Source organism: Varanus komodoensis, unplaced genomic scaffold (assembly GCF_004798865.1).
Source record: "Varanus komodoensis strain SLA01 unplaced genomic scaffold, ASM479886v1 scaffold29_1, whole genome shotgun sequence".
In the NCBI taxonomy this organism is placed as follows: Eukaryota; Metazoa; Chordata; class Lepidosauria; order Squamata; family Varanidae; genus Varanus; species Varanus komodoensis.
The window spans coordinates 5,666,630-5,950,954 of NW_025335759.1; the positions used below are offsets into that span (position 1 = coordinate 5,666,630).

The 284,325-nt window shown below is 46.6% G+C and overlaps 5 protein-coding genes, 1 long non-coding RNA gene, 2 other non-coding genes and 1 pseudogene across 26 annotated transcripts; 8 read left to right on the top strand and 1 right to left on the bottom strand.

The window, feature by feature from the left end:
* Window positions 1-11,446: 11,446 nt before the first annotated feature.
* Window positions 11,447-47,053, top strand: SESN2 (sestrin 2). 4 transcript variants are annotated; one of them, XM_044435358.1, is made up of 10 exons: window positions 11,447-11,664; window positions 28,460-28,525; window positions 33,124-33,321; window positions 34,033-34,215; window positions 34,942-35,154; window positions 36,355-36,505; window positions 37,949-38,064; window positions 39,367-39,557; window positions 41,717-41,861; window positions 43,057-47,053. In XM_044435358.1, the coding sequence occupies exons 1-10, from the start codon at window positions 11,575-11,577 to the stop codon at window positions 43,141-43,143; spliced, it is 1,440 nt and encodes a 479-aa protein (XP_044291293.1). In that variant the 5' UTR covers window positions 11,447-11,574; the 3' UTR covers window positions 43,144-47,053. The 4 variants fall into 4 exon arrangements, with proteins under 4 accessions (XP_044291293.1, XP_044291292.1, XP_044291295.1 ...); XM_044435357.1 differs by having other exon boundaries at window positions 11,451-11,664; window positions 37,946-38,064; XM_044435360.1 differs by lacking the exons at window positions 11,447-11,664; window positions 28,460-28,525 and adding an exon at window positions 30,821-30,909 and having other exon boundaries at window positions 37,946-38,064.
* Window positions 47,054-58,922: 11,869 nt separating this feature from the next.
* On the top strand, window positions 58,923-67,398 carry MED18 (mediator complex subunit 18). 4 transcript variants are annotated; one of them, XM_044435124.1, is made up of 4 exons: window positions 60,572-60,619; window positions 61,359-62,848; window positions 64,876-64,960; window positions 66,645-67,398. In XM_044435124.1, the coding sequence occupies exons 3-4, from the start codon at window positions 64,888-64,890 to the stop codon at window positions 67,196-67,198; spliced, it is 627 nt and encodes a 208-aa protein (XP_044291059.1). In that variant the 5' UTR covers window positions 60,572-60,619; window positions 61,359-62,848; window positions 64,876-64,887; the 3' UTR covers window positions 67,199-67,398. The 4 variants fall into 4 exon arrangements, with proteins under 4 accessions (XP_044291056.1, XP_044291059.1, XP_044291057.1 ...); XM_044435121.1 differs by lacking the exon at window positions 61,359-62,848 and having other exon boundaries at window positions 58,923-60,619; XM_044435122.1 differs by lacking the exon at window positions 60,572-60,619 and having other exon boundaries at window positions 61,008-62,848.
* On the top strand, window positions 67,276-174,637 carry PHACTR4 (phosphatase and actin regulator 4). 6 transcript variants are annotated; one of them, XM_044435119.1, is made up of 14 exons: window positions 67,276-67,319; window positions 106,992-107,039; window positions 149,342-149,515; window positions 150,077-150,157; window positions 156,073-156,234; window positions 157,859-158,218; window positions 163,106-163,667; window positions 165,876-166,093; window positions 166,860-167,016; window positions 167,360-167,415; window positions 169,853-169,914; window positions 170,723-170,860; window positions 172,115-172,191; window positions 172,682-174,637. In XM_044435119.1, exons 2-14 carry the CDS (start codon window positions 107,012-107,014, stop codon window positions 172,695-172,697), a joined length of 2,091 nt encoding a protein of 696 aa, XP_044291054.1. In that variant the 5' UTR covers window positions 67,276-67,319; window positions 106,992-107,011; the 3' UTR covers window positions 172,698-174,637. The 6 variants fall into 6 exon arrangements, with proteins under 6 accessions (XP_044291054.1, XP_044291055.1, XP_044291053.1 ...); XM_044435120.1 differs by lacking the exon at window positions 67,276-67,319 and adding an exon at window positions 77,677-77,827; XM_044435118.1 differs by lacking the exon at window positions 67,276-67,319 and adding an exon at window positions 77,753-77,855.
* LOC123025946 lies at window positions 92,610-101,267 on the top strand (annotated as a pseudogene).
* A 1,604-nt stretch (window positions 174,638-176,241) lies between the features above and the next one.
* Window positions 176,242-180,316, top strand: LOC123025948. Of its 4 annotated transcripts, none has more exons than XR_006415221.1 (5): window positions 176,242-176,296; window positions 177,179-177,254; window positions 178,176-178,254; window positions 179,083-179,215; window positions 179,819-180,316. It is a non-coding gene; the product is annotated as an uncharacterized LOC123025948 (long non-coding RNA). The 4 variants fall into 4 exon arrangements; XR_006415219.1 differs by having other exon boundaries at window positions 176,262-176,296; window positions 178,173-178,254; XR_006415220.1 differs by lacking the exon at window positions 176,242-176,296 and adding an exon at window positions 176,890-176,899 and having other exon boundaries at window positions 178,173-178,254.
* Window positions 177,532-177,741, top strand: LOC123026118. The gene has a single exon (XR_006415247.1). It is a non-coding gene; the product is annotated as a small nucleolar RNA SNORA73 family (small nucleolar RNA).
* Window positions 178,649-178,858, top strand: LOC123026111. The gene has a single exon (XR_006415241.1). It is a non-coding gene; the product is annotated as a small nucleolar RNA SNORA73 family (small nucleolar RNA).
* A 3,188-nt stretch (window positions 180,317-183,504) lies between the features above and the next one.
* On the top strand, window positions 183,505-199,789 carry RCC1 (regulator of chromosome condensation 1). Of its 3 annotated transcripts, XM_044435180.1 has the most exons (12): window positions 183,505-183,618; window positions 184,841-184,990; window positions 186,263-186,381; window positions 187,919-187,988; window positions 188,942-189,129; window positions 191,568-191,747; window positions 192,239-192,362; window positions 193,115-193,237; window positions 194,218-194,373; window positions 195,885-196,004; window positions 196,595-196,747; window positions 197,857-199,789. In XM_044435180.1, the coding sequence occupies exons 4-12, from the start codon at window positions 187,931-187,933 to the stop codon at window positions 198,027-198,029; spliced, it is 1,275 nt and encodes a 424-aa protein (XP_044291115.1). In that variant the 5' UTR covers window positions 183,505-183,618; window positions 184,841-184,990; window positions 186,263-186,381; window positions 187,919-187,930; the 3' UTR covers window positions 198,030-199,789. The 3 variants fall into 3 exon arrangements, with proteins under 3 accessions (XP_044291115.1, XP_044291114.1, XP_044291116.1); XM_044435179.1 differs by lacking the exon at window positions 186,263-186,381; XM_044435181.1 differs by lacking the exons at window positions 184,841-184,990; window positions 186,263-186,381 and having other exon boundaries at window positions 183,537-183,618.
* A 48,494-nt stretch (window positions 199,790-248,283) lies between these two features.
* On the bottom strand, window positions 248,284-273,125 carry OPRD1 (opioid receptor delta 1). 3 transcript variants are annotated; one of them, XM_044434975.1, is made up of 6 exons: window positions 272,879-272,990; window positions 267,014-267,039; window positions 257,267-257,281; window positions 256,568-256,569; window positions 250,517-250,866; window positions 248,284-248,816 (listed from the first exon to the last, which is right to left on the bottom strand). In XM_044434975.1, the coding sequence occupies exons 5-6, from the start codon at window positions 250,854-250,856 to the stop codon at window positions 248,284-248,286; spliced, it is 873 nt and encodes a 290-aa protein (XP_044290910.1). In that variant the 5' UTR covers window positions 250,857-250,866; window positions 256,568-256,569; window positions 257,267-257,281; window positions 267,014-267,039; window positions 272,879-272,990. The 3 variants fall into 3 exon arrangements, with proteins under 3 accessions (XP_044290910.1, XP_044290909.1, XP_044290911.1); XM_044434974.1 differs by lacking the exons at window positions 256,568-256,569; window positions 257,267-257,281; window positions 267,014-267,039 and having other exon boundaries at window positions 272,899-273,125; XM_044434976.1 differs by lacking the exons at window positions 256,568-256,569; window positions 257,267-257,281; window positions 267,014-267,039; window positions 272,879-272,990 and having other exon boundaries at window positions 250,511-250,862.
* Between the last annotated feature and the right edge of the window lie 11,200 nt (window positions 273,126-284,325).

Genomic DNA, 284,325 nt, shown 5'->3' on the forward strand with positions numbered 1-284,325 from the left:
GAAACAATAGCAAGGACTGGGGGGCTCACCAGGGGAGGATTGGGTGAATGCATGGTCATATCAGCCTTGATAAGCTACTAAACAGCCATATCTGCAAGCCAACCTGTCCTGTTGTAATGAACATGGTCTAGGAAATTTCCAGGGGTAAATAACCCTCCAATTCAAGAAAATGACCTGCTTGCCTAATGCTGTGGTTTGCATTAATTCCACATTCAATGCTGAAGAAAGCACCAAATCTGCCAGGGTTGCTCAACAAAGTGGCACCCGGCGGGACCAGGAAAACCATCAGGGAATGACCAGGGCCACCTGAGCTCTGTGAAGTGGGTTGGACTTCATAGCCTAGGGGAAAAAAAGCCAAGGAGAAGCAATGAACCCCTTGGCCCAGGCACTGCTGAGCTGCGTCACACCGCACCCTTGCACTTCAAATGGAAAGCCATTCAAGAGCTGGAAAAATGGAAAGCCATTCAAAAGGACAACACTGAAGCCACACCAGATCCTAGTGCTACTCCTGAAGCTCTTCAGAAGTTGCCCTTTCGGAGATCTGAGAGTGAAGCTCAGAAATGGTACGCGCTGTCCAGGTAAGGTTCCAGGTGGGCAAGCTGTGGATATGCTTTCAAGGCAGCAGAAGTGTAAATGTGTAATGACAAGACAAGGTCTTCTAAAGCATGGGTCATTAACTTGCAACTCGATTGCAGCCTGATCAAAAGGTCGTAACAGCAGCACTTTCACTAAATAGCAAAAATGAAGTAAAACGTGTGTCCCAAAACACGTCTGGATTAAAAGTAGGCTCCAGTTCTGAAAAGTATTAAAATTACTGTCTAAGCTTTCTATATAATATGACTTTGAGGCCTTCACAGTATTTCTTTCAATATCACTTCCCAAATGAGAAAAATGGCTCCCAGGCAGAAACCTATCTTGAAACAGTGTCTTTACAGCCAAGCACTCTATCCCCTTATTTTAAGATGTTGAGTGGGAAGTGAACAATGGTTGCTTGGTGGCAAAAACCATTTTGGATATGACAAGAGGTGCCTCCCTGTTTGTGAGCAGTCCAAAATCTGGCAGGGCCTCTAAGCCTGGACCTGGGGCCCAGTGGCTGGGATGGCTGTTTCCAATGCTAGCTCCAAATTAAGCTTGCAGATCTGTACAGTCCTGCCAGTCTCAGCTGAACCATATAATCACTGGAGGTTATATTCCATATTTTATCAGTCACTGTCCACACACTGCCTCTCTGTTGCCCACCACTAGGGTCACAGCTCTGCTTTTGCGGGGAAAATGCAAAATGTTGACTGCTTTGATCAGTACCACTTCGTTTGCATGGGATCCTTGAGAAATGGCATAGCCTGCTCCTTGGAGACTGTCAGGACTTGGAGAACAGAAAATACGGAGGTGCTTTGGGGATTTTCTTCCCCTTCTGACTGCAAATGAAGGTATCCAGAATAGACCTTGGAAGTTCTCCACAATGTTCCCATGCAGAGAAGAACGGAACAATTTCATCCATCCCCTGGTTTAGAGGATGTGCACCCAGTAACGGGACAGGAAGGACAAATGTCCTTACATAGCAAGGAGGGTTAGTACTTCTTAGAGAACATAAAGCCTCTCGGCTTTTTAATCAGTGGTGGAAAGGCTATTTATTTTTAGCATTCATTCAATGAATCATGCTGTTCAATCAAAAAGTTCCCAGAGCAGCTTACCGAAATCAATAATGTGGCACTCCCCCCTCGAGCCGAGATTTACAATCAGAAAGGCGCAAGAGGCCAGGAGAGGAACTGGGGCGGGGGGGGAGCAGCGTGATGGTGGCAGTGAATTCAGCTACCCAGACGATGGGAAGGCGTACTCCGGGATCCATGCTCCTCAGGTCTGTGCTGCATCTGCAGACCTGGCATGTTCTTCCTTTTAGACCACCGCGGGAGGAAGAAACAGCCGTACATAAATCCTCCCACAAGGTGGACTAGCACGCAGAGTGAATGTGGAAAGGGGCTTTTGGGCACCAATTCTTAGATTCAGATATTAGGGCAATCTGGAGTCCTCCAGATGCGTTGGACAACTCTCATAACAGCAACCTGGTGAGGTGGGTTAGGCTCAGAGTGGCTGGCCAAAGCCACCCAGCACAGTTCTTGAACAAATGGGGGCTAGAACCCAGGTCCCCAGTATAGCCTGCCACACCACACCAGCCCGTTTCCCAATTCAAGCCTCTGGAGGTTGAATTAAACCTGGGGATGAATCCTCTCTCAAAGCCATCTCATTTTACTCATCCTTAGGAGAGCCTTTGCTTCCCAATGGCCCACTGCCTCAACAGAGCTCCTTCAGCGATTCGGGATGCCAACAGGGATGGTGCAGGATGGGAGAATCAGCAGCAACGGGTGGTACAGATGCTCTTGATACTGCATGTGGAAAAATCCATGTGCTGCTTTAAATTTCTCCACTAGCCTGTTTTCTGTTTTTATTGCAAAGATGAAAGGCTGTGTTGATTCTCTAAGCCTGGAGTTCCAGTAAGGCTAGATCATTATTTTTCTTATAACTTATCCTTAGCACAATCCATCTTGGCCTATTGTCCAAGAAGAGACTTTGAACTGGGGAGGCAGATTATATCAGAGCTATTCCTCATGGATGGGGTAGTGATGGAAATGAGTTCATCATCCGTAACTTTCTCTGCTTTTAGCTCAGAGGCATTCTGCCTCTACGAAGCCCAAATGCTTCTCTCGGGTTCAGCGGTCCCGGAGCCAGGGCTTGCAGGGCAGCCAACTTCAGCGGCCACCCTCCAGAGGCTTCCCTGGCCCCTCTGAGCTTGGCCATAGTTCCCACAGTGGCTGGGAACTACGAAATTGTGAAAAAAATTGTGAGAATTGTGAAAAATCTTTCACAATTTCAATTTATGCCTTGTTGACAGTAAAGTTCTGTAATTCTTCTGCAGTTAGGATTTTTCTTCATGTTCAGCGGCAGTTCTGCTTTTCTACTTTTACTAGCGGCAGTTCTGCTTTTCTACTTTTACTTTCATCAATTGTTTCAATTCATGTTTCCTTCTGCCACTAATAAGGTATCATCTGCATATCTTAACCTACTGATGTGTCTTCCACCAATTTTCACTCCTCCTTCCTCTGATCCTAATCAAGCTTTCCTTACATATGGATTGAACAGATAAAAAGATGAATATGCCCTTGTCTGATGCCTTTGCCTATAGGAAACCAATCCGGCTCTCCATAGGCTGTTTGTTCTACATTTAACTTCTCCACAATACAAGTTACACATCAGAACAATCCAATGCTGAGGCACACCTCCTTTCTTTCATGACCTTTCATAGCTTTTCCTGACCAACACAGTCAAAGGCTCAGTTGCAGTGCATAAAGTGTAGCCAGACCTTCTTCTGAAATTCTTCAATGCACTTCAGTAGCCAATGTATACAGATCTCAAGTGCCTCTTCCTTTTCTGAGCCAGTCTGAATGCCGGGCATTTCTCACTCCATATAGGGTAATGTCCTTTGTTGCAACACTTGGAGCATCTATCTGCTCGCATGAGAAACTGGAGCAATAGTCCTATTGTCACTGCACTCTTTTGCATATCCTTTTTGGGGACTGGAATTTATCTTGAATCTTTCCAGACCATTGTGTTGTTTTCCATTTTTGTTGGCATATTCTTCTTAGGATTTGGAACGGTTCAGACTCCGCAGCTTGGAATAGTTCTATTGGTATCCTTTGCTCTGGGTGGTTTATTCCAGGCTCCTTCAAAGAAGTATCCTATCAAGAAGAGCCTACAATATTAAAAAGAAAAGTGGAAGATGCACTGAAAATACTTGGCGATCAGGGTTCTAGTCCGCACTTGGCCATGAAGTTCATTTGGGCCAGTCTCTGACTCTCATCTAATCCACCTCATGGGATTGTTGTAGAGATAAAAGGGAGAGGAGGAGGAAGATTGTGTAAGCTGCCTTGCTTCCCTTGAAAGGACAACAAAGGAAAGATACACATACAATAAGTATATAGAACTGGAGTTGCCAATGCCTGAAAAAGAGGGACCCCCCACAGATTTGGGGAGGCCCACAAAAGACCCCTTTTCTACATCAGCACTCTGCCCAGATTGCAACCCTCTCCCCTTTCCCACAATGCCCAGAACACTTGCACCACCCTGATCTGAAGCATTATGGGAAGTCAAGTTGGTGCCCTGCTCACCCATCCGCATGCCTGCTTGGAGTATCCGGTGCTGAGACAGGGCTTCACCCTGAACCCCGTTCAGCAACAACAGCCTACACTGAGAATTCTGAGGGTCCAAAGCAAGGATCCCAGCTCCAGCAGACCTACCGATATTGTGGCGTGTGCGTTTGGACCTTTGCCTGAAGAAAAGCAGCCCTGGAATACACATCCTCTGCTGCCACATCTTCAGAAGGCCCACCTGCCACTCCGGCTGTCCCTTCTAGGCTGCCTGGAATCAAGGTCTTTCTCCCAGGCTAATGAATCCTGCAGGAGTGGCTCTCCCTTGGCCGCCACCCCCTCCCCTGATCTTCTGGTTTTTTGTGGGGATAGGATCAAGGGTGGGTTGGTGAGCTCCCGAGAGGAGGATAGATCATCTGGAGGATAGATGCTCTCTCCTTCCCCTCCGACTGGGTCTCCCAGTCTGATGAGGGGCAAAGAGTATGAAGTCGCTGTCACTTCGGGGTCCCTCCGATCACTGTATTTGCAGGTAAGTGTGGAATTCACCCCCCCCGCCCCGCCCCGGGAATGCTGTCTTAAAGGCTATTGTAGCGGAGATGTACCTAGATGAGAGCAGCCTTTCCTACCTAGCCTGGTGCCCTCCCAGTGTTCTGGATGACAACTCCCATCATTCCTGACCACCGGCCTGATGTCTGGGGCTGATGGGAATGGAAGTCCAAAATATCTGGAAGGCACCAAGTTGGTAAGGGTTGGATTTTTGGCCCATGTCATCTGGTGCATTAAATGGCAAATATATAAATATGTGTATGTGGGATCTAGACGCAGACAGAAGGGTGAGGGGTGATGAATGTTAATGCAAAAAGCCCAAGAATGCCAGGGATTGGTGCCCAGTTATTGTGCAAAGTCCGATGCAAACGGGATTGCCTGTGCCTCCAGCTGAGTTCTGATCCCCAATTACCTTGCCTCAAACACGGCATTTGATGGGGCATCCAAACATTGCCTTCCATGCAGAACCCTCTGATATTTATTACCAGGAATATATATATGTGTGTGTGTGTTAAGAAGGAACAGATGGAATTGCTAAAAAGAACCTGTTAATTGGTAGCACAAAAATGAATGAATAAATAATTAAAACCTAGAAGCATTTCCCCAATGAGAAAAGTAAAAAAGACGAGGAGAGGAGAGGAGAGGAGAGGAGAGGAGAGGAGAGGAGAGGAGAGGAGAGGAGAGGAGCATGCGAGGCTCTGCCCACTGAAAGCTGTGTGTATCACAACTCTGAACATGCAGGTCACAAGTCCTCCTCATCCAAGCTGGCAGGGCTGGTGCCAAGGATAAACATGGCTGGGCTCACACCCTAGCAGGGACCCAGTGGCAAGAGGCTCCTGAACTTTCTCCTCCTCTTCACCAGTGCAGGCTGCTTCTTCACCTACTTCTTGCTCTGCTGCCGGGTAGGCGCAGTGATGGGAAAGCAGATAAGGAGCAAGAGCATTGGGTGACAGGTGGTGCTGAGTGACGGCCAGGGAAAGAGCGACCGGTTAAGGGTGACTTGCCCAAGGGCCCTCCAGACTTGGAGCCAGCTCCTCCTCCTCCCCAGCTTTTCATAATTCCTTGCCCGATAAAGAGATCTGGAGATCTTGAAAGCTTCCACATTTCTGTGATCATTCAGTTAGCCTAATAAAAGTATTATTATGAATTCTGGAACAAGACTCCACCTGTTGAGTCTCTCTCTCTTTTTTCCCTTTGCTGTGACAGCTTCACACAGATGGAAGATTTAGCACAACGACCATTCACAAAGAGCAGTTGGAAGAGGCAACAACAACCGCGGACTAGCTCGCTCGAGGAAAGCCTTGCCGAGCCAGTTTTGCAATGGCAAAGCAGCCTTGTTAAAAATAGCGCTTCGGTTGCATGCGCCGTGTGTCCTGCTGTTCGTAAGTCAACATGTGGGGTGGGACAACCCTGCTTAAGCCAGACCACAAGTTTCCTCTTCTCTGCCCTCCTCACTTTGTGGTCTTATTTGCCCAGATTAGCAGAGAGACACCGTCCCCGGCCAACCGCAGCGCTGCCATCTGCCTCTCCTGCCCGCTCACTGGCTGCTTGAGAGGCGCTCTAAGGCAAGGTGCAAAGACGAGCACCTCTCATTGGCAGATTTCCCTGATTCAGGCTGAAGGAGGCTGTTGCTGGGCAAAGCACGGGGGGGGGGATGGTGTGTCCCCCCCACTGCTGTTTGCTGGACTTTGCTGCATGGAACTCTTCACATTGCAAAGCAAATATGACTATCTGATGCTCTTGCCCAGATGCTAAGCCCCCTCTCAGGCTGAAATGAATTCAAAGCTGAAACCGCACCATGAGGACGTGTTTGTTTTAAACTGGATTTAAAAGAAAATAACACCTGGTTTAAAAAAACCCAAACCAGACCGTGGCACTTCAGGAGAGGTGTGGGCCAGCTCCCCCATGTTTATAGGGAAGTAAATCCGGTTTGCTTTATACGGTGGGGCTTACGTTCAAGTCAACTTGTGCATCTTTGCTGCCTGACCTAGCCATACTCACACACAAGAATAGCAGACAATCCTGGGGAAAGTGAAGTATGGGCTATTCCTGAAAAACTCCAGAGGAAAATATGTGACTGTACACCACAAAGAAGAGCGGAGATAACAGAATGATTTCCTTGTTTGCAGTCCTTGCTGGGGTGGCAGGAACTATCCGGTTTAGACTACTGCAATTTGCTTTGCTTGGGGTGCCCTTAAAGAGAGTCCAGGAACTATAGTTTGTGCAAAATGCAGCAGCCGGATTGCTGTGCGCATGTTGTTGACCATATTACACTGATCCTGCTCAGCCACATCTGCTTCCAATTTGTTTCTGGATGCATTTGAAGCTGTTGGTCCTTACCTATAAAGCTGCCGACTGCTTGGGGAGAAGCAGCCTGAAAGATCTGACTTTGCAGTCCATTTGATGTTTCCTCATTATCTGATTTAGAGCCTCACACCAGGTCACTCAGATCAGAACACAGAACAAGATCTTTTCTGTGGTAACTTGCCAACTGGGGAACTCCTTTCCTAGGAGGATTAGACCGGCTCCAACATTATTCATTTTGAGGCATGCCAATAAAACTCAGTCTTTGAATGCTTTTAAAAGTTACCAACTCATCTTTCTGTTTCGAAAGATGTCTGTCCTTTGTTTATATGTTATTGTTTTAAAATTTTTCATAGAATCAGAGTTGCAAGCCTCTGAAGAAAGCATCTGGTCCAGCTCCAGTGCAGAGCGCAGCTACAGCATCCCTGACAGATGGGCCATCCCTCCTGTGCTTAAATACCCCCGCCACTGCCTCCTGGGGCAATCTGTTGCCCTCGCCTCTGTTAGAATGCTTGTCCTAACGGCTAGCCAAAATTGCTTCCTTGCACTTTCTTGGAGTTGGTTCCAATTCTGCTTTTGAGCACAACAAGGAACAATCTTTCATCTTCTGCAGGCCAGCCTTGCAGATATCTGAAGATAGTTCTCCTCTCTCCTCTAAATCACCCCTTCTCTGGGCTAAACTTACCCAGCTATTTCAACCATTGCTCACTGGGCTGGCTTACCCGACTCTCTCACCGTCCTGATTGTTCTTCTCTGGATATGCTCCAACTTGTCCATGTCCTCCTTCAAATGTTTGTTGCCTTGAGGGCCACTGTTTGGCCAAAAGATGACTCAGAAATAGTTTTATTAGTGAAGCAACATTGTTTATGAGTAGACTTAGAAGTGCCTTTTCAGCCTTGTTTACCTTGATGGCAAATATAGGATTTTGGATCAGTGTTTTGAGCCTTCAAGGAAGAAATATTATTTGAATAGTGCTAATCTTCCCTGCTTCCTTGTTGTTTTTCATCCACTGCAGTTGTTTTGCACATTCCAGAAACCGGAGCGCCACTTGCTCAGTCTGTGTTTGCTTAACTCATCTCAGAAAATCAACAGAAGAATAGACACCTATGTTGTTCCTTACTCACAGAAAATTTCTGTTCCCGGCTTAGTCATACCAGTGAAATATGGGAAGACAATCAGCTCCTGATGTTTAAAGCAGACACTGTCCATAGCCCTAACGGCAGTTGTAGCTGAGCCAGAATAGTTGGAGATCAGTCCTTTGCCTAGTTATGCAGGAGTAAGTCTTACTGTGTTCAGTGGAGCCTGCAGCTACCACCATTAATTTATTTAACTGCCCCACTGCCCAAAATTTCTCAGTAGTGTATAACAATGCATAAAAACAGTACCATTAAACATAATAAACATAAGATCTACCAAAGAAACTTTAACAAATTAAAAATGGCTAAAAATATATACAGTGAAGAACAACCCTGTTAATTAAAAACACCTGGGAGAGGTAAATCCCTAAGCCCATGGGTGACCAAGCATGCATTTAAAGGTTTCCTCATGAAGGCCTTCTTTACCCAGCACCACAAAGATGACAGGCAGGCCACAGTGGGAAGGTCATTTCACAGTTGTGGGGCCACCACAGAGAAAGCCCTTCTTGCCGCCCTTGTAGCCTCCCTTGGAGTCAGCCCTCGGAGAAAAGCGCCAGATGCTGAGCATGGTGTCGAAGCAGACCGCTGTTGGGAGAGGTGCTCTGGCAAGTATTGTGGTCCCAGGCCAGGCCAGGCTTCCTTAGTGCATACAGTGACAATCTTACATATACACTGACTTAGGGATCACTCCCATCAAATTCGGAGGGACTTAAGTGCTGCGTAATACAGACACTGTAGCATGAACTCAATGGAACTTAAACATTGAATAGTATTGTAGTTATTGTTGCAAAGCACCCAGACAGCTTCAGAAATAGGGCAGTATAGAAAATGATGATGATGAAGATTCCTAGGCTCAGCCAGTGCAAGTTAAGACTTAAGACATCAGACTACCAGGACAGCAATCATGCCTTCAAAACCCAGGGACTACTGGAATACAATGATCTTTGCAGTGCATGGAATGCCTGCAGGGTGGGAGCCACATGAGTCTTCAGGCTCAAGGAGTTTCCACCATCTGGGTGCTATCAGTCTCGAATGTGGGGCACAAAGCAAAGCCTCTGTTAAAGATCTCAGCAAGTGAGTGGATTTGTGCAAAACAAAGGCAGCCCATAAGAGGCCCGGGATCTCAGGATCCAAGGCAGATCGGACAACAACGGAATAATGTGGTCTCCTATAATGAACGTCCAGACCAGAGGTAGTTCACAAGGGCAGCCCTACACAGAATGTGTGAGTGCAGTAGTCAGGCCCGGATGTGGCCAAGGCACGGGTAGCAATGACAGGTCAAATAATCCGGTTTAGGCACAAATCCTTCACCAGGTTGTACATCAGTCCACTTCGACCACACTCTTAAAACCACATCTTTTGGTTTGCATCGTCTCTGTCTGAGAGCCTTTCTCTCTAGAGTGAATACATTAACCCCTTGATTTCTTTTGTGTAACCATAAATAGGATTGTGCCCATAAGGTTGTTTTTGTGATTCAGTGATGGCTTGCACTGTGCTAGTGGAATTAAAGTTCTTTGTATCTTAGCTACTCAGAATACCTACATTATAAAAATTTCTGGCTGCTTGAAACTAAGCGAAATGAATGCTCTCCTTGAGTCACTAAGGGTATTAGTGCAATTCTATGCACTTCTAGTCTGTAGGCACCACTGAACTGAAAAAGGGATCCTTCTAGTAATATGAATAGGACTGTGCTGTTCATTAGGTAACCAGCAGTGCTTCTATTTTAAATGAGGTTCCATATCATAAATTTCACCTTGACTGTCTTTAAAATCCCTACAGAATTGGGGAAAAAACAATTTAAAACATTTTGCTTTGCTTCAAATGCTATTTTAATCCTTGTTTCCCAGATTTTGAACCTGGTACAAATGACGCAGAGATGTCAGCGTATCCATTGCTTGGGTCAGTGGCAAGAATGTTTTGCTTCTGTGTTCTCAGAAGCAAGACATTTTATTTCAGTGACATTTACTTCCAAATATATTTGGGGTTACATTTCCTTCCCTCTTCAGATAACTTGAGGAGACTGGCCGTATGAAGCTGTGTGTGTTTACTTAGAAGTAAACTCCATTGCTTCTCAAGGAAATGTCTCTAAGATTGGGAATAAATCTATTGAAAATATACTGGGACACACTTCTGAACAGACATGTATAAGGCTGCACTGTTGAAAAAGGAACGGCTGTTACAGGAGAGTAGGTAGGTCTACCCTGAACTAATCTCATGGAGTTCATGGGATTGCAGTCTTAATGGAATAATTTAAATTTGTGTAAATGCGTACTTTACCAGTTTCGTACGATCTCTCAGCAGGCTTAATGCAAAGGGCTCGGTGATAGATTGATAAATAGATCGACAGGTAGAAGTGAATAAGGTTCTAATTCTAAACACAGTGAATATCACAAAGGACAGAAACTGTCCTTTAGGGCAGTGGAACTTACTCCCAAGTAAACAAGTACAGGATTGACCTGCACAGGTCTATTTACAAAGCCGTTTGGCAATACTTCGCAAGGTTGAAATCCTATGCATGTATACTTGGGGGTAATTCCCACTGACGTAAATGGGCCTTACAGCCAAGTAAATATGTACAGGATTGGCTCCACACTTACAAACTAAGATCGCAATCCTATACAGACTTACGTGGGAGCCGTCCCATTACAGTCAATGGGACTTCCTCCTGAGTAGAGAGGGCACGTTTGCGCTGTAAATGGTGCTGTTTTCCAGCCCCTTCGAAGTGATCCTTAAAAGAGGGACCGAGCTGACCTCATGCCGCGGTCGAAGCGGGCCCGCTGAGATCCCTCCACCGCGGCTGCACGAATTGGGCGCTTTCCAAAGAGGCCAGGGGTCCGCCTCCTTGACAGAGGCAACAAGCCACCCCATTTTCCACCCCTTTCCCGGGGAACGAGGAGACAAACAACCTCTGCGGACACTACATTTCCCATGATCCCAAGCCCGCCCGTCGTCTCCTCGTTGGTGCAGATGGGTGGGAGGGCGATGACTCAGGCCGGGGAGGCCCCGCCTGCTCCGACGTGATTGGCTACGCGCGGGGCGCACGCCTGCTCCGGATTCGTCGACACCGCCCTCCCCGTGCCATCAGTATGAAACCAGCAGCTGTTCGGAGGCTGGTCCGCCCGATTGGTTTGCTTCCATGTAATGCTCCGGGGAGCAGCCGCTTGCAGGACAGCTCGGCTCCGGCGCGCAGGAGGCGGCTCGCGCGTCCCAGAACCCGATGCGCGCCGGCGTCCCGGAGTGCGGCCGCTGTCGGGCGTTCTGCCGCGGAACCCTCGGGGCGCCCGGCGTGCCCGGGAGCTGCTCCCCCGGCCCGGTCGCTCGACTCCTCCGCGCCGCGATCCTCCTCAGGAGCCCAAACTCTCCCGAACTTCGCGGGGGGACGGAGGAGAACGCGCGGGTTCTGCTCGCCTGCTTCGCCCCAGCCCCGGGCAACCCGCGGCGGCAGCAGCATGATCGTCTCCGACCCCGAGAGCTGCGACCCTTCCGGAGTGCAAGGCTACTCGCCCTGCGGGAGCTGCGGAACACTGAGGAGGAAAGAGGTAACGCGAACCGGGGCCGTTCTGCACGAGGCGATTTTGCGGGGTCGTGTGAGCGTGCAGGTACGCGTGTGCGTGCGCGGCGCGGAGGGACCGCTCCGTGGGCTTCAGCGCGTGTCACTCCGAGCCGGTCGGTGCCGCTTGGTGTTCTTTTTCTGTCCTTTGCCATTTTAGGGGAGATGAAGAGGAGGGGGGCAGCGGTGGGGTTGCAGCAGAGTTGCGCAAAGGGTGGTTGTTATGATGATCTGAGGAGGACACGGGTGAGGAATCTCGTTGCATCAGCCGGAGCCAGCGCGCAGTTGGTCTGAAAACAAAAACCGGGGAGGGGGCGGAGGGGGGGCGAAACGTTGGCAGCAGCTCGGCGACTACGTCCGGGCGCTCCTGCAGCGGGAGAACATGACGCAACGGGGCAGGAGTGTTGCCCCCGGGCGAGAGCGGAGCGCCGTCTCTCCTCCGACGGTAGCGCAGCGGTTAGCGGCCGGCTTTGCGGCCAGAGAGCCCTCTCGGTCGCCCCGGCAAAGCCCGCGCCTTCTGCCGCCCGCGAGGCGAATTGTCCCGACCGTGCGCGCACTCTCCCCGCTGCCCTCTCGTTAAAGACCCGCGCGACGTGCGGCAGGCGGGCGGACGGGCTGGATTTGCACCGCTTTACGTGCTCGTCGTCTGGAAAGGACCAGACGGGCCACCGCGCCAGTTCCCGTTTTGCCTCGCGTTCCGGGGCTCGGCCGTACATGTGCAGGCTTGCCCGGCGCAGAATTGTCCGTTCCTCCAAGCCGGCGCCCTCCGGGTTGTAGTCCCGTATCGCCTGCAGGGCGCCGGCTTGGGAAGGAGGCTAAGTGGGCTCCTCCTTGGAGGTCGGCAGGGGGGACTTTTAAGGTCAGTGCTGGCACTTATCAGAGTTTGAGTCCTAGAGGCCCGAAGGCCCCAGGTCCTGGGGAAATTAACATCCCTGCAAAAGGACGCCCTGTTCGGGTGGCTTAGGATTTCATGGACTCCATCACAAGCATGGGACCGCAGCTATGCACGGCTGCATGGACCGCCCCATACACGTAGCAGGGCGCAGCGCTTTCATCCAGGCGTGGGCATCGTTCTCTGAAGGTGGGGCACCTTGTCCCCCCCCCCTCTTCTGGACAAGACTTTCTGCGACTTTCCCCCTCTCTTCTGGACAAGAGCAGACCACCCAAGATGGTTTGCCCCAGCGGCCTTGGGGTTTTTCCACTGATACGGCTGGCGACCCTGTTGGATCCTGGTCCTTATCTGGACGGTTGGCACAATTGTTCCTGAGTGTCCTTTCCTGAGCTTGGACTACTCCAGGTACACCTGGAGTTAAGATCAGTGAGAAAATAGAAGACAGAGTGGAATAGAGATGGAAAAAAACTAAGCTGGGATACCTAAAAGAATGCCTGTCTCCATATATCCCTATCAGACCATTCAGGTCATCAATGGAGGCCTTTGCCTTTGGAATGCTCTTCCAAGGGAGGTGCAACTGTTGGTGATTATAGAAATAAAATTAATCATATTAATGATAATAGTGAGACAAAGTTTGGCCACATTTCTTTTGCCGAGAGGGACTTTGTGTTGAATTTTATGATCCTCAAACTGACCTGTGAAAGATCCATTTGGGAAAATATACCTTGATTATTTCAATGCATTGTAAAAGATCTAAACAGAAGAGTGCAAAAGACACCCCCCCATCCCAGCTTTAATGTACGCTTATGGGCCAGTGGAGAGAATACGTCTTTTGCCAAAGTGGAACATTCAAAGGGAATTAATCCAGCCCATTTGGACCATTCATTGACCCTTGGTTTACCTACCTCACAGGGTTGTTGTGAGGACAAAAGCCAGTGAGAGCCAGTGTGGTGTAGTGGTTAAGAGCATGGGACTGGGACTCAGACGGTCCGGGTTCGAGTCCCCACTCAGCCATGGAGCCAACTGGGTGACTTTGGGCCAGTCACAGGCTCTCAGCCCAACCTACCTCACAGGGTTGTTGTTGTGGGGATAAGATGGAGGAGGAGAATGATGTAAGCTGCCTTGAGCCCTTTGTAGGAAAAAGGCAGGAAGATAAATAGAAAAATAAATAAATAAAATGTAGGAGAGGATAGTGTAAGCCACCCACCTTGGGTTCCTTGCAAGAGGGCTAAAGGCAAGATATAATAAGAAACTTAATATGACCCTAGTAAAACCTGAACATTTTATAATTGCGTCTTTTACTTGCCAGAGTGGGGACCCTCCATCAGTTATGCAGCTGCTTCTGCAGATGATGTCTTCATTCCTGCTCTTCATTCCATGCAATTTTAGCTATTTTTACTGGAATAGGAAAGAATGGGATTATTACATATTTTCCCCTTTAAAACTGCTACAAATATGCCATGAGCTGTCCCAATCCCTTCTTGAATTTGTAATTTATCACTACCCTGGTGGTGCAACACAATGCTCACCAACCGTTTTTTTCAGCAGTTGATCAGTTGCTTAGTTTAGAAAAAAAAAGTTCAGTCCAGGCTCTCAACTGTTTGTTGAAATAAATTTTTGAAGTGTTTATCATTATTTTGTTTTTTAAAAAGATAAAAAACTGAACTTGTGTGACAAATGTTTCTGGGAAAAGGTTTCATGCTGCTGGTGCCACCACTGAGAATTCCTTGACTTTCATCCCCTCTTGGAATGGTGCCTTTTCTCCTGATCTTAGTACATAAGAGAGATGGCAGCAAGGTAATGTAGCATTAAGTGCTCCCAGAGGGTTCTTGGGCCCCGATTGGCTGCATATTGAGGCCCTGAGCATCTCTTTCAATACAGCATCGCAATATTCATGTCTAACTTGTCTGGATGGTATGACATATCTTGAACAATGAACGAAAAAAGGGGTGGTTTGTATTATGGGCTACACTGTACAGTGTAGAAGAGGATGGGTTTCTGTCCTGAAGAACTTACCATCTAAAACTTGCAGCAGGAGAAACAACAGAGGCAGGAGAGAGGGTAGTGGGAGAGCAAAACAGGGAAACACCACGTGCTTTGGTTGCATGTGCTTAGTCTGGGTTTTCGGCCAAGTTAACACATGGAATGAGGGGGTTTTGCCAAGGGCTTCCTGGAGGAGGTGGCTGCTATAGTGGGAATTCAGGGGCGTAAGAAAGGTGTCACCATACAATTGTCATGGGAGGCTGTTCCCACCATAGGGAGTTTGTTTTGTCAGTTACAGCACTCATTCTGCTCAAATTGAGTATGGCTGCATTGCTTTCCTGGTCTTCAGGAGAGGCCTTAATTTTTCCAATTTGCAAATAGCTTAGTGGACTTTTCTCCTTGCATAAAGCTGTTTTCAGATAACCTTTTAAGTCTAGTAATCGCCATTTCAACATCAGACTGCTTGTTTTTGCAGTTTTGCATTTCACCTTGATTAAGCATTGCTTAAGCCATGCTATTTAACTCTTCCCCACCTCCACCCCCATGGTTAAAGATGGAGGAAAATTAAGATGAGCTGAGAAGAAAACTTAGGGACTAGTAATGGAGCACCATGGGCTGAGTGCAGAAGGTTAAAAGCAGAATCTTAGCCACTTCTGATGTGACTTCAGTGATGCTGGTGTGCCTCTTTATAGTAGTTCCAAGAAGCTTTTCAGAGATCTTGTAATATTAGGGTAGGAACACTTCAAACGTTACAAATCTGCTTTGTTGTTGTTAGAACTTCCAAGAGTCCCCAGCCAGAACCTGGCACAAAAGACCAGAATGCTTCGAATCCAAGAACTGAGCACAAGAATTACTTTAATGCCCCTGAAGTGGATGGAGCTCACAGTCTTCAGTCCAAAACTCAATGCTGAGTCGCTCCTTTCGCCCAGTTTTCTTCTTTTGCGCACTATCATTCAGTGCAAGTTGGGGCTCCTTTTGTTGCTGCTGCTGTTAATCAATAGGGCTTCAAAAAACTTTTGTCGATTTGTTGGAAGCTTCTGCTTACTCTTGTTGTCGCTAGTGCAGGGCAGCCAGTAAAGGCCTCTTAGGTGAGAAACAAAGTTGGTGTGGAATGAAATCAGTGCCTGAAAGCACTTGATCGAACAAAAAAGCAAACTGTTTATGCATTTCTTAAAACAGGTGAGGAATCTGCATCTACCTGGATGTTGCTGAACTTCACACCTGATGAACGGTCGTGCTGGTTCAGCCATGCTGACAGTTTCTGGAGTCCAGCCACATCTGGAACACCACCATATTTGCTAGGAATATTGGAAAGCCACACTGCATTCACATGAGTTCTGTTGTTTATGAATCCAGCCTGCAGATTCCTTCATGGACTAGTACTTTTCTGAGTTGTACAGATTCTGCAGACTTGCAGATTGATTTTTTTTTCAGTTTGGGTAGGTGGGGATTTGCACAGATGTGCATTACTGCAAATAGAGCAAAATTCTTATCTAAACAAGTTTGATTCTATTCACAAGAGGACAGACACCTGAGAGTCCCTGAAACAGAGACAGGACCAATGTGACCACCTCCACACATTTCTACCTGCCACTGTCTTAAATGGAAGAAGAACGTGGTAGAAAATAAAATTGGAAAAAAGCAAAAAAATCAAAATAGTTCCGTGCTGCTTACAGCAGATAAACGTATACAGATGGTCTTGGAGGAGATGGTCAGGCCAAACATATATCTACCTTTGGAAAGTGGGGAGAAACAGAGAGTGAATTAAGATGGGATGGGATGAAAGGGCCGAAATACAAAAACTTCTGCCAATCACCAAGCCTTCGGAAAGACATTTCAGTCTTTTAAAATGGGGTGAGGGAGACAGCACACAAGCCAGGAAGCCCCCAAACCACTAGTGAGGAAGGGGAAAGGTGATGCTCCTGTGGATGCCCCAGAGGACTGGATTTGACCGTTCGCCTGATGTTGCTCACCCTGCAGTAGGCAGAATCAGTGGCCCATCTCCAGTTCATTTAAACTCTCTCAATAGAACAGAGATATCTCTTTCGATCACACATTTAAGAATTCTCTGCAGAGCAGAGTGATGGCATTCCACACACGAGGCATTTCTTAATCTTAAAGGATCTTAACATTAGTTATTTAATCTTGCAAAGGGGCACTGGCTGCCTTCAGGGCGTAGGAAAGGGAGCAACTGCAGAAATGAAACTGTTGGAGAAAGGAAGAAGCTTCTGTGAGCGTAGCGAGGGATGGCTGGGGATGTTGGAACTTGTAGTCTAGCCCATCTTGCTTGCAGTTGTCTGCTTTGATCCCCAAACTGGTTTGCAGAAGACATTTTCAGTGGCAGGAAAACGATGCTGCCCTAGGCTCAAATATTTATTTAAAAAACTCTGACAAAGAAGCCAAAACTGGTAGGTCCTTGCAGTTTTATATGGGGAAAGGCAATTGTGAGCTGAAGCTTGTTTCTGCCTCTGAGGCCATATGCATTTACTCATCGGTAGGTCCCCAGAAGTTCAACAGGTGTGGACAGTGTTGTGGACCCAAAGTCCGACCCACTAGAAGCTTTTAAAACTCAGCTGATTATTTTTGCCCTTTCCAGAATTGTTGCTTCTAAAGAATGTTACCGCTTACCATGTTGTTGCCGCCTACCAACCAAGTCTGCAAAAAGAAACAGCTCACAAATGTTTAGTGTTTATTTCCACTTCTGTGCCAAGCCGTAACCCAGGCATTCTCTAGGCGGCTTACAAATGCTGAAGGCAGCCTATAAAGACTGCTGCAGGGCTGCAGTTGCCTGCATGGATGAGGGTTAATCCCACATCACGCCAAGGTTCTCAGCAGCTTCACTGGCTCCCAGATGGGCCTGGTTCACCAAGTGCTGGTCCTTGACCTTTATAGCTCTCTGGGTCCTGGCTGCTTCTTCCATGGGGGCCTTGTCCTATACATTAAGATGAGACTGCTCGGTATTCCCACGCAGCCTGAAACACAGACATAGAAACACTGACCCTTCTCAGAGGTGAGGCTGGCTCTGTGGAACCTCCTTCCAGGGATACAGAGCTGCTTCCCTGGCCATGAGCTAGATGGCTTTCAAACAGATTCATTGTGAGTGAGGCAGTCTTCTCAGCTGCTGCTGGGCACAGCGACTGTGACCTCTTGGTCAGCCTTCTCTGAGATGTGCCGAACGACTTCCCATTAGCCCCAACCAGCAGGGCTGTACCCCAAGACATCTGGGGCGTCCCACCCCTGCTCTGGGTTCAGGGGCACTCTGCTACTGAACGCCAGTTGCTGAGGGGCAGGAATGTTGCTGTTGTGATTTGCTTGTGGGCAACTCTGGAGGCCCCTGGTTGGCTCCTGTGGGAAACCAGGATGCTGAGCTAGGTGTCTGCCTTCTCTCCTGATGCACCTTGGTACCAGTAGGGCGTCTGTCAGAGACCTTGAGGGATGGCTTCACATCTAATGTTGCGTTGTAAGGCAGCTACCTTCAATCTGGCACCTCCCAGATTCCTTGGACTACAAGCCCCATCATTCTGAGCCAGCAGGCCCATTGTCCCTGCTGGCTGAGGATGAGGGAGTTGTGGCATTCCAGGCATCTGGGAGACAGTAGGCTGGGAAAGGCTGCTGTGGGGTATTTAGGCTTGCATGCCTTGTTTTAACACTGCCTCCTTGTATGTTTTTCTTCGATTTTATTGGAAAGGTAGAATCTGAACATTGGGATAAGTGCAATGCAGCTTCCTTGGTGGATGGGAAGAGCTGGCTCAAGCTGCTCGCTCCAGCAGGTTGACAGGGAGAAAGAAGCCTTTGGCCCCTGCGCATTTCTGACAGTGTAATAACCTTGTTTTTGCAGCGGAGTGGCTTGTAATTTCCCTAACCTCTCCTGACTTGCTTATCAGGTATGCTCCTGCCAAGTCCTGACTAAGCGTGAGCTGGTCAGCTGCAGTGTCACTCTACCTACAATGCGCTGGCTCCGGTTTGCTCGCCAGGGTGCCCAGTGCTGGCTCTTTCGGGGCGGGGCTGGGGCAGACCGAGCGAGCGGCTTCCCATGCTCAAATCCGCAAGCTCAGGAGCCGGGCGTCCAGGCTGTGGCATGCCCTGTGGCATTAGACATAAATGAATCAGCCGCCCTCTGCCTCAGCATAGATAGTGTAGCCAGAGGAGGATGCAGTGGAGGTTAATTAGTTTTAATAAGCCTTAATTATTACTGAGATGTATTTTCATACACCTAACTAGCTTCCTTAGGCACTTTGCTGAGCAGTTTCCATATTAGAGTTGTCCTTGACTGTACCAGGTCAACATTTATGTGCTTCTTAAAAAGTTTACAGCTAGATATTTTAATATCTTAAATGAAGGAGGAAGAGATTCATTTGCCAGTTTTCCAGCTTATTTTGAATTTATACTTTACCTCCCCGCCCCCTCCCAAGGAACCTAAGGCAGCTTACACAATGGTTTCCCCTCCATTTAAAGCTTGCAGCAACCCTGGAGAGTCAGTGAGTGCCCCAAAATGAACTTCAAGAACAAGTAGGGACTAGAACCTGAATTTCCCCAGGCCCTAGTTCAGCACTCTGTATACCACCCCACACCTGAATTCTTTGGTCTCCCGGGTGTCAGCACCAAATTCTTAGAAGCCCACAAAGCCAGATACTTGGAGATTTTTCCTGGCCTCAGATATAAGAAAAAGATGGATTTCCCTCCACTGCCCACGAGAAAGAATAGACTGAGGAGCCATCTGTAATGTGAATTTAAGCTAGGATTGTATTAAAGCTCATAGGAAAATATCAGCTTTATATAATGGATGGATCCTTTTCTTCACCTTGTCCCAAAGTGCGCACACACTTGTGTGTTCTGCAAATGGGAAGATAATAGAAAGGCAAAGTAAAGCTATACTGAAGGAGCCATCCTTCTCTGGCGAAGTGAAAGGTTCTGTCCCAGCCCCTCCAGGTAGGGCTGGGAGAAACTTCTTCCTGAAACTCTGGGGAGTCACTTCCACTCCATGTGGATCAGGTTTCTCTAGCCTGGCACTCCCAGTGCCTTAGACGTGAGCTTCCAGAAGCCCTAGCAGCATGGCCAATGTTCAGGAACGCTAGGAGCAGAGATCCAAAATACTTGGAAATCTACTTTCTGCTTAACCCTGGTTTAAGCAGTACCTGCCTAGGTGGACCAATGGCATGATTTGGTTTAGTGTGTTCCTGGGGAGTAATACTTGAATAACTTGCATCTGGAGCAAATTCCAGACTGGTGGCCCAGCTGTGCCCCTAACTGGGCAGGGAGAACCTGGTTTCAGCAGCCTCTGCTTTACTGGAGTATAAGTTAGATTACCTCAATGCACTCTGCCTGGGGTTGCCCTTGAAGACAGTTTAAAAGGTGGTTATTTTATTGGGTCCTGGCATGTTATCACTAATTGTTTTTAGTGGTTTTAAACTACTTGTGCATCCAGATGTTAGATGATATTTTTATTCTGTTGTTCTAAGGGGGAGAGGGTTCATTTTTTGTGACCTGCTCACAGAGCCTTGTCTGTTGGGTGATATGGAAAGGGGATTTAAAAAGTTGAGTTGTGAACTTAGAAGAAGGAAACGTGAAGGATAAGATGGTCAGAACAATGGGCAAGGAAGAAAAAAATTAGCAGAATTAAGAACACACATCTTTGCTGTACAAAGTGCTTTACATTTGGTTTGATTTTTAAATTAATATATGCATCCTCAAGAAAATTGTAAGCATTGTACTTTTTTCAAATGCTGGCTGGAGTGAGTTGGAAGTTGCAGACCATTCTCTGACTAAACAAGCATAGGATTGCACCCTGAGAGATGCTATTCAGGTTAGCCTCTCTCCTTCCACCCTTTATTAATATTAGATATTTATCAAGCCTGTGTCAATGGCCTTGGAACCTACAGGCCAGGTTCCAAGCTGACTGAGTAGGGTTTGCTTCTTCGTGGAAAAGGTGGGCTTGTTAGGCTTTGGGGTTGTACCAGTGGAAGACAGTCCAGGCAAATCTTCACCTCCCCCTGCCCTGGGCCTTCACAAGCGGAGCTTTCTCTTTTTGGGATAACTATCTGGTCCTACTGATTCTCTTGCATTCTACTCATTGCCTGTGCATGCATGTTTCAACAGTTTTTTCCCTCTTGGTACAAACAGGTTGCCTCACAGAGGGCCGGTCTGTGACATGAGGCATCTGTGGGCGGCCGCTGTCCTATTAAAAGATAGAATGTGTTACAATAGGGTGCTCAGCAGCTGGTGAAGCTGGGAAATGATTGGATCAAGCCTGGTGTGTTGCCAGTGACAGACGGAGAGACAAACATAGAGGAGTCCTGAAGTCAAGGAAGGTCTGTCTGAGCTGCTGGTAGTGAGCATAACAGCTTGTTCTGCATTGCAGATGTGGGCAGCTGGCCTGCCTAGCCAGTGGGAATGGAAGTTGTGGTTCTCCAGAGGTTGGAGCTTACTAGCTGACCACCCTGGATTTCTGGTTTCTGAAAATTTGCCTCGTTGAGAGAAGGTTGATTTCTGCAGCTCATTGTCTGGTCAGCAACATGCTGATGGTTTTCATGGAGTCAGGAGCCTGTGAATGTTGGCTTGGCTTACTAGCCAATGATTATTGTGGTTGCCACCAATCTCCTTTCCATGTTCTCTGGCACAGAAGGTCACATCTCAGCCATACAGGGTGTGGAGAAGGCAGGAAATGGCTCAAGTCTTGCTTACTGTTTCTCACCTGCTCCCAATCAAAAGTGTAAGTAGAAATGAGACCTTCAGCACTTGTGGAACTCACCACTGGTGGGTAGATTTGCAGATGCCTCCTTTTATTTATTTATTATTTATTAAAACATTTTTATGCCGCCCCATTCGCCGAAGCCTCGGGGCGGCTTGCAATAATAAATTAAACTAACATTTTAAAATATATACATTAAAATACAAATATATAATATAAAACATACAATATAAAACAAGCCGCCCTGGCCAAATAAAATTCAATAATATTAACATTTAAAAAACTGCTTAAATAAAAAGGTCTTTGCCTGGCGCCGAAGTTATAATTTTAGTTTTTAGTTATAATTTAGTTATAATTCTTATTATATAATTATAATTTAGTTATAATTTTAGCTATAATTCTTCAAGGTGTACAACTTCCATCATTGCCCCCTACAGTCTTTGCTGGCTAGGGTCAGGGTTCAGGTGATGGGAATCATAGGCCAGTGCCTCTGGAAGGCTCCGAGCTTCTAAAATTGCACTTACGTTCAATCATGTTTACATTGAGAAGAGCGTCTATGGCACCATGTTTCCATATGCTTATCTGGACAGAAGGTATGCAGCACAGGATGTAGTGGTTAGGGTGTTGGTCTAAGACTTGGGGGATCTGGGTTCTAGTCCCCACTCAACACTGGGGGACTTTGATTCTCTGCCTAACCTACCTCACAGGTTGTGTGAGGTTAGAAGGGCAAGGTGGTTGACCACAGAAGCCTCCTTGGGTTCCTTGCAGAGCAAAGGCAAAGTTAAATAACTAAACGGATGCATAGCCTCGTAGGCGGCTTCATTTGTGGTCTTCAAGAGGGAGAGAATCTTGTCTGTGATCGTTGCACTGTCCAACATTAATTAATTTCTGACCCACCCTTTGTCTCTCTTAGACCAAGGTTGCTTCGACAGCATTTCTAGGCAGCGCATACGCGCACATGCACACTTGTGGATGAGAACAAATATGTAGACTTGTGGCATTTGCGTTTCTTTTCACTGGCAGAGTGAAAGTTTCAAATCACTTTGCAGATCAATCAGGTCTGCAGGGACCTGTGTTGTCCAATGCTGTGATGATGTTTACTTTTACATTGTAAACTTTATAACCCAGTTCTGTGTTTTCCAAACACTAATTAATTTGCTGTCTTGCAAGCCCTAGACTTATTTCCCTGTTTCGCAATGGCCAAGGGTTGCTAGCAACTGACTCATCCAGGGTTGGTAACTGCCATGTTTTTCCCTGGATGTAAAAAAGTTCTGTGCAGAGAAGACAAGGATGTCACACCTGAAATCACAACTGAAAGAAGAACATATGGCCACCTTTAAAACTGAGAAGTGGAGAGTTTTAATTAGAATGAGAAATTGAGTATCTTGTCCTTTGAAAATACATGGACTGCCTTCTCCAGCATGGTGCTTGTAGGATGATTTGGACTGCAACTCCAGTTAAGACCAACTGGCACGAGCAATTGTGAAAAATGATGGGAACTATAGTCCAAGTATCTGGAGGGTGCTAGGTTGTGGAAGGGCAGTATGCAGTGAGGCCAGACAGTTGTCTAACACTGACGGTTTCTGCTTAAGCAATGTGTTTGTGTATTTCCTGACACTTGCAAAACTGCACCCTTAGGGTTGTACTCTTGGAGACTGCTAGAATGGTTTCTGCGAAGGAGGTGGGAGAGAAACAATAGATTCACAGTATGCTAAACCTTGTTTATTCCTTCCTTATAGACTAATGTTCAAGTTTGCAGTTTGCCACAGTCTAAACTTTTGTTTTGCAATCTTGGCCCTTGAAGTCCTGGGCCACCCTAAGCCATTGATTGTGGTGACAGTAGTGTTTTAGATTGATTGATTGCAGCATTAATATGGAATAATCGCATCTGATTAAACAGTGGGAATGTACTATAATCTTGTATTCGTTTTCTGTGTCCTGAATTCTCCAGTTATCTTCATTGGGATGTCCCCAAATTCTAAGACAACAAAAAGAGATAAATGACCACCCAATCCACTTTCTGCACGCCACAAATAATTCTGTACATCTCTAGTATGTCTCCCCTTGTTTAATATGTGAAGGATCGTACCCTAATAGTACAATCATGATCTCTTAGTTCATTGCAGGCCTCAGTGTACTTATAGACCAGATAATTTAAACAGCTTATTTATCCCTGTACACCTTTGAAAAGCTTTGGAAGCAGGGTAGTTGGAGAATGTGAAAGAGTAAATTGTGGGGATTGACGTTAGAAAGGTGAATTACACATATGTAACCAGTGTGGACGGATGACGGTTATTCCATCTAGAATAGCGGAGAACAAAAGGATACAATTTTAAGGACACATGTGCCCTTTAGATTCTGAGGCATCTGCTGAATTTGCATCCCATATCTTAACACTGACAGGGTTCATATCCTATGATAGCCCACAAGGTTGTATCTGGGTTAAAACATGGACTTTCACTGAAATGTGGCTTATTGTATTGTCTGAACCTTGCTGAGCTCACAAGCCATGGTTGCTAATGTTAAACGACCCATGAAGAGAAGCCATGGTTTGTCAGTGGTTGTAAACTGTGAGTTGTTTGCTATGATTTGTGTTTTTGGTTGGGTTCAGAAACATGACAAGCCACAGTTCCACAACAGCCCATGCTCCAGAGACAACCAATACTCAGGGGCTGAGTGTGGTTATCATGTTGTTGGAACTCAGTTGCTATCTTCCACTGTTCAGCTCCACTGCAGCACACTTGAGCAGGCAGCTGGAACCTTCAGTCCAAGGAAGTTAGAAACATAGAAACAGAGCGAGTCAGAAGGGGCCTCCGGGGCCATCTAGTCTGACCTCCGGCACCAGCCGGCTCCGCTCACAACATGCCCACCATGTGCATGTCCAGCCTATCTTTGAACACCCTCACCGATGGGGCCTCAACCACCTCCCGTGGAAGCCCATTCCACACCCTCAGGGTCCCGACTGTCAAGAAGTGCTTCCTGGCATCCAAATGGAACCTTGGCTCCCTGAGCTTTGCTCCGTTGGAGCGTGTCCTGCCTTCCTCTGCAGGGGAGAACAGGTCTCTCCCCACCTCTGTGTGACATTCCCTCACATACCTGTATGTGGCCAACAGATCCCCTCTGAGTCTCCTCTTCTCCAGGCTGAAGAGACCCAGTTCCCTCAGTCTCGCCTCATACGGCATCCCCTGCAAACCGGCCACCAACCTTGTGGCCCTACGCTGCACTCACTCCAACCTGGCTACATCCTTTCTGTAATGAGGGGCCCAAAACTGAGCACAATACTCCAGTTGCGGGCGCAGCCTGACCCTGGAGGTGCCTTGGGTTTCTTGGGGGGAGGGGCTTGACCCCTAAGCCCCACCCACTAGAGGCATCTGTGCAGAGAGATGGTCAAACATTGTCTCACATGCATGCAGAGCCAAGCATTCTCTTCCTCGTTAGATGGCGATTTTAATGTGGAGGGAATTTCTAGAAGTCCAAATGAGGAGGGGTAATAGATAATGGGCAAGAAGGTATATCATTGGCTGTAAATGTGGCAGTTTATAGCAAACCTTTTAGCTGCCTCCTTGGGAATTCCAGCCATTGCAAAATAACATGGACTCGAAATCTCACTGTGCTCTTTGCTCTGATTGGCTACCGCTAATATCTGGTGACAAAAGAATACAGTTTAACTCGCTATAAAGTTTAACTAGCTGTTTGGCAACAGGAAATAACTACCCCAGGCTTTGCAATGGACCTTCTATCTTACTTGTTTTATCAAACCTTCCTCTCTCTGTCTCCCTCCCTCTCTCTGGGGATGGAAAAAACCCCGCAGAGTCAGCAGATTTGGAGAGCTTTATTTTCCAGTTGAGTTAGGCTTGCTAGATTAGTGGCAGGTGGAGAGAAGGAAAGTGGCAAAGGTCAGTCCTCCAGTGAGTTTTGCCTGCACCCCTCGAGGTGGGCTCTTGGCTTGTGGCCCCTTTTTAAAAGTCTTCCAAGAGCCAGCCATGTTGCCCTTGGTCAAATAAGGTCGGTTTACCTGAACCGTTTAGCTAGCTGCTGGAGTGGAGATGTGGGAGAACTTTTAAAAATGCCTGGATATTTTTTGCATTAATAAAGCGGCATCTGTTGAAGCCCTCATTAGGGAATCAACAGAATAAATAGTCCCAACTCTACCTGTCCAGGTGTACAGGTTTTTTCTCATGTAGGCAAGGGAAACTTCTGGTTGATTTGCAGTAGATGGTTTCAGTAAAGTTTCTGGGTCACAACTGTTTTTACATTAGCAATTGTTAAACAATTGACTGTTTTCTTCTTTGTTTAACACTGTTTTTAGATGGAGGTCTTTCTCTGTGTGTTGCATGTTTAGATTTTTGCATATATTGGTATTTATAATACATTTTTCAGGTTTCTAGTTTTTGTAAACAACCCAGAGAGCTTTGGCTATTGGACAGTATAGAAATGCAAGAAATAAGAAGAAATAATAGTGAAATAATTCCCTTCCTACTCCCATAGCAAAGGAACAACCTTTTGGTACTAATACCAGCATGCGGGGAAAAAACCATAATCCTGCAGGCCTATTAACTTTGCATACTATTGTTAGATCTAATTAAGTTTTTAAAAAATCCATGCCAGCAAAAATTAGGAAGCCGCAGTTGCTGGGTGCACTGAGGTGATGCTCGTTCTGGAATTGCTGTATGAGCAAAAACACGCCCATATGATGAAAGGGCTAGTCTGGCACTGCAGTTCAGAATACAAGTGTGAGCCAAGAGGTTTCCAGTTCAGACTTCGGCTCTGCCACAGGTGAACTTGGGCGGCCTTGGTAGATTTCCTGTTGTCACCTTCAAGGCCTCCATCTGGAATATGTCAAGGAATCCCAAGCCAGACTGCAGGTTGTTTTACAGATTATTGGGACAATGTAAGTGAAGCATTTTTAACTTTTGGGTGACCTGGCTTGCAGATAGTGACAACCTGGAGTACAGTTTGAGTCATGTATTATTGTTATGTGAAAACTTGAACTCTTGGCTGCTTGTGGCAAACAACCCAGAATTAAACCATAGCTCAGGGTTTGTACATGGCAACCGCTCATAGTTCATGACAACCCATACCCTGAGTTGCTGTTATATGAGATCAAGGGCTGTGTGTGCAAAATGCTATATAAATATGTACATCCAGTGCTATATCATAGTGCAGGCATTTATCATGACATCCCATAGCTACAGTCCCTTGGGTGATCCTGAACATTCAGGTAACTTTGTTGATCCACACCAATAAACCAGTTCTAGCAGTTTTCACCTCCACCAGGAATGTAAAGGTAATATGTCATTATTGCCCATTCAGAATCAAGACATTTAAATCCTTTAAAATACAGCAAGGAGCTAGCATTGCATTGCAAGCTCACAGTGATACATTTTTCTAGGGGGAAATCCATTTTCGCCCTGCCATGGTGAGGGTCATTGCCTATCTCAGAGGGGTCAAATAATTCCAAAGGTGGTAGCAGATGGTTTGATCATCCTTCCTAATGAGAAAATCCCATTGTTTTGAACCTGTGAGTCCCGCTTCCACTGCACCACTTGAATGCTGATTAGCCCCACTGAAAAGTGAGTTATGTGCCTCTCAGTGCGGTCCTGCTGCCCTGAGCATTGGACGCCCCATAAAATAGCCATCTCGTGGTTTTCCAGGTGCCTTCAGAGTTCAGTATGCCATTGGGTATGTCCTCAGCCTCCCTGTGCTCAGAAGGAACATGGGTTGTAATGCGGCACTCACCAGGTTTGAAAGTTGTGCTGGCCAGTGGTGAGCCAGCAGGTGGGATAGTGGTAACTTTTGAGGTGTGGATGCTGGCCATGGCAGTCCCCAAGGAGAATCCAAACATCATAAATGAATCAGATGATTCAGGCAGCTCTGTTGAGCCATAGCAACAAATCAGTTCTAGGAATTTCCATCTCTACCCAGAGCAGGTGTTTTTTTACAGCTAATTGCTTGTTCGAGGCCAAGCGGTTCAAATACTTTACATTACAACGAGGAACATTTTGCAGTTGCTGGGTACATTCATTTCCTACCAGCCTTGGTGAGGATTGCAGCTAAGCTCCGAGGGACATGGTTTTCCGAGACTGGCTAAGCAATGCTGTCAGCTCCCTTCCAAATAAAAACTGAAATATCAGCACAACCACAGTTTGGGGGCCTTCAGTTCCCCCAGCAGCCAAAAACCATGCCTGACAACAGCAACCCACAGCATAAGCCAGTGCCCCCTTCTCCCGTGCACCATAAATAAATGGCTGTCTATGCCTGGTTTGGGTTTCCGTTCGCCTTGTGGATCCGAGGAGCAGACAACAGCACGGCTCTGAGACGGAGGCCAATTTTATGCCTCTCCCAGGCTCCACTCCTGCCTTCGAGAGCCATAGATCCCTGGCACCATCACCTTGGGCAGTACAATGGAAAGAACCCCGAAGAGGGTGCGGCAGTAGCTAGTTTGGGTTGGCTTCTTCAGTAAAATCCCCTGAAGTAACCAGCTTAAAAGGACTGCGCAGAAATGGCAAATGCTGAGCCAGCAAACCGCATCTTGGATCTTTCCTTTCTCTTTCTCTTTCCCAGTCATGGAGTTCAGCAAGTGGCTCCTAAGCTCAGCAGTCTGGCTCGTCCTTCAGCCTGGGGTTCTTTTCCTTGGCACCGCCGTCTGTGGAATAAGAAGGAAGAAACTAGGTTAAGGAACGCTTCCTTCCAGCCACGGGGCGGGTGGAGGTGCAAAATTTGAAGCAGGGTAGCTGCTCTGACGGGGCAAGCCCGACTCCTGCTGCAAAGTGCCATCTCTCCCTGTGCCAGGCTGTGCTGTAGTATTTCAAGCGCTAGGAGCTGCTTGGCCGTACAGCAGGACGTGGCAGGGGACAGCCAGACTACTCATCCTTCGAGATCTTGGGACTCCGTGTGGGTGGGCTGTGGGGACACTCGCCTGCGGCCCTCCTCCCCTCCAGGTGCATTGCTGCAAGGAGCACTGGAGTGGGTGGTAAAACCCGGAGCTTTGCACTGGCCTAACCAGTTCTGGCCAGGTGTGTCTGTCGCAGTCCCTTTGGGGCTGTCACTGCAAGTAGTTTTGCTGCTGGGGGCGATGAGAGGCTGCATTGAATGATGATAGCTAATGATCTCCTTGCGGGGTGGCTGGGGGGGCAGGGAAAGTTTCCCTTTGAAGTCGTGACTGTGGTGGGCACGTCCCTGATGGGAATGTTTAATAAGGTCTGTTTCCTTCCTTCCCAGAACAGAGGGATAAAAATCCCCCGGCAGCTGCGAAGAGGCCCGAGTTCGTTCATCCCAGTGGAGGAGGTAAGAGGCTCTCTCTGAAACATCCCTCTTGTCTTCCTCTTTCTCTTCTCCTTCAAAGCAGGTTTGTGCTTTCTAAACCCCCAGCTTAGAACGGGTGACATGCAGGCAGCCTGTGGGAGACCTGTCGTCCTTTGTACACCAGGGGGCGGAAGAAGTAGTCACGACCACTTTACATTCTGTTCATTTCAATAGGCCTACTCTGTATAGGATTATCAGTGGGTCCTTTTCATGGAAATGATGCAGAGAAAGCATCTTCTGAACCTGGTGCAGTCTGCCTTGTATCTCAAGCAACGAGCTGGATGCTTTAAATAAAGTTTAAATTAATTTTATGTTAAATAACAAATGAGACCTGCCACAACATTCTGTCACTGCCTGTGGCCGGGAGTGTCCCTTCTCATGGTGCCAGTTAGTCTGGTGTCTGTCCAATGTTTTGGATTACAACATTGCTGCTTTTTGGGGATGATGGGAATTGAACTCTTGACACACCTGGGCCCTGGGGTGGGAGGGCTAGCTTAGTGCATAACGTCTGCTGCACTGAAGAGCAGCCTTCCTCAGTCTGGAGCCTTCCAGCTGTGTTGGACTACATTTCCCATCACTCCTGCCAGTCCTGCCTATTGGCTTTGCTGGCTGGGTCTGACAGGAATTTCATTCCAACACATCCAGAGGGTGCCAGATTGGTGAAGACTGCTGTCAGTTCTCTCAGCCCTTGTCCTGAGCTGAGATGATCACGGGAGATCCGCCGGGTGGGTTGAGGAGTGCGTGGTGCCTGCTGCCTTGAAGGAGGTGTTGGTGTGACCCCCTCCCAGAAAAGATGCTCCTTAGATTGAGAGATTTATTCCAACTGTCATGACAAATTGCCCCCCCCCCCTTCAGTAAGGTGCTGAAGAGTGTTGGCATCCCAGTCACAGGAACCCTTGAAAGAAACTGATGGTCCAGATCCATTCTGCTCGGGATTCCAGCCCAGTCTGGGGCTGGAGCTGGCCTTGATCACCCCGATGGATGCCCTTCCTTGGGAGATGGGCTGGGGGATTTGGGGCAAGGTATCACCATTATGCTCTGTTTCTCTATGACATCTGAACAAGGAAAAGCTGTGTGTGTTCTGAGCCGGTGCTTGGATGCAGTGATGGGCCAGAGGAGGGCTAATAAACTGAACCTGGATCCTCTGTGGGCAGTTTGCAGATTCAGGAATCCGGGGGGGGGGGTTGCTTGTTCTGGGTGGGGTTGCACTCCCTCTGAAGGGGCAAGTCTGTAGATTGGACTCACCCTTGTCCCTGGGAGGTCATGTGATCTCGCTGCCCATTACCAACTCTAGTTGACATGCTGACATGCATTGCTTAATGGGGATCATGTAGCCACTGGTATCTTCACAATTTAGACCCCTGCGAGGAGACTCCCATTAGACGTCTGACCTTGTTTCTTGGTTTGGAAGCTGCAGAGGCTACAGAAAGCAACTGGTCCTTGAAGCTGGTGTTTCATATGGAAACATTTCATCCATATGAACTTTTTAAACCTGTCTAAATTGATTACTACTTAGTTTATTTTAAAAGATTTTTAACACATTAAATCTATCATTGTTGGAGGTCATTTTGCTTGTATTTGGAGCTGGGAAGCACCCACGCTTGCAGAGTATGCTCAGACTGGCTTGGGTTCCCCATATATTTACTTCTGCAACCCTTGGGGTTCCCTCGAACCTGTTAAGTTCTCCCTCTTGTCAGTCGGTGGTATCATTTAGGCTACATCAGTATCAACACTTAGGAATAGGGGTTCTCTGCAAATATATAGAATTAGCTGTTTCCTTTGTGCCTGTGCAGAAGAGCATTGCTTCAAGGCAATATTTCTGAGGCGTCCCCCCTGCCACGCTTTAACCTTGTGGGGGCAAGAGCTCCCTCCCTTCTACCTTCCACTGTGGTCCTTGGAGAACCTGTTCCTACTTGGCAATGGTTTCTTGCCTCATGTGGTGGAGAACGCGTCTGCTTGTTTTCTTCCTTCGGTGCTGTTGCAGTACAGCAATGCAGTGGGCTAGCCTGGGACGCCTCTGAGGTGTTCGTTCAGCACCCTCGTCCTCTGTATTTTGGGGCAGGCAGGCAGCCAGCCAGCCTGCCAGTTTTGCGGCTGAGCATTGCTTAACCCGGGCATGCGGGACGGCGTTTGCTGTTTGCTGATAGCTGCATTCGAGTCCTTGGCTTCCCCTTTTCTCTCCCTCCCTCCTCGTGTGAAGGCAATGACACATATGTGAGCATTGCCCTGCGGTGTCGTCACCTCCTTATTTATCAGGCAACCTTCCCGCCCTGCGTACGCAGACACCAGTTTTGGAGAGCCGCGTCCACAACGTCTCCGGCTCCTGGCAGCTGTTTTTCAAGCCCCGGAGGGTCCCGTCGAGCAGTGTAACTAATCCAGCTTTGTCGCTTTTTGGCTTGCTGGCTCCACCGTTCCTGCTTTCCTCTTCTGAGCCGGGTATTTGCCTCCTTCCTCTTTCTCTGACCAGAAAACTCCTCTACCTCTTTTCCCGGGTGCCCTGCTCAGCCCTTGCCTATTAAGCTGCGCAGATGCTGTTTGTGTGTGCTCCTGGACAGCTCTCTGTGTTGTGTGTTTTGTGTATTCCTTCTTTGTGTGTTGAGGTGCTGGCTGGGTGGATGTTTTCTGCTTCCAGAAGATTTTTTTCTGCCCCTAGAAACACAGCACCATGTTTTTGAAATTCTCTAGCAGAGGAATAAGCGTTTGGTGGGGGAGAGCAGGGAGGAGTGTGAAGGGCTGGATCCAGCGGTGGGGAGCATCTGTGTGTTTGTCCTGGAACTTGAGCACACAGATATGCCCAATTGCATCAGCTAGTTGAGCCCCTTTTGTTGCTATGGGAAATTGATCCACTTTCGGGTTTTGTCTCGTTTCGTGTTGGAGGCTGTGGATACCCTAACACTGGTTGGGGGTGGGGAGGGGGCAAAAGGAAGATCTGGCTTTAGGAGCAGAACTTTTATTGTGTGTTTTGCAGGGCATCTGCAAGGATGTTGAACTCTCAGTTGTTTAGCAATCTCAACAAAACAATAACCCCCAAAATAACAGTAACCAGAAGTAGATCAGTTTCCCAAGAAGTGGAGTAGATTTTTGTATCAGGATCAGCTCTGTGCTTTTCTAGCCCTCCAAGCAAAATCCTGGGCTCAAGATTTTCAAATGCTACATTTTCAGCTTTTGCACCAGGCTTGGGTTGGTCCTTCTTGGAGTTCTAGGAAAAAACATCCTACAGCTCCAGAGTCATCCCACCTCTCCTATGGGAGCAGAGAGAATTGTGATTGCCCCATTTTTAATGGGGGAAATAGAAATAAGGTTTCGGACTCTCGCCTTCACTACCAGAGCTTGCCTATGCTGGTCAGGAAGTTGTAATATTTTCTGAATGGTATCTCAGATTCTGCCTCTCAGTCCTAAAGCTTTTCATAGAATTACTGTTTTCAGGGTTCCTTAAATTAAACTGTAAGGGTTAAATTGGCAGCGAGACAATTTCAGCCTTGCAGAATTAGCTTTGTGTGTTTTTTTAACTAGGACCCACTGATGTCGTGTGCATTGTATTGGTGCAAGCAGATATGTTCAGGACCATGGTTTCCCTGAGCACATGCTAAGCTCAGGGATTTCTGGTCAGCGCTGGTACTATGCTCTGAAGTCCTTTCACAAGAAAATCCCCATATCCCAAGCCTTCAGAAACCTCATTTAGGGAGGAAAGGGGTTTTAGTTGTTGCTATTCTTGGTATATATGGAGTCAGAAACCCTTGCTGGTCTGATCTGCCAACAGAGCTTGATCTCCCTGTTTGCCAGCCATGAGTTAAATTCATGCATTCATACTGAATTTTCTGTGAACTGGTATTTGGGCAGGTCTCTGCTCTGCATGCACCTTGGAGATGAAATGGCCTGCAATGGCAAGTTAGGGTGGTGTGAGCTTTCTGTAACAGGAAGAGCCTCTTTCATCAGATGCATCTGGATGACTCTCACAGTCCTGTGCGTTTTTCTCTTTTTTCTTTTAAACCGATGGGGAGAAAGAAAAGTAGCTGTGAAAGCACACATAACAGCAATAAAATGCAACTCTTCCTTAATTCATTTTGGAGACTTCAAATGCACTTACTCTCTGTTTTTATGAAGCATCAAAGGACAGCTTTAACTAGTGTGCTGCTTTCCTGCTTCTGCCATGTTTGCACTGCTGAGATTTTAATTTTAAATCTTTCTGAGCTCATCAAGGATCTTTTGGCAAACAAAACTCTCCCCCCAAATCCTTGACTCATGCCCCCATTTGTGTTGTTGTTGTTGTTACATTTATATCCACCTGTTTTCCATCTGAGGAAGCCAAGGCAGCTCACACAGCTCCACTTTATCCTCACAACAACCCTGCGAGGTAGCATAGGCTAAGAGTGAGTGGCTGACCCAAAGTCACCCAGGAAGGCCAAGCGGGGACTAGAACCCCCATCTCCCACATCGCCAGTGTAACACTACGCTGGCTCACAATAGAGAAGCCATGGTGAAGTCTACCATACAGGGTTAGTTTTGTAAAGATAACAGCCATTGACTGTTCCAGAAGTGCTGCACAGACCCTGAGCCCCCCCTCTTTTAATTTATTGCAGATCCTCCAAGAAGGAGTAGAGAGTGCCCAGCGGCGCCTCTTCATTGACGCCTTTGTTTCAACGGGCAGGGTGGACAACATAACCATGGTGATGGGCCTGCATCCGGAGTACTTGACAAGCTTTTGGAAGACTCAATATCTGCTGCTTCGGATGGACGGACCTCTGCCATATCATAAGCGCCACTACATTGCAATCATGGTGAGTGAAAGGGTAGACTCCAAAGAGACTTATTTTTCCTCATCCCTCCCCACCCCTCTTTCCTTGTGTGTTATAACTTTTTTTGGCTTGTATGCTTGCAGATAGGGACTCTCTTCCTGAACTGAATGGGTTAACTATTTAACTGAGTTGTGTAGTGGGCTAAAATACATACCTAAGGTAAAATAAAATAAAGTCTGTCTTAATCTAACTTAAGACCAGGGTTGTTGCAAGATCAACTGGTTGAGAGAGAGAACCAGATATACTGCACTAAGTCCTTGGAGGAACATCTGAATGTGGAAAATATTGTCCTATACGAGAGATCCCCTTTGGAGATGTTTTTCTCCATGAGAATTCAGACCACAGGTCTGACTTGAAATGAGGCTATTTCCGCATGTTTTCGTTGTTTCTGGACTGAAGCACTGCCCAGAGAGCATCTATGAGGGAAACCCTTTATTTGTATGTATGTATGTATGTAAGTAAGTAAGTAAAACTTTTCCAGACCATCCCTTGCTGAAGTCTCGGGTCAGTTTAACAATACAACAGTGTAAAATAAATCACAGCATCCTAAAAATCCCAGTGGACGATAAAAAACGATCCGAGGGCCGCGTCTGTTTTCGAACCGCTGTGCTGCGTGGGAGTCCCCAGCAGCCTGCCCTTGGGGTTTCTCGCTGTCTGGGCCTCCCGCCCTCACTCCACTTCCCATCTCCGCAGGCTGCTGCTCGACACCAGTGTTCCTATCTGGTCAGCTTCCACATGGGGGAATTCCTGCAGGTGGGAGGGAATCCGGAGTGGCTGGGCGGCCTGCAGTACGCGCCGCAGAAGCTGAGGAACCTCAACGAGATCAACAAGATCCTGGCCCACCGGCCCTGGCTCATCACGAAGGAGCACATTGAGGTGAGTGCCGGTTTTGGAAGGTCTTAGAGGAAAGGGCCAGTCAGACCAGCATCCCCGGCATGTTTCTGCTTAACTTTCTTCCTACCAGAAGCAAAGCTTTAGGAGAGACCCTTCGATCTTTTAGAACAGGGTGGGGGAAACGGGGCAGAGGCTTAGCAATCCCCACAGGTTAGTGGCTGGGAATACAGGGGTGGAGCCAGGAGAAGGGGGTGTGGCCATCTGGGGAGCCCCAGCAGGCCCCATTTAACCCATGGGCCTCATGTTGAGCAGCACAGAGCAAGGGGAGCGGAGCTAGCGAGCCTCCCGTGGCGATTTGGGAAGCAACAACATCACAAAAGACGGTGCAGTGCAGTGCAGTGCAGGGAAGAAGCGGGGTCAGTGGCCTGGAATAATGGGAGATGTAGTCCAGCAGCATCTGGAGGGCCAGTGGAACCCTTCCACTGGCCACACCGCTGGAGTGTTGGCAGGTTGGGGCCAGGAAGGGCTTTCCTCAAATCCCACCTGAGTTGTGGGGGTCACCAGTTGATCTTAGCCAGATCTGCTCTCCCAGGGGGTCACCCAGAGCAACTTCGAGGGGCGTGCAGGGAATGTAAATGTGAGAAATGAATGCTGACTTAGGCAAGCACATCTGAGCCACGTCTTATGGGAGCAGATGGGCGGGAGATGGGGCAATTCTCTTTCTACCCACTGATCTCAACAGGAAATCCTTGGGGTCTTGGTTTGCAGGCACTCCTGAAAACGGGTGAGAACAGCTGGTCCCTGGCGGAACTCATCCAAGCTCTGGTGCTCCTCACACACTACCACTCGCTGGCTTCCTTCGTCTTTGGCTGCGGCATCAACCTGGAAACCGACCAGGAAGGGGGCCACGCCTTCCGGCCCCCTTCGCCACGCAGTTGCGATAGCAGTCCCAGCTCCGAGGATGGGGTGAACAATTCCAGTGTACGTTGTGGAACAGGGGTGGGGAGGTGCCCCCTTTTTAATGTGTTGGGGTGTTAAAGGCCCAGTAAAACTGCCTCGGTACATTGGAAGCCTATGCATGGGATATTTATGGCCGGGAGTTATGTTTTTGGATTCCCACACCTGTCAGAAACAATCGGAGTGGCCGAAAAACTGGGAGTTGTATTTTCCACAGCTTTTCCACCCTGACATAGGAACAGCAGAGTCTCTTTTTTAACTATGACCAAATATCTGTGCAGCCTCTTTTGGCTTTGCAGAAGAAATAATCTCTCTCCTCATAGACCCTTGGCACGGTCACCAGGCCAACTGTGCCCAACCTGACAACTCTCACTATGCTTGTGCATTGGCCACGCCAGCTGGGGACTCTTGCAATTGCAGTGAGACACATCTGGAGGAAGCCAAGTTGGGGAAGGCTGGGCAAACGTGAAAACATTCCTTGGAAGCGTAATCCTTCATCTACTAGCCGAATTGGCACTCCAGAATCTGGGCTGCACAGGAAGAATTATTTTAGCTCTTCCCAGGCCTCTGCATCGAAGCCAAGCGTGCAGATCATTTAAACTAGCTTTGCCTATGGTTTGTTCTTGTTGCTATTGCTTTTCATCTGGGCTCCATTGTGCAAAATGCCAGGACCTGATGCAGATATTACTGTTATTAATTATTAATTTCTATATTGCCCCGCAGCCGAAGTTCTCTGGGCAGTTCACAAGAAATGCCCACCGTAACACAAGATCATTAAAACATAATGTAACATCTCTAGAATATGACAACAATTTAAACAGTTATAATGTTTACAGTAAGATTCTGGACTGGGTAGAAACAATAAGCATGGGTGCCCCATTGTTTGCATCAAATGCCTAGGAGCAGAGGACCATCTTAACTTGGCTTCAAGAAGACAGTGCTGGCACCTGATGAACTTTGGAGGAGGGAGTGTTTTGGTACTGGTGTAACTGTAGATAAAAATGTGAAGGCATATGGGGACAAGAGGAAAGCTCAGAGGGAAGAAAACTGGTTTTTTTTCCTTCTAAAAAATATTAGGAAAACAAAAGGCATATTTTTCCATTCCTCCTCCAGCACGCTATTTTTCCCGACCTCAAGGCAGGTGGGGACATGAAACTATGCATGGTGTGACCATCTCCTGCCAGTGTTTCCTAAACTAACCCTTCTTTGTCGGCACTTTCTCAGGGCACGGATGCTATGGAGGATGTGGAGATGCTGATGGAGAGGATGAAGCTGCTGCAGGAGTGCCAGTTGGAGGAGGAAGGGGTCACCCAGGAGGAGATGGAGACCCACTTTGAGATGGAAAAAAGGGAGAGCCTGCTTGTCACCCCCTTGGGTAGGCAGGAGAGTGGTCCTGGCTGGGTTTAGAGTTGTGACAGCAGAGATTTTCTGGGGACCCTGCACTGCTGGGATTGGGGCGTGAGGGGAATCTGGTGGATGGTAAAATCCAGTGGGTCTTCTTGGCTTGGCACTGCGGAATCCGTTTGGGCAACCCTGTGCTGGCAGTGACTTGATCTGATACAACATAAGCCGGTGGAGGGGAAGGGCCTATGTACACCTGCAGTCATGCAGGGGACGATCGCAGGGGTCTCCTGTCAAAATGCTGCACCTGGACTTGAACCGAACGAGACATTGATCCTGCTTTGCGCAAATTGCAACAAGAGACCTTGGCTCCAAGCAGTTCTTGGCTCCAAGTGTGTGCAAATCTTTTGAGCAATTTCATACAAGCCAAAACCGCTGCCCCTGACTCAGCCTGCCTTTGGCCATCGGGTCAGAAATGTGTCAAAAGTCCGTCAAGCTCAAACAGAACAACTTTTTCAGTGCTGCATATCCTGAGCTTCCCCGGTGGCTGTGCAAACATGTGGCATGGAGACCTGTGGATGGGCAGGGTGTTTGAGTGGAAAAGTGGAACCAGGAGGAAGGTGTAATGCTTAAGCCTCATGTCTACCTGCAGCTTCTTGGCTCTAGTTTGCTTCCCCAGCCCTGCAAGGCTGCGATGGAGGGTTGGGTGCAGGAAGAGAATGACGAAAGGCAAGGAAAGGTTAAGCGTTGTTGCTTCTCCACTCAGAAACCCGTCCTCACACTTGCCTTTTTAAAAGTAGGTTATCAAGTTTCTGTCAACAGGTTTGCACCTAATGTGTTGTTAGGCCTATGAAGCTAGGAAATGCGGGGTTGTCTGCTACAGAAGACAACAGTATGTGCCCCAGAGGAGAATTGCAGTGCTATTCCTGTTTCCTCCTGGCCAAGTACTTTTCCTTATAAGAAGCATACATTGGAAAAATATGTCAACTTTCTATTATACATCTCTCTTCCTTTTGAAAGCTTTTAGGCCCCATATCACCATTCTATTTCAATATAGTCACGCCAGAGCTTAGAGAGATGCGTGCAAACAGGGACAAGGTGCACTGAATTGTGGTGCCCAGGAATCCACCCCTGCGCTTTGGCTGAAACCTGCTGGGTTGTATTGTCTGGACCGACAAACTAGGATTAACATTTTGAAAGAGAACAAAAGCCAAGAAATGAGCAGTGGTCAGGAGGGCTGCTCCTCTGTGGAGCCCGGAGGGCTGAATTTGCCCCGGCCTTCAGTTCTTCGTGATGTGTCGACACCGCCAGTGACACAATTCTGTGAATGACATAGTTTAGTTGTATTCAATACCTTCTCTGGTTGAAGGCCGTGTACTTGCTGGAGAGGAATGAATGGGGCGGGGGCGGGGGTGGGTGGAAGGCAGTCCACAATTTTTGTTCTTCTCAACTGCATCGCTGCTTCTGTCTTTAGTAGATATTGCTGAACACTCCCTGCCCCCCAACGTCCTGTGCTTTGTGGAGGATCCAGAATTTGGATACAAAGATTTCACTCGGAGAGGAGAACAGACGCCCCCAACCTTCCGAGCTCAGGTATTTTGTTGGTACACATTCAAGATCTGTGCTTTGCGTGTACAGTCATAGCCTCTGCCAAAACAGAACGAGCATAGAAATCAACCAGCACTGAATCCTCCAAAGCATAATATAAATTCTTTCTCTAAATTCTGCTGGTTGCATGTTACAAACCTTTGCTCATTTGGTGTGCTTTTAGTCCAGGAGTTCTCCAAGCTGTGTCCATCCATCAGTTCTTTCTGTCTTCCATTGTGAACGGTGCTCTGAGGCATTCTTGTAGATACACGTGCCCAAGAGTTGCACGTTTCTGTTTCCAAAAAGTATCTTCAGCAGGGGCTGATACCGATAACAAATGTTTGCTTATCTTGAAAGAACTGTGTTTATCTTGACTGCACCATGAGTGGGTGGCTGAATCTTTGCTCTGAATCCTTTGCATGGTTTTGGAGGAGGTCTCCAAGGAAGCAAATGGCCTGGTACACATAGCTTATCCATCAGTTGCCCACTGCTTGGGCTCCCTGTGCTGTACCTTCCGGAAGGCTGGGTTGGGGCATTCTGTCCCCGCTTCCATGGAGCAACCAGCGCCTCTGGACTGTGTGTTACCAGATCAAACTGCCCTGTCAGGACTAGATCATGGCATCCTTTACCTGGAACCCATTTCTGATTTGTGCCAGCCTTTCTTAACCTGGGAACATGATGGGCAAGGTGGTGGTCCAGAAAATCTTTTCTCCAAGTGGTTATTTTTGGGGCCAGAAGTGAAGAGGGAGTCCTCTAAAGCTGCGGTTTAGCTATGTACTGCATAGTCTGCTACAAGTAGGTTTATCCTCATCCTCAGATTACATTTCTATTCCACCTTTTTGTCTCTTGCAAGGAACCCAAGGTGTCTTAAACAGCTCCATTTTATCCTCACAACAACAACCCTGTAAGGTAGGCTGGGCTGAGGGCGAGTGCCTGGCCCAGTGTCACCAGATAAGCTTCATGGCCAAATGGGGACTAGAACCCAGCCCTCCCAGGTCCAGCACTCCGGCCACCCCCCCACCCCAGTTCTGGCTTAGCAACTCTAGAGTTACTATAGAATGCAGAGATGCTTGAGTTCTTAAGTACCACCTGTAGGAGGGTTCCAATATATTAATTTTGCAAGCGGGGCACTCTGGAGATAGATACACTCCTGCAGTTGGCCACAATATTGATAAGTACATTTAATACCTGTGCACCCTGCTTTTCTAAAGCTCTGCTTTAGGCTAATGCATGTGCCAATAGTGGACATCTTACCTTGCACTATCACCCGGTTGGTGCTACCAGCGAAGCTGTTATTTCTCCCCACAGGACTACACCTGGGAAGACCATGGTTACTCCCTCATTAACCGCTTGTATCCTGATGTGGGGCAATTGCTGGATGAGAAGTTCCAGGTGGTTTACAACCTGACGTATAACACCATAGCCATGCACAGTGGGGTGGACACATCCATGCTCCGGAGAGCCATCTGGAACTACGTTCACTGTGTCTTTGGCATTCGGTAGGTTCTTTGCACCCCTTTTTCCTCCTCCCCTGCCTGGTAAACTGTGCTATGAGTTCCTTCCATGCAGCTTTCACTGCATTTTCATTTCTGTACTGCCCCACAGCCCAGGCTTTCTCAGTGGCTTACAGTGATCCAAAACCACGGTTAAATGTGAAGCTTTTGTTCAGTCAAGTTTCCCGATGCATTTCCAAATTTGCCTCTTCCCCACCACACATTACAATAATTGCCAGAGAGAGATGTTGGCAACTTGAGTGTACTGCCACACAATTTATGGGGTCACAGAGAGTCACATATGTGCTTTAACCGCTTCTCCTCATGGAGAGGCAGAGATCCAAAACTTAGACGTGACAGTCCAGTGAGCAGAGCCCAAGAAACTTCATTGGTGTGAAGCTTTGCTGGAAGCATTTGGAAGGCCTCGCACAGGTGTTGTTAGGTTTGCCAGTGTTGACATACCAGTGTGGAGCAGTCCCTTGCCAGCAAATGAGCCGCTGCCTCAGTTTATGGAGCCAGTGTAACCACTGACTACGTATCACTGAGCTCACCCCTGCGTTCCCGTGAGACCTGGCCCATGGGAGGAGAGACGGCATCTTCTGCCGGTTGGCTGCTGTTGTGTGTTTTCTCCTAAACACTCCTGGCCATTCCCTCTCTCCCTCCCTCCCTCTCTATGGTATGGGGCTGAGCTCATTCACCTAAAGTTCAGTTTACCCCCAAAACTGTGTCCAGGGTGTTCCTTTGATCCGGTCTTTTGGCATGAATGATCTTCTGCCTTCTTTCATACCATGATTTCATTGGCCTCTTATTTCTGAGAGAGAAAAACACTGACCCAGTTCTTAGGTAGAGCTGAGCAGCAGTGGAGCAGGCCATGGTCTTCCTAGAAGCCTTTCTCACACTCACACCCCCCAAGGTGATTGAGCATTAAATTAATATGCACAACACTTTAAAAGAAGCTACAGCAGTTATCTGTTTGAGTGCAGCCATGGCATAAAGCAGCTAAATAACAGCATGAACTATTTGACTGATGTATTAACAGCCCTTCATAAGCCATCAAATGCCTGGAAACGAGAAGTCTTAATTTGGCACTGAAGAGATAATCATGTTGAGGCAGGGGGCGGGGGGCTTTACTGGGAAATGTACTCCATAATTGGGGTGGGGGACATCACCCTGGAGTTAATGCTGCAGCAGTGAGGCCCAGGTTTGCCTCTTCCCTCCTTCCCTTGCAGGCTTTGCTTAATGAGTTGAGTTGTTTCCTGTCTCAGGAGTAACAACTGAACTGTGGCTGGCTGTTGCTTGCGAATGGCAAGCCATGGCAGGCCCGATTACTGCATGTGAAACAATTTACACAGAGCCGTTGTCCTTTTAAGCTAGTTGCTGGGCTTCGAACAGAAGTGTGTGTGTGAGAGAGAGAAAGAGCCAGAGACAGAGAGCACAAACCTGCTGCAAGTTTTTTGGCAAGACAAGTTGGGATGAGGCGCTGGCACGTGGAGGACCTTGCCAAACCAGCGTGATAAAAGGACTGAGTCATCTAATTTATGGACAGGTCAGATGATAGGCACCCTTTAAATAAGCTGGAGGATGTGTCCTTCAGGATTCGCCATGTGAACGGAAGGAGTCATTTGAAGGATGAGTGATCGGGCTGCCGGCTTGATGGGGCAGAAGAAGTTGATGGTGGGGATCACACAGCACGGCAACCCCTAACCCATGTTCAGGGGTTGCGTGTGGCTTGTCCTTGAACTGCAGGTCGTCGTGTTGCCTGAGACGACAAGCCATGGGTCCTCACCATCAGTTGCCCATGGTTAGCACAGCCGGGGTCCAGCAACACGATACCCCTGTTTCAGTGACAACCTACACTCAACCCATATTCAACCTGAATATGGGTTATTGTGTTGTCTGAACCCAGACTTTATCTCCTAGGAGGACCCACGGCGCAGTGGGAAGGCACATCTTTTGTGTGTGGAAGTCCCAGATTTGTGTTTCTGCCATCCAGTAGTTGGCTCAAGGAGGCTTCCTCACCCAAGAGCATCTGGGTGCCCTCCAGATGTTTTGGACGGCGGCTCCCAGCCCCAGCCAGGGTGGCCAAGAGTGATGGGTTGTGGGAGTTGTTGTTCCACTCCGTCTAGTCTTTGACTGACATGGTAAATCCTTCTTCTGCTTTTCAGGTACGACGACTATGATTACCGGGAAGTAAACCAGCTTTTGGAGCGCAGTCTGAAAATCTACATCAAAACTGTAGCCTGCTACCCAGAGAAAACCACCAAGCGAATGTACACTCACTTCTGGAGACATTTCAAGCATTCTGAGAAGGTAAAGAGTGCGTGTTTGTGTAGGTCGAGGAGCAGGGCGTTTTCTGCTGTCCTTTCGTTGGGGCCTGGAAGGCTGTGCTTTGACAGGCAGGCGCAGGGTCTCCACAGTGCCTGCAGGACCCCTCTTGGGTGCTGATCCAGCTCTTGACTGTTGTTTGGCGTTTCTCTTTAATCACACTTTTTAAAACTGGGGGGCAGGCGTGCTGCCAAGTCAGGTGCTACCTTCCAGCACCACCTTTACTTGAATTCAGCAGAGTGCTTTTGTGTTCTGGAGCTCAGGCACCCCTCAGGGCCAGTCCTTCTGGGAAGTGGCTGTTTTGTGACTGGCCATGAGCACCACAATAGGCATTTCATGAATAGGCAGCCTGCCAATGGCAGCCATTTTGAGAGAGTGCCCACGGCTCCCCCTCAAGATTCCGAACGTGTCCCAAACCCAGAAGGGCCGGGGACACTTGGTATGACTGCACTGTCATATGCTGTCCAGAGGAGTTTCCAATTGTCTCTTTATATTTTCTTTTCCTTTTGGAATGTGACCTTCTCCTGTTTTGTATTTTACATAGTAGAACCTACTTATTTCCCCAGTGCAGACCTACTGTGCCTGAGAATTGTGTGTGTGTGTGTGTTACTGATGGCTTACATTAGTACATATAAGTGTGCAAGATTTGGTTCTCAAGATACAAAGCACCAGGCTAGATGCATTTTATATCTCCCAAAAACATACTTGCCTTCTAAGTGGCCTGGATAATTTATAGATGTCTTTTTAGCCTGCTTTCCAAAAATTCCAGGGTGCTGTGAAGCTTGGGCAGGAACCTGTGCAGTAGCCCAGTGAAGTGAGTTCAGCCAAGGTATAAGGCCGGCCCAAGGACACCTGGTGGGCTGTGTCACTGAGGGAGAATTGGGTCTCCTTCCTGATTAATCCGGTGCATCGGCTGTTCTACCAAACTGCCTCTTGCTGCAATTTTTTTTTCCTGGTAGGCAAAGAGTGAAAAAGAATTCTAAATACCCACAGTAAAGACCTGACAGGAAAATAAAAGGATGCCCCATGGCAGCCGGGGCTGGTTGGGGCGCCACCCGTGAAGGCCCCTGCAGCTGCCCGCCAATGCCCCCTCTTCACACCTGGGCTGAGAAGAGCCTTGCTTTGCCCTGGGCGATCCCATGCCCCCTCCCATTCTAAAGAGTCCCTCCTTCTTTTCCAGGTGCATGTCAACCTGCTTCTCCTGGAGGCCCGCATGCAGGCCGCACTCCTCTATGCGCTGCGGGCCATCACTCGCTACATGACCTGATGGAGCACTGCTCCCCTCATCCCGGAAGGGATGGACGCACTGATGGGGAGCCCTGTGCTAAAGACTCCTTCCTGGAATGCATAGTCAAAGCATTGTTACCTCATCCCTACCTGTGGCTTTCCGGAGAGGTGTGTGCACGTGCGTGTGTTTTGAAGGTGTTCTGAGCACCTCCTGCCAAGAGTCAAATTAAGAGATGGAGTGGAGGAACGGGTGAAAACAAAGCTGTCCTGTTTTGGTCAAGCCAGGCCTTCTCTCCCGAGACTCTGGAGCCGTCCTTGGCTTGCTGAGTGGCTTCTTGGCTCTGCTGCTGCTGAGCCCAAAGTTTGAGTGATGACGCCGAGCCCGCTAGCCTCCTGCCCGGAAGACTTGTTTTGCCCAGACTGATGTCTCTTCATAGGCCTGGCTGGAGCTGAAATCTGTGACGTTTGGCTCCCAGCTACCTCCCCCCCCCAAAAAAAACAACAACAACAACAACAAAACCCTCTGGTGATTCAGTGCAATGATTTTGGTTCTCGTGGCTGCAAACTTTGCCGCCGCCCGCCCAGCTCGATCAAGCGAAGAGGGAGACCTCCCAGCTGGGATATGGCGCTGCTCTTTCTCCGTGGCCTCTGCCTGCTGTCGGATGTTGAATGTAGGACTTTGAATGTCTGAGCAGATCACCCTGTCTCTCTTTTTTAAAGGAGTTTAAAGTGACTGGTTAACAAGACTCAGGAAGGCGATGCGCAGGGGACTAGATGGAAGCCGAGACAAACCTCTCTGCCATGGTGATTGGCAACGACACTACATTTCTTGCTGCTCCCCTTCATACCGGAGGCAGCTGCACTCCAGATTCTCTCTCTGCTTCACGGACAGGCACAGGACTCTCCCGACCTCTGAGAGCAGCTGGTTTATGGAAGTCGAAGTGGACGGAGAGGAGAGGCTTGTGGGAATGCCTGGTGGATTATCCTCCAGGAAGTGGGAGAAAGGCCTCTCCAGGCAAGGGGTGCCAGGTGAACCCAGTGTGGACCACACAGGACTCTTGTTTTGGGCCAGAATGGAAGGGACAGGGTGCCTGTCCCCTGATGGGGAAGAGTGTGCGTGTGACTGCCTCGCACGTCCCAGCATTTGCTCTTGTTCAAATGTTTGAGCCGCCAACATTGTGAAGCTGTTGCCTTCTCTATGTCCTGACCCTGCCGCTCAAAAAGCCTCAATTGTTACCTTGGGATCATTTCCCTCCTTCTCTGCGAAGCTTATCTGCTTTTTTGTTTTTCATTGGGCAATAATATTGCCCAACTAAAATAATATTGCCACCTAGCTGACCTAGAGTTGGGGATTAAATAGAAATTCTCAGAAGAACTTGGCCTGATCTCTTCATGGGATGGCACGAGGCTATAGATTTGTGAGGCATCCGGTGGCCTGGAGCACTTGAAAGTGCAAGTCTGAGAGGTGCCATTTGGAAAAAACCCTACACACACACACACACACACACACTTCCCCTGCAATTAGAAAACTAGGATGAAGGGAGCTGGTTCGGCTAAATCTTCCTTTTCTGATGTGCTAGATTTTTACTTAGTGGGTGCATGCCAAAGCAGGATCCTGTGCCAGAAGGCAGCCATAGCACAGTCCATTCTGTTGCCTCATTCTGCCTGTGAAGAGCAGACCCTCATCTGTGGCCTCAGGAGTCCTCTAGAAGGCCGGGCTCGGCCACTGGGGCGTTGAGAAGACACAGGCAGGCAGCCTCCATCTTCCCTCCCAGGATTCCATTCCCATCTCAGGCAAAGAAGTTCTTCAGGTCAGAACTGTCCACATTCTTCACCTGCCTTAACTGGTTTCCCTGATCCTTGATAAGAAGAGAATATGGAAATCATGACACTGAAAAAAAATGAAGGGATGGCTTGAAAGAACAGCCACAAGGCTGCTACTGTTGGGTCCTTCCAGCATCTTCTCCTTGATCAACCCCATGGCTCCCCCTTTCTATTTCAAGAACGAGCTAAGCGTCTATCATTTCAACAGACAGGAGAGAGCATAGCAGGACAACATCTCCCATTGTTCCGGGTGACTAGCCGTCCTGTGAGGCTGCTGGGGTTTGGAACCCAGCAACTTTGTCCTTTCACATTTACCATCTTCACATTTACCTCTTAAATTGTTCGTGCCTAACTCTGGTTTTTGGCATGCAATCTCTTCTCTCTCTCTTTGAGGTATTGATTCCTCTTTAAAAAAATATCTAGGGATTAAAATCTCCATCAGAGGAGTACTAAGTACTGAACAGGCAAACAAGCTAGACCTCAGCCTGTCCCCATGTGTGGGCCACTCAGCAAGATCTAGCTGAGATCCGTACCGATGAAGCTGGGTTCTGAGAAAATGTGACTCCTTCCGGGCATTTCTGAAATAGTGGAAAGACGTCTTTTGAAGCAAACTGCTTGGGTTGCAGGAGCTGCGTTTAACCATTGCAGGCATGGGCAGCAGTGGTGGAGGCTAAGCGCGTTAGGGATTAGGGGAAGCCAGTGCTTCCTCGTTCAGCTTTTCCTCAGTGTAGGATGACGTTAGGTTAGAGCTCTGTTACTTCTGAGGCTGGATGGGGCTCTACAGCATGAGTGAGCATGAGGTCTTTCATGCAGTAGCTGCCCAAAGCGTTGGCAGTGTCTGCTGAGGATTGGTCCAAACCTTAGGCAGAACTGACAATGCTGGAAATCCAGTTTACTCAGGAAAAAACTAAAGCAGCCCTTGCCAGCCCAAGAAATGGTACCCAAGCTGCTGGAGTCCTTTCCACAATATGTGGAATTAATCTGTCTACCAAACACCACTGCTTGCAGTAGCCTTTGGTACAGAACCTTGGTTTCTTCCCTTTAGAAATGCTGGTTGGGGTATAGAGTTAATCATTATTTTTGGTGTTTGCTCACATATTGTGTGTGTGTGTGTGTGTGTGTTTCTGCCATACACTCTCGACTGCTGGAATCAAGATTTGCCTGACTCTGTAAATGCCTTGAGAAATGAGATGGTTTTGATTTGACTGAAACTTTGTACTCTCTTCAGTTGGGGTAGGGGAAAATCAACCCAAAAGGCAGGCTGTATGTATTGCTTCATGTATTCTGCTCCACGACACTGTACACAATTGCTGTGTGGCAGATCCTGAGGCCTTTCTATAGGCTTGGCTTGCAAGAAGCTCAACATCCAGGCCTCATGTTGCGAGACCTGAAGGTCGTGTTGTTTCCCATCACTTCTCACCGGGGGACCCCTTGGAAGCAGCATTCCTAGAGTTGCCCCCCCCCCACACACACACACAGAGCGTGATTGCTTGCGCCCTTTGCTCACGGCAGTATTGCACAACCAGGTGGTGAACGCACTGTGAAATTCAAAGCTAACTTGTCTCTCATGACGTGATGGAGCTGAGCTGGCCTCGACTCTTAAGCTGGTTTTGATACCTTCCTTTATTTCTGTCCTCTTTCTGCCTTTACAGGCTGACATATTCTTCCCTCTTCCCTTCAAATAGTGTTAAAGCAAACGAAAAACCCTGGCCTGCCTCTGTCCCCATCCAGATGTTCGGTTTTCTCCGCCATCATAGACTTTGCTCACTGCCCTGTTTGACGTTGAAAAGGACTGGGGGCGTCTAGTTGGGGGTGACGGGGTGGGTGGTGGGTGGGAGAGCAGAGCGTCTGTAGGTGGAGTCTGCATTTCCTCCTCCTGCAGGTCTCTGTGAAATGACCCTTGCTGGATCTCTTTGCCATCTGGTATCCTTTTTTTCCGTATCCCCCTTTGCTCTCCTTTCCTGGAGTCAGTCAGTCATACAGACCTAACAGCCTCGGCTACATTTCGCTCCCTGTGTTGTGTCGCTGTTTTTCAATGTTTTACTCTTGACTCTGCCAATGTTGTGACTTTGCTACCAAGTCCAGGGGGACAGGGGAGAAATAAAGTTGCCTTTTTGTTTTTCAAAGATCTCTCTTAGCTTCATTCTTTACCATGTGAGCTTACCTTTGGAACAGTTTAAAGGAGGGGAAAAGCTAGATTTAAGGGCATGAGGACTGCTTTAGGATGGGTCAGATCGGGGCTTGTCAAGTTCAGGGATCTATTTAGCATGGCAGTCATGTTTCTCCCTCTCTGTATTGCAGTGGTTCAGCTGAGTTTTATCTCCATCACAACCCTGCTGGGTAAGTTTAGATGGGTAGCTTTAGCCCACCTGTGCCTGCTCAGAGCTGCTGTACCTGCTTCAGTCCATGCCCTATTTCTGTCCTGCATCTTGCCCTTGTTTGAGGAGGAGGAGGTGAGGCAAGACAAGTTGCAATTCTACACACAGGAATAAAGGGAGAGTCCTGCTGGAGCAGGCCAAAAGCCTTCTCGCTAGTCTATGTCTGACTTTGTAAACTATTGATAAAACTACAGTTAGGGCCTTTGCACCCTAAAAACAGGAATATGAATCAGGGCTGACCTGATGAAAAAAGGACTAGCAGCCTTAAGCACTTAAGAGACCAGATTTCCCTTAGTTGGCATCCTCCAAGAGTCTGCAGAAAACAACTCCCATCATCCCCAATTGTGCTGCCTTGTGGCTGATGGGGCCTGTAGTCCAATGCATCTAAAGGGCACCGAATTGTGAAAGACTGGCTTACAGTATGATTGGATGGCAGAGCCATTTTGCTAGTTCTTCGCTTTCAGTAACTCAAAATCTGCTCTGGGTGGTATCTGAATTTTGTCACATTCTCAGCCCACTGCACGTACATTTTCTTGGAATGTTGGGTAATCAAGGGCCCGTGGCAGGGGGCGGGGGGTGCCCTCTTTTAAAGAGGGCAGTCCTCTACTGAAGGGCCAACCAGTCCAATTATGGTTTTCAGGTAAAGAACCACAATGAGCCTCTGGACAGCAGACTGAACAGGTAGGCAGAAAGGTCACCTGGCTGCAAAGTTCACTCTCTGGTGAGAAGGAGAGTGTTCCTAGTTAAATATAATATTTATTTCTGAAGTGTCATCTTTACTTCTAAATGGCCATCCCCTTTTCCCCTTGGGGCACTTCTGCTTTTTGGGGCCTGCAGTTGCTTTAGGGCCAGTCCCAATTTTGCATACCTGGATCACAAAACTGCTCAACATCTCCACCTGCTCTAGAAGGATGCTGATGTCTTGAGCGGAATCCGGTTTTGGAGGCAGCTGTACTTCCTCACGAGTTGGAATACTTGCAAAGCCAAAAGGCTGTTGGTGGAAGAGTCATTTGCCTTTGGGAAGCTGCCATTGCTGGCGTGTGTGTAGGGTGGGGGGGTGTCTGTTTTCCAGCAGCCTGATTCTAGAAATGGCAGCTTGCCTTGACTGGGGCTGGAAGCAGCGGCTGATTATGGGAGCAGCGGTAGGTGCCTGCTTTCAAGGATTCTCCGCCTTCGTTTTCCTTGATTGTAGCAGTTGCTCAACACCCATTTTGCAAGTGCTCTGGGGATAATGGACTTTATCAGTGATGGGCAGCATAGGGAGGGGCAGAGGACGTGCTCTGAGTGGAACTGTGGCTGCCGAGTTGCAGATAAGAGCAACACTAAATTGATGTTAAGTACTTCATTTGTGGCACTTGGAAGAAAGACTGGATGAACTGCACTACCTGTTTCCACAAAGACACAACCACTGTGCAGAGGGGATCCCCTTCTACATCTCTGTGGTTTGAAAAGGAAGGGTAATAAACGCCTTTCTAAAAAATGTGATTGCCGAAGGTGCCATCCTCCCTTTAAAAGGCTAAACCATGGGGAAAATGCTCCAAACGGGCTGGCACATCAATTTCCATGCCCCAGATCCCGAGACAGTGACCTGGTTCTCCTGTAATGAAAAGCCACTTTGGGTGAATTTCTCGGTGCAGCTTCTTCGTGTGCAGGCTGTGACTATTTTGAGTGTTTGAGCGATGATGCAGGCACACCACAGCTGCTCGTGATGTGCAGATCTGGTCGGGATGGGTTGTTGGGATGGTAGATAAACTGCCCACAACTCTAAAACAGCCTGTGAGTTCCAGGTAGCATGTCAGCCACTACAACGGTTCCCCCTCACTTGGCCTGCATGCAGTGTGCCCTACGAATCCTTCGATCACGTGAAACAGGAAGGGCTTTCGGCTTGTGAGGCAGCGGAGGACAAATAAATGCAGGGCAGAGCACAGAGTGAAACCTTCAGAAGCGGGGCTGGTCCTACCATTTGGCAGGGTGAGGCAGCCACCTCAGGCGGCAGATGCTGGGAGGTGGCAGCGATGTGTTGGATGTGTAAGCTTTGTGAGTGCAGCCTAGGGAAAGGTTGCCCAGACGGCAGGCAACCGTGGCACATTTTTCAGGTTCTGCTTCCAACGTTTCCAGCTTTATACTAAAATACTAAGTTATGGTTATACCCTGAATGAAGTCACAGATCCATCCCATTACACACACACATCTTGGAAGATGCCCATCAGACGAGCACCAGAAGCTGGGGGGTTTTATGTGTTCTGCAATAGGCTGGCCTGCACTACTTTAAAAGCCGAAGGGCTTTTGCTTTTGTTTCTGTTTGAAGCATTTACTGGCGTCTACAGAGAGCTTTACAAAGTATAGCATAGATGGGCTGGAGGGAAAGCAGCACAGAAAATGCCGAGTTAGATGGCCCAGTGGCCTGACTGCTTCCTGTGTTTATAATCCAGCGTATCTCAGAACCACCTGCCTGCCTGCAATCGTTACTGGTGCGGCCAATCTTGCTGCAGGAGGAACAAGCGCTTTGCAAAGGAGCACGTCAGCCCAGCCCGGCCCTGGCAGAGCTTATCTCTCGCTTTCCCCCAGGGCCACGAATAAACAGTTGAATGCTTTAGATGAAATTCATCAGCACCAAAAAGCAAACTTTCGCACTGATAAGAGAAGCATGGTGTGGAGCGGGTCATCAGTGGGCTGGCACGTGAATGGTCCTCCACCTGATGTGACCGCGGTATCATAGTGACGTCTGTGTCAACCGGCAAGGACAACAAGCTGCAGATGGGGCATTCGTGGCACCTGAAGTGCTGGGGCAAGGTGGGGGCTGATGGGTTCTATGGGCTGAGTATTGTCAATGATTACATGCGCTAGCTGTGTAAGCCTCCGAAATTGCCGTTTGCTTGGGGAAAGCTTGCGGCTGCTTTTCTTTTCTTTTCTTCCCTTCCATTTTATTTGTGGCATGAAAGAAGGGATGGTTGTGGTCCTACTAGGAAAACGGTGCGTCTGTTATTGGAGGTAGCAAACCAAGATAACAGTCTGATGGTTCAGAGAAGAAACCATGGTTAGGCAAGGTGAAAGTGGGGGGGGGGGGCACCTATGTGCCTCCGAAAAGGAAGAGATGCATCATCAACAAATGGGATGAAACAGGAGTCAGATTTGCACGAAATCTGCATGCACCAACATATATGTAGGGACAGAAACTTGGAAATAATTGCAATAATTTAAATAGAAATGAAATTTACCCATACTGATGAGTCAGGTGGTATATCTATTTAAATAACAGAAATGATAATAGAAAATAATATGTGCCTCCCTATATATAAATAGATGTTTCATATATATAGACCATGGAGCTCTGTTTCCTCTACTTGCCCACTTTTCAAATAATGCATTTCCTTCTATTTTGAAAAAGTCATTGGCCTACAAATGATTCATAAACAGAGGGGATGAATGGGCAACAGGTAAACACCCTGGTCTTTCTTGTGTATTTGTGTGGATTTTTATCCTGCCCTTGCTCCAAGAATATTGGGGTGTTGGGAAGGCCAATCTCCCCCACCTTTTTTATCCTGAAAACTGCTGGTAAGGTAGGTGAGGCTAAGAAGGTATACATGACCCAAGGGCACCCATGAGCTTCATGGAAGAGCAGGGAGCTAAATCTGGGACATCATCCATCATCTGCAGTGCTCCAGTTTTCTCTTCTGAGAGCGAAATGTCACCCTTTTACATCAACTGAGCTATTTTCTGGTTTCTGGACCCAGCTGGCAAAAGGTCTAAGAATGTCCTTGTTCATTTTCAGGAGAGAATGGGAAGGGGTCTTATTCATTTATTGCTGCGGTTTATTAAAATCAAAACAGGAAAAAACCTTCCATATAAAAATCTATTTTTCACCTATTGTTCTTGGGCTAGCAGTGACTGAGCAAGAAAAGGCTCTCCGGGAACTTGTGGGCAGCGCGATGAAAATGTCACCCCAGGGCTCAGCTGTTGTGAAGAACGCCAACTCCACCCTAGACACAATTGGGAATGGAGGAGAAAATGGAGCTGCCAAAATCTCACTGCTTTTATGCAAATCTTTGGTGCGACCCTACTTGGAATGTTGTGTTCGGTTCTGGTCGCCTTACCTGAAAAAGGGCATTACTGAGTTGGGGGAAGTCCAGAGAAGGGCAAAAAAAGGACCCGGGGGCTGGAGCGGCTCCCCTGCGAGGAGTGGCCACAGCCGCTGCGTCTGTGCCGCTTAGGGCGATGCAGGGGAGACACGGTGGGGTGCTCAGAATCATGCACGGGGCCGAGAACGTCGAGAGGGAGGCGTCTTTCTCCTCTCCCGAACGCTCCAACCCGGAGTCCTTCCATGAAGCTGACTGGGGGGGAGTTTAGGACAGACGAAAGGAAGGACTTCTTCACACAGCGAATAGCTGACCTGCCTGAGAAGTTTTGAGGGACACCCTGGAATTAACAGTAAGGAGGAACGCCCCCTTGTTTTATGATGGCCACATGTCCCCTTTTAGCGAGCACACTTCTTTCTTTGTAGACCTGCCAAAGGGCCACTCTGCTTGAAGGGCCGTCCTTCCAGTTCAAAGATAAAGGACCGTTGCCCAACAGGGCAGTAGATTGTGCCAGGACAGTAGATCGGACAGGCAAGATCAAAGTTCATCTGTTCCCAGTCTTCGTCATGATGGAGAGGTTTATTGTACTTAGGGTTGTGCAAATGTCGTGCTCTCTTTGGCCCTCTTTTTCAGTGACACGCTTCCATGTTTCTGGTGATGCTGAGGGGGCCACCCTACCTTCCCCTCAGACAGAAGGCTCTCTTGGCCCAGCCTTGTTTTGTTTTGTTCTGTTCTGTTCGGCAGAGGTCTGCTTCTCGGAAGATGCTCCAGTTCTTGCCTGCCTCCAGATGGAAGGCCTCACCCCAAAACCACCTCGAACCACAGCTTAGCTGCAGCGTCAGAGTGCTTCCCCCACCCTCCGGTGCCTGCCGGGGTTCCATCTGCCACGCCGTGTTCGTCTCGTTGCTAAGACACGGCCACCGGCAGCGGGGATGCCTTGCGGCAGCGGGAGAGCAGGACCCGCTCCCTCCACTGCCTGCTTCGGGGAAGTGCGTGTTGCTTGTTTGTTCCACTCAAGGGAGCACAAGGCCCCCTTCCCTGCTCGTTTTCCTGCCTCCCAGTTGGCCGGGATGACAAACAGCTTAGAATGAAGGCCTGTTTGCCAAGGGTTATCTCCAGTGGGTTACTCATCGATCTTTAGGGACAGTCCCTGGCAAAGTGCAGGGCAGGTGTGTGAGAAACAGGAGGGGCAGGAAGCGGAGGATGGGATAAGCTGAGCTTTGTTCCAGGAATGTTGAAATTCTCTGCCTAGGCTGTCACCGCCTGCGGGGGCACCTGCTTTGCTTGCAAAAGTTCCCAGGTTCAGTTTTTGGTGTGTCTAGGTAGGGTTAGGGTCTGAAACCCCGCAGAACCTGTGCGGGTCAGTGGAGACCAACCTTCCCAACTTGGTGGCCTCCAGATACTTTGGATTTCAGTTCGTATCAGCCCCAGCCAGCACAGCCAATGGTCAAGAGTCCTGGGAGTTGTAAGCCAAAATTTCTGAAGTGGAGGAGTTAGGTATGGACTGCACTGGGCTAGGTGGGCCCTTGGTCTGAATCAGTGCAAGGAATATGGCTATTTTAATCTGTCATTTATTCAGAAACATGAGGACCAGAAACTTGCTTAATTTTCAGGAGGAGGACTGGTGCCAATGCAATGCTATGGCTGTTTGACTTCACCCACCACATGGCCAGAAATTAGTATCTAAGTGCAAAACCAGAAGTGTGGGAAGCAAAACTTGGAAAGAGGAGCATATTTTGTAAGACTGTGTAGGAATTCTTTAGTGCTTGGTGTTGAGCAGAACAGTTCTCTCAGATGGTTGACAACAGGTGAAACTTTGCTGTGGGTGACTCCCTGCCCCCATAGCGCCATCATTATCATTATCAATCACGTAACATTTATATCCCACCTTTTTTCTTCTTGCAAGGAACCCATGTTTGTAACACCCCTTTTCTCTGCTGTTGCTAACAGAGGGTTTGACTTTGTGCTTCATTCTGCATTTTTTGCTCTGCAAAAGACGGACCTGCACCATTTTTCAAGCCAGAGGGGCTTGTTTCTGTTTGTTTTAAGCACTAGCAGATCCCCTTCCAGATAAGCAAACCCCCAAACCTTCCAAGTGGACAACTTCCCAAAGCAGGCCATATAGTGTCGAGAAACAAGCAGGCAGGAGCTGTATTCATGGGAAACTCTTCAGTGGGGCCTTATCAATGGGGGCAGGAGTATGAGCAGGGTCAAGGGTGGGGTTCAGGCCACTGCCAAGGTCCATGTTCCAGCAGAGGACCCTGAACCGGCTCGTCCGCTTCACCCTTGCAGCCTCTTCCTCAGGTGCCTCTCTGGCCCAAGCAACCTGCATGGCGCCCACTCTCACCCCTGCCAAGTGAACAGGGGATGCAGATGGAAAAGCAGCCAGTCTTCCAGGCATTACCCCCTTTCATGGCTGGGAAGCCAACAGAAAAAAGGACATTTGGGTTCTCTTTCTCCTCCATTTCCATCTCAGCCATGAACTCTGTGCATGTTTCCCCCCTGTTTACTTCACTGCCATGAAATCTGTATAAATTTCCCATCCATTTACTTCCCAGCAATGAAATGTGTGTATATTTATCAGTAAAACTAAAGTAAACTAAAAATTTCCTGGGAAATTCATGCAGATTTCATGACTGGGACATACATGGAAAGGAAAGGTTTGTTGTATTTCCTCTGCATTTACTTCCTAGCCATGCAACTGTGTATATTTTTCTTCCATTTACTTCCCAGCCATAAAATGTATATATATTTTCCAGTAAAAAAAAAATGCAGACTTTGAGTCAGTTTAAAAATATTAAACCCTTACAGGCAGCAAACAGACTAACTCAACTAGGGTGCCCCTGCCATTGTAGCCCTAATCATTCCACATCTTTTATCCCAAATATTGCTGCTTGGCTTTGGCGGTCAAAAGGAGTATGACGCAAAAGGAAAAAATTATTGATGTCAAGCCGGAATGTAACACATGCAAAATGAGTTCTTTGTGGTAGGAAAATCCAGGCAACCAGGCCTGAAATCAGACTGAAAACGGTTCCTGCGAAGCAGTGGAGTGTTTTGAGTGTGTTGCAATTTTAGTAGTGGCATTTCTGCACTGGGTACATGGAAAGCTTGATGGCTATCTTTGCAGAAGCTGAGCTTGCCACGAAATGTCAGACACTTTGAAATGATTTGGTGCTGATGCCGATGCTGATTACCATCGGAACTGAAAGGTTTGGTCCTTCCCCTCTGGTGTGCAATTTAGAATGTCATCTAAATAGTTGCTATGCCCGCTTGGCAATGCACATTTCCTAACTGTTTGGGGACGCACAAGCAACAGATCCCATGACTGGCTGGATGGTCTGTTGGCGTGCACCCGCACCTATGTGCATGCCAAGCCCCTCCACTTTTGGAAAGACAGCGTGTCATATACAATTCTTGGCTCAGAGCAGCAGCACCTCTAAGAAACATCTTGCTCTTTCCTAGCAAGCTAACCAAGAATTCCCAGCAATTAAGGCAGACTGATATTTGCCCCCTGTAAGTGTAGGCTAGAATTCACCCGGTGGATGTCATAACAGCGTGCTTTGGTTTTCACATGTTGGTGTTGTTACAGAGATTGGATTTTTCCGATCCTCAGCCTCTCTCGTGTTTTCTTCAACAAACAGGAGAATAGTCCGTGTTTTAAAAGAAAGGTCACGTGTGGATATGTGATGGCATGCTAGGGTCCTGGCTGCAGTGGGAAGGAGAGATGCTGTATAAGATGCTCTCAGTGGGCCCCCGTAGCGCAAGTCAGGTTAGATACGCAGCCCAGGGGTTCCAAGTGAGCATCCAGAGAGCGGCAGGTGATCAAGCGGCGGCAAACACAACGGCATCATCTGCTGCTGTGGCCTGCTTTTGTCATCTGTTTTAAAAAAAACCTTTTGAACTTTTTTTAATTTTTCCGATATTTTTATGGCACTTTTATCATCTCTTGCTATAGCCTCTGCGTATCGCAATGAAGCTACGAGCTGTGCCGTGCAGGGGCACCCAAGACGGACAGGTCATAGCAGAGAGCTCTGACAAAAGGTGATCCACTGCAGAAGGAAATGGCAACCCACTCCAGTACCCTTGCCATGAAAACCCCGTGGACGGGACCAGAAGGCAAGGGGATATGACGCTGGAAGGGGAGCCCCTCCGGTCGGAAGGTGTCCAGTGTACTGCTGGGGAAGAGCAGAGGGCTAGGAGAAGGGGGTGGCAGAGGATGAGGTGGCTGGATGGGGTCCCTGGGGTGGGGGGTGTGGGCTTGGGTGGACTCCAGGGGATGGGGGAGGAAAGGAGAGCCTGGAGGAATGTTGTCCATGAGGTCGCGATGGGTCGGGCACGACTTTGCAAGTAAACAACAACAAAAAACCACCCAGACAACTCTGGCTGTGGGGAAGTATTGAAATGAAATGAAATGAAAAGAATTAAAAAGCATGGATGAGTGAGCATGAGCTCACTAGAAACAGGCAGACAGGTAGGTGCACATGTGGGATCAGGGAGCAGCTGGCCAGGCAGGTATATGGTACAGGTATTCTTGTATGACTTTTACTTAAAAAGAGGTGTGATCATGGTCTGCAACTTATTTCCCCCAAGATGTTTCACACCAGGGCAGAGAAACAAATTCTGTTTTCTTCCCATAGCCATGACAGTTTGTTGGCTTAAACAAGTTTAAAATGTGCAATCGCATGAGCTCAGAGTATTACCAGGATTAGCAAACAGGGGTTATTTGTTTTGTTGCTAAAAGAAAAACATCAGGAATGTAGAAGTGGTTGTAAAGCACGGAATGTGGGTGGGAGTGGAGAAGAGAAATCTTCACGGCGTCCTTCACAAGGGAAACAGCATCAGTGGCCATTTAAAGCCCCCCTCCCCTTTAAAGCCACTAAGTCGAAGATCTGAATGGCTCTAACTCCAGGGCTGGTCATGTGTTGGTGTAGCATAGTGGCTAAGGTCCTGAGCTAGGGAATCAAGAATTGCCAGTTCAAATCCCACCTCTGTCCTGAACTCACTAGATGATCTTAGGCAAGGCAAGGCATTGATGCAGCAGAGCAAGCCAGCAATCATGGTTTATGAACCCATGATGTCCACAAGCCGTGAAATGGTGCACACGTCCCTCTCTCTGGCGCTTTACTCCTCTCTTCATGTGCATGGGTAAAACAAACCAGGAAGCTGCAGTTAAGGACTGTTTCCCATTTTACCTGAACTCAGGACTGGTTCATTGCTCCCAGACAATCCAGGATTGAACCATAGTTTAAAGATGGCTTATGAATACTTGCTTGTTGACCCATACACACAAAGGAAAACATTAACAGGGGCAGTGCAGTATGAAACTGTTGATGCACATCATGATTTAATAAGCCAGGATTTGTGACTTTCTATGATGTGCAAATGGCTATCCAGCATCTGCAATGATGGGATAATCATACTGACTGACCTTACCAGGTAATTGTTAGAATTAAAATTAGAAAATGTGCACGAAGCCCTGGGAACACTGGAGATACCATACAGATATTAAGCATGATTATTCACCTACATTTTGTTTGTTTGCTAGATGTTGATTGCTAACGTACATGTTAAGGGCAGGGAGGTATACACAATAGGTAGGAACAGTGCTTTTTTTTGTAAGAAAAAAGGTGTCGGAACTCATGAAATTATTCACCTTTCGCACGTAGTCAATCACTGTACACACACCCACACACATCAGTTGTGTAACGAAACATAACGGTCACTGCCTGTAGTAAGCACTCAGCGCACAACCACACGACCAATCACAAGCCGAGCAGCACCACAAGCCGAGCAGTGCCATCACAAGCAGCATGGACGAAGCACGCACGCATCGGACTCGACACACAAGCAGCCCGCGTGCACCGTTTTAATAATTCTGCCGCCGACCTGCTACGCTCAACAGGGCGATTCAAATCCACGTGGACCAAACATCAAATTTTCAAATGTTACTTTTAAAACTTGGAAAATCTGTTGAAAAAAGGTGCCAGAACTCTGTTCTGGTGACAAAAAAAAAAAAGCACTGGGTAGGAATCATTAATAGGAATGAACTCATTTTTTAAAGAACAGTTAACGCAAGCAGCCAAAGTCACATCTTTCTCGCTTATTTGTGCTGCAGGACTCTTTGAAAACAATTTTTGCAGACGTGAGGCATTCTGAAATCCATGAAGCTGATAAGAATGTCCCTCCCCCTTCACTGATTGCAGGCTCCAAGGTGCTGTGGGAGACGATTCTCTTTTCTGGGTCAGAGAGGGGCAGGCAGCTCTCCTCAAGGACAAAGTCAGGGGAGTGGCAATTGCATCATTTGGCAACAGGGCCAGTCCAATCGCTCACAGGTTGGTGGTGTGGCTGGAGGTGGGAATGAGTCCCTGGAGGCAAAGGTGCTGCTCTCTCCCCACAGCTCTACTGATAGGAGGCTGGCAGCCGAATCTTACGGCCAACACTGGCAATGGGGCAGGCGAGATGACACACAGCTCGGTCCTAAGGTGACCATAATCATCTTTTGCAGAGAACTGTCCTGCACTTGGAAGGCTGTTCTGTTAAACTGCAGTTTAGAGGAAAAGGAGGACCATCAGAACTGTTGTCTATCGAGAATTAGCACCTGAGCAGCTGACAGGCAGATAGGCACACTGGTCCACAGTATTCCTATATTTGTATCTATGCTGGCACATTTGCAGATGGAGATTTTTATGCAAATCAGCGCCCTCTTTTGTTCTCGTTCTCTCTCTCTCTCTCTCTCTCTCTCTCTCTCTCTCTCTCTCTCTCTCTGATGTGTTTTGCTGGGAGGTTCTAAAGGGGCAACTACTACCAAGCTGTCTGGAGCGGATGGCTGTTGCGCCCCAAGGCTGCCACAGCCTTGAATTTAGGAGAACTGAGCAGGGCTGTCCAGGATAGGACATCCTGGTGGGTGCTCATCGAAGGGGTCCCCAAACCTTGAGATGACTTGACAACATAGCAGCAATACCTGTTTGATCAAATGTTTCTTCATTACCTGCTCAGTGAAAGAACAAGAACACCATCCATTTCCATCTTTGTGGTGCTCATCCTGATACAAGAATCGGGAACCTCTCTCAGGCTTAGAAACAGCTGGTTGGGGCATCTGTGGCCATGGGGATGTTGCAGCGAGTGGGGGGACATGGCAAGCAGCCCATGCTTGTCCCTTCACCCCCTCCCCAAACAGGACAGGCCCCAGATGGCTGCCCTTCCCTTTCTGTGAGCAGTAGCAGGTTGGACCATCCTCCTTCTGAATCTTCCTTCAAGCCTGGTAATAGGGCAGCATCCTCTCCTAAAACTGGTGTGTGTGGTGGGGTGGGGGAGATGATGGTAGGAGGGGGTCGAACCTCCCTCTCGCCTGGGACTCAGCGGGGTCCAGGTCTTCCTTGACATGGGTTGCTCATATATAAGCCGTCATGTGTCTCGAATCCAGACCATCGCATGGTTGTGAGAATTCAGCACTGTTCTTCAGGATGCACCTTCAAGGCGGCAGGGCACGATGTTATGACTCTTAGACAGAAACAGGCCCTGCAGCTCCCGGCTTCCCTCAGTCTGGTTCTGGAAGGGGCCATTTGGAACCCAGGGGAGGGCTTGACATGTTAACCCCAGGAAGGACCCCTGGGGAGCCATGGGGCTTTTTTCCTGTCTAAGCAAGCACAGGGTTGCCCCTCAGCCTGCTTTTCCACATGCAGATCCCTACTGCCTGCTCTGAGTCACGACTACCTGTCCCCACTCTATTGTTAAAAGCAATAGTGAGTGGTTCGAATCAGTGAGCTGACCCCGCTCTGCTCTAGGATCCTCCTGATTAAAATCCACATGGGGCCTGAAACACAAAGGAGTTGCCACTCCCTGCCTCTTAATGATGCCTCCGATATCAAATCTTGTTCACAGGATGCAATCTTCTTTTCTTTAAGAAAAGAAAATAACGCCATGTATTCAAATGGTTTTAGATAGCATTGGCTCAAGTCAACAAGAGAGTCCTTTTCACAAGGAAGAACACACCAGAGAGGTGATATGTTGATGTTTTCTTGCTCAGCAAACCATCTGGTATAGATATATGATGTCTCCTTTCCCTTCTGCCCAGTGAAGAATTTGCACTTACACACGCCTACACCAACAGAACTTAGTTGATGCACAGAGCAGACCATTTTTTTTACATGTTTCACACGGGTCTTTAGTTGGGACTGGAACAGAAAAAACTCTACACAGCTTATTTTGCTTGTGGTTTTCTGCCTCTTCTTCAGCTCCATATCATTTGGACAAATGGGGGAAAATATGTACATTTTTACCTTGGAAAAAGCAGTACTTTCTAGGTTCATGTCATCCTATGAGGAAAACTGTGCTAAGTCCAGCTATGAATTGATTCTGGATCTTGAAACTGCAGTGGACTTTCTAGATGGACAAAGATCACCAGGTGTAAAACAAACCAGCTCGTTCCCATCCTGCCACAGATAGAACAGCATCTGGTAGCTAAAAGATGGCCTACAATAACATATGTAAGCTGCTGACTTGTCCTGAAGCTACTGCTACAAGGGTCACTTTTAAAAACCATGGCTGCCAGGTCCGGATACCAAAAGCAAGAAAGAGCATGTGAACTTTCCTAAGTCAGAACTAGAGAAATAGGGCTTGCAACAAAATGTTGCAGTGTGCCAGCCAGCCAGCCAGCCAGCCACGAACCATTTCAGAAGACTCCATTCCAATCCATTCTTCCTGCCCTGCCCCACTGGATTCCTGTGTTGTTCTCTCCAAAACAGCCACTGCATTCTTGATCCTCACTGAGGACTAGGTCCACTGCTCCCTTTACAGACTGAGCCTGGGACTCTGTGCATGCAAAGCGTGTGATCTGCTGCTGAGCTATGACTCTTTCCCTAACTCTGTGTTTCACGTGGGAAATGTGCATCATTTGTATGGCATTGTGGAGGGTCTGTGGCAGAGAGACAGGCAGGAAAATGGTGATACCAGCTCTGGATGTTGGGAAAGATGCTCTGGGAGCCCCTCGGTTGAGTGCCGCTGCCTTCTTGGCACTGTCACTGTTTGCCTTCTCTGCATGGGCCGAGCCTGGCTTAATGCCCGGGAGGAAGGGCCAGAGAAGAGAGGGCTGGAGCCTCTTCTTGTTCCTGCGGTTCACTTTGTCAAAAAGCCAACAGACGGAAGGGAGAAGGTGCCACCCGGTGGATTATGGAAGCAAAATGTGGCCTGCAGCCACCTGCCCGAGAAGCAAGAGACAGCAAGGAGAGGACAGCTTGCTGTAAGTCATAACACAGGAAGCTAGGACGCTGCTTTAAGTGGAGCCATTCTGTCGGTCCATTTTGCTCAGGACTCCTAGTGGGCTTTCAGAGGAGAGGGCAGGGAGTGAAACTGGGAATGTTTGCATACAAAGCAGGTGCTCTGCCTTTCCCTAAAAAATAAAGTGAGGTTCCAGTCCTCATGGTCCTGAATAAAGGACTAATTTAAATAGGAATACAGGAAGCTGTCTGATACTTAGACCATGGGTCCACCAGACCTTCCCCAACCCAAAGGTCTGAAACCTAGCACAGCCAGTGCCAGTCAGTTTGCTAACTTGGTGTGCTCCAGATGTGTTGGACTACAACTCCCAGGATTCCTGACCATTGACCATGCTGCCTGGGGCTGATGGGAGTTGAAGTCCGAAGCATCTGGAGCACACCAAGTTAGCAAACTGACTGGCACTGGCTGTGCTAGGTTTCAGACAGCAATCATCCCCAGCAATGCCTAGAGTTGCCTGGCCACCTTTTGCACACAAAGACTGAAATACAGTCACCCTGGTTGCAAAAATGTGTGGTTTTGCTACTTGCCCAGAGGCTGCTGTTCCACTGCTGAAGTTGAGGAGGACTGGCCTTTTGAACTGCCTGGATGGAAACCAGCTGGAAGCTCTACGTAAACCAAGCTTTCTGAGGCAGGTTGCAGCTTATGTAATAAGCAAATTAACCCTGGTTCTGACTCAGCTATTTGTTGGAATTGCCTTGCAGCCTTTTGAAAACAGGATGACTTAATAGCCTTGCATGGTAATCTCCTTCAGTCAGCACTCAGTAATAGGTAGAGAAGCTTGGCAACCTCAGAGATGATGTCTTGACGCAAGACAGAATTTACCACAAGGTAGAATTAAGGTACCACAAAACACTTTGCTTATTTAGCCATTCTTGTGGCTTTGCCTAAGACAGTGGCCGCCTTTCCTGTACATCACTGTGGATAGACTTTAATCTAGTGGGATCTACTATATCCCTTGATAACCACCACCCAGATCGTAGTGCAAAGGACATACACTTAGAATTAAAGAATTCTGAGTGAAGGATTTTGTCTTAATTGCCTGAAATGAACTAAGCACCATCTTTCCATACAAAGATTTACTTCTGGTTACCCTGTCTCTCCCTTCCTTTTCATCATTTCAGTATAATTTGGAGGTTGGGAGAATCATTTTATTTTTAAAAACTTGGGAGTCATCAAACCCTTGCTGAAATCACCTAGAGATTTACAAGAGAAGTCTAATGTACCTTTTGGTTCACACCTGCTGCACAGCACAGCTTTGTTCAGCCCTCCCCACACCTCAGTTCCTAATTTTATTTTACATGCACTGCAGCCTGTGTACTCCCAAAGAATACATTTTACCCATTGCCTTTACAAACAGAACATACAAACATCTCTCTGCCCACCAAGATCAATGGCGTTGCTTGCAGAACCAGACATCGTCAGAGCCTTTATGGTTATATTTGTATGGACAGGATGCAGCACCATAAATTTATTGTGTATTTATTTGATTCCTAACCCGTCCCAGTAAGCCATACAGCTCTCTGAGCAGGCTACAACAACAATTTATACAAGCGTTTATATACCTCTTACTTAGCCGGAGGCTCTCCTAACCGTTACAGCAAAACACAACATGGATGTGGCTTGGAGCTCATTATTACTCTAAGAGTGCAATCCTAAAACGTTTAAACAGCAAAAAGGCTTGACAGCTTCCAGGATGCCCCAGCCGGCACAGCCTTTTTCTGTCTAAATTCATAGAATTATGCCTCAAGACCAGGTCATCTTAAGACAATCAGAGCAAAGCGTTTTGCTGATCAAGTCAAAATACAAATTTGCTCGCTCAGCCCCAGAAATGTTGTATTACAACTCCCACCATGGGTGGCTGGGGCATCCTGGGAGTTGTAGTCCAATCCATCTGCGGAGGGCACCAAGTTCAGGAAAGCCGACGCAGAAAACTCGTGCATTCTACGAGCATCTTGTCCGACCTTTTTGGTGGCGCGAAGATATAACGTCACGCAAAAACGTGACCCTCTAACAGCGGGGTTCCTTTACTGGAGAGCGTCATGGAAGCGTGAAACAAATAGGAATTTTCCGTACGGTGACGTCATAAAAAAGATGGCGGCGCCCAGTAGTTACATGCGCGGAATGCGCATGCGTTCTCTTCAAGCCAGGGAGAAGAAGCCGCTCGGCCCCAGTGAGTGGGTGTGGGTTGCAGGTAATGTGCATTTTCAGCTTCCTGGAGATGGTTTTCCCCGCTTTATATCTAGTGTATCTTTGCAGGCCGCACCCACATCCCCCCCACCCCGAAGTGGCCCGTGCAGCCGGAACGGAGAGGAGGATCGTGGCTAGCTGAAACGAATTAAGCGGCGGGCTTTGAGGCCTGTTCGGAGGCTTAGACGCACTCTTGTTGGTGTGTATAATATTCCTCGGCCTCGCCGATCCTCCGAGAAAAGCTGTATATTATAGGAGATGTAAACGCTGTCTTTTCTGCCCTCTTAACGTCTTCCATGAAAAGTGTGTTTTTGACAATTTTTTGTGGCTTCTGGTGTTGTAAAACAAGGAGTGCTTGGACCCATCCGTTTGAGCATTTTTACTTTGCACAGCATGATATGCACCTTAAATTTGGGCTTGCACTTAAAATCCTGTACGCATTTGCTTGGCAGTCAGTTTTACTCAGAAATTACAGGAGCTTTCTTGGGAACTGTGCATAAACATACATAAACTGCACCAGCTGGCTGCAATTCTAAGCATGCTTCCTGAGTGGAAGAGAATTCCACTGAAATAGCAGGAAAATACACTTGGTTAGGCGTGGCCCCCTTGTATATCATATGTGGATATCTTGGTTAGGCTGAGGTCTTGGTGATTATAGCAGCCTGTGGAAAAATAGCTAAAGATTCACAAGAATATAGCTCAGTAGGCCTGAGAGAAACTCAGTATCATTTTGGGCAGTTGGATTTCCACATTGCCTCCCCCCAGTCCCTGAGTTCCCTTGGCATATTCATATTTTATGAATGGGTTTCCTTTTGGGTGACTGCTAATTTTAAGTGGCACTTTTAGCTGGCTGAAAAAGATGCTTATCACTCTCTTGCTCAGAACGTCACTTGAGATACATAATTGGACTGCATGTGATATCTGTGTAGCAAATTCCACAATCCATATTGGTGTGGTGCAGTGGTTAAGAGCGTGGGACTGGGACTCAGGCAATCTGGGTTCTAGTCCCCGCTCAGCCATGGAGCCAACTGGCTGACTTTGGACCAGTCACAGACTCTCAGCCTGATGTACCTCACAGGGTTGTTGTGGGGATAAGATGGAGGAGGAGATGTAAGCTGCCTTGAGCCCTTTGTAGGAAAAAGGCAGGATATAAATCAAAAAATAAATAAAGAGGGGAATTATGCAAACAGTCTTGAGTTTCTTGGAAAGAAAAAAAGGCAAGAATTAAATACAACAAATAGTGTGATGTCTTTATTAGACCAACCATAAGATAACAAAATATCTGCTTATTCAGTTCTTTTGTCAGTTCAGGGTACTTGGCTGATGAATGGATTCAGAGATCTCAAAAGTTTGCATATTTTCTGTGGCATGTTGATTGGCCAAGTCAAAATTAATATACTAATGTGATTTTGGTGTCTTAGTAAAACAAGGATTGAGTTTGTAGATTCACTGAGACCCTAAATGCTGGGTAGAACTGGAAGAGAGGACAAAGTAGGTACCTTTATACAAAACTGTTGGAGGATTAAAATATGCCTACTTCTCCAACCACACCTGCCATGAAAGAATGCAACATCTGTGTATGTGCACAGACTTCATGTTGCTAAGGTACGGCAGAAAGCAATATGCATGAATGACCTTTAGCAAGATGGGGCTGGGAAGCTAGTTGCTTCTCTTGAAATGGTAGAAAGGAGGTTAATTCTATTCAGAGTTTATACATTTGCAGGATAAGTAGTAATTTGGCCTCTTGGACGGCCTTCCACTGAATTTAATTCTTCCTTTTCTCACCTGTAAAATGTGGTGCAGCAGATGTGCATTATTATACTTGTCATGAAGCCATGCTTTTTAAAGAGGAGAGAATGGTAATATTTTCTCCAGATTCATTGTCTCTTGGCTGACCTTTGCCAGGTATTATGCAAAGAGTGTAAAAGAAGAGGGGGGACAGCTGCTGGACTTGCTCAGTTTCAGGAACAATGTTTACTTGTTGTGCTTGAATGACTAGATTTTTTTCTTCACTGATCTTGCTACTTGTAGGAAGGCCCCACCATGGAGGCCCCTCCTGTCACTATGATGCCTGTCACTGGCGGTACGATTAACATGATGGAATATTTACTTCAAGGTAAGTCATCGGCAGTGAGGATTAGTATGACTTCCATCATATCTGAGTCATACAATATGACCTTCTACTGGAATATTCCTGGGTTCTTGAGAAATACAGGTGCATGCCTTTAATAGATGTTGTTGTTGTTAGTTGCGAAGTTGTGTCCAACCCATCGCAACCCCATGGACAACACTCCTCCAGGACTTCCTGTCCTCCACCATCCCCCGGAGTCCACCTAAGCTCACACCAACTGCTTCAGTGACTCCATTCAGCCACCTCATCCTCTGCCATCCCCTTCTTCTTTTGCCATCTATCGTTCCCAGCATTAGGCTCTTCTCCAGGGAGTCCTTCTTTCTCATTAGATGACCAAAGTATTTGAGTTTCATCTTCAGGATCTGGCCTTGTAAAGAGCAGCCAGGGTTGATCTCCTCTAGGACTGACAGGTTTGATGGCTTTGCTGTCCAAGGGACTCGCAGGAGTCTCCGTCAGCACCACAATTCAAAGGCCTCAATTCTTCACCGCTTAGCCTTCCTTATGGTCCAGTTTTCACAGCCATACATTGTAACTGGGAAAACCATAGCCTTGACTATACGCACTTTTGTTGGCAGGGTGATGTCTCTGCTTTTTAGTATGCTGTCTAGATTTGCCATGGCTTTCCTCCCCAGGAGCAAGCGTCTTTTAATTTCTTGGCTGCAGTCCCCATCTGTGGTGGTCTTGGAGCCCAGGAAAATAAAATCTGTCACTGCCTCCATTTCTTCCCCATCTATTTGCCAAGAAGTGAGAGGACTGGATGCCATGATCTTAGTTTCCTTAATGTTGAGTTTCAACCCAACTTTTGCGCTCTCCTCCTTCACCCGCATCAAGAGGCTCTTTAGTTCCTCTTCACTTTCTGCCATGAGAGTGGTATCATCTGCAAATCTGAGGTTGTTGATATTTCTCCCAGATGCTTTTTGAATGTCTCTAAGTAAGGGAGTCCACTCAAGCTCACATCGACTGCTTCAGTGACTCCATCAAGCCACCTCATCCTCTGCGGTGCCCTCCTTCTTTTGCCATCAGTAGTTCCCAGCATTAGGCTCTTCTCCAGGGAGTCCCTCCTTCTCATTAGGTGGTCAAAGTATTTGCGTTTCATCTTCAGGGTCTGGCCTTCCAAAGAGTAGTCAGGGTTGAATCTAAAAAAGAGGGCACTTCTAGGGCTCTTTCACACATTTCACAGTAGCGATCTCCAGGTTTGTCACAAGGATGTGGCAACAACAAATTGATCCTCTCTCTTTGAGTGTGTTTGGTGCAGTAGCAGTATCAGCAAACATCTGCTTCACATCCACATCTTTGTTTGGGAGACATACTTAAAAATACAATGTGCAAAAAGGTCCTGGGTACGAGGCACAACTTGTAGCGGTATCTTTTCTGGAGATCATTGTGGTCCTTTGTTCTCTGCACTGAAAGCCTTTTTGCAGTTTGCAGCACTTACTTGATTCATAACTTACACAAGACAAAAGGCTGGTTATGATGCTTGACAGTAATAAATCAACAGATGGACACAATTAGAGAAACAGACACATTAAACTTAGGGTCTCAGTTTCCCACGGTTTTCTTGAGGTTGATAGTGTGTTACTGGCCTGTTAGGGTAGGAAGATGCTTTTGCAGGTGTCAGTGAGGGTGGTCACCTGTTCACTCATGTAACTCATCTTGCCTTCCTGTCCAGGTAGTATTTTGGACCAGAGTCTGGAGAGCCTTCTTCATAGACTCCGTGGCTTGTGCGACAACATAGAACCTGAGACCTTTCTGGACCATGAGATGGTGTTTCTCCTGAAGGGCCAGCAGGCCAGCCCATTTGTCCTTCGCATACGACGTTCCATGGACAAGCCTGGCACTCCTTTGCACTTACGGTATCTTGGGCAGCCAGAAATGGGAGACAAAAACCGTCATGCCTTGGTTCGCAACTGTGTTGATATTGCTACCTCTGAGAACCTGACAGACTTTCTGGTAGAGATGGGCTTCCGCATGGACCATGAGTTTGTGGCCAAGGGGCATGTATTCCGCAAGGGCATTATGAAGATTGTGGTATACAAGGTCTACCGCATCCTGATGCCAGGAAATACTGATAACATTGAGCCGTTGTCTCTCTCCTACCTTGTGGAGCTCAGCATTGTAGCACCAGCGGGACAGGACATGGTTTCTGATGACATGAGGAGTTTTGCTGAGCAACTGAAGCCTTTAGTTCACTTAGAGAAAATTGATCCCAAAAGACTTGTGTAAGTGAGATGGCCTGCAGCTACGGCTGAATCCTTTGTCTTTCAGAGATGGAGGACATCAGACATTTTGACCAATACAGATAGGTTGATCTGGTTTTTACCTCCTTAAATAAACCCAAATTGGGGTAAGCTGCTTGGTCTTGCATTAATTCACAAAATAAGCGTGTTTTAGTGATTCCCAATAAAGAGGTGGCTATTCCTGTTGGTTCTGTTTTACTGAATTCTGGCGGTAGCTCATCTAGTTGGCAGATGGTTTTCAACAGCTCAGCTTAGCAGTGAAAGGCCATTAGATGCTGTCTAGACAAGCATAGGATTCATTGGAGTCCTGGCTCTTACCTTGGAAATGAGTTCCAAGGATGGGGCTGGGACTCTGGCCATGAAGTGTCCTTCCTCTGCCCTTGCAATTGGTGTAGTTCTCTCTGTGCTGGCTGTGACTTCTTTGGTGTCCTCTTTGACATCTCTGTTTCTTTGAGGAAAGGGCAGGAATGGAGACTTCAGCAGGAAATGCAGAATCCCAGCAGTGCCTCGGCTGGTTGGCTGGGAGCTGTAGGCTTTTCTCCTACTTAAACCTACATTGGGTTGCACCCTTAATATAGACTTGCAGTAAGAGGGAAAGGTCTATGAAGTGGGATCAAAGGGAAGGAAATCCACTGAAGTGGTTCATTCTTTGTGTGTTTGGGGAATGAAGAAGAAATATTACCTCCTTGATGCTCCCTTGGAGTGTCATCGGTTTAGATGTGTTTTATCCTCTCCTACTTAAATCTATAAAAACAGAATGAGAAACAGTAAGAGAGTGATCTGAAGACAACATATTAGCATGTCTAATACCAGTGAACACAGTCAGAGATAATTGTGGTTGAAAACATCTGGAAGGCACCATGTTGCATACCCTTGTATCAGCCTGAATGCGAGAGATGAATCATTCAAGAGTCAATGTCATTGGTCATTGATGGTTTTATGGTTTTAAGCTATAATAGGAATCATTACCTGCTCCCCAGTGCATTTATTTAGGAAGCAGAGTGGCCCAGAGTGACACCTGGCCAGTAAGGCACAGCAGAGGTAGCAGCTTCCTCCAGGTAATGAACAACACACACCACATTCCGATACTCCTACCTTTTCACAGGAGAACTGTGGAAATCTTTACACTTTCACCCTGCTGCATGTTGTTATGGGATGAGTCGTGATATCATGTCTTGAGGTGCTGCAAGTGTTGGTACAGAGGAACTTTAATGACAAATGACTCAAGCCAAGCTTCTTCCAGGTGCGCTTACAATCCAGCATGGCTAGTTGTGCACTTCAGGACTTCATAGGAACAGAATGTAAATTTGCCCGCAGCATCCTTTGTACCACGACGGGATTACGTTGCTCTCTTCTTATGTCACTGGCATGAGACTCACCCTCTCAGCTGGTTATTTCAGCACCATCTATTGTTGTTCCGCTAAATAGCTTCCATTGTTTTGATACTCATAAAATACTCACGTAATTGTAGTTAAGTGGGTGGTAAACAGTTAATGAAGTTGTGCCAAAAATAGCCCCACCTGTCTTCTAACTGTTAGCAAGTATTTCAAGCCTGGATGCAGATTCTAGTACCTGTCCATATGATAAAGCAGGGTGGCTGGCCTGTGGCCCATGGATGGCAGGTACCTTGGAAGACAAAAGCCTGAGAAATTACAAATGTATTCACTTTGTGCCAGGTGTTCACAAAGAGGTAGATGCCAAGCATGTTTTTCTGGAGAGAGCATTCTGAAGATGAGGACAATTCTTGAGGAAGCCCTTTCCCCAGTACTCAGCTCAGACATGGAAGCGGAACACAGAGAAGGGTCCAGATAGGTGACTTGACAGCAATCCATCTGTATACCACAACCATCGTCCAAGTGCCTCTTCTGAAGGAGGCTCAGAAAGTAGCAAGAAAGGGCAGGGCATTCTCAGTGGTGACTCCTGATTAAAATGCTGTTCTCACTGAGGCCTCCCTGAAACCAACATTTTCATCTTTTTTGTGCCAGAGTAAGACTTTGCTCTGTTCCCATTCATCTGATGATATGTGATGAAGCTTTGAATGTTAGATGCTTTATTTGGGTCCTGGTATTTTGTTTTAACTACTACTTTTTTGCTGGTTTTTGTTAAAAAAAATTAATTTCAGCATCTGTTGTATGTTGGGATTTAATTTTTGTGAAACACCCAGAGAAATTTTTGCTATTAGACAGAATAGAAAGTCGATGAGGAGATGAATCATGTCCAAGAATCTGTTGTGTAGAATTAAAATCATAAATCTACACTGAAAATGTTGCTTCAAACATGTAAGAACTTAGGAATACCTTTGCAGAATTGGTTACAAGGATGTCACAAGTGTGCGTTCAGAAATGTTTCTGCATTCCAGTGGCAGGTAAGTTTCGTAACATCAGTGTCCCATTCATGCCTTTTTGCCACCTTCACCATGAGTAGCAATCGTGAGAAGTCAATTATCCAATTCAGCCTGTATTGACCAAGAAGGCCAGGGAATGGGATGAAAAACAACCTCTCGTGACTAAGGCTGTTTCACAAATCTTTCATGACGTTGCAGTTGCAATTCTTTGCCCCTTTAGACAAAGCAATTATGATTACACGGTGGTTGTTTTGTAAGTTGGCTATTTAAGGCTTGCCAAAACTGATTTGCATAGAATTAGTGCATGCTAATGTGTGTATATAGCAAGGCAAATTTAGATGTCTTTGTAATGTGAACAGAAATGCACACAGCAGTGTGGCAAACTGATTAAGCAACCTGTGTGGTGATGCCTGGGCGCAACAGTTCTGCTGTGATTTGGACAGGCATCCCTTCAAACAGAGGACTGTCCTCTGAGAATGAGGAAATACGGCCACCCTAGCTCATGAATCACTTGTGGGAGCAGAGCTCAGTCATCTCAATCTTGTGTGCAGTCCCAGACCTGCTATCCAGCACTGTGCCAGGCTCTTGCCAAGTTCTTGCACTCCTACTTTAAACACCCAAGAACCGTGATGGGTTTTGTGAATGGGTTTGAGATCATGCTATGGGCTTAATATGAGCTGCTTCTGTCAGTAACCTAATACTTGTGAAGACACCCGGGCAAACAAATGCACCCTTCCTCAACTTTACCCAATGGGAGGACCTAGTTTGACACGTCTCGGCCCTTACAAAGTGAAAAACAAAATCAGAAGACAAAATCTCTCTTTGTAGCTACATTGCTCCATCAAAATGCCTCGAGCTTAATCTCACTTCTTGCCCATCCCCGTGTTCTGTTTCCATTGTTTGGTAGTTCTGTCGCAACCTCTTGCTCTTTAAATAACTTGAGTGCTTTCTTAAAACTGGGCTAAGCTGATGCTTAATACTACAACCTGGCAATAAAACCAGTTCCTATTATCTCCAGCCAGCAAGCCTATGCTGGGGCTGGTGGGAATAGCAGCCCAACACACTGGGAGAGCATCAGCTTGCCGGGGGAGGGGGGGTCTACACAATATTGCAGTACAACGGGTGCTGGCAAGCAGGTCAGCCCTGGTGTGTGTGTGTATGTGTGTGTGTGTAACTGGGGGGAGGGGAAGCTGGGTGATTTATATTGGCTCATATAGCTCAGATCTCAAATTTGCCCTGGCTCAGGTAAGCATGTTTTTCTGGCCCTGCTACCTGAGATCTGGCTTAACTGGAGATGCCAGAGACAGCCTGGCCCCAGCTGAGAGCCACAGTTTTACGGTAAGGCAGCCCGTTGGGACGGGGGGGGGGGTTAAAGGAAAACAGATGGAACATAAATACCGCTTGCCTAATTGTGCTTTATTTTTGTGGTGGTTGGGACGGCATTGGGGGGGGGGGGGGTAATCCTGCCTGCAAATTCTTCATTACAAGCAAGGTCATGTAAAAGGTCCCGGGTTCTGTCTGTCTCTGGCATCTCCAGGGGAGGCTGAAAAATTGCTGCTGCGAGTCGGTGCCATCAGTCCTGAGCCACAGGGATGGGTGTGACTTCATGTAAGGCAGCCTCTCAGGCAGAGGGTTTGCCGATCTCTCCAGGGAGGGGCCGTGGCTTTGGAAGGAGAGAAGCTTCTCTGTGCACAGAAGGCCTTACAGTTGCTCCCCGGCTAGGAAGGATGCCTTCCTGAAGCCTGGGAGAGCCCTGCAGGGTAGATAACCTTCCCCAGACATGTGCCTCCAATCCATCAGTGGCTTTCTGCGGGAGATTTCCTGCTGGTCTTGTGGGAGTGGGCATCCAACTCACCGCATATCAGCATAGGGGCTGGCTGTGCTCCACCACCTCTTCCTCAGTTGACATGTTCCTGGGGGGGGGGGGAGTGCGCTGGTGCCACCGGGGAGGCCAGAGAGGGGAACGATGGCTCAGCGGGAGCCACACTGTGCTAATGTTAGTATTTTGTTCTTTTGCTGGCATTTTTTGTTGCCCTGTTTCTGGTTGTTTTGCAGAATTTTCATCGTTTTGGTACTGTGGAAACTAATACTTGGAGTACTGTATTATGTGCATGGTGCTTTTTGTTTCTCCTTCAGTGGGCCCTGAGGTGGTTTTCCTGTTTTTACCGGTCCCCAGCTGTGGAAAGGTTGAAAACCACCGCTTTAGCCGTATTAGACTATGATCCCATCATCCACAGCCAGCACTGGCCGTGGCTGGTCAGGAGCAATGGGTGTTGTAGTCCAATGCATCTGGTGGGCCCCTGATTGAGGCAGTCCAGTGTAGACACTGCTGAGCACTTGGTGGGTGTCCCATGGGGAGCTGGCTGTGCGTACACAGGGGCCAGTCCTGGACTAGACGGTCCCTTGCCCTGACCGGCAGGGCTCTTCTTACGTTCTTGCGTACCAGGTGAAGCAATGGCCTGCCCGGTGGACAGCAGCTTCTAGGCTCCCATGACCTTATGCATCCAAAGCATGTTACCTGACAAAAACCCTTATAGAAGTAGGAGAAGAGAGATGTCAGGAAGAGCACCTCATTTCTGTAAGTCTGAGAACCAGTTTTTGAGGGTATGGATAACTTTCCTCAGAAAAAGTTTTCAGACCGGGTGATTGTACATGACAGACAAGGGAGTAACAGATGGCAAATGTAGACTCTGGCTCCATTGCAGTGCCTCTTTCAGTGATCCATTGCTCTGAGTAGACCTTTCACATCCCCTTATGGCAGGGAACCGGTGGTCTTCCAGAGGTGTTGCTCATGGTGCTGCAGGCCCAAATCGCTCACCTTTGTCAGCATTTCTTTCCCAGTTCTGCTGGCAAAGTATCTTGGAAGCCAGTTGTGCTTTGGCTATTGTGTAATACAATAGGTTTGTATGCCTGAAATGCAATACCAGGAAAAAGTATCATGGTATCTCAGATTAACAGAGCCACCTTCTGGATGTTGCCAGTAATGCCTCATGACCCTTTGAAGGAAGATTTTAACATCCTAAGAAAAGAACAGCCCTGCTGGATCAGACTGGAGGCCCATCTAGTCCATCACTCTGTCCACACAGTGGGAAACCAGCTGCCCACAGGATCCTCCAGCAGGACGGGTGCAAGGCCTCCCCCTGCCCAAGCTCCTCAGCAACTGGTGCATGCAGGCATGCCGCCTCTGGTGAAGGAGGGAGCACATAGCCAAGAAGCCTAGTAGCCACTGATAGCCTCCTCCTCCATGAATCTGTCCAAGCCCCTTTTAAAGCCACCAAGATTGGTGGCCATCACTACTTCCCATGGCAGTGAATTCCATGGTTTATACTTTGTGTGAAGAAGTACTTCCATGTGGGATGGAAACGCACGTTTGTCAGGAAGACCTGGGGACTTGTCAGGTCCGCTGTCTCCCTAGAGCACAGACTGGTGATATAACTGAGAAATGCATCCCACCGGCATGTATCCCTTCCTTCTTGACACTGCCAAGCGGAGATTTAAAGAAATTGCATCAGACTTTGAACTGTAGCGAGGAAAAGACGATCTTTGGGGCCCAGATAGTTTTCTGCAACTGGACAGTCATCTGAGAGGGATGGTTTAACTGGGAGACCTGCCCTGAGAAGGAGTTGGATGGCTCTCTGGCCCTTTCCAACTCTACTTTTCTATGATCTGTCTTAAACTTCCCACCAATCAGCTTCATGGGATGACCCCACATTTAAGTGTTACGGGACCCTCTCCACTTCCTCCGCACCATGCCTTAAACACCTCTATCACGTTTCCCCCTTTTTCTAAGCTTAACAGTCCCAGTTGCTGGAGCTCCCCCCCCCCCCATAGGGGAGTTGCTCAGACCCTTCCATCATTTTCAGCGTCATCAAAGTGGCTGTTGCCATTCTTAATGTTCTTAAGCCTCTCGATGTAAGACGATGCAAATTTCAGGATACACAGAACTCACCAGGTCTGTTGCAAAGCTTTCTGTGACCAGAAAAATTGCATAGGAAGGGTTCCTCAAAGTGAAAGGTGGATCTTCCTACTGAGCTGAGGACACTTGCTCTCTGTCCTGGATTATTATTATTTTATTATTATTATTTAAGGAACTTCTATGCCGCCCCATTCACCGAAGCCTCGGGGCGGCTCATGACATAAATAAACAACATCCTATAAAACAATATAATTTAACAGTATAAATTAAGTCGCCCTGGCCAAAGAATAAAATGAATAAATAATATTAACAATTAAAATAACGTTTGAATAAAAAGGTCTTTGCCTGGCACCAAAAAACAAATAACGACAGCGCCAGGCGGACCTCTCTGGGGAGCGCATTCCATAGATTGGGCGCCACCGCAGAGAAAGCCCTCCTCCGAGTACCTACCCTCCTAATGTCCTTCACGGAGGGTTCCCGGAGAAGGGCCTCTCCCGCTGATCTCAAGGGGTGGGAGGGCATATATGGACGCAAGTGCTCCTTCAGGTACCCAGGACCCAAGCCGTTTAGGGCTTTATAGGTCATCACCAACACCTTGAATTGGGCCCAGACTTTAATGGGAAGCCAGTGAAGCTGCATGCTGAGGCCAAACTGGGGACTTTCTGCATGGAAAGCACCTGCTTTACCCCTGACACAGGCCCCTGCAGCTGTTCATTTGTCCTTGGTATTTTAATTTTTATTTAGGTATGTATCCCCCCTAAATTCTCAGGCAGGATGGTCTGGAGTAGGTGCCTCACCAGATGTTGGGAGGCCATAGGATTGCGTCTTTCAGTTGCTGTTGCTTTACATATTGGGGCATGGTTGGCTGGGGGATCATGGGAACGGTAGTCCAACACATCTGTCAGGTGCCAGGCGGGGGAAGAGGATAGTAGGCTGTGGCCTGCTGAAGTTGGAGCCATCAGTGGTCTGTGACCTCTGCAGAACCAGGGCACGCTTAGCGTTTGGTGTTTTAGGGTCTTGTTTTCCTTTTTATCTCCCCCACAGGCACTATTAGCATCTCCTGGCCCTGTGCATTACAGCTCTCTGGACAACCTGCTGTGCAAATCAACAGCATTCTGTTCTGCATGAGCAAGGTCAAATGCTTTCCTGACTCCCAATTTTGCTAACAGCAGCAGGTTACTTATTGACTTTGTCCTCCAGCGAAAGGTCCTGAATTTTCACTGCTCCCATAGTTCACCTTTGTTAGTTTTCTGAAGCAGGGGGGTGGGGGGGAGCCAACTTTGTTGTTTTGGTTTTATTAAACGTCCTGCATGGGCAATGCAGCAGGGTAACAGCTTGGAGGGTATTTCTTGTGACACAGAAAAGAGATGAATGCCTCTTTTACAATGCCACTTGCCATCCTTGGTCTTTGGATTAGTTTATTATTAAGTCTCACCTTTCTTTCAGAAGACATTCACTGCGGCTTCCGAAATGGTAAAAGACTTTGGGACAAAAGTAAAACAGGGTTCACATGAAATTAGCAATGTTTGCTAATTTATATGAATTTCTGGTTTTGTGTGTAAATAAGCTGAGATAAATACCTGGGCATTAAAAGCGTTGCAGGATTATAATGGACAGTGATCTGAAGTTGAAGCAAGTACTCTCAGCATCTTTTGAAATATGAGTGAGCATCCAGCGTGTTAAAGGTTTGGTCCCTTCCCTTGCAGCTCACTTGAAGGGGAGAGAAGGAGGGGGCAGAAATGGAGAGAGTGGACACAGGTAGTGGAAAGAGAAAAAGGCAGCTTAGCCCCAAGTGATGCAGCTTTCGACAGGAAAATGGTTTCTCCACCTGTCTTAAGAGCCGTTTGGGACACAGCCCACTGGGTGACTGTGGGCTAGCCACAGACTTTCAGCCCAACCTCCCTCACAGGGTTGTTGTTGTTGTGAGGATAAGTTTGAGAGAAGAAGCAGACTTATGGGAGCTGCCTTGAGTTCCTTGGCAGGAAAAAAGGTGGGATATAAATATAATAATTTTTGGCATACTAATTGGGGAGGTTTAAACCATGCAACAAGCATGCTATGTGGGCATAAAGAGGGACATCTCTGCAGCTGTTTTGCATGGATCCACTGAGGAGCGTGTGCCTTTAAAAGGTGTGTGCAGTAATTTGCCAGCAGGGTCTCTGTCCCACTTACTGCCAGTCCCACAGGGCACCAGCCACCACTGGCAAGCTATTCAACATGCAATTATATAACTTTTCTTTCAATTTATTGACTTGTATAACAGCAGCTGTTTAAGGCAGGTTGGCAGCATGATCTCCATTCTGCTGATGGGGTGGGAAGTGGGTCTGAGCTTGAGAGAGTAGCTTTCTTAAGAATGCTTGGAGTTCAGTTCTATGTATTTTTACTAAGTATATAGTGTTCTCTTCTTAGAAAATGTAAGGCATAAGCAAAATTCCACTGGGAACTTTCAGATCGGTCAGTTTCTTACACACTGATCTTACCTGGGAGTAACCTCAATGGCGCTTACTTCTGAGTAAATATTCCTAGATTTGTCCAGTTGGCCACTATGAAAGTGTCAGGACTGATTTAGGCTACAATCTGTATGCTCTTACCTGGAAGTAAGTCCCTTTGGATTTAGTAGCACTTCCGAGTAGATATACACAGGAATCTGTGGTTAGAAATAGTGTTATTTAGCCAACCTGGTTTGCAGCCTAATATTTATTTTCAGAGAGAGAGAGAGCGAGCGCGCACGCGAGAGAGAAAATAAAAACCCTAAAGGCATGGTTGGTATGTGAGTCATACATTTTTTTAAGATTTGCAGTTGGCAAGGATTCCAAAGTATTCAAAGGAGAAAGTTCATTTGCAGAGTTGTGTTTTTATTTTTGTGGGTGAAGCAACTGTGAATCTCCTAAGTCAACCTGGATGGAAAATAGCTCACCTGCCGTTACTTCTTGGAGCATTCATGCCAAGGATTGTGCTGTGTAATTTAAGTCTAAAGTTCTAACCCTTGCAATAGTTTCAAAGGGAGAGAGATGCCCTTTGTCTCAGAATTTTACGGTCAGCTCGTAGCTCTTCCAAACTGCCATTCTTGGTATCTTTTAACATCACAGTTACTGATGAGGACAGAAGCTTAAGTGTTTAGCACTGCATATATGTTGAAATGACTTCGGTGTTTGTCTTTCTTATCACACACCTACGCACACATTTCAAATAACCAAGTACCAGTTGTTAGTAGTACAGGCTAAATTATCCTGAAAAGTGGAGGCTTCAGGGGTGATGCTAAGCATCAAAATTATCCAGGGGGGCTCAAGCCCACGGGACCAACCCCCACAAATTCCCATATCCTAATTAACATATGCTGGAAAGTGGGTGTCCCCCCTGTCTCTGCCCCTCTGTCTTTTAAGGATCCAGTTTCTTAAGGCCACTCCTATTTGTAAAAAGGGGTGCGTGGTTGGAGAGAAGAAGGCATTCGTTTTCAGAAAATAAACTTCAGGCAGAATGATTGAAGGAAGGATGAGCAGCAGGAAGTGAAACACTCGTGGGCGAATGGCCGGCTGGTCCAGGAGGCTCCTTTGCAGCAGAGATCAAGGCTCCCGTCCCTTTCTTTCGACACGTGCCCCTCGACAGCAGAGCGATGGGGCTCCAGCCCCCTAACATCGCTGCTGCCGCAGTAAATTTGTTGATAGCTCCGCCGTCAAGTCGACTCGATTTATGGCGACCTTATGAAAGGAACCCTCCCAAATGTCTTGCCCTTGACAGCCCCGCTCGGCTCTTCTGAATTCAGGGCTGTGGTTTCCTTTATGGAGCCCACCGATCGTGTGCCCATATGATAAACTTGCTCTGCTATTAATGTTAATATTATCTTTAAACACCTTAGAAGATTCTTGGTGGTCTTCACGCATGCTGATGATAGTTCTTATCAGCGACGAAATCAGGGAAGAGCTGTGCCTTATACTGGAACAGATCAATAGACAATCTCTCTCTCTCTTTTGTGTAAAGTCGGCCTCGTGCCGTCTTCGGCCAGCCCAACCTCCCTGCAAGGAGCGCCCCTCCCCCCGAAAAAAGGTTTCTTCCGTGCTCGGACAAGAAGGCGTCTCCCCGCTTGACCTCACCTGTCTTCAGCCCTTGGTCTCCCCCGGCCCACCTCCCGGTGGGGACTACAAGTCCCGTCATGCCGCGCGCGCCTACCCTCTCCCAAGAACGGGGCTTCCGGCGGTGACGGCGCGGGGACCTTCAGCCTCCGAGGGACTCACAAGCGGCGGCGGCGGCGGCGGGTGAAGTGAGCTGGAGGAAGGAGAGGAGGAAGGAAGGGAGAGGAGAAGAAGGAGAGGAGAGGGAGATCCAGCCAGCCAGCCAGCCAGCCAGCAGTCAGCCAGGTGAGGAGGTGCTGCTGTCTCCGCTCAGGTGTGCGAACAGCGAACAACTTTAGTCGATACTTACCTCTTGCTCTCCCCCCCCATGCAAACCGGGGGGGCTCTTGCAGACTCCCCCTGAAGTTCGGCTCCGTGGGGCACGCGCCCTCCCGAGCACGTACCTTTTCACCCTGCCCTCCTGTGCAGCTGCTTTCTCTCCACTTCCCTCTTCGAAGGTACTCCCCCTACCCCGACTTAATGCGCTTCCAGACTCTTTTCTCCACCAGGTGCTTCTCATCGCATTCTTTGGAGCCCCTTCCTTTAATCCCCTCTCTCAGCTCTGGGCCCCCTCCCATTGCTGTCCGTCCGTCTGTATTCTAAATGAGTTCAGCCCGGCCCCCGTTTTAAGGGCAGCATCTCGCTTCTGCGTCTCCTTGCCGTTAGGGGATCTACCCGCAATTGCCTCCTGCTTTTCTTTCGCCCCCCTCCCGTCCTCTTGACTTGGGCTGTAGTATTTTTTCAAGCATGCGGGTACCCTGCCTTCCCCCCAGGGTCTCTCCCTACAGGACTTTCCTGTTGAGCGGTCAGTAAAATATTAGACTCGAGAGTTGTGCTTGCTTGGATTTGCTTTCGGTATTGTGGATGTAACTCTGCAGACCTGCCTGTGCAGGAGGATGAGAAGCGAGCCGTTAAATTCTTGTTCAAAGTCCCCCAGTGAATCGCGTGTTGTGATGTGGTTGCTGTTCTGCGCTTCATAAATCAGCAATTGATGTAGCTGACTTGATTTTTAAAATATCTTTTTGAGTGGACCTGAGCATGTTTGTAGTTCCTAAAAAATGATGAGATGGGTGTTAAAGGAACAAGTGAAGGAACCTGTCTAAGACAAGTCTTTGGATTCTTTCTCTCCAATTACTTTAAGGAAGGAGATTAGCAGCTGCCCCAAGCCTTGGAAGAGGCACCACACGAATTTTAAAAGAAAATTCTTATAATGTTGGATCAGACTTGATTGCTCAGAATCTGTCATAAAACAATTAGCTAGTAAAAAGTTTGTTGTTGTCTAGTTATGTGAAAAACCAGTTGTGCAGTTGTATTATTGATCAGCAAGTTTTGGGAAAGCTGTTCTCTTGATTATGGGGTTTCCGTCAATGGTATTTTGGAAAGTCTAACCCCATCCACTTGTACAGCTTTCTTTGTCTGGCTGCATTTTATCTCCCTGTGTCTGCTTTTGCCTGGTTGTTCCCTAACCCAGATGTTGCCAGCCTGTCCAACTGCTTTGTTACCCAATAACCTGTCCAAACTTAGTTAAGATAACCCAGCCCACAACTGGGGCATTGCTGCTCTTACATCACTGTGGAGGAACTGTGCCTTCCAGTCATTTGCATCTAAGATTAGTTTCTTGAATCTTCTTCTCCGCTTGGGAAGTGTCCTCATTCTCCAAGTGCTGAATTAGGAAGAATATTCTAAATGTCTAAAGAAATAGGGCCACTTAAAGTGTGTTACTTGACATATCCTGAGTTAACTTTCTTCTTTTCCTTTATGTAGTATGCTTGGCTGTAAATTCTGCTAAAAACGTGTTATTGCTATTGACTTTCTTCATATTCCTCCTTTCTTTTCCTGATTATTTCACATCTCATCTGATTAACCCTTAATTCCCCGTCTCCCTGCCTGTTTCCTTCGAATGGAATTGTTGTACTGTTTTTGGTTGTGTCTGGGTGCCAGCTCTGTACTGCACTTGAAGTATCTCACACATAGAACGGGAGGAAAATGCTTTGCTGTTAGGAAGAATGAATACATGTCAAGAGCCTTCCTGAAAGTTCTCCCCCTCCCATCCCAGTCCTTCTGTGTTTTCAGCTTGTTGCCAAAATATGGGAAGTAAGTCCAAGTTGGGCTGATGGTTACAGTGTTACTGTTTATAATTTTGTGAAAAAGAAAGTAAATGTTTTCTATAAAATGAAGAGAATGCTTGTAAAATAAGTCAGATGAATTGCCCTGTGTTTTGAATATCAAGATTGTAAATAATTGTAGTGATTCTTCCATGTTAGCTTGATTCACTGTGGTTCTAACTAGTAAGACAAGTGTAGATCTTCAATTAGAATCCCACAGGAATCATTAAGTGAGAGTGTTGTTTGGTGCAGAGGAGCTGGGCTGCATATATTGTGAATTGATCTTTATTTCCAAGCCTTTCAGATTAGTAGTTTGTGATTACACAGTTTTTCTACTTTCTTCAATCAGCAGATAAATTAATCTGTACTTTAATTTGTAATCTTGGGAGGCAAATCGCTTCTAATGTGCTAAATATATGTCTTGATGGTATGCCACTGTTGTAGATTCCCCCATACTGACCTGGCTTTGCTGCAAGTTATGTTAAGGTATTAAGTGGTATTACTCAGATGCTATTAATTTGAAAGAAGTTCTTTGTTAAGTCTGCAGCAGCAAATACAATAAACTCTATAAATTTTTAGAGACATCTGATGTTTGGAGACATTCATCAGAAAAGTAGTCCAGGGCCCCACTGAAGAATGAGTGGGGGAACCCATGCTTTTGAAATCAATGAAGTAGTACATGTGACCATTTAAAAGGATTAAGATCAGTCTAGACTGTAAAATCAGTGAGTTGTATGGTTAGACCCTAGAATTATCTAAGTGCAAATTTATAGTGACAAGACTCAAAAGAATTCAACATTTTTCATAGTTGAGCTAAAATAAAGCTTCTGTGCCATCAATTTGTTCTTAACACAGTGTAGTTGATGCAAAGCAAAAGATAGCATAAACTTTATGAATCTAGGCAGCACAGAGTGATACAACTGCATCTTAGCCTGTAAATCACAGTAGTTTCCCTGTAAATCTTCAGGAAGTAGTAGCTCTTTAGTACAAAAAGCAGTGTGAGAGCCTGTACCACATATTTGTTTACTTGAAATCCTTACACACTTCCAAAATGAGCACACAGCAGCTTGCAAATGCTAATAAAACAAGCACAAAACCTTAAAATCACAAGAAAACAAGGTAATGTTCAACAATCATCTAACCTAAAAGTGCAAAACTAACATGGCAAACAAGAGTTCTTTTGCTCCTGTTGTGCTCACTCCCATTCTGTGTTAATATCATACTCTTATATAGACAACAGCTGTCCTGACAGAGTAGTTATTAGAGTGTTGGGTTTAGGAACCATAACTTGGGTTCAAATGCTACTCTTTGAAGCTTTCTTGTGAGACCAAAGTCCAGCCATGTTCTTTCAGCTGTTTTGTAGGGTGGTTGTGAGGACAGAATTGAGATGTAGGGAAGGAGACAAGTTCTCTCTGGCGGAAGCTTAGGATTAAAATGTGAAATACATAAATGTGACAGGGATAGCTCAACCACAGCCAAACACTCTGAACTACTGTTGACTTTACCTGGAGAGATCTCAGTGTGTACTTGATTATCTGGGTGAAATCTGTGGGACCTGAAGATGCTTAACTTTGGCTGAATCATGTCCTCAGGATTCCTCCCCTGCCCCAGTAGACATTAAATGTATTAGAGACTTAGATTCTCTCCTTCCCTTATAACAATGCATGCCATTCTTTTGTTGAATATATTTCAAGGCACATAGACGGCAGAATGTTCTGTGGCAGCAAGAGCTTGTGCAAAGAACTTTCTCCAATGTTTATTTTTAGCTGCTAATTAGGAGCACTCACTGATTCTGAGTCCTTTGTGATAAGAGGAGTTTTCTGGGTATTGCTGTACAATAGTGATAATAGTGGGGGTGACATGAATGACTCAAGCACTAAGCAGGTTCTTTTTTTCAAATGGGTTTTTGGCTTCCTCCCTCTCTAAAAGTTAATGGCAAAAAACCTCTTCTCTTTCCTACTGAGATGCTTGCCCAGATAATCCAGTCATCTGAAAAACCACAGTCCTAGCCTTGTTTGATCTCCTAGAGAAACCTTACTCAACCTGGCTCTGTCCAGATGTTTTGGACTTCTTCTCCCATCAGCCCATGCCACCAGAAATAATAGTCGGAAACATCTGGAGAGCACCAGGCTACTTCCTGAGTGCTGGAGAATTAAAAAAAAATGCAGATTCTGTATAGCAACTTGTCACTAGATTTCTTTCTTTCTCTTCATAATTTTGAAGGGTTTGGCTGTCCCTCTCGCATACCTGCCTACTGACAGAGAACTAGCAATCTGATATGTGTTTTGCATGCCCATATTGCACCTGTATTTGGAAAGCAAGATTTCCTTCCCTTACTGTCACTTTCCACCCCGAGATTTTGAAGCAGGAGGTTAGGGCCCAGGAAGCATTTTGTGTAAGTTTTCAGACTGGAGTCATGGTGCGGTGCTCCTCCCCTGTGAGAGCGATAGGTATACTTTCACTTAATCGTTAACTAACTGTGTGTAACTTAACGTCTAATTTCAAACTCAGTGCCTGGTAAGGGTTTGAAACCCAAAGGTGGAGCTGAATACAACCAACGCTCCTTTGTTCTTGTTGCTGCTGTTAAATTGAACAGTCTCTCTTAGTTTTGTGAATGATCTTTTGCTACTTCCATTCTGCCAAAGGGTTCTTCCTGAGGCACTCTTGGAAACCTGTAACAACCTCATGCATTCTTCCAGCAACAGTCAAGAGTTGCCTTGGGGGCTGCATCTGGACTGAAAGGCTATGCATACATGTGTTTACAAAAATAAAAAAAAGAAAATTCCATTTGCTTACCACATGGGAACTACATTTACCCTACTGCTGGTTTAAATCTAGAAGCGGTTTTGGTTTTATGTGTTTGTTGTGATAATTGCAAGATTGATTGGGGGAAGGTTTAGGACAGACAGGAGAAAGTACTTTTATACACAATGTATGGTTAAATTATGTACTGCCATGGGAAGTAGCAATAGCCACCAGTCTGGAAGGATTTAAAAAGGGATTGGACAGGTTTGTGGAAGACGAGAGTATCTGTGACTACTAGCATTGCTGGCTGTGTGCCAGCTCTTTCGCCAGAGGCGGCCTGTCTAAATACACCAGTTGATTAGGAGCTTGGGCAACTGGTTTGCCCCCGTGTCTCTGGAATGCTGGACTAGATGGACCTTCGGTCTTCTCCAGCAGGGCATTTTTCTATGTTAACTGCAGTAGAGTATTTGTATGCTCTGAGAGTCATTAGGGCAGGATACATTTTTGCTACTAACTGTCTCCATAGCTTAACTAAACTTATTGTTGCAGTGCCATTCTAATCTTGACCTTAAGTAGCCTTCCTCCATTCTTAAAGGTAAATTAGAGTGAATAACTCAAAGGCAGCCACCCCTGTCCCCAGTTTCAAGGTTATGGAAAAGAACTGTGGCCATTTCAAATAAGTTCTTTTGACTTGGAATGTAGTGTTGTAGTAATTTCAGGGTGATTAACTTTACCTTGACTTCAGCCTGGCTAGGGTATTCTGTCCTACTGTCCATACAGCCCTGCCCATACTATGCATAGAGGAAAGAGGTAGGGGAGTCGAAAGATTTTTGTGGAGCTGTGAACCAGGTTGCACACTGGTTTTACTTAGTTATTCATTTAATTTCTGTGCTGCCTGACAGACAAAGGTCTCTAGAAGGCTTGATGGTATGCATCAGTCTTATGCTCATGGCAGTGTGTTGGACCAGTGATCCTTCTAGCCAAACATTCACCTGGTTCACATTTAACAGTAACCCTGCGCATGAGTTTAGTCGGGGTTGTTTTGTTGAATTGTGTATTGTTGTTGAATCACAGGATGCCAATACATATGAACTCTCCTGTGTGATTTAAATATGGGTTATTAACTATAAACAACTGAGAGGCCACAACCCAACCACCAACCCAATGCCATGGGGTTTCTCCCTGGTTTGTTCATGGGTGGCAGCCCTTAGTTAAACCATAGTGCAGAGACTGCATGTGATAACACTCGATGCAATGATAGTCATAATGTGGTTTGTCGCTAGGTGCTAAGCGCACCTTTGTCTGATAGATCCTTTTCCAGACTTGAGAGTGTTTTTCAGTATCTGATATCTTTTAAATGGAGATGCCTGAGTATGTGCAAAGTACATGCTCTATCACTGAACTATAATCCTTAACCCCTTCTCCAATATTACTCACTTATTCTCACATTTATATCCCAACAACATACCACACGTGCCTCGGCTGTACGAGATGAAATAACATGATTTGAACAGAAGAATGCTTCAGAGCGGGCAGTGGCCCTTGACTCCTGTGCATGGAATAAATGCGAAGGATCAAGGCGTATTTGCTATTTATTAATATTCCCCTATCCCACTCAGGGGACTGCAGGTGGCTCAGTGGTTCAAACTGCTGTGCTGCTGGGCTGGTTGATCAAAAGGTCGCCGGTTCGAATCTGCACAATGGAGTGAGTTCCCGGTGCTCCGTCCCAGCTCCTGCCAGCCTTGCAGTTCGAAAGCATGCAAATGCAAGTAGATAAAAAGGAACCACTTCGGTGGGCAGGTAACAGCGTCCCGTGCACTTCGGTGTTTAGTCACGCCGGCCACATGGCCACGGAGACTGTCTGCGGACAAACACTGGCTCCCTCGGCCAGGAAACGGAGATGAGCACCGCCCCCGAGAGTCAGGCATGACTGGACTTCACGTCAAGGGGAAACCTTTACCTTTACCATTTATCCCACTCAAGTTTCTTTACAAATGAGATTAAAAGCAAAATCTTGATTTAAATATAAAACCACAGCAATAAAAGAAATAAATAGCACCAACCCATTAAAACCTGTTTCAGCAACAGATCAGTTTATATGGCGAAGGCCTGCCTGAGTGAAAAGGGCTTATGTTGTGAATAATAGTGTGGTGTCGGGCACAGATCTGATGCACACAAAGGGTAGGTGGAGTGATGGTATTGGATGCAGTCTTCCTGATGGTATCAGTACCTAGAACAATATGGCAAATGTGTGTGAGCACACACAATCTACATATTAATTGGAGTTGCAAAGGTCAACGTTCAAACAAACTTCCAGCTGCTTATCCTCTGAAGCATTCAATATGCATCTTCTGCTTCTGTGCTTTTAAAGATTGTCCTGGCCCTTATCCATTTTTTTCTGCTTGCATTATTTTCTCTATGGTCTCCTGTTCTCTTCAAGGATGACATTTCCACCCATTTTCAGTGGGGCTTCCCTCATGTGTAGGGAGCTCCTGTGCTGTATGGGCTTTGTGCTGCCACCTTGCAGAGTTTAACTTTTTGGGACACCCCTTTCTTAATTCCCGGTCTTCATCCTTTCTTGCAAACTGATGGGACTATGATTTTTTTCAAAAAAAAAAAAAATAGGCATGAGAAAATCTGTCGAGTTCAGTTTTGCTCAGGTTCTCATTTGTCCTACTGCTAGGCTTCCTTTTGTCCCACTTCCGTATTTTTTAATTGGATGGTAGTTTAGAAAATGGTTTTTCAAAACATTTATATGTTTGCAAACAATGTCCATTGAAATGGAACTTTCTCCCAAACATACACATTTTTGTATACATTGCTTCAAATGTGTTCAGTGCCTACATTTTTTGTAGGCAGTGTATCACAAACTATGGAAAGTAGAGATTTCATGGTCTACCCACTTTCTGATTCTTTTTTTAGCTGTGGGGAGTGTGAATTTTCTAGAATTGCCCTGACATGTGAACTGAACAGCCTTTCCTAGCCCTAAATTCCATCCAGTCTGTTTTCCACAGGTCTGGTTGCTAGCCTGTTATTTCTTGGCCACGCTGACATTTCCCTTGGATATCCCGAGGCGTGTGGCTAGGAGCTGCCATGAGCATTTCCCGCACTGAGGCATTGTGGGAAATTAGCACCATCGCTTTAAGCTGCCCAGGACTGACGATCACTGTTACCATCGCTGGATGGGGCTTTTGTGAGCCACGGATAGAAGAGGGGAGCCTGCCCATGTGACGGTGCTTCCTCCAGTTCTAGAGTTCTGGCTTGCAGCAGTGCAAGTGTTGGTATAGCGACAGGCCTTGAATTGTGAGGCTCTCCGTTGTGCAGACCTGAGGCCCTTGCGGTGGTGGAAGTGCTGCTGACTCTTGATGCCAGGAAGGCAGGAAAGATCTGATAAAGCATTTTTACAAATGTTGCTGTTCTTTTGTGCTCGTGCCATTGGTATGTGGATTATGCAATGCAATTTGCAGTTGCTTAATTAAGACTGGGCATGCTTGCATTATTATGAGCTAATTGAGCATGTCTTTCTGAAGGTCTTACAGAGCTTCCAGCAACAGAGGATGGTTCTGGGGAATATGGGATTCTGGTTGACTTGCCATCAGCCACGGACCGTCACCATTGTGTGTATGCATATGTCCCCCTTTCTTTATGCAGAGGGGTTTGTATAGAGAAGAGCAAATGCAAAGGAATCATGGCACTACTGTCTTGTCAGTGCCTTCCCGACTGTGTGTTCAGTGTTGTACTCGCCAAAATGAAAGTGCCTTGAGGGGAACAAGAAGTGGAAAGAATCCAGTGAGGGGGCCACCCCTCCCAACTCCTGTCCAAAAAATGGGTCTAAACGGGAATAGAACTAAGTTGACTGTACCCTCCTTTCTTCCCCATTTTTGGCCAAACCCACCTGGAAGGTGAAGGTCATTTTGCTGCAAAATTGAGTACGATTTGCTGCTGAAAGAGGTCAGAGCTGATTCACAAACCAGAACCCAAAGGAACCCATGTGCACTTGGTGCTCCAGTCACATTCTGTGGGGAGCTTGTACAGGTATGGCTTAACTGCAGATTGGAGGATGTCTCTGGATATACATAGCTGTATATTCAGAGGGAAGCAATGGTACTTCAGTTTGGATAGATGGATGGATCTGTCAAGCTTGATTTCACCCAGTGTCTCATTTTTTCACTCTTAGCGTGGTTCTAGCCTGTTCTGCATCCCTTTGCAGTGGGTTCCAAATAGCTGCAATTTTGCAAGCGTGTTCCACCTAAAACAACACTGTTCTGTGTGCACTCTTTTGCAGTGTATGCTTTTTTGACACGTTTTCTCTGTATTTGCAGGCCATATTGCAACATTCTGAAATGTCAGAATGTTGCAACATGCAGTGCCAGTTCCAGAATTTTGAGGGTCGTTGGCAAGACAGTGTGGTATAGTAGTTAAAAGTGCAGGACTGGGACTCAGGCGATCTGGGTTCTGGTCCCCACTCAGCCCCGTAGCCCACTGGGTGACTGTGGGCTAGCCACAGACTTTCAGCCCAACCTACCTCACAGGGTTGTTGTTGTGAGGATAAGTTTGAGAGAAGAAGCAGACTTATGGGAGCTGCCTTGAGTTCCTTGGCAGGAAAAACGGTGGGATAAAAATATAATAAATAAATTTTGGCATACTAATTGGGGAGGTTTAAACCATGCAGCAAGCAGGCTATATGGGCATAAAGAGGGACATCTCTGCAGCTGTTTTGCTTGGATCCACTGAGGAGCATGTGCCTTTAGTAGGTGTGTGAGAAGAGGAGAATTATGGAAGCTTCCTTGAGGTCTTGGAAGGAACCAAGGTGGGATATAAATATAATAAGTAAGTGGGACACCCTCAGTGGTCTCCCTCCCTCCCTGAGTCTCTCTTCCCACCACCATTGTCACAAGCTGCTGCTGCACCTCATCTTTCTCATCTCTGCTACCCCTTGCTGGACAGGGAGCGAGCCAGCGGCATTGGCATGTCCTGTCCCTTCTCCTCACTGCCCCTGTTGTCTGTGCCGGAGCAAGTGAAAGAGCAGGGTGCAATAATGAAAGCCAGGAACGGATCCAGGGGGCCTTGGCAGGGACTGCCTGCTGTGGGGTGGGCTCGGCTCGTGGCAAGTGGCCAAGCATGCCTCTCTATGGCACCCATTCTGGGCATCTAGCTGAGTTCTGGTTTGCGTGTAGTTTTGGGAAGCAGGCATTTTGTATGTCCTCATTAACATGTCAACTGGAATAATTTCTAACCCATCCTTAGTGGCAAGTGACTTCTGTTAGTTGCAAATTGCTGTAGTGGAAGCTATTGAGAGGCAAGTGACAGGCCATTCTTGTTCTAAATAGTATGGGATGGAAGCTTGTGTTGGGGTGGGGGAATAAATTCACAACACAAGCCCAACACTTGTTTGGAAACTCTTCTGGATAACTTTATAGATTGATTTTTCTGGGTTATTTTATATGTTATCTAGCTTAGAATTTAACATCTGTGATTAACTGGGGGAAAATATATTTTCTAATGGATTCAAGTCAGTTGTCACGTTGTGCTGTGGGTGCGTGCATGGAGCTGCTGTTACAGGCCAGGACTCATCCATGTATCTGTATATGCTATGGATACCCAATTAGAGCAGCTATACTAACTGCCTGAGAGAGGAGTCTGTGAGATAACTCTTAAGGCAGGTGCATTCCCTTTTTGCATCAATAGCATGCAACCTTCCCCTAGCAAACTGAAATTGCAGAAAGAGCCAGGAGGAAGTCAATAAACACCCACTGTTCACGCTTAGGAGTGCCAGCATGCGATCTGCGATCTTCAAGATGTGCTATCTGCACGTTTGTGGAACCTCTAAGCAGGACGATAGCTTTAAGCTTAATGTATTGGCTTTTGCTGAAAAACTTGTACCTTATTGCACGGCTGTGTGTTCTTTTTCTATAGAGAGGTGACTGAAATTAAGGAGGGAAGCTGCTGTTCCTTGTTGGTGGTTGAAAACATGAAAATACGTGGAAACCAAGTGTGGAAAAGGGATCTGCTATGGCTGTGCTGACTGATATTTGAAAAGAAACTGCAATTCATGAGCATTTGTATGGCTTTTGTGTGATTCGCACCTCATCTTTTTTGAGTTATGTACCAGATCATAGTGCGTGGGTGCAATTTTCATCATGTCCCACCACGCTACCGTCAGTTATGGAAGAAAGACCCAATGTCTCAGCCAGGCCAGCGTGTCTGCAGCCTGCACAAGGAAACACATTTTAAATAAATGCCAAATGAAGCCGATGTTTTAAAGAAATGTTTCTGAGCAGTGTGTGCACCATTAAATAAATCATAGTAAGTTTTCCATAGGGAATAAATAGTGTCCAATATATATAATCCTTGCTTTTATAGCAGCCACTTCAGCAGTAGAAATCTTTTGCTGAAAGGGAAACTGCAGCTGAGTTTCAATATTAGTTTTATTGTTAAAAAAAAACCCCATTTATATCTTGTCTTCTGCCTTTTATAACCCACAAAAAAATCTTAGTTAAAAAAATCAGTGCAAGAAATTAGACAGATAAACCCATTAGAATACAAGCAGTTTACTGAGCTGGAATACCCTTCCCTTCATGGTGCCCTCCAGATGTTTGGGCTGCAGGTTCCATCACCAGCATGGCTATTTTGCGGGGCACCAGCTGGGAAAGGCTTTCTTACAGCCACCATTGAATGCTTTATGGAAGAATAATGTATTTGCAACTTAGTGGAGGGCATTCCGCAGTTCTGCCTCGAATCAGATGTTGAAGGTTTCCAGGACAACCAGCTTGGGCGTCCCCAGCACCACCTCAGGCAAAAGTTAAGAAGAAAGAAACTGTGGGGTGAGTGGTGCACTAAGGGTGCCATCTTACACATGTTTAGACAGAAAAAAGCCCCAAAAGCCCCCCCAATTCCCTGGCCCATGTACATGCCAGGCCAGTGTGCTTATTCAGGATTGAATCATCAGCGGAGACCATTCGGCCATAACTGACTTGGTATTCAGCAGCAGGACTATAAAATCCAAAGGTGTCTGATATTCTGCTTTTTAACAGGAAGACCCTCTAAGATATTGTACAGCACTTGATTAGATCGTTTGATTTTCCAATGCAATATAAACAACAATTCCTTTCCCATGCCTGTTCTCTTTCCCTGCCCATTATGTTTCCCCCGTCTTCATATAGGTTTCGTGTATATAGGTAAAATCGCTAAGCGAAAATTGGATAAATTAAACATCAAACAAATATTAGACAAATGGACCATGTCATGCGCTGCTGGATCTTGGCGAGCTGCACTGATTTCCCTGTATTAATCAGAATGTATTTTCCTTTAGTTACTTAGGACAGCATGCCTTTCCTTGGGTAGCTAGAGATCTTGAATCCCAGTGTGCATGTTTAGGGTTTTATTTGCTTTCCAGTGCTGTTGAAAAATTTGCTTAGCCATTTGTGTGGCATTGCTAAACCTTGCATATGCCTTCTGCCGAGTTACATTTACCTGGAATGTAATCTGCCAAGGCATGGGAACCTTTTATGTTGATCCAATATGCACAGAATGGTGGCAACGTAGTTCTTGGGTTAAGTGGGCTAACCCATCCTGGTACGGCTTCTTTGGTTCGCAGCGCAGCAACCCTGTGGGTGAGCAATTGGAATCTGCCTATTCAGAATAGCAGTAGCATGGCAAATCGTGGGTGAATTAACTCACAGCTTGCCCTAGTTATGCGTGAGCGTGGCTTGCAACTTTTTTTAAGACAACATGTAGGAATAAAATTTTAAACTATAGGAGATCTAAGCTGGGGGAGTGACAGCAAGGATGGTTCACTTATAATGGTCTGACCTCCCTTACCATCACCTGCCCTGTCTATCTCCCACTGGCTTCTCTTTCTACCCCTTTGAGAGAAGCCTGTATTGCTGATTGAAATTCCTTCTTCAGAGGACCAGTACCAGCCTTGGCAGCAGATACTCTGCTTTGTGTAAAGAGCTTCACTTATTTTGTTCTGGTTTGCTGTGCTGTGTTGGCTGTTGGCTACACAGACATGGAGATGGTAAAAGTCCAGCAACAATATAAAATTTCCATGTGGTTTACAGATGGTATAAAAGGCAATCAGCAGTGGAAAAGCTTCATTTTGGCAACTGAATCACAGGTCACAGACAAAATGCACACCCCGAAGCCTTTGGGATAAATAAAGATGCATTACAATGCAGAGGGCCCAGAATCTGCCCGGAATTTATTAGTCATTATGCCTGGAAAATCATCCATCCATAATGCTTCCCGAAATCTAAAATAATCCTTTTCTTTCCTTCCCTCCGTTTGTAAAAATAAAATAAAACAAAATGAGAATGCCCTTGTGTAAGTAAAAGAGTGGCTTGCCATAAGCTTTTGATAGGTTCACATTTCCAATTTAGCAAATAAGTTATGGATTATTTCCTCCCTTTGAAGGATTTATTCTGATTTGGCAGTATTAGCAACAGAGAACTAAAAACCATTTTTGAAAATCTACTTTGCTGCAGCTGAGCCTCCAGGCTGCAAAGCTGTGGCGAGTTCTCTCTGCTTGCCTGACTTGGAACCATTCCATGGGGTGCTTTGCCTGCAGTAAAAGGGGCTTGTATGTTTGGAGATGAATTGTTTGCCTGATAAATTTGGGGGCACAAGGGTAAGATCCCCCTGTTTTCCAAGGCTTTTAATCCCTTTTAAAGGTATTTTAAAAATATTTTGGTGCCTTTTGTGCTTTATTTTCCTAGTTCCTGCAATATAATTTTATCTTTTATGTCTGACATCGTTGGAACAGGTTTATATTTTATTGTGATTGGATTTGGCCAGAGAAATTTATTTTATGAGGCATTCAATAAATAAATAGAAGTGTATCTGTAAAGTAAATGCTACGTTTTTAGCCCTCGACATGTCAAGAAGAGATTGGCAACCTATTTCAGTTCAAGGGCCAGACTGACTCTGGAAAAGACCATAAAGGGCTGTCTGTCTGTAGTGGTTGGGCTCATAACCTTGACATGCTTGTGCATGAATCTGCAGGAAGAGGGGCACAGAAGTGCAGGTACGCACAGACATGCATACAAGCTCAACACACATTGTGAAGTCTGCGTTGAGAATACTCAAGCGACATTCAAAGAATAGGAAGCAGAAGGACAAAAGGAAAGCCTGCTTTTTTCAATTTTCATGTGAAACCCATGGTATCTGTATGTTCCTCACTGAGGTTCTTACATTTTTCTACATGTTTCCAATGAGGTGTAAGATGCCAATCCAATATAGGGAGCATTTGCTGGCTTGTGGTGAGTACAGAACTGCATGTTGATAAAAACTTTGTTTATAGCAGACTAATATGTGCAAAGTAATTGGTATGCTCAAGCTCAGGGTATGTATGTCCTATGAGGAAATGTATTTGACTTCATAGATCAGCTTTGCTTTGTGCTGCCGTTCAGGACTGCTGTACGTTGGACTGTAGGCCTGCCCATATGTAGCCAAAGTACAGTAGCCTCGGTTTCTTCATCTTTGTTTTCAGGACAGGTTCTGGATTGATATGATCTAAGCCCCCCCCCCCCCCCCGTTTGTCTGGTGTATTCAGGAAGCTCTCCTCCAGCACCATGTTTCAAATACATCAGTTTTTTTCACTGCCTTGCTTTCACACCCATACATAATGACCAGGAATAAATAATATGAATGATCTTGGCCTTGGCCTCCTCTGAAACATCTGTGCACTTGATGGTTCCTTCTGGTTTCTTAGAATCATAAAATAGTAGAGCTGGAAGGCACCAGAGAGCCATTGGGTCCAACCCCCTGCTCAGAGCAAGACTCTAAGTTAAACCATTCCTCCCAGATGGCTGTGAAGTTTCACCTTGAATGCCCCTCGCATGGGAGATCCCACAACCTCCCCAGGTAATTGGTTCCAATGTCATACTGCTCTAACAGCGTCCCCACAGTCCATCAGGGAGCTGCCCAATCAAACCATGAAATCCGATTGTTTGTTTGTTTATTTATTTATTCAATTTATATCCTGCCTTTTTCCTTCAAAGAGCTCAAGGCAGCTTACATCTCCTCCTCCATCTTATCCCCACGACAACAACCCTGTGAGGTAGGTTGGGTGAGAGTCTGTGACTGGCCCAAAGTCACCCCGTTGGCTCCATGGCCAAGTGGGGACTCGAACGCAGGTCCTCTGAGTCCCAGTCCCATGCTCTTAACCACTGCACCACACTGGCTCTCTTAGTCTAGTAGAATTTGTTCTTGAGAAATCCATGTTGGCTTCTAGGAATTAGAAATGGCCTGTAGTTCCCAGGTTGTGGTTGTTGTTCTCCTCCTCCAGAAGTCACTGGGCACTTCTGAAGAAGCCTTTTTGTTGCTTTTAGCATCCCCCACTAACTTCACTTCATTCTTAGCTTTAGTCCTCTTGACACCCTTTGCAGCCCTGCCCACATTCTTCCTTGGTAGCCTGGCCTTCTTTCCCCTTCCTAGACATGCCCTTTTTGTTTTCTGATCATCTCTAAGCTGTTTTGAAGCTACATGGGCTACTTTTGTTGTCTTCTACTCTTTGTCTTTGTTGGAATTGTTTGTAAGTGTGCCTTCACTGCTGTCTTTCCAAGCCTCAGTCTTCTTTTAATTTCTTGAGTATAGCTTCCTTTGAATTGATGCTTGAGCTATAGAGGTGCCTTTCATTTGACCCGAGAGCCATTGTTTTGCACCTGACTCCACCTGACCTTGAAAGTGTCAAACAACAAAGTAAACCCCAACAACCCACCCACAATCAAGGAAACAGGTCAGAGTGGTGTGAAGTCAACAACCCACCTCAAGGTTTTCTGGGAACTGATTTCTAGTGGCATGATTGTTTCTGAACATGTATATGACATCATAGTCACCAAGCACATGATCTTGGGCATGTTTGGATGGAGAGAAGTCCTAACAACTTGCAAGATTACCCTGTCTCCTTTTCACAACAGCTCATTGGTGGGTGGTTGCGGTGGGCCAGTCTTTAATAGAAATCTTGTCCTGGCACTGCGGGTTGTTTGACCGCTGCCTGTTCAGGTGCACCTGTGTTGAAGGCAGCTGAATCATTCATTGGGAACACAAACTGTACGTTATTTCTATGGCAGCAGAAACTTTACCAAGAGGGTGAGGTCAATATTTCCGTGCAACATGTTTTGACGAGTGTGTGCGTAGTTTCATATTCAGTACTGATAAAGGAACCCTTGAACTCTCCCCTGCAATCATGGTGTGGAAGATATTTCAGGCATTCTTGTTTCCCTATTTCTGTATCATCCAACAATTTTTTCAAGTCAGTGGTTTGCTACTCTGGGAGCTTCCCTGAGAAGCACCGATGTGTACAGTGTTTTGCAGTTAAGGAAGTTCTGCTCCATAGCACAAGGAATTGGCAGTGGTCATTGAAAGTTGGAGCACTTTTTGGCAGCCTCAGAAGAGCTTTGCTGTGAAACAGTAAATTTATTCAGATTTCTTCTCTCCCTCTCTCTCTCTCTCTCTCTCTCGGTCCATTTCATTTGTGTTAGAGTGCAAGGGACTAAAGCACCAGCAAGCGGCGAGAGGTTGAATCTTGATCTGAACTGGTCTCTGGGAAATGGACAGGGTCATTCCAGCCTTCTCACAGATCACTCGCAAACTACAATTTTAAATATGCAACCTTTGTTATATCAGAATCCTAGAAAAGGAAAACTAATCTTAAAGGCATATAAACAGTTCATAATGGGATCTATCCCAGAATACTATGAAGACAAGAATGTTCTCCACACCGGAGCTACTGGCTTCATGGGAAATTTCTCTTGGAAACGCTGCTAAGTTCATGTCTAAAGGTAAAACCAGGCTAAGTGTTGCTGAGACATGAAGCAGGGGAAACATCTTAAGAACAAGTGGAATAAATGATAACAGCAGTCTTTGCGGGATTGAGAGGTGAACAGCCAGAATTTCAAGAAAAACTTACTGTAGTTGCTAGCGACCTTACGGAACTTGAAATGGCCCTTGGTGAGAAAGACGAGGAGCTTCTTATACAGTGCATTAACATTATATTCCATTGTGCTGATACTGTAAGGGAAATTCTGCTCAGTGTAATTACAACACCACAGCTACTCCTCTTGGTCCAGACAATAAAGAATTTAGATGTGTTCATCCATGTTTCAATGGCATTTTGCATACTGCAATTGAAAAAAACATTGAGGAAGTTGGCTTTTTTTGATCCTGAGAAATTAATAGATTGATCAGAGTGGATGGGGAATGGCCTGGTGAACAATATTATACCAAAACTATTAAGAGACAGTGCTAATACTTAAATGCATACAAAAGCCTTGTCAGAATACATTGTGCAACAAGAAGGTGCAAAACTAAATTTAGCCATTATAAGGCCATCAATTGTGGGTACCAGTCAGAAGAAATCTTTCCCCGGATGAACTGATAATTTTTATCTGCCTAGAGGCCTTTTTATTGCTGCAAGAAAAGGAATGGATTGAATGATACAATTACCCACCTGTGCATTTGCGGATCTTATTCCAATAGATGTAGTCATCAACTCGACCGTAGCTGCTGCTTGGTATTTGGGAGTTAATAAGCCAAGCAATATAATGGTATGATTAAAGATAGACAGCTCCAAGCCAGTATTTATTTAAGCTGTAAGAAACACCAGGAACAACAGGTTTAAGACATTATCAATAAAAATAATCGGACAGAGTGGGAGGGAAACAAAGCCAGAATTGCATTGGCTAATTATACTACAAGTCAGGCTGAATAAAAAGGTTTTTACTGGTACCAGGTAGATAGCAGAATCCGAACTAGGCAAGCCTCTGGAGAAAGCCTTCTTTGCTGTAACATCCTGGACTGGAAATGCTCTGTGTTTGAGGCCACCTTGCCTCACATGGTTCCGAAACAGGAGCACTTCCACCTTTTTGAGAGCTGTTGCATAGGATATCCTTCCTCGCTTCTCATCATCATTGACGCCAGCTCTGGTTGCTCCGCACCATCTTTACTGCCAATGTTCCCGCTTGCTTGCTTGATAGCCAGAGAACGGGTGAGTAAGCAGGCACTGGAATCTGTGGCTTCTCTTTCTCATTGCCACTGCTTTTGGGATCAGCATGAATGGCAAGGAAGAAGCAGACTGCCCTGGTGAAGAGGAGGCCAATTTTAGGGTCCATCTAAGTATGTGAGAGATGGACAACTTTTAAGTGCATTGGTCCCAAGCGATGGAGGGTTTTAAAGGCAAAACCGCTATGTGGGTGCCAAAGTTTCCGACTGAGTTTGCCCTCCAGAGTTTTCAAATGCACATGAGATTTTCCTCTCTATGCACTTACCTTGATTTCTCAGGTGCTGGGTAATAGCTCTGTGCTCTCACCTGATGCTCAGTTCGGCTCACTGTGTCTGCTGGGAATGGCCTGCCCAGTACAGTCCTTGCAGCCTCTTGACCTGGCATTGCTGTCCAGCATCAGGTTTAGAGCTGGGCCTAATAGGTGCCTTAAGGTCCCGCCCTTCTTAAGAGGCCCTTCGTGGAGGAGGCGTTCTATTTTCAGGTGCAGAGCTCAGCTTTTATGAGCGAAATCAGTCCTGGGATCACATGCTCGTTAAAGCACGTGTGCCGGACTGGAATGGTGCGATGTCTGTGCTGCGAGTGTGATATGGGAAGCAGGATGATGATGATGATGATGATGATGATGATGATGATGATGATGATGTAAGTATTTCTTTGAGATAAGGAAGACGCTTGGTACCACACTTTTGAGAGCCCTTGCTCTCAAATTATTTAAAACTTCTATAACATCTGTTCATTCTTTAAATAGCATCTTTTAAATGTGCTAGTTCATGGTTCAGCTATTAAGAATATATATATTTGGGATGATATTCCATGCTTGATGGAAAGTGTGCATGCTGTGATTGATGGGACGAAATTTGGGAGGTTTGTGCATTTAAGGAGGAGGTTGTGTAGTGGAAGCAATATTAAAATAATTAAATTAAAATATTAAAATAATGGCAATCCTGTTCAGAAGGCTGCTGTCTGAAGAGCTGAACTGAGCTAGGTCAGGGTCTGTTAACATTGGTAGCTTGTCCCTTTCGTATATTTCTTCCAAAAAACACCTGGAATTCAGTGCATGCAACTCCTCAGTTGCACTGTTGCATTTTGACGCATCTTAATGAAAATATGACAGCTTGGCAAAAAGCTGGTTGGCGGGCATGCTCAGGGAATGAGGGTTTGTTTTGTGCAGACCTGTCTAATTCTATTTTATGGAGCCTTGATGTAGATTTTCAATATTCTTGTTTCTTCCTCTAGTATCTTAAATACTTGGCCAATGGGAAACTTGACAACAGTTAGTAATGATGCTCAAAAGGGGTGGGATGTGACTGTCAATGCAAGATGCTCCTCAAATGCTTGAGATAGTGTTCTTTTGTTGTGCTTGGATCTTGCAGCTGTGAAATCTAAATGCAGGGGTAGCCACTGATTAATAGGGTGCCGGATGAAAGCGTCATAATCAAGCAGAGCTGTCTATTCAATAGCTCTGCTGTGGTTTTAATTTACAGAACAAAGGGAGCGTGTCCTATTCTTCATGCCATGTATGTTTTGCATTTGCTTGGGATGGGCAAGTTTTTCTAGTCTGCAACTCCCGTCACCCCTAGATATTGTCACCAGTCGTGAGGGATCGTGGAGCTGTGGGTCGAATCATCTTGAAGGACACGAGGTGGCCTTAAGGAAAGACTCAAGTCCTGTCCTCGCTCAAATACACACGTGTCCTGAATGTTGGATGTTCAACAGCTTGTCCTCTAATGGAGACAAGTGACCACATTTGAATAAGTCTGGTCTCCTAACCAGGAGCAGACTCGGCGCTCCTGTTCTTAGCTGGATTTTGGGATGACTGCCTAATTTTGACAACAGGTCCATATATCGGCTGTATATTGTTTTATGTTTGTATTCATTGTTCATTCGTTTTCGATTTGAATGTTCGTAAGCCGTCCTGAGATGCCACACATAGAGGACGGCATATAAAAGTTTTAAATACATGAATATATGCTTGACAGGTGGGGTGGGCAAGATTGAAGGGAGGAATATAGGGCGTTCTGCCACCACTAATACTTATAGTCAACCCACGGTGTTAACTGAGTGTGATCTTACCATCTTGGAGGGTCCCTTGGCTTTTATCTGCTTTTTGCAAAGTGGTGAAGTGCATGACTGCAGAAGTGACCGTAGCTGCATCGGCAGAGCAGAAGGGGAGCGGCAACAAGCTAGGAATTGAGGTGGCACCACAGCAGGCTATGCCGACTTGGAGAACTTTGCTGCAAGCAGCAGCTAATTCTCGATAAGGAGATCCTTGACCATAGCTGCTCCTATGAAAGAGATGTGCTGTATTGAGGTGGGGGAAGAGGACGTTTATGAGTATTGCACTATGTATTGTGAAGAACTGGAATCTTACCGGATTTTGGAACAGGTGTCGTTCAGTGGCAGAGCACATGCTGGGCATGTAGAAGCTCAGAAGTGCAGTTCCTCACATCTCCTATTAGTATTGGAAAAATTCCTTCCTGAAACCCTGGAGAGCAGCTGCCAGCCTGTGTTGACAGTACTGGCCTAGCTGGGCCAATTGGCCCATTCTGTATAAGGCAGTCGCCTAAATGTGTTTTCTTTTTAAAGCAAAATCCATTGGCAAGTGTTGAGACTGGGATACTGAATAAGCTGAAGGGAAGATTTCTTCCCACTTCCCACTACCTAATTAAAATAGATTTAATGTCAGTATTATTCAAAACAGGGAATTGCATTAAACATAAAATGTTTAATGCAAATAAAATGTTCAGCTGTGAGCAAAAGTAGAATATTACACATAAGAGGGAAAAGATAAGAATCAGGTTGTCATCTAGTAAGGCAACAGTATTGCAAGGAAGGGTTGGTATGTGTTATTCTGCATTATTAAGTGACGTGTATAATTGAGTGAGCTGGTACCTTGGCTTTTACATGTACCTTTGGAACATTTACGGCTGACTTCAAATGATGAGGTCTAAGTGAAAATGAGACTTGAATGGTTATCATATGTCTTTAGGCTTACGGAAGTGTGACTAAATAAAACCAGCCAAGTCCCAAGGACTAGCATACGTGGGTGTGGACACTAGATACGGTGCCTACGAATTAGTGCCTGAAAGCATGAGTGTAGAGTTTCAGTTGTGAGCAACTGTGGCGTAATTTTGCGTTCTGGTCTTGGGTACCCAAACCTGTTACGTTGCAGTCAGATGTAGCTTCGCATTTGTTCATGCTGTGTAATATGTTTCATTTGCCACAGTGACAGTGGTGCTCTCAAGTGCAGTTATGCCATGGCATCACAGATCCCTTAAGTCTTACGGGAGATGTTTGAGCTCACCGGTCAAGCCTGTAAGGCCCAGGAATGGACAAGCTTCCACTGTCATAATATTATGGACTACAGGTCCCATCATATTACTTCTGCACTGGCACACGCTGTAACCGGTCTATGTCAGGATATCTTTTATCATTTATTATTCCCAGCATCAGAGTCTTCTCCAATGAGTTGTTCCTTCTCATTAGGTGGCCATAGTATTTGAATTTCATATGGAGAAACCCATCGCTGCTAGGTAATTTTAGAGTAAGGTCTGATTTGGCCTTCAGAGTCTATCTTTCCATGTTTGCTTGCAAAAGCCAGCTAGACAGCCAGCCAGGATTACTTTGTGACTTTCAGCATAATTTACTGTCTTTGCCTTCAGTGTTATTTTTGAATTTTGACATAATACGGTGCCCAGTTGGACCTGGCAATGTAACCATTACTGGTTGTCACTATTTTATTTGTTTGAAGCATTTTTATTCTGCGATTCAACCAATAAATAAACAAATAAGCAAAATATAAAGATCCCTCCCTCAGAGCAACTTACAAAGATATGTAATCATAAAACAGTACCTTCCTACAGTCCTGCTTCCCCCTTTTGCCCTCCCCTAATCCTGATGGGATGAATTGCTGGCAGGGGACAATTAACTGAGGAAGGCGTATGTTGGCTTGGACAGCCTAGCCCCGGTTTCTTGCTGGAGAGTAACGTATCAGTCACCTTCCTTCCTGGTAGTGATTAGCAGTAAGAAGATCTTCCAGGAACCCTGGGCTGCTATATGGTTATCTAGAACAGTTGATGTGAAGTTACCAACTGGAAATATAAGTAGCCTTCTCCCGTTAGTCGCATGCATTGCACCAATGTGAACTGGCAGCAAAGTGAGATTGTTTGCTGTGGCAATCAGTTTTAGATTCAGTTCTGTTATCGATTTCTCTGTTTCCTGGGGAAGTTGCATAGTTTAATCAGGGCTGCAGGTGCAACTTGTGATCTGAATTCTTTCCCTTGTACTTTGCCAATAGTTGGCATATTTCAAGGTATGGGACTGTCACTAGATTAGATTAAGTTTTTCTGCTGTAGGATCTTGTATTTGAGTTACTTGCTGCCCTTTTGCCATTTTTTCACAGAAAGGCAAAGTACAAATAATTAAAATTGGGCAGGATTATTTCTGAACAAGATATCTCATGCAGGAGGAGGAATCTTCCGTCTTTGCCTTGCACAATGGACATATTGAAGCGAAAGCACAATACCTCTCCCTAACCTAAGGAGAATGGCAGTGATTCGAATTGTTGGCATGGAACCAAGGTCAGCCAGCACTTCTCATGCATGGGCCAAAGCAGGGCTTCGGCTCTTCAGATGCTGAGGACCAGGTTAGACAACAGTTTAATGTTTGTATTCTTATTTTTATAGAAAAATATATATGGTATGTGGGGTTGTAGTGAATGCTTTTGCCTTGTGCCTTGACTTTTGGGGGAAGAGTCCGCTAAGGTACAATTTCTCCCATTTGCAATAGTGGCAGTTTTTCTGTTGGGAAAAGTAACAGCTTTGGCCAGGGTTGGAAGTTTTTAGTAGGATCATAATGTAGACGGAATGGGCTAAATTCTACATGTCACAGTCCTGATTCTGACTGTCTCTTGCCTGCCTCCAACTTCTACAAGATAAGACACTTATGTCTTTTTTCATTTAGCCCAAAGTGAGCAAAATTAGTGCTGTTTGTAGAAAGGAAGAGACAAATGGAATCTAAAGAGTTCTGTCTGCCAGGCTACCCTGGATTGGATGGTGTGATTCAAGTGTTGGATGTGAGTGGTTGCTTTATCTACAGAGCAAAGATACTGCATATGGTAATAGTTCAGAAGCTTTAATGGGTGGAAGAGCTGACCACTTAAAATGTTGGGATGGAAGGACAGCAAGAAATCGGAACACATTACACCCGTTCGGTGCCAATTCACTGACTGCCTAGATACCTGAGAGCTCAGTTCAGAGTGCTTTTAAAGCCCTAAACGACTGGGAGCAGAGCATATAGATGGCAGTCTTCACCTATAGGACCCTACTTAGATGCTATTCACGTGCCCGCCTGCAAGATCAGGCCCTTCCCTGCGTTGATTCCTCAACCTCGGAGTGTCCATCCATGGAGCTGTCTCTCCTCCGCTATTCAATTGGTTCAACAAGCCTTCAAAAACCTTTCTGCTTCTGACTGTAAATGACTCAGGTATCTAAAGAACAGTCTTTTTGGCCTATCAGTTTTTTTCTTCTGGTGTTGCCTACATATTATTTTCTAGTATCTTATTTTTCTTGCGATGTACGATGCTTTGGGAGATTGTGACCGGAAAGAGCCATTTATATCTCCATTAAGTAATTAAGCATACATTAAGCACGTGTTTGCCCTTGGAGGCTTGGCAGTGCAAAGAATGGCTTCACTTTGATTAAGAATTAACATTCGTCAATAAAGCAAGCATGGGCCAGCTCTGCCGTTAGACGCTCGAGGCAGAGGGAGGTTGTAGGATGCTTCAAGGACAGGGCTGCATATGCCGTGTGTTGGGAAAGAGGGTGGCAGTTGTCCTTGGTGCTCATTCATGGGTCATGCCAATCTGGACTCTGCGTCAGAGAATGATGGGGAGGAGGTGGAGGGAGCTTGGGAATGTGGCGATCCAGACTTGGAGATGATAGAAGCACTGCTTATCGCAAGACCGCTCTCCCCAAGCTCTCCGGCAGGCTGTAAGAATAGCCAAGTGGCACAGGGGATGGGTGGGGGGGGGCATGGGAGAGGAGTCCCAGAGTCAGAGGAACCTGGTACGACTCTCGACCCCATGATGCAGCGTTGGCAAAGGAGAGCATACCAAGTAGGATATGTCTATCCGAGACATATAGAAAGGAGGTGGGGTCACCTTTCCAGCCTTACTGCTATTACACAGGGGTATGTGTATTTGCAAGTTATAAAGCACAGTAATGCAAGGGAGTCATGTTTTCTACATTCTAATAGCACCATTTTAGGGCCATTTTACTCTTATGGTAGAATGGTGCATGTGCTGCCTTTCCTGTACTCTGTGCCGATGTGTACATTTCACTTTACATGTTGGACTACACAACTGTAGGACACCAGACTGGAGAAGTCTGCCTTAGAATGTCACAGCACATTTGTTGGTTTTTAACCATTTGTTGTTTCAACTGCAAGATACTAGTATGGCTTCTTCTCTGAATTCAGCAGATTTGGCTCCAAAATTCGGGGGCAAGCCTCTTTTATTATTATTTACATATCATCTTTTTTCCTCTTCCAAGGAACCCAGAGTGGCTTACATGGCTCTCCTCCTCTCCATTTTATCTGCACCACAACCTTGAGAGGAAAGTAAGGATCACAGAGTGACTGATTCAGAGTCCATGTGCCCAGTGAACTTCATGGCTGAGTGGGACTAGAACCCAGAACTCCCAGTTTGCAGTCTAACTTGCTGATACACCATCCTAGCTTTAATTCTGTTCAGCTGATCCCAGCCTGCAGTTCCTCCTGTGGTACTTGAGGAGAGGAGGCCTGTATGTATGCCTGTTTGCGGGTTATGCAAGGGAATTTATAACCACCGGCTCATGTGCAAGCACATCGAACTTTCTGGTGGAGATTGTTGTGCAGGAAGCTAAAATCCAGGGTAATGTCCATATGCATTCTGTCTTGTTGCTGTCAACATCTTGAAGCATAAGCGAGAAGGAATGTGGCTGATTCACGGCATATTTGTTCTGAACAAGCGGTAACCTGCAGAGGCTTTGTCACTGGCGTACTAAAGAAGGTCACTTTCAGAGCATCTTAAATTGTTTTTTGAAAGGCAAAGTTATTTCTAAAAATTGTGACGTTGTGAATCATTAGCAGACTGACAAGAGAGCAGCACATACTCTACCTGTGTGTTTGCCTGTGCAAGTGTATTTATTCAGTTGGAACATTTTTATCCAGTCCTATACACAAAGTCTCAGGAGGGCTCCTGAAGAATTGCAGCTTAGCTGGCTGGGAAATTATGGGAGCTAGAATCTAACACCTCTAAAGGGCACCAGTTGGAGAAGGCTAGAACTATGCTTCGGATGTTAGATTAAGACCGATGAGACATGGGTTTAAAACCCTGTAGCTGTGAAGGTCTAGTAACATTCTGACATCTTTACAGAGTGAACCGTATGAAGTTATTATCTGGCTTTGCTAATATAAAGGCTGTTGTGCTTGTTTATACTGCAAGGATGGTGTGTGGCTTGGTGGTAGATCACTGGCTTTGCATGTAGAAGGTCCCAGGTTCAATTCCTGCTATCCTCAGGGAATGATGGAAAAACTGCTGCCTGAAACCATGAAGAGCTGCTACCAGTTAGCATTAATTCTTGGCTAGATGGGCCAGCGGCTTGGGTCCTGGTTACCTGAAGGAGCGCTTACATCCATATACGCCCGCCTGCCCCTTGAGATCTGCGGGAGAGGGCCTTCTCCGGGAACCCTCCGTGAAAGAAATTAGGAGGGTAGGGACTCGGAGGAGGGCTTTCTCTGCGGTGGCGCCCAATCTATGGAATGCGCTCCCCAGAGAGGTCCGCCTGGCGCCATCGTTATTTGTTTTTTGGCGCCAGGCGAAGACCTTTTTATTTAAATGTCATTTTAATTGTTAATATTATTTGCTTATTTTATCTGGCCAGAGTGACTTATTTTATATTGTTAATTTGTTTTATATTTTTAATGTATTATATTTTAATTTATGTTGTGAGCCGCCCCGAGGCTTCGGCGAACGGGGCGGCATAGAAATGTTTTAAATAAATAAATAAATTAGGCTGGTGCAGTAAAACAACTTCCTATGTATTCTTCTGCCCTCTGCCTGTCAAGAAGGTTGAGTGATTCACCCAAGGAAAAAGACAGATATTGCGGATGGCTAACAAGTTGGTATTCACAGAGAGGCACTTAGAATCACAGAATCATAAAACAGTAGAGTTGGAAGGGGCCAGAAGGCCATCAGGTCCAACCCCCTGCTTTTGTAGCACGCTAAGCTACACCATCCTGTTACTGATTCATTTGATTTCTGTACCATCCCATTAACCAAGACAGTTCTCTTGTTCATTACATTTCCATAATGTCTAATAACTGAAGCTCTCTGGGTGATTCACAAAGATTAAAACCTTAAATTAATCTCAATCACATTGCATTTATACCCTGCCTTTTTACAAGGCAGCTCCTCTTCATTTTATCTTCACAGCAACAACACTGTGAGGTAGGTTTGAGTGAGAGTTTGTGAGTGGTCCAAAGTCATCAACTGAACTTTAAGGCTGAAAGGGACTAGAACTCAGATCTCCGAAGTCTCAGTTCATCACTATAATCGCTATGCCATCTTATGTCGCATGTAAAGCCATGCACATTCAAATGTAAATATTGGACATAGAACGATATACATTTATCTAAAAACAACTCTAAATTAAAATTTAATGGCTAAGAATTAGCTGTCATTTCTTGGTCACAAAATCTTAGTTTTAACCTGATTTTGTAATCTCCATTGTTGTTAGTTTGTGTATTGATTGACACTGCTGGAGACCAAATCTTTGCTTTTCACAGGTTGTCACTCTTCTGTTATCCCCTGTCTTGGGACCAGTGGTAATTTTATAGCCCAGTGTGATGTCCACAGGATACCTTCCCTGTGTTCTGCCTCTTCCTCAAGATGAGGAAATGCTAGATGAGTGGGGTTTTGTTTGTTTGTTTGTTTTTAGTGTGTCCTAACTGAATTGTGCCACCCACTCCACCTGGCAATATAGTTTTCTGGGAGCCCACAAAATGATGCTCGGGGTAAAAAACAGCATTCATTTGTGAATGGTTTGCAAGGACACAAAATGCAGGCTCTGCATTCAAAATCTGTCTGCAGTTGGTTCTGGATTCTTCCTTGCACGAGGTCAACACACTTTTAGAGAGTTGCAGCATTATTAAATCTGTGCTTCTCTCTGTGCCTTATGTTCTCCAGAAGGTCTGGACTACAGCTCTAGCATCCCCGGACATTGCCCATGCCAGCTGGGGTGAAAGTGAGTCGATGCCCAAAACATTTGGAGGGCACCTGGTTGGAAAAACTGCTGTATGGTTTTTTCTTCCAAATTGGAGTCCAGTCTACAAAATCTAATGCATAAAGAATCCAGTAAGGTTTCTTTTACACCTTCCTTAATGCCGGTCTTTGCCAAATCGTTTCCTGAAACAAAGCAGTTTTATGCGGCGCCAAAGCTCTGGTTCATCTTGCCTAGTATAGTCTCCACTGGGTGGCGCATATCTATGTATAAATGTATGTACATATGTATGGGTACATATGTACCAATGTACTGTAAGTGTCCTGCCATCATACTGTGTAGTTGTTTTTCCATTGCAACAGAATATTTATTGGAAAAGACAAATCGACAGCATTTCTGCTCTCTGCTTTCACTAAAATAAGGGTACACTAATTATGGCCCGGGGGTCACAGGGAGCCCATTTAAGGCCTTAATTGAAGACACCCCTATTGGTCTCCTGACACCTCCCCTTCGCTGCTGAACCCCCTCCCCGCATGCCCCTTAAGGAAAGAAGAGGATCAGGATCATTGGGGGGGGGGGTGCATGCATATACGTGGGCTCTGGGCCAGCACTGCATGTTGCCCTCGGGTAGGAAAAGGTTGTGTATCCGTGCTCTAAAAGATGATTAAGAAAGCATTAACCCACTCAGCATATATTTTAAGTAGAGGTTCTCCTGTTCCACTTGACTGTTGGGCTTGCTATTGTTTAAAAGCCAGCTAAGCAATACAACAACACACGTGAAAATATATTAACTATTACTATTTAGATCTTTATTGAATCAGTTTACTTTCACTGGTTAGGTTATCTCAATATTTACGCTGTGTTTGGTTACTCCATTGGGATAGAGTATCCTTTGTTTTGCTTCTCGGAAGGAGCCCTTCCTGAAATCCTGGAGAACTGCTGCCAGTCAGTGTCAGCAAAATGGGCTAGATAGACCAGTGGTCTGACTCAGTATAAGTCTACTTCTTATAATCCTAAATGTGAATATAGGGCAAAAGTGGCAGACCTAAGGCAACTTCTTCGGGGCTGGTGTGGTATAATCTGACCGCTCTTCCTGCCAACTTCCGGGCTGCTGCATGATGCACCAGCTGTTGTTTCCAGATATTCTTCAAAGGCAGCCCCAAGTAAAGCTCATTATAGTAATCCAAACAGGAGTAGCAAGCGAATAGGCACCAGTGAAGGATGTGTGGCCAAAGTGCACCTCCAAAAACGCCCTGCACTAGCAGCACATACGCAGACAGCAGAAAGGCTCTTGCAGTGGTGACTACAGGTTATTTGGCTGTCAGCCTCCCTCAAAAGCGACCGTGATCTTGCCTTGGTTAGGTGGTGGAAACAGTGGTGGAGCTTGGCAGAGCATTCCACGGTTTGATCCTGTAGCTGAAAAGGTCCTCCTTGCGATCACAGGAACATGCAAAGTTGCCCATCCTGTGTCAGACCATTGGCCCATATATCCTGGTATGGTTTACACAGATTTGGGGCAGCTCTCCAAGGTTCCAGGCAGGTATCTTTCCAGATCCTATAGATTGCACTTTGAAGGCTGGTGCTGTGCCCCTGAGGCACAATCCCTGCTCTACTGCCTGCTAGAGAGAGAAGAGAAGTCCTTGCCATCTTTTCTAGAAAGGACGTTGGCATGTCAGCAAGACGTGGGACTGTTCTTGGGATTGTGTGAGCTTGCAGAAGGAGATCCAGTGTAGTGTTGTGGTTAACTTTGTGGGCATGTGACTCAGGCGATGTAGGTTCGAGTCCCTGCCCAGCCATGGAGCCCAAGTGGGTGACTTTGAGTGGTCACAGACTCCCAGCCCAACCTACTTCACAGGGCTGTCATTGTGGGATTACGACCACGAGCAGGAGAATGATGTCAGCTGCTCCGAATTCTTTAAAAAAGAAAAAGGTGGGATATAAATCTAATAATAAATTGATAACAAGGGACTCCAGTGCTAGCAATCAAAAGGCTTTGTACAATTACTGCATTCTTTTCCTTAACAGTTTTTTTTTCTTATAAGCAAAAAAGCAGAAGAAATGATTGGAAAACACGGGAGAATTACAAATAACAAAACATTGTTATCTAGGCCTTCTACAAAGCCAGTTTGCCCAATGAAAGCCATGTGTGGAAGCTCGCTTTGTTTTGCTGTGTGGTAGAATTCATGCATCTGGCTGGAGTTGTTTTTCTCTTGCTTTGTTGTTAAAGATTCTTATATTTCATAGTCTAGGCTTTGGTGCACTTTCTCCTTTCTCATTCTCCCTCTTTTCATTTTCAGGACTTACTCAGAAACTTAGGATGTCACAGGAAATGGAAGACAGCATTGGTAAGTGTGGTTGCTCAGAGTCACCATTTTCTACTACTTTTGCTCCTGATCATGCTAAATTCGAAGTGGAATTCTCAGAGTCTTTGGAACATTGGGCAGTTGAATGGTCAGATATTGTCAATTGGCTATCCACTGATTTAACTGCAGTGGAATATTCTCAAACATTTCCATGAAACTCATTGGAGAATTGGGTTAGAGTGGGAGGCAGGGAGACCTTGTTTCCCTCCAACCCTCTGGAAAATCTTCAAAGCCCTTCTCTGAGGTCGCTCATATCAGTTCAGAAAAGCAACTGGTACAGTTCTTTCCATGACAGCTACAACCGGGGGAATGGATCCCCAGCCATGAGGTGGGAATGATTTTCTGACCTTACAGCTGGGAATCGGAAAAACCTCCTGGCTGTCTAGACACTGTAATGGCCATAAAATTGCTTTATTTATCACTATTTCACAATCCATTCACAGATCATTCGCTAATTAGCAGAGGAATCAAACCTGTTGATGATTAAGTTATCTCTTTAGTGCTAGTAAAATTTGTATTAGTCATTTTGGATGATCTGACAATATTTCCAGGCATTTAGTGTTTCCGTTTTTGTTGCTTTAAAGTCGGTACTGTATTTTAAATTTTTGTACTGCTGCTATGTTTTTTGTTTTATATTGTAGTTTTAAGCTTTTATGTTTTATTGTGTTGTATTTTGCAGTTTTAATTGTTGTAAGCAGCTCTGATTGCTTTAGCTATTGAGCAGTATAGAAATGAAATTAATATTTGGCCGATGTTTGATCAGTCAAACTTGCATGGATGTATATTTTGGTAAGAGATGTCAAAGTGGAGCCCATGACCTGGAGTAGTTGTGGGATCTCTCCCTCACTTCTTCTTGTTGTTGTTAGTCGCGAAATTGTGTCCAACCCATCGGGACCCCATGGACAACATTCCTCCAGGCCTCCACCATCCCCTGGAGTGGAGGTGCCTATTTAACTATATGCAGAGCACATCATGAGAAAGGTGGAGCTAGATGAATCACCAGCTGGAATTAAGATTGCTGGGAGAAATATCAACATCCTCAGATATGCAGATGATGATACCGCTCTCATGGCAGAAGTGAAGAGGAACTAAAGAGCCTCTTGATGCGGGTGAAGGAGGAGAGCGCAAAAGTTGGGTTGAAACTCAACATTAAGAAAACTAAGATCATGACATCCAGTCCTCTCACTTCTTGGCAAATAGATGGGGAAGAAATGGAGGTAGTGACAGATTTTATTTTCCTGGACTCTAAGATCACTACAGATGGGAACTGCAGCCAAGAAATTAAAAGATGCTTTCTCCTGGGGAGGAAAGCTATGGCAAATCTAGATAGCATACTAAAAAGCAGAGACATCACCCTGCCAACAAAAGTGCGTATAGTCAAGGCTATGGTTTTCCCAGTTACAATGTATGGCTGTGAAAACTGGACCATAAGGAAGGCTAAGCAGTGAAGAATTGAGGCCTTTGAATTGTGGTGCTGGAGGAGACTCCTGCGAGTCCCTTGGACAGCAAGGCGATCAAACCGGTCAGTCCTAGAGATCAACCCTGGCTGCTCTTTAGAAGGCCAGATCCTGAAGATGAAACTCAAATACTTTGGTCACCTAATGAGAAGGAGGGACTCCCTGGAGAAGAGCCTAATGCTGGGAACAATAGATGGCAAAAGAAGAAGGGGGCAGCAGAGAATGAGGTGGCTGGATGGAGTCCCTGAAGCAGTTGGTGTGAGCTTAGGTGGACTCCCTTACTTAGAGACATTCAAAAAGCATCTGGACAGTCATCTGAATGAAACCGTGTAACTGAGTGTCCTGTGATAGCAGGCGGTTGGATCTGATGGCCTCCTGGCCCCTTAGGACTCTACTAGTCAGAAGGGGCCAGGACTCTATGCTTCATATATGTTAGATTTCCACCTGAATGAGTATTCGATGTAGAATAACTTTCTTCTTTGGCTTGAAAATAGGCTAGTATGTGATTATATGTGGACCAGACTTTTTCGGAAACCTCTAAGAAAAGCAGAAAACAAGTTACTTGGCCACAATGACTACCTTGTGGTGGGGCGGTCACAGCTCACTGGTGGTAGCACATGCTTTACATGTAGAAGATTCAATTTCCAGCCTCTTTAGTAGTAGGGAAAAAACTCCTGTCTAAAACCTGGGAGAGCATTTGCCAGTCAGTGTAGACCATATAAGCGAAGCAAATATTTTTTAACTTGGTGCCCTTCAGTTATTTTAAATTGCAGCCGCCAGAATCCCTAACCACTGGCCATGGTGCCTGAGAGGGCTGGGAGCTGGAATCCAGGTGGGCAGGTTTGCAAAAGCTGCTTCGTTACACAGGCTGATGGTCTCATAGTGTAAGTAGTTGTTCTGTGTTGCCAAAAATGGTCAAAGATTGATTAGAATTCAGAAGTACTTGCTCATTTATCTGCATGTGGTGTTATGCTGTGGATTGTGTGTGAAAGGAAAACCTAATATTTAACACTGAATTAAAACAGTGATCAGATCTGCTTAGTTGTCCAGATCAGAGTGGCTTCTTTTTAAGTGATAAGTTAACTAGCAAATGAGTAAACTTGCCCCGTTTCAGAGCTGCTAGATAGGGGCATGAATTGGTTTTTATAATTTATTTTTGCCAAAAGGCTTAACAATGCCTCCTAAAGCATTAAAATTAATCTATCTTTATTTATTTTTCAATTTATATCCTGCCTTTTCCTACAAAGGGCTCAAGTCAGCTTACATCTCCTCCATCTCATCCCCACTACGACAACCCTGTGAGGTAGGTTGGGCTGAGAGTCTGTGACTGGCCAGTTGGCTCCATGGTGGAACAGGGACTAGAACCCAGATCATCTGAGTCCCAGTCCCATGCTCTTAACCACTGCACCACATCTTTACTGCATAGAATGTCCTTTGCAAGTATCCTCCCTGCCCTTTTAGCTTCTGTGTCTAACTCAGCTTAGGCAAATTCATGTATGCCCACTAAGTGGTGTTGTGCAAGCTGAAGTCAGGATTTCTAGGACCGGCTGACACGCACAAGGCAACAAATCAATTCATCTCTGCATTGTGGTTACCACGGACTGCATATGCTGGCTTTCTTTACGCCTTCCCACTAAGTGACAAGTCAGACAGCTTATTTAAATTGAAGAGTTTGTGAGTTGGCATTTTAGCAAACATTTTTGCTCGCAGATTTGAAGAGCAGGGGTTGCTTTGTTGTAGTCCATTCAGAGACTTGGAAGCTGGGAGACACTGTTCTGTGATGCATTGTCTGAGTGCTCCTAATGGAAGAAATTTGTTACAGAAAGGCCAGCTTGGGACATGGCAGAAAAATGTCTCCTGGCCCCTAATGCCTTGGTTGGCATGGCTGCAGCTTCTTGTCAGTACTGAGCTGGTGTACTGAAATGCCTTTATGCTGGTATTCCCAATGACAGCAGAGCTTTTATTGTGTGTTATAACTGTTCCTTTAATTGAATGTTTCCCCCTTGACTTCAGATACGAGCCATACTACAGATAATTCAAATGATATAAGTCACCGTGCTTGCATAGGTTCCATCTCAAGAGATAGTTAAGATTCCACCAGGCCCTGCTAGTTTTCTGCCTTTGGGGTGCAGCAATCAGATGTACAAACTTGTACAGTCCAAGTTGAAATGCTTCCAAATTTTCATTCACACTCTTTTTTAAAACGATCCTGAAGTACCCAAGTTTGGCAGTTACTTTATTTCATTTCTATGCTGCTCAATAGCCAAAAGGTTCTGTGGATTGTTCACAAAGCTAAAAAGCACATATAACGAAAAATACAAATGAAACATAATAATCAAACAAATAAAATGAGGACAGGAGGCCCACAGTAACCAGATGCGTGTCATTGGTGTCCTGTTGGTGACACCTCAACCCATACCTCTAGAGAAACTCCCTGGGCGGTTTCACATAGATGTTGAATCGCATAGGGGATACAATAGAGCCCTCTGGCACCCCCTGGATAACTACTGTGGCACAGAGCAATAATGCCCCAGCACCTACTTCTGGAATCGGCCTGTCGAGTAGGAGCAGAGCCACTGCAGTGTAGGACTTTCTACTCCCAATCCGAACAGCCTGTCCAGAAAGATACTGTGGTTGATGACATTGAAAGACACAGAGAGGTCCATGGGAATCAACAGGGTTGCATTTGCTCTTTCTGGGCAAAGGTCATCCCACGGGGCGACCGAGGCAGTCTCCATTCCGAAGCCAGGACTTCAGTTTATAGAGGCAATTCTTAGAACATTTTATATGTTGTTCTTCCTTCCAAGTAACAATTAAGGACTCCTAAGCCATGTTCTCACTATATAATTGTGGTTGGTGTCCATGCCTTGCAGAGACTTGTGTGTAGCCACTCGACTGTCACCACAGAGGCTATGTATTTTAAGACGTTAATGCATAGGGCTGTCTGTGTGCCATCCTGATTCCAGAGAGAGTGTCCAAAATGCATGCATCTGTACCTTTTCATGTTATTCTGAGCCCATAATTCGGGCTTTGAAATAACAATATGCATGAGCCGTGTGTGCCATTTGCTTCTGCTTTCTGCCCTCTGCTTGTGCCAGCAGCTAACAATCCCAGGTGTGCATCATTTGTGTGTTAGGACTGGGGATTATGGTTTATTGCATTCAAACAAGTCAGGATTAGTAGGCTGGTGTTCAAAGGGACCAGTGCTTGCCTTACAGACCTGGCTCTTCTGGGTGAAGTAAACCATCCTCTTTGAGTTTGCTTGAGTGGGAGGAGAAGAGCAAAAGCAGACCGGCTTTGTACATTTCTATACAGATTCTGTGCACTGTGGCTTAATAGGTCGAGATTCCTATTTTAAAGTGAGATGCAACCTTGGCTGACAGAGCTAATCTTTACGTCTCTTTGTTGTGTGACTTGCCCTGTTGAGTCTGTCTTCCCTGACATTTGCTGCATTGTGTGCATTTCCCGGCCAGGGGAGTTGGCTGATTTCTGCCCTTTGCTGTTTGTTTATTCACAGCCTGCTCAGTGTGGAGAGAACTTTTTCTGTGGTCTTATGTGCTTTCTGAGTAACATCATTGTGCCCCTTTCTGGCTGCAGGGGGTTCCAAAGAAAATGATGCTTTCTTGCTCGAGATTAAGGAGAAGGTTTTGTTTGGTTGTCTCCACTAATTGTGAAACTATTGCTTCAGATTAATGTGGCTGTTAGCTAAAAACTGAAGCCCTGTAAGCTACAATTTCTTTGCCTTGGTGTTCTTATGAGAAGAATTAACTATTTGGGATGATCAACTCTAAAAGGGAGTGTGTGGGATCCATAGTGATCTCTCCAGACTGGGAGACTGGGCATCAAACCAGCAAATGCAGATCAAGTGTAAAGTGATGCATGTTGGGGCAACCCAACTTTGTCTATAAACTGATAGGATCTGAGCTGGTACTGACTGACCAAGAAAAGGACTTGGGGTTGTGGTGGACAGCTTGACGCAACTGCCAGTACAATGTGCAGCTGCTGTGAAAAAGGCAAATTTCGTGTTAGGCAAAAGTAGAAAAGGCATTGAAAATAAAACTGCCAGGATTATACTGCCTTTATAAAAATCTATGGCATGGCTGCACTTAGAACAGCGTAATTTATACTGCTACTGGTCACCCTACCTAAAAAAGAGTACTGTGGAGTTGGAAAAAGTGCAGAAATGTCAACGGCAATGATCAAGGAGATGCAGCAACTCCTTATGAGGAAAAGTTACAGCAGCTGGAATTGTTTATTTTAGAAAAGAAGCAAGCAAGGGGAGGCAAGATTGACATGGACAAAGTCATGCATGGTGTGGAGGAAGTGGATAGGAAAACATTGTTTTATAATACTGGAGTCTGGGATCATTTGATGAAGCTGATTAGTGGGAGATTCAGGAGGGACAGAAAAAAGCAGATGCTTCACGCAGCAGATGGTTACACTGTGGAATTCACTTCCACAAACTGTAGTGATGACCTCAAATCTGGATGGCTTAATAAAGTATAAGGATCAGGCTAGCAGGGCTACTAGTCCAGATGGCTGCAGGCTATCGGAGGCAGTATGCCTGTGTGCACCAGTTGCTGGGGAGGATGGGAAGGAGGGTGCTGCAGCACTCATGACGTGCTCGTGGGTTCACTGTGTGAAATGGATGGACCCTTGGTCTTAGGCTTTTCTTACTTTCTTAGGATGTTCCCTAAAAATGTTTTTATTTATTATTTGTTACATAACCAGTGGAGAGCCAGTGTGGTGCAGTGGTTAAGAGCACGGGACTGGGACTCAGGCGATCTGGGTTCGAGTCCCCGCTCAGCCATGGAGCCAACGGGGTGACTTTGGGCCAGTCACAGACTCTCAGCCCAACCTACCTCACAGGGTTGTTGCTGTGGGGATAAGATGGAGGAGGAGGAGAATGATGTAAGCTGCCTTGAGCCCTTTGTAGGAAAAAGGCAGGATATAAATCAGTAAATCAATAAATAAATTTCTATACTGCCTTACAGCTGAATCTTTCTGGATGGTTCAAAACAATAGAGCCACAAAATATAACATGATAAAGTATAATATAAACATTTGGAACTGTAGTACAAAATAAAGATAGCCAAATACAACTTAGTAGCAGTGTAAAGGTTTGCAATACAGTTACAGATTTAAAACTGAAACTAAGGCTCCAGTTCCTGGGAATGAAAGATATTCTCTAGCATTGAAAAGAGCACCATGTGGGTGTCAGGGGACCCCCTCTGGCAAGCTGAATCCAAAACTAGGGAGCTGCAACAGAAAAAGGTCCCCTTTTTAATAGTCACCCACCTCATTTCCTTTGGCTGGGGCTCCTGAAAAAAGATTCTTGAAAATCTTAGGGTCTTCGCAAGTGTATATTAATATGGTTTAGGTAGTCAATCCTCTTGTGGAGGATTCCTAATAGATGGCAGGGGTGGACACAGTGTGCCTTAGCAGGAATCCATATATATGGTTACATATCTATGAGTGAACACCTCATACAAGAAAAATAACTAGGGGAAGGCTATAGGGAGGCTGAGAGGAGGGTCACTGCCTCTTGGCCACACACAAATCAGACCTCTTGACCCCATAAAAACAGAGGGGAACTTCTTCTCTTGTAAAAACTGACTGGGAACTTCTTCTCTTGTAAAAACTGACTGGGAGTAGTTGCCTTGCCTGTCATATGTTACTGGAGCAGAACTGGGGCTTTATGCCATTTTGTTAAGCTGCCTCGAATGCCTAGCTATGGCCAAGTGGTGCCGTGTAGGGTTTTTGAAATAACTGGAATGCCATAAATAGGTTTGTTGTTGTCATGTGCAGCTTGCCTTTGGCAGAGGCCTTACCTGTGGCACCTACAAACAAAATTACTGCTGGCTTTAGTTCAGATTTCATTTCAGGTCAAGCTCTTGTATGCTTAATAACTCTTCAGTCAGAAAGTAGTTGCTCCAATCACACTTCTCTGTCTGACAGGCTCCACTTGGCACTGATATCCAGTATTTCTAGTTATTCCAGATAGATGCACTTCCTTCCTTGCTCTTGCCTTCTCCATTTGGGCTGTTCTGCTGCAGGAACGCTAGATGGGGCCTGCTCATAATCAGCTGCTCCAACTCTGAAGGGGGCAGTCCTGTACAATTCCCAGCATGCGCCAGCCAGCAACTGGAAGACGTAGGACATGCATAGGTTGTGCCACAATTCACACTATGCTCCTTTCCCAAGTCCTAAGATGCAATGTTAGGTTTCTTGTTAACTGAACACTAACTATTACTGCTTGTCAAAATGCGAATCTTCAGCCTTTCAGTGGTTGATCAAAATATTTAAATCTCTAGTATGTGACTAAAGCAATATTGCTAAAATCCAGTAATTTCCACAGTGAGAACATGGCAGGGTAGCATTAAAGCCAAGCTAATTATTTTTATTTGTTTGTTTATAAACTTATGATTCTCATTTTAAGCCAAACAGAGCCATCCAAGTTAACAGTTGCAACACTTGAAAAACCTTGCCTATTTCTCTCCCGTGCTTTGTATTATAAGTCCCAGAATTTCTGACCATTGACCATGATGACTGAGACTGATGGGAATTGCAGCGCAACACATCTGAAGGGCACTAGGTTGGGGAAAGCTGTCTTGTGCAGAGGAAGCAGAGCAATGTCCCAGTTATGTGTAAAGCATCACAAATGCAGAACTTGCAGCCTTGGTGAACTGTGCCGCAGCCTCCCCTACAAAGGCAAGGATGCAATGTTGCCGGAAATGCTGTTTGAACTACTGACTGAATTCAGCAGTGAGAATCTAAGCCAGATGTGTTAAGGGCTCCTATGGGCTGTTTTCCGAAGACATGCCTGCCTTCTTGCTGATAGCTTGCCTCTCCTGCAGTCCTGTATAATGCATAGTAGTAGAAGAAGCAGCAGCAGCAAATACAGCTGATATCGTGCTATTTATTTAAAACTTTTGTATACCATCCCCTACCAAATGGTCTCTGGATGGTCTTACAGTAAGACCGTCTTGTTGCTGTTTTGCTGCAGATAATTATATACCTTGATGCTTGGGTAGAGAGACAAGTTATTTCCACTAGAAAACTGATGGTTATTTATTCCATAGAAAGGAATAGAAATTTGACCTGAGGACACTGGACAAAGTAGCTCAGGGGTTTGCCTGATCTAGAACTTCTATTGCAATTTTGCATGTGGGTGTTGCAAGTCTGGTGTCTCAGTGAACTGAGTAGGTAACAAAAGTAATTTTTGTCTTGAATGCAAAATGTCTTGGTATAATCGACCTAGTTGCTGATTCTAGCAAACAGCCAAAACTCTGCAAGGCGAGGGAGGGAAATCTCCCACATGAAATATTAGCACAGTGGGCATTAATTGTACAATCCAGAGGTTTCATATGGTGCCATGTGGGGGCCTGTTTCTGTTAGGGCTAACATTATTTTGTGTTCTTTCCTTATTAAAATGGGATTGTTCCCATGCATGTAGTGCTATTAGCGCAATATGTTATTTGGGGTGGTTGTTTTGGCAGTTCCCAAACGAGGACCAAAATGCTTGCAGGACCTTCCTCCATCCCCATTCTGCAGTTACTTTTTCTGGGATGGTCATCACAGCAGAGGCAGCGTGTGGTGCTTGTGTACCTTTTGTTATGTGTCTTGGTTATGGTGCTCACAGAAAGGCAGTTGTGGATAGAGCCCTGGCTTGCATGTTCATAACTTTGGATTGTTCATTTCTTTAAATATATACTACACATTACCATTGGCATGCGCTAAATGACAGTCAATGGGATGAAATCAGTTCCAAATAAGAATCCTATTATGAGATGTTCTCCTGGCAGAAAATCAAGAACAGGTCCTTCCATCCTGGCTGATGATGAATGATAATGGAGAGAATTGTTTAGTTCCTCTCTCTGACATTTTGTCGAGTTGTAAGCTTTACCCATGCAAATACTTTTGCTGGCGGTCTTAAAGCCAGGGCACAACTTGTGCTCAGCAGCTGCTTCCACCAGCTGGATCCAGGGGGGAAATTGCTCTTCCAGCGTCCCTGTTGCCCACCTGTGCTGTATGCACCCATGTGGCTGCCTGTCCCACGTAAGTTCTATGCAATGGCTAACAAGGTGGAAAACACCATTTCAGGAAGAAAAATATCTCCTTTCCAATGAAAAGGGATCAAAGTTCAGCCTTCAGCTGTTTGCGATTCAGACAGATGGATACCATGATGCAACAAGGCAGATTCCAGGGTACACCAGCTCATGACAGCATTATGTGGTAAGCTAGGAGCGGAAGATCTGGCCCACTCTTTATTTGAATACAGGTTATGTCCATCTAATACAGGGGTCTCAAACTCAACTTACCTGGGGGCAGTCTGGGTGAGGCTGGGCCGCATCAAGTATTCCACCACCACGGTGGTGGTGGGCTGCTCATTCGGAGGCCGGCCCGGGCACCGCCGGCACTTGGAAGGCCGCAGGGCCCCTCTCCCATGCCCCGCCCGGCCCGGCAATTGGCCCGCGGGCCGCAAGTTTGAGACCCCAGGTCTAATATATATTATATAATCTACTGTTTCTTTGCTCTTGTATTTCTCTTGCTGGTAAGATTCGAGCCTTCTTAGCTCTTCTTACAATAATTTGAACCTAATCTGCTGAGCAGCATTGCTACTGTTGCTGCATTTCAGCCCACTCCAGTGGGGGGGGGGGGCACATGCCTTCCCTGGCTGCTCCCCCTGCTGAGCCCAATTGCCTTGCAAATTGAGGGAGTACCGAGGGGCCCCTATGACCTGTGAGCACTCCATCCCAAGCAAGCTAATTTTGACCGCCCGGATGCTCTTGTCGCTACTCTGACTGCCATTTTTAAAACGTTATTGTATTTTTTCCAGCATCACAGGGCAAGGGGAAAGGTACAGCCTGCCTGACCCCCGGACCACCCAAGGTTGCCCACCCCTGGCCTTTCCTCGTTGCTTGTCAGATCTGATGTGTGGCTACACTTGGTGCTTAAGAAAAAGTTACTGAATCAAAATTAACATTTGCAAAATCAGAATTAGGAAAGAATTTAGGATAGGCAGATACAATCAGCATGAGTCCTTATCTGCTCCCCCAGCCCTAGCCCTCATTCCTTGATAGGGGAAAATCTCTTATTGTTGGTTGCTTATTCAAAATAAATGCTTTTCCCCATTAGGACTGTAGGCAGTGCTTGGGGGAGGGGGGATTGCTGAGTGATTGCTGCTGAGGTGTTTCCTGCAGAGGCTTTTCTTGCTAATTTCTGCGTAGGCATGCTTCTCGTGCTAAACTTGAAGTAGACATACGCAGACTTAATATCTGGGGTGCCATTTGAAAGTGTTTCGGAGTAATTCATCCCTGCTGGCTTCTGAGTATATATGCGTAGGCTTGGCTTACTTCTAAGCAGAAGTAAGGAGAGCGTCGTGGCTTTATGCACAGGCCAGAATGGGCCCTTAAGATCTTTCCCAGATAGGAATTTGGTTCTTGGACTGAAAAAGATTGCCAGCCCTTCTTTTAAAGCTTGACTCATGCAGGCAACTGCAGGAATGGGAGTCATGTGAAAGAAAATAGTCACTTTGAGGCGCTTCCACATGGCAAGACGTTTGTGTGAAGGCTAATGGTTCCAGTGGTATTTTGATTGTACCACACTACCTAATGGGCCTGTCCCAGCTGACCCACACAGCACATCCCTGGGCATTCCGCCATATGTCCAGAACAGCCCCCAGCGGTAGACTCTGCCCTGCAACTGGCAGCAGGCATCAGCTTCCTACCCACAGGGTCAAAAGTCACCCTCTCCATCAAAGAGCTGGGGAAGCCACTGCAGAATCCTGTGAGCCTCGGGGACTTGGGACTGACTACCAGGAGGCCTGCAGGCACATCAGCTTCCTGGAGGTGCCAGCTGTCCACAAGGCCCTAATCTCTTTTCAGCCCTCCCCGCCTGGACAGTGTGTCCAGATCGCCATGGACAACACAATCGTGGTGTTTTCCATCAACAAGTAGGGAGGTGCACGGTCCACCCACTGACAAAGCTCACCATTGGAATTTGGGACTGGTGTATCAACAGGGACATAATAACCCTCCTGGCCATCCACATGGCAAGCAAGGGCAACACCCTGGCAGACACCCTCAGCGTCATGAGCATCAGTGTGCACAAGTGGCAGCCGAATGCAGCAACTCTCCATGACACGTGGGGCACACCCTCCGTAGATCTGTGCACCATGGCTGACAACTTGACATGCCTGAATTTCTGCTTGTGGATAAGATGAGGGACCAACGCCTTAGGAGATGCTTTTCTTCTCCGGTGGGCAGGAGGCCCTGTTCCACATTTCTCCTCCCTTCCTCCCGATCACGAGGGTGCTCTCAAAGATAAGGGGCCACCAGGAGGGTGGGAGGTGGTCCCTTTTCCTTTGTAGCTCTTCCTTGGCTGAGGTGAGTGAGCACCACGCCACTGAGATCTGAAATAAGATCAGAGGACATGCATGCAGACTGAAGATGCATTTCGGCCCAGAAAAATGCCACAAAAATGCATGTGACTGAAGCAAAGCAAGTCTGGACTTGGTCTGGAAGCTTGCCTGAAACCATGTGAGAAAGAGAACCTAATCCATTTGGGATATGTGGGCACAGTGGGAGATTTGAGAAACTACTGCAGTATTTGCCACAAAATGGTCCCCATGGAGGATGTGGCTAGTTATATAATGGCTGCTGTGGCAGCTGGCTAGTGAATTGAGAAAAAAATTCTCCACATCGCAGAGGGTGGGTCTGAAGTGGAAAGCTAGCTCACATATTTGACCCCACTGAAACGGAAGAATTTCTGGTTGCTACCTTATGCGTGCTCACATGGGGCTCGGTGGAAATTGCACCCGAATTGACCTAGATAGACTTGCTCTTCTCAGTCATAACTTTTCCTAGCCCCAAAGGAAAGCAAAATGCTTCCAGGCCTAAAGGGAAGGAAAAAACGGTTTCCTCGTGTCAACACGATGAACTTTGCTCTCTCCTCTGCCATTAGAGTCCCAACCTGGGAAGGTCGTGTGAATGGGTGAAGGGTCTGGAAAGGAAGAGAGAACAAAGCTTGAGGGCCTGGAGAAGGAAGAAGTGGTGAGAAAGGGGGGAAAGAGGAAAGAAAGGGAAGGAGCATGATAAAGCTGTATGAGGAGCGAGAAATAGCAGGTCTGACATCTGGGAGGAAAGGAGAAATGGCAGGGCAAGGAAGGCGAGGGAAGAGGAGGAATGAAGAAAGGGACAAGAGATGCTAGCTGTTGATACTAGACAGAGTGATGAGACCGAGACAAAAAGGTTTGTGTAGGATGAAGATGATTGGGTGGGGCCAGGAAACAGCTCTTCCTTTCTTCTGTGTTGATAACTGGCAGGTTCAGGAACAGGAATGGAAACTCGGCATCCTAACATTTTCCAAGGTTTTTTTTGAATAAAAACAATTTTGTTGAAGGCAGAGAGTGGAAAGCCTTGTGGGCACTTTGAAGTACCTACTGCTGCCCTGTTGGGGACACTCGATCTAAGCCAGTCTAAATCTTCATTTTATCTGTGTAACACTGGACACCAAGTGGCTTTAGCAACTGTATTGTTTAGAAACAAGTGGGAAAGCAATCTGAGAAATTCAGATAATGTAAGGCAGCTGTCCTGCTGGTGGGGTAATGGGGAACACTTTCATGTGGAAATAGATCTAAAAGGAGCACAGCATCCCACTCCCAGAAAGCAGCAGCCCCCGCAGCAGCCCCCACATTATGAACTTAACAATTAAATCTGGCAGATTCTCAGTGATGAACCAAAAGCCGGACCAAGTGAACTGCATGATGCCGAAGACCTGTTAAGCAATCCGTTTGTTACAGGGGATGTTGCCAGTCTAGCAAATTTGAGGAAGAAACATTTCCTAAATTATGCTGACCTGTTGAGAACATAGACCTGAAGTAAAGCTTGGGTCTTGCCAAGATAAAACCTTCCCTTTGAGGTTTGGCCATCCCTGGTATCCCAAGTGTGGGAGAAATCCCTTCCTGGTTCCACAGGGCCTTAAGAGGAGAGAGCTCAGTTACGGATCCCCTGGCCATATTCATTAAGTCTGCCTTAATGGACCTTAGCCTTGAAGCCAGGGCTGTTCCTTGCCCTTGATTATTCCAGCCTAAGGCAAGACACTTTCATTCCTTTTTTCTGTCAAAAAGATGAGTATACAGTAAGCCACCTTATCAGCAGAGGAGGAGTAAGGGGAGGGTCTGAAGAGAAACAAGATAAAACCGATTTGGGGGGGTATCTAAAAAGGACTGTGTGCATTGTGATGTAACAAGGCACTGGTAAGTCTTATTTAGCTGATCATGAATCATGATCTTGTTTCCAGATGAGTTTGGATGTGAGAGGGGTGATAGTGATACATATATTTTTAGAAATTGTACCCAGCCCTGGTGACCAAAGCAGCAAGCAATATAAAATAGAAAAGCTAATAATAATGTTGAGATTAGGAAGTAAAAAATAACCACTTAAAAATAGATAAGAGCCCGTAACAGATAAAATACCAAGCAAGTCAGCCAGAGCCATTTTGAAAATGCTCGCTGGAATAAATGTGTCTTAAAAGGTGCTAAAAACGAAGCATGGAGGACTGCAAGTGGATCTCTTGGGGCACAGTTTCAAAACTCTAGTGCACAGGATATGTTAAGATTATTATATCCTTCTGTTTTACGTGTGTAAAACAGCCTCTGACTTGTACAACTTTATTGCTTTGCACACAGAGCATCTACCTTACGATCTGTCAATCAGTTAAGAGACAAGGCTGCCCTTCCGATGCCCCCACCCTGGGAAGACAGGTGGATGCCTGCCTGGGTGAGGTTCGTTTCTGCAGAGGTGCTCCACTTGTGGAACTTCTTGTGAAAAGTATTCCTTTGTCCCCATCGTTACCCTTCTCAGTGGCTGTTCTGTTTGCCCAGACTGTTTAAACCGTCGTTTCTTTTAGCTGCTTATGTGTACTTGTGCTCTGCTTTGAAAACTACACGTTGACTAGATGCAGATCACAGCTCCCGGGATATCTGGCCACTGGCCCTGCTGGCTGGGACTGATAGAATATGTAGTCCCACACATCTGGATGGCACCAGGTTGGGGAAGGCTACCTTATGAGGAGGGATGTCATAATTCGGAAAGGACCATAGCTCTGGGGTAGAGAGCGCACATTTGGTGTGTAGAGAGGCCCCCAAGTTCAGTCCTGAATATTTCCAATTAAAAGCATCAAGGAGCAGGTACGGGGAGGGAGAGTCTGGCTGAGATGCTGGAGAGCCTCTGAGCCAGATGGCAAATATATTAAAATATCACAAGGCCATTTCCTATGTTCTTATCCTCATGTAGTACATGGGTGTGTGAGGATGTTAGGCAGACTTGGCCAAGGGCCTTTCTTTCGGGAAGCTTGTGATTCTGCGGTTTAGCTCTTTGTGGAGCTCTGCTGTACATTTGAGCAGGAGAGTGTCCTCACAGCCCTGTGGCAGCCTGAAGGGCCTTCTGTAGCAAATGCACTGCTGCTCCCGTTCTACAGGGTGCTGCACCTGTTGCCTGGCTGCCTGGCTGGCTGCCTGCCTATTTCTGACTGTGGCTGGGTGTAAATTTTAGTGTAGGAAAATCTGTGGGCAGAGGATCCCAGTCCAAAAATGGAATGCCCCTGCTGGATTCCAGCTCTTTGCCTTCAGTTCAGGGGAATGCAGAAAAAGAGAGCGCCTATCTAGAACACTGAAGTTAACTTTCATATTCCCTTCAACTACAGACCGGTAATAACTTCTGTTGCTTGCAAGCTGGGAGTAATCTAGAAAGCCCTGTAAAAGAGGGACAAAGCCCCCGTACCTACTACCCATTTGCTAACTCTAGTAAACCAAATGTATGAATTCTTGCAGAGCTGGTAAGTATGAGATAGAGAGGAGGGATTAGAGGAAAACCAGGTAGTACAGGAAGCGTGGAAGATCATATCTGGTGAAGGATAACATTTGTAGCAGCTGCTTCTTTCCCAATGCAGCGCTGCGCCTACCTGTTTTGGTCTCTGCTATTGTTCCTTGTGAGCTTCCTTTTATTCTTCAGAAGGGCCTTGACACTGTAAGCAGCTGTTACTTCTGTTGTCAAAAGGGCTGAGCCAACATGACTTCGGGCCTTTGTCCTCCTCCACATTTCCAGCATACTTGACAAACATCAGCAACGGGCTAGGCATCAGATTTCGCCATTAGGCTCTGGGGTTAATGCAAACAAGCGCAACCCTCTGGTCTTGTTTTACAAGGGTTTGGCCAGGAGACCTGCTCAGCATCTAAAGTCTGAATTCAAAGTTGTCATTTTAAGATCTCAGAGAATGCACCTGAAGATGTGAGGGGGCCACTGGGCTTGTTGTGCAGAGGTTGGGGAGCTGCCTCTTCACCATGGGTCCCATGCTGCAGGCCATTAAGGTATATTTGACCGGGCCTTTTTCCTAGTTCTGTTTGGATTTACATGGGGAGCAGTTTTGCTGCTATGTTTGTCATTCTCTTTAATGTTGTATAATGGTGTATTATTACTTTTTCGTTTTCAACTTTGGGAGTTACTTGGAAGACTTACAGGTGGACAAGCATCATACAGAATATTAAAGTAAATGTTTTGCAAGATTGCACATTGAGCCAATGTTTCTCAGATTTTGAGGACTTGGGAAAGGCTCTCCACCCCATTTCTAAACATGCTTGGCTTTCTTAGATCTTGCCCCCAGTGCTGTGGCAATTGCAGCTTGATTTTGTATGTTTAGCTGGGTGATAGTGCCAGAGAAGCATGGGGGCGAAGTGATCCCCACTCCTTCCTTTGTCATGACGATAGCAATTCACTGCGAATGGCATATGCCTGATTACGCAAGGTTCTTTCATGTAATTTCTTTATTTCTTTCCTGTGAAAGTAATGAAAGAGATGGGGGAGAGTCTCAGAAATCAGTTCAAATCAGATAGCACAGTGGGTGCTATCTCAGTGGGGTGGCAGTGAGGGGGGTCCATGGTGCTTTCTTAGCATGCTGCTTCAGCACCTCGCCAATATGTTGTGCAAGGGAAACTCCCTTAGAATAGATCAGATGCTTTTCCCATCCCTTGGTGAGTGTTGCCTATTCCAAACTTTTCCAACCTGGTGCCAAACAGATGTGTTGAGCTGCTGGGCTACAACTTCCATCAATGCAGCCTGGGTCATGAAGGCTGGGGATGAAGGGAATTGTGGTCCAACACATCTGAAGGGCCCTGGATTGGAGAAGGTTTATCTACTCTAGCTCCATGCCTTCCATACTCTCTAGGAGAAGTTTTCCTCCTGTCTCTTGCCACCTGACTTTTGTTGACTGTAGATACCGGCGGTTGTACCTGGGACCTTTTGCATACAGAACTTGTTCTCCATCACTGAGTAGCAGCTCCTCCCAAGTGAACATATTCTTTCCTTTGAGTATGTTGAACTTCTAATTGGTGCTTCAGTGATGGAGGGAAAGACTGTGGTGCAGGCGGCTTAGCAAAACTTCCAAGCTGCAGCCCCCGACTCCTCCCTCCCTCCCTCCCTCCCTCCCTCCCTCCCTCTCTCTCTCTCTCTCTCTCTCATAAGTTTTATTCTTAATAGATCTAACAAAAAGGAACTAAAAAGTCATCAATCATCAAAAACATCAGACCTACTGGGTCAGCCCCCCACATTTTTTCTTTTTACGTTAAACTATAAACATATTTAAATCTATGCATAGTCCCGTTTCTCTAGCCAATGACTCCTCCCTTTCTCAACAACAGCAGCTAAAGGGGCTGCCACAAAAGGTAACCCTGCCCCACATAATTCAAGCATTTGGCTCTCAGATGTGCCTGCATCTTGTCGCTGCCCAGCAGGATAAATGGATCTTTAGAGGAGGGGCTGTGGATATGTCTCGTGTGCCAAAGGTCTCCTGCCTCACATCTCCAGATAGGGATGGAAAACTTGATGTTTGAACCAAAAACTTTATGCTGCACAAGGGCAGCTTCCTGTGTTCTTGAAGATTGTTTTAATAGGTGTCCTGCCTTGCCTTCATCATTCCTTTATCTCATAACTTGGCTTGGCTTGCTTGGTTGCACGAGGCATGAAGGGACTGGAACCCAGCAGCTCCTTCCTCTGGCTTCTGCTCGTAAAGGTCCTGATTGTAGTTGTAGAGAAGAAGGCCATAATTTGTTGCTTTTAGTGGCAGGGGATAATTCCAACCCACAGCCTGAAAAGAATATCGAAGCCCCTTTGCTACCTGTTGCTGCTGGCAGAGATTGATGTCCCAAGGTCACATGACTGTCACATGACAGACGCACCTGGGGCCTGTCTGCAGTTACCGGGGTTGTTCATGTCCCCATGTGGCGTTACCAAGCGGAAAGCGTGTGTCCACCGGCATGGCAACTCTGGACACAAACAGGGTAACCCGATTGGCCCTGAAAAGGTGTGATTTAGTAGCGTTCATAATTCTTCAGCAGATGTTCTGCTGGGCTTGTTGTGACATGAACCGAAAGGCTGTAGAACTGGAAGGGTTTCTTCTGAGCTGCTCCTGTCTTTGGGCAAACATTTATTCATAAATTGTTACCAAGAGGTATCCTGGCGCAATGTGCAGGGGAGGTCAAACCTGTAATTATGTTCAGATTTGTGTTGGTATGGAAGCCTGCCATATAAAACATTGAGAGTGTCTGTGAGATATCAGTGAACTCCTGTGGAAGCCCAGAACCTTTAATGTTGAGAACAAGATGTGAAAAACATTTTTTAGTCCCCGCATTCCTCTCTTCAGAATGAAAAAGGTTTCACCAGTTTCTCTTTTGAAAAGTTCTTTTCAACCACTGGCTGTTGGTGGCCAAAGTCTTCCAAAAGTGATCAGCTGCTGAGCTTGTGTATGCTTTGCATTTTAACAAGTAGCTTTGTAGTCCCGGGAGAAAGTGAAACAGGGCATTTGCTTTCATGTGTTGGTGATTTCCCAAAAGCTGAACCAAAGAACTTTTATTCAATGTTACCTAGCTAAGCCAAAAGACCAAACAATGGTGGGATTCCCAAACTCTGATTCTGCTTGGATACAATGTAAATGAATTGAATATTAAGTGAAGGTTTGGGGTAGGATTCATATTGATATAGTCGAGATGCGTAAAGAAGCAGAGAGAAGCTTGGGGCAGATGTATGGTGGGATCCTTGAAACCCTTCTCCCTACTCTTCTTCCTCTGATAGGAATGGCTCCTGCCCTTTCCTGGTTGCAGCAGTGGTTTCAAATTGCAGGTGATGGATGAAAAGTAGTGGTTAAAATAGAAGCCTTGCTTCTTTATAAACTTGGAACTGAAACTATCTCTGATCCTGCTTTCAGTCCTCACTATTATTATTATCAGCAGCTGTGACAGTAATAATTAGTACTTACAAGAAATGTATCAAACAGACTCTTTGTGTGTCATACAGTTATTTTAAAATAAGACAATAAAAGAAGATGGAAGTACAAAAGCAAATGTAATTTTTTGGTAAAAATGACAAGCTAAGATCAGACAGTTAATAAAAGTGGAGTTAAAATAGCTAATGTGTCATGGGGATTAAATTAGCAAAGACATGGGATAACAAAGAACTCGTAACTTGGTGATGGAAAGAAAACCAAAATTGGGCACCAGGCCTAGTTCTCTGGGGAGGGCATTCTGCCCCTGGTTGGGGAGGGGCCACAGAGAAGACCCTCTTTCCAGCTGCCACACTTTGCAATGAGGAAACACTCAGGAGGACCTTGATGGGTGATGTGTAAGCATATGGGGACCGGGGAGACATTGCTTCCAAAGTTTTAATCCCTCCATCTTTTATCCTGTTTTTGTGTTTACAAAGTGTTGTGGATTCTCAGTAATTCCCCATCTTGGTGTGCCCTTTCTTGATCCTCAGTCCTGGATCCTCCAGTGTTATATGTTGCCTCCCAGAAGTTTTGCTCTTGACAACATGTCTTTGTACTTTCTGACTCACAAAATCTTGGGTGTGGTTCATCTAACTTCCTTGCTCCTTCCTTTAGGGAAGTCTTACTAGTTTCCTGCTTAGTAAGGGGCTGATTTCCTTTCAAAATCAAACCTTTACAAGCCATTTAAAAAATAGAATCAAAATGTGAAGTATTTGGAGGAAAGTGCAATCGGAGAAAGTACCTGGGGCACCTTCCAAGGTGGCCATCCGTAAACACCTGAATTCAAAGATTTATGGGCATTCATTGGAAGGCAGGAAGAACACAGCGGGTCGGCATCTGTGCTCCTCCTGCCCTACAAAACATTTAGATGTCAGTTTTAGCTGTCTAAAGGTTTGTCCCTTCCTTGTGAGAAAGAGAGGCTGAGATAATACTGGGATTTTTCAGAGAATGAGGGTGCCTCACTCCCCCCCTTCTTCCCACCCAGATCCCTTCCCGTGCTGGCTTCCATCTGCAGAACTCAGATGGCACAGAAAAGCCATACTAGCTGCAAGGGCAGAGGGAGGGCGCTCTGTGGTTCAAGTCTTGCTCTGCCCACAGAGTGTAGTTCCAGGACTGCAGCTGAGACTCCAACCTATCCTGGGGGCCCCAGACAGTACTGGGAAGCCATGGAATTGTGTCCTAAAGGTGAAATAGGAAGCAAGGAGAATCTCTGTCGTGATTTGGGGGTCAGGTGAGAAGACCCCCTACCCTGGGGGCCCCAGACAGTATTGGGAAGCCATGGGATTGTGTCCTAAAAGTGAAATAGGAAGCAAGGAGAATCTCTGTCGTGATTTGGGGGTCAGGTGAGAAGAAAAAGCAGGGGGAAAACAGATTGATGGGTTCCTTACATTCTCAGTCAGATTGCAATTTGAGAAAAATAGATCGTATATTTAGGGGATTAAAATCTGCATCAGATTTTAATTACTGGCATATTTGTTAAGACTGTCCTGGGAACAACTGCAGCTTGGACCCAGCAATTTTGTTGGGTTTTATTCCCCATCCCTAACCACGTGGTGTGTACGCATTCAGCCTGCCTTGGAGTAGTTGTGGTATCTTCATGTGACTGTCATTGCATATGGCTGACATATGTAAACCCTCTGAGCTTGCTTCAAGGTAGTGAAATTTGGGCACACGGGGCCTTACAGAAAGCGTGACAAGATGGTGTTTTCAAAATAAGTTAACCTGCAAGCAAAAGAATTTGCATGTACATCTGATGATACTCATTCTTGCAACTGTCATACGGTTTTGCAGAGCTGGTCTGAACAATCATTCTGGATGCTTCCATCCTGAGGCCTGAACTAAAGTGCCTAAATGACATCATTTTCTATATTTCAGCCTTGTGTAATTTCAAACGATCCTTTTAGTAACTGGGCTTTTCTCCAGCATATGACACTTTCTGCTTTTCTTTTCCACTTCTCTTTACCTTATGGCCTGGAATCTAGCTCAGTGTCTCTTTTGCCATGTTAGCTGAGAGCTTGCAGCGTCTCAATCTGGCATTCCTGGCGTTGTGAAGCTCACAAACACAGACAAAATATTTACCCATATCCTCTCTGGCATGAGTTGGTGGAAGGTACTGGCACTCCTGTTGTCTGCAGAGATAAAACATCTATTTTAAGGAGTTTGAGAAGCAAATGTCTGTGTTATAGAGCTGAGCACCTGCAAAAATGGGGAAAGTGTTTCTAAGTGAAGCAAGTTAGAATGGTTCATATTTACACCAAATGACTGCCTGATCATCTATCAATTATCTAGATACATTTTCTGGTTTATAGTGGTAAGGGGATCCTGAATGTGGAGATTTGCAGCTTTTGATTCATGAGATTTCTGGTATTACTATGCAAGTTTCTGGTATCACTATAAAAGGGAATATTTCCAATTCCACCTTTGATGCAAAAATATTAAAGGTCTTTCTTCAAATATTTGATAGATGCCTTTGCCAAATCTCAAGTTGCACTGCCCTTTTGATAAGCTGCTTTTTCTGAAAGGATCGTGTTACATTCTGGCTTTTGCAATGTGGATGTCTTTAAATGGAGACTAATTAGATCTTTATATCTTTAGTTAATGGCATCCTGTTTCTTTGAAGTGGTGATAACACTGGGGGAGTGGAAGAAACAAGCAGAAATGATCTGTTGGTATAGTGTCTTTTGTGGGAAATAAGCAGAGCTCTACCTTTTCCCATGTTTTACATCACATATTCTTTATCAGAGTTTCATCAGCTACAGGTTGTGTTCATGTGCATTATGTAATAGAAACATGAAAAATAGCACTTAGTTCTGCAGCAACACAGAAAAATGAGCAGAACATCCAACATACCAGTTAACCGCAATCCCAAAGTAGGAGATCCCTCCCTCCCTCCGTGTGTGTGTGTGTGTGCGCGCGCGCGTGCGCGTGCATAACCTGATGAAACAGTGCAAAAGTATTTAAGAATGTTCAGAATGCTATTGCTCTTACCTCACCCCTCCTTTGCGCTTCCTCCAGGAATGTTTATAAATCCAAAACTGATTTATTTGTCTAAATGGTTTTATCTTTTTCCAGCGTGGATCTCCCTTTATCTAATCTGTGAGGTCCCTGTAGCTGAGACAGCTGTAAAGCAAGTGCCCGCTTTTGGTTAGGCAAAAATGGTCCTCCAGTACTCATTCTGCTATGGTTGATTTTTGGACCATGGATGCTGGAATCGCTGAAGATTAGGTGTTGCATTGGTGGACGGAAACCAGTTAAAATCCATATTGTAGAGCATAGCAAATACATCAGTTAGTATACTCGCCTACTGAGCTTCAAGCATTAAGCGTAATGCATGCAAGTGGAAAGTAAATCATTTTGAAGCAAAAAATCCCAACTCCATGTATTGGCTGATGGGATCTGAGCTGGCAGTTGGGGGATCTTGGGCTAGTGGTGGACAGCTCCACTAACATATCCGTCCATGCAGAGCTGTTGTGAAAAAGGCAAACTCCCTGCTAGGCATAATTAAGTATAGAATAGAAGGTAGAACTGTCAAAATCTTACTCTCCTTACACAAACAGGTGGTGTGACCACACTTAGAATACTGTGTTCAGCCCTGATCACCTTACCTGGAAAAAGACTTTATTGAATTTGAAAAAGTATGGAGAAAGACAGTGAAAATGACCAAGGAACTGGATCAACTCCTCCATGAGGAGTGACTACAACAACGGGGACTATTTAGCCTGGAAAAAATGTGCATAAGGGGTGATACGATGCATGGTGTGGAGAAAGTGGAGAGTGTAGCAAAGCTATGGAACATGCTGCCACATGGAACTTCCATGCACCATATGGAAGTGGTGGTGGCCACTAGTTTGAATTAATTTAAAGGGGGAGTGGGCAGATTCAGGATTTCTGCTTAGCCCAGTTCCACACTCATAGCTTTCTGTCCACATGTCGTGTAGTGATGGTGAAGCGCTCAAGGCAGGCAGCCAGAATAGGGGTCTTACAAGCATGCAAAACAGCGACAAGAGAGAAGGCACTTGTCTGTCGTGGAACAAAAGAAAGCTGAAATAACAGAAGAGGCATCGGAAAAATTCTTTTCTCAGTAAGTTCAAAGAAAAGGAACTCCTCCTTAGCAGGAAAGAGTTTTCTCCCCAGAATGAATTTTACAAAATAAGCGCTTTATTCAGGCTTCTCTTTTATTCTCATCAGAAGTTATGGGGCTGCTTTGCCATATACCATTTTCCCTAGCCTAGTGTGCTCCTCACGAGTTGCACTTCGGTTTCCAGTCAGCCCCAGCCAAGAGCTAGGAGAGCTGGGAGTTGTAGTCCAACTCACCTAGAGGGGACTAGATGGTGGGTGGTGGTGACTGCCTTGCATAATGACGGATATACGTGCTGATTGTCATAGACAGAGTCAGCTGGTGGTGTTTGCCTTTCCTTATCATGCTTGACTAGACTAATCTCACACAATTTGTTTTACAGGTATACCTTCATTATTCTTACCTTCTGGGTGAACCTGCTGTGATGCAGGAGATGAGGAGTAGCTGCTTCCATATTTCCCAGTTCCTGAATTATTGTAATAGCTGGACTTTGACCACTGAATCCCAACTCTGTGGACAAGGACCAACAATGCTAGCAGTAGCAGCACTGCACTGGCAGTTGTACTAGCAGCATTGCACTAGTGCAGATCAATGCGTGTACAACCTAACTAGTGCTCTGAGGGTAATGTGATGCTGTGGAAACTTGGCAGCATTGCCCTGGCAGTGCTAGTTACAATGTGCAAGCGTTGCTTTATGTAAGTGTGATATCACTAGTGCTGGGGTTCATCTGGAGCCTCTCCTATGATTGCACACGCATGGAAGCGTTCCTCTGGCAGACTTGGCGATCCTTGGCATAGCAGTAGCAAATATGTAGTGCCAACTGTCCTTACCTACAAGTAGGAAGAAAGATCTGCAGAGAACTGTAGCTGAAGTGATCTTGCCTGCACCGTGCTGTGTACAAATCACTCCTCAATATAGATTAATGTAGTACAAGCAAGAAGCTGAAACTCTGTCCAGAGAGATGTCCTTCCATTGTGATTGGTTGCTTTTTCAAAGGACAGGAGTGTGATGCATTTCCACTTAGTCACAGAATAAATTTCCATCCATGTTCATCTGCAAATGTCATGCTCCATCCTGGACAGGGAGTGTGGCCATAGTGTGGGTCTCTGCTGTGGGTTTTGTCTGGTTTCTTCACTCCTGTTTGATCTTGCCCTGATAACATAATGTTCTTTCCCCCTCTCTGTTTGTCACAGAAGGGAAGGCATTTAAGGTCTTCCTTGTGTTCTAGAATGGCACGGCTTTCATTGGGAAGGAAGTACGTCAAGCAGGGATCTGTATTATGTGCCTGTTTATTCCTGTTGTGTTGTCCTCAATTTCCTTCTTCTGAAGCTGGGATTGGGAACCAATCATTTGCTTTATAGGAGAAATACTGTGTGTTTCCATTTTGAACCTAGGAAGGCTTAGGTAAAGTAATGCAACAGAAATGGTAAAAATTGTAACAGATATAAGGAAGAGACTTAAGTTTCCAAGCATCTTGAAATATTCCCCAAAGGCTATAAAATAAGAGTGGAGCACTATGGCTGTCTAGGTATTATTGGACTACATTGCCCATCAGCTCCAACCATGCAGGCCAGTGGTCAGAGAGAGCTGGTGGTTTTACTGCGGCAGATCTGGCTGGCTGCATGCTCCCCACTGCCTCTCTGGAGTGTCAAAAGAAGGTGCTTGCTTATAGTGACCTGGTTCTAGGAGAACTATCCATGACCTTCATTGAGTGCAGCCTCTGGAATAGTGTCGTGGAAGAGCCTCTGGGATACTCTGGGTCCAGGTATGAACAGATGTCTTTAAAACGTGTAGCCTATCTTTTCCTTCAAGCATCATACAGGTAGCAAAATGTTACTCTTTCAGTCACCTTTAGAGCACCTTTTGTTGAGGGAGATTGTTATTGCAATATGGTGCAGAGAACACGACAGACCACCCTATAAATCAAAAGCGTGCGACCTGTTCCTCCTCCTGAATGCCTTCTCTTTTGATCAGCGTTCCTGCTTTCCCACTGCTCCTGCTGGTACAGCAATATTCCCCAGGATCTCAGGGTTGTCACCAAAACTGAAGAACAATACCTGTTGGAGCCACTGGGAAGGGAATCTCTCTTTCACCCACCTGTGTCCCAGAAGGAGGCAGTATAGCTGCTTCGAATGGAGCAAAGTCTGCGTTACACAGCAGAGCCTACTCAAATGCCCCAATATTCCTCCTTTTCCCGCCTGTCCCCTCTGAGGGAAGTTCAGATGATAACTAGGGAGAGGGTCTTATGATGGTGCCCTCTCCCATTATGAGGCACTTCGTCCACCCGTGTCCACCTGGCACCAACACCGTCATGTCTTCCTCTACTCACTGTTGGAGCCAAAAAGATCAGGCACCCCTGCTGTAAACCTCTGGCTTAGTTTTGATCCCAGCGTCTTCCTGATCAAAGTTCAGTGATCTCTTAGCGGCTCAGCAGGCCTTATTAATGTTTGTTCAGGGGATTCGAAAGTTGACCTTCTCTGCAGAGAAACCTGTTTTTGCTCTGCTGACTTGTATTGATCACAGTCAGCCTTGCTGCTCCTGTTGAAATATTCGTGCTTATCCTTCACACCTGGAGTTGAGTCGCATTATTTTAAGCTGCAAGCTATTTTAGGTAGTAATGGAAATTCTGTCCATTACTACCTAATTTCTTTGATTCCCAGAGTGTGGGGCTGTCGTTCTTTGTGAGACCTGGACATTTGGCTAGGGTGGTTTTTCCTTTGGCCACATACTGAGTTAAGTGGAAGCCCAGCTTCTATCCGAACTGCTTCACGTAGCAACAGATTGTGCAGTCTGTCCTGTGTTGCCATTGTGAATATTCAAATTAGTTGAGTGTGCAGAGGAGGAGTATGCTTTGGCTTGGCCCTCCCAGTGGAGGTGCTGGTGATGTGGATGGCCATGAGTGCCTTTTACCACTATGGTTGGGTTGTGAACTGTGCCCCTAGTTAGGGAAAGTAGGCATGGCCTTGGAATAGCCTTGGTAGTGAGTGCTCTGGTGGGTCATGCTCTGGGGTGCGTTATTGTAATGCGCTCTACATAGTCTGTTTGGAAACTGCGGTTGGTACGGAATGTTGATCAGAGAGCAGGTACGGTGGGCACATTAGACTCATTCTGTACCAGGTACATTAGTTGCCTCTTTGGTCTCAACTTACAGTGCCAGTTTTAACATTTAAAACCCCAAACCACTCTACCCCACCTTGGTGACTTCCAGATGTTTTAGACTTCAGCTCTTATCAGCCCTGACTGGCACGACTAATGTTGAAGGAAGCTGGAATATGTAGTCCAAAACATCTGGAAGGCAGCAGCTTGGAAAATGCTGCCCGAAACACTTAGGGTCATCAGACGGAGCCATCCAAATCTGCCTATGTATTAAGATCTCTGTCCAAATCTCTGCCCTCTGTTCCATCTCTGACATGTTCCATGTTGATGCTCAGTGCTAGGGGCACAGCATTTTTGGTGATGGCTGCACATTTATGGAATCGATTCCCCCTGGTTATCCACATGCTCTATCAGCAGAAACGTTCAGCGTTCGTTCTTTTCTCATTCTGCTTCTTACTAATTTATCTTGTTTGGATTAATTTATGTGGTTCATTTAAAAAAGAGCATGTGTATTTTAAAAATGGGTGATCTTACACTGTTTTGCGAGGGCTATTATGCACTGATATTTGGTTTAGAAATACTGTAGCAAATTCAGGTCTGTACCATGGAAAGCTCTGCATATTATTTTTTCGTCCCCCAGATGCTTTGGACTACAAGGACCATTGGCCTCAGCCAGCATAAGGGATTATGGAGGTTGTAGTCCAAGACATCTGAAGGGCACCCAACTGTCTACATCCATCTATTTCACATGTATCTTCATACAGCAACAGCAAAATCTTCATAGCACTTGATGCTACATCTTGCTGAGTGTTATCTGAGAATGGGCTATTAGACTTCATCAATTTACTGATCATTCATTGATTTTTTTTAAATCTATCATCCCTTTTGACTGAGGAAATAAGTTCCCTTAGACTCGTCCTTAAGCCAGAGGCTCTTATCTGTTGACTTGCAGAACCTGAAGCTTTGGCACCTTTGGACTTTGAGTCCTGGGTGATTGTGCATTAAAAGGTTTTCTCAGTGCTTCAGAGCAAACAACTTGGGCTCAAAGTGGAGCTTCTTGAAGAAGCAGAGTGGTTTGCTGCCCATGATTACATTTCTATGCATCGTGGACGTATGGCACAGCTGAAGCTGTCTTGAATAGTCGAGACTTTATCCATTTGCAAGGTTGAAAATGGAAGAAGGAAATGCAAACTCAGCAACTGGAAGATGTTCCAGGGTCAGATGAATGGGATCCCCCAGTTCGCTGATCTATCCTTTCCACATTGTATTCTATTTAATCCTGTGGCTGCATTAGAGCAATCCACAGAAATGTGAAGCTTTCTCCTGACACTTTGTTCAGTGTGTGTTCAGTGACCGATGTTCATACACCATTTACGTCAGTGTTTCAAAATGATAATAATCATCTGCCAGGTATCAGGAAAGCATCTGAATCTCATATATTACCCTAAGTTACGCAAGATCTTAAGAAATGTCAATTATTTTGATGTAACACATCACACACTGAATTCAAGAGTGAAACTGATCCTGCACTTAGCCCAATTAATTGTGTTCCAGTTTTGCAAGTTTATGGGCCCAGAAGGGTTATTATGTACAGCAAACTATGCAAATTAGGCCTGCCATTCAAGTTCATATTTCCATTATGCATGATGCTTATTAACCACTTCTAGAGTGTGCGTAAGAACTAAATGAATGAATAAAATGCCATTCTTGAAATAAACTTTTGATTACCACTCTGTGCAATCTAACTAAGAAAACCTTGATTTTAACATAATTTTTTAGTTATTAAACATATATAAGGAATGTAGAAGTGTCCATTGTTTGGGATCTGGAACATGCCACAACACACCTGCTATCTTGGTTGTGTATATGCGGATGGCAGGAACTGTACATCCTGATTCACATGTAACGACAACCCAGGTTGTGCATTGTTGCTGACTCACGGTTTGTTGTTACATGCAAATTGTGCACTATGGGTTAACTCTGGGTTGTTGTTAAGTATTAACCACTTAGGAAGTGGATCTGGGATTTGTTGGTGGGTTGTGAACTCTGTTCTGCCAATGGTTAATAATCCATAGTTAAACTGTAATGCAGGGGTCTCACATAATGACAAGTCCATGATTCAGCAACAGCTTGTAGTCAGTCCATATCCAGAGTTGTCATTACATGTGAAGCAGGTCTCTGGAAACCTTCATTTGGTGGATACCTTTATTAGGACCAAGCAAAATATCAGCAAATGTCTAGCCTGATGAAGAGTTCTGAGGAATTCAGAAGCTTGCACAGTGTGGAAGTTTGGTTGGCCCTAATAAAAGCATTGCCTAAATGTGGGTTTTGTTTTGTTTTCCTCGTGGGCCAGCATGGCTACCTTTGATTTTCTGTGTGCTTTATTTAATGGTAAACAGAGGCTTGAAGGCTGAGATGGGCACAACATATAGCTTCCCCACCCTCTTTTCCTAGAAGTGGTAAGAGGAATCTATGAACCTTGTTTTAAAATTGATATTGCTAAATTGCAGCCTTCTGCAGGGAACTACAGGCGGGAAAAGGAGGTAATAATGATGTAACAGACCGAAGATGGAAAAACTTGAATATACCCTCCTGCTGGAAGTAAATTATGTTGCTGTTGGATTTTCTCTCCTGGGTGGAAGAGATGCAATGTGAAAAACCATATACAACCATACTTTTGTACTCTGTGTTGATTAATCCAGAAGAACAAGCCACCTCTTTCTTCTCTCCTTGCTCTGTGCCAATGCAGACACTGCCACTCCTCTGTATTTTTACCACTCTTTCGGCCCTTGTGATCTGGGGTACAAGGGAGTTAGTGAAGAGTGTCAAGGGAGAACTAATCCACTTCAAGTGGTCTCCCATCCTTTTCTCAAGAAAAAACCAGGGAGCTCAGATTTCTTTTCAAAGGACAGCAATTCACAGGGGCTTGTTTATCAGCTGTCCAGCACTGGAAGCCTTCCGCACGCCCTCTCCCAGCCTTTTAAAAACTGCTTTTAAAAAGCAAGGAGGAGTTCTCTGATTTGGCTTCTCTGACTCAAAGGCTCCTCCCCGTTCCTGTGATCCAGCCCTAAACAGAGTACGCACTGTGGAATGACAGGCATTCTTCCTTGGAGGGAGCTGGCAAGGGAGCATACTTGAGAGAATCACACCGAGCGTCCCGGCTGCTGGGGGCACAGGAAATACAAGAGGGGCAGAGCATTGGCCAACCTCGCCGGGCGTTTCCTGACTTTGGGCCGCTCTTATTATCTGGAGCCTGGGGGACCAACAAACTTTTCTGGGAGTTGACCTGTCATCCTCTGAAAGCTCATGCCTCTCCTTGGAACAGGCTCTCCTTTTTTCGCTTTCTTTTTCTCGAGCATACCTTGAAGGATCTCATAATGGGGCAGACACGCTACTCCAGACCGGTAAATCCTGCTCCTGCAGGTGAGTAATGGAAGGGGTCTAAGTTGTGGCTGAAGGCAGGGCAGGAATGGCAGGTAAGACTGAAGTGTGTGTAAAAAGAGAAGGTGAGGATTGTGTAACCTGCGACACTCAGCTTGGAGGGGCTGCCAGTTCCTGCGAGTGCTGAGAGAGGATCGCTTTTGTAATCCTTTCTGAAAAGAGGGAAAAGAGGATGGCGAGATCCTTGGCTTGGAATGCACTTGACTGTGTAATGTGCTGCACATGGGTGATTTGGTACCTTTCTGATCTTGCTTATGGCTGCCAGAGTGGTCAGATGATGGGGAAAGCTGGCTTAAAAGACTTCAGCAGGAAGCACGGAGTCGTATATTGTGTGTTTGGCTGCGAGGAAAAGTTTCACTCTGAGGAGCAGGTGCTTGACGGGTTGCACCTCTCTCAATCGCAGCAAAGTTTAGCAAGGGATCTTAATATGTATAGGCACGCTCTGCTTGTTTGTGTTCTCATTGCATCTGCAGTCTCACGGTTTGCAAATAAAGGGCGTAGATGTAGTTGGAAGTGAGGGGAGGAGAACAGGATCGGAAATGAAACAGAGTGATCCATAGGGTTTGAGGGACCTGGGGCAGATACGATGTAGGGGCACCGGCAGGGCCCCCAAAGAGGACCCTATGTGTATGGGAGGCTCTGGTGAGCCATGTGGCGAGACCAGGGCAAGGGCCGACAGTATATGTGGGAGCCCTTGATTTGTGGGAACCTCAAGTAAGTTTGCCGCTCTCCCAGCTCTGGTGCCTAGTGGGAAAAGCACGTGACTTGGGATTGGGGCTGATTTCTGGTCTAAGAACTAGCGATCCACTTATGTGTTGTATCACTGTTCTTCCAGTGTTGCCAGCCATGTTGTTGTCTGTCCCACTGCAGTGGAAATGAGAACACACTTGGCGATTCTAGTGTATTAACTATGTTTATTCATTTATATCCTGCCATTTTTGCCAGAAAGCCCAAAGTGGAGCCCATGTTCCTCCTCCTGTCCCTTTCCCCACACAAAAACTCTGTGAAGTAGGGTAGGCTGCAAGTCAACAACTGACCCAAGGACACCCCAAGAGCTTCATCACTGAGGCGGGGGGGGGGGGACTTGAACTCAAGTTTCCTGAGTCCAACCACTCTGTAGTGGCAACCCCCTCCTGTAAGATACTGACAGTTACAACTTTCTGTGTACATGACAATTGCTTTTCCATAGCAGCTCCAACTCCAGTTATTAGATATTCCCTATTTTGATTCTGCTGACCTGATTTCACTCTGGTGAATGGGACTGGTTGTTGATAGGTTTAAAATATAATTGATGGTTTGTCTTGCATGAGTCATATGGCTTCTGCTATAAGCTGTCTTTTAAATTTCCTGCATGTACTGTCTCATTTTTAAGAAGTTTGCCCTCCTTCGGTTTTTTCTGGGAGGCAGTATGTTATACGGTCTCCAGCATGGTGACTGTAGTACTAGTAGCATCTCTATTTGCAAAGGTAGTAAGTAGTAAGATAAAGAGGAATCTAGTAGTATTTGAAAATACTACTATTTGTATGGCTATGTGGAATGGTACCTAGTCCCTGAAAGCTTAAGCCCAGCAGATCTCTCAGTCTTTGAAGTGCCATGAAACTCTTTCTCCCTTGTTTTGTGCTATTTGGTTTTGCTGAAACAGAAGAACATGGCTATGCAGCCTCAGTGGTTGTGTTTCTTACATCACATTGGGCTTTCATGGGCAACGCAACTCATCTGTACCCCTAATAAGCACCTATATGCAATATGCATATGCATCTTTTGCTGATATGGTCGACATAATATATAATGTTGGGAACAGCCATTCTAAATCCAAATGTTTAATATCTTGGAAAGGTATCTCTTGAACGCAGCTGAGATTTCTTGCCACAGGGACGGCATAGCAGTCCGCTTTCTTTGGCAGGGTGAACCAGGTACCCAGTTCCCAACCCCGAGGGAGATCTCATTGGAGAAGCGTGATTGGTACTTCAGTCAGCCTCACACTTACAAATGCCATGCAGGAGTCTGAGTTCCCAAAGAATCTTTAGATCCCACTACGAGCCTGGAGTGGCTCCTGACTCTTTTCCAATGTCCCAAGGCTCTGAAGAGCACCTGTGGCAATGAACCAGATGGGACACCCAGGGTTGTCATCAGAAGACCTTCTTCACTACCAGGAGATCCTTTTGTTGAGGGTTTATTCAGGGGTGAGGGTTGTGGGGAAGAGTTTACTTATGAACAGGCACCAGTTTAGGAAGGATTCCCCAGCTGTAGTCAGTGAAGGAGCAGATCCAGTTGCGACTGGTGATTCAGGGGACAGCAAGCCTGTAAGTCCTCCGTCTGAGACCTTTGCTGGGCTAAGAGCTTTTCTTGAGCTCTTCCAATGTATGCTCAGGACAGGAAGATGACCTTTTCCTATACATAAACTACCAGAATATAAACATTTGAGCAAACGTAACCTGAGTCAGTCTGGTGCTACCAGGGATGTATGGAAAGAATTTGGAATCAAATTAATTCTCTATTCTCGTTGTTGTTGTAAGATCTTCATTTTTGTTGGATAAGGGAGCAGGTCAAGAGAGCACTTACTGGGTTCCCTATCAAAGGAAGAGCCTTCTACATTGGTTTCCTGACTTCAGAGCATAATTGACAACTGTGGATTAAATTAGTGATTTCTCTCTCTCACTAGGTTGCTGTGTTCTGCTCAGAAAGCGGTGGGAGAGGAGGCAGAAAGTTGTCGACTTCAGTCTTCATTTTTCTGTTTCAGAATTGCATTAATAGTGGTAGTCGTAGATGGCGGTATAGTATGATCCCATTTTTTTCACTAGGAGCCAGAAGCCTTGTATTTTTATTTTTTTAAAAAGGAAAAATGTCTTGGGGAACGCATTTCCAAAACCTGTGGGCAGCTCTGGGTTTTTGCTTGCTTGCTATACAACTGCTGGATGGCTGTTTAGACTGTGTCAAGAAGTGTGCAAATATTACTTGAAAGGTTAAGCCAGGGTTAATGCCCAACTAGCAAACACCTGCCTGTCTTCAAGGATTTTTCCAGGTATTCAAGACGTATGATAATTGTTTATAAGCCGGTGTCTGGCCTGCGTTAAAAATGGATGGTATGGGTAGAGTCTGAAAGATGCAGGATGGGTGTAGTGTAGACAAGATGTCCAGCACATTCTTAAAGTATAATTTCATTGTCTAGAAACAGGGAGGCATTAGGGTGGTACATGCAAATGGCAGCAAGTATGAAAAACGGGAAAGGCTGTGTTCCTGCAAGTCGTTCATGCCTGAATTAAGTAGGTGTCTCAAACCAGGCTCCTCTTCCTCATATGGAAGTTTCAGTGTATGAATGAGAAACAGCCTATTGTCTTTCCTCAGAGCAGGTTTCCCACCTTGACGGTATGTATAAATTGGGGCTTCCTTACTGAAAGAGCAGATTAAGGCAGAGGAAAAAGCTCTCCTTTTTTTTGGCAGCAGGTCACAAACTCTAAATAATTGTCAAAGTATCACCTGGCTCAGATCGGATCAGTTGAGTCTCATTTTAGTTCAGTTTCACAACTAATTAGGGTGCAAAAACGGATGACTTTGTATTGGCAAAAATGCTGTATAGATCAGTGCAGAACTGGCACTGTGCTGTCACTGTACCCTTCTGCCTGGAATTGATGAACTGGAGTCGATTAATTGTTTGCTGCAAACAGTTGTTGATGGCTTCAGGTGAGAGATAACACAAGGATCGCTTTAAGGTGAAGCGTTGGCAAGCACTCCTTGTTCCTATTCCAGTGTCTGCTGGATCTCTGTTCTACGTAACAGGTTTTCACTGATAGCGCAATGAGTGATTGTTCGCTTCATGATCAGTTACTTGCCTGCTGAGCTGCTGTGATGTCACGCACCACTGGTGCAATGCAGCATACTCGAAATGGAGACCTAATTTTACTGTCTTGGCGCTAAACTGTCAAACAAATTCGCTATCGAGCAAATGTGCTTCCTCTTTTGTCGGCATCTATAGTGCTGCATCTTTAACATTTATTTTTCAGTCACTGGGAAATGTATAACCCTGATACACACAACTTGTGGCTTCTTAAAGGCAACTTGATGTAGAGGGGCATAGACTTTCATGGGTTACAGTCTGCTTTGCCCGATGCAGAAATTGTACCGGCACCTGGCTGTGCGTGTGTACATGCACACGTATGTAAGCATGTATCTGTCAGTTAGCCGAGGTTGTCTGCAAAGTAGTTGACTGGTATCCAAGGAGCTATAGGTCTTGCCTTAATACACATTTTTATCCCTCTGAGATACGTAACGGGAAGACATGATTCAAGCATGTCTTCAGCTGCTGCTGGACTGCAGCTCCCATTATCCCTGGACCACATAACTAATGGTGCAGTAATGATTGGAACTGCAGTCCAATAACATCTGGAATGCCGCATGTTCCCCACGTTCCTCATCCTGGAGTTAGAGAGAGTGTGTGTATTTTGGTTCATATAAAACAGTAATTTTATTTATTTATTTAACAGACTTATATGCTGCCCTATTTGCCTAAGCCTCGGGGCGGCTTACAAATAAATAAATATCATTAATACAATAAAATACAGTTGGAGACATCCTGGCCAAGGTTGTTAAAATCAATAAATAAAATCAACAATTAAAATGACGTTTGAATAAAAAGGTCTTGGCCTGGCACCGGAAAGCAAATAATGACGGCGCCAGGCGGACCTCTCTGGGGAGCGCATTCCACAGGTTGGGCGCCACCGCAGAGAAGGCCCTCCTCTGGGTATTCACCCTCCTAATGTCCTTCCCGGAGGGCTCCCGGAGAAGGGCCTCTGCCGCCGATCTCAAAGAGCGGGAGGGCACATATGGACGTAAGTGCCCCTTTAGGTAACCAGGACTCAAGCCGTTAAGGGCTTTGTAGGTGATAACCAACACCTTGAATTGGGCCCGGACTTCAATGGGGAGCCAGTAATAGGACACCCATGGACGTTTTGCCATTTTTATTTATTTAATTTTTTTAAATATTTTATTTATTGATTTTGGTTGGTCGGCTGGTAAGTGATTGTTATTATTATTATTATTATTATTATTAGTGATGGTGTGGGATGCACAGTCAAGTTCCCCGTGATCAGTGCTGCTGGGATACATGTCCGTCTGCAGGGCCAGGTCCTTGTCGTCCTGCCAAGCAGAACAACACCTTGGTATCACTGTGAAAGAGGGAGACAGAGCAACTATTTTCCTGGACCTCAGCTGGTGTGCTGGCTCTTTTTGGTGGCTGCAACCGCTTCACACCAGGATCGTTCCATTACTTCAGAGTGATTACATCACTGTACGTTTCCACTGCATTGCGTCTTTTGAACCATTAATTAATGGGATGCGCTCCATGTCTCCTTGCCTAGCAGTTGAAGGAAACTAAATACAGTAATTTGGGGAGGTAGTAAATGTCATTAGAAGAACATTGCTTGCTGTGAAAGTGGTGGGTGCAGACACCTTTCTCTAAATGAACAAATAGTACAACTGTTTTTAAAAAATAGTGCTTAGCAGGAGAGCTTTTTCAGCATTTTCCTAAAGAAGAGGAGATTATGGGAAAATGTATTACAGGTATTTGTTATGTTTATTTCTGTTGTTGCTCAAGTGTCCAGAAGTATGTTTTTCAATGAAATTTGAAGGAATTTTAGCTTTTCACTGATATGCTAGACATTATAGAGAGAGTATGGGCTCTTACTTTAATTTATCACATTCTGCCTTTTTTTATTATGGAATTACAGGTGAAAAACATGGGGCAGCCTTCCTTAAGCTGGTGCTGTCCGGGTGTGACCCCCATGCAGTTCCCATGGCCACACTGGCTAAGAATGATTGAAGTCGCATATGCCTATTCTGTGAGATGAAACTGATAGCTAAATGTACATATTCATTTATTGTCCTTTTCGGTAAATGCCTGTTTTATTAGGTTTCCAAGAACCTTACAGCTTTCTGGCACAAAAGGTCAGCCCTGTAATATTGTTGGATGGAATGATCACATTCTAGGTACAGTCTTCTGAAACTTTAACAGCAGGGGAAATATTGGAATATTTGTGGAAAGTGGCTGAAGAAGACTGATCTAGCCTCTGTAGTTGACTCCAGGGATCCATGTTAGTGTTACCCATTTTATGGCTGCCATTTTCTTGTGGGCGTGTGTTCCTACACCTTCGAACACGTATTTGATCTTGAGTTGCTTTTTGTGCCTTCAGTTTTTTAAATAGCATTAAATGCATACAAATAGCCTTAGGTTACACTCAGTGAGCCCACTGGTCCATCCAGCTGGATGCTGGACACTGACTGGCAGCAGCTCTCCAAGGATGTAAGCAGAGACCATCTGCCTTCAAAGCTTTTGCCTTGCCACTGAGCCGTGATGCCTCCTGCTTTCTCTTGGAATGAATGTGAATTTCTGCCTCTTTTTTTTAGTCTTCCTGAAAGCACTGCTTTGTGTATTCCTGTCCAGAACTTTTCCCAAGGTTGTGACTCAAAACAGGAAACTGTCACGGAACCCTTCCTTATGCAACAATTCTTAACCATTGCTGCACCGCTGCATTGAAAGGGGCTTTATGTTCAAGACACACTAATTTTTAAAAAGAGCCCAGAATCTAGGCTTAAACTGTTGATCCACAGCCTTTAAGCTTGTGCTTCATTGAAATGTTAGCCAAAAGGTAGTTTTGTTCATGTGGGATCTGAAGGGAACACCCTTTGTCCTCCCTGCACATGAATCATCTGTGAGTAACACAGTTACCTAAAATGCCTCACTCTTGGAGCATGTGAGTAGCAGCTAATCCACCCTCCAATTAAGCATGCAGAACCTACAGACAACCTACAGATGTTGCTTCATCGGCTAGGTTTTTCAGGGGCTTTTCTTTCCCTTTCCAACGTGACATGGAATGTTTCCTTGCAGAATGTGCTTCCCTTGAATGGACTTCAGGAACAGCCAAAGTAGTGAGAATATTTATGCTGTGCTGGTGCCAGGCTTCTGAGAGTCCTGCCTTCAGCAGGCCCGTTCGCTTGCTGCTGCAGGTTCCAGCGGCTGTTGGGGCTCCCCATCTTTCTCACCTGTGCTCCTACTTGGTAGGAAGAGGGCCCAGAGCAAGTTGGGAGTGGGCAGGTCACATCTCCTGACGCACTTTCTCACCACCTCCATGGTCTGAGCCAGAGCAAGAGGGGAAGGTGAGCAAGCGGGTGGCAAAGGAGGAACAAGCCCAGCAGGATATTGCCAGTCGGCCCCTGCTGGGCTGTGTGCCCGCAGCCGGTGTCCAGTCATGCCTGCACTTGATCCTGGCTGTGTGTTACTTTACTCAAATAAACATCGATTGTGTGTCCTGTGAACAGAGACAGACGAGCAGGCGTCCTGATGGGAGCGTTTGCACGGGCCACAACAGACGTGTCGTGGGAGATCCAGGAACAGATCTCCTGACTTTTTTCCCACTGAAGAGCAGCTGTTTGCATGTGTTGGATCAGGGCAGTGGACTTTCCCCCAAGCTGTTTTTCTGAAGTTGAGCTGCGTTCGCATGCTACTTTTCCACAGTGAATTGTGCCCAAAACAGGTCGCAATCAGCATCAACTTAACCAAATGCGATGTCGTATTGTGACAACAGTCTGTAAGAAAGCACAATCACGGTTTGAAATAAGGCAAAGTCTAACATTCAATAAACATGACATACATTCAAGATTGCAATGAAATAAGAAGTTAAAAGCAACGTCGACATTAGCAATATAAAACAAACAGCAGGGCTCATGGAGGCCTCATTGCACATGCTGGCCTTCTGCACTCTGCTTAAATATTATGTGAGCTTCCTAGAGCACCTTATGGCTACTGGGATGGCATACAAATCAAATAAATAATAAATGTATTGGCTCATTCATCCCAAGGAGACTAGCAGCAGTGGCTGCGGCACATGGTGAAGGAGAGAGAGTGGCCATGGTGTTCCAGTTATCAGCCCTGCTGAAGGAAAACCACATGCTGGGCATACGGTGCTGCCATCTTGAACATGTGACCTTCAGTCAGGCTACTCAGGGGTTTCTTTCTGGACCCGGACGCTGTGATTCAGTTTGCATGATCACTGCTACCCACCATGGTTTATTTAAGCCAGAGTAAGCCTCAGTGCGTGCTGGGCAGTTTTGGAATATTCAAGCCACGGCTGTGGCTTGTGGTGTCCTCTTGGCCATTGGGTTTGTGAGGGTTGTTTAACCCTCCTACAACCTGTATTTCCCCGGTGCAGGTGCCACAACAAGCTGTGCTTGTGGGCCAAATATTCAAAATGGCCAGCCACACATGCTGCAGTGTGCCATGATTTAAATAAGGCACATTGGGCTGTTTGATCATGTGGACAAGCTGCAAATAAATACCATAGATGATTTATTGTGAATTGACTTACCCACAGTATCTAGGATTGGACATGTCGGAGCGACTCCTGATTGGCCCAGTCAAAGGCTGCATATTTGAAATGAGACAGATATTTACCGCAGCAAATTGTGGATTAATTAATCCATGGTTGCCAACATTATGCATCCCTAACTCCTTGCAATCATCTCCTTGATGCTGAATGAGATTTTGTTCTTCTGTCCTTTTATTTTTTTTGAATGCCACCACTTCTTCCATTTTGTTTCTGGAAATAAACATTCCTGTTGAAATAAGTATTCATTAAACAGAGCTTGTATTTGAATTCATGTTGTCAATGTTTGCACTGCAGATAACTATTGGAGGGCAGAGGGCAGAGAGTTTGGAGGTGATTAATGCTGGAAGTACTTTTATTTCCTCAGTCACTTCCTTGTCATTCCAGAATATTTCAATGAAGGATCAGGCTTATGCAAGGGCATCTACCGGATTTTTGCTCTCTGCAGAACATGCTTGGGAAGTCTTGCTTAGTCACTTTATTCATGCTTGTGTCTCTCAGCCCCTCTCTGAACCATCTTATCTCATGTTGCTTCTTTCTCACCTGGGGTGGCCATTTGTGCAATGCCATAAAAGAGGACAAGAGGAAACTTTTTGCATAAAATGTGTACGTGCAAGTTGATATATGTTTATGAACATGTGGGAAGAATTAATCAGAGATCATAATGCACCATTCCCCTCTCCATGGAGGGGAAGTGTGTTCTAGCCCGTGTGCCTTGTCCAGTCTGCTGTTGAGGAGCTGCTGACAGGCAGCTTCAAGGCCAAGCTGCCCCTGCAGATGGTTCTTTCTCCTAAAATGGACTCGGACTGAATGGTCCTGCAGTTTGAGTACATCCTCTGGTAGCCCTTCAAACAGAGGGCTTCCTCTGCCAAAAGGACACCTGGGTGCCCTCTTCTCACCAGGGAGATGTGATCCTGGATCCCAGCATCTTTACTCCCCTCACCCCCAAATCTGGAACTTGAAAAAGCCCTGTTGGGCTTCCTGAAGGAGGTTGGCAGTGAGAATAAAAGGAAGAAACGTATTTCTTTCTTTAGCAGTTTTGGCATGCCGGGTGCTTTACAATCGCCATTGGTCTTGCAACAGTGCTTTGAAGTCAGGCTGAGAAGGGTAATTTGGTTTAAATGGGATTTTGAACCTTGATTTACAACAGCCAAACCCAGTATTGTTTCCATTGTACTGACACTATCCAGGCCAGTCACTTGAACAAACTAGCAGACTTTGTAACTTGAATAAGTTGGTGGTCCAGCATTTAGTGGTTCCTGAATAATTTTATAATAAAACACAATATGAGGAAATCAACAGGACTGTTATTGTAGGATTTCACAGGTTCTCTTCTGTTAATGGTTCCGGGCTCTTAATCCAGGTTTGGTTATGAGAATTATGGTTGTTGAACTCCTTACTGAAAACTCATATATCTTTTTCCTTTATCCCTGATTTTTGCAATGTTAAAAGAAAAAAAAAATGAGAAGACTGCTTCAAAAATCCACAGCGACAAAATTATAATAAGAGAAGTCTTGAAGGCTTACTTTAGGAAAAATGTTCCCCATATTCCTCAAAGGAATGCCTGAGTCATCTTAAGTGAGGAATTCTACAGAAATGGCCCCACAGGCTAAATACCCTGCTCCTGATGTTCCCAGATGATAATATAGGACTGCAGGATGTAAATCACACAGGTTAAGCTTAAATATAAAGGAATAAGAACAAGTAATTAGTAAATCCTTTCTTTACTCTTGTATGGATAAGATTTTTTTTTGGTTTGATTCTCTTTTGGCCATGCCTCTGCTTGGTGGCATCTTCTGAATTGTTCTCTGCAAACATTAAGGCACAGATGATCGTGTAATCTTCAGAATCAGGTGTTGTCCAGTAGCAATTGCTTCCGGAGATTGCATTTTACATATAATCACCTCTAGCAGTGAACTCAGGTGGTGAGTGAAAAGAGGCCTCGGAGAAGCAAGGAGGGGGTTCGGCATGATCAGGGGAACAACGACAGTTTGCAGAACTGGGGAGGCAGGGCATCTTAAAAAGAAAAAGTCCAGCCGACCAGATGAGCTGTGGAATGGTGTATACTGGCTGGCAATGGAAAGCTGGGATGTGTGATGCACATGTGTGGAATGACCTGTTGGAGTAGGGTGTGGGCGGGCGTGTGGAGCTTTAAACAGGAGCACCCTTATGGGAAGGCAAGAACACGTCTGACTATTATGTTGCAGGACCCACATGTTTAACGATTGCTATACCTAGAGAGCCATACACAGAGTTCCACGTGATCCTTGGGATTTGATAGCCCCTGATGGAGGAGCCTAAAACCAAGTTCTCCAGAAGGAGCATGCAGAGTTGTATCCAAGCTGAAAAGGACAGTAAGAAGTGCTGAAGGCGCAAGAGGGTGGATCTTAGAGGGTGCGGCAGGCATTCCCAGTGCGGCCTGCCTGGATGTCATGGCACCTCCGCATGGCTCCATGGCACCCCCAAAGGCCTGTCACATGTGGGGTGCGTGGGCACTCCGGTTTTTAAAATGTTTCGATTTTATTAGTTCTTAAAATATACGCATATTTCTTTGTATGAAACCCATACAACTTTCCGGCAATTATACAGAGTTTTCAACAAAAATGGTTAAATATCCAAATAAGTACCCATTTGAAGGTGCTGTCTCTGTGCCATCCGTGCTCCAATCGAAAGCATCCTGCGGTCCTCAGTCCACTGCAAGTGAGTGTTTACTCTTCCAAGGTAGTAACAGCAGACTTTGAGCTGGCTGTCAAAGGAGTATAAAGAAGTGTTAGTGTGCATTTGTTAATTTCTATGGAGTAGGCAAATAATTTAAAAGAGCACATTCATTAATGAATACCAGAGGCAGTTCTGTACGAAATTTATCTGTGTGCTTTCTTTTAAAAAAACGTCTGCTGGACATTGTCAAGACACAGGTTTAAAAGAAGCCTTTGCTGTATTGCATAGCTGGCAAGTGGCTGAATTAGGCAATAACTTATTCAAGAACCTTTACCATGTCCAATACACACGGTACAAATGCTTTTGCTGCCTCAGGTAGACAGACATAGCTATGGAAGGCAGCAGAGCACAGTCGCTTGGACATCTCTGATCAGGCACGTGGTGCTGATGCCTACAGCCGTTCCTCAGTTCCTAGATGTGCTCACAGGTCTGGTCCAAAAGGGTCAAGGGCCCCCTGCCTTACCGTATATAACTTGGAGCCAGGGAAGCTGAAGGATTATCTGTTTCTGTAGCACTCTGTGCTTTACATTTTCATCAGGTGCTTTGTTCTAGATGGCTTGCATTTGGAGGCCGGTGATGGGTGATGAAGAAGGCCACCTTGAGTGCCATTTTTTGGTAGAAAAGCAGGCTCAGATCAATAAGGCTCAACATGGGAGTTGTCTTGGTGGGGGTCCCCTGATTATGGAGTGTTCTCCCCGGGGATACTTCTCTGGCTCCCAGTTTATTCTCTCTTGGGTGTCAGGTGGTAGCAATGCTCTCCCCAGCATTTCAGGGATGGTATTTTAAAGAATTCCAAACTTGCATTTGCATTGTTTGTGGCTGTTGCTTGTTTTATAGCTGACTTCTAATGTTTATAAATTGCTGTTTGGTTTTTTTATATTACGTTTTAATTCACTAGACTTTAAATGGTGTTGCATGCTTTGGAAGGTTTCTCTTTAACTGAGAAACAGGATCAAAGTATATTAAAAATATTTTAAATACAAATAAAAAGTAAGCAATCTCTCTTTTTGTTGGCAAATCGAAGACCAGTGAAAAAGATTCTGATTCTGATTCATTCCTGTGCCTGAGGTGCTGCCTTGCCTCCAGCGGCTTTTTCCAGGATCCGTTCCCTACCCACAGTGAAGTGGTACAGCAACCCACTTGCTACAGAGGCTGCAGAAGATTTCAATTTCTGGTTTCCCTACTTCCATTTTTGATGGACATTTTTGGTGCTTAAATGGCAGGAGTATTTTCTCACAGATCCATACTTTCCCCTCCTGGGCTCTTTTCCTTTATGAAAATGTTTGAGGAATGCCAGAACAGTAGGTGGAGTAATAGCCTATTATTGTTGCTTTCCTGAGATTGTTACTGTTGGCCTAGAATACCTTCTTTTCTTTTAATAAGGAGGAAAAGCAAAATAGCAAAGCCTTCCTGATAGAGTAGATAATTTCAGCTGATTCTACTATGGATTGTATTGCAAATTTGTACAACAAAGTATTTTACATATGAGTGCTATAGATATCAGTAAAGGATTTCTTAACATATTCTACCGTCTGTCTCAGGCACAGGTTGGCCGTTATATTTGTTCCATTTATAGTTGTATAAATACAGTTATATTTCTTCCATTTCCCTAGCTGCTCTCGTTTGGCAATGTTTAGTTATGTGCAGGTGTCATCTTGCGTAGCTTTACATCTGTGCATTTTCTGCTTCTTAACTTAGGTCCCTATTAGCCATCGTCACTTGGAAGAATAGTCGGGGGACGGAAAGATGGGATTTGCAAATGTCAACTTGTGATTAAATCTCCTGTCCTCTGTTTCTCCGCAGCTGAGGAGGTGGATCAGCCATCCCTCGACACCGGAATGGGAGCTGATCTGGAATCTGGTGACACAACCCCTCCCTCCAAGAGAAAAAGCAAGTTTGCAGGTTTTGGCAAGATCTTTAAACCTTGGAAGTGGAGAAAAAAGAAAACCAGTAGCAAGTTTAAGGAGACTTCGGAAGGTAACCCTCTGGGATTCTGCCATCATTCTCTTCTTTCCACGCCCATGATGGTTTTTTGTTTTGGAATGGCATTGTTCTTGTCCGATTCCACCTTTCTTGCTGCTATAGTAAAGCTAGCCAAATTGGCACATCTCAAATCTGAATTAAAATAATGATGATTATTAATAGTATAATCTGTAATCATATATGGGAACAGCTGATTTCTGATCTTCTTCCATGCCTGACTCTCTAAACTTAATGAGTCATGGAAGACTAGTATGGATGTCTGCAGGCGTTGTGGGAGGCAGGGAATGGAAAGGACCGTTGGCCATCCCTCTGTTTGTAGAATGCTATGTACATTTCGCCGTTAGAGGCTGGTATTCTGTTTCCCTAGTGAAGCATGAGTTGGGGGTGGTGAACCTCTAGTATTTAAATAAGGTCAAAGAATTCATTTTAGCATTCATCCTAAAAAAGTCACTTGAAAGACCACTTAATGGTATCTTAATGGAGTATTTTGTCAGACCTCCGACTTGCCCTGTATTCTGAGTGTTGGTGTTTTTTTTCCCCCCAATTTAATGTCAGTTTTAGAACGAAAGATTTCAATGCGAAAGCCCAGAGAGGAACTCATTAAAAGAGGGGTTCTGTTGGAAGACCTTGAGCAGGGTGAGTTTACCCCTTGTCTTCCTCTGTGTACCCTCCATTGCCAATTCTGACTCTGATTAACTCCATCTTTGGTATTCCGTGCTTGTGTGCGTGCACACGTGTGTGTACATGCACACACACTATCTGCTCCACCTCTGCTTCCTCTCCCTTTGCTAAATGTGATTCTGTCCTTGTCTGCCCTCTGAACGTTTTTATGACGGGCTCCACACCTTCCTGGCAGCTGGAGGTAGGAAAGGCTGCTCAGTCTGTTTCCGTCCCTCCTTCCACCAAGACCCTGCACGGAACAATAGGTGGCACGCCGAAGACTTGCCAAACGTCACCTAGTGGTTTTGTAGCTGAGGTTTCAGCTTAGAGTGTCCCACAGACTAGGAAGCGTGGCACCTCGGTTGTAAACCATGTGTTTTGAATGTAGAAGGTGCTGAGTTTAATGCCCAACTTCACTAGGTGGGGCTGAGAAAGATCCTCTGAAACCCGGAAGAGCTGCTGAAAGTCAGTGTAGACCATAGTGCAGCATCTCTTTCAGCCCAAGGGCTAAATTCCATTTTGGAGAAGCTCTTAGGGGCCGCGTTTGAGTGCTGGAAGGGTCAAAATATTTAAAATACCAGCAGGTTTTAGCTTGAAACTCTTGCTGTCCGTCATGAAGCCTTAGGAAAGGCATGTCAAGAGCTTAGAATGAGGGAGAACCTGAGCATAAGCAGTGGAACCACCAAAGCCTGGAGAAAAGGAGTGGAGCAATGGCTGATGCTCTGGATTTGCCCTCTTAAGAGGTCCAAGGTTCTCCATCCCTGGTGCAGGCGACGCTGAGCAAGATGGTTCATTGCTCTGACTCAGCAAAGGCATCTTCCTGTGTTCTGAAGAAGATGTCCTTGACACTTGCCCCGCATTAACTGTGCAACACAGTTGTCCTGGTGGAAGATTTAATGGAGGCAGCACATTCTGTGTCAACTGGAGCAGAAGTGGCTTAGCTCCCCTGCTCCCCTTGGTATACCTAAGGACAGTGCAGCGAGGAAGCTACCTAGAGTCCTGTCATGGGAGTCCTATCATATTCCTATGCGCAGACTCTCATTTTTCATCTGTCTTCACATTTCCCCCCAAATGGGCACAGGCACATGTGTCCCAGTCCACACAGGGTCTCTGATGTCGCCCACTGCAGCCCTGCAGGAGACGTGCTGTGCTGCTGGCCAAGCTCACAGTCCTGTTTTTTCCCCCTCTAGCTGGGAACTGGACACCTCTGTCCTGTGCTAAGGGAAAGAGACATCCTGTTCTGAGATGCGTGGCATTTTGCAAGGAGCAAGTGGGACATATTTTGCACAGTTGGATAGCTCTCTTGAAGGGGGAGCCCCAGCCCCTGACCCTGCAGAGTACATAGCATCACAGCGAAGCCACACTGGCTTACAGGAAAACGTGGAAGAAGAAATCTTTCTCCTCAGGAATCCAGCAGGCTCTGAGCCCAGTTTGCCTCCCTCTCCTATTTTGTTGTTATTTATTTGAAAGATTTATATCCTGTCTCTGCCCGAAGCTTAGCTGCTGGCAGCACGAGGTTTCAGCCTCCAAGGTAGCTGATAAGTGAAAATAAATACATGATGACGACAGGAAGTGCCGGATGCCTAGCTTTGGCTGTTGCTGCCTGTCTCTTGTCTTAACTCAATCCAGAGATGGCTGATGGGGAATTAAAATAGTGCTGATATTACTGCATTTTGGATCTCGTCGCTTTGCTCCCTCCTTGCCCACAGATGCTCCCAAGCGCAAAAGTAGCAGGGGCACATGGAGAGCGAGCGTGGTATCGTGGCTCTAGCACTGGATTGGAACTTGGCAGACCTGGCTTCCAGTCCCTCCTCGGCCATAAGAAGCTAATCAGTCACTGACTCTCAGCTGCCTTGCGTTCCTTGGAAAAGGAAAAATGGTGGGGTGTAAATGTATTATTTAATTGTAAGCAGGAGTTGCAGAAGAGCAGTTTTCTGGATGCTTCGTAGTCTCTTAAGCTCTCTTCTGCAGACGCCTCCTGGCCATCCTGCTTGAGAAGGATGGTAAATAGAGTGGGGGGCTCACATTCTCAGTGAGCCTCTTTCTGCTGGGGGGGGGGCAGTGGGTAGGATAGCCATGGACCTCTTCAGTCCACAGAGCAGCGTGGCTGCTGCAACCCAGGAGGTGCCTCTTAGATGCTTTGCCTTGGCATAGATGCTTGGCATATTTTGCTGTATTAGGCAGGGGTGCTTCCTTGCTCCCACACACACAGAAATGTGCACACATGCATGCATGCACTCCTGGCGTTCTGCTTGCTAGTGCTAGCTAAGAAAACCTTCCCTTTATCTCTGATTTCCTGTGAGAGACTGGAGATGAGGGAAGCGATTCCCTTGCTAGTGCTGGATACTGAAATCCTGGCGCTTCTCTTGCTCATACTAGTAGGGAAGTCCTTTCCTTATCTTCGATCTCTGATGAAAGATCAGAGATACAGAAAGGGATTCCCGGGAGCACGGGATGTGCCAGGACTTCCATGCCCACTGCAGCAAGAGAATCCGTTTCCTTGGACTCCTGCACTGTGCAGGCAAGTGGACTTGAGAGCCTTATTGGCCACTTCCGACTTTCCAACTATTCTTTCCTTCCCACAGAGATTAGAAATAAGGGAGGGATCTCCTTGCCAGCACAGTGAACCCCAAGCAGTGCCTCTGTCATTTTTCTGGTGGCAGCAACTGCAGGGGGTCCGGTGGTGTGCCAGAAATGGCTTGGTGGGCACTCATCCAGTTTTCCTTCTGGAGGAAGAAAAGGCTTTTCTGAGGAAAGAGAGCAAGCCAAAAGCCTTCTCGTAGATCAGAGTGGGGTACCATCGGCGGTTGCCTGGCTAACAGGGCAAACTGTGGCTGCATCCAGACAGTTGGCTCTTAAGCACCCAGCAAAAGTGGCTCTTTCAGTATAAGCTACCGGAGGAATTGCCTGGACTTCCACACTGTCCTTCCAGGCAGTCAGTTGCGACTTTGGGGCTTAGAGGGCAGCTTGAACTGCTTCCTGCCTTGAGCTTATCTTCCGGTGTCTTTTCCGGGGCACTGCTGTACTCCTTTGTTCTAATCGCATTGGTTTTAATCTGCTAAGAACACATTAATTGGCTGTATCCTATCCTTAATGATAGTAATTTTCAAAAGTTCATGTTTTCTTGTTATCTCATCAGCTTTCAATTTTAGAACCCTTCACAAGCCATAGCCGCTTTTTCCTTTATTGGCAGGGTCCTCCATCAAAAGCTATTGCTTTTATATCTTGCCAAGATAATTGACTGAACTGTTGCCTTCATTTCCTCCTTAAACAGAAGCATGCTGACAAATTGGAAGCAGAAAAAAGTCGTGTAAAACAAAACTGTCTAAAACAACAACAGCAAAAAGCCTCAGAGCAGTATCTGACGAAAACGGTTGCTAGTGGAAATCGTGAATGTCTTTTGTTTGCAGGCTTGAACAATAGCATCTGATAGCTACATTATCAAAGAAAGATGAGCAAAAGCAAACCGTTTTTGAACATTTAGAATCTCTTGATCACTAGCACAGGGCTGGTTCTCCCATGAAGCAGGGCTGGGTGTCTGCCCCACGTGGTCGAGCAGGAGGGGCAGTGAATTGCGGGCTTCCCCACACCTGCAGGAGGATCCGCCATCTGGTGTGCTGCTCACCTTCGATCCACATTGCTTCTGTGCCTCCCACCATGCAGCCACCACCCCTTCACCACCCACAGATCCTCTCCCCATAGCACAAGGCATCCTCTTCCTCCACCGTCCTCTTCCTCCACCATGCCGGGATCCGAGAAGGGCCCTTTGCTGGGGCCCGGCTTGGTCTTGAGGAGCTGTGCGAGCCACTCTTCCGGCTGACACGGTGCTTCAAAGGGGTGAGTGGACTGGGTGGGAGCCAGGGAGGGAGGAGGAAGATGCACCTAGCATGCGGAGTGTGGGGGAAAGAAGGGGCATGGGAAAAGCGGAGACAAACGCAGGAGCAGGTGCCTTGGGGAAAGAGACGCAGTGGCAGCTGTGTCCAGAAGCAGCTTATATAGTCGCTTGTGCCAGCACTAGCAGTAACGGAAGTTGGTGTATTGAGCTAGTATTGTTTACCCAAAGGAAAAATGGTACATCAGAGCTGAAGCAGCTTGGATGTCAGTCTAGATTTGGTTTTTTCAGGGGGTTGCTGTGAGTGAGGCTGGAGCGAGTGTGTTGGTTCCTGCCATCAGGTTGCTTTTATTGAACACAGGATGAGCCAAGCCACCTAGGGGAGCCTGGTTCCTGGCTGGTGAGGTGCGATGGGCAAACCGAGACTCCTGGGTTGTTGGAGGAGAGACAAGCCAGAGTTTTCCTGGGTTGTGTTGTTTCTCCTGCTTAGAGTAGGATAGTGAGAGCTAGCAAGTTTGCTTGTGCCTGCTTGGTTCACTACAACTCAGGGTTCTAAAAGCAATACCCAGCCTGAGTTGTGGGGTGGTCTGAATTGGGCCATTGAGCCAAGAGGCAAACCAAAGGTCGCAGTGAATACAGAAATGGGTCTCTTGATAACTCGGGTTGGTCCTGTCATGGTTTGGCAGCTAAGGAAACAAGAGATCCCCTCAGTACAAGGAGTTAAACACAAATCTAGGAGAGTATAGTGCATTATTTACTTAGATGTTTATATTGCTTCCTAGCAATGCTGTTTGCAGACTAATTTGATTAAGGCATCATGTTAAGAGGTCCTTTAACAAAGGCTCCCCTTTCACGTGCACGTGTCCAGCAGTGTTGGGAGAGCTGTGTGGTGCCAGGGAGTGTTGTGTGAACAATGCCATGTACCTAGTCAACAGTTTGAGCAAACTGATTTCCCTCAAAGAATACATATTTATATCTGGTTTGTTAAATGTATGTCTTTCATTTTCTTTCAAAAAGCTCAAAGCAGGGTAGGTGATCTTCCTCCTTCTCTCCATTTTCCTTCACAACAACTCTGTGGGGTAGGTTAGGCTGAGAGTCAGTGATTGGTCCAAAGTCGCCCTGGGCGCTTCATGGCCAATTGGTGACTTGAATCTGTGTCTCCTGTGCCCTAGTCTTGCAATATGCCATGGGGCTCTCGCAAGATGGCAACCTCCAAATAACTTTACTTCAATACTTTATGGATGACCTTTTGTGACTGTAGGCTCAATTTTTGACAGCCTTGGGAAAGATCTTGGTTTACTTCTAAATAAATGTTTAGTATTTTAGACTGCAGTTGAACCATCCTGCCATATTCATTTGATTTTTCCTGGACTTGAAAAGGTCTCTGATGTGTAGCTCAATAGAACGACAGATTTCATTATCACTGAATCTACACAAGGCTTATAACATGTTATATTTTAATCCCTTGTACGCCATTATTTTCTTATGGAGTGCTCACACTTCTTCACACCCAATAGATTGTTTGCGTTTACACAGTTTTAGTACCCTCCAGAGCCTCTACTGTGTTTCGGAGGTACTTTCGCACTGTTTTTCAGTACGAGGATAACCCGTTGCCTTTTAGCTATCATGCTAAAACAAGCCTATGCATTTTGGCACAGCTGACCTTGCATTTGTGTAATAGAACATACAGGAATGCAGAGAAAGAAAACCCCTGCAAAGGAGACACTCCTTCTGCTCCAAAGGAAACAACATTCCCAGGTTAAGCGCCTCATGTAGAGAAGCCCTTGGTGTCACGATCCCCCTCCATGATCCTTTTCTATAGATTTAATAAAGAAATCTATAGCAGTGGTTTCTTCATCTCTCAGACTGGAGCTTCCAATATTAGGAGAAAGGCCTTCAACTGCAGACGTACTGCTTTGCTTGGCAGGCCTGCTGTTTTGTGGTTCTACCTCTCTCCAGCTCCTCCTTCTTGACCACTTTTCCAACTTGCTGTTCAGGTTTGTGCTTCAGCTGACATGTTCTTATTTCGTTCTCTCTCCCTCACGTCCAACACAAACAGAAGGAGAAGAGTCAGACAAATCCAGCCACACTACCTTGAAAAATGGGCACACTGTCCCCATCGACTGCTCTGGGATCGGCAACCTTGAACACCAGGAGGAAGAGACTGAGAAGGGGTCAAGACTTAATCCTGAGCCTGTGGATGAGCCGAAGAAATGGCAAGGTGAGAAACTGCGAGGCTTCCGGAGAAAGGCATTTCCTTAGCTAACACCAGTTTTGGGCTCTTCTGAAAGCATCTCCACGCAGGGGGATTTCCTCATACTAACACAAGTTACTCACACCTCTTCCAAATGTCCGGTCCCACCCAGTTTATCTTGTCCATCATCAGCCACACTGTCTCCTCCTGCCCACATGGTGCTGGTGAATACCAGCCTTCAACTTGAACTCTGCCTTGGGAATTGGCACACACCTCCTGTTCTCTCCTCTACCCAGTGACTGTCTGCAGAGACCGTCTGGGCAAGTTTCCCTGCTCTCAACCCCCCTCTGACTTCCCTGGAAAATGATTCAAGGAAAATCATGAACCTTTCAAAACAAGGAACTATGGAGCAACTTGCCTTCCTGACTCTACGAAGCCGTTTTGCAACCCTTCCCATTCCAGACCCAGAACTTTTAGTAGATATAAGGAGTTATCTTAATACACTCTGCAAGTGCAGCCGTTTATTTATTTCAGAGGGAAGGACCCTCGTCAGCAGGACACGTGTTCTGCCTACAGAAGGGCCCAGATTCAGTCTCGGGCATCTCCAGGTAGGGCTGGCAAAACACCTGCCTGGAACTCCAGAGAGCTGCTCCCAGTCCATATCAATAATATTGGGCTAGACTGGAGTGGAAAACATGTGGCTCTCTTCACCTTCTGCTGCCGGCCCTGCTGCCCCTGAATTTGGGTGGAATTTTCCCCTGGAAAAGATGGCAGTTGGACTGCTTACCCAGAGTCAAAAGGACTGCATTTAGATTGCTTGCATAGCTGCTTTGTAGCTACTTCAGACACAACGACAAACACACACACACCTACCCTCTGTTGGGAGCCAAGGTTCCTCCTTCAGACAAAGGCCAGCCACAGTCCATGTTCCTTACAAACTAGTACAAAGTCGCCCAGACCAAACCTCTGAGCATGCACAGAGTGGTTTATTGAACTCAGTCTAGTGATAAGTTCCACAGACTCTCCTTATGAATGTGCCTGAGCCTGCAGAAGAGGCTCTCTGAAGACAGCCCTGCCTCCTTTCTACACCCTGCTCATCTAACTGGGCCTCTGCTGCCTCCTTGCCATGGGTTCTGCTTAGAGGAAGGGAACTGGTCTGTGTCTGGGAGCTCCTGGTCCCTGGTGCCTCCTCCCACTACCTGTATGTCCATTCCCAGGATCTGATACACACAAAAAGGGACACAGGAAAGTACTTCCAAAAGTATTCGGCTCACTTAATGATGCAAGAATTTCGTGCATGGGTGGACAACTTCTGGGGTTCCAGGAACCAGTTCCCCCTTCTTAGAATTTACCGGTGGTTGCATCCCGTCACCACGATTGCTGTGAGATCATTGCCATGCCAGCAAAATTTGGTGGTGTGGCAAAGTGCTACGTTTTTCCTTTGGAAAATGTACTCTTTGAGTGCTGTTTCTGTGCCACCGAGTTCAAATCAGGGGTGGGGGGCTGGCAGGAGGGGCTGTGAAGAAGGCTGGGTGGGCCATCCACCTTTGGCATCTTGTCCACCCTTGATCTGGTTGAAGTTTCTTCTCGTACGTGATAGCCTTTTCCAGGCATGTCCATAATGCTGTTTTCTTCCCATGCTTGTTCACAGGGACACCAAGCAGCCATCCCAATTCGGAAGGGGAGCCTCATGCTCCAAAGCAGCCTTTGCTTCCTCCAAAACGGCCTTTGTCATCCTCTTCTCAGGAGACGAGTGACATGCAGGCAAGGGGCAGTGTCCCTGCCAGCAGCGCTGCAAGGACTGTGCCTTCCTCCACAGCTGCAGCCACCGTTAGTGCATCAAAGGGGGTCAGTTCGGCCACTGCCCCCTCCCCAGCCCCAAGGACTGTGCCCTCAGCGCTCTCAAGTGCTCACACTACTGCTAACCTGAATGCTACCAATGTGACGTCTGCCAAGCAACCCCCTGTCCCTCCCCCCAAGCCGGTGACTAGGAATAGCAATCCCTTAATAGGTACGTAACTCTTATTTGTATATACATCGTGTCTTTGATTCTTTCTTTAATTGATGTGGATTGGAAAGAAAGCCTGAAGGAATGTTCACAAATGATCAAAAAATGGCTCGATCAAGCCTTCACTTTTTAAAAACGTTTCCACTAGTTGATGTGCATCAGTTCTGCTAATTTATAAGCATCTGCCCATCTGCTGCTTCTGTTATTAGAAATGAAGTGATCACAAACTCTGTGGGCGTGACAGAATATTGCAGGGTAATGGGCTTCAGCTCATCGAAAAAGTACATCAGTAAATACATTCCACATACCATTTGAGGACGTTTTGGATCAATGCAAACTTAGTTTTTGGTGTGCTATAGATTCTGTTACAGTAATTACATTCTGTCACACACACACACACACACACACACACACACACACACACACACACACTGCTAGTGTGTTCCTAACATCACATGTGAAAATATTCCAAGTGTCAAGTTTCTTAGCTGAATTCTCTTGGATTGTGGCCCAGTGTAGGTCTCTTAAATATATTAAGGTGAAATAATATGCAAGTTTATACAGCAAAAAGCCCAACTCATTGTGGTGCACGGTGAGTTACAGGCTTTTTTGTTTTTGCCTAACTTGCATAGGATCCCAGGCATAGGGGCACATTCCAGTGGACGGGTTCTAGAAAGAGCAATCTTCTTGCAAGGTTTTTCCCCCTCCTTGGACATGTCACAATGCAAAGATCTGTGTTTGGCCACAGACCTCCTCTTCGTCTCCCGAAGAAAAAGGTGTCTCACTTTCATGTTGCAAGGTACATGGTGGACACGGTCATTGATTGCAAGAAGCAGCTTTTCACCTTGCAAAATGTTAAAGCGAAGAGTGTCATTTGGCTTGCTGGCCAAGTACAATTTGAGTTTCTAGTACTGATAGCCAGTTGGACAAAGAATGAGAATCCTAGTGCTTAACTTGTGTCTTGCTTGGGGCCTCTGTAATAATTTTAATCAGCTTATAAAATTATACTGTGTCCTCATAATAATTACTTCCTCAGTTACATCATACTTAATATAATAGCCAAATTAGACAATGTAAGCCCATCCTGCTTTATCAAGTGTGCATGTGTGATTTGGAAGTGAAACTACATTTTCCATTAAGCAACAGATCCCTATTCTGAAGATCGCACTAATTTAAATCTCCTTTGTGAGCCATCCAGATTGGCTGCTGGAAGAGTAGAAACGAAGCAACAGTGGCAACAATAATAGCATTGGAAAATAGGATTACACTGTTAATTGTTTTGTCAATGAAGAATATTTTGTGCTCTTAACAACTGGTATATGTAACACAGTTGTTACATGGTATAACAGCAAACCTATTTTAGCTAATGAGGACACACTCAACTGGGAGCTGTGGTCTAATTTCATATTTGGGTATGATACAGATGTACAAATGCTTGTTTGTTATACTCACTCATTACATTTTTAAGTGTGCCACAAGATGCTTTAAGTACCCTTAGAAGATGTGGCGTGTAAAGCAAGTGTCCCTGATTTTGGGTACTGTGTGATCTTTGTTTTTAGTTTATATCCACCCCCTCCCTGGCCCACTTTTCATTACATGAAAAGGTAGACTCTTCAGTTGGCCAGTTAGATCTGACTGCGCTGCGGTGATGTCTCTTTAACCACATTTTCCTGAGCTTAATAATTTGAAGAAGCGGTTCAGGGAAAAGATGTCTCAGTCTCTCAAGGCTGACCTTGCTCAAGTTCTACGTTTTGCACCATTCGGCTTGTTCTGCCCCAGCGCTATGTGAGGGCCTCTCTCCTAACTTTTACACATACTTTGGCAAGCCTTTTTCAAACTGTGTGTGATCTTGCGCATCTTTTTCAGATGTGGCACATCTGAAAACTTTCACTTTCTGTCCGGTTAAGGGTTTTCTTTCTGTCGCAGCTACCGGGTGAGAAGGTTGGCCAGGTTGCTGTCTCTTATCTCACTTCAGCAGCAGTACGAAAGAAGCTGCTCTCCTGCTCTACTTGAAAATGGGGCACTCGGGGGCGGGGGGAGGAAATGGAAACAGGCTGTAGGAAGCGTTGCCTGTGGCACTTGTGGCCCTGGCCATGTGTAAGGAAGAGCCTTCGTGACACTTGTGGTTCGAGGGTGTGGGGAGAAGGGAGTAAAATGTATGTGGGTCTTGCTAACCTGCTAAGAATGTGCAGTGGGAGCGTGAGGCAGATCTTGCAGTCGCCCTCAGAACACACATTGCAAGGTCTAGTGTGTGTGTGTGTGTTTCTGAACCAAGGAGGCAATGACAGCAGCGGGTTCTACTCTGTCAAATTTGCAGGACCTTATGGATGATCACATCTGGGGTGGAGGACACAAATCTGAAGGAGCAAGAAAGACTCTGAGAAGAGAGCAGCCAGGATAGAGAGAGAATGGGCATGTGTGTGTGTGTGTGTGTGTTTTACAAGGAGGAATGGTGTTAAAATAAAACTGGAGTGATCAGAACAGATTAATACGTCAAGAGTCATGTTTATATTGGCTGATCTCATGAAGGGATTTAAATACTGCCTTTCAAGCCAGATTGCTCCCACAAGGTGCTGTATGAAAAAAAATAACCTTGCTCAACACACATAATATATTTATTTTTCGATTTATATCCTGCCTTTTTCCTACAAAGGGCTCAAGGCAGCTTACATCATTCTCCTCCTCCTCCATCTTATCCCCACAACAACAACCCTGTGAGGTGGGTTGGGCTGAGAGTCTGTGACTGGCCCAAAGTCACCCAGTTGGCTCCATGGCTGAGCGGGGACTAAAACCCAGGTCGTGTGAGTCCCAGTCCCAGGCTCTAATCCACTGCACCACACTGGCTCTCATATATAAAGCCATCAGACCATTTGTTTCTTCTAGGGAAGGGCAGTCCATGAATGCGGGACACCACTAAAATGCTATCTCAGGTTCTGTCTCCATAAAATGAAGAATGGAGGATTGGCGTGGGTGGTGAATGCAAGTTGCTTGGCAGAGGACCAAACCACTCCAGTTTGTGGTTCAGAACATTGATTGCTTTCTTGACACGTTGCTATCAGTGCTCCAATACCAGATATTGACTGAGATGTCGGGCTCTTGGAGCCTACAGAAACTGTCCAATGGAAGCTAGAACCTTGTTTGAGCTGCTTCGCTCTGGCTGCAAAACAGCTTTTTGTTGAAGTTTGGCCCACAAGAGAGTCAGAAGAACTGATCCTGCACACCCTGAGAATGAATCGCATCCATCCCTTCCCCGTACTTGTATTTAATGTCCAACAACAAGCACTGGTAGAAAGGATAAGATAATAGAAAAGTTTGCAAGACTGTATGAAGATAGAAAGTGAGAGGGGCAGGAAGAAAACTGTGGCAGATGACAACATGCTTGTCTGACATCTGTGCTGAACTAGAAAGTTTCGTTCTCACTGCCTTGGCACTGATTCTCTCATCTCCTGCTTGTGGGTTCTTGTGGGAAGCCAGCTGGGCACTGTGTGAAGAGCATGCTGGATCAGATGGGCCCTTGGCCCTGATCCAACAGTGCTCGTCTTGGATTCTGATGATCGTGTTGTGATTACGCAGATCTCTCTCTTGTGGAATAATGGGCAGGAATCCAGTGCTGAGTGCAACCTGAAAATGCCCCTTTTCATGGCGGCCTTTGCCAAGTTGTGTGAGGTAGGGAACTGAGGTGCAGGAGATGTGATATCACAGGGTTATTTCATGACATCAGGTGTTTGAACTCAAATCCAAATCCATATGACTCCCGCTGTCCTTCACTCTCAGCCATAGTAGCTGGAGCTGATGGGAGCTGTAAGCCAAAACCACTTGCAGGCCCCATGTGACTCACCCCTCTTTTGGGGTAAAATCTTCACAAGCTGAATTAATACCTACAATATGTCAGAAAATGAAGCCAGTAAAGGAACAGTTAAAATAGCAACAGCTAAAAAACATGGAGCCAAGCAAAGTCATTAGGTAGAAGTTGGGCAGGAATTTTTTAAACTTCTAACAATCTGCTTCTGTCCTTTGGACTGTGCCGGCCCTCTGGCCTGTTTCTGCGCATGATCTGGAGGGGTCTGGATGTCCTTCTTTATGGTCTCTGTGCATCACACACATGAGCTGTGCACATGCAAGGAGCCTGTTTGGGAAGATTCCATAGCTAAGATTTTACTTGGTGGGAACCCCTCCTCTCCCTGCCCTGGCGTGGAGGGTTCCCGTCTGCTCCTTAGTAGTTCTCTGACCACCATTGTAGGTGCACCAGGAAGTCCCTCCTCTGCTCTCTGCAGTTACCCACTTTCCTCTGATGGTTTTCCTCCTTTTTCGTCTAGCCCCTGCTGAAGAATCTCTTTTCTCTTTCCCTTTCCCAGGTTTGTCTAATTCCCTCATTCCTGAAAGAAATTCTTCAAAAATGTATCTGCTGTCTCCTCTTTGTCCTTACCTGCTTGCTCCCCATCTCCAGCTTCCCTGCCCCATGATCGCGCTCAAAGCTCCCCTGAGGAATTGTTGCAGCTGTGGCAGCTGATGGCCACTCTCTTTGTTCCTTCTGCTTGCGGGAGAGCCCTGACCTGCTGCGACGGCCAGGCTTTCACCAAACAGAGGAGAAATCACGGGCCGACTGCCTGAAAGCCAGGCTGTGGAGCAGGGACCTCCATGGGGCGCAGCCCACAGCCAGCCAAATGCACCACCACCCTGGAGGCCCTGGCGTCCTCCTTCGCACTACCCGCTGCGACTGTAGGGCCTGCCACAAGCACTCCACCAACCGAGGGACCCGCACTGAGGCCCCATTTGCTCAGACCTTTCCTTTCTCCAGGCACTAGAACTGGCAACCCTCCGCTTCCTTTTCGTAGATGCGCATTCTAACAATATGTAACCGCACTTTGTCTGTCTGTCTTTGCTTTCCAGCTGAATTGTCTCAAGCTATCAACAGCGGCACGGCTCTGTCAAAGCCCTCTCCGCCTTTGCCTCCTAAAAGAGGTGTCCCATTAAATGCGCCTTCATCCCTCGAATCGGCCACGACGCCCAGGTCACCCATGGACAAGATCATGTCGTCATCCTACCCGTCCTCAGTCCCGGCGCACGCGATGCCATCCCACCCGCCACCCTCCTCGTCGCCCCCTCCGCTCTGCCACGTGGCTCCAGAGCCCCCCCACAGCCTGCTTCCTACCCCCATCCAAGGGATGCAGGCGCCTCTTCCCACAGAACTGCGGGTGGAAGCGCAACAGGAAGGACTTCCCCTGCCGGATGCAGCCCGGAGGATGGCCGAGCAGGGGCCGCTCCGGCTCCCCCAGCTCCCCCTGCACATCCGCATCCAGCAGGCGCTGACGAGCCCCCTGCCGGTCACCCCGCCGGCTGATGGCTCGCACAGGGCCCACTCGCTGCTCTTTGAGAGCGACGCCTCCTACGAAGAGAATGGGGCGCTGGGCCGCACACGGTCGCTGCCGGTTACCATTGAGCTGCTGAAAGTGTGAGTTCCTTTGCGGGGTGTTGTCGGTGGTGACCTGCGTGCAGGTCAGCTCAGTTTCTCTTTTGGTACCAGCATATTTTAGCTGGTTTTAGAGATTGGCTCTCTCTCTTTCGAAAGTTAAACTGGGGGAAGCCTGGTGAAGGTACTGAGCCGCTGACCTGTGCAAAAACCTGGCTGATTCTTCTCCAGTTGCTCACATGTGCACAGCAGAAGTCCTAATGCACCACCTGGATTTCTTGGGAATCGTACAGGAAAAGGACTCTTTGCTGGCAATGTCCCTTGAGTATTTAGTCTCCCAAGGAGTTTCATACACTGTATTTTACTACTTAGTAAAAATCGGCTTTCTCAACCCTGAAAATGGAGCTTGGCAACCTTTAAAACAAGTGCAAGAACCACAGGCTCGGGGGTTAAGTCTAGCCCACCCGGGGCCCAATTTGGCCCCCCAAGAGTCCCCAGATGGCTCCTCTCCTTTCCCCAACCCACAATTATTTCATGATTTCTTGGTGATTTTATGCAGTCCTTGCCCCCGCAATCTTAAAGCTTGGACCACTTCTTTTTTAAGCCTTAGTTAAGAACTGTAACGTGCTGGTACTTCTGTCCCAAAATCCTTTTGCCTAACCCTAACTCCCCTCCCAAGAGCTTTTCATCGGGACCAACTCTTTGGACTGAAGGAGGATAAACAGCCCTACTAGATAAAGTATGCAAAATAAGCACATTTGCTTTCCCCCAGTTTGCATGGTTCTGCTTTTGCTAGCCATGGTGCAGGGTTGGGAAACAGAAACAGAGCGAGTCAGAAGGGGCCTCCTGGGCCATCTAGTCTGATCCCCGGCTCCAGCTGGCTCCGCTCACGACATGCCCACCATGTGGATGTCCAGCCTATCCTTGAACACCCGCACCAATGGGGCCTCAACGACCTCTTGTGGAAGCCCATTCCACACCCTCGGGGTCCTGACTGTCAGGAAGTGCTTCCTGGCATCCAAATGGAACCTTGGCTCCCTGAGCTTTGCTCTGTTGGAGCGCATTCTGCCTTCCTCTGCAGGGGAGAACAGGTCTCTACCCACCTCCATGTGACATCTCCTCACATCTCTTTAATTAGTCTCTTTCATTGTGCAGTTTCACAGCCCTGGGAGATGCTTAGGAAAGGGACTTCTCCCACCTGGTATCCTTCAGAAGTACATGATCACTACACCCCATGAACTTAGCCAATAGTCTAAAAGGGCATATCTTCCAAAACTTTGGTAAAGATACTCTTTGGGGACCCTGGATGAAGAGGGAAGTGTTCTAACTTGCAGCCCAGTCCTCTGATGCTGCAACTTAGACGGCCTTTAACAGGGGTGGCTGAGGAGCAGCCAGATCTGGCGTTGTACAGTGCTCCAGTTTTTGAGCCATCATACAGGCAGCAATTACAGATGGAGGCACCCACCTCTGCAGGGTATTTGGGGGCTGCTTCTTTCTGAGCCCCTCAGTGCTGCACCCAGTGTGCAGGCGGGAGGTGCGCTTGTTACGTCCCGGGGGCCAAAGGGCTGCCTGACATGCACGTAACTCTTCCCTGAGAAACACAGAAACTGCGCGATTCAGAAGGGGCCTCCTGGGCCATCTAGTCTGACCTCCGGCACCAGCCGGCTCCGCTCACGACATGCCCACCATGTGCACGTCCAGCCTATCCTTGAACACCCGCACCAATGGGGCCTCAACGACCTCTCGTGGAAGCCCCTTCCACACCCTCAGGGTCCTGACTGTCAGGAAGTGCTTCCTGGCATCCAAACGAAACCTTGGCTCCCTGAGCTTTGCTCTGTTGGAGCACGTTCTGCCTGAAACAGGGAAATGGAGATCCTGCTTCCGCTCCGGCTCCTTCCACTGCACTGGGATTCCACCTAGAACTGTGTTGTTCGTAAGCCGAGAACCTGAAGGCTTCAGTTTCAAACTGTTGACTTCTGTGTCTGCTGTCAGTTTATCTGCTTGTTCAGCGCCCATCGCAAAACAGCTCTGGACAGCTCTGCTGATCAGCATTGTTCCCCAGGAGAGCTCCTTACGAATCCTTCCCTCTACAAATGAAGGGCGGTTAAGGGTACGATCCTATGCCTTTTTTGCTAAAAAAAGGCCTGCAGCTCCCAGCATGGCCCCACACCCCCTTCTTCCTGTCCAAGCAGGCACAGAATTGCACCCTTAACCCGATTAAAAATAAATAACTGTATACCTTCTTGTTAGTCCAGACGATGATGAAGAGGAAGAGGATGGCCAAGGAGATGTGCATCATTCCTATCCCCATGTTTACACTGGAGAGGCCCCAAGCACTACGATCATTCCCAGCATCATCCTGCAGACTGTGCAGGATGAAGAGGAGGGACCAAGTGACTCAGACTCGGAGGGACCCATTCTGTACAGGGAGGAGGAAGAGGAGGAGGATGAAGACGAAAGCCATAACAGTAAGTCTCCTCCTATCCCGGGCAAGCTTTCTCAGTGCATCGGGGCTGTGGAACCACTGCCTCGTGGGCCACATCCGCCTCACTCGGGGTCCCAGACTGGCCCTTAGGGATCCCCAGTTGGCTTGCCCCGCTTTCCTCTGACTGCCAATGGTTTACCAGCGTTGTGCAGTTTTTCCCCCATTCCACAGATTTGGAAATGCCTCTCCTAATGCTCCGTTGCTGGCAGTGAGAGCTAACCCATAATCTGGCCAGGGCGGCTTATTTTATATTGTATATTGTATTATATTGTGTATGTGTGTGTGTATATATATTAAATTATTATTATTATTATTATTATTATTATTATTATTATTATTATTATTATAACACACACACACACACACACACATATATATATATATATTAATTTTTATTTATGTGTTGTAAGCCACCCCGAGGCTTCGGTGAATGGGGCGGCATAAAAATGTCTTAATAAATAAATAAATAATGGTGGCACTTTTGTTATTTTGGCCACATCCCATGTTGCTGTTGGCCCCACCTAGCTCTGGAATGCAGTCACTGCCAACATCCCTGAAACTGGATTCTGCCCTGGGGCTGAACGAGGCTTGATTCATGCAGATGTGCCTTCGCTGCCTAGGCACTTTCCTCCTGCTTTCTGCCTTAACACTCTGTAGATATTTGACATCCGTGTGATCTGAAGCGGTGGGGAAGAGCTGGCAGAGAGGTAGCATGTTTAGTAACGTCCGCGCGTTCTTTCTTTCCAAAGCTGCACTAGCCAATAAAGTCAAGAGGAAAGATACTCTCGCCATGAAGCTGGGCAACATTGCTCCCCGGCCGGAGCTACCGGAAGAGAACATGTTTCCTCGGAAGAGCAAGGAAGAGTGGAATGAAATCCGGCAACAGATAGGAACCACACTGATCAGGTAAGGGCGGCAGAAGAAAAGCTGCAGTTTGCTCAGCTTGGGATTGTATTGTCTGAGAAATATCCCAGGGAAACGTGGGCGCTAAGTGCAGCCATTTAACTTGCTTGGTCCTGGATGGCCTTATAGGCACAGCAGGTGTAAGGGCCCTGCCCATCTGAGTTGCAAGCATTGGACACACTGGGGCACTGCCTGGCTCCCTTAAAAAGGAAAAACCATTTGGAGATGACCCTACATGCATTACATGCCTACTGCTTTGAGACTTGTTTTGGTGTGAAGGATGGAGAAAGCTGTGGCTTTCCCTGCATCCTAAAAGTGACACGTTTTCCTCTTTCTTTTCAAATAGGCGATTAAGTCAGAGGCCAACAGCAGAAGAACTGGAGCAAAGGAATATACTTCAGCGTGAGTCACAGCCATGTGCAGCTTTGTGAACATGCATATGCTAAACCATCAACGCCAGCCTTCCCCAGCCTCGTGTCCTTCAGATGTTCTACACTCCAGCACCTGTGTTGACTAGGAAGGTTGGGAATGTAGTCCAGTCCGTGGGGAAGGCACCGGCTTGGGGAAGGCTGGCCCACACCTCCTTTATCATCCTGCTCTAGCTGCAAAGCATTTGCTTTGGTCCCAGAACAGAAGCTCTACCTGCTGTGCAGCATTCCTGCCGTCCTGTCATTTGCATGGGAAGTTTCATTTAAATTCCCAGGGAGCTGCAGCAGGTAATCTGGACTGAAGCGAATGAACAGGCTTTGCCACTGCAGTGGCAGCAGCAGCTTTATTTATTTATTCCATCTTTCTGACACCCAATAGCCAAGGCTTTATCCTTTGCTGGGAGGAGTCAGAGGACAGTGTTTAAAACACTTCTGCTGTGCGTGGGAGGAACTGCACCTCCAAACAAAGTTTTTCTTCTGCTTCCGAGAGAATGGCAGCAGGCAGAGGAAAGAAATGTATCTTTGCAGGAAAGGAGTCCTCCTTGTTTTGGAGTTGTTTAGTTTTGACAACGAGGTAAGCCTCAGAATCGGGCTGGTGAGTCAAAGGAACAGCTGTGTCTAAGAGTTCCAGTATGCGGTGGAAGGATTCTTGTTTTTCCCCTGACTGCTTCTCCTTGCACGTCATGACTTTCTACTTCTAATAAGGAGGGGTTATCTGGCTGGGGTGTAAACCAGGAGCGGGAGTAGCAGCCTCTGTAAAGGAGGCACCATTAGGCCAAGCCTGGGAAAATTTAACCTGGGCCCAGTTGATGGTAACAAGTATAGGCCAGAAGCCCACCTTCCCTTCTGCCTGAGCCAGTCAACTTCAGACAATGCAATGAAATGGATCATTGAGACCCTTTGCGACTGGGCTTCCAGCCTGGCTTTGGAATGGAATCTGCCTTAGTCCCCTTGTGAGGTGACCTTGGCCAAGAGGGGGAAAGAGGCCCCGCTGCTGCTGCTGGGCTTCTCAGGGGCTTTCAGTACCGTCGCCCGTGGTATCCTATCCTTCTGGAGGCGTCGCCTGGGTCGGGAGCTGGCGGTGCTGCGCTACACTGGATCCCCTCCTGCCCGGATTCCAGAAGGTGGTGCCGGGGGGGTTGCTCTGTGTCTCGGAAGCCTTGCTGTGGGATTCCGCTAGGATCTTGCTCCCCACGCCCTTCAACAGCCATACAAATCCACAGGGGACGTTATCCTGAGGGGTAGGCCGAGGCCTCCTCAGTGCACAGATGGCAGCCCGCTGTGTCTCCTTCCTCTTGTCGCCCAGGCTGGATTGACGGTCGCTGCTTTGAATCAGGACCTGCACACAGCAATGGACTGAAGCAGGGCCAATGCACTGAAGCTCAGTACAGGCAGCGGAATCGTTAGTGGCACGTCACCTGCCTGGAAGAGTGATGCTCAACCTGTCCTAGAGGATCGAGGTCCTCCTGGAGCCACCCCTGCCATTAGAGGCCTCCGTGGCACCGAAAACCTTTGATTGGCTTAGGCTGATAGAACAACTCCATCCCTATCCGGACAGGGTTAGCCTAGCTAAGGTTACCCATGTTCTGGTAGCCTCTTGGCAGGATTACCGCAATGTGCTACCAGCTTTGAAAATGGTCCTGGGCTCTCGGGTGGTCCAAAGCAGGGGCAGCAACACTGCAAACAGGGACTGCCCAGTGGGACTGAATGAGGCCAGTTCTCTGCCTTCTGCCCTGGCTGCCATGCCTGGGCCTAATTCGAAGTGTGGCATTACCGTGCAGACCACAAAATGGCTTCTGGCGAGGTTCTTCCGTCTTATGCAGAAGACCCGAAGATCCTTCTCAGCAGCCCTTCTCTGGGAAGTAAAGTCGGTGGCTAGGAGCAAGGACCCTTGTGGTGGAACAAGCTTCCCGGAGAAGCTTGCCTGGCACCTACATAGTACTCTTTCTGGTGGCAGGTGAAGACTTTATTTTTCTGAGAATTCTCATCTTTCTAGTATAGAAACATAGAAACAGAGCAAGTCAGAAGGGGTCTCCCGGGCCATCTAGTCTGACCCCCCAGCTCCAGCTGGTTCTGCTTTGTTAAATCTTTTGCAGCAGTTTAACTGTTTGTGCTGGGCTAGGTTTTAGTCTGGATTTTTCTTCTGTACTGTAGTCTTACACCTTTATAGTGTATTTTAACATTGTACTTTCTGACTTTAATTGTTCTGCATTGTATTTTATTTGTACAATATTGCCCCCAATTCCTAATAATCCTTCCCAAAAGACAGTTCAATCAATGTGTGTCTAAATGTGTGTAGCATTAATAAGCTGTATCCTAGTAAATGACTTGTTCATTTATCCACTGTCAACTCTTTTGAGAGTAAGCAGGCATTGTAAGCACTAAACCGTTTTTCTTTTTCTTCTTGGCAGCCAAAAATGAGGCCGACCGGCAGGCTGAAAAGCGGGAAATTAAACGAAGGCTCACCAGAAAGGTACTGGAAATACTGAGCGTTTTGTTCTGATCTTCCAGAGCTCTTCGTGGGAGGGACCCATTGAGGCATGTGCTGTGTGGGTGGGATGCTGTAAGGGCTGTTCTGGTGCTCCGTCCACGGATATGGTGGCGACCGCTTTGGTATCTGGTATGGCTCTGTTCAGCAGCATGTGCAGTGCTCTGCTTAACTCTTCACAAAGTCCTAGCTGGAAAGCAGGATGGAGTAAACAGAGAGATGCATGTTGTCACGACTGGCTGGATACATCCCGGGCACTGAAAAAGGGCCTTGTGCAGTGTATGCCCAGTGCAGCGTGTGCACCAGCCTTTCCCAGCCTGGAAAGGATGTGTTGGACAACCACTCCCATAATCTCCCAGTTGGCTGGGGATTTTGGATGGTATAGTCTAGTACATCAGCTTGGGCACTATGGATGTATTTATTTATTTAAAACTTTTGTAGACTGTCCCATTATCGAAGTCTCGGGACAGTTTAACAATACAAAATGTTAGAAAAGAAAAAAAATATTAGGGGGTGGGAGGCGTATAGGGAAAAAGACGTTCCTTCAGGTATCCTGGTCCCAAGCCATTTAGTGCTTTATAGGTCAATACCAGCACCTTAAATGGAGCGCAGGCTTCAATCGGCAGCCGGTGCAGCTGGTGGAGGACCGGCATTATGTGAGAATAGGTTGCACTGTCCTATGTCGCTGCCCTGGACGTGTGACATCATAGTGGAGGAAGAAGCGTTTGCCTTGCTTAACAGAGCACATGAACGGCTGCTTAAGACCGACTCTCTCTCTCGCGTTGCCTTTCAGCTTAGTCAAAGGCCTACTGTGGCTGAACTGCAAGCAAGAAAGATCCTGAGGTTTAATGAATATGTGGAGGTGACAGATGCTCAGGACTATGACAGGCGAGCTGACAAGCCGTGGACAAAATTAACTCCTGCTGACAAGGTGGGCGGAAGATGCTTGCAGCCTGGCCTGTCCTCCTGTGATCCTACCCCCGCGCAACCCTGCCTCTGCCCCTTGCTCCACCAGCATCTGAAGGTTTCCTGCTCCCTCCAGCTCCTCACACTTTTTCTTCCTTGCTGCCCCTTGTGCCTCCCACATCCTTTAGGACTCACTTGCCACCCTGTGGGTCCATAGTGCAGCCTCTTGGACTACAGCTCTCATCAGTCTGAGACTGCACGAGCAGTGTCAGCAATCCTGGGAAGTGTAGTCCGGAACATCTGGTGGGCACCATATTGGGGAAGACTGCCTTCATCGCTAATGTCACAACAGCCCAAGCATGTGTGACTGGAGTAAACACACCTGCCCGCAGCAGCCTCCGTCTCCCTTCCCTTCGTCAGATCCTGGACCAGCTCTCCCCAGTGCTCCAGACGTGTTGGGTGCAACTCCCAACTTCCTGGCGAATCAGCAGATCTGAAGGGCACCAGGCAGGTTTAGTTAGAAGCTTCCCCATGTGGGACTCGGTGCTTCTTGTGCTTTGCAAAATACCACATGTCCCAAAGGGGTTAAAGAAACAAATCATACACTGAGGAGAACCGTGTGTGTGCTTTGAGGGAGAAGTTCAAAGGGGTCTTTTTCTCTTGCTCCCTATCATTGCCTGAATTGTGAGGAGCAGTTCTCTGCCCCCGCCCCTTCCCCTTGCTGCATCTCCAGGCTCCTGCAGTGCCTTCCATTGGTATATCCATCCAGTCAACCACCAAGTCTGCTTGCTTGAAACTTGCTCAGCTGACCAAGGGCAACCAAATCCTGTAACACCTGCAAAAACCCTGAATGTCATCTAGCAGAGAGACAGACTTCTCTCCCAAATTCACAGAGCTGGATGGGTAGAGCAGACTGAAATTCTCCCCAGCCCACAGTGAGTCATGAAGCTGGGCGCACATCCAGCACTTCCCGCCAGCTGCTTCCCCCTCCTGCACCAAGGGGGCCCTTCTGAACACCAGCCCAGACTCCTTGCTTGCTCGCTTTTGCTTCTGGTGACAGATCAGAGAGTGCCCAAAGAGGAAATGCTGCACAATGGCCGAAGAGGGTGGCTCCGAGGGAGGTGAAGAGGGGCGGTGCGGCAGAGATGTGCCTGGAGCAGGATGGCATCGGGAACCTGAGCGCTTGACAGCACTGCACAGACCTGGGACTGGGCCTGCATGGGGCGGGGGCCAGCTTGGGGGGTTTTGCTGACGGGATTTCTCTGCTCCTTCCCTACAGGCCGCCATCCGGAAGGAGCTGAATGAGTTCAAAAGCTCTGAGATGGAAGTCCACGAAGAGAGCAAGCGGTTCACACGGTATGTTCCCAGGGAGCCCAAATGGATTCCTTCTGTCCGTCTTCACCGCAGCGGATGAGGAGTGCTGGACAGCTTGACGAAAGCATCGGCCCGGCGATACTTTCTCAGCTGCTGTGAAGAAGGCACACTCCATGCTAGGCCTAATTGGGAATGGAATAGAAAACAGAGTTGCCCCAGGGATCTTCCGCATCCGATATGTATTTCTACCCTTGACTCATGGCCTGTGGGTTGAGCGTTCTAGCTAGTGGCAGCTGATGTTTTGCCAGGCCTTTGGCTTTTAAAATTTCTTTGCCATTTTGCTGTTTGCAGAATGATCTCTCCCTATGTTGAGGGGAGATTTTTTTTGAGGGGGGATTTTACTGTATATTACTTTGAGGTCCCTGACGGAGCAGAAAAAGCTGTATAAATACTTCTAATAAAGAGAAAAAGAGATATCTGACCCCATGGCTGTGCCCCGAGAACAATGTGATTTCCTCGATTTCTCTCGCAGGTATCATCGGCCGTGAATTCTTCTAAACAAAATCAACATGCCTGAGGTGGAGAGGATTTGCCATATCTGCCATTTCCTTCTCCTGTGCTGAAGAGGAACCTTGAGGCTCGCCTAAGATTTTGCCTTCATAACATATCCAGGAAATGACTTCCTTCTCCAAGGAGTGGAAAAGCACAGGGACGAACCTTGTGGAAAAGTAGCATTTCATTGGAAAGCGTTTGTCTGGAGTGCCATCAGATCCGAACGGGGGTAAAACAGACAGCACAATACCTCAGACGGCAGAGCAATACCCCGGCTTGCCTGTACACAGCTCGCCTGGCTCATCCTCGCTGTGGGCAGCTCCAGCACCTAGATGAATAATGGCCCATTTCTTCCTGCTCTTTGTAAATAGTATGTTTGGATCTGTTTAATATCCCTGCTTCAAGGAAGAAAGGTTCTGTAAGAGCAGGCTTTGGAGCCAGTGAGCAGGAAGTTCAGGTCTGTGTGTGTGAGCATCTGTCTGTTTGCACAGAAGAAACATAAGCATTTACTCTCCTAGTAGGAAACTGACACATTACAGAAGCCTTTCTATTTTATTTGTCTTTTTGATGTACTTAATATGCAGAATCACTACTGACCAATTTTTTATTGTCCTGCAGACGAATTGAACTGTTCTTTAATGGCATATGCTGAATCTTTAGGGAAGGGAGAACATTTTTTGATTTTGTTTTACAGTGAACAGCAACAGCTCCCCAAACTTGCCGTAAAGAGACCTCATTTTTTGTGTGTACGTGTGTGTGTGCACACGGGGCATATTTAGAGCCTGTTTAACAGGAACTGCAAAGCCTGAAATGAATTGTCTTAAGGAAGCAGTGGTGTGGAATATATTGTATTTTTTTAATCATGGCTTCCTCTTTTTAAAAAAACACAAATATTTCTAAAACTAGAGTGGAACTCGCCTTTTTTTAGTCATGTAGCAAAACTTGCTGAAAGTTTTACATTAAATATGCTTGAAAAGGACTTAAACCTGACTTTTAAAAAAAGAAGGAAAAGAAGATGAGATATGTGACGTCCCTTTCTCAGCTCAGAATAGTATAACCAGTCACGGGTGGTGTGTGACCCTTGGGTGAGAGGAGGGGAGGAGATGATAGAAATGGAGGCATGAGATGCGTTGGAAGAGGACGTTCTGAGTGTGACCACAGGTCTGGCTGTCTGTCACCTTTGTCACAAAAGGTCGCACCTGTAAATGCAGCATCACCGGTGAACGCTGTGCTGCTTCACAACACCCAGCATTTGAGAAAGGGGCCTACTGTGCGGCCCTCCCATTGTTTAAGCTTCTGGCAAGAAGGGTGTCCAGATGCAGGGCTCTTGCGTCTTGAACGGTTGTGTGAGAGGAGGCATTTCGGCAGGCACGGGTGGCAGCTAGACGCCTCGGCGGTTCGCCTCCCCTTGTGGCAGACGTGCCACTGATTTTACCAGGGACTGGCATCTGGCATAATCTGAATTCTACCCACTGTTACTTCCACACACACAGGCAGGCAAGCAGCATGTTGTTGCTGGCATTCTCTTCTCTGCCCAGCTTTGCTTCTGGTCGTCTCAGCAGGAAGTCCAGGGAAGGAAGGCATGGAAGACTCAGCCACTGCCTTCGTGTCTCCCTGCTCTCATTCCACCCTGCCCTAACGGCATTTCGTGAGCTTTTTCCCTAATGCAGCCCTTTCCTTGTGCTTGGGCTTTGTCTCAGGCAGGATGTTTTCCATGGGGTGGGGGGTGGGGGTCCGGCTTCGGCCTTCCAGTAGCAATTCCTTATAAAGGTGCAGGGAGAGATGCGGTCATTGTGGGAAAGGGGTGGGTGCCAGTGCACTCTCCCTTTGAACTGTTTTTTCATGGTGTATAAAATTTCTGTAGAGGAAATCATTGCATTGTATATCTGTCTTCCTACTGACAAGATTTTATGGAATAAATTTTTTTTAGAAAAGAGTTTTCTCTTAGTCTCTCCACTCCTCTGCCTCCCTCCCTGACTGACACAACTGCTGGTTACTTGCCCCTTCTGTGCATCCTTTTCCAGGTGAAAAAGGGCTTGCTTTTGCTGAAGAATAACAATTCAAGGTACAGATAGACTTGTCAGGAAATGGGAGGAAGTGGAGGGTGCTTGGGCCATGGACTCGGCTCCACTTCCACCCACTTTTGGCATATGTGAATCTTCCAAATCAAATACAGAAACTCTCTTCCTGATCATGTCTCATATTTGAACATCTCTCATGTCTCATATCTGAGCAGACATTCATTTGTACTTTGTTAAAAATAAATTTCTCCTACCCAGTTAACAAGGACCACTTGTAATCAAAAATTCCTGAAATTTCAGCATCCTTTAGCACTCTGTTTTGTGTGTGCTTGCGTGTATGAAACAGTTGATGAAGTAATGCGATTTTTAAAAAAATCACACAAACTTGCTTTGAAAGAGTGCCTGCAGCATGAGACAAGAGGACTGCAGTTTGAGTTCTGAGTAAAGGTACTTACAGCCTGGGCTGTAAATTTCACTTTACCTAAGAATACCAGGGCTCTAGTTAAATTTACAACATCCTCTCATCAGAAAACCTAACCTAGTCAGTTTCACAACCCAGCTAGCAAACTTGCTGGCTTGCTGAGTGAGTCAGAGTACATTGGTGTCCTGCACCAGTAGGGGGGTTAGACTTGATGGCCTTCATGGCCTCTTCCAACTTTAGTATTCTATGATTCTCTGTTTTCCATGCAGTTGATTAAGTGCAAGAAGCACTATTGATATAGGGTGTGAAATCTCAGACTTGAACACTGCCTACCATAAAAAATAGCATTTGAAATGGGGATTTATTATAGGATTCATGAATTTCATGGCCTGAGAAGGGGGCCAACAAAGACCTATTAAAATGTATCAAGATCAAGAAATAATAAAAGCCATAAGCCGCACAAAACTGGAATAGTTTGGTCATAGGGTGCGAAATGGGAAAGACAGAGGTTGCAACTGGCTGTCCATGGTGAAAAGTATAGGAAGAACTTGTTTAGAGACGCTACTTATGTACGGGAGGAACGAGAAGAAGCTATCAGCCACTTTGGGCAGCAGATGGCGCCCTTGTGCCGATTGACCACTTCTCGTCTTGAAATCCCGTCCTGCCGGCTCTGCTCTCATGCCGCTCTTCTTCCCCGCCTCTACGCATGTGCGCCACCAAGAGGAAGGATTTAGTCATCCTGAACTCAAACCTTTAGGTTCCCAAATGCGGCAAACATCATCCTCCATGTGCGGGCAAAAGCGGTGGCTGCATATGAATAAACGAGAAATTGAAAGAAGAAAATGCAGATAGAGACTTCACTCTTATGCTTTCAAATAATCATGACTCATGCATAGCAAATGTAGGAAAGTGCTAGCCTTTTCTGTGCGTTTCTGAGTTATTCCTACGCTTACGTTCGTTCGTACACTTGCCCCTCAGCATGGAACCGGAAGCGAAGGCTACGGAAAACTGTTTTTACTCCTCCCTCTTCTATAGAAATTATTTGGAGCATGCGCCTTGAAAGCCCCACGGCCGCAATATCCCGTCAGCACCTGCGTGGTATAAATTCCCGTGTCTTGCGCTCCAAGTCCTTTTCTGGCGCGTGGTGCGGAGGGTGAGTTGAGCTTGCTCGCGTGGCTGCATTCGGGGGCGGTGGTCAGTTTTGGAGAAAGTGGAAAGCGTGGTCCGGGAGGTTCATCCCGAAGCAGAAGTCTGTGCACCATGCCAAAGCAGAAAATATAGTGTTGCTGTCTAAATCCCATTTTGCTTTATTAACTCAATCAATTTCGCTTATTTTTTTAAAGCAACGTTGCATGGGGCAGGCATGCTTAGAGGCGTCTTTTCGTTGCAGTGAGTTAGTACGTTTTATGACGTCCCAGCCTGTTTGGGTGGTTCACGGCTCTTTCAAGTAAGCCGTTATGAAAGCCTGTGCAGTGGCTAGAGCGTTTGGCTGGAATTTCAGAGACCAAGGTTCTAGTCCCCACGCACTGGGCGACTTTGGGTCCGTCACGGACTTCATCTTAACTTGCCTCGCAGAGGATAAAGTTGGAGAGGTGGATTGTGTAAGCTGCCCTGGCTTCCTTGGAAGAAAAAACGAGATATAAATATAATGCAATCTCGTAAGAGTATAATTGGGCTTTTCTTTGCAGGACTTAACCTTTTTAATGTGATTTCTGATGGGCAGAAATTCAGCGCATGAGGATCAGATGTTTAGAGGGTTTACTTCATTCTACCCATTTTAAATGCCAAGTTCTGTAGCCAACTGTAGACCCACTTGATCGTTGCTCCATCTAACTCAGTTTTAGCTAGTATGCTAACCAGGATATCATGGGCACGTTGCAAAAAGTTTTGCTGTAGCCAAATTAGGTCACTCTAAGCCATGCATCTCCTGGTGGAGCATGAGTTGTGGCCCAAAACATATGGAGGGGAACGAAGTCTGGGAAGGCTGTTTGCTGGATGCATTATAGGAACCTAATAGGCACTTATGTTCTTTCAGTTGGGAAGCACTGAGGCCCTCATGCTGTTGAAGAGGTCAGCACATTTGAAGATGTCTTGTCTTTGGAATTGTCCAGGTATTGAACATTCCTTCCACCTTGTGGTGTTGTATGTTTGTCTGCCTTGAGCAGCTGTGCTCTTTGAAGAATACTGGGAATTCAGGCCAACATCTCTGGAGGGCTCCAGGTTGAGGAAAGCTGTTTGGGGGCAGCAGTTTCCTAGCCTCTAATTTGCAGGGTTCATCTTTTATTTTGTCCAGCAAGCCTATATCTGTTGATGCAACCTTATGCATGCTTCAGCAGAAAACAGGCCTACAATTCCCAGCATTCCCCAACCAGGTCTGCGTCCTGTCATCCAACGGGGATACCTGGAGAGGTCGCTCTCTCTCAGCTCTGTCCGTGTGGCGTATGGGAGCGCAGGCCGTCTGGGCTCTGTGGCGTATGGTCCCCTTCCACGCCGTTGGAGAGCGAGCCGGACCCCTCGTGGTCTGCAGCCTGCATATTCCTACTGCTTCTCTGAGTCTTTGGACAATGACTGAGGAGATAAACCATGCAGGAGACATGTCTTTGCTCAAGTCTTTCTTATTGTACATATTGCCTTGTGCTGGTGGAATCATAAAAAGTTGTCCATCCGGCACTTGTGAAACCTTTGGAAGCATGTCCAGCTGCCTTCCAAGCTCTATTTCCCCCTTCTTGAAGTCCTGAATGCAAGAACATTGCATCAATAGTTAACCCAGAACAAGCGTTCTGCCCCTTTTACTGTTCATATAGGTGAGACCTAGTGTTTGAATTGCTATATTTGAATAGAATTGAAGCATGGCATGGGGCAGGGGGAACCGCCTCTCTTGTAAGGAAAGGCCTTGTCACAATAGTGCAACGTTTCCAGCGTGGCAAAAGAGGATCTCTGGATGCAGCCCACCTTGGGAACGCTCCGGGCAGTTCCAGTATGAGAAGTGTTGTATTAATCCGTCGTGCGATGCTGTGCTTGCCTTCCAGTAGCTTTGAAAGTCCCCCAGCATGTGCGGTTGGAATGGCAGTATATTCCTGAAATAAGCGTGCGATGTTCCTGAAGTTCAAGGTATTTATGAGAGTACTTTCCCTATTCTCCTTGCATGTTCGATTTTGTTCAGAGCAGTTTGTGCTCTCTTTACTTTGAGGCCTTATTGAAAGCAAGCCTTCTGTTCTTGTATTGAGGCTAAACATGTTTCAAAGCATAAAATATGCCGACTCTGGAACCTGCGGGCATTGAGGCACATTCCTTCCACCCTGTGGTGTCGATTTTTTGTGTGTCTTGAACAGTTCAGACCAACACCCTTGAAGGGCACCCAGCTGAGGAAAGCTAATTTTAGAAAACAGTTTCCTGGCCCCTCCAATCTGCAGGTTTCCTCTTCTGTCCAGCAAGACTATCTGCTGATGCAGTCCTGTAGTCCTGCAGTTCCCAGCATTCCCCAACCAGGTCTGCGTCCTGTCATCCAACGGGGATACCTGGAGAGGTCGCTCTCTCTCAGCTCTGTCCGTGTGGCGTATGGGAGCGCAGGCCTTCTGGGCTCTGTGACGTATGGTCCCCTTCCACGCCGTTGGAGAGCGAGCCGGACCCCTCGTGGTCTGCAGCCTGCATATTCCTACTGCTTCTCTGAGTCTTTGGACAATGACTGAGGAGATAAACCATGCAGGAGACATTTTTGTGAACTTGAATTGGGACGTTGAATTAAAGTCTCTCTTATCTCGCTCTCTGTGTTCTTAGCCTTGGTATTTTTATTTGAGGAATAACATGAACACTGCATGGTCAGTCAGGTTACATAATTTTGGAAGAGTTAATGTTTTATTTGCTTTGGATTTTTGTTTTTTTGAGGTTTTTTTGTTTAAAGGAATCACTAGAATTGCTAATTCTTTCCTCTGCTTTTAGGCATTCATCCACACTGGAAAGTTCTCACAAAGTCCTGCCAGGTGCTTTCCCAAAAGCTCAAGCAGCCACAGAGGCAACAAGGACAGAACAGGTGAACAGCGGCAAAAGAAGGAGCACTCCCGTCCACCTCATGGTAGGGCAAGCACTGAAGTACTGCACCCTGAGAAAATTACTCCGAATGTTTGCTTCTCCCCACACTTTTAGGGTGCAGTTTCTTTTGATCCCATGCCCAGCAAATACTTGAAAAGAAATAGTTGAACAATTTTGTTTTGAGATTGTTTGAAGGAAATTAACATAGTGCTGTGACTTGTACTGCTTCCTTGAGTTTTCAAACCGTGACTTGAGTCGTTCAAGCAAAACTGGATTGCATTAGATAATAGATGCTGTGCTAATAAGAGTTGCAGCATTCTGACAACACACACACTTAGAAGCTGGGCATTAAAATTGGAGGTGTTCACTGCAGTGCCAGTGTGTTAATGTTGTGCTTTCCTAACATAAATGCTAGCTGTGCAGGCAGGGGCTTAACTTTGAGATCTCTCTCCCCCTCCCCCTCAATGCGCAAGGTTATCTGCTCTGATTTAGGACAGCTCCTGAATGTTTGGTAAAATTGAGGTTCTTGCTTCTTGCAAATGCATGTCTTATTTCTCTGAGGCGCAAATGAAAGCTAGTCTGTGTTGATTGTAGATGGAGGGAAAATGAACCAAAACATCCTGATTATATTTTTGTTCTTTATCAGGTCACTTAAAAGAAAAATGGAGACTTGGGAAGATGGTCAGAGGAAAACCAAGTTACAGCTGAGGTGCAGAATGAATGGTTCTAGCAGGAATGTAGCTAATTGCTGGCATTAATGAAAGAGAACTACATTAGTGCAAGACTGAACATTAAGTCTTTACCAGCTAAAAAGGAAAATGGTAATCTTGAATATTTTTCTGATGGAGCAAGTCTCACAGCAGCAGCCTGAGTGATGGAAACAAAGCAGTGAGATCTGTGATGTGCCATCAGTAGTGTGTGCTTTGCACATGCATTGAACAAAAGTTCTTTAGCATGGCGAGCAGGTTAGCAGGCAATGCAAAAACTACATCCTGAGATAGGAACAAAATTCTGCAGAATTTGACTACTGTGTCATAATTTGAAAGTTGCAAGAAACAATATGATTTCAGCCTTTGATTATACCTGATCATGTTAAGATTTAAGAGATAACATGAAAAATTCCAATAAAAATGTATTCTTCGAATGTTTGCTTTATGGTTGACTTGTGTCTCTGACTGCCTTGGGAATTGTCATTAGAGAATCTGGTACTAAGGTACAAGAATCTCTGGTGTACTCCAAAAAAGGTGTACAGTACCAGGTATCTAAAAGTAAGCTGCTATTGGCTAATAGAGCAGTTGGGAGGTTGCGCTAATTTTGGAGATTTGCTTTGACCTTTTAGGAGGTTTTGTGCTTCCAGAACACCCTCCAAAGCCTCTACCTAGTGTAGGGATAATTGTGCTGGCTGTGTGAGGTCAGAAGTTTGACCTTGGGGACTGGGGCTCAGGGCATGAGACGGGATGGAGACCAGTCCCACAGTAACCTAGCTGGTCCTTGGCCTTTCCTCACTCCGGAGGGCTTTGGTCAGACGTCCGAAATCGGCCGAACATGGGAGGTGCAGTGCTGCTCCTACCCTTGGGATGCGAGTAGGTCCCTGAGGTCAGGGACGCAGGTCAGCCTAATTCTAAAGCCAGTGGTTTGGTCCCTCTTGGTATGATTTGCGGTTAAGCTGGCTGGCTTGAGACCCAGGAAAGGAAGTTGGATTCAGTCTTCTGCTGGGTAAGTGGCTAGTTGCTGCTAATAGGGTTGCCTTTCCCCTGCCATTTTGCATGGTCATTTGAGGTGCTGCCCTCATCTGACTTAATCAAAAGTGCTTGAAAGCATGCGCTGCTAATTCAGTGCCTGGCAAGAGCACCCAGCCTAAACTTTCATCCTGGGCTGGCAGGCAGGCCTGCTGCTGGACGGGGCGAAGATTCTACCTGGCGCCCAGGGCTGGTGGGGAAGAAAACCCCTGACCCTTTAGCACCTCCGCCAGCTGCCCCTGCCCAACCACCTCCACTGCCTCCAGAAAACCATGGGTGCGGAGGGGAAGTGCCTGGCCTTTTCCCCCCAGCAGTTGCTCTTGAAGGGTTTATAACATTTCTATGCCACACCCATTGCTGAAGCCTTGGGGCGGCTCACAAAGAAAACAAAGCATAGAATAATATTAAAAATTAGGAGTTTCTCAATATAAAACCATTAAAGCACCGATTAACAAAATGTCGTTTAAATAAAAAGGTCTTGGCCTGGTGACAGCGCCAGGCGGACCTCTGGGGAGCGCATTCCATAGGTGGGGCACCACCGCAGCTTGTGAATCGTTTAAGGGGCAACCAGATACTGCAGGCTAATGGACGGCAGGCAGGGTAAAAGTACCATTGGAAGGAGAGAACATTGATAACACGCTTGCCTGGTGGTTCTGTCAACGGGTAAATTGGAGAGCAGTCTGAGCTACCCACAATCCCTTTGTAATGTAAGGTTGCCCTGTAATGAAACCAGTCATGGCTGGGAGAAGACCGTGATCCCAAGGGCAGAGACCTTCCCAGCTGCCAGTTGTGTTGAGCAGGTAGAGGAAAGGGTGAGGGGCTGCTGTGGCTGTGATCCCCTTGACCAGGTACTCTGATGGAGCTGAAGTGCATCCAGTCGGTGTCCAGAGACAGTCTGAGGAATTTGCTGGTGTATAGACCACCTTGTTGCCTAGCAGAATCTCTGGCCCAACCCTCTAGGAGTTGGTGTTGGCTTCTCCAGGGGGATTTCAATGTTGCTTTTGAGTCCAGTTCGCCTGGTGCTGCAGCCCGCCATGGGCCTGTCCCCATTCTCTGGACCCACACATACCGCTGGGCACACACTTGGTTTGCTCGGAACAGCTGGTTTTGAAGACTAAGTTTCTGCACTTGGTCTTGGTCAGATCATTACCTGGCCGAGACGAAGATCACAGCCCCTGTAGAAATGATACACCTATTAGAATGGTCTACCTCTGCAGCACTTGTCCATCCAAACGGTTTCCATTCAGCCCTAGGGGATCTCCGGCCAGTTTTCCAGTGGTCCTCTTGGGTCCGTAGTCACAAAATAGAATCGGGCATTGACTCGGGCCTTAGGCACAATTGCTCCTGGGTGTCCTCTGTCCATGTCCTCTGGCGTGCAGAGGACCTCTGACGCATGAAGCAGGAAGACCCGATGGCAGAAATCCAGGCTCTTCTCCAAGAAAACACTTGACAAGCCTCTTCACTCCCTCGGGGTGGTGATAAGAGCAGTGAAGGAGGGTTGCTTCTCTGCTCCTATTGCAAGCTGCAAACGCATCCCTTTAGGCAACTTTGTTCTGGGAAAGAATACTTGGAATAAAGCAATCTTGAGATTGGGCTGTTAGTGTGTTGTTCAGTTGCAAAGTCGTGTCCGACTCTCCACGATCCCATGGATGACGAGGGCACCGCTTTGACACAACTGCGGGGATTTTCCTACCCGGAAAGCTGATTTTTGTAAGTTTGCGGTCTATACCAGGGAAAGAGCAATCCTACACATCAGGAAGGAGGAATGTGAGACGAACTCCCACCAACCTTGGTCATGTTGGTTGGGTTTGGAGTCCAAAAGTATTTGAAGAGCTTGTCAGTCTAGGTCCCTGTGATACGCATTCACCACATCCAAATCAATGGGCAATGAGTGAGTAAACAGGATTCGCACCATTATCCTGCTTTGGAGGGAAAATCCCCAGCACTTCTCACGTTACCCTCAAAGCACAATAATCCTACATGGTTCTAGCCGGACGGAGGCTCCGCTGTGCTTTTTTCCAGGTAGTGGTGCTTAAGGATTCCAGTTTAGCACATTCGTTGCTATGTAAGGCGATTTCCTGGGCTAGATTTGAGCCTGCTGCATCAGATGCAAGGAAGCAATTACGGAAGTTATATATAATAATGCACGAATAAAACCCTATTGCTGGGCTACTGACGTTGGGAGCTGCGCGCGCCCGCGCGGGGGGGGGGTCCCTTCCTTTCCAGGTTAATTAGTAAGTCCAATAAAAAGGACACGTGTCCGTGTTGACCCTAAGGAAAATTCCCAAAGCCATATTGGTATATTATTTTTATTACGCCATCCGAAAGATCATCCCGTTCCCCCAAATGTGCAAGTTATCCAGATCTCTTCCATCAGCATGATATAAGAAGCAGTTGATAGCGGAAGGAAGGGGGAAAGCCCCCCACCCCCGCTGACTCGTTATTGTAGTGTGTGGGGGAGGGGAAAGTGAGCTCCTCCTCCTCCTCCTCCTCCTCTTTTCCTTCTGAGCTGCAGGCGGCGCTCCGGAGCAAATCTGCTTCCACCTCTTTTCCTAGCCAATGATATCCGCGCCGGGGAGGGAACCTTCGACGCGCATGCTCCTAAGGATCAGGACTCCTGGTGTTGTGTTGGGGGGTGGGGGGAGGTTACTGAGAGAAGACTTGCTAGACTCAGAAGTGGCGGAGCGGTGAATTGGCAAAGAACGAGGTGAGTCTCCTAGTGGCTGCGTGGAGGCGGGGCGTGTGGCCGGGAAGGCGATAGCCCTGGAGACTTCACCCACGGAATGGGGAAGCTGCGAGCTTTGTCCCCCCCCCCCCCGGCACCACGCCGCTGCCCCCTCTTCCCGCTGGGCTCTCGGATCGTTCCGCTAAGTTATCCAAGAAGGGCGCGCCCGGCCTCGGGCCCACGTGGCTTGGCGGAAGTCGGCGGTCCGAACGTTCCACGGATGGAACGCGAGGTAGCGAGCTCGCGTTCCAACGGGGCGGGCGGGCAGGCGGGAGGGGAGGGCGCGCGCTCCTAACGTTCCCCGGGAGCAGGAAGAGGAGCTCGCGGAGCCTCGCGCGGGTCCGGTGCCCGTCCAGCCGCTCGCTCTGCGGACGGGCCAGCGCGGGAAATTCAAACCCGGCTTGCTTCCTCGAGAGAGATGGGAAAGGGGAAAAGGAGGAGTGAAACATGTGCATGTGTGCGCGCTTCGCTCGCGGGATTGCATTTAACGTCGACCGTGCAGGGCTGGGGTTTTTCTTCTTTAATTTTAAAAGGTGAGGGAGGTGACAGTTTAACGGGTGATGCAGACAACGGGCAGTTCAACACGCCATCCTGTGCAGGTTTAGACAGAAAACGGAGGGTCTGCAACGTGCAGCCTTCTCCATCTAGGGGAAGGCTGCCCATTGTAGGACCTTTTTCTTGCCTGAACGCGGGTGCCTGAGCCAGTATGGCCGGTTGGGGCACTCTGGAAGTTGTAGGAGTTTTTCTTTCTCTAAACATGTACAAGATTGCAGCTGAAGAAACTTAATTATATTGTTAGGATGATCATGAAGATGCGTTGTCAAAATACTGATGGTAATTAATAGATGCTTTTCTCAAAAACCAAAAGGCTCAAGGTGACTTAGAACAGAACCAAAACATAGCGGAATAATACCGAAATACTTGTTCCAGAATAGATTCGTGAGTCTTTTGGATTCTGCAAAGTTCTTTGCTGTTTTTGCCACAATAAACCAACAAGACTACACTGTAGAAAGTGTTGCTTGGAAGTGTGTCCCATGGAGTTTGGTGGGACTTGCTTCCAGGTAAATGGGTGCCTAGGAGGTCCAGGGGTGCGTTTTCTCACCCATGCAGTGCAGTCCCATGCACATCTGCTTGGAAGTCTGTCCCATCTGGCATGATCAACTTACTGTGCAACTCAGGCCCTTCTTTCTCTGTTTCCTGGCAGGGCTGTGGTGCATCCAATGGCTGTGTGACAGGTGGAACTCCCGACAACTGTGCTGTTCGTTGGCTTACATGTTCCCCTGCCCCATATTTCGTCCCAATGCTGATTCCTTTGCGGAATGCGGTGATGCAAGTGGCCAGAGGATTTTTTTAGGTACTTCTGTGTGCATTACATTTTAGTTGCAAGATGTATTTGTTTGTTTGACTGCTGGCCTCTGAACGCTTCTCCTTCTGATCTCCCACACACATTATTTTTTGAGCTATTTGCTGGAGTTCCCAGTACAGAAACTTTCATGCAGTGATGCATGGCAGTGCCACAGCACCATCTCTCAGTGGCAGAAGCATGACCCAAATTGACCACATTGTATGTGTGACATCTCCTGATTAAGCTGGGAAACACCTCTTGCCTGAAACCTTGGAGAACCATTACACATCACAGGAGTCAATACTGAGCTAGGCCAGGGTCCTGAACCTTTCTGGATCAGTGAGCATATTTAGGAATTTGAGAAACTGCTGTGGCACCACCACAAGATGCATAACTGGTGGACTGATGCTTTGGCATCCACCTGTCACATACCTGGATCTTAGGCTGGGTCTTATTCAACAAGGCTGGCTGGCTGGCTGGCAGTGAAAGAGACTAATGTTGCTTTCATAAGGGATTGTCTCATTTGGCTAAATTCTGGCAGTGGTTCTTTTAAGCATATCTTTTCAGAACAGCCAGTGGTTGCTTCTTTTGGGGAGAAGCTTATTAAACGGATGTATTTCATATTAGAACAGTCTTTAATATTCACTAATGTACATACCCTTTCTATTTCATTAAGATTAGGAAAAGGGATTAAGAAAAGGAAGGGGAGATGGGTTTTCTGTACTCCTTTAACACTCTAAAGACTGTTCTTCCAACATTGGAAGTACAAATGTTCACCTGTAAAGCAATGGATGAAGGGCTATACCGTCCTTTTGTTGTAAGATGCTCCTCTTAGCTTCTGCAGAAATACCCTGCTAGTATGAATTAAAACCAAACAGGCAGCAGGATTAGTGGCATGCAGGAAAGATGCTTCCCTGCCCTTCCACATGGAGGGGATATTGCACCGAGCAGTGACTTGGGAGCATTGTTCAAAGCAGCCTGCTCCATCTTCATGCTGTCCAGAGAACAGGTCCTGGGGCCTGGGGTGGATGGGAGCTGTAGGCCAAGACAGTGCTACAGATTTAAACTGTTCTGATGCACACTTCTTATTCCAAGGGAGTTCTGAGTTTATAGTCCAGCAGCTGAAAATCTCTGAAAGAAGAATTCTCAGCAGTTCACCAAACTTAATTTCTCAGCCTTCTTTGCAGGAAGGTGCAGTAATTAAAGTGGCATTAAACCAGGACTGCAAAGCGTATGGTCTTAATCTGGCCTTACAGAAGTTATGCATTTGGCTTTGTGAAGCTTCCTTAGGTATTTCCATGGAGTGGGCTTAGCTTCCAGACCCCTTGAACCCAGGAGCCGTCTGCCCTGCATTAAACTGATGAAAATGGCATAAACTGGTGATGGAGATTTGACCCAAGGTAAACAAGAGTGCAGTTCATTTGGTTCTGTGAGGGGATCCATGCAAGTCTATCTGACATTCCCGCTCTTGCATCATTTGCAAAATGGAATCTGGTGCATCTCTGGTCCATTCTTATGAGATGGAGACTCTTCTTCTTCTGTAATTGAAAAAACAGGCTTTGAAAATGTGCTTGAAAATATTTATTCTTGGAGGCCCAGGAATTCCAGGCCACCCTGGAATAGGTATAGTTTTCTATTATCTATTTTGAATTATAGTTAAATCAAGAAGTGGTGGTCCATTTTATGTAATTATGCAAGCCAAGCAAAAGCTGTAAAAATAGTTTGCTTTGCACAACCCAGAATTTGGGGTGGGGCGGTTCCATCTTGACCAGCTTACAGCCTCCCGCCCCCAACATCACTGCATTTGGTATGAATGCAAAATGTCAGCAGACTTGTTTTCCTGCATTCTGCCAAGTAGATCAAGCAAAATTCTTGCTCCATTAGTTTTGATCTTTGCCCCCTCGTCACATTATTCACACATTATCCCCCTTCACTAAATTTGAAAGAAGTGTGCATCGAAGCACCTCTGAAGTACATGCATTGAAGCATTTTTCTGATACTGCTTGCCTGATTTTAAATTCCCTTTTAATATAGCAGTTGTCCTCTTGGCTTTCTCTGACTTTCTGAGGCGTAGCTGAACCACTGAGAGGACTGAACAGGTGGTCCTGGGGCAGGGAGTGCACTGTGTGTAATAATGCCCTTTTCTTTGTCAGGCACATGGCAAATGGTCAGGGGGAGATATGAAACAAGGGAGCCCTTTGACTTCTGAAATCTTTTCAGTTAGGGCCCAGTCATATGCATGGCTAGGTAAGAAGCTCCTCTAACTCCTAGAATTCTGTCTAGACATGGCTGGACGGGGTACAGTGGAAGCCGTAGGACTCTTTTCTGCCTGCCTGGGTTGCACTCTTTTTCTGGCTGGATGGAGAATGCTGGGAATTGCTGGACCTCTGCACTAGCTGGCTGGGGAATGTTGGAAGTCACCAGACTTTTCTTCTGTGAAACTTAGCCGTTGTGGCCACTCCATTGATGTCAATATGAGCTGGGGGCTCTTGGGGGAGCTGCCTTGGTCACGTGTTCTGATTCAGCAGGGTTCCTCACTCTGCTGCAGTTGAGGAACAGAAGGTGCTCTTGGATCGCAGAAACAGTTTGGTATACGAAGGGCTGGAAAAAAATAAAATGGAAAAAAGGAGGGACAGAGCAGGAAAAAAGTAACAATTCATTCCCTTGGGTTTCTTCCATGTGACTTTTTAAAAAAATGTTAGATTTTATTTTACTTTTTACCATGGGGTTTCTCCCTATTTTTACTCCAGGCCTTCATATTTCTAGCTACAGTCTAATTTTGCACCCCCTTTAACTTCTGGGAAGCCTCCCAGCAGGGAGAGAGGAGGAAAATCACCCCGCCATTGTAAATGGTACTCAGTGACTTTCTACTGCAGTCTTATGCAGACCAGTGTTTTCGCTGGGGATTCATCCACCTGCTTCTTTTCTCCTCCCCAGCTTTAAAGAAAAATGCCAAGAAAACGAGTGCTGGAAAAAGACGATGCTCTCAAAGTGAAGCGGACTAAAGGTGAGCTGGCACTTGGCCTTTTGCTCCAACATGCTATGGGCATTTTCTGGTTCCATCCACTTTGTATGTGTGTGTTTGAAATACCACTGGAGCTTTGATGTGCTGCTCTTGGTGCTTGTGAATCGAAGGTGTGTGTGATGGACCTGCGTGTATGAAGAAGGGTCTCATAGCATGTAAAGGAGCATCACTTTTCATTTTCCTTTCATGGTAAAGTGTGGGGACTGGATGGGGGTCATGACTTGTGGGTAACAAGGGGGCTGCACTGTCCAACCAGCAGCTTTTTTTTTTCCCTTGAAATTTGCTTAATGAAATAACTAAGTCATAAAGGAGGCATTTCAAATTTTAAATTGTATAAAAGCCAAGAAACTGACAAAGGATTGGCCATCAGGGGGAAGGGGATGAAGCCAGATAAGGGGGCATGGTCATTTGGGGAACTCTGAGGGCCAGATTTGGCTGTTTGGCCTGAGGTTCCCCAGCCTTGCTCTAAAAGCACCATGTACACTAATGATGAGACATACTTTATTGTTTGCATCATTAATCACTTTATTGTCTAGCGATCCAAAGTAGTTTTTCTCTCCATCCTGTCTTGGGCGGAGCATTCTGCGCATGGCTCATCCAAGCATTCCCCTTGAATTTGCAGGTGACTCAGAACTTTCTGAGTGACTCTTTAAGGAGGTATTTGCTTAAAAAGTTTGAATAGCACTTGGGTGTTTTCCAGCCCTGCCGTCTTACGATTTTGTTGTTGTGGTCTATTCATTTGGATTTCTAGGTGTTTAAAATCATGCTGATGCTGGCTTGCATTCTGCTTTGATTTCTCTTTTACAGAAATAGGCAGGATATAAGTTGTATCAGTGGGAAAAGTGACATTGAATTCAATGGCCTTGCAGCCACGGGGCTGTGCTGATTGAATGTCTCTTCCTCTTTCCAACCCCTTCCGCCTGTTCTCTTCCCAGTCAGCCATCACTCCCACCAAATAGAGTCTGGGCTGGTGTTGACGCTGGGGCAAGGTGATCTCGGGCAGCTGGGCCTTGGGCCGGACATCCTGGCACGGAAGAGGCCTGCCCTGGTGAAGCTCTCTGAGAAAATCATCCAGGCGGAGGCAGGAGGGGTCCACACCGTGTGCCTCAGTGAGACGGGCAAGGTGAGTCTGGAGGGACGGTCGCCATCCTCTTTCCAACCATCAGCTGCTGGCGTAGTTTGTCTGAGCCACCAGGCATTTTGCGGCAGGGACTTGTCACCCTCTGGAAGATGACAGATCCCATCATCCGCGGCCGTGGGCCATGCTGGGCTTGGGTTTAGGAAAGTTGTAGACCAGCACTTCTGCTTGCCTGCCCCTGCTTCAGAGTGTTGGACATACGGACATAGCCTACTTTGCTGTCTAAGTCACCATGTCAGTGGGAAGGGAAGTGGGGAAGAAGGGAAAGGGTAATCGAGGAGATAAGAGCTTATCTCCTTGATTTGAAGTATTTTTACGCTACTTCTCAGTCAGAAAGGCTGCCAAGGTTGCCAAAATATTGCAGTTAGGCTAGACAATCCCTCCATGCAGGCTTATGATCGGAAAAGATGCAATGCAGAAGGAAGGAGGGATGGGGAGGGAAGAGGGAAAAGAATAATTCAGCCGGAAGCCCCGCTTCCCCTCTCGTCTCCCTCTGCGCAGTCTGTTGGAATGGTTGCTGGTGTGATCCTGGACTGGGAGGGCGTTGAGACTGGCTGGCCTGGAGTTGACCTAAGGGATTTGTCCGTCTTGTGCCATTTGCAGCGGGATGGGGTGGGCAATTTGAACTGGACTGTTTGAACCTGCAAGCGGGGATCGTAGAATAGTAGAGTTGGAAGGGGCCACGAAGGCCATCAGGTCCAACCTTGTACTGTTGCAGGACACCAATTTATACCACTCAGATGGCTGTTCAGTTTCTTTCTGAGTGTCTCCAGTGTGGGAGAGCCCCCCACCCCTCTAGGCAGCTGGTTCCACTGTCGTATTGCTCTGACAGTGAGGAAGCTTTTCCTGATGTCCAGCCTGAATCTGGGTTATCGCAACTTGAATTGATTATTTGGTGTCTTGCACTGTGATATCAGCAAGAAGAGATCTTGACCTTCCCCTGTGTGACAGCGTTTGGGGTACTTATAGAGGGATACCATGCCCCCCCTCAGTCTTCTCAAGGCTGAACATGCCCAGTTCTCCCAGTTTCTCCTCATAGGGCAGTGTTTCCAAACCCTGGATCATTTTTGTTGCCCTCCTCTGGACCCTTCCTAATTTTACTGCATCAAAATGCCTCCTTGTTCTTTTTAAAGCCCCTGACCCTCCAAGTACAAATCGGGATGTGAAAAGTGCGCCAGGGGAAACCACCCCTGCCCAAAGCCCCGGGAGGCCCCAGGGCTGTGTGTGTGTCGGTGTGAACATGTGTGCATGCAGCCCCTCGTCACTTCTTGATGGGAACTCGCAGGCAAAAAGGGTGCGCAACCCTGGTCTAGATGAACATTTTGCCCTTGCTCTGATTTTCTGAGTGTGGGCCATTTAAAAGAAGCAAAACACCCTCAACTTTGGAAAGTACTGGAAATGTGATTTCCAGCCTCCCTCGGCCGCTCAGCCCCCCGCTTCCATCTGAAGTGGCCTCCTGCTTTTTAGTGCTTCATTGGGCTGGGTAGGGAGACGGCCTGCAATGACGTGCGACCGGTTCAGTGCATATTTCTGGAGAAAAGCATGTGGGGCGGCAGCCGTGGAGAGCCGGCAGCTGCTGTCTGGCTGGAGCAGGGGGGGCTGCAGCTGCTTTCGTGCTGGTGCCAGGCTGCCCCTTCTGTCCCTGTGCCGGGGCCTTGCCGCCCAAGTTGGCAGGGCTCCCGAGTCCCCCCCCCCCGGGTGGCTTCAGCTGGTGGGTGGCTCCGTCTCACAGGCCCAGAGCCCACCTAACCACTGTCCGTAGCCTGGGCTTGGTTTTTAACGCTTTGGGGTTGTTCGCCAGCAGCTGTGCATGCTCATGGCTCAGTCTTGTGCATGTGTAGATAGGAAAGCGGTGAGAAAGGAAAGGGGGGCGTTGTGGGGCTTGGTTGGGCCTAAACATGCACAAGCGTTCTCCCTTCACTTGCTCTCGAGGGCAGTGCCCTTAAGACGTGACAGGTAACTCAGGCGAAATGCGAGAAGGCAGCCAGCATAAAATTATGTAAGCAAATTACATCCGCTCAGAGAAGGACTCTTTTGCGAATGAAGGGGCAAGTCCATGGGAAGGGAGGTCCTCCGTTTTGGGGCCATCACTGAGAAGTCTCAGTCCGCTGGCATCCCCAACAGCTGCTTTCCTGCCTGTCTTGCTTTTCCCTCTAGGGCAGTTGTTCGACCATGCATTTTCCAGATGTTTTGGGCTACAGTTCCCACAATCGCTTACCCTTGGTTATGATGGCTGGGATGATGGGAGTTGTAGTCCAAGATATTTGGCGGGCTGGAACTTGCTCACTCCTGCTCTAAACAGATAGTGGTGGTAATGTCCTGCTTCTGTCCGAACTGCTTGTGGGCTTTGGTCCGTCTGTTGATTTCTTTCCCCAGGCTTCCCATTTCACAGTGTAGCTTGCTCTCTCCCTCCCTCCCCCCAGATCTACACCTTTGGGTGCAATGACGAGGGTGCCCTGGGAAGAGACACGTCAGAGGAGGGGTCTGACTCTGTGCCGGGGCTCGTTGATCTGAAGGAGAAGGTGGTGCAGGTGTCGGCCGGGGACAGCCACACGGCAGCCTTGACGGAGGATGGACGTGTTTTCATCTGGGGCGCTTTCCGGGTATGTGGTCCAGTTTTGCTTGAGGAGGGAGGTGCACTTTGGCTCTCTGTCCCTAGTAGCCCATTGGCCATGTACAAAATTGCACATGGTGTAAAGGAGGAGACCTTTTTCTCCTCCTCTTGCATCGCAATAAAACCAGGGCCAGGGCCATCCTTCGAAGCTGATTGTTAGGGGATTCCGGACCGATAAAGGCAAGGACTTCCTCAGACAACACGCAATTAAATGATGGAATTCCCCTCCGTGTGATGTACTGATGGCCATCCATCTGGATGGCTTAAAAGCGGGTTGAAGACATTGCTGGAGGAGGAGGAGGAGAGCAGTGGCTGCTAGCCCTGGGGCTGCCTGCACCCTCTGCTCTCAGAGCCGCGGTGGCTGTGTGCGCGAGCCGCAGGGGCAGAGGGCGCCTTGCTGCCGTGTGAACAGCACGCCGGGCTAGGTGGGCTCTTCCCGCACTCTTGCATTGCCTTCTCTTGTGCCTCTGCACACCTCAGGACGAGAACGGCGTCATCGGCTTGCTGGCGCCTACGAAGGGCCAAGAGCACCTGGAGTCCGCAAACGGTAGTGCTTTTCCGGTGGAGCTGCAGTTGGACGTGCCAGTTGTTAAAATTGCCTCAGGTGAGTGATGCAGGGCAGCTGAGTCCGAGGGCTCTCCTGTGGCCCTCTTAGCTCAGTCTTGTCCCTTGCAACCTTCCCCAACGTGGGGCCCTCTAAAAGTTCCGGACTGCTGCTCCCACCAGCTACGGCCAGCATGGCAAACGAACTGAAGATGGTTTGGGTTCTGTTGCAGCAGTGCTGGAGGACTGCAGGTAGGGAAGCAGTGGTTTACCTCAACCGGCAGCAATGTGCCAGGGGTCCAAGGAGGTGTCTTTTCCCCCTGCACTCGGGATTGGCAGGGATTGGACTGGGGGCTCTCTGAATGCGAAGCGTGTGATCTCCTACTGAGTTCTGGCCCTTCTTTCTGATCATGGAATGTTGTCTAGGTGTACACATGATTTCCATAAGGCACACCTGAGTGTATTAAATGGCAAGATCCTGCAATGGCTGAACGTTCCTTTCTTGGTGGCGGAAACAGTGCATGGGATGTGGAGGGTTCGCTGTGAAGCCATTCCTTGTGTGCTCTCCCTCGGGTCTGTGCTGCAGCGTGATGGCAACGGCGTTTTCTACTGCCCGTTCCCAAATTCAATTTCTGTTGTGGCTGCTCCTCCGTCTTCCCTCGCAAGCAACTACAACTGCACTTCAGAAGCCTAAATTCTTCCCTGAAACTTGCCAGTAGACAGACTTGCCCCAGAATGGAATCTCACAAGATGCGGGAGTGTGGAGAATAAACAGCGAAAGCAGACTCTTGAGCCTTCACTTTCTCTTCTCAGGTAGCCATCACTTAGCTTTAGTGTCCACGGCTGGCAGCCTTTACACCTGCGGTTGCGGAGACAACGGCCAGCTCGGACGTGTGCCCCAAGTCTTTGCGGTCAGAGGAGGAAGGAGAGGGCTGGGTGAGTGGCTCGGCGTGAGATCGGCTCAGCAGTGGCTCAGTGTTTGGGGCAAACGGGGCGGTGACTCCCTGCCTGTCCCTGGCCATCTCGTGGCAGAGAGGTCTCCCTGTGGCCGGCACCTTGACTGCCCTGCTTCCAAGTGCCACGGATGCTCTTCTCCTGCACCCCTCTGGAAATCTCAGTCAAATATCCAGCACTTGCTCTGTCCTCTTTCCCACCAGTGCCAGCGGGCGTCAGCCACCGCTGGAGCGGGTGGACATTGTTTTGGAGTGGGCTGTGGCAAAGATAAATGTGTTGGGGTGGGGTGCTTGGTTTACTGTGGCCTTCCTCCTTCCAGTGCTTCGGACTACCAGTCCCATCCTTCCCAGCATGCTGTGCTGGCTCCATTAGCTTCCACAGGCACTTTGGGGAGTGGGCGCGTGATTTCCTTCCAGGCTTCGAGGGCTCCACAAGGATGGTGGAAGTCCGCTTGGAACAAAACCGTGCATACAAGTGATCTTAAGGCAGCTGAGAGGAGGCTGGGCCCGGTCTTGGGCATGGGCTGCCTCTTGACTGCTTCGCGGTGAGGCCTTTTGTTTTGGAGGGTTTTTAACAAAACATCAGCTGAGCTTAAGGCTGTGCAGCAGAGGCTGGAGAATGTCTTTGAGCCTTAAGGACTAAATTCGGAGGTGTTCTGGAGGTGTTCTTGGGGGATGCATTCTAGTGATAGGCAGGGACGGAGGCAAAGGGAGCAAGACCAAAATAGCACCAAATTTTAGCTTAAATGCTCTTACTGACTGGCCCTTTGCCTCGGGAGAGACCCTTGGAAGCACCAGCACAAGAGCAGGAAATCCACCCGATGGACTGGCGTGGAGCCATCTGGGGAAACTTGAGGGCTGGATTTGATCCCTGAGTTGGAGATTCCCCATCCCCACTGCAAGGGATTACTCCTCTCCGGCTGGGACCAGTTGTCCCTAAACCCCTTCCCGTTCCCCCTCCAGAGCGACTGCTGCTTCCTCAGGCTGTCACCATCAAGCAGAGAGGCTGCAAGACCAAGGGGCAGATCCGGGACGTCTTCTGCGGCTCCTACTCAACCATTGCCATCACCCAGGAGGGCCACGTCATTGGATTCGGCCTTTCCAATTACTACCAGCTGGGTGAGTTGCAGCCTGTGCGTTGATGGGGCTTGGGAGGTGCCCAGTGCCCCCGTCATAGCTGGGGACTGAATTCCACTTTTGGCAAAAGCCTTGATGGCTGCATTCCGGTTTTCTGTTCTGTTCAGTCGCACAGTCGTGCCTGACCCATCACAACCCCACAGACAACATTCCTCCTGTCCTCCACCATCCCTCGGAGTCCACCCAGGCCCACACCCACTGCCCCAGTGACCCCATCCAGCCACCTCAACCTCTGCCACCCCCTTCTCCTTTTGCCTTCAATCCTTCCCAGCATCAGGCTCTTCTCCAGGGAGTCCTTCCTTCTCATTTGGTGGCCAAAGTATTTGAGTTCATCTTTAGCTTTTGACCTTTTAAAGAACAATCAGGACTGATGGGAGAAAACACTTCACAAGAAGAAAACCATCAAAGAAATGGTGTTCTGGGGATGATCCATTTGGTGAACTTGGAGGGCCAGAACATGATCCGTAGTGGGCTGGATTTGGCCCGTGGGCCTTGCGGTTCAGCACCCCATAAGAAGAGCTCTTCTCCAAGGAATGTGCTATTGCAAATTGGGGGAGTGAGTGAGGACGGCTGGGTGGCTTCTCTTTGGCCTTATAAAAAAAAGGTAGGGCAGGGGATTGGCTTTCACCCGCTGTTTTGTCCTGCAAGGAAACAAGAGACAGCATTCCCTGCTCCAGGTGGATCTAGGCCAGTCTTCCCCAACCCCTCCCTGTCGGAAGGCACATTGCACTACAGATCCCATCCTCCTGCCAGCATGGCCAGTGGTCTGGAGCGATGGGAGTTGCTGTGCAGCAACAGCTGGAGAGCGCCAGGTGGAGGATACCCTCCCCTGCTCTGCTTCCCTACACACCTTCTCTCAGTGGGACCTGCCGTGCTCCCAGCCCTGTACCCCTCAGCCGACGTGCATCCCCGCAAGGCCATTTCTGTGTAGTGTGTTCAAACGCCAGTGCTGCCCTGCGCATGAGCCCAAAGTTTACTCCTGGGGCTGGTTTTCGGTGCTGGCCTGGAAGGAGGGCTTCCTCTAGCAGCGTGCTTGTTTCCAGTGCTGGGCTCGGGAGAGGGGTGGCATGTCCTCTCCCTGCCATACCAGCTCCCTGTTCCTCTCCATCCATTGCTTTGTCTCCGGTGGTGAGCACTTAAACACGGCTGGACACTGAGAGCCAGCTGGGAGCCAGTGCCGTGGAGCGGGGATTCCGTTGGCCCGGGGAGCTGGGAGTGCCAGGTTCCAGGCCCCGCTCGGCCACAGTGGGTGACTTGGGTTTGGTCATCACTCCTCAGCCAAAGCTACTTCTCAGGGTGGTGTGAGAATAAAATGGAGAGGAGGAGGAGCGTGTGACCTGCCCTGGGTTCTTGCAAATGGGAGAAAGGTGGGGTTTGAATGTAATGCAGCAATGAATGTTGCCCTGGAATTTGCTAACAAAGAGTAATTTGTAAGTACCGGCTGCATCTCATTAACTTCATCGAACTTTGCTGCCTGCCTCGCTCTCACCCAGGCTCACAAGGAATCGACACTTACTATTCCCCAAAGATTTTGACTGCGTTCAGGAATTCCACCAGGTCCTGGGTTGGCTTCTCCGCTGGACAGCATCACACGGTGTGCCTGGACTCGGAAGGTGAGTCACTGTGGACTCTGCATCGCATTTGGCAGGCCAGGGAGATGCGTGTTCAGGCGGCTCTCCAGAGTGGGTGGACGGGGGCGGAGGAGCAGCAGCTCTGCCCTGGGTGCAGCTCTGGTATCAAGGGTGGCGTGCCTGAGCGGCTCCGACAGCCCACGCCCAGCAGGCTCCCACCGAGCAGAGCCCCCCGTTCCAGCCCCCAGTTGCTCACCTGCCAGTGGTGGTGGAGGGAATGCGAAGCAGGAGGTGTGAAGTCCTGCCTGCTCCCTGCCTGTCCTGCGAGTGAGTGGCAGGGAGGAGGAAGGAGCGGGAACCGCTGGGGGCCGGGGTGGTCAGGAGGGGTCCCTGTTGAAGATTCTGCAGGCACTGCTGAGCTGCGTCTGTGGAAATGTGGCCGGTGGATCAGTCAGGGCAGGCTGCTTTCACATGGGTGCTGAGGACCTTTCAGGTGGGCCATCCCTCCCTTGCGGCCTGGCTGCATTGCTCTGCTGCATCACTGGATTTTTCTTGGCCGTGGCCAGATTTCCCCTAACGGGGCAGTCTTTCAGCTCGTTCTCTCTCTCTCTCTCGCTCCCAATTTCAAACAGGAACAGTGTATAGTCTGGGCAGGGCCGACTATGGCATGTTGGGCCTGGGCAAAGGAGTCCAAGAGAAGAGCACGCCCACGGCCATCCCTGGGCTGCCCAGAGCATCTTCAGTGGCCTGCGGGGAGCGAGTTGGCTATGCGGTCACAGAAGATGGTGAGTCTGACAAAGCGCTCGGGCTCTGAGCCACTCAGTCTGTAGACTGTGTGGAAAGCGGCTCCGGCAGGCATGTTCCCACTGGAGAGTAGTAATGGCACGTCTTCAAAAAGTACACCCAGCTTCCTAGTTCTTAGACGATGAGGTGGATCTTGGGATGTGCGGGTTGCCGAGAGCTGTTGGCTCAGGTGTTTGAGCACCGGTGCGGATGCTCTCCAGTTCCCCCACCCCAGCAATCTGGCAAAATGGGCCTAGAGCAGGGGTCTCAAACCCGCAGCCCGCGGGCCAATTGCCGGGACGGGCGGCGCACGGGGGGGGGCCCTGCGGCCTTCAAAGCGCTGGCGGCACCCGGGCCGGATGCGGGATGAGCGGCCCAGCACCACCACTTGATGCGGCCCAGCCTCACCCAGACTCTACTTCCAGCGGCCCCCAGGTAAGCTGAGTTTGAGCCCCCTGGCCTAGAGCTCTCTGGGCAGTGTGAGCCACGTTCAGTTTTGGAAGAAAGTGGAATATGCTTCTGTTTTTAGAAAAGAAACAAACCTTGAATTGCTAGAGGTGTGTAGCTAGGGAACGGGATAATGTCATTAAAATCCAGCTTTCCAAAAATTCCGGCGGCATCTGGATGAGGTTATGGTACTCTGTTGGATTGGCGAACGGAGCATCTGGGGTTGTTTGAAATTTCTTGCCAGCTTGGCTGCTTCCATTGCCACTTTCACCAGCTCTTTAGCCTGGGAACATGTATGTATTTGTTACACGCACCTCTGTGTGCATGCACACCGTTCTCCCAAGGTGTCTTACGTGTTTTTCTTCCTTGGGAAATCATTGGAACAGACACCTTATTCCTCTCCAGGACCTGCTGGAATGTGGCCCCCTGAGAAATTCCCTGGCACTGAATTTGGCCCTTGGGCTGAATGAGGTTCAAAGCCATTGCCCTGCAGGACAAACCTCAAGTTGCTTGGTTTCTGCCTGGCCACAGTCATGAGGCTGAGCTCTTCGTATCGCCAACATGTATCCCATATTGTGCAGTGGATCATGAGAGATGCTGGCCGGCCAGAGCATTATTCCAGAGTTCTGTTTGGCCTTGCCACCTTTCCCTTCCTGTTTCCCAGGTCGAGCGTTTGCCTGGGGCATGGGGTCCAACCTGCAGCTTGCCACGGGGGACGAAGAGGATGCCTGGAGCCCTGTGCAGATGTCTGGGCAGCAGCTGGAAAACCGCAATGTTCTCTGTGTGACGGGTGGTGGGCAGCACACCGTCTTACTGGTGAAGGACCGGCAGAGTTGACGGACTCCTTGCAGCCCCCGCGAGAATCGTCCAGGCGTGCCAGCATTTCGAGTTCCCTGAAAGGGACTTGGAAGACTGGCTTCCGATGGCTTCCCGAGAAGGGGAAACTGTTCCGCCTGTATCTGTGGAGGAGAAAATTAGCTGATATAAAAATTACTCTCTCAGATGCTGGGATTTGTTTAAATTCAAAATGGCTTCCCTTGTGGCTCTCCAAAGATCGGTGGTTGGGAGGATACGGCCTTTATTTTTTTTAACTTTTTAGAATCAGTCGACAGATTTCTCTTTTAGAAACATGCCAGTGTCCATCTGCTTTGGCTTTTTATGGGCTCTTTTCCCAGCCTCGGCCCTCGATTCAGAATTGGCTTGTAGCATCAGGTCAGGGGCTTTTCTCTGCTAATCTTGCGACCTTTGTTCCCCCTTTCTCTTTTATGCTTTGTTTTTAAAGGTCTTTGCCCACTGAAAAAATCAGGCGGTTATCCCATCTCCAGCCCTCTGTTTCTCCTGGCTATTGAGAAAAGCATACGTTGCCTCCTCTTTTTAATGTAGGGTTTGGTGCTCATTTCTTTCTAAAGCTTCCAGCCATCCTGGCCAAACAGGATGGGGGATTCAGGAGCAGAGCGAGACGGGGGACTGTGTGTGCGTCCATCTCCACCAGGCTGCTCCCTGCGTAGGGCCTGAGCCTGGCTGGGGCCCACGCTTATTCAGTGTGGATGCCCTGGAGCATTCTTCCCCACTTGGTCCCCCATCCAGGTAGATCTGACCACAACTCCCATCTCTCAGCCCCAAAGACCTCGGGATAATGGAGGAGTCCAGCTTGGAAAGGCTGCCCTGGCTTCTGCTAGCAGCAGGGGGCAGTCTGTGTTCCAGAGAGGGTCGATTCCCCATCCTTTTAAGAATCCCAGATTCCTCAGGTGTAGCTTCCCTGATCAGGTTTGCTGGGGGCGGGTGGTGGCAGGGGGCGGGTTTGGGGCATCACTGCCTCTGCTGGCTTATTTTGGGAAGCCTTCAGAGGAAGGAGCGGAGGGCAAATCCCCCCCCCCCCCGGCAACGTTCTGTAGGTGGTCACATTAATGGGTGGCTGCAATCTTTGGGTTGAGTGGGAATATCGCCCTGACCGTCCAGGTTGCCATCTGTGTTAGCCTCCACCTGTCATGTGATGCCTTGGCCTAGGCAGGTGCCTGCTCCTGCCCCCCCCCCCCCAATATGACACCGCTGTCCACATCTGGCTCAGAGCCTGCTTTCCACTTGCAAAGCAACACTTCCACTCACAGTGATGGCGCTTGAGAACCTCGTGTGTCTAGCAGACCAACTTCAGAGTCTCTTTGTGGTTGCCACAGTGTCCCTTGGCTTGCCACTGTGATTGTCCCGCGCTCTTGACCAGGTAGAGGCAGCCTGGCTGGGACACTTCCTGTTTAAGACTGCACGCTTTTTAAGAAACTGGCTTCCATGGCTGCAGGTGTGGGGCAGGTTTGCGGACTTTCGCCCTCTGTAAAGCCGAGGGAGGAAGGCAAGCCTGAATGCGAGCCATGTGGTATCCAGCTTGCGACGGAGACGGTTGCGCCTCCTCTGATCTCCTGCAGCCACATTCGGAAGGATGGAAAAGTTTTGCGAAGGGCCACCGTGCAGAGAGCGTATAGTGAGGCACGGGGTGGAGGAGGTTGGAGAAGCAAGGAAAGTGAAGCAAAAACATGCTGGTGGTGTTCACTGAAGAGTTTCAAATCTGTAAAATTATAACGTTTGAAATAAATTGAGTTTTGATAGCTGCTGTGTGTTCATCTTCCACAGGCTGCCCTGTAGGCCAAGCTGGGGGGAAAGACGCATGTACCCCTCCAGGCTTTGGGCTGCAGTGGCTTTCTCTGCACTGCTTGGACTCCAGCTCCCAAGAGCCCCAGCCGCTGGCTTATGGGGAACTGTAGGCAATTCTCGTTTCCAAACCTGGGAGTGGGTGGTTTGCAGTGAAAAGAAGGGCCTTACTCAAAGACCATTGAGAAGGCTGGGCCGTCACACGGTTTTCCTCCTTTTTCCTTGCCACCCCCCCCCCAACCCTTTTTCTTCCTTGTAACACCCATTTACTGGTAGGACTCGGGCTAACGTTTAGTGGAGACGGGAGAAAGCATCGGTTGATGCAGCAGGCCCAGCAAGGTAGAACCAAAAAGGCTGCAGAAAGAACGGGCTGAGAAGTCTCCCCAGTGGTGGTGACCAGCAGCGTCTGTGCAATGTTTGTTTCCTTGCCTGAGCTCAGCACAGCCTGCACAAGCAACATGTGCACGCTAACAGTCGTGTTAGAAGAAGAAAAGGTGAGAGCGCTGGAGCATAAAAGAAGATGAGTTTTTAGAGTGTTGGACCTGCAACAGCTAAGAGTAGTGCAGAAGCTAGAGGTGCACCAGCAAGCTGAGGCAGAAGAAGACGATCCAGAGAGAAGGGAAAATGAAACTCCCTGGAAAAGGGTGGCAGGTGGAGAAGAGGCGCTGCACCAGTGGAAGCAGAGGCACTCTGGAGCTGCTTTCAGTGAACGTGGGGGTGAGACTGGACAGCAGCCTGGAGTGGAAGACCTGCCGGCCGTATCGTGGGACACTGAACAAGAGGCTTAAAGTCAACCACATAGTGGCAATGACACCAAGGCTTGCAAAGCAAGAAGAGAACAGTTAGGACATGCCCCCTTCAGCTGTAGCTCTCAGGAACACATGTTTTTCCAAGTAATGTCCTGCTACTGTTCCTGACAACTTTAAGCTAAAATATGTGGGCATCTCCTCTTCTTGGCCATGCCCCTTGAAACGTCAGTTCCATCCATTACTTGAATGTGCTTGGTCCCCAGCCGCTTCTTCAAACTGGAATTTGGTCTTCAGGGTGGAAGATCTTCAGCAGCCCATCTTAAGGAACTGCATCTAAGAAACCGAGGGGCCCTGAAGCAGCCCTTGGGCATCTCCAGTTTCTGGTCTGTCCCATCTGATTAGATTTATAGATTATAGATTTATATATTAATAGCATGAGTAGAGCCTTCCTGGATCACACTGGAGGTCCTTGACCAGCATTCTGCTCTCATCATGGCCAACCAGCTGCCCATGGGGAAACCACCAGCAGGATATGAGTACAAGAGCGCCCTCCTGTCCGTGTCCTCCAGCAGCTCGTGTTCACAGGCATCCTAACTTTAGGACTGGAGGAAGCATATAACCATCAAGGCCAAGTAGATATTGCTGGCCTCCGTGATTTTGCCCAATGTGCTTTTGGTGCCGTCCAGGTTGGTGACCATCACTACCTCTTGTGGAAATGGACTCCATAGTTTGATTATGCATTGTGTGAAAAAGTCCTTCTTTTATATGTCTGAAATCTCCCAACATGGGCTGGATCTACACACGCTTCACAGTAATAGGAAGATGGAACTCTGCTGGGGAAACTGATTCCTGAAGTAGATACATTACATGGACAATCTTCGGTAAAGTAAGGGTGGATTCTGCTTAAATGCAAAGGGATTATGCTTGTCCCTTAGGAGACACTAGCATATCTCCATGGTTTTATCCAATCCCCTTTTGGCGCTGACCAGATTGGTGGCCAGGGCTACCTCTTGTGGATATGAATTTCATCATTTATATGCTGTGTGAAGAAGACCTTCCTGTTATCTGTCCTGAATTGCCAACAAATCAACTATATAGGATGACTTTGGGGTTATAGAATGAGAGGAATGAAAATATCTTCCTGTATAGTTGGCAATTGCCTAATTTGTAGTCCGGAAGTTCCAAGTGAAATTGGGAATCAAAAATCAGTAAAATGGGCCTAGTGCTGGTTTTTGAAGGTCATTGGGAAAGACACCTCACCGGGCTTCCTCCCTCCTTGAGTCTCCATCTTCCCAGCACGCTGAGGAACTTGACTCTTGAATTCATTTTTTGTTTCATTAGAGCAGGCTTACTGATGCTTCTGTTCAGAATGGAATGTGCAGACGAATGCTCCAGCACCGACATCTTTAATGTGCAGAGTACTGCAATTCTCCATGCTGGGTTCTCTTTCACATTTATAAATTGTGTTGGCAAAACCTACACAGTGGTGTCAGCCAAGTCAAAGCACAAATAATAGAGCTTAACATTTTAAATTGGCTTCTTGTTTCTGCGCTTGCCCCGGTGCAACAAGACTAGCCACCAAAGTAATTTCACACTGCAGGGCATGCTACCGGGGGAGTGTGAGCAGCCAAGATTTCTTAAATTACTTTGATCATCTCATTTTAACACAAATTGAAATTGGGTGTTATCTGATGTGCAGGACCTACAGTTTACTGGCGCTGGAACTTTCTAACCCCACTGACTTAGCACTTCTCCAGTCAGTTGCATTCAGACAAGTGGGAGCTCTGGAACAACCAGGATGCACCGAGAGCTGCCTCCTGGGGCCAAAACGAATGCCCTTGCAGCCCGGTTCCACCCCCCCCACGCCCCGCCCTCACCAGAGAGGGGCAATTGCAGAGGCAAACTCCATTTTATGACATGATGGTAGTTCAATTTGGATGAGCCTAAAATGCAAAGCGCTCTCTGTGTGTGCATGTGCAAGCAAATAGCAGAGATCCTCAGATAGTGTTTAAATTTTATATTGATTTGATGCTCTACTTGGTACCTCTTTGCTGTATTTTCTTCTTTGAGTGAATTGTTTTAATTGTTTTGAGAGCTTCAGCTATTGAGTGGTATGTAAATGAAATGCACATGCGCACCCATAAAAATCCGGGGGAGGCAATTGTTCTCATGTCCCGTTTCGGATATGGCAGGTTCAAACCCAGAGCAGCGGCTGCAGGGCACGAAGATGGCGGTGAGCCGTCCGCTCCACAAGGGGAGTCGTGCCCACGGCCTCCCCTGCACCTGCTTCGCTCAAGGATCATGGAATCCAGGCTTAGCCACTGCATTGGTGGCAGCCACTCAAGAGAGGTGTAGGCAGTCCTACTACAGGTCGCATGAGCCACAGCCAGCATGGCAAATTGCAGGGATTATGAGGGCTGCAGCCCAAACCTTGGAGGATCTCTGGTCACCTCATCCTGACCAACAAGGCTCTTCCCGTGGTGCTGGTTATTTTGCGGGCAGCTGTGCAAGAGAGGTCCATGTAGGTTCCGTGGATGAGGGGCCCACCCACCCAAGAGCCTTTTGGGGGCCCCCACCGGCATGGGTGGGCCCCAGCTATGGACTTACCTGCTGGCTATGGAGACTGCCAGACCTCTGGAGCTTGCTCCCATGGTGCACAAGGCTGCATCTCCAATAGAAGCCTCTAATCGCAGGCTTCCGTATTGAACATGTGTTTGTATGTGCAGTGTGGGCGTGCGTGTGCATGCATGCAGCCAAATGCTCCTTGCCCAGCATCCAAAATACACAGCCCAGCTTCCAATTTATCAGGAACAGCTGAGAGTCAGTGACCTGACCAAAGGCACTAATGCTTGTTGGATTGTCTAGTGAGGGTTTCAGTGCGGGAGCAAAGAGGCTGGTGGGTGCTCAAGATGTCCTGTATTCTGGTCTCTCTGGGTCCCTCCCCTTCCCCCAGAATGCCCTTCTCTCCCCTTTCAAGGCCACTTTTCCAGCCTTGGAAAGGCAGCTGGCACACTTCTTTCCATGCAGGCGGAAAGGTGGAGGGGCCTGAGCTCAGAATTGCAGTGCCCCCTTGCAAGTGATCTGTGACCTTGTGGGGTGTACAGGTCCTGAGCTGTCCCCTGGGACACCTGTACACCCATATGAGGAACATAGGATTGCTCTCCTACTAGGCTTTTGACAACTCACATTGATAAAATGATTTTTCAAGGGTTTTTATAAAGTTTGATTTATATAGTTTGTCCTAATGCAAATATTCTTTATAAAAGATTGAATTCTTTTATATGAATTCGTGAGATAAGAATTTAATTTCATGGATCTCAACTGAGTCTTCCCAGTTCTACAGTTTATGTCTGAATTTTGTAGTTTTATGATCTCTCCACAAGATGGCAGCAACACCAAGTTAGAGGTATTTTTTTTGGATCAAATCAAAGCTTGTAAAAAGAAACTGATAAACCACAGACAAGAGAGGCTGATAGCAACAGGCTCCCAGTCTGGGTTTATTTACTGAGACCAATGCTCTGGGACCATGATTTGGAATTAGGAAGTGGCCAAGTTTGCAACTTTTTTAGTGCTGTTAAAAAGGAGATTTTGAGGAGTTCAGAAGAATGGGCATTAAAGTGGCACATATGGTCCAATGTAAGCAAGTATAAAATGATCCAGGATTGGGGGGAAAAATCCCAACTCTGAGTACCAGTTGATGAGATCTGAGCTAGCAGTGACTCACAAAGGAAGGGCATTTGGGGTTGCAGTTGTGGATGAAAATATTGACCCAGGCCTGACTTCCTAAGGCCCACTTGACTTCACATTCCAGGATGTCTGGCTCGAGGTCAGTGAACACGCCATCATGGTTATCAGGGACGTTAAGCTCTTTCTTGTATAGTTCTTCTGTGTAATCTTGCCACCTCTTCTTAATCTCTTCTGCCTCTGTTAGGTCCCTGCCATTTTGGTCCTTTATCATGCCCATCTTTGCATGAAATGTTCCCTTCATATTTCCAATTTTCTTGAAGAGATCTCTGGTCGTCCCTATTCTATTGTTTTCTTCTATTTCTTTGCACTGTTCATTTAAGAAGGCATTCTTATCTCTTCTAGCTATTCTCTGGAATTCTGCATTCAATTGTTTGTATCTTTCTCTTTCTCTTTCTCCCTTGCCTTTCACTTTCCTTCTTTCCTCAGCTATTTGTAAAGGTTCCTCAGACAGCCATTTTGCTTTCTTGCATTTCTTTTTCTTTGGGATGGTTTTAGTTGCTGCCTCTTGTACAATGTTGTGAACCTCCGTCCATAGTTCTTCAGGCACTCTGTCTATCAGATCTAATTCCATAAATCTATTTGTCACCTCGACTGTATATTCATCAGGGATATGGTTTAGGTCATACCTGAGTGGCCTAGTGCATTTCCCTACTTTCTTCAATTTAAGCCTACATTTTGCAACAAGAAGCTCATGATCTGAGCCACAGTCAGCTCCTGGTCTAGTTTTTACTGACTGTATAGAGCTTCTCCATCTTTGGCTGCAGAGCACATAGTCAATCTGATTTCTGTGTTGACCATCTGATGATGTCCATGTGTAGAGTCATCTCTTGGGTTTTTGGAAAAGAGTGTTTGCTATGACCATCATATTCTCTTGACAAAATTCTATCAACCTGTGCCCTGCTTCATTTTGTACTCCAAGGCCAAACTTGCCTTTTATTCCGGTTATCTTTTGGTTTCCTACTTTAGCATTCCAATCCCCCATGATGATAAGGACTGATGGGCAGATGAAAGATAGAAAAAAATGCTTTCTTTGCACATTCCTGGGGAGGATTTTATAGTTCTGGGATCGCTTTTGGGTTGTACTTTGGAGTATGTTTGTGAAGGCAGGCATGGAAAGAAAGGAAGAGGATTTGTTCAGGAGGAAACGCGTGCAAAGGGAAAGCACTGTGGCATTGTTGTAATTTCATGGGTTGGATTGGAATTTTGTAGATGTTGTAAGTAGAAAGTAAAGGCAAGTGAGCAGATGGATTGTGGAAATGAAAGAAAAGGAAGGAAAAGTGAAGCAAAGATGCAGAAAGGAACATGGTGCATGGTGCTTGGTGTGAGAGAATTTTAAGAGTTTTTGGTAAATGGTGATTTTGTACTTTTTCTACTAAAAAAAATGTAAGAAATGTGTAACTTTTGGAGTAAAGACAAGAAACAAATAAAAAAAGAGAGGAATAGTCTACCTTGCTAAGAGCACTCCCATTATTTAAAGAGACAGTAACTGCAGCCTCTTCTCTGGGTTTGTTCTGGCCAACTGAATTCAGGGGAATTTGTGCTGGAAAATTTGGATTTCTTGACTCTGTGGGCTTGGCTATTCCACAGAGCCAAGAAAAGGGGGGATGTTCTGGCAGGAAGATACCACCACTTTGTGAGTACTGCAGAAGCAGCACATACAAAGCCTCTGAGCATGTGCAGAGTTCAAAGTACTTTGGGAAGTTTGAACGGCTCTGCTTCCAGTCTCAGGTTCTAAAAATAAGTCCTTGAGTATCTAGAAAACTCTCAAAAGAAATCTTGGTGTCTTAAAATAAAAAAGTTGTGTAACTAAGGCAAGGCATTTGAGGTTCTTTGAGTGTTCAAAGCTTGTATTGCCTCAGGAAAAATTCTGCCTGGGAAGGATTGGGTTAAAACAAAGACCCTTAAGCACTCTCAGTGAGCTAGGGGATTTTTTTAAAGGAAGGGAATCCTTCCAAAAAGGCAATGTTGTGAGCATGTGTCTTAATGATTTGTGTCAGCCATCAAGAGTTTTCCCTCTCCAATAACTTCCATTTTCCTATGCAGCATGGATCTGGGTCTTGTGTGTGTGTGTATAAGTTCTGAATTCTGAGTATACCATCTTGTTATTGCTATGCTACAACTGTAGGATTGGGAGGGAGTGGATGGAACTCTGGGGCTGTGCATGTGTGCGCACATGCGCATGCAGTGGGAAGAGTTTCTTTTCCAATCTATGAGGCTACTTTTCCCTCTTGAGTTCAACAAAAAGTTTGCTTCCTTTTTCCCTTTTGCAATGTTGCCAAGTATTAATGATAATGATAGTGATATTGTTGTTACTGTTGTTACTGTTATTGATGGTGCTAAAAGAAAATTTTCCTTCCAGCAGCCTAATGTTTATTGGGGACTGAGCCCATTTGCCAGCCCAAGGATGTGGGCAGCTAAAATGGCAAGTTCTCAAAACTTTCCATGAACATAAGCACTCATATGTTCATCTAAATGTGCAAGCATTGATTGTTAGATGAAATGTGTGTGAGTTCAGGTTTGTTTGTGTTAACCATGGGTTGGTGCATTTTGTATCTATGTGGGAGAGTATCATCTCTGTAATAAGAAATTGTGAAACTGTTCTCATTGTCCAAAGTCCAGCAGAAAGCACATTTCTCTTTAGCCTAGGCAAGCAACAGGTTTGTGCAACACCAGTTCAACAAAGGATTTCTTTTGTGTGCATTTTGGCATTGATTTCAGCAACCCAAACATTTTTTTCTTGAGACTGTGCTAAAGAGACTCAAAAAGGGCATAGACTTTACATCTTGAGGTTTCTCTCCAAACTCATGCGGATCTCTCTGCCACTGCCTATAACCAGCTTCTGTGAAGAAATGTAAAAGCCTTTTTTTCCTCTTAAGTAACTTTTTTTTTCTTGAGCTGCACCTTTCCAGGAACCAAACAGCCACGCTGGCACCCCAGAAAAGAAAAAAGACTCCTTTTCTCTACAGCCCTGGAAGGAAAAGCCCTCCATGTCCCATGCTATGCATGACTCCTGTGTGCCTTTGCATTGTGGGGTCAAATCCTGTCTACCTTCTCAAAACCAAGCTGTCACTGTTTAAAATGGCATCTCCCCCACCACTCCTTTCTCTCACCTTTAGCTGTGGGCTACAGTAGACAGGCCATTCAGTCCAAATATACATTGTAAATAGTCATTGTTGGAATTCAGTTTACAAGGAAGTATCTTTTGATAGCCCAGAGGCTCCATGTGCCCTGGCCAATTCAGAATGTCTCTAGTCTAGATAAGAGTCTTGAGCTCATGCATAGTTTCTCAGTGGCTTGAATTTGCATGTCTGAGCAGACCTGGAGATGGGTTCAAGCTACTGAACTAAAGTGTCAATACAGGCAATTAGAAATACTGCGATCTCATTGTTCCTGTATGATTGATTGACATTCCTTTATCCGTTCTGTATGTGATGACCTCAGAATCTTATTGTAATCTCTGCATTCTGTCATCAGTTCCCCTGTACCTGTGTACCTATAAAATGCCCTGTAATGGTATTGAAGCTTTGCAGCAGAGTTCACCTCTGCCTGCCCGGTAATGCATGCATTATCGTGAGTGTACCCTGGGAACCTTGGGGTAAATACAATAAAACCTCAGGTGGTCTGGACGCTTGGTCTTTCCCACGAACCCGAGTTTTATTCCCTCTTCTCAAACTGAGATTCCGGGATTCTGACAACTGCTGTAATGTACTGTGCACAGTGCTGCCTTTAAGGATGGCTCAGGGACAGGGCCATCCCCTCCCATCACACTGCACCAACCACGTTGCTTGCCAGAATATTTCTGAGCCCGATCTAAAGTGCTGGTTTCAGTTCACAGATAGGCTGGACCCAACTTTGGTGGAGGATTGCTTTCTCCCATATCCTCTGCAGAGGCTGTTCTCACCTGCCCGGCACCATGGATGGTTGGTGTGGTGAGAGGGCTGTTCTCATCCAGAGAAAGGGCCTTTTCACTGGGGGCCCCACAGACCTGTAACCTGCCTCCATCAGGCATTTATCAGGCTTCTTCTCTGCAGGCCTTCAAGAAGGCTCCCAGCACCCACTTGCTTTTACTGGTCTTCCCATCCTCTGTGAGCAGCAGACTTTTATGGGTATCATCAGTCTTTTCCTAGTCTCTTGTTGAACATTCATTCATTCATTTTGTATTTGTTTTGGGGGCATATTTATCTCTTTCTATTTTGCACTTTGGGTGGATTTTGGTCTTCAAGGCAGCTTTAAAATCCTATCAACTAAATTTTCCCCTAGGCAAGAACACAGACAAGGTAGGGATGGCGCTTGAATTCCCGGTCCTCAATCCAGAGGGAAAGAATCCATGCGGAGCGTGTAGTGCTTTGCCAGCCAACTGAACTCGCCTCGAGCAGGTGCTCCATGGACCAGCGCGCCCCCCCCACCCCTCGCTCTGCACCTGCACTGACAACCTCGCCCTCGCTGGCTGAATGCCAGGCACCGTCTGCACAGGACGCTCTCCCACTCAGCTGCTGCACACGCAGAATTCACATTTGTCTTTTGAATAGCGGTCGGATGCTTCAGTTTCATAATGCTGTTCTAAATGAAACAGTTTAATTCATTTTTTTCTCCTCCTCCAGGGAGAGAATTATTTTCTCCCACCTCCTCCAGTTTGGTTTCTTTTGAGAGAGGAGGGAAAGCTGCACTTCCGGAAGCTGTGCCGGCTCCGCAGGCTGTTGGATGGAGGGGGACTATGGACCTCTGTTATAGAGGCAGCCCTCTACCAAAGGCCAACATGGTGTAAAGATAACCATTTAGACCTGTGGGGCATCCCGACTTGGTGCCTGCACCTGGTCAGGCTTCTCTGTGATGGTGAGATGTGTTGTTAACTTTCACAATAACAAACAGATCTTAAGTTGTTTCTGACATGGCGATCCTGTGAATGGAAGCCCTCCAAATTGTCCTATCCGTGGCAGCCCTGCCCAACTCTTGTCAAATTCCAGGCTGTGGCTTTCCTGAGGGAACTGGATCTTTTCAGCCTGGAGAAGAGATCCGAGGGGATCTGTTGGTGACCTATAGGTGTGTGAGGGGGTGGAGACCTGTTCTCCCCTGCAGAGAATGGAGCCAAACTCAGGGAACCAAGGTTCAATTTGGATGCCAGGAAGTGCTTCCTGACAGTTAGGACCCCAAGGATATGGAATGGGGTTCCATGGGAGGTGGTTGAGGCCCCACTGGTGAGGGTGTTCAAGGATAGGCTGGACATGCACATGGTGGGCATGTCGTGAGCGGAGCCGGCTGGAGCCGGGGATCAGACTAGATGGCCCGGGAGGCCCCTTCTGACTCACTCTGTTTCTGTTTCTTCTGCCTTTGACTTCCCCTAGCTTGATGGTCTTCCCCAGGGAGTTTTGCCCTCCTAGGAAGTGCCCCAAGCATGACAGCCTCAGCTTTGCCATTTTTGCTTCCAGGGAAAGTACATGATGCAGAAGTGCTGCCTTCCCCGCTCACACTCTCAGTACATCTGGATTTTGGCCGCACTGGTTGGGACGGATGAGAGCTGACGTCCAGGGCATCTGGTTGGGAGAGGCTGCCCTTGGATGCTGTTGCACTGGGGTGAGCTGTGATCAGTGTTCTGTCACATGACAGCCTGGAGCACATCAGGTGATGCCGAGAACCCTGCACCACCCAAATCCACCCAAGTGGCATTTTCTTTAATCTCAACCTGTTGCTGAGAGAGAAGTGAAGATATTGGCCACGCAGCTGCCTGTAATGCACACGCAAGAATGATGTGGGAGGCAACTCTTGATGCTTCATGCTCCAGTCATCTTGGGATGACTCTCTCCTGAGCCTTGCCAGCCCAGCTGGACCAAGCCAAGCTGTTTTGACTGCTTGCCAGAAGCCAAAGCCCCTCTGGTTTCCATCCTAAACTCAAGCTGAGCCTGGGAATTTGTGATGGCTTTTTCTCACCCAAAGCATCCAGTTGCCGGAGGGTAGAGGAAAGCATTGCAGTCCTGGGGCTGTTTCTTTCCCAGACCTCTTGATGCCCGGCCTCTGTAGCTGTCAGTGGCCAAGTCCATCAATGTCAGCATTGGATCAACTCCTTCATCTTAAGGGTGCTTTTAACCCTTTGCCCTCCCCTGTGTCTTCCAGATGTTTTGGATTTCAGCTTCTGTCAGCCCAACAAGTTTGGCTAGTGGTTTACAACACTGGGAGTTGCAGCCCAGTTGTGGGTGGGGATACCAGCTTGGGGAAAGGTGGCAATAGAAAGTATATCTGACCAATTATACTGCTCCATAGCAGTAGTAGGGTTGAGCAGAATCTCGGGAAGTTTGGGACTCAGGATCTCAAGCTTCTGCTCCCGGATTATTGACTCAGCATTGACTCAGGATCTCGAGCGTCTACATTCAAGATTGTCAGTCATGCCAGCAGGGCTGCTAGCAGCTAAACTTTTGATTTATATTTTCCAGATATTTCCAGATATGTTGATCTGGAAATTGACTTTCTGCCCACTCTGCTCTGCAAAAGCTCTTATGTACAGAACTAGCATAATAGCACCCATTTGTAAGCTCACTTTTACACTGCAGGTTTACTCTCTAAAAGGAGACAATGGAGAAAGGGATGGAGAGTAGGGAATTGGTGGGGAGCCACGAACTCTTTCTGCAGGGCTGGTGAAATGGCCTCACTTCCCCTTCCCATCTCCCTTTTTGCAGCCTGATGGAGTGGCATGCAGGGTTTTTTTTAAAGCTAATAGCATCTGTTGGGATTGCAGAGCAGTTGATCATCATCAAGATCACAGCAGGCAGGGAGGAGAAACCCGCATTCCTGCTGTGACCTTCCAGCAAATCTGTCCTCCGAAGCCACTGCTTGCATGGGAGGAAAGCCTGCATGGATGCCTGCTGCTAACTGTCGCAGCTCATAGAATCATTGTTCTGAATTGCCTTGGGGTGGTCCTTGGGAAACAAAGCACAGGAGTTGGTCTGTTGTATTGGTACATGTAATTGTGGATTCTCAGGTTATATTGAGGGATTGAACATCCAGGGCTTTAATTTAATTCAGCAGCCTGGTTAGCTATGTAAGAATTCATATCCCCAAGCAATTGGTTTCAGCCTATCCTATTGTGGCAGGTACCAGACGTTCCTATCCACCATAGTGCAAGAAAGATTTTCCCGGGGCCAACATACAAATCACACAAATAAAATGCATCGTGAATGCTTTGTTTGTGGGGGCAAGGATACATTATGCAAAGATATTGAGAACCCCTGCACAGCTCCCAGTTAGTTGAGGAGGAGGAGGCAGCTGGAAATGCAACTGACACGAGCGCCTGTGCCTGTTCCCAGCGTGCAGCAGAGGAGTCTGGTGAGGGCGAGGCAGCACAGGTTCTGCTCTTGGGGGCAGAACAGCCAGTGTCTTATTTCAGAACTGCCCTGGCTAGAGGACACAGGTCTTCATTCTCAGATTGAGAAGCTCAGTCCCCAGCAGAAATGCACCTCTCTCCCCCTGTGGAAGTCTCAGGCTACAAAATAAGGTAAGGACCCTTGAAGCATCCTGTCGATTTCTCCAGGAGAGGTGGATCTGGCCACACTGCAGGTCTTGTCAGCCTTCCTAATTCTGCAGTTGGCTTTGGCTCACTGCTAAGCCAACAGCCTTCTAGTTGGAGATAGTGCCAACCAGCGGCACCCATCTGGAGCTATCCAGGGTGCTACCTCATTCCTGCCTTGCTCTTGCGACTGGCTTTCCCTGTGGCCCTCGAGAAGCCACAGAAAAGGATAGCCATTGCACAAATGCTTGAACACACAGCATTTCAGTTCTGTGAAAAGACTAGTCCTCTCTTTCCCAGTCTGGTGTCCCAGTGGCCTTACAGGTTGGACTGGCTCGGAGTTGTATTCAATGCCCCTGGGTGGCATTAGGTGCATGAGTATTATTAATTATATTAATAATTAATAATGCTCAGTTAATTAATTAGTGTTTATTAATTATATTAATAAGCACTAATTATTATTAGTGCTTATTAATCTTATATATACTTTCTAAAAGATAGGCATGGACATAAGTAATAGCAGTTCTGATCAAGGTAATGTCCTGACCTCTTTCTTCTTTCTGTGATACCTGCACCCCTGTAACTGCTAGAGGTGCTCCTGTTTATTCTCTTTCTGCTCCTGTTAGAGACATTGTCATGGAATCCAGGTGGAAGTTGCAGGACCTCAGCGGCTCACTGCATCACCAGTGGCAGGGCAGGAGATACTCTCACTGCCCTGGACTGGCCTTCCTGGGGTTGTTGAGCTCAGCTGAAAGCTGCTAGGATGACCACGAGATAAAATGCCTGAGGAATGGTGGGGGCTTTTGTTAATGCTTATTTGTTAAAGATAAATAGTGCTGGACTCTAGAGAGCTGGGTTCTAGTCCCCACGTAGCCATGAAGCTCGCTGCGTGATTTTGGGCTGGTCACTGCCTCTGAGCCTAACCTACCTCACAGGGTTGTTGTTGGGAGGATGGAATGAGAGGAGGAGGCTGGTCCTTGATGGACCAGGACTATCTGTGATCCAGCATAAGGGTATTCGTCAAGGAACTTAGTCTTGTTTCTACAGCCTCTTGGGGCTATCAAGTCCTCTTGCAACCTGAGATGAAGCAGCCAAGGGTGCATCACCTGCCTCCAAGTCAAAGCATGTCGTGCCTCTGGTAGGTCAAGGTATGTTGGCTCATGTGCTAGAAAATCCTACGAATACTTCCCCCCTCTCCTTAGTAGTTAAACTAGGACAACTCTTCAAATAACTTGGCATACTCTGCACTTTTATGACACCCCAAATCATGAGTGGCCGGTTCATCACGCCCAGCGGCAGGCCTGGTTCTGGGTGCAGCATCTTAAAGCGGGGATGGGGAACCCCTTTCAGCCCAAGTGCTGAATCCAGCCCTTGAGGAGGCTTTTGGGGGCTGTGTCCTGGGCGAGGACAAAATCCCCCGAGAAGGAGCATCTTTTAGCTTAAAGTTCTTCTTGCCAGTAATTAAGCTTTTTCAATCTCTTAGAACAGGAAAAATGTGCAAAATTCAGGAAACCCACCAATTAATGGGCAGTTGTGGAAAGGAGGTGGGGCTGGAAAATGGAATTGTGGCCATCTGGAGAACCCCAAGGAGGTGGCTTTTGGAAGCTAGGTGGGCTGGTGCTTTCTAACTGGATTTGGCCTGCCAGTCTGAGGTTCTTTATCCCTACTGGGAAGAGACCAACGGACCTATTTAGTAGACTAGAGTCAACTCCCTTTGGGCAAAGGCCTTAAGGAAAGGCTGAGCCAGGAAATGAGCTGGAAGGGTTGTTTGTGTCCTCATCACGACAGCTTATGATTCTTTGGTCTTGTTGTCTTTGCTTTCCAAGATGACACAGACAAGAATGACAGAGAAAAGCAAACATTCAATAAGAAAGCTGAACAGCATTAGCATCAAAATTATAAGTGGCTTCTTTGTCATGTGTGCCTGCCCATTGTGAAGGCAGCTGCAGACTGACTGTGCCTGAGGATTCTCAGTGTTTCCCTCCTCCCGTCTCCAGCCCCAAACCCCATAATTTCATTTCTGACATGCCCGCCTTTGTGCATACACAATGGCTTTGTGTTCTGAATAACAAACAAGGGGTGGCTGGCACGTGACTCCAAAGAGGAGACAAAAGGACAGGTACCCAGGTGGAAAAGTCCTGGACTGTCTGCTACCCAGCTCTGCTCAAGCATCAGTGGGAGGCGTCCTTGGTCCTTTCCAACTGGGAGTTGGTTCTGGGTTCTACTGGCTTATATGGGACAAAGGACATGTGCCACATTTGGAGATCACATGGTGGCGAGGACAGAACCTGCCCTTCATCTGGGATAGGATGGTCTGATCCCACGGAGAGACACCCCTCAGATGGCCCTCAAATAACCCCAAGACATACCATCACAACCACACTTACTATGCTAGTATGGAAATAAGGAAAAGTGCAAACGGAACACCCACACTGCTGTGATTCAGTTGCTCTAATGCAGAGATACCCACTCATGAGCTGTCCCCATTTAATTCTTCTAGAGGAAGGTGTGAGATAAAAAGGAGGTAGATGAGTGACCTCAGGCACAGGACTGCTCACATCTGTCGTCTAAAAATGCGGGAGGACTTAATTTAAACAATTTCCTTTCTCTTTCCAGTACTTCATTTTCTTTAGGAAGGATTCTAAAGAACAGTTTCCAGTGTCAGTATATAGCTGGGAATATAGAATGTGATGGGTCACGTCTTCCACATCTGGGAATCTGAAGATGCAGTCTATTTTGAACTGGAATGCTATGAAATCTTTCTTCTTTGATTCCATCTGTTCACAGTGTAATCTGGTAAAGCTTTCTGTTGTCCATTATCATAGGGTATGCCAATTTTTTTACAATAGTGTTGATGTTTTGTTCCTGCTAGCCATTTACCTTTTTAAGAGGATGTAATGGCGGTTACATCAGACCAAGCTACATATATATATCAAACTCTGTTTAAAAATTAATCTCCTGTCTTTTCCCCTTGGATTCAGGGCTGGTATAGAGAATTCAACATTTGGAAATGATTTTATAAATTTTTGGAGCCAGAACTGGTCACATAAAACTACCTTCTGTTCCTCTAGGCAGATCTTTGGAAGCTTATTTTCAACATTGGTTTGACTCTTCACCAGTAATTTACCATTCTGACGTACACTGAACCAAAAATCATTCCTATACCCAGTTCTGCTCTGATTATATAGGACGGAGTAGATGTTGAAACTTGAAAAATATATGCAGAAAACAGTGTTGCACTCTTTCCACATGGATCATATCAGAAAAGCTCCAGACCGCTGCACCAAAAATTGACACAGGAAATACCTTTGCCTTGAATATGTTTAGAAATGGGCAAAACGTCTCAAGAAAGTGACATTCAGCATTCTGTTTAGAGATTATAAACCAGAGGCTGCTTTTAATTCACTTCACCTCTCTTTCTTGCACTCTCCTTCCCTGCTCCGTCTCCAGGGGTGCGCACCAGGGTAGGGTTAGGGTTACAAAAACGAGGTGTCCCGGCATGATTTTAAGGGTTGGAATGTGTTTGGAATGGGCAGAAATGTTGAGCTGTGCCAAAAAAGCTAATTGAGGAAGGCTTTTTTAACATCGACCTATTTTCAATAGATCTTTAGCCCTATTTTCGAGTTAGGGGTGTGCACCAGGCGAGGGTTAGGGTTAGAAAAATGAGGTGTCTTGGCATGAAGTTGATGGTTGGAAAGTGTTTAGAAAGGGCAGAATGTTGAGCTGTGCAGAAAAAACTTCTCAAGGAAGACTTTTTCAAAATCGACCTATTCTCAATGAAACTATAGCCTAATATTGGGGTTAGGGGAGTGCAACAGGGTGGGGTTGGGTTAGAAAAACGAGGGGTCCTGGCATGATTTTGAGGGTTGGAATTTGTTTAGAATGGGCAGAAATGTTGAGCTGTGCAGAAAATGCTACTCAATGCATGCTTTTTTCAAAATCTCTCTTTCTAATGGAACTTTGCCCCTATATTTGGGTTAGGTGAGTGGACCAGGGCAGGGTTAGGCTTCGAATAATGAGGTGTCCCAGCATGTTTCTGATGGTTGGAATGTGTTTAGAATGGGCAGAAGTGTTGAGCTGTGCAGAAAAAGCTTCTCAAGTAAGGCTTTTTCAAAATTGCCCTCTTTTCAATGCAATTTTACCCTTATTTTAGGGTTAGGGGTGTGCACCAGGGTAGGGTTAGGGTTTGAAAAATGAGGTGTCCTGGCATGGTTTTGAGGGTTGGAATGTGCTTAGAATGGGCAGAAATGTTGAGCTGTGCAGGAATAGCTTCTCACGGAAGGCTTTTTAAAAAATTGCATTATTTTCAATGGAATTTTACCCCTAATTTAGGGCTAGAGGTGTGCACCAGGGTAGGGTTAGGGTTAGAAAAACGAGGTGTCCTGGCATGACGTTGATGGTTGGAATGTGTTTAGAATGGGGAGAAATGTTGAGCTGTGCAGAATAGGCTACTCAAGAAAGCCTTTTTCAAAATTGCCCTCTTTCCAATGGAATTTTACCCATGTTTTAGAGTTAGGGGTGCGCACCAGGGTAAGGGTTAGGGTTATAAAAGCAAGGTGTCCTGGTCTGATTTTGACTCAAATTTTTGAGGGTTTGGAATATGTTTTGAATGGGCAGAAATGTTGAGCTGTGCAGAAAAAGCTTCCCTAAGGCTTTTTGAAAATTGTCCTCTTTTCAATGAAACTTAACCCATAATCTAGGGTTGGGGGTGTGCACCAGGGTAAGGTTAGGGTTTGAAAAACGAGGTGTCCTGGTATGGTTTTGAGGGTTGGAATGTGTTTAGAACGGGCAGAAATGTTGCCGTGTGCAGAAATAGCTTCTCAAGCAAGGCTTTTTCAAAATTGCCCTCTTTTCAATGGAACTTTTCCCAAATTTTAGGGTTAGGGGTGTGCACCAGGGTAGGGTTAGGGTTAGAAAAACGAGGTGTCCTGGCATGGTTTTGAGGGTTGGAATGTGCTTAGAAAGGTCAGAAATGTTTAACTGTGCCGAAAAAGCTACTCGAAGAAGGATTTTTCAACATTGCCCTCTTTTCAATGGAACTTTACCCCTATTTTAGGGTTATGGGTGTTCACCAGGGTTTGGTTAGTGCAGTGGTTGTGAACCTGTGACACGCATGCCTCAGCGGGCACAAAGAGCCCTCTCTGTCGGCACGTGAGCCAATTCGCCCCAGCATTGCCTCGGCAGCCGAGCTTCAGCTAACAGCGCACATAGGGGTTATGCGCATGCTCGATAAGGAGTAATGGTGTCAGGCAGTAGGTCAGAAACTGCAACTCATTAGCTCTGACTCGTCTGAGCTTCCGAGCTTTCACATTGCTGGTCAGTGCTGCCTGGCGGGGTGGGGGGGGGGGGGGGAGAGAGAGAGAGAGATTTGCTTGGGATGACTTTGAGGTGTTTTTTCCAAACTAAAGCCTCAGTTTTCTTGTAGTGTTGGCACTTTGTGATAAATAAGTGGGTTTTGGGTTGCAGTTTGGCCATTTAGTCTCTACGAGGTTCACCATCACTGACCTAGACTTTTATTTTTACATATAGGTTTTAAAACCATATTCACTGACAGCTAGAAAATCAAACCAGTATATGCCCAGTAAATACAAGACTCTCTAGAACAACACTCAGACGATCAAGAATCTCGGTGAATGGAGCGGCATAGAGATTTTTAAAATAAATTAAATAAATAAATAAATCTCTAATATGTACATTTTCTTGACACTATGGTATGGTGATCCTAGCCCTTTGTCAGGGAACTGGTAATGATTTGGTGCATCCCCAAATGTCTATATGTAAACAGATTTATTAGATTAATAGTTTTAAAAAGTAATGCAAGAGATAAGTATTCTGGGAATCTTTCTGAGAGACTTGAAAAAAAGCCCCCAAACTCTTCTTGTCCTCATTTCCAAAACCCTCCACAGCAAGACCACTTGTGCTCCGAGAGCAGCCAAGCAATCAGAGGTTGCTAAGAGTGCTTTCTTAGGAACTATTTCCTGTTAAAAACATCAGGGAAGAATCAGGCCAAGAGTGTAATGGAGCAATTGGAGAGCAAACACGCAGCCCCTGCGCTTGGACAGCATCCTTGGAGTGCTGGACGATGGCCCATGCCTGCCCTGCTCTGCCCTGCCCACTCCATCACTGTCTCCCGAGGGTCTCGGAAAGGGGAAGGGAGCATTAGCAGCACCCACCGGCTTCCATTGAGCCTCCTTTCAAATCAGCACGGCATGCCAGGTGCATGCCGCAGCCCCTCCCAGACAATCCAGGCTTCAGGAATGGCTCCCTTTATTTCAAGCAGTTTGACCTCCTTTTGCCTTCCTTTCTACTGTTTGACTGTCAGCTCCCTGGAGCAGAGACATATCCTTTTGCTTTGCTTTGCTGCTTTTGTTCTGTAAAGTGCCATGTTTATTGATGGGGCTGAAACCCTGAATACTAACCTTAGCCATGCAGCTGTGGGAATAAATGTGACAATGTGTCGGCGCAGGGCGAATGGTCATGTCATAGGATGGGGCTTCAGGAATCTTGATTTGGCTTCTTGTCGTCCCCCTGACCTCCCCACTGGCCAGCTTGCATCAGCACCAGATATCACACGAAATATGCCAATATATATGGGGAAGGCTTGGGAATAAAAGGACAGAGCCAGAGAGTGATGCAGGTACAGATCCTGTTTTGGGAAGAGCAGTTGCAGGGTGTGTTGGAAGGCACGTTGCACTTACCACACTACCCTTAGAGAGAGTGGCCAGATGGGCTGATGTTCTTGCTCAGCCTCTGTGACAACCATGCTGGGGCGGGGGGGGGCTTGCATTTCTGCCAGTGAGGGGAACTCGAGCTGCACAACTCTCTCCTGAGCCTGACTCAAGTCAAATCAGTGACTTGGCTTGGACTTGACTTGGGGGTGGCGAGTGAAGCAGCTCGAGATTTCTGCCCTTTTTGCTACTGAGTTGCTCCAGGGCTTACGGCCTGCATCTGACATGTGACAGGATAGCCTGGGGCGCTCCTGGTGGGAGGCAGACACAAACATAGAAGAAGGGAGGGCGTGCCAAGGGGGCTGGAGCAGCGGGAGGGAGAGACTTGAGATTTGACACAAATTTCTTGCGATGACTTGAGACTCAACTTGGACTTGGAAGTAAAGACTTGACACTTGACTCGAGACGTGGAGTGAAGGACTTGAATGCATCATTGGTTTGTGCTTGTGCAGAGCATAAAACTCTGCCACAGATTGCTGGATGGTATTAGAGGAGCATTACTGAGAGATGCCATGGCCTGGTGGTCCGAGAGTTGGGTGTCTGGGTTCTACCCCCCATTTGGCCAAGGAGCTTACTAGGTGACTTTGGACTAATCACAGGCTGTCAGCCTAGCCCTCCTCACAGGGTCATGGTATGAGGATAAAAATGGGAGTGGAAGAGAACTATGTAAGCTACCTTGGGTTCTTCAAAAGAGGGACAAATGTCTGATGTAAACACAATGTAATAAGTCATCATCCTGGGTGTGCCTTTTGAATCTTTTCAATTATTCTGCATAACTTCAAAGCTTGCTCGCAGGACTTTGTTTAGTTACGATGTTACTTCACTTGGTTTATTTTCTAAATCTCTGCATGATTAATGCAATGGCATTTCATCGAAATACTTCATTTCCATTTTTGAAACCTTCTTTATTATCCTTAAGGTCCATTAAGAAATCTGACCCCCAGGTAATTAAACACAGAGACCACAGCTAAGGTCCTGCAAGTTTCTGGCAAGCTGGAATTGATTAGTTTTGACACTTCAGTCAGAATAGGAATCGGATCCAATTAAATGTCATGTTTCATGTACTATGGGGTGACTAAAAGGAATAATTAATGTTTATTTCCCTGACAAGGGTTTCCTAAATGTCTTGGTTTAGAAGATCGACGGGCTGGAAGCCCAGCCAACTTCACGGAGTCGGCCAGGGTTTAAGCAGCAGGACATTTGAGTGATGCTTGAGATGGAGCACATGCTTTTGATCACATTTGCCTCTTTGATATTGATGAGGTCTTGAGGGCTGTTATCCCCGGATCTTGAAGACTGCCTCTTTTCATTACATGTCATTTGGTATTTCTCATTGTAATGCTGACCTTTGCTACAGTCTAATTACCAGGGAGAGCTGCTATGCTGAAGGCGGCAGAAAGAGAGAGGGGAAAGGATGAGGAAAAATGAAGCAGTGCTGCTGACAATTCGAACATTCAGTTGCGGCCTTGGCCTGCATCCAGCTTTCCTTCGTTCTGCTTCAGACTTGGGGTTTCTTTCTGTCCAAGAAGCAGGATCATGATTTGAAACAGGCATGGGCCCCAGGATCAAGGCCAGGTGGGATGAAAACCCAAGGGATTAATAGCAATCTGGAATCCTTTGAATCTGTCATGGATTTCTCCATTATCTCTACCTTGTTAAATTTATTTTTCCTTTAGCTTCACCAGTTGCCCTTCTGAGTAATAAATATTTTGTTACTGGCCCTGCTTACATGCAAGACGGCCATCCTGCAGTGTTGAGGACTCGATGTGAATAACTCGCTCCCAAGTCTGACTCAAGTCGCATCAGCTACTCGACTCAGAGTTGACTCGGGATCAATGAGCAAGTGCCTCGACCCAGTCTGAGATTCTGCTGTTTTACCTCCAGTTTGCTCCAGGGCTTCCTGCCTGCCTCCAATATGCGGCAAGATATCCTGGGGTGACCTTGTCGGAAGGCATCTGTGATGGGCTGGAAGGCAGAGATGAACTCAGCAGAGGCCATGCAATAGGTGGGAGGCAAGGCTTTGCCTCTTCCTTTTGGCCCAGGAGTGGTTCACAACTCGCCCACGTTCTGCCACATACACCCCGACACCATCTCCCTTTCTCTGTTAAAGTTGGCTCTTGAGATTTGACTTGAAAATTTCTTGCAGACCTGACTTGGACTTGAAAATAAAGACTTGAGACTTGATGTGAGACTTGGAGTAAAGGGCTTGAATGCATCACTGCCATGTTGTGAGACTCACCCACCTTACTCCTGAAATTCCTAATGTGCCCACTAGCCCAAAATAGTTCTGTGAAACATCAGCCCTCTCCAGTCCCAGTAAAACAGGATCTTTTTGAGCATAATGTTGCTGCTTCTCTTGCAATCATCTAATGGTGCAATTAGTGACAAGACACCACAGGGTGACCTTCTGTCTCCCCGTATGTACCTGGCTGTTCCATCAGTCCTTCTGCTGCATCCTGACTGTTTCTTCTGTGTGTCTTTGATCTTGGGCTGAAAAAATGAAGATCATTTTGACTTGCTTTTAGGCAAGGGTGTTGCTGGCATCACACCACATCCAACAATGTCATTACAATGAATGAATGTATGAATGAACGAATGAATGAATGAATGAATGAATCAGCTTTCCATAAATAGTAATCACAAAATACATGGACAGAAAGAGGATAGCTAGTGGGGATGTGGAAACATCTGGGCTATATTCCTATTCACTTTGTTGGAAGGATGGAGAATTGCAAGAAGCCTGGAGTTATTCATGGGTGTGTGTGTGCACATTTGTGGGGATTAATGTGGCCCCTGGAGATTTGGGGATGAATAGGTGGGCCTGGATGTGGCCCCTGCGCCCGAAGCTCCCTGTCTTTGTGACTGTTGCACGCTCTCCAGCCTCTGAAGACACCCCAAGAATCATGAGTTCCTCTTTTGCCTGGCCACTGGGGAAACACCCTGGAATGCTTGCCCATTATACTGACTTGAATTGTTATCAACCACCTCTGAACCGTAGCATCTTCCATTCTTATTAGCATATAAAGAAATAAATGGGTTGCTTCCATTTTAGATTAGCCCTTTCTGTTTTAATAAATTACCTTTATAACTTCAGTAGCATTGCTGTGTCCAATGACTGATTAATTTCTGCTCTGCTTCACTCTTTCCTAGTAGCAGAATGGTAGGAGAAACAGCATTTCAGCTCATGGAAAATGGAAGTTTTCTAATTTAAGAGGATTTTTTCAGTTTCCTCTGGGACTCTATCATCAAGTGTGTGTGTGTGTGAGAGAGAGAGAGAGAGCCCCTCCCAGCAAAACACATCAGAGAGAGAACGAACACGAACGAAAAACAAAAGTGAGCAAACACTGTAACAGAACCCTCAGCCATCTGCACCAGCCAAATTCAAGAGATACAAGCATTATCAGCATGGAGAAGCCCACGTGGTATTCACCTGTTAAAGAAAAGCAGCCCGACAGAAGAGAGAGGTAGCAACCACAATCCAGCACTAACATGGCTGAAAATGCAGGGATTCCAAGTCAGGTCGGTGAGAACTCTGGGCTCAAAGCTCCGGACCTGCATGGGCAAATCTGTCCAATTCAATTTCTCTCCGATTTGATCTTTTTAAAAGTGGGGTACAGAATTTCTTTTAGTTCCAGGGCCAAATTCTAGTTTGGAAGAGGTGGTGACTACACCTTTCTGAGAGTTCTGTGTTAATGAATGGTATAAAAGCTAAATAAACAAAAAAGACAGGGGCTGAAGGCAAAAGAGCCAGGGCTAGTTTGCCTTGGAGCTCTTACTGCCTGTAACAGAGTCATGGGGAGACATTTTAGGGATAAAAATGTCTCGGATGGTGGGGGAAGGGGCGGAGCCATCTGGGACATCTTGAGGAGCCAGCATGGGCCTGAGGCTCTGCACCCCTGTTTTTAAAGTCTCACCTTTTCCCACCTTGAATATAGACAGACACACTTGTGGACTTCTGAGTAAAACCAAAATTCTCATCCATCCCTTATTCAAAAGCCAGCCTCAATTTCCAGGCTTTTCTGCTCCCTGCACACAATCTAGCACAGTCCCAACAGGTGTCCCAAATTGGCTGTGAGTGGCTAGATGAGTGCTGGATTGCTTAAAGACAGAGCTGTCCGGGATCCTCCTGCTGAGATGTGGCTGGCAGGGCCGGGAAGGATGCTTGCAAAGCTTGATTGACCGCATTAAGTTATCTGCAGAGCACGATTCCCGGGAGGAAGGAGAGGACTGTTGTCTTCGGGTGACTGGCAGAGCAGACTGTGGCTTGCATGATGCCAAGGCTGGGGAAGCCAGCCTTACTGGTTGCTCTTGAGAGCTATCTTGCTTTTCGGGCCTCCGGATACTCTTCTCATTTGTGATAGAAGAAATGAACGCATTCCAGCCTGGTGAACACATGGTCTGGAGTGTGTACTAGGAATTGTGTCTGTGTGCCTCTTGGTCTCGAAAGAGCTGTTGCGGGACGTTGCATGCGGACTCTGCTGGTTCTTTCACCCACACAAGGTGCACACCCCAGCCCATGACGGTTCCCTGAGCAGTCCCCGCCTCCCTTCCTCTTGCTGTTGCGCCTGCTAAGCCGCCCCCTCCGCAAGTCCAAGCTGTGATCAGACGGGAAGAGAGCAGCCGCTCCCACTTGCCTCATCCATGGGTGGACTGGGCCTGAGGGGAGCGAGCTGCAGGATGGGGTCTGTGTCCGGGGTCAGCCTGGGCGGCAAGGCCATTGCTAAGGCAGAAGGAACGGAGCAAAGTGTAGGATCACGAATGGGGACGTTTCACTGTAACTCTCTGGGTTCTATTAGAGTGGCTGTGTGACCTACTTTACAGAGGCTGCTCCTCTGGTTGCAGGGAAGATCCAATAGGTGTAACTTGCTTCTAGGCTATCGTGAAAAGTCCTTTGCTTTTTTGCATTTAGTACCACATTCCTCCCATTTTGGTCTGGCCGCATATGAAGGTGGAGAGCACCTCCGTTGGGTCCGATCAACACCTGAGATGTTTTTGTCCTGGGGCACAGAAGAGGCCCTTTCCCTCGATGGGGGTACACTGTTTGTGGCCCTTCTGTGCTGCCAAATCCAGCCCACGATTTTCCTTCCACTTTCCTGCTCCACTCCTCCTCCCAGGAATGACCATGCAAATAGCTCTTTCAGCACCCCTGCTTGCAGCAAGAATGAATTAGCTCTGCCAGGGTTACTTGTGTGCATGTATGCATACCTGCATGCCTGTGTATGTACCCATCCACCTGTATAACTGTACACATGTGTGTGTGGCCTCGGATACCTGATCCAACTCTGCAATTGGTCCTAGCTTCTTGAATCTCTCCACATCCTCCCTGCTTGCCTCCTATGCCTTCTCCCTCAGCAAGGATTTTGATCTGTCGCCTCTGTCATCTTTCCCATGCATTTCAGCCCGTCTCCTTTCTTCCTGTTGCATCCGTTTGATTGCTATTTTCGTTACCTGATTCTGTCAGAAGCTGTCCTGCTGGATTTCAAATAACAAAGAAATAGATATTGGGAAGGCAGGCAGAGAACAGTTTTACTCCAGCCTGTGAAGCAACGGGGGGAAATGGCCGCGTGTGTTTCTGGGCTCCGCTGTTTGTGCCTGGCTAGGATGACTCATAAGCAAGAGATCAATGGCATGGGGACAGGGAGGCAGTGAGAAGCGGCGTCAGGTCTCTGGGTGGGTGGTGGGCAAGGAAGTGCAAGTTTCGTTTAATTTGTTTCATTAGGGCTTCACAGCTTGTTCGGCAGTTTTTGTTCCATCCACCCTTAGCAACATCCAGGATTTACATAACTTCTGCAGGCTTGTAACGTTTTGTATGTTTTTCTTCTTTCAAGAAGGCAGAGTGTGTGCTTGTACACTCCAATACAGAGTGCAGTCAGCTGGAGACCGAAGAGACACCAGAGATCATAGGATTCAGACTTGAAGGAAAAAACCAACCTGCAAGTCTGTGGAGTCCATGGGACTTGGAAAATGTTGGCCTGTTGCCGATCGTGTAGGCTAGCTGAGATCTTATCAAGCCATTTTGGATTTCTCCACTATCCCCAGCGAGAGTTAGGAGGAGAATTCCTGTGGGTGAGCCTGCTGCCTCTGGTCTTGCCAGGGCCTTCCCGGCACACCCCGCTGAGTGCCTTCCGGCCACCTTTTAGCCATCGCATCTGCCTGGCACAGATGTGATGCACCCGGCCTTAGCAGAAGACGGCCGCTCGGTGTCTGCAGAAGGCAGGGCTGGCCCTACCATTAGGCAAGGTGGGGCAGTGGAAGCTGGGAAGTGAGGGGCCACCGCAAGGCGCCTGAGGACAGAGCTCTGTGTAGCTAAGTCAGCCCTCCACCCCCGTGGGCTGTGGAAGAGGCCGACTCTGCTGCCAGTCAGGCGAGCGTGTGAACGTGGAGTGGGCTTGGGCACCACTGGGCTGCCGCTTGTCTTGTGCCAGGCCGACGGCTTCCCCTGTGCTTCCAGGCTTAGTCCACATAGCCCCCTGCAAGTGTAGCTAATGCAGTTTCCGGGGGCATCTGTGCACCCCCAGGGACCTTATTGGTGCCTTCCCAGATGCTCTACCCTTTCCACAAAGGAAATTTCTAAGGGCTGGGTTGCTTCAAAGTAAACGTCTGACAGCTCCCATATCCCCCCATAATCCTCTGGGCCACAAGCAGGGGTCAGACGCACTCTCAGGAAATGCTGCTTTTGCCTTATTGCTGCGGTACTAGGGCAGTGTCTCACGTTGCCAGGGGTGCCCATGGGCACCTGAACCATGTCTACTCCTGCCCTGCACCAGCTATGCATCTCAGCTGGAGTGAGCGGTAGGCAGAGTCCTTCCCTGCAGAACGTCTTGAGGCCACCCTGATGGAAGGACCGCTGCTACAGCTGCAAATGCAGGTGAGCAGCTGCATCTTTCTTCAACCCTGGGCAATCTTCTCCATGCACCTGAGCGCCCCAGGCTTGCCTTCCAGCACCTCTCTCATTGCTCCACCTGGTGCCTGTCCCTTGCTTACTCAAAGAAATGCTGCAGGGTCACTGCACCAGCTTGCGTCTTTTCAGCAGGTCAGCGCAAGACACGCACACTAGGCCTGGCCTGGCCTGGCCTGCCTTCTTTTCTTCCTGCTCGCTTCTTTGGGCAGCTTTCCCTGTCAGTATAACTGCATGCGACTCTCAATTTACAATGTTCATGTGTTTCTCAGTCTTTAAAAGTGCGTGTGTGAGTGTGTGTCTTTCATTAAGCTGCAGACTGTGGGAAGGGAAGAGTTGCCACTTGCACTATAATTCTGATGAAAATTAAGTCATTTAGGGGAAAAAAGTACCCATTAGCATTTATTCATTTATTAAATTTGTTTGAGTGCTGCCCATTAGCTTCTTGCTCTCCAGGTGGCCATTACAATAAAAATACAGATAAAATAACATGAGATGAACCAATACTGTCAAAACATCACAATACAATAAAAACAGTAAAATAAAAAGGGATTGGTGGAGAAGGCTTTCAAAGCCTTATAGCCATGCTGGAGTTGGGGGGATTTTAATAGGGATTATGGTGGGGGAGGAAAGGTATTTTTTTCTATTTTTTTTCTAGCTGCGCTGAAGTCCTGATGAAAATTAAGGTCCCCTGCTAGGGGAGTAAGCTACACTTCGGCAAAAAGGTGGAACTGCTGCATCAAATATGAACCTTGGGACACCAAGTTGCATAAAATGTGCATAGATGCAAATTTAGAAAGAATGGTTATACTTTAATTAGAAATACTTTCCGTCTTGCCAGTCTGTGAATGGTGGTGAATGACCTGCAAGCCCACCTTTCAGTGCTCACCCCAGGTGCCAACTTGTGATGGGCCACAGGTCTTATGGTCCATTAACTTTAAATGGGAATTAAACAAGACCGCCTTTTAAACAGGGTTTTAAGCATAGCAGCTTTTTAATTGAACCTTGGGGGAAAACCAACAAGCCCTCAGAAGTATCCAGTTTGGGCTGAATCCTCTTTAGGGGATGGAGATGAAAGTGTTTTTGATTGCTCAAAGTTAGGAGGGGAGGGCATGAAAAGCAGTCAGAGGGGCCTACGTGTCACCGCAGAAGATGCTCAGGATAGAGATGCCTGAGGAGGGACACCCGTAAGCACATGTTTTTCTGCTACAAGTTGAGCCAAAAGGGGAGAGGTGGAGTACCTCCTATTGAAGGAGAACCTAGACACAGTCGGCATCACAAAAACCCGGAGGAATGGAGAGAATGGGGAGAGTTGCTGCCCTCTTTGATGATCAGCTGCAGTGGAAGGACTGTTAAGGGCTTTCTGGAGGGGGTGCTGACCTGCCTGAGAAGGAGTGCATTGTGTCAAGTTGACTAGAAAACCGAAACTCAGCAGAGTCTCCTACCAAAGTACTGGGCTGCAGCTTATTTAGTATTATGATCAGATTTGCAGATGACACCAAACTGGGTGAGGTAGCCAATACCCTGGAAGACAGAAAGAAGGTCCAAGGCAATCTGGATAGGCTGGAGCACTGGGATGCAAACAGCAGATTGAAATTCAACAGGGGGAAATGCCAAGTTGTGCACCTAGGAAAAAGAAACCCAAAGCAATGTTACAAGATGGGGAAGTCTTGGCTTCATAATGCTGCAGGTGAGAAGGATCTAGGAATGGTTGTAGATCATTCGCTGAATAGGAGTCAAAATGTGATGTGGCTGCAGAAAGGGCAAATGCTTTCTTAAGAGTATCACTTCCATTTCATGCAAAATACAAATTCCACTTTACTCAGCACTGGTTAGGCCTCACCTGGAGTACTGTGGCAAGTTCTGGGCACCACATTTTAAGAAAGATGCAACACACAGGAAGGGGTTCAGAGGAGGGCATCAAGGATGATCCAAGGACGGGAAACTGAGCCCTATGAAAAGAGATAGAAAGAGCTGGGCTTGTTGAACCTCAAGAAGAGAGGACTGAGAGGAGGTATGATAGCACTCGACAAGTACCTGAAAAGTTATCACAGAGAGGAAGGACAGAATCTCTTCTTAATTATTCCAGCGGGCAGGACATGGAATAATGTGCTCAAGTTACACCAAGCTAAATTCTGGCTAGCTATCAGGAAAACTATCCTGACTGTTGGAGCAGTTCGACAATGGAACCAATGAGCTAGGCTCTCCCACACTGGAAGCTTTCCAGGTGCACCTGGACGGTCCTCTGAGAGGGATGCTTTAGCTTGGAGTCCTGCTCTGAGCAGGGCTTGGGCCCTCTGGCCCCTTCGAACTCTACCGTTCTGTGATTCGCTGAAAGGGGCTGGCGTCAACACTGGAGCTGTAAAAAAATGGCATCCCTGGGTTTTCATAGGTCCAAGGCGCCTTCACCCTTCTTACTACCTGCCTGCCCCTTTCATGCTCTCTCTTCCAATAGCCCTGCAGCCATAAACGCTGGATATGAATGGCCCATAGTCCCAGCTGCAGCTGGCTCTTTACTGCATTGCCCATGGTTTGTGAGATGGCCATCTGGCCTCTGTCGGTCATGCAGGGGGCCACCCTCGGAAGGGCTGAACTGAAGCAAATTAGCAGCACTGTTGAGAAAAGAGTAGCAAATGAGCATCTTTGATTTTCTTCGGGGTGAAAGGAAGCGATTGCTGGGTTGCCAGCCTCCTTGCGGCCCCCTTCCTTTCTTTCACTTTTAGGCACTTGCCCTTTCCAAGCGCTGGAAAAATCATTTATGTTTAGTCATTTTGATTGGGCTTCTTGCTCTGCAGTTTCCCATTATCCTAACTCATTCTGTGTAAAAATAGCTAATGTTGAACTACTGCACATGTTTGGAAAAAGAGAAACTCCAGCTCTCTGCATGCTGCACCCAATGTTGCTGGAGAATGCTGGAAATTATAGGATATGTTTCTTTCTAAATAGGTGCAAGATTGTGTCCCAGGCATATGAAGCGTATTGGGGTGGGGGACAAGAGCAGGGAAGAGGCACTGTTGTTGATTAGCAGACTTTGGGTGCTTAAAGGGAGGACTTCAACATTGTGAGTATGTACGCCAGAGAATTCTGAAAAAGATTGAAATGAATTTAGATTTTGGTTAATTTGGCCTGTGGGTTAGCATTGGACTGCCATCTGTGGGCCAGGTGGATTCAACGGACACACAGCTAAAATGCAATTTATTTCATTTACTGACAAAACTGCATGTTAGCTGGAGTACATTATACCATCCAGAAAAATTGAACTGATGTAAATTCAATAATTATGGCACTTTTTTAAAAAGTGGGTTTTACTTTGCAAATTTTTGGAGGTTTGCAAATGGGAAGTTTGCAGATGATGGAATAGACAATATGATCCAATACGTGCAACTCATCTGGAATGGGTGAAATACAGTGTGAATATCCTTAGTTGTGGGATCTACTGTCTTCAGTCAATGGTGGCACCATGATGTGGGAGGCGACAGAAGGCCACCACATTATATTCTTGAAGCATACTTTTAATGGTTTTAAAAGCATGCATTAAAAGCATGCTTTTAATGGTTAGACATGCATCTAAAGATAGTGTAGCCTTGATAATATCTAACCCCTGAGAGAAGAAGAATGAGGAGGAGTAATAGTCAAGATGGGGAGATAAGTGTTTTTGAAGAATATGGACAGAAATGCACACTTTCCCATCCAGACAAACAAACAAAAACGGATGGAAAACGAATCTGTGAGCAAGCCAAGATGAGCTTGAAAGTGATTTCCAGAGAACACAGGAGAAGATTAACATGGCTGATCCTCCCAGTCCTAAGCATGGGCGTGCAGGCAGCTGAGAACGAGCATGTTCACACTGTGCTTCTGCTTCATTTTCAGTAGCTTGTGGTTTGTAAACCACAGGTTGTTGAGAGGTGTGAAGTGGGTAACTCATTCAATACTCTATCAATGCTAATTGGGAAGTTTAAAATTGTAATTACCCTTTTCCACTATCCCATAAATCAACATTTAAACAAAATAAGGCAAGGATATCCTACTAAGCTGTTGTGTCTTAATATTGACTGCTATGCCAATAAAAATAATTTCCAAGTAGAGTGCTAAAATTTTGAAAATATAGCATTTATATCGCAATAAAACAAATACAAAAATACTTGGAAGTAAGTCTCATTGGAAGCAGGGGTTTGTACTTTGAATTTCAGATATCACTGCGAGTGTGACTTTTTGGTTATCATATATTTCTTTTGTTTTGATTACAACAAGAGAAATGTCAAGATATTCGAGTAGATGGTTATCCTCACTTATTTTCATGGGAAAAATGGGAAATGTTTTTCAGATCATGAGGTCAGATTTCTGAGGGCATAAGGTGAATAGAATCTGAGCTGATCCCTGTTTCCATCCCCTGTTATATTCCTGTGTCATGTTAAGAAGCCTTAAAAGTACAAAGCCCATAATGAATTGTAAATTCAATAAATGGGTAAATTGATTTTATTGGTAAGAAGTTGTTAGGCTTTTACTTAAATGTACTTCTCATATTGTCATGCCGTAACCGGAAGACGGATTTTCCATGGAAAGCCACTTCTTAGTCCTCTAATGCCAAACTGAACAATGGATTTACGTCAGTGGTGTGCCCAGAGCCACTGTTCCAAGGTATGAATTTGTTCAGCCGCACTTCAGCCTTGACTGAACAAAGAAAGGTTAAGAGGGAAGCATAACATATAAGAATATCTTGTTATTTGCTTGACTGAGAAACATAGCATTTCATTACTGTCTTAATTGCAACTAGGCAGTGATCTGTCCCTGTGATGGATAGCAGCAATTTGAACACCTCTACTTCCAGTTATTGAGTGCTTGTGTGGAATGGCCCAAAACAGGTGAGGTTCCCGTGTGGAATTCTTCTGCCCAGCCCATTTCCAGGATGCTCCAGGCCAACATCCTCCAACTAGGAGCCATCCAGATGTGTGGAACAACAATCCTAACACCCTCCAACAGTACAGCTAATGGGCATGTTGTCAAGGGATCATGGGAGCTGTAGTCTAGCATAGTTGCAGGACATCAGATTAAGGAAGGCAGATATATTCCATTCCTTCCTTCTACTGGTATCCCACACCCCCTTCCCATAATACTCAGTATTCTGCAGCCGTGCTCATTCTTCGATTTTTGCTCCCCCCCCCCTGTATCTCTGTCTTAAATTGCATTTCTGCAACCTCTTTTGGGTGCAGATGGTGCCACTTGGGGTCCATTAAGATTAGCACTAAGCACTTAGTTCGTTATTAGGGTTCAATACAGTTCAATGATTTCAAAATGTTCAAAGTTTTATTAACAAGATGCTGGTAACATGTACAATTCATGGACAATTGAGCATGTGCAACTTCCCCACCCTAACACTTAAAAGCAGAGCAAGAACTCAGTAAGAAGAGTTAAACTCAGAATTTCTTCAGATCTATCTTAGTACAGCAATCATTTTGCTTTGACAGCATTGTATTTTCAAAGTGACTACATGGGATTGGTTCAGCTTCCTTAGCAGCTGCTATTTGGGGTGGGGTGGGGTGGGGTGGGGTTGTGTGTGTGGTGCCTTATTGAAGAGAACAATGAAAACTCTGCTAAAATGAACAATGGTGAGTTAAAATTAACATGGCGGATGAATCAGCTTCATTGTCTTGGTTGCTCTCATGACAACTTCATGGGCTGCTGCAAGAAACAACGGGTACTTACTATGTCGGGGGTGAAATAATTGCTACTTAATTGGACAAAGGAAAACATCTTATTAAAAGCAATTGCTTGACAGTATTTCCAGGTGGGCAAATGAAGAGGTGTGGTGGGATTTGCAGTTATGAAATACAAAGGAAATGGGTGAAGGGAAAGGAGTGCAAGATTGGCCAATTTCATTTTTCTCCCGCTTGTACTATTTTTCTGCCTGATAGCATGTGTTCAGCTGAAATCTGTTTGACCAGGCCTTTTTCCTCATTAGCATCAGGAGCTGGGAAAATGTCACTGGTTGAATTTCTGCTTACAGCTGCAAGAAAGCACAAAAGCACTACTTTGGGGTGCAGAACTAGAAGGGGGCAAAGTGCAGGCCAGATGCAGTACTGCCTGAACTTAGTTGTGGAGTGCTTTACCCGCAAGTGCCTGGTCCAGCCGAGTCCTCTCCCTTTATATTTGAGAATACTCAGCTAGAAATGAAACCACAAGTGTCAAAGAGATTATACACAGATGCAGTATATGAGGCAGTGAAAGGAAGCATAACCTCCCCTTCTCTGTGACTGTACCAGTTTCCTGAATAGCAAGGGGAAGCTGTGGGCCTCAAAATTGCTTGAGCAGGTAGCATGTCCATCCTTTTTCTGAAGCAGAGAGCAAAAGACAATGACTCTTGCCAGGGATTTTATAATGTTCTTCTCTCCTTCACGGTGGAAGTTGTCAGTACACATAGGATCCTGTGCCCATTCCTGGGAGACGGTGGGGAGAACCTGCTTTGCTAAGTTTCACTCTCACAGCAAAAACAGTTCTTATCTACAGAATGACTGGGGAAGGCAGCTTCAAGGCAACAGTCCCTGATGCTCTTTCTAACAAGCTGAAGGCCAGAATGCCTTGGTATGCCTCCCTGAAATCATCCTGGATTTAGGCACAGGGAAAGGTTCCTGTTAAACCTCAACAACCTTCTTGCCAGTCTTCCAGTCTCCCATCCAGTATGTGGGCTTGACTCCATGGTCCAGGGCCATGTATGCCGTCCCAGGGGATGAGATTGGCATCAGGTCACGGCATTCTCAAAGGGTATAGTCTGCGCAGGCATTGTTAATTCGGGGATATAGAAATGTGCCTGTTACTACCACAGGCGAAAGCAACGCTAGAGAATCAAATCAATCATTATCGATTTAGCCAATTGCCACAACAAAGAACAGAATGTGAGCTAAAGAGAGAAGCCAGTTTCATTTCCCATGGCAGTGGTGGTGAAGATGGACTTTTGAACGCTGGCAATTGCCCAGCAATACTATACCGAAAGTGATGGATTCCTATTTTGTCTATGCATTATGTTTCTATCCCGCTCTTGTCCTGCAAGGAATTCAAGGCAGCTTCCCTAATCCTCTTCTTTTCCAAGTTATCTTCGCAACAACTTTGTGAGGTGCATTGGACTGAGCGTCAGTGGCTGGATCAAAGTCACCGAGTGAGCTCCATGGCTGAGTGGAGTCTGCAACTTGGACTTCCCAAGTCCCAATCCAATGCTCTCATCACTACACCACAAGGTGCAGTGCTTTTTTTGTCATAGAACACACCAGAATGGAGTTCCAGCACCATTTTTTGACAGATTTCCCAAATTTTAAAAGTAACTTTTGAAAATTTGATGTTTGGTCCATGTGGATTCGAATCGCCCTGTCGAGCGTAGCAGGTCGGCGGCAGAATTATTAAAACGGTGCTTGTGGGCTGCTTGTGTGTCGAGTCCGATGCGTGCGTACTTCGTCCGCGCTGGTTGTGATGGTGCTGCTCAGCTTGTGATTGGTCGTGTGGTCACATGCTGAGTGCTTAGTGTGGGTGGCGACTGTTATGTCTCGTTACACAACTGATGTGTGTGGGTGGGTGTACAGTGATTGATTATGTGGGAAAGGTAAATTTCATGCATTCCGGCACCTTTTTTCTTACAAAAAAAGCACTGACAAGGTGAAATGGCGGCCTGAGGTATTTTAGGTTTTATCCCTTTAGTTCTCCTTTTCCTGACACAGTTATCATCCTGGAAGATTTTCAACAAAGCTTCCATGCTAGAACTTCTTGGAGGTAAGCCCAAGGTCAGCCTGACTGGCAACCAAAACCTTTCACAGAAGCAGAAACAGAAATGTGTGGTGCTTTTTCCTTTGGAAAAATGATGAGTAAGGTGGGAAGTCATAACAGGGTTAAAATGTTCTGGATAGGGTTTCTGTCTGGCGACAAAACAGCATTGTTCTGTTCAGTATCCTCCAGAGATTGGCTCCAAATTCAAGCTGGATCAGGTGTGCTGAGGGCTGTGATCTTTGGCATCCCCTCCAATCAGACAAAGGGCCAGCATGGCTTGTCCTCTTGCAGAAGTGGATTCTGACTCCAGCCTAAACATTTGGACTTCTAATCTCATCCATTCCTGTTAACATGGACAAGGGACCAGGATGCTGGGAGCTGTAGTCCACAGCATCTGAAGAACACCAGTTGGGGATGTCTTCTTTAGAGTCAGGAGGTCCAAAAGGCAGAACTTTTCACACAACTCATTTTTGATTTCCAAAATAAGTAGGAGCAATGCCCCTGAATGCCTGCCTCTGGATAAGATCTTGTCCTGCCCACAGGCTTCCAGGAAACATCTGGCCAGTCAGGGTGTGAGCCAGGATGCTGGCATTCAGATGTGTTGGGCTACCATGACCACAGTGATAATGGGAGTTGTAATCAAACAGCTCCGGATGGTGACTGCTTGGGGAAGCTGCGTTAGAAAGGGAAGATCCACAGGCTGTTCTTGCGCTGGTGTGTCAAGTGCTCCCAAGTGGGAGGTGGAGGCCAAAGGGCGCCACAGCTGCTGCTCCTCCTCCTTAGCCACCAAGCTCTCTTGCCGCTGGTTTTGCTTTAAGGCAAATCTTATGCATCAACGCTTGTGCTATTTTCCAAAAAGGGCTCTGCCATTTTCCTCTACACAGTTGCTTCGGGCAAATACATCACCTGCTTCTAATCTCCACCCACCTGCCTTTTCTATGGTCCCGTTATTTCCCATTCTTCTCCAAGGGCTTCTCCTCCTGAAGGGCCAAACCTGCCGCTTTACTGAGGCTTCTTTTTCCTTTAATTTTGTGGAAGAAACAAGTGTTTCCTTTATACAGAGTTCCCCCCTTACAGAGTTTGTATTTCTCTGTTTTTTATATAGCCTGTTTACCAACCAGAAGGTGGTGCTGCACAGCAGCTGCAGTATAGCCAAGTTCCACCTTTTGGAAAAGCTTTTGTTCCTGTTTATGCCACACTTGAAATTTAATAGCTAACTTTCCTTGCTCTAAAAAAAAAAGTTGGAAACCATGGGAGAGGCCCTGGAGAATGACAATGACATGATTCCCCTCTGCCTCCCGCAAACTTCCAGGAGTGCACAATACATGCCTTGTGTAGAAAAACCTCTGGAGCAAATGAAAAGACCGTTCAGAATGCAAAGTACAAAGGAGTGAGCAGTGCGGATGGTTGAAGAGGGAGGCTGGGTGGGAAATAAATGAAGTTGATTATTTGCAACAGGCAGTAGCCGGAGTGAAAAATAATTAGAGGGTAATGACTTGCTGATTTAGACTCCCTCTAGATGAACATGAATATGTGCACAACTAGATTATTTTTGTCTGCTGGCTGGTGTTCTTCCAAATGGCTCTTCGAATATGAATATGCAATGTTTATCTCTGGAGGAAAAGTGGTGTGAGATCATTGCCAGTCTTAGGCTATCCTATAAGCATCAGTTGTTTTGACAAAATTCCTAATGCTGGGCTATTGTTTTGATTAGATGCCCATGTGCCCCACCTCACCTTCCAAGGTCCAGCTTAGCATGCCATGACCAGTCCTCACCAGGGTGTCCTTTGGTGGGGGCAATGTGCCTTCAGCTCTTGTAGGGCAACTGGTTTGGTACCCCACATTATTCTCAGGTGCAACCTCACTCTACTGATGGCCATCAGTTTAAGCTCTGCAAGCATTTTTTCCTATAGAATTCCTTTTTAAAGCTTATTTTATGTCTCTCTGTGCAGTTTCCCCTTGGATACATTTTTGTGCGCATTTCTGATTGGGGAACACTATTGCAACAATCTGAAAACCATTGAACTTCAGAGGGTAATCAATTCCATTGCTCATATACATTTGAAAATGTGAAGTTAGGGAAATTTTGCTTTAAAATGAGAGCCAGGTGAATTGTCCTCTATCCCCAGGCTTCATCAGCTGCAGAGGACCAGAGAGAGGCTGGGAGAAGGGATGACAGGTCATTACTACAAAATTCTTGGTGACCTTGAAACTAAGGGAACTGCAAGAGCCCACATCTATCCCTGAGAATTTCACCAAACATTGCTTTTTTCTTTTGTTTTTCTGTTTTCCTGAAAGCAATGCCATTTTTAAAAAATCAAATTGAATTGGGGTGGTTGGGAAGAGCACCAGCAGGCAGACTGAGTCAGTAATGTTATTGGATGAAGTCCTTGGGGCTGATGTCCAGGGACCGAATCACCCCACAGAAAGCAGCATATGAGGGGAACATCAGCACCTGGCCTATCAGTCTTACTCTTACAGTCCTGATGGTGCTCTAATGTAGGTGAGCTTCAAATCTGAAGCAATACAATTACTGCATTGTTACTGTTTTGAATACCACCCAACTGGTAAAACGCTGTTGAGATGGCATGCAGTCATAAAGCCAAATGACAACAAAATATCAATCAATAACAATAATGCAGCAACATGAACGTTGGAACAATGCGATATTACATATTGAAAACATGTGAAAGTGAAAACATTGCAGAGGCAGCAATGAAAGGAACAAAGAGATGGGTTAAAGTTGAACTGCTTGCTGCAAGTGGAGGACTTAACTTGTCTAAATGTATATAGTGAAGCTGCCAGGTAAATCTCCCTGCAACGTAAATTCCATACATTGGGGGCCACCACAGAGAAGGCCGTTTCCCAGGAAGCCAACTTCATTCTACTGGGCGCAGTGACTCTCAGGGTAGAGCCTCCACAGAGGACCTCGGCCACTGGGCAGGGACCCATGGGAGAAGGCAGTAAAAGGACAGGTTGGAGTATTTTATCAGGCTTGGAGAGCATTCATTCCTGCTGCTGCTTTATTGTAACATAACAGGCATGTAGAATAGAAATGGGGTGGTGGTGGAGGTGGGAGAAGATAAAAGCTTCTTCACAGCTGATTAGAAGAAGGGCCTTCTTGGTGGTTGCACCCCAACTCTGAAATAGGCTCCCCAGAGAGGTGTGCCTGGCACCAGTGTCATCATCATTTTGATGCCGGGTGAAGACATATCTTTTCTCTGGCTATTTAATAGTTTATTTTAGCACCAACCTGATTTTAAGTGACCATACTCCTGGTTTATAGTTGATTTTAGTTTAAATTATTTAAAGTTTTTATGTAGCATTTTAATGTTGTGTATTACATTTTGAATATGTTGATTTAGTGTTTTGCTTTTAAAATGTTCTGTTGGTTTGATTGTTGTAAGCCACACAGAGAGGCCAGAAATGGGCCGTTTCATGGCACATAAATCAAGTCAGTCAGTCAGTCAGTCAGTCGATAGATAATGCATGGGGTTGTCTAAAGGGTTCCTCCACCAGGTCATTAAGCTCAGAAACAAATGCTACAGCCGCACTTGACTGCCCCAGCAAACTAACTCGGGGTGTTCTGGAAAGGCACCAAATTGTCGTTTAATTGGTTCGGATTAAGCATTTACTTTCAAGGTGGGGAAAAGGTCCTTGAGGGACTGATTTCTCTCAAAAGTCAAAATAAACTATCCAGACCATTCAACCATTGTATGGTAGAGAAATAAAATTAGCAATAGCAATATTTATTTCCTTACAGTTATTCAAAGCATTTCTAGACTGTTCGATTAGCATGATGGTCTCAGATGAAAACAAGAGGTGGATACTGATAACACTTCACCCCAAAGGGGTTTCATGTAAATGTTGAGCCTCAGGATGGAACCTGTGGCAATCCATGATGCAGAAGCCATGGGGCTGAGATACTATGTGCTTGGCCTTAAGGCCAGGGGGTGAACCACTGTGGATCCACAGATGTTTCAGCCTACAGCTTCCATCAGCCAGCACAATCAGTTCTGAGGAATGATGGAATTTGCAGGTGTCAACATCTGGAAGGCTGCAAGTTGCCCACCCCTGCTGGGTACGAGGTGGCATCACCTAGAGAGAGGAGGTGCTGCTGGCTGTTCTCCATCAGGCAGTGGGTTGCCTTCCACACTCTCCTGCCTCTGCTGCTTCAGGGTTGATTTGGGAGCGATTCAAACAAGAGCAAAGAACAAGTGCAAGACTGAAATACAGCTCAAAGGAATGGAGGGGCACTTAAAAGAGGAAGGAAAAGTCAAAAATGGCAGCAGTGGCCACCAGAAACACTTGGCACTGAAGGGATAAGCAAGCTGACTCCCGATATGGCCTGCTTCTTCTGCAGCAACCATTCATTTCTTGCTTTTCAGTAAAAGCAAACTACATCTAAAATGGCCAAGAAAGTACATTTCAGAACAAACATGGACAATCACATTCCCATTAAAATATAAAAAGACAGGCAAAATAAGGACAGGAAAAACAGCAATCGAAAACCGGTGCCCATATGAGCTACAGAAGCGTATGCCTAATTTGCCACTGTTATATGTTAACATTTTAAAAATATGGCGCATGTGGTGGGTGTGGGGAGCTGATCAGGGTGAGCAGCACACCATGGTGGAGTTCCTAAAACCCCTTTTGCCCATGCCATGGCCCTGAGAGAAATTGCCCCGGCTGGTATTTCCCTGGAGAGAGAAGCTATCCTTGGCATGAGGACAGCAAGAGGGGTCACGGGAGGAGGGGAAACCGCCCCCTCTGTGGCCTCATGGCTGCTGAGGTATCCGTGACATGGGCCTTCTGGGGACCAAGCCTTTGCCTGGCTGTGAGGATGCTGTCCAGCAAAAGCAGAGTTCCCAGTTGCAGAGGGAATGTGAGATGCTTTTCCATGCTGCTAGAAGGTGGCTGGAAGAGCCATCGACCCATTTCAAGCTGTAACCTAGTGAAGAGGCCTAGAAGAATCTGGCATCTCTCTCTACCCATCTCAATATTAGTTGGCTCTGTTGTTAGGCAGTTGAACAGGCATTCATTTCTGAAATTCATATGGTACTTTCCACCCCCACTGCTTGTTGGAATTCAGCTCTTTGGCCATCTGGCCAATTTTGATCCTGGAAAATGACAATTAGGAGGTTGTAGTTGCATGGTGAAAATTGAGTATTTTGCTGTGAACATCTGAGCACTCCCCCCCCCCCCAAAAAAAGAAAAAATCCCAGCGTGCCAGACTACTGATGCAAAAAGCTCTGCCACACTCAAACCTTGTTTCCATCTTTTGTCCTAAATGGGAACACTCAAAAATATATCCTGAAGATGTTTCTCTCTTATGTCAGAGCATCACTCATGCATATAACATAATGGAAAACAAGCTACTTTTTAAGTGTGCAAGATGAAAATAAGGGCTGTAAACACTAATAGGGCTGCTGTGATAATAGACAACAATTCAAAAATCATGTAGTGCTTTAATAAGGAAGCTCTAGTTCTGCCTGGGATGACTGAAGTCGCACTTCTTAAAAGTGGCATCTTCCTGGAATGCAGTTTGAAAAGCTGTTCTCTCCAGATCTTTGCAATCCTGCAAGCTGGTTAGCCTGAGACAGCTGATGGGACCTGGGCAGGCTTGTGGCTTCCCAGGGCCTCCCTCTCATCTTGGTCTGATGCTCTAACCTGGGTGGAGAACCTCTTTCAGCCAAGGGCTGAATTCGGTTTTGGAAAGTCCCTCTGGGGCTTCACTCCACTGCTGGGCGGGACTGAATGTGAAGGGGTTAGGACTAGAGATGAGTGAGGAATCTACCTGGGGTTGGAACAACTCACTATTCTTGATGGAGTGTTAATTCCCCTTTCTGGTTGCAGTTTAAACAGATTTTTGGTGCATGTGACCAGGGAAGCCTTCAGTAAAATTCATTCAGATGTTTTTTGCCTGAAGTCACACTAATGGACACAAAAGAGCAAGGAAGGTTTGATGACCTCCTTCCTCCCAAGGACACTTGCTACATGCCCTGCCTGAGCACAGATGCTGGAAGCCCCAAACTCTTCGGCAAACTGTGCAGGGCTTAGACATTCTTTGAGCATGAAACCAGTGGTGACTCACTGATATCCACTTTGGCGCTTTTGCATATTCATCATCATCTGATGGACCATGAAGTCATTTTCTTTCAGCTCCTTCTGAGCAGCCAGGACCCCTATCCATGAACAAGCTCCTGTAATGGGCTATTGTGCAATTTTATACTAAAGCTTCCGTATCTTGTGAGAGGTTCTGAATCCATTTCTTGCCTTCAATATCCTCCAGAGAAGAGGATATTGAGACAAAGCCAAGACAGTCATAACAAGCCATTTACCATGTACATAATAATGCAATTACGAAGTGACTTCAGTTCTGAGATTTAGCTAAAGGAAGAGGCTGGTGTATAATTAATTATTGTGACGGGAGAACAAAGGCTTCTGCATTTGAATGAGCTCTTAGGTGCCTTAATTAACAAAGAGTATTATGTACACAAGTACTTACCTGTAATACAAATATTTAGGATCATATCTCAGTGTTTGTGTTTAACTTCTTCAAAGTGTTTCAAAGTTAATGTTTATTCTTTACCACAACTAGGCAAAGTAGGTCAGTACCTACCTGACCTTCCTAAAATCCCCTGCAGACAGGCGGGCAGCGGTGAAGAGGGAGCAATGGGTGAATGAATTTGCAGATGAATTTCAAGGAATGTGTGTGTGAGAGACAGAGCCCAGCAGCCCCACCCACTTCATATCTGCCCCACCAACTGATGCGATGCAGCTAAGCTTATTCAGGAAAGAAGGTGGACCTTCAGCTGCAAAAGTTTCATCATCCTTGGTCTATGCAACCTGGTGAATTCAAGGCAGAGGAGGGGACTGAAATACGATCCATGTGTAAATGCATTTTCCAGTGACAGATTCAGCCTTGACTGAACCAAAGCCAGCCAGCTCCTACAGGAGCAGGCTTTCAATTCCTTTAGAAATGAAAATGCATGGATTTTTAATGATCAAATAATAGTGCCACTTATGTATGACTTTACAGCAGTCCAGCTCCTTTCTCAAAACAGGACCATACATAGCAAATAAAACTTTCTCTCCATTAAATCAAAAACAGAGGCATGCTTGTGGAGGGTCAGTGAATTTCACTCTGTCATTCTAGGTACCTGGAGAACACGGCTGAAAGTTCAGAAAAGTGTTGGGATTTTTGCCATTGACTCAGGTAGAAAATGTCTTCAAGGGTAGTTTCATGCATGCTGAATTTTCATATTGAGTCCTTCAGGAGGAACCAAGTGTCCACCTGGTAAAAAATCCTAAGAAACCATCCACCCATCCTCGGAGCATCCTATACAATGCAGATTATTGTGTATAGCAGACTGATATGAATTATTATATCTTTGTTTCTATACTGCCCCATAGCCAAAGCTGACTCAGCAGTTTACAACGATCTATAAAAGCAAAAATTCAGTAAAAATCAGAACATGATAAAATGTTAAAAAGACCATAACAAAGAAAAACTTGGCAGGAACACTAGGAATGGGGGGCTGAGCAAGCTTTGAAAGAGGGCTCCCTGGTGCCAAAAAGATGACAAATTCATTTAGAACATGGGCTTAGAAAAGGCCTCCGAGGTAACCTGGTCCAACTCTCTACTAATAAGGATCCTGTCCAAGGAAGTGTGTCACACTAACAAAGCCAGAAAAGAGCTTCTTCAAAGCAGCCCCGTTTAAAGGAAAGCAAATCCAAATAAGAAATTCCATTAGTTCTCCATTAGCCAAGAAGATGGTAAACACCTCGCTGGAGCCAAAAACCTGACAATCCTTTGAAGGGAAAACAAATGTGGACTCACACCTGAGCAGCTCCAATTGCCATCAACGTCTGGGCTGCAATTGTTTCCTTGGATTTATAACCCTTTGCTGAATCTCTCCAAGATAAAAAGGTATATTAGCTTGTTCACATAAACAATGAGTAATCACATGCAGCAAGCACATTGCTTTACAATGGGTTCATGGTGTGCACACACTTTTAAATAGATCAGAACCAATTAAATTACACTTCCTGGCTGATATTTTCACTTCATCTAACACTTCTTAATGGCCTGGAGAACTTCCATAACAACATCCATAATAGGTGATTTCTCAGAATACAAAAGCTTCACCCAGATATGTCTTCGGACAGTTAAGGTTATAAGCAGTGCTTTTTTGTCATAGAACGGAGTTCCAGCACCTTTTTTTTTGACAGATTTTCCAAGTTTTAAAAGTAACTTTTGAAAATTTGATGTTTGGTCCACATAGATTTGAATCGCCCCGCTGAGCACAGTAGGTTGGCGGCAAAATCATTAAAACGGTGCACGCGGGCTGCTTGTGTGTCGAGTCTGACGCATGCGTGCTTTGTCCGCGCTGGTTGTGATGGCGCTGCTCGGCTTGTGGCGCTGCTCGGCTTGTGACTGGTCATGTGGTCACGCGCTGAGTGCTTACTGCGGGCGGTGACCACTATTTTTCGTTACACAACTGACGTGTGTGGGTGTGTGTACAGTGATTGACTACGTGTGAAAGGTGAATAATTTCATGAGTTCTGGCACCTTTTTTCTTACAAAAAAAGCATTCTCAGACAGGATGAATCTGCTAACGTGACACAGTAGCATGCTTAACTGGGGACAAGGGAACTCCAGATTCTAGTCTCCACTCGGCCATGAAACTCACCGGATGACCTTGGCAGTCATGTACCCACAGTCTGACCTGCTTTACAGAGCTGTTGATGTGTAGATAAAAATGGAGTGGGAGATGCCAAGCAGCCGTTGCCAGAGGCAGACAGGCTATATATGCAAGGTAATAATATAATCATGTTATAGTATAAGGACCTGCATTTCTGTGGTCTGCTTTATAGTATATTTAATAATGGATCTTTTCCCTCTGTACCATGCAATGCAGCAGGAAAGGGGATGAATACACACCCTTATTAAAGGTTCTTTCCAGCTGCTGAACTAGGATAGTATTTTGGACGCGAAGAAGGTGTGGATTCATAAACAGCCCATCAAATCCTGTAACTGAAAGGAGAAGGGAAAGGACAAGACCAGTATACAGCCCACTTATGGGCTTTTTCTGCCAGTATTTTGGGCTGAGGATTTTCTGGGGCTTCCCTAGTTTGTTACTCATCAGCCACAGCCTTTGTTTGCATGCAATGAACCCCTCTTGGAGCAGTCCTTATGAGACCAGAATTGTACAAGTTACAGGCATATTGTAAATTATTTTGTTTCATAGATTCCCGATAAAATAGCTATTCCAATATTCAGTCTCTCTGATTATTCCCTTGTGGCAACTTTATGATTTTACAACCACACCAGATGAAATAGCTGAATGACCCTATTAACCATTTGGCAATGTTACAGTGGGCCTAACTATTACACTCTTTCTTGTTTGCTTTCCTGCCTGGAGAAAGATAGTTCCAGCCCATGCCATTAAGCTTAGAAGACAATCTTCCCCTCAGAGCTCTCTGGAATAGATCTGAACCCAGGACCAGCAAACCCTCCACTCGTAGGGTCTCTAACAGGTGCCCCTTTCAGGGCTCGCTCTTGCTAGGGTCTGGGCCCAGGGCCTTCAGCAGGATGCATTACAGGTGTTTTGCTGCAGAGCAAATGTCGCTCCTGGGTCCATCATAACCCAAAAGGTCTCGTCTCCTTTAAAAGGCCACAGGAACCCATTCTGAAGAATGGCTCCCAGGTCCCACAAGCAAAGCAGCAGCACAGGAAGCCTGGACCAAAGCCCTGACTCCTTGTTTGCAGCAACGGACTCACTGGATTTGGTTAAACGAACCTAAACTAAGTGGTTATCAAAGCAGAATAAGACTGTTGGAAGAAGGTTCTGCAGTTGGATTCACACATTGCATAGAATGTTCCCCTTAGACAAAAATTTAAAAATGATTTCCATGGAGGCTGTAAACCACATTCTCCTATGAATTATTTTTAAATCTGAGTATTTTGAACATTGGGAGGCTATAATCTTACTTCCCTTTGTGACTGTGCCCATCATGCAGCTTGACAGTAATCTATAGCAATCAAAACCCTAGTTCTGTCTAATCTCATCACCTTTTGGATAGCTTGCATTATTTAAGCTAGGGGTAGAGGGAGGAGAAAGTTTGGATAAACTGAAATGGCAGAAGTAATAAATACTTAAATTCCAAAGTCTTATTAAACTGAGAGTGAAAGCTGCAAGCTAATGCAGACTATTCTGTTATTTTTTCAGAGTGTCCATTTGCATTTAAATTACTAATTAATTTTTGCCAGTCTTAAACTGCCAGGGTATTAAAGTCGAACCAACTCACAGAGTCATATCAAACTTGCTTTGCATTTGAACAGGGACCTTCATAACTTTTCCCTTTTAACCCACCAACAAGCACTGTCAATTGCTAATGTTGCCAAGGACAAACACACCTTCAGAAGGATTCCAAAGTTATCTGTGCCGGACCACTTTCAACCTTTCCTGTCGGCACAACAGGTGGAAATTTACTGGGGAAATGCTTCACCTGTTGAGTGCTGGTTGCTACACAGCTGTTACCGTGCAGGAGTCTACCTGGCATCCCCACCTGGCAGGAAACAGCCACACCTAGGGCTTGTGTAATTCATGGGCACCCGTGTACAAGGGCCCGCATGTGAGCACACGACTCACTTGCACACCTAGATCTTCAGCAGAGTTTTTGAAGCCTGCGCTAAAGTCCGGTTGGGTGTGTGTGCGTGTGTGTGTGCATGGACAGTGTCCATTTTGTGTAATTCCTTGGCCCACAAAAGCAGGATGGCTCTTGTGGGTCAATATCTCACACACCTTTCCTTCTGAAACCAGGTGAAAAAAACCTGGCTATTTTGGCTTGCCTTGAGCTGGGCAGTAACTGGCCGTGGACTTAGCACATTTGTGGTGGTTTAAATCAGGTTTTCCTGTTTTTCTTTCTGCAGGGTTACCGTTTGGTGTTAAATTTGATGACATTTTTATAGTTCATTTGTTGACAGCTGCCTGGAGAACCGAAAAAAGCAAGCGGACAATAATGGCGAGAAATGGCTGGAAACAAGTAATAATTGCAGGGCATTTTCTGTCTCACTGGTGCCCTCTTCTTGCTACTCTGAAGCACATTAGAGAAGGGTATCTACATTGGCTTTCCTTGAGCAACTGAGCCCCTTTCTGGTGGGGGTGTTTCCAAGGAGTTGCCACAGGGCTCCTCTTCACCAAGAGATTCTCCATGCGTCCCCCCAGCTCTCTGGGCATACTGGGATTGTGTAACGGGTGGGTGAAGACACACAACACAACGGGGCACTCAGATCTTTCAGTGATACAAGCGTCGTTTGCTACCAGCAAGCTGTTTTCGGTGGTATTCCCATGGCAACCCTAATGGTGAATTTCAGCCCTCTGAAGTCCTTTTTCTACTATTGGTTACCTGTGTATCAAAGTGTAGAATGACTCATTTTCCCTAGGAAACATTGACTGAAGTTAGAGAAAGGCAAACACTTTATCCTGAGAGCCTATGGTGGTATTGTTGCCAATATCTCTTGCTGCTTGTCTTGGGCCTTCTTTCTCTGCTTTTCAGTAGGGGGAAAAATCCATGTTTTTGGGGAGAAAGGAATAAGGAGCACATTCTTAGCATCCAGGAAATGGAAGTCCAGCTGCTGGGGTCTGCGTGGATGAACTATGAATAGATGTTTCCAGTCCATCTCACATCCATTCATTCATATGCCCTTTTGTCCCATTTCTGAATAAGTCTGAATGTTAAAAGATACAACAATTAATAATAATAATAGTAACAGTGAATCTGCATACGCTAGCAGATTGATCCTTAGAAAGGTTATAACACTGGAATGAAGCCTTCCTAAAACCCATCTAGGTGTTGTTGTTTTTTTCCAGAAATCAGCTGTTTTTAGCTTGCTTGGCTGAGCTTTGAAGAGGCTGCTTCTTTCCTGGATCCTTCTAAGCTCACTCCTGGAAGACTTCAAAATTTACAAAATTTGGTGTGAGCTGTCACAGTAATTTTGGACTATTGATGGGGCACTGGAAGAGGTCCGGTCTTCCGAGAATGGGGACACTGCATGGATCTAGCTGAGTAAGGGCTATATTTGTGGTGACAGAAACCAGAGCGGAGGGGATATACAGGTAGACCTTTGTAAAATGCAAATTTGCTGCAACCTGCAACAAACTTGACTCAGACAGCACCTAGCTCTGGATTAGCAAATATACCATGCAAGTGAAGAACTAGTATCTTAGGCTTTTCCTTGGGAGATATAAAGATACATGATGGCAGGTTCAGTTGGCAAAGGCAGTGTAGTCTAGTAGTTAGAGAGTTGGCCTGAGACTCAAGAGACCAGAATTTCAGTTGCTGGCTGGTCATAAAATTCTCTGAGGGGCTTTGGATCACTTACTGACTCTCAGCCTAACATACCTTTCAGCACTGTTGTGAGGATAAAATGGAGAGGAGGAAGAAGAGGCCTGGGTAAGCCCCCTTGACTCCCTCTGAGGAAGACAGGCAGGGCGTAAATGTGATCATGAAAGAGCAAACAAGGCAAATAGGAATGTAAGGACAGAGCGAGCCAGTCAACCTGTTGCAGGATGAGTGGCAGACTGGCGGGGGGGGGGTGTCAATCCAGGACCCCCCCAGCTGGATGTGGGAGTTGACTGAGCAGAGCCCAGGAGCTAAGGGTGTGCTGCCCAAGGTCTCCTTGTCCAAACCAGGCAGGATGTGGAAATGAAGCTAGGCTGGCTAACGTCAGCAAGGGGTGTGGAGAAGGTCATGCAGCAGGGACACTGGGGGTCCCACCAGTCCTCATGAGTGAAGAACTTTATAAAACCTGGGCGTCCCCTGAGCTTGAAGATTAACCCCGTCTGCATCATGAGGACTGGATCGAACTAGAAGGAAATCATCAGATCTGGGGAGGGATAGCGGCACACTCCACAGCTGTGTTTTCCAGGCAGATTTTAATTCTCCGTGGCATTAGACTGACCTGTGGCAGACAAGGATAAATATCAAAATGCTTGGTTTTATGAGCAAAGAGCTGCATTCAACAGTCAAGTTCAATTAGCAATTTTGCAGTGGGACAGACTATTTGTCTTTCTTTCTGAAAAACAGATTTGGCTTTTTTGGTGTGCTGTTATTTCCCCGATCAGTCTGTGTAAGCTTACTATTCAACCTGATGGCCACGAGGACATCACAGAAGGCAACTGAGGAAAACTGTGGATGAGGATCATGTCCATGGACAAGCTTATGAGGAGTACCAAACAGAAACCTTCCAGAAACAGGAGCTTTTTTCCAGCCTTTGCCAAAACTGCCCCCCCCCCTCTGCAAACAATGTTGGCTAAGCTTTGCCCAAAGTTCCCAGGATGCTATCTTGAGCGCTGTGGGGAGGCGGAAAAGGTTTGAAATCAAAATAAAGAGACAAGACTTCGCTAGTTGTTGACCCCTTTTTACTGAGCCGGCTCGGTCACACAGATATACAAATGCTCCTTGGTTTGACCAGTGTTTTGACACTGGCTCCTCTAGTCTAGACAATGCCCCCTAAATGGATCATATAATGCATGGGGAAAGAGAGGGGCTGTCTTCCCTGCATTTTCAACGGGGCAAGGCTATTATTAATAGCAGTACAATAGGGGTTGAACACGGGGTACACCAAAGTAATGTAAGAACAGCGTTGCTGGATCAGACCAGCATTGATCTAGCACTGTTCCAGCGGTGGCCTACCAGATACCGGCAGGAAGTCCACAGGGAGGGCATGAGCACAACAGCACCCAGTTCCTGGGCCCCAGTTGCCAAGGGGCCATCCTGTCCACCCAGCCGCTCCCATCTGGATCACGCTGGGGCTTCGTGGGGAGGCCCCGCTGTACACTGAGGGGCAGCTCCAGAGCCGGGTGTTGCCCTGCTCTCTGCTGGCGTTCCTGAGCAGATGGAGCTGGGTTCCTGGGGAAAACAGTGCCAGAGTGGCAAGGAAAACACCAACAGGCCTTCTCCCGACCTAGGGAGGCTTTCGAGCTACAGGAGCCTCCTGATTTGAAGTCACAGAGTCTGGTACCTCCGTTGTTTTGGCAGGAATCAGGACACTGTGCCACTTTCTGCTGGTCAAGAGGGGGAAAAAAAACTAATGGAGAATAGGTCCCCCCCCCCCCGCTCCCATCAGACTTTCAGTTTCCAGCTGCCCATCTAGAGTTTGTAAGGTGCCCGGTCCTCTTTCCAGAGCTAAAATAAAGGCAATTTGGATTACAGAGGCAAGTAATTTTTGACCTTTCTTTACTCCATAGAGGCAAAAGATTAGGTGCAGATGTGGCCACGGCGGGGGAAGCCACAGGATTCCAGCCCATGGCGCGGTGGTGGGAGACTCCTCTTACAGGATTGCCGTTTGCGCTTGTTTGTTTTGCCATACAGTTGAAATGCATTGGTATTTGGAAAACGGAGTTCCAATATTTTTCTTCCGCTTTGTAATCATTGGAAAGTTTGCTTAAAACTAAAACAGGAAAAACATACCAACAAAAATCAGTCCATGTTTTTATGGATCTATAGTACTTAGTTACTTGGGGGTACTTCCATCAACTCACATCATCTACTAAAGGTAATTCCAATATAGGCTCATCAAAATACTTTACAAATAATGAATAGGAGAAGCAGCAGAGTTACCACTGATGCTTAAGCAACAACAACTGAACACAAATTAAGTGCTGCAAATTTTTCAGAATGGTCAAAAGCCAACAATACTTGAGATTCAAGAGAGAGAGAGAGAGAGAGAGAGACAGACAGACAGACAGACAGACATGGATGCCAGTTTTGAGAATTCAGATCAATAGAGAAAGGTTTGGCTTAGAAATGCACACCTAAATATCAGTTTATAGCTGATGCCACTCTTGTGCATAATCTGTTACATGGTATGAGTAAATGGGAGGAAAAACAAAACAAAGCAACCCATGTATTCACAGTTCGGAAATGTCTGAAATGTTCATGATCAGGCCTTTTGCCCGAGTAGTTTCTTCTACAGTTTTGGCTAAAATGCAGTGGTGGTGACCTGAGTCACTTCCGAATGCAGTTCATCCCCTCTGCGTCCACGGGAGCCCCTTTTATGGCTGTCCATATCTAGTCATGCCGACTTATTGAGGACCTCTGAAGGAGTGCAGGTGGAGACGCGCTCCCGTGTCGTGTTCCGGGCCCGGCTGAAGCTGCTCTGCTCCATGCGTGACCGAAAGGGGAGGCAGAACTCTCGGAAACACCGCTTGAAGTTTTCATCCAAGAAAGCGTAGAGGACTGGGTTGAGGCTGCTGTTGGTGTAACCGAGGGCAATGCAGAAGTGCAGGCTGGCCATGACGTAGGGGTTCCTCTTGTCAATGCCCACCAGGGTCCAAACAATGACGAAGATCTGGATGGGTGTCCAGCAGATGATGAAGGCGGCCACCACGACCAGCACCATGCGGGTGATGCGGCGCAGGTTGCGGTCCTTCTCCTTGGAACCCGAGAGCAGGCGGACACTCTTCAGGCGGAGAATCATGAGCCCATAGCAAATGGTAATGACCAAGATGGGGACCAGGAAAGCAAAGATGAACACACAGATCTTGGTGATGGTGTCCCAGTAAATCTGAGGTTCAGGAAACTGGAGAAGGCACATCACGATGCCGCCTGGATGAAAGGGAGTGGAAGAGAATTGGAGATTTGGAGTGGCAAGATGGAGAGAGTGGACGGGGGGAGGGGAGAGAGAAGAGGCATAGCTCAGTGGCTGAAGGAAAGGCTTTATTTTATTTTATTTTATTTTATTTTATTTTTGCTAAAAGGACACTGCTCAATGGGAAAGCAGCTGCTGTGCATGTGGAAGGTCCCAGATTTGACCCACAACTTCTTTAGGTATGAAAGATTCCTGTCCCAATCCTTGAAGAGCTCCTGCCTCCCAGAGTGGACCAACTGGAGGGCAGAATTGACGGACTACATCTCTCATGATTGGCCATGCAGACTGAGAATGATGGGGGATGTAGTCTACATCTGGTAAGCATCAGGTTGCTTACCTTACTATAGACCAGTGATGGTGAACCTTTTAGGGACCAAGTGCCCAACCTGCAACCCAAAACCCACTTATTCATCGCAAAGTGCCAACACTGCAATAAAACCTGAAAACTGAGGTTTTGGTTTAGAAAAAACAACTCATAGCCAGTCCAAGCAAGTGTGTGTGTGTGTGTGTGTGTGTAAATATAAATATATATCCTTGGCAGTACATTGACGTCTATGCAAAAGCTCAGATGAGTAGCAGCTAAAGAGTTGCGGCCCATGACATGATGGCCTGGGACCGCTACACCTTTCTGAGCATGTGCTGTTATCCGATGCTCGGCTGCTGGAGCGACGCTGGGGCAACGTGGCTCGCATGCGACAGGGAGGGCTCTACATGCCCACTGCAGCACATGTGCCATGGCTTCACCACCACTGGCCTAACCCTACCCTGGTGCACTCCCCTAACCCTAACCTGTTCAAAACCCTAACCCCTAACCCTAGCCTGTTCAAAAATACAGGCTAAATACCATTGAAAGGGGCCATTTTGAAAAAGCCTTCCTTGAGTAGCTTTTTCTGCGCAGCTCATCATTTCTGCCCATTCTAAACACATTCCAACCATCGATATCATGCCAGGACACCTCCTTTTTCTAACCCTAACCCTACCCTGGCGCATACCCCTAACCCTAATACAGGGCTAAAGTTCCATTGAGAAGAGGGCGATTTTGAAAAAGCCTTCCTTGAGTAGCGTTTTCTGTGTAGCTCATCATTTCTGCCCATTCTAAACACATTCCAATCCTGAAAATCATGTCAGGACACCTGGTTTTTCTAACCCTAACCCTACCTTGGTGCACACTCCTTACCCTAAAATAGGGATAAAGTTCCATTGAAAAGAGGGCGATTTTGAAAAAGCCTTCCTTGAGTAGCTTTTTCTGCACAGCTCAACATTTCTGCCCATTATAAACACATTCCAACCCTCAAAACCATGCCTCCTTGACTGACAGAAGTCAAGCCCAACTCTGCTTGGAGGAGGGGAGGAAAGGTGGGCTTGTTGTGCGGAGTTGTTCAGTCAGTGTTGTGAAAATATGTCTTTTGCTGAAAGGGAAAACTGCTCTCTTCTGTGGAGGAAGCTGCATACACAGAAAGTTGTGCCTTGCATTCATGTTTTGTTGAGTGCATTTCCAGAGCAGCATCATAGCCCAAAGTGTCTAGATTTATATGCCGGGTAAATCACTTATCTCTAAGGGCATCTCTGAGCCTGGTTGCAGAGCAGAAAAATGGTACCCCGATATCTTCCAGTCTTCTTGGAATTAGATGGAATAGAATCCAGCCATGGCACTTACCTTGTGATTTGGTTACAGCCATGATCATGATGGGGACCCCAATAACAGAGGAGAGCACCCAGATGCACACGTTAATCAGCTTTGCTTTGGCAGGGGTTCGGAAATCCAGGGCCTTCACCGGATGGCAGACAGCTATGTACCGGTCCACACTCATCATGGTGAGGGTAAAGATGCTGGTGAACATGTTGTAGTAGTCAATGGAAAGGACCACCTTGCAGAGCAGTTCCCCGAAGGGCCAGGTCTCCATCAGGTACTTGGCGCTCTGGAAGGGCAGTGTGCTGGTGGCCAGGGCATCTGCCAGGGCCAGATTGAAGATGTAGATATTGGTGGCTGTTTTCATCTTGGTGTATCTGAAGGAGTGAGATAAATGAAGAACATAAATGGGAGGCTTGCTTGCTCACCGATCAAGAAGGATGGGCATATTCTTCTCTGCATAAACAAAAGCCAAACCTGTCCAATTTATTAATTTTGTGACAGGCAGGGCTGGCGCCCAGGGTAGAGAGGACGGGGCACCTGCTAAGAGCCCACAGCCCAGCAGGAGCTCCCTGGCAAGAGTCTCTTGGAGTGGTTTCTTTTCATCAATGCCACTTGCGTGTTTGCCTTCCTCTCTCTTTGGCCCAAGTGATCAAGTGACGAGAAGGTGAGGCAGCTGATGCGACAGCCTTCTGGCCCACTGACTCTCTGCATATTGCATTATCACCCAGTAATCAAATAATCAAACAAGTGGTAGCAATAATGGCAAGGAAGAGGAAAGCAGCATCAGCTGGTGACCATGACCGTGAGCAGGTAGACTTGAAGATGGCTTGCCGAAAGGCCCTCAAGAACTTGGAGCCTGCACCCACCCCGGGATCCCACTTGCCACTGTTCGGTTCTTGCTTCAAAGAGGTCACTGGAGGCTTATTGGCTTTGCTAAGATTCACATTTACTTACAGATATGCAAGTTGTGCAGGTGGGAGCACCTCAGTATGTAGAACCTCAGATCCATGGGCCAAACACAGGTTTCTTAGGCCAACCCAAGCTCCCTTTTCCCATACTCTTTCCTTCAGCTGCCATTGGCCACCCTCTTTCCCTAGCCCCGCCCCCTGTGCTCCAACTGATGAATATTTAGTAGTTTCTAACTATGGTGCCATTTCATCCCATTCTAAAAAGCCGAGACGCCACTCCTAAGCCTTAATTATGGGCTATAAGAGCTTGAAATCAAAACAGGCTGGCAATTTTAGCATGTCGACTTCACTCCCTTTTGCTTTCTGCCTCACCCACCATTGGACTGTGGCCACCAAGAGCTTCTCTGAAATGATATTTGGCCTTCAGGTTGAAAGGAGTGCAACACCCCACAGCAGAGTTTGAAAGAAGAGTGTAATGTTGGCACCAAATTTGTATTATGGGAAAGAATTTCAGCTTTAGGGAGCCAGAAGGCATGTGCAAGGGAGCAGAAGTTCTGGGGGCAAGTAGAAGTGAAGAACAGCATTCCAAGAGGCTGGGGCTCAGCCCAAGCCTGTCCTCTCTAAGTGTGGTTAGGAAAGATACTGAGAGAGTTGCTACCAAAGGCCTGGCGCAATCGATCAATCCAAAAGTTTATTGTACTACCGAAGGCCACAACAAATACATCAAAGGAATGTGCATATACATCAAAATGAAGGATTTCAGCAAGATTTATATAAATAAATTAAAATATACTATGAACAGAAATTCATCCTTAATTTAACTCTGAATTGCTAAAGCGGTCTACTGCAATTTTGTCTAATCCTCTCCTGATCTTTTTTTGCTGCCAAAGCAAACAGAGCAACTTTATGTGTCACGTCACTGCTGTTATTACTTAAATAAGTGCCAAGGCATTCCTGTGCCCATATAGTAGCAAGGGTGTCAAGAATCTCTCGCTGGGCTTAGTATATAGAGGACAGATTGACATGCAATGAGCGAAGTCTTCAATTTGATATCAACCACAAAGACACGCTCTGCATTCAAGAGGCACCTTGTATCACCCATCCAAAAGTGTGGTTGGTATAACTTGAAATCACAACTCAGGAAAGGCTTTCTTAAAGAGGATAGTCTCAATCTGGACACATAGCTGGCTCTATAATGTTCTGTTTTCAAAAGAAGAAACCACTTCAGTTTTTAATTAATTGCAGGTATTTTCAAGAGTCTACTCAAAATAATCAGTCCCTTAGTCGTCTCTTATCCAGAGTAAAAATGGTACCCAGAGCAGAAATATAATGCCATATTATGAAGCCTTGACTTCCAGGCATAGTTTAAGGTCTGACTCAATATAAGGCGGCATCCTATATTTATTTATTTTATTTTATTTTATTTTATTTTATTTTATTTTATTTTATTTGGAGTGCTTGTATGCCACCCCATTCGCATCCTATGATGTGCAACTTCCTTTGAAGTCAGATCCATGATATCCTATTTTAATGTTATCTTTGATTCCAATCGGCCAGGGATGTTCAAAGGCTGGTGAACTAATTCCAGGACTTCAAAAGGGCTTTTTAGACTTGTTTCAACCGCTGATGGCCAAACACAAGCATGGGCTCAAGCAAAATGCTACCACTAAGCCAGTGGAGAAGCAAATGAAGGTCAGGCTCCACGGAGCTGCTTACACCCATATAACATGTCCGAGCCTCTTTCTCTTACATCCCAAAGGCCCTGCATAACCAGTGCCAAAAGTGCCTGCACACGGCACAGAGGCAGGGGGTGTAACAACTTGTGTCAACAGAAGCAGTCTTTGGATCCTAACCTACATTAATTGCCCAATGGGTGGCACCAGGTCCAGGAATTTGGGGGGGCTTTGGGTAAGGCAGTGGGTACGTGTAGCTCCAGCACTGCAGCTCAGAGGCCAAGCACCTCCATCGCATGCATTTCCATGCAAGTTCTGGCTCGCAGGCAGAGGCAACAAAAGCACTGCCCAAAATTGGCTGGGTTCAGTCAGTGCAAGAACCCGAGCTTCAGCAGCAACCCCCAGCTCAGCCGCAGCTCACACACATTCCATACTTAAGCCTCGAATGTGGGTAATTGTTTTGTTTGAATCCAGCCAAGCTGTGATAGCAGTAGCTGCATGTGAAGAAATAATCATTTAATAGCTGATTCACAATGAAAAATTAATTGCTGGGAGAATTCTAAAGGAAGAGGCAGGAATTCTGCTTCAAGGAGGACCCCCTCTCTCCCTCCAATCCCTTCTCTCTGTTTTGGCAAGGGTCTGATGGCAAAAGAAACCAATTCCCCCTCTGTCTTCCAGACTGCAGGACCAGCCACGCAGCCTTCCTTGATATGGTTGGCTGCTTTCCTTATATCTTCTTAATCTAATTGTTGATGACAAAATGATTATTATGTTTTATTTTATTTTCTACAAGGTTTGCTTTCAGAAATCTCTCTGGTTACCATGGGAAACTGATCTCTTGGAAATTTCATGATTAACAATCATCATTTAAAGTTTTATATTTCACTCAAAAGATGTTACAAGCTTTGCATAACAAAGCTCAGACTATCCCAATTGTTTTGCCTGGTAGACAGAAAGAAAGAAATGGTGAGGGTTATTGTTGAATCAAATAAGTAAAGCAGAGGAGTGTGTTCAATTTTTCAAGTGCGTAGGTTCTGATCTGTTGGAATTTATATTTTAGTTTACTTAAAGTATTTCTACTCAAAAGGACCTTCCCAAAGCAGCTAAAATGCAATTAAAAATAAAGGAAAGATTGTAAAGTCTATTGAGTTTAAACATTATAAAAACATTATGGCAACTATGAGCATCATCACAAATTTAAAAACTGAGAAAATCAGAAGGACATTCAGATAACAAAGACAGTAGGAGCCAGATTAGCCTTGCTGGGGAGGAAATTCCAGATATGGGGTGCCATGACTAAGAAGGCCCTGCCTCCAACTGCCAGCCTCTGAGGGTGGGGTCAGTTGCAGAAGGGCCTCTATGATCATCCCACAAAATGGGCAGAAAGGCAGAGTGGAGCAACCCCACAGAGCCCTGTTTAAGCAAGGCATTTGTTGGCAATCAAGTGTCACTCAGAGTGTTTCCACCACTGACAGTCCCTGTAAGATCTCTCTCTCTCACACACACACACACAACCCTCACTGGAGGAGGTTTAGGCACTGCGCCACGGCAAATCAGTGTCATGGAACTGCTGCTTCTGAAGTTCCCCTTTTGCTGGCTTCTTGGCAAAGTGGGGTGAGGGAACCCCTTCAAGTGATGGTAGCAGAATCTCTTCCTTTAGGGATTATGTGTCACCTTGATTTTCATCTATGGATGGCTCCCACTCAAGGCCAGTGGAGCAATAAAATTTTACTGGCTGGAGTTCAGGCCGAAGCCCGTGTGATCTTCTCAGTCTTGGAATGGGCTGCAATAACTTCTCAGCAGCGAGGAGGTGAGCCAGCAGTAGGCAGTAAACAGAGAAAAAAGGGCCGTTATCTTTTTTGTTCCCTTTATCTCTCCCCCTGCCTGCAACTATCTCTCCATCGAATGCTGAATAACTGCGGGGCTGAGGAAAGAGGCAATAGCCCTTGCCGCCGCCAAAGGCCTTTGCCAAGAAAAAATGAGGCCAGACTTTTCAAGCTGGGTGCATCTCTCACTGGAAGCAGATGTGTTGGCCTTATCATGAATACCTAGGTGTTTATATCAAATTTTTACTATCGGTGCTAAAAATATCATGGCAGTATTCTTAGACTGTGACATCAATGTGCTTCTAGTGATGTTCAAGCCCTGCAGATGTGGTTCCGACACATTTTCCTGCAAGTATAAGGTGCAAAGGACTTAACGCTGTTTCCGTTGCTTTCTTTTATCCCGAACACCCCTCTTCCCCATTCATTTTTACAGATTGTGGGAGAACCCCCTTCTTAATTAACACTCCCTCCTGCACAAAGGGATATTTCAGGATGGCATCAAGGTTAAGTTTGAAATCATAGATTTGAACTTGAGACATAATTAGTCTCTCGTATAATGAGAAGTGATAAAGGCACAGGCATCTTCTCCTGCTTTGGCAGGTTGCTGATTAATTATACTGCTGTAATCGCTGTTCGGGGGCAAAGAGGTTACTCGAAAAATGCAGCAGTGTGATTGTAACCTGGAACATAACATAGTAAGGCAGTGCAGATTCACTGCTAACTTTCCTTTTGCCCATGTTGGAGCAGAGATTCCAGATACCGGAGGATGGCTTGGTGGGGCTGTCCAGATATGCAGAGGGTGTGTGAGGGAGTCATCCCACGGGCTCCCAACTTTGTCAGTGAGATGATACGATTTTTCAGATTCTGAATGTACATCCTGCAACCTTGGTGTTTGCACTGTGGAAGCCTAGCCCACCCCCAGCCCTTACAGTCAGCACAGAAAGAATTGTGCTAGCCGTCCCCCGCAAGCTCACAACCTGGAGGTGGGGTGGGAATAGATGAGCAAAGGGCTGGGGAAGAAAGGAGCCTGGGGCTGCAAAGATGTGCCAGTTGGTGTTCGTGACCCCATTCCTTCCCTCCTCTTTGCTGGTCCTAAATCCAGGTGGAAGAACATATTGGATGCTTATAAGCCTCCCAGTCTGAAGGTTTATACCTGCCACAGAGTGTGTGTGTGTGTGTGTGTGTGTGTGTGTACGCGCAAATAGGATTGCACCCTTAGGGCAAAAGCCAAAGTGGGGAATTGTGGTACTTCTGCCTAAACTTGCTTATGAATATTTCTTTAAGGTCATAGGCCCTTTTGTGGGGTCTGGGATGGGAAGAGGGCAATCTGTGATGGCAGATCAATTCAGGTCAGCTATTCCCAACCTGAGGTCTCCAGATGTTGCTTTATGGAACCTCCTTGCCTGGTCAATTGTGGAGGATAATGGGAGTTGCAGTCTCACAAATCCTGGTGAACTTAAGGCTGGGGGCAGCTGGTGTAGGATATTGAGTTGATAGGACGTGGACTTCATTTGGCTATCCAGTGACCCCTGCTTCCTCAGATAAGTCTGACCTTTCTCCTTGCTGTCCCAGATGCTTGGAATGACCTTCCACGGGTGTGAAGTTGTCCTTTACCTCCTTCATCTCCTTTTCAAAACTCATGTTTTCTGCAAACTACTTGGTGGAAACTCCTAGTCTTCACACTGGACTGTACAATTATGATTATCTGCTATCCCTTTCTTAAACCGTGTTGGCTTTAGTATGAGGGTTTGTTGATTGATGTTCTTAAATGGTATGTTGTAAATACCTGGAACATTTAAATTGGGGGTGAGGAGGAACTGACCAAATAGTTCACGACCAGAGGACTGAAACCCTAACCCTTAATTAGGAAAAATACAGGACTGGGTTTGCCGGTATCCTTCGGAAGGAAGAAAAGGGCACACTAGGAGCTTCTCTTACAGGTTACGAAATATACACCGTCTACCAATGCTGGAAGATCTTGTTGCATATTTCAAATAGCTTTGACCGTGTATATTTCATAACCTATAAGAGAAGCTCCTGTGCGCCCTTTTCTTCCTGCCGAAGGATACCGGCAAACCCAGTCCTGCATGTAACAGTGTGAGAAACAACACTGTTGATCAGAAGCAGTGTAACAAAAATGAACCTGCGTACTTACTGTGCTCGCTTGTCAGATCTGGATTTGCTTACTCTGTTGTTCTGCTTCAATTTATACTGTGCTCCATCCTCTACCGTAACTGACAGTTAATGTGGAAATGAAATGAAATGAAATGAAATGGGACTGAAGCATTGTTGTCACAACCCTGATCGTTGCCTTCAAGCATGTGAAAGAAGAGGAGAGCAACTGCCTTCGTCTCCATCACACCCCACGTTGTCATCACTTGCCTTGCGTTTTCAGCAGCTGTGTGATGACGGAGGCACACACACCTCCACACGCAGCTAATTCATTGCATTTCAGTTGTTTCATAACTCATGGAAATAACACCACTGGAAAGCATCTAAACAGCATCAGGAGATAAGATTAGATGAATAGGATGCCTGGGAGGCTAGATATGACTGAAAGATGTGAGGGTGATAAATCAAGTACAGGAGAAGTAGACTTTAAAGAAGGGGTGCAACACTTTTTTCCAGCCTGAAGGCCAAATCTCATGTTGGAGATGCTTTCAGGGGTCATCTTCCCATGGTGTATGGAGTTTAAGGCACAAGGGAAGAGCCAAAGCACCCCAGACAAAAAACAACCCCAAACTGTCAGCTTAAAAGAGGGATTTGATAGAGCAATGGGTATTTTTTGACAGAGAAATATGCATCCACATGGCTGGTACAAAAGCCGAGCTTGGGTACAATAGTCCCTAGAAAAAACCTGGGCTAGTTGCCTACAAACAAGCCACCCTGTGGGAATCAGTCCATGGCTTGTCACCCTGGTGGGTGGTTGTTTCATGTAAACTCAGTCATGGACTTTTCAGGCTGCAGGTGGGCATTTCCTTGATACTTGTATGTTCCTTCATATGAAGAAATCCTTGCACATAGACAACTAGATGCTGGTAGGAGTGGGGTAAAATTTCCAGCCCTCTCATTTTACACAAGCAAATAGGATGTCCAAGAGTCCTCTGCTTAAGGAGCTGCTGGAAGATTGGCCTTTCTTTGGAAGGTGTCTGATATTAGAAGGGCTAACCAGTCCAAGACCAGTTTAAAGCCAAAGAACTACCTGAAGGAAGAGCTGGGCTTTGAAGTTTATCCTTGAATTTGGAAATGCATGGCCTCTCTTTTGACAATTCATAAGTGGCCACCCTATGTGCAGTCTAACCTCCCACTCCTTGCACTAGGGTGCCTTTCATCACAGGAGCCCTTCGCTGAACTCTTATAGCCATAACCTTGATATTCCATTTTCAGGGAGGACTAGGCCTGTCCTGGGCACAAGCTGCAGCCAGATTCCCCAGCCACCAAGTGCTAGTAGATGTATCATTAGCAATCTTCCCAATTCCCAGTACCCATCTGCAGATGCAACTTTCCGCAAATGCCCCTGGAAACAATTTGGAAGCTATGCAATCCTCACTCTAATTTGCTGGGCACTAAAAGATGCTGTTGTCAGAGAGAGTCCACCCAGAAGCCCAGCAACACCCCGAGTCCCCTCCAGAGAGCCAGAGCCCCATTTCCCACTCGCTGCTGTGAAATCTAGTCCCGCTGGCTTGCTCTTGGGAAGGGGATGTCACCCAGTGTGAACAGAATGCATGGATTCTACAAAAGCGTTCAGTAGTAGTTGGAGAGTTGGACTGAAATTCTGGGTTCTGGCCCCGCTTAGCCATGAAGCTCACTGGATACTCTCAGCTTAATGTCCCTCTCAGTGTTCTGACAATGACAAGGATTGTGAAAGCTGTTTTGGATCCCTTGCAGGAAAAAGCTGGGATATAAATATAATAAACCATTTATAAAACTAGTATAAAGAAAGAAAGAATAAAATAAGTATAAAGAAAGAAAGAATAAAATAATAAAAGAAAGGGTCCCAGATTCAATCCCCCACTTAAAGGATGTCTCATGTAGCAGGACTAGAAGAATCTCTGCCGAAACCTTGGAGCGCGAGGTACTGGCAATCTGTGTCGGCAGCCTGGGGGTGAGATGGTTCAGCATTCTGAGTCAGGATAAAGCGGTTAGCAGCATCTCTTTTGCCCGTATATGTTAAAGGCTAATCCAGAGCCTGGGTGGGTAAGCCCAAGCCCATGGCTCAAATTAAATTTGGCCTGCCTGCTTGGGCCAAGTAGCCCTTGGAGGGGAGACAGAACAGTGGAGGTGCTTCCACCCTGGCTTGACAATGGGGCCCTGTCACCAGGCGCCATCTGGCATACAGTGGAGGTGGTACAGTGGCCGATCTGGCTCGATGCCCTGGCCTTGGAGCATGTCTGAAATGGCTGATGTGCTCGACCACGCCAGGCGGCCTTTCCACCCGTATCAGGCATTTCTGCATCTTGGTATCTGCTGAGTGATAAAAATCAAAGTCAGCCCCAGTTGCCTCTGTCAGCTTAGCTATTTGTGCTCAAGCTCTAAGGATGGCAGATTGTCAGCACTGGCTTCTTGCAAATCTCTCATTGTTTGACCACAAAGTCCTGCCATTTCAAATTCCTTTATTGAAAAGTCTTCTCACACGTGGTCCAACTTGAGGACCGATTGCTGGAAATCAAAGAGTGGATTCTTTCAGCAGAACAGTGTGGGCTGCATTTTGATGTTGATTTCTTTCAAGGGTTTCTCTCCCTTCCATGCTATTACCGCAGAGCTCAATGAAAATAATAAGCAGAAAATCCTCAAACCTGCTTTGGAAGAACTGAGATGGACCTACATTCATCACCTAATTATACAGCCCCTGTGTGTGCAACCATCAAGTCACCTGTACAGCCAGAAGGGGAACATGCATGGCTGTGTATTCTCACACAGATGCTCATCTGCAGATCCACAGGAGCAGGAAAGGAATTCTGTGCCCAGCAGGAAGTGTGCAAACCAAGCAAACATACTTAGTTTTGCTTATTTTGCTTAATATAGTCTGACTTGGCTGGGAGAGAAGTAGCTCAGAAAGCTACACAGAAAACCCACCCCTGCCAATAACAATCTTATGTAGACACTTCTCTTGGCTTGTGAAATTTCAGAAAGTATTGCCCATGTGAGTTCAAGCATAAGGGCTAGAAACCATCTTTGTCAAGTAATGCAGCAATTTTCGGGAAGCTGAATTCTGTTGTTATGGTTTTGCAATGCATTTGGGGCCAAAATAAATAGGAAGTTAAAACAGAGTGGGTGTGATATGAATTCAGAGGTGAAAGCACAAAGCCATCGGCTCTTGAGTCACCTTGCCTGACTCATACTAGGAAAAGTGATCTTATGAGCCAGAGTTGTTGAACCTTTTCCAACCAGAGGGCAAAATTCCATTGCAGGGGCTGAAGGGAAAGGGGGTGGAACACAAAACTTGCGCATGTTTCAGCATAAAGCTCTCACTGCCATGAAGGAGAGCCAGGAAATGTGCAAGTGGTGGGAAACCACCCAACCACCAGCACCCAGGGAAAGCGATTATGGTCTGGAAAGGGCATTGCCACCTGGTCACATTAGCCTGCCAGAGGGCCCTCCGGATGTTTTGAGTTATGTTTCGCATCATCCCTGGTCCCTGGCCCTTCTTGGCTTGGACGATGGGGATGATCAACCCAAGGGGGTGGCAATTAATTTCAAGATGATATGCATGCCAGGAAGCTGGACCACATAGCTGGAGCCACCTGAGTGCCCAATCGCCAAAGTTAGCTGTGCAAAGCAGCCATTACTGTTGCACCTGAAGCTGATTGTCGCCAGTAACAATCACTTTTATAGTTCCATTAAGCCCAATGTGTTTCCAACTGGGCTAACTTGGTCAGCTTCCTTCTACCATGGATGGGTCTCTGTTTGGAGGCTGTCAAGGGCTGCCCTCTGTTTGCAGCCTTCCTGCATTTGAAGAGCTGCCTTGTCTTATTTCATTTGAGAGAGGACAGGCTAGCAGAACTGCAGCCCATCTGCTGTTTGCACATGGTTAGCAGACTGAATGGGCAGGCGGGCAGGCAGGACACCTGGTCACAGTGGTAAGATGTCCTGTATTTTTATCTCAATTGTAACTGTCATTTCTCAGTTTGCATTTCTACAAATAACTCAGCATATGTGAATGTTAAGCAAATTGGCATCCTCCCTGTTTTTTGGTGAGCCAGAAAGGGGGCGCACTAATTGTGTTCCATTCTTCAACAACTCAAGAAGGTAGATTGCAGATGTATGCCATGGACCGCAGAAACTCTATTTTAGAAGAACCTCTTCTGATTGCATATTTGACAGGAGTGGGGCCAAAGATTTTGGAGAAACTCGGTTGGATCTGGTTTTAGTCATACCTAAAGCAGACACCTTGAATAGGTCCTGACTTGTTTGGTTACTTATTTTATTAATAATGCTTGTACACAGTTTAATATGCCAAATTCTGGGGAAGCACAATCCAGTATGGCTGCCTGGAACCCTCCAAACCTGGAAGATCATGGGCATCCAATCAAGGGCAGAAGGAATACGGAGGAGAAGGTGGGGGGGACTGGTGTCTTCTATGTTAGTTGGACTCTTTATTCATTGCACCAACTATTCTGGGCTCTATAGGAATTATCCGTGGTGCTGAACTCTAGCCTCAAATGGGCTTGCTGCCATGAAACACCCCTGGATAGCTCCTGTAAAGCTCAGAATAAAAAGCTGCAATGGGTAAAGAGTCCCACTGGCAAGGGGTCGCCACCCTGCCTTGGGTGAAGGTCTCTTCCATGCCTCTCCCAATCGGCAAAGACTTAGTGGACCTGCGGGTTTTGCATCTGCTTGAGAGGATGAGAAGGAAACGCCAGCAGGAAGATGTTCCTCCCCTCCCTGCCTCACACAAGACATCAGTTGTGTGACCTCAGAGCCACGTCTAGCGCAGAGAGAACCATGCTGGTCACAAGGGCAGTGGGACTACGTGTATTTCTGAGTCCAAGCTGGGCCTTCACCCTCACCGCCAGACGGCATCTAGCAGCCATAGGATTGCAACCTCAGGCAAAAACATTAAAAACACTATTACACTGCACTGTTAATGATAAATCACAGCTACTCTAGCAACAATAAATAAGTGACAAATAAACAAAAAGGAAAAATGAGAAGCAGAAATAACACAGCAGCTTCATGATTATCAGTTGCCAGCCCAGGGAAGCTCGCATAAACACTTTCCCAGGCTTGCTTGTGTTCAGGAGTTCTTTGAAACACGCTGCTTTTCTGCTTCCTGAACTGCTCAGGGGAGGATATGGCAGAAGGCAGGTGCCATTACTTTGAAGGTCCACTTTTGAGATGTTGCCCCTTGACATTCCTTGGTTGTAGAATGGCGAGCAAAACCTCTTGCAAAGGTGTCAAGGCTCAGCCGGGTATATAGAGGGGAAGGTGACCCTCTAGGTACCCTCAGCACAGAGCAAGGACACTGGGGGCAACTGAGCTGCATGTATCTGCTGTTCAGTCTGCTCTCTAGATGCTTAGTATGGCCCTTCAGTTCTCCTTTGTTATGGTTCTTCATCGCTGGCTGCGGACTGGGAAGCCCTCAAAGCAGGATGCCTGCAAATAGATTGGGGGTGTTAACTGTCTTTTAACGCTGCCTGGGGGCAACCACCAGGCAGGCCCTCGCCTGCATTCCCACCAATGTGCTTGCGAAGGAGGCGGGGCCAAGAGAGGGGCTTCCCCTGACTTTCGAAGGGCACGGTTCGCAGGGTAGGGTCACACTTGTGGCCATGCAGCCTTTGGTGTGGCTACAGAGAGTCTGAAGTTGAGAGCTGATGAGACTGTGGGGTTGAGAGTTGGAGTCCAGCAATGCCCAGAGGCAGTGGCACAGAAGATTCTTCCTGGGTTTTAGTAAGAAGAGCTTTCACGGACTTACTCCTGGCACCGAGCCCTTTCTCCACCATGGACAGCCCCTTGCAAGTTCGGACGAAAGCCCATTTCCTGACACTGGGGCCACTGTTCCTCACTGCCAGGAGGCCGGCAGGTCCCCCACACCTGGCTCTCGTTGCTTTCCTCTATCCATGATTTCCTCCATCACAGCCTGAACTTTTGCATGCTGAGACAGCAGGTGAATGCACTGCAAATTTCCAGCACCTTCGAAAGATGGCCTTGACTTGCAGCATTTCCCCCTCCCTCTTCTTCTAAATCATATTTCTAATTTGAGAAAAGTAGCTGTCGTAGTCGCTGCAGCACTACGAAGTCATCATGCTGTGGTACCTCGGAAAACAAATTGATTTATGGAGGCACATAAGCACCAGCTTACAGCAGATGGATGAAACCAACTGGGAAGGTGACAGAGCCGAGCCAAAACTTTGCTTGTGGGTCTTTTTTCTTCTCCTGAGAAAAGTGAGGGGGGGTCATTTTCTTATCCCACCCTACTAGAAGGAGGAGGACTATTTGCCATGTTTCATGGGATATTCTACACTAATTTGGGGTGTGGAGGAATTGCTGCTCCACATGCGACCCCCGGCAATGCCCTGGATTGACACTTGGACTGAAACATGGTTGAGGATGAAAAGTTGGTGGCCAGGCCACTGATGGAATTACCACTATCACATGTGGCAGCCTCAAAAAGAGCCAAATAGAAGTATGTTTTTAAAATTTAAAAAGTACCCAGGAAATTGATATTTTGTGCTAATAAATGTACTGCAACTTGCATAAGTTAAGGAGGCTGATCGTGTTTGCATAATTTGGCTTGTGCTGCAGAAAACATTTGCTGAGCCTGTTACCATTTGTATAATGTACTCCCTGTTTTGCTGGTCCTAGAGCTGTATGGAATACTGAAACCGTGCCCTCTCACAGCTGGGAATCCTGCTTAAACAGCTCATTACCCACAAAATTGAAAGCTTTACAGTCATAAGGGCTAGAAACTTGCAGGGGCCCTGAAGATGCCTGTCAACATTTAATTAGCACCTGGACAACAGAGAGAGCTGGCACAAAGGCCACTTGACAGCCTTGCTCCCCATCACACTTAGCTGAAGCATATCTCTCCTTAAAGTCATAGGAATTATTTCCAAATGTCTATCTGTACATATAAATCAGCACACAAGTGTGATGCATAATTGGGCAGCGGAACAACCATTCACGATGAACTGAGGGCATATCCTAGATGTGGCCTAAGAGACTTCGCAACACACCAAGGCCGCAAGGTTTGTTCCACATACATGCCTTTCAACATATGTTTTCCAATAGCTGTAGTAGCTGTAACAGCAAACACTCTACCAGAAAAGGCTGCCCCCTTTCCCCCAGCGGGAGAGATGGGTAATTTGTGTCTCTCCAAGAATTATGGACTAGCCCCCCTCTCCCATGGTCCCTCACCATTGGCTATGCTGGCTAAGGCTCATGGGAACCGTAGGCCAAAACATCTAGAGGGTTACCACTTGCCATCCCTGGCCTTGCAGAAGGAAGCCTCCACCCGCAAGTGGTCACATCACAGCAAAGGAAGAGGCCTCAGAAACCGTCTAGTCCAACCCCTTGTTCAGACCAAGTTCTGCATTCTTGACAGGCGGCCATGAAGCCTTCCAAGGCAATCGAGTCCACTGCTGAACAGCCCTCACTGTTAATTTTTTTCTCTTGCTGTTATGTCAAAATCTGCTGCCTTGGAATTCCTACCTGTTGGTTCCAGTCCTGCCCTCTGGAGCAACCGAGAACAACTCTGCTCCATTTTCTGCATGACAGCTTTTTAGATATTTATACACTACTATCATGTCTCCCCTTCATCTTTTCTTCTCCAGGCTAAATATATCCAGCTCTTTCAACATTGTCTGAAATCTGCAAATACATGATAGCTGTACAGAGTCCAAATGGTCACACCGTTTTGTCTTAAAAGATTGCCGTGAATCCAACAGCCCAAAATGTGCCAATTGTGCTAAATTGCTTTTGAAGTGTTTTTCAAAGGAGAGGAACAGTTCATTGAGATTCTCATGGATGGAGTGTGTTAATTATGGGATGGCAAAGGGATGGATGTGTGCGTGTCTTTCATTGCAGGTACATCTCTCCAGCAGACTGCAGCCTCCCATATTCCAGATAAAGTCTGAGGGTAGGCAGTGTGGGGCCTCTTCCGATCAGGAAGTGTGGAGAGGTAGCAAACAGAGGTGGAAGGAAACCTGCACACCGGCATCAGCCACTGGCCGTGCTGAATTACATCCAAAACCATAAAGACGTGCTAAAGCACCCTGACAATGTGGAAGAAAGGCAGAATCCTCTTTCTCGGGGTAACTGGACGGCCAATTTTGGCACAGCAAAAGAGACACGAAGTTGCACAGCCTTCCCCAGCCGGATGCCCTCCAGACGCGTTGGCCTTCAATTCCCACCAGCCCTGCGAGTGTGTCTAATGAACAGGAATGCTGGGAGTTTTGCTCTGCATAGATGAAGGGCACCCCAAGGGCCACTTGGGGCTGCGGCAAGGTCAGTGGATGCCAGATTCCACCCTGAAGCATAGAGATCTAGTTCCTGGGCATCACCGTGGGATTCCTGCCTTCCTGCAAATGGGTCAATGCAGTCTGCAGAGAGGCATCTTGTTCTGTTTCACCTGCACTCAGGTGAGATACGTTATATTGAGAATCAGCCCCCAGGAAGGCTCTCCCAGCCTTGGGGGTCGACACAAGCGGCCATTGCAGCAGGCTGGGTGGAGGGGGGTCTGTGTGGAAAGCAAAGCGATTCCACCTGCCCCAAGGATGGTCTTGCTTTTCCCTGTCTATTCAGGGCCGCCTTAACAGCATGATGGGCCCCGGGCAAAGCAGTGTCTTGGGGCCCCAGTGACAACTACGACTACTGTTAATTTTGGAAGTTTTCCAATTTTCCAAGGGTTAACATGCACGGATGAGGATGGGGCCCGCGGGCAAGCGCGTTCAGACAGCCCTGTGTCTACTCACTTTTTCCTTGCATGTTGTTGCCTATTAGACGGTAAAGCTGCAAGGAGGGACTGGATTCTTTTACTGATAGTTTCCAACCGGCTCTGGGAGACTTGCCTGCTGAGGAGCAGGATAAAAATACTCCACATAAATAAATAGTCTTAGGCAGTTCACTCGGCGAATGCCATGTCCGAACAAGGAGTGCAACCCCAGAAATGCACTCTGGTTGTTGGTGACTCCCAGAGTCATCCCTTGTCCCTGCGGTTGCGTCATTCTTCTTTTATATTTTATTTTTGTTTTTAACAAAACATACCAAGATCCTGAACAACAACAGCAGCAACGAAGGCAAGAAAAACAAGATGTACCCTTATTTTCCCATGGGAAAAAGAGGCACCTTTCTAAAACGTGCTTTTGAATTTATAGCAAAGTCATCCCGTGCTAAATATTAGTCAGACAACCCAAGAAGTGGAGTGGGGATAAGATAACATCCTGCAAAACTTACAAACTTACAAATCCTGAAAATGATAAACGAATTTGGTCTTTCTAAGGATGGAACCAAAATTTGGAGGAAATGTAGAAAAGACCCCTGAGATAATTAATATATCAGCAAGAGGTTATCTAATGGCCACCCTCAAGACATCTGCCCTTATCCTAAACAAGGGCTTTACTGAAGAGCTCCATGGAGGGCAGTGAAGATGGCTATGCAGGATGCCAGAGGAGCTCTCCTGGATCAGACCAAAGCATCCACTGAGTCCAGAATCCTCTACAGAGGCTCAGCAGAAGCTTTCAGGGGTCACACATGTGAACTCGTATGAAGATTGCGGGCAGTTCCCCCATTCTTGTCACTAGAAACGGAGATTAAGTAGCATACACCATGCAAAACTGAATATCACATCAAGTGTGGGTAACATCCAGCCCTTCAAATGTTTGAACCGCCAACTTCCAGCAGCTCTAACCAGCATAGGCAATGGTGGACGATCAAGGGCGTTTTCAGCCAAAACATCTGGAGAGAGCCACACACTCCCCCCCCCTGCCCCAGCCCTGAGAATTTGATAGGCCCCTTTGCTGACACCCCAAAAGCCATGGGATAGAAGCATAGAATAGCAGAGTTGGAAGGGGCCTGAGGGCCATTGGGCCAACGCCCTGCTCAGTTCAGGTGGCCCGATGGGATGCCTGCCAGCTAGGTGACAACAAAAGCTTCAACCCTACTTCATCCAGGCACTGGCTGGAGTCTTGCCTGACCCAGGTCTGGCAGAGAGTCAGCCTCACTGGGCATCTGTTGGGACCCACATCCCAGCAGGGGGTCCACTGCAAGCCCCACAGAGCTCCCTGGCCCTGCAGGGCTTCCCTTTGGTCCCTGCCAATTGTTCACCAAACCTTTCCAAGCAGGCGCACAGTTTTCAGAGCAAGGGTCATTGACAAATTCCTCAATGTTCTTGTATTTCTCCATTCTGGATTTTGGCATCACCATCCTGGATTTCCCACCAACGAATTTCACTGGGTGACCATGACATGTAGGCTAAGGAAGAGGACTGGCAGAAACGGAAGCAGATGGTCCTTTTCTCAAATGAGATGGTGGCAAGAGAGAGAATGTTCAATGTCTTAAGAATGCAAGTTTTTAAGAGTACAATTCTTAGAAAAGTTCCTACAACTCCCAAATTCCCCAGCTGGCCATGCTGGGAAAAATAGGATTTTTTCTGCCTAGTTGAAACATGTATAAGATTGCATCCTAAACCATTTGGTTTTCCTTTAGCTGAGCACCATGCAGTGCTGATTCATCCTTGGTGGAGTCAAGCAGTGTATCCACCTTCTGCTGAAATTCAGGGAACAAGTCCAGCTATGGCAGGGCTGGAGAGAGTGCAATTTCTTGCTTGGCTGAAGAAGGAGCTTCCATGGGCAGCTGCTATTTCATCAGATGCCACTTGTTGAAAGATGCAGCCATGAACTGAAAAACGAATTGGTGCAGCATGAATAGAAAAATGCATGAATGAATTGGTGGGGGAAACAGAATCAGAAAGTGGCTGCTAAAATCGATACATTCCTTATTATGTCATGAAACCCCATATCAGAATGTATTTGTGGGTATAATGGGTTGGATCCAAATGTAGTAATACTTAGAATAGATCCAACTGAATCTATGGGACTGGAAATAGTTGTCAGACTAACTTACCTCCCATAGATTTCAATGGGTCTCGCTTGTCTGTGACGAAGTCTGTCTCCAAGCCAATGCACTAAAAATAACAATAACTCTTTTTGCAAGCTAGAGAACAACATAATAAAAGAAAACCCTTGCCTGTGTATTAGAAGTGGTTTCTATAAAAAAGGCATTATTTTATAGTGCCTTTATGTAAGTCATCTTAAAAGGGCCCCAAAATACTAAAAGAAATAAATAGTGCCTGAGTCAGATTTTGGGAAACTTAGAACAGACCTATCAAAATCAATGGACCATGAGTTAAGCATGACCAAATTAAGGGCCACTGATTTCAGTGCAAGTAGGTAACAAGCTGGATTCAGGCTGGAATATTTCGGAATTATACATTTGGACAATGTGAGATGGTACACAGAATTCTATGAATTGGTGCTCGGCTGATACATTGCATTCTTTGGTATACTGTAGTGTTGATATTCAGTACATTGAAAACATTGATTGCATTTCTATATTGCCCATTAGTCAAAGCAGTGATTGATAACATTGGTTTTGGATGGGTGGGTGGATGGATAGATAGATAAATAGACAGACAGACACATGTACACACAGATACCCCTTTATGATGTTTTGACACCTGAAAATGCAGCTACTTAGTTCAGCAGACGCTGGATAAAATACAGTCACGAATATGAATCTGATTAGCACATGTCACTTTGTTTTCACACTAAGGGTGGATTCGTGTGTCATCTAGATGTTTATTGATAGCAACTGAACAAAACTTGAACATTTGTTCATAAATTGGATGGAAAGACATTCAAGTGTGGGGGAAAAGATTTGCTTAACCGGCTTAGTGTTTAGTTCTTAAAGTCTGGCTTTGGATTCTGGTGCATTTAGGCATTCCTGTTTCTGATGTTGTATCAGAGTTGCGCCCCTCCATTTTCTAACAGGTTCCTCATTTTTAACACTTTAAAAACATTTTAGCATGGCCCTCTGATGCAGATGGCCTCAGGTTGTTTTTTCTTTTAAATGAGCATTAACTAACATTCACAAAATTATTCATGAACAGGGCAGAAAGAACGTGGATAGTTTTCAAATAAAATTGAAGATGTGTGAAGGAGTGAAACTGACAGGTTTACCCATGCCTGCTAAACACTCCATCCCAGCTTCAATATCCTCTGAAAGCAAGGGGTACCTGCCTCATGCCCTCCAGATGTTTTAGGCTTCACCTCCCATCATTGTCAGCCAGCATGGGCAGGAGTCAGAAATGCTGGGAGTTCTTGCTGAAAACATCTGGAGGGGACCCAGTCAGGGTAAACTGCAATAGAGGAGAGGAAGAAAAGAGGTATTCCTATCATGTCCCAGTGAGTTTCCAGGCTATGAATGTCAGGGAATGGAGGGAAAATGGTGTTTCTACAGACCTCAGAAGCACACCTCTGGGAAGCTAGCCCAGTCACAGGTCCTGGCCTGCTTTTCTGGAGCTATTCATTCCCTTTAAACAATACTGTATTTGCTGAATGGTCAAGTGGTAGGTATGGAATGAACATTAAAATCCTAAGGTGAGGGAGGAAGAAAAAACTCATTTAAGGGGGATCAAGCAACTCCCTCGAGGAGAAAGAACCAAGCAGGTGTTGATGCTGATGTTCAAGACTAAAAATCAAGCTGGGCATGACAAGACAGAGAGTTCTAAAGTTATGAACCAAGTGGAGACAGTGAAAGGATGGAGCTGTCAAAATATTGTAATGCAGGGAAATTTAGCCATTTTCACAGGCTGTAGACGGTGCTATGAATCCATGAGATTGTTTGCCAGTTGGCAAAATCAAGTGTGTCAGGAAATGTACAATTCACCCCTGGAATTCATTGCCTTAAACTAGAGATGAGGAATGCAGGCCCCTCCCGGATGCTGTAGGGTTACGACTGCCATCATCCCCTCCCTATGGCTATGTTGTCAAGGACGGCTGGGGTTCGCAGCCCATCAGCGTGCATTCCCTACCCTTGCCATAGGCTGTTCAGACACAGCATGCCCGATAGCTGGATTTAGGGGAGAGATGAGCACCATGTGCTGCTTTAGAGCTGCCTCGGTGCATCCAGCTTATGTTTGGCACAGAGAAAGTGTTGAAGCAGCTGGAGCAGGCCGGGCAGATTGGATGCCCTTGCAAGAACCCTGACGGTGTTGCACAGGGGCTTGATGGCTGAAAAAGGCCACCAAGCCCATGTTGCAGGGCTCGCCACATTCAGGTGGCTGAATGCTCCCTTGCTCAGGTGGATGCCCTCCAGATGTGTTGTGTTAGAACACCCATCAGCCACCACCAACCCCCTTCCCCTGTCCACACAGCCTTTTTTTAAACAAATGGGGATCCTTAGGAGAAAAGGTCCCTTAAAGACACACACAGAGAGATAGATGTTAGATCCGGATTGAGGCATAATCATCATTAAAATATCAAAAATCAGCATGAAAAACAACATAAAAATACAACACTCAGTCATAAAAAAAACCTCTGAAACTGAAAAGGGTTCCTCTAAACTTGCAAAGGGAGAGAGTTACATGCAACTACTTGGGGAATAGAATTTAAAAGTTGTGGTGACACCACCAAAAATCCCGTTCCCATTACCCAGCAACTTGCCAGTGCTGGACAGAGAGCAATGCGTCTTAAAGGGTTTGGGTAGATTTGTATGGGGGAAAGATGTTCTTAAAATAACCTAGCCATTTATAAGCCACCTCCATTTTGAACTCAGAAATGAAATTAGCATCGCAGACTTGTGAACATTTTTTGCCCACCAGCTTTCCAGCAGCCACATTTTGAACCAACAATGAATTTTGAATTGTGTTGAAAGCAGTCCAGGTAAAGATGACTACAGTGGTATAAGGATATAATGAGAAATTTAGGTCAGGTTTTTCATGGGCACTCGGAAAAGTTCTGAAATAATATTTCTTGAGCAGGAAGGACTAGAGGTTTAGCTTTAATTGAGGGGATTCAGATGGAGATCTATACCCACTTACCTTAAGTTCAAAATACTGTACTTTCAGAACCAAGATTTTACTCTCTTATGTCTGTAACCACAAGGCACCCTTTGCCAGGGAAATATATTCGAAGAATATATAAAGAATGTCAGCAGGCACAAATGGAAACACTTCACACATTTAAGTCCAAAAGAAGAATATGTATTTACAGAACAAACAATTGATTACCTTGTCACACAAAGCCACAAGTCTCCTGACTAGATGAAAAATGTATTTTCCAAAATGGCAACTTTGCCAAATGTACAGCCAGCTTGTAAATCTGATGATGAGTTTCTGAGTTGCTGCGTGAACACTTCTGCCCACAATCTTGGATATTCTACACTAAGAGTGACTCAGAATAGCAATGAATAGCAATGAAAAACTACACCAGCCCCACTGTTCTTCTTTCCAATTTTCCCTACAAAAATATGTGAAGGATGACTCACAACCCCCAAACTAACAGTGATTTTCACAAGTTGAGGTCTGGGCAGGTTTATAAATATATGCAGGTGGCAGGATATAGAATCTGGATCATGATGCCGCTTGAGGGAACTATTTCTACCTGACTCCAAGTGAATTTAGTAAGGGGCGGGTATGTGCATGTATGTGCAAACCACTGTTCTTTAACCATGCGCTTGCCATGACTGGCCATAGCTCACTGATAAAGCACATGGTTTGTATGCAAAGGCATCCCCAGTTGCATCCCCAGAATTTCTAGCTGAGAGACCAGCAAGGGGTTCTACCGCCAGCCAGAGCTGAACATATTGGGCAAGATGGACTATTGGTTTAACTTGGTGTTACTGGCAGCTTCTAACGTTAATTAGCCAAGGATCACTTGATTGCATAAGGATTTGATCACACCAATGTTCAAGGACCAGAAAATACTACATCACATTATGAATTCATGGATATTTCTGCAGACTAGTGTAATTAGTATGGAGTACTCTTGGCAATTTCTTCTAGCGCAAGCCAAACATGAGAGCTATTAAAACAACACACTATGTTTAAGGCAAGTTCATGCTTCCACACACAATTAAAGCTTCTTTTGCAAACCATCTTCACTTTCGTTTATGCAAAATTAAAACTGGCAGTCTTGCACACAGACACACATACGGCCAGCATGACCAATGGGTTTGAGCAAAATTCTGTTTTCCACCTTCACAGATGCAGAGATGTCTAAATCTGTTCATTGTGCAGCTGGCCTCTCTGATATTAGAGACTGCATCATTCATAAGCCAATGCATTTTCTGTTCCAGGGTGCTTCCTCGATTTGAAAACACCCACATATAACATCCACAGGATGGATGGAGTCAAAAAACTGAAACCACCAAAAAAAAAAAAAAAATCTCCATGCACTGATCTGCCACTGCAGATCCCTGCCCTCTTAACAACAGCAACAACAGCCAGTATTCTTGCATTTTTCACTCTTAAATACATGCACTGAGACTACTTTTTTGATGCATAAACATATTCCTACATTTTTTCCTGAAAAAATGTTTGGTTGCTAAGATTACTTCCCAACAATGGAGTATCACTCCATCTACACACAAGGCACAAAATTCCCACAGGCAAACCATTTGTGTGTGTGTGTGTGGGGGGGGGACTTTCTTACACACACTGTTCTTAAAACAACACACTACACTCACTAACATGCAAGGCAAATCAGCACACACATTGCTAACCACTTTTTTCAAAGACTGTGTTACATATAATTCAGTCCACAAGCACGTGATCTCTGACACACACAAACGCACACACGAATCATTAAGAGTGTCTTCTAAGCACACAGTTTATCTCCAAGTTGGTGCAACGCACAGTTCTACTGATCTTCCCGTATGCATTGAAGCATGGCTTCTTTCCTTGCCGCTCCCACCCACAGTACTGGGCAACGAGCAAGGCAACTTTCTTCTGTCCAGCCAGGGAAACCGCTGGGGCTGCACACGCTGAGTTCTGCCCTTACCTGACAATCCCATACATTACCAGGATGTTCCCCAACAGCCCCACGACGCAGACCACTGAATACAGAGCGGTGATCGCAATGGCTATGATGATGGAAGAGGTGTCCTTCAGCGGGGATTGACTGGTGGTATTGGACGTCGTGAGGAAACTCGAGCTGAAGTCTTGCAAGGTGCTGTTGTAGGGAAATTCGGGGTAGCGTTCAGCACCGGGGCGGGTGGACAGCTCCATGGCGGCAGGGAGCTTCCAGGTCCCAGGCTGGGCGGTCGAGCGGCGGCGGCGGATCAGCCCGCTCCCGGGTCAAAGCTCTCTGGGAGCTGTCCCTCCTCGGCGGTGCTGAACACAGCGCGCCTCGCGGTGATCTCACTGCCTCCCCTGCGAGCAGCATCCACGTAAAAGCCAAGCTTGCAACGGGGGGGCGCGCTGGCGAGGAAGGGGGATTGACTAACGAGTAAAGGCAGGAGTTCTCAGCAGCAGCAGCAGCAGCAGCAGCAGCAGCGCGGGCCAGCAAGAGTCTAGCTCCTCCGCATGCATCCTGTTCTAGACTGCACCGCCTTCCTCCGACTGCCCCTGAGCACGGGAAACTGAATTTGCGAGCTCTCCTGCTGTGATTTCTCTCTCTCTCTCTTTTTAAAGGGGGGATCTGACAATTCCCTTGGATGCTGGGAAATACGTGGATGCTGAAAATTAAAAGGCAGACTGACAGTCACAACCTTTGAGGGCTGCTAGGTAGAGAAGAAACCATTCTACACATTAATCTTGAATGTCTTGGAAATGCTCTTTCCTTGACTAGTTTTTTCTTAAGGAACCATTGGTGTTAACATGAAAAAGTCTGTCCCCAGGAATGGAAGCTACTAGTGATAGTTCGTTGTATTTGAACATGGTTGGGGCGGTGGGGGCTGGGGGAGGAAATATTTCAAGTGAATTAATCATGACCATTCAAGTAACACCGCAGCCTCTTTTTTTATGGCTCCCTGTAGATGGAAGGTACAGTCATTGCAGGCTGAAGGCACTGCTACCAACATGATCAGTTCCTTCAGAAAAAGTGTGGTCAGCTTGCACCAGTACATAATCTTAGAATGCCAAATGCAAATACATTTCTTATAATGTATTTATGTTCTTTATCGCCAGAGCTTCAACAAGGCTTGAGCCCATACATCTTGCAGAAGCAATGTATGATTTTTCTTTCTAAAGAGAAAATCTGAAAGTGCCACAGGTCAGTGATAAAGCATACGCTTTCCATTTCAAAGGTCCCAGGTCCAGCCTTTATCTTCTGGAAGAAGAAATGGGCAAGACTCTTGTCTGAAACTCGTTGTCATTGTGTTCCAGGTTTTGGACTCAGTTCCCAGAACCCCCAGTCAGCCTGAACAATTGTCAGGAATGTTGGGAATGGTAGCAAGAAACTTCTGGAAGATGTTCCTTGCTACCATTCCCATGTAAACCATAGTAGGGATACCATGGTTTACATACCATATGTATAAACCACAGTGAGCAAATTGGTCTGATTTTGCATATGGCAAATTCCCGTGTGGGACAATTATCCAGTCTGTGGACATGCCATCAGCTGACTGTAAGGCTACAGAGCAACCCACAGTCAGGTGCAAGGACCCAGCCAGGAGTCAATGCCAAGGAACAAGTTAGGTCCAAAGGAGAAACCAGGAGGCAGCACTGCTGGCTGGAGCAGAATCCAAATTAAGCTTCTCGGAACCAGATAATGGCTGAGGATGGGGGAGTGTACTTCTGTTTTAGTCAACTTTCCCATCCATTTGGTTTGAATAAAAGTGTTTGGTTTATTGGAGACATAGGCTCCTACACCCTCCCCATTACCTGGTTCTGCATGGGTTCCATTACTAATGGTTCAACGTCTGGGCCTGTTATAGAAGCAGGAGAAATATCAACGAAGGGGGATTCCCATGTGCTGTCCAATTTAGCATGGAAGGATCCCAACTTGCCATGCCAAAGATTTCAAGGAACAACAATAAGTCTTGATCAGCAGCTGGCATGGCTTTACTTGGGGCAAGAAACTCTTCCTCAAAAGAGTCATTACAGGTAGAAGTCTTATCTTCAGGAGAATTGGTTTGGTCAATAAGAGGAGGAATCTTATCCAATTTGTGAATAGCTTTTGATGGTACATTATTATTCACTAGCTGTGTTAGCTTAACTAGGTGCAAAATAGCAGGATTCTAAATGCTTTCTGCAAATAAACTTGGTTCTGTGCAAATTTCTCTCTCCTTCTCCAGACTGAGAAAGGGAAATAAAAGGTTAACATGATTCTAGTTGCTTGATATGAGTTGGTCTGAATAAAAAGGGATTTCAGATCACTTCTGTATGGAGGGCTCCTGAGCAACAGAAACAGATTATTTAAAATAAGCCATCTACTATTCCATCTTGGCAGTCTTCCAGTTTTGGGAAATATAGACAACACTACTTGATTGATCACCAAGGAGTGGGGCAGAGGTTGCTGTGGCAGGAACTAATTTCCCTTATTTCCCACCTCTTTCTCATTTGACTTCAACATCCGAGGAGGCTCAAGAGCTTGAAAATGTGATCAACCTTATCGTGTAAACATTTTAAATCAACTATTTTGCTGGCAACCAAATCTAATTTCTCTACATTTTCTCCAAGATCTGGGCAACCAGAAATGTCTGTTTAACAAAAATTTGGGAATAAAGAAGAGGGTCAAGACCTTCTGAAGTTTCAGGGGGTTTGTATCCCATTTCAACAGGAAGTTCAGACCTGCCATCCATCACATGAAGCAGCAGAAAAGGAGCAGGATAATCATTCCCCAAAATTTCATCCTCATTTTTTGTGATTATGCAGCAGGAGCAGCAGGGGGAAACATTTCATCCAATTTTCCTTGCTTGTGCTGGACCAGCCCATGTGGAGAATTGATCCTTACTCCTATGCCCCATGTCTCCCAATCTAAATAAGGAACAGATAAAAGTTAAATAGTTTAAAAAGAGGAAAAAATAAATAATTTTAAAACAGTAAAAGCATATAGCTTTAAAAACCCCTAAATAATAGGACAAGAAACCCAAAATAAAACTTGAATAAGAGCTAGTGCGTGCGTGTGTGTATATGTAATAAAAGATAGAATATATAAAAAGTTAGTGTATAAAAATGTTTATTAGGAACTGGGTCTATTATGCCATGTTTGCAGATCGGTGAACCACCCAGTGACTTACTTGGCATTTCCTCAAAAACACATTTTAAAAAATCATAGGAACTGACAACTCAAAAGCCCAGAAAAACACTCATAAGCTAAACAATCTTCTTGCACAAGTTAAGTTTTGCTTCCCACTGTCTTGCATAGATAAAACACTGGTGCTAAATAACATTAGGAAACACTAAGAATGAAAATAAACAAGAGAAGAGGAAAGATAGCAAGAAAGAGTAAGAAAAGCAAAACAATGCAGCAAGAAAACAAGGCTCCAGAAATGGAGCACAGTCTTTGTGCTACTTGCTTGCTCTGAGCCAGAACCAGAATTCTGATCAGGCAATTGGCTCCAATGTGGCTGTTTTTGACTCGGCTATAAATATTTTAGAGGACCAGGATTAAACAGGAAACCCCCATACAGCTCCTTTAGTGGAGTGTCACTGGATGGAAACCAAGGATGGCTAAGGAGGTTTCCAGTTTTCGAAATCAGTCTGATGTCATCCTTCTTCAGGAGACTTGATCTGCAGTGGAAATAACCCTTCCTGGGTATCAGTCCCTGTCAGTCAAAGCAAGTCACACAAAGATTATAAGGAGACTAAAGCGGCGGCTTGGCAGAGTGTCATTACCCACATGAGATCAAGAATTGTTGACTCTTCTGTTGCCCAAGCTAGTTTAATCTCCATAGGTCTATGGCAGCTGTTGATAATAAATGCTTGTGTTCCCCCTCAGTGTAGTCTGAGGGACAGCAATCTATTTTGGAATGAGCTTTCATGCTTTCATTGGGCCATCATGCTGAATTACTTTGCTTAAATACTCCAATTATTTCAGCTGGGGATTTAAATGCAGGTATGGGTGCCTCTTTAGAGATTTTTCAAGGTTTTGAATTTTGGTTACTAGACAACTTTTCTTTCCTTGTTTTTGAGCCCACGATGTTCGAAAGATGTAGTGGTGGATTCTGGAGGTCATTGTTCGATCCATCTAGCCACTAAACTGGGTCCAGTTGTAACTGGAGTTCCTTGATAGGATAAGGTAGAGAACTTTACCTATCTCTTTGCCAGAGGGTGTAGCCTGATTGATTATTTTGGGTTTCAGCCCCCATTTCTGATTGCATTAAACCATTTTTGTTGGGAAATCCTCACTTACCTCTACAGAGGGAATCAGATTTGGGAATGAAAGACATGGGAAGATGTTTTGTTTTTATTTCTATTTATTTTCAAATGTATAGGCTGCTGAATAGCCTGACAGGCTCTTACTAGCATCAGGAGTGGGAAATGGTCTCCAAGATTGGCACAATAGCTTCAGTTGGCATTGAACTTGCTACTCTTGATGGACAGAAGAGATGGGATTCTTTCTGAACCTCTAGGTAGCACTCTTCCTTTCCCCCCGGCTACTAGAGCTACTGCAACCATTTTAATGGATGCAAGATCGGTCATAAAGAGGAACTGTGGCCGCAGTTCTAGGCAGTCTATGCCCTCCTGTCTGGAGGAATCCCATGGCCAGCCTGAGTAGGTAGAGGCCGTCTGGGGACCTTCACCGAGAAGGCTGCTGCTAGCAGTTCAGTGGTTCACCGCGTGAGGCCACACACAGCCACAGACGGGTCTGCCAAGGAGCACCCCTTTTTGCTCTTGACCCATTGGTGCTTTAAAATATATATCTATTTGTCTTTATGAGGAGTTTTTTCATCTTCATCATCAGCAGCAGCAACAGCAGCAACAAATTATGCTTCCACCAAAGAGAGCAAAGGAGCTTTCTGCTGGCATCTGAAACAGAAACATAGTCCAGACAGTTCTTGGGTCCTGGCAGCAGGAAAGCAAATTACTATGCCAGGAGGCCTGCACCTGGTTTTAGACATGGATGCGCTTTGCCTGAGGAACTGAGTATGTAATGTGGAAGCAATTGTGGAGTATTCCGCAGGTGGTAGCCAGGAGTGCCTTTATCAGCTCAGTCTGGTATGTCAACTGCAATCCTATTTGGGGATGATGGAGTTTGCTTGAGTCACTGACACTGTCGTTACATCCGGGCCCATTGCCTGTAATACCTTCCACATGGAGCTGCCTTTCCAGATGGTTCAGCAACTCGACCAGGTGCACAACTGAGTACTGCTTGATGCTCGGTAACGGGATCATGTGTCACCCATAATCAGCCACGTGCAGGCTCGGCAGTGCATTTCTGAGCCCAATTTAAAATGCTGGGAGTGACCTTTGAAGCCCTACATGGCGTGAGTCCAGGTAGTGCAAAGCGCTCCTTTCACCCACATGGCCCTGCCTTGTCTGGACCGCCATCAGAGGCCTTACTTGCGTGCCTACCCTGTAAGAACAATCAGACTAGCAGGGTCTTGTTGGTAGTGTCCCCACTCTCATTTGTGGAAATCTCTTCCTACTGATTCCTCTCAGTCCTTTCATTTCAGGCCTCCAGTCAGGCTCCATGCACTTGGCCTTTGTAAAAGAAAACAGAGAGCCACCCTGGGGGGGGGGGTTGTTCCTTTTTAGCATAGTTTTCAGATTCTCTTGCAAGCTGCCTGCAGAGGTTCCAGCATAAAAGGCTGGTTGTAAGTATGGTAAACCAGCTGTGATCTCTCCTCGGGACAACCCTATGAGAGCATTCAGGCAGAGAGGCAGTGACTAGCCCGAGATGTCATCCACTTTGTCACTGAGTGGACATGTGAACCCAGGTCTTGCCAAGTCCTAAACATTGCACCTGAATACATTTCCTCTCTCCTCCTTTCCTTTCCTCCTCAGTCAATCCTGTTCATAAAATGATCGATCTCATTCAACCACGAATAGCCCTTAGATCTGTTTTATCACTGCCAGGAAGTTATATAACTGAACACGCAACCTCATATAAGAGATCTGTGCTTTTTAGACTAGAGACCACAAAAATGGGCAAGATTCACCTTTCCTTACCTGTTGGGATTTCCCCTGCAATAGAAAAGAAGTCATTCAGACTAGCAAATATTTAGACCAGTACATGAAGGGATAAACACATCATAGCAAAAATGCGAAGGCAGAACGTCAAGGCAGATTTATGCCATGCGGCCGATTACATCTCAGAATTAGTCATGACAAAAGTACACCACTGAACCCATGCGATGCTTCTCCTGTGCCTCTGTGCTCGCTGTCTCTCTCTCTCTCTCTCGTAAACACTAATGCCTCCCTCTCCACCTTTCCATCTTGCCAGGCTGTTTGCTTGCTTAATCATCATGATACCACACAGACGGATGCTTCATCGCGCCACAAGGGGCTTCCGAGCTGCAACAGGGATTGCGACGTCTGCTCGCTCCCTGGCCACACTCCCTGCCAGGAAAAGAGGAAGCTCTGTCTAGGAGGGCTTTGCGAGGAAAATGAAGCCTGGCTGGCATACAAGGGTAGCCCGCACTCCCTTCTTTGATGCACGCACGCACACACAGGGCACACACAGGGCACACACAAAAGATTTCTTCTATGTTCAGAAAAAACGGCAGGCGCTTGCGACACCTTGGTGACAGATGTGGCATAAGCTATTGCGTGGCATAAGCTGTACTTCCCTTCCTCTGATGCAGGGATTTATGTTGAGTTGCAGGTCCACACACACACATACGCACCCTTCTCTGGTGGGAATGTATTTGTAAACAGTGATGGCACAGGGAAGCAAAATGCAGAAATTAGGACAGTGGCGACAAGGGAGAGGTCTTCCTCTGTGGTAGCTCCTTGTCTGGGCAACAACCTTCCCAGCTGCTGCCAACATGGTCATCTGTGTGGTTCCAGGCTAAGACAGTCTTTATGCTGAGGCTTTTGAATATTTACTTGGCTACCTGGGACTGAAGGGAATTACCTGTCCCTGTTGTTGTTGTTGTTGTTGTTTTGGCAAGGGCATTCTTTACTGCATGTTTTAACTGTTTTAAATTGTTTCATGTTCTTTGATTTTATACTACTTTTATTGTATTTTGTTGTCCTGCTTTTATGGATTGCTGTAAACTGCTGTGAGGCAGTGTAGAAATGAAATGAATTAATGAATGCATGCATGAATGAATGAGACCCTCTTAAAAGGGGCCATTCACAAAAGAGCTGTTGGGTGCTGATAATACAGACATCTGCTCATTGATAAAAGGGTTCTGGAGGTCTGCTGCAGCAGATTACAAAGCCACCTCTAGCAATGTCTATATTCCATTCAGTTGCTTGTGTGTGTAACGTAATTTTAAAGATTTTAACATTTCTTACTCAGTGAATTGTTCTTCCAAGGACTTCTCCTAGTGCCTGTCTGTCTGTCTGTCTGTGCGTGTGTCAACAAGAATCATACCTCTCCATTAAAGCTCTTGTCATGCATAACTGAACCTGCAATTTACTAGGGAAGAAGTACATGTTTACTAAGAAATATGTGTGCCGGTTTTCTGTATTCTCGCTGCTGGCAAACACAGGAAGGAAGGCGCCACTGTGCTCCTGTCTTGCTTGTGGATTCACACCGGGGCATCTGCTTAGCCACTGAGGATGCTGGGCCAGAGCAACCTTTCACTGAGCCGGCATGTTGCTTCAGAAGGACTTTGAAGACTGTCTAGTCAAACCCCGGCCCAGTGCAGGCTGTGCGATGCAGAATGTAGCGGAAGCATCCCTGACAAGGGTCATGAAGAGAACTGCAGGGCGATGCAGTCCATCCCCTAAAGAAGGCCGCCGCAACTGCAGAAGGCCAACTAGTGCCAGAACACTTCTAGCGCTAGCTCTGCTTCTTGCCGTCTCCACTCTTTCGTTCTGAACCAGCCTCTGAAACAACAGGGAACAAGTCTGCTCTTACCTCCTTGGACCAGCCCAAAGCATTCTCACATCTCCCCTTAATTTTCTCTCTTCCATGCTAAACATGCCTAGATCTTTCAACCTTTCCTCATACAACTTGGCTTCCAGACTTCTCTCCATCCTGCCTGATCTTCTCTGGATAAGCTTGAGTTAGAGAAGGCCCTTCCTGAAACACAGAAACAAAGCAAGTCAGAAGGAGTCTCCTGGGCCATCTAGCCGGACCCCCCCACCCCCGATCCAGCTGGCTCCACTCATGTCATCTCCCAGACAGAGCATTCAAATGCAGCCTGACTCATCCAGAGTAAAGCAAAACAATTACTTAAGTGAGCTCAGTAGAACTTACTCCCAGGAAACTGTGTTTAGGATTGCAGCCTAAGTCCCACCAGTCCTGATGGGACTTCAGAGAGGAGAAATGCTTAGGATTACACTGTAGAAAACTGAAAGGAACCAAGCTGGCTGTACTTGCTCATTTGTTCTGCCTGCCTGCCTGCCTGCCTACCTGTCCCTCCGGCCCACATGCGTCACATTACCAACCAGCGGGACGTGAAGGACCGCGGATCAGTGGCAGATCACGCTTTGCACGCAGAATTCCCCAGCGTGATCACCAACATCTCCAAGTAGGGATGAGAAAGGTCCTGCCTGAAACTCTGGGGAGCTGCTGCCAGTCCAAGCTGACCATATGGGGCTGGATGACCCATGGGGCTGCCTCAGTTTCAGGTAGCTTGCCATGTTCCCATATATGTCCCAGTGAGGCAGCGTTTCATGTGCTGCCTGTGTTCTATTCGGAAACATTCGAAAAGAGCACAGTGGAAGCAAATGCATCCTTGTCAGCACAATGCGCAGCTGCTCGGCCTGAGTGAAGTCCCAAAGAGAATTCCAAGGAAAGCACATCCCTGCCAGCCGACATCTTTGTCTGATTTTCCTCACAGCCAGCCGCTCAACCCTTATCGCACTTCTGCTTCGCTCTCCCACATCTACCCGCTGCAGAGCAGAATGAGGGAGATGCTTGGGGACAGGAAGAGGGGCAGGAGGGAGAATTATGGGCCTGCCCTGCGCACCCCAAGCTAGCTGGCTGCCTTCAGGTCCAGCGTCCTGGACACTGTCCCATGACAAGGAGATGCAGCAGCCAGTCTGGCCCTCCTTTGTACATGGAAGAGGAGGATCATCGTTTTGTTTTTCACTCAGGCAGCAAAATATCTTGGACTGGCTCTGCCAAGCACAAGAAGAATCTTGGCGCATCATATTCAGTCAGGTCCAAATGGATGGATTGGTCTTAGCTATTCAATGCACATGGGTAGCATTAACCTTGGAAGCAACATCTTGCCTGGTTAGACTATTCATTCATCAAGTCCTGTGCTGCTTACTCTGACAGGCAGCCAATGGCCAGAGGGACAGGCAGCAGTTTCTCCCATCAACTGCTGTGTGATCCAGGGGTTGCCAAGGTTTGAATCTGGGACCTTGGGCATCCGATAATCTTGCAGACATGCTTGGAATTAAGTCCCATGAACTCAATGGGGCTCATGAATAAGACACCATAATTACTGGTTGCGAGGGTAGAACTAAGGGAACTACTAATCCTTGATTAATCATCAAGCAACACAGGGCAGTTTCCTTCCTCGGGCTCACATTTTGTTGTGTAATTGTTGGGTAATTTTCATCCAAGCAGACCTACAATCTAATTCTTCTAGGCCATTGCCATCCGTAAAGAAGTAAACAATGTCCCCAGATTTCATCCACCTGCATTTACCATTTGCTCTCTGTAAACAAAATATGCCTGGGACGTGAATCATCCCCAGTTCTGGCTAACCATGACCATTGTTTGTTTTAGTTTTTGTTAGCCCAAGCAATGCAGACAGATTGGGACACATTCTTATCCAAAACCTGACAAACAGAAGCCTTCTTAGACTCACCAATCCAAGCCAAGTGGAAGCTGATGGTGGATTATTAGTATTGCAAGAAACCCAAGGGCCTTAACAGATTTCTCCTCCTCTCTGTTTTATCCTCACAACAACAACCCTGCGAGGTAGGTTAGGTTGAGACTGCATGACTGGTCCCTAATCACCCAATGAGCTTCATGCCTGAGTGGGGACTACAGTACAGACCTCCTGAGTCCCAGTCCACCACTCTTAACCACAATGCCACACTGGCTCTGCATAGATACAAAGTGGGAAATAATGTAAACAGAAATACAACATATCTGATCGTAGTGCGGAGGACTACCAGGTGAGCTATGTGCCCGCCCTTTTGGTCTCCTGCCCACATGTTCACTACGGATGAACAATAGTTGTGATGTTTTTCTTTTCCTTTAAACTGGAAATGGGCCAGGTAACCACTCGGACTGAGGGCATCTGCACATAGAAGATAGTTCCATGGCAATCCTTCAAATAGAGGACTGTTCCCAGTGGAAGAGGACATGTGGCCACCTTAGCAAGCAGAATGAGTTCCTTCTATCCATCTCCCCTTTGAAGATGCAGGGCAGATAGCTGGACCAACCTGTATGAGTCACAGTTCTCCAAGTATCCTTTTAAGAACGCAGATGCAAAGCGGAGGCTCTTCTGACATGGCCTCTTTTCCTTGGAAGATGCACGAGCTGAGATCATGGAACAGGATGTAAAATCGCTGCCTCATTGCACACAACACCAGCCCATGGGGGGACGCAGTGCTGAGCTTAACTGATTTTGTGCAAGACGGGCTTCTTCACAGACACAGCAAAATAGCTCTAAGTCTGCCTCTTTAGAAGAAAGCCTTCATTCATTTCATGAGGTCTGGAGAGAGAACAAGGAAGGTTGTTAGCAATTCAGATGTTTGTCTTTCCATTTGCTTGTGTGTTTTCACCCCCGCCCACCTTCTGCTCAAATAAACCCTTTCTCCAGTTTATTTATAATTGAAAAGCTCTGGGGAGATTTTCCAGCAGCTCTGCCTTGTGTAAGCTGTTGCTTCCTCATTTCTGCCCTGGATTGCACCATAAGGCATTTCCTCTTTTCACACTCCAGTAACAGCCCCTCTCCTCCTCTGTTTCCAGAGATGACATCAGTTTTCCTTGCCAGCTTTCCCATAAAGGGAATTGAATAGAGATCATGCTTGCCACTTGGACAATATTGCGGTAGGATCCATGAATTTGAAAAGGCCTGGGTCTCACGAATAGACTGTGGGATATGAAGTTTAAAAGCTCATGTACAGATATATCAAATTAGAAACAGGAGAAAACAAACAATTTGACCTAGCTTCCTTGACCCATGTGTGGAGCAAAAGAATGTGCCAATTAAACCAGAACAGCTCCCACCACATGAACTAATAAACAACTTCCTCGAGTCTTTAATATGGGCTTCGGGTTTTTGAGACTCCTTGGGCTAGCGACCCAAAATGGACTCCAACCCTCAGTCAATCCACCTTCTGACTGCCATGATCACTGTATAAGAATTCATTTTTCCCCACGAGGCATAATAAAATGTCCCATGCACACTTCTGAAAGTTAATGCAAGCAAGAGCATCTTTGTTGGCAAATTTTGCC

What these genes read in the sequence shown, in the direction of transcription:
- SESN2 (XM_044435357.1), top strand. Translation starts at nt 11,575, where the DNA reads ATGATCGTCTCCGACCCCGAGAGCTGCGACCCTTCCGGAGTGCAAGGC. An exon ending in TCACGAAGGAGCACATTGAG is followed by an intron (nt 34,216 to 34,941) that starts GTGAGTGCCGGT and finishes CTTGGTTTGCAG; the next exon opens with GCACTCCTGAAAACGGGTGA. An exon ending in ATTTCAAGCATTCTGAGAAG is followed by an intron (nt 41,862 to 43,056) that starts GTAAAGAGTGCG and finishes CTTCTTTTCCAG; the next exon opens with GTGCATGTCAACCTGCTTCT.
- MED18 (XM_044435121.1), top strand. Translation starts at nt 60,419, where the DNA reads ATGGGCCGAGCCTGGCTTAATGCCCGGGAGGAAGGGCCAGAGAAGAGA. An exon ending in CAAGGAGAGGACAGCTTGCT is followed by an intron (nt 60,620 to 64,875) that starts GTAAGTCATAAC and finishes TGCTACTTGTAG; the next exon opens with GAAGGCCCCACCATGGAGGC. An exon ending in GATGGAATATTTACTTCAAG is followed by an intron (nt 64,961 to 66,644) that starts GTAAGTCATCGG and finishes CTTCCTGTCCAG; the next exon opens with GTAGTATTTTGGACCAGAGT.
- PHACTR4 (XM_044435115.1), top strand. Translation starts at nt 91,469, where the DNA reads ATGCATACAAGCTCAACACACATTGTGAAGTCTGCGTTGAGAATACTC. An exon ending in TGAGCCGAAGAAATGGCAAG is followed by an intron (nt 156,235 to 157,858) that starts GTGAGAAACTGC and finishes GCTTGTTCACAG; the next exon opens with GGACACCAAGCAGCCATCCC. An exon ending in ACCATTGAGCTGCTGAAAGT is followed by an intron (nt 163,668 to 165,875) that starts GTGAGTTCCTTT and finishes CCTTCTTGTTAG; the next exon opens with TCCAGACGATGATGAAGAGG.
- RCC1 (XM_044435180.1), top strand. Translation starts at nt 187,931, where the DNA reads ATGCCAAGAAAACGAGTGCTGGAAAAAGACGATGCTCTCAAAGTGAAG. An exon ending in CAAAGTGAAGCGGACTAAAG is followed by an intron (nt 187,989 to 188,941) that starts GTGAGCTGGCAC and finishes TTCTCTTCCCAG; the next exon opens with TCAGCCATCACTCCCACCAA. An exon ending in GCCTCAGTGAGACGGGCAAG is followed by an intron (nt 189,130 to 191,567) that starts GTGAGTCTGGAG and finishes CCCTCCCCCCAG; the next exon opens with ATCTACACCTTTGGGTGCAA.
- OPRD1 (XM_044434974.1), bottom strand. Translation starts at nt 273,125, where the DNA reads ATGGAGCTGTCCACCCGCCCCGGTGCTGAACGCTACCCCGAATTTCCC. An exon ending in GTAATGTATGGGATTGTCAG is followed by an intron (nt 250,867 to 272,898) that starts GTAAGGGCAGAA and finishes TCACTCCTTCAG; the next exon opens with ATACACCAAGATGAAAACAG. An exon ending in GGCTGTAACCAAATCACAAG is followed by an intron (nt 248,817 to 250,516) that starts GTAAGTGCCATG and finishes CCTTTCATCCAG; the next exon opens with GCGGCATCGTGATGTGCCTT.